The sequence below is a fragment of the Ictidomys tridecemlineatus genome, chromosome 5, assembly GCF_052094955.1.
Source record: "Ictidomys tridecemlineatus isolate mIctTri1 chromosome 5, mIctTri1.hap1, whole genome shotgun sequence".
NCBI classification, from domain to species: domain Eukaryota; kingdom Metazoa; phylum Chordata; class Mammalia; order Rodentia; family Sciuridae; genus Ictidomys; species Ictidomys tridecemlineatus.
The window spans coordinates 54,851,319-55,095,111 of record NC_135481.1 but is presented as its reverse complement, the minus strand read 5'-3'; the positions used below and the strand labels follow the sequence as shown (position 1 = coordinate 55,095,111).

Below are 243,793 nucleotides of genomic sequence, written 5' to 3'. Positions count from 1 at the left end.
GGAAAAGGGGATTAGAAACAAAAAGGGCGGTAGCTCTCAAACCTCAGATCTTCAAAAGAATCACCTGGAGAAGTGGTTAAAATGTAGTCTTCGGGCCCACTTCTAGAAATATCTACTTAAGAGATGGGGCTCAGTCTCCTTCACTTTAATAAACTTCTGGGATAATTTGGCCTCGGGTGACCTGAGGATAGTAGTACTTGAGGTAAACACAGCCTGGAAACTCCAGGGGAGACCAAGGAAAGTAAAGGAGTCTTGAAAACCAGGATGAGGGGCAAGGGATGTTGTATCAAATTTTAAAATCTTCCCTTCCTTTTTCATATACACCTTTGCTAGGAGTGTTCGCATAATATTATCTGAAAGCCTTTGGTAGGCTGAATTTGAAGACGTGACTACTATTTGAAACAGGATTTCCAATGGAAGTCATATTTCAAGTTTTAAACAGCAGTCCCATTTGAACTTTTAGAATTTGGTTTGTTCCCATGTTGGTGACTATCTGTTACGGCCACCATGCTGTAAAAATTTCAACTGGAATATGGGAACCCCACAGCACCCCTAATGTTAGTTACATTATATTTGGAAACCTATTTGGAAACCTTCAATTTTCGTGTGCCATTCGCTCATTTATTAAATATACACTTATTTTTGAGAACATGTCACAATGGCAAAAGGTGCGACTTAATGCAGTCAAGGGAGAGAAATAAAGAATGTCCACGAGATTCTGTCTTTGTCAATGCTTTATTCACTCAAATCACTGAATACAATTTCACTCTATAGGTTCTTAGTCAAGAAAATGACAGTCCTTAATGCTAGGCACTGCAATAGACATAATCAATTCACAGCAAATAATTCTAGATTAATTCTAAGCACTGCAAACACATTTCATCATGACAGGCTCATGACAGACATTCCCTCTGTGTGCTAAGTCAAGTGACTGAAGCCTTAGTCTTTAAGTCCAGCAGATGCACACTCACTCAGACCATGAGGAACAAATGAGGAACCAAGGCAGCCTTCTGGGATGGAGTTGACGACCAGTTGAGGAGAGGATCCTGGGGAGAAGTTGCTTCTCCCACCAGGGTCAAGGTGTGTCTATAGAGTTTGAGAGCGGTGAGGAAAAATGCAGAGGATCTGGCAAACCATGAGAAGAGTTAGGACACCAGTCCAGGTTCTCATTAGGCTCTTCAGTGTGAGGCCATCAGTGTTGGCTCCTCAGTAACATCATTTACCCTGGGGTTAAAGCGTCTGGTCTGGTGGTCCCCACCCTGATTTTCTTGCCTTTACCCCTTATCAGGGCCAGGACTTCACTCTGAATTTGTCAGGGTGGGGAGAAGTGACCTGTTTATGCCTGAGGGCCATACTGGAGGGCTCCATTAGGCATACCTAGTGAGACTGCAGGTTTCAAACTGAAGTTTTAAAATGGAGTTGCTTAGACTCAGGGCTAGGGTTATCCTCACAGAAGATAGGACAAGTGTCTTCTGTTAAATATTGAGTTACTTTCAAGCTCAAGCCCAAAAGCTACACATCAAATGTATCTACTTCACAAAGTGCTTTGGATTCTTGAAGGACAGTGTGAGGAATAACCAGTATATCTCAGGAGTTCTGGTTGGCTTTGTTAGATTTAGCTGGTCTGCTAAAATTTTCTAAATTCATATCGAAGAAACCTCCTTTGACAGACATGGAACAGAAAACTATAAAAATGACTAATATTGAATATGTGCAGAAAAAAATGTGCCATTGTCCATTTGAACTTGGTGTTAATAATAAGTTGTTTAAAGGAAAGTTCAGATGTGCTTTGGAACACAAAAAAAGGTTTGAAAAAAAAAATGATCGGCAGGGAGTGAATTGGGATAGCAGTTGTCTCCAAGTCTCTCTCTTGATTGGGTACAAATTGTTGTGCAACTGAAGAGAACTTTTAGATGCCACCTCCTCATTCTTGCATTTTAATTAGATTCCAAAATATTAGTATGCAAAACTAAATGAAAGGCTCTAAAAACTGGTATGGATGGTCATAACTTGAGCTAATGAGGACTTAAGAGTTCTTGCTGGACTAGAGCTATCTCATGTTTTATTTTAATGACAAGATCTTTGGTTCAAACAGAGTCCTTTGTGCTTCACCAGAAATAAAGGGCTAGAAACTAACTTGTCTGGCTCCTGAGCCTCATAAAGATCCCAGATTAAAAATTTGCATCAATTAGAATTCTTCATTTGTAAGCAACAGAATCTGACTTCCTGTTGGGAAGGAAAACTGAAGAACTAAGCTTCAGAAAGTAAAGCAGATCCAGGGAATCTGTTGAGTTCTATTTCGATGGGTCTAAAAGAGCTGTCTTTCTTGTCATCAGGACTGGATTTGGTGATACTCAGCTTTGATTGCCTTGTCTGGGCCACATGTGTGTTCTTGATCTGGGGACATTTTGATTGACCATCTGGTGAGGGGGAGGATGGATGACAAAAGAGGAAATCCGTGTCAGGAAATTAAAACAGCATATGTCCACTAACATGCCTTGAGGTCCCCTCTGACCCCAGGATTCTGTGACTATTCTGTTGTTCTACCATTGCATTATTAAAGAATTTCCAGGTGCAAATCAAAGTGATGTCTTGGTTCCAGAGAATGAGCTACAGATTCTGTGCTCATTTCCAAGTGTAAAACTTGACAATGCCACCAACATGGAAGACAAAAAATTAGGAGGATAATGACAGGATCTTTTGAGATTTATTCTTGTTGAATGTTTATTAAGAGCCTAGAGTTTTTGGTTGGATTCTGGGTGAATTCTATATGACTTTGGTTACATTTCTTATTTTCCTGAGATTTAGTTTTCTCATCTGTAAAATAAAAGCAAAAATATTTCATTGCACTTCTTTTCAGATTGTTACATGGGAAATGCTTTTTACAGTGTCTGGCCTTAGTAAATGGTAGTTATTGTTAGTGTTCTGAACGGGAATTCCCTCTCAAATGTTAATTATGGAAATTTATTTGGCCATATTTTAGTGAGTTCATTTTTATAAACTCATTAAACCTTGGAGACATGAAAAACAGATAGATATTTTTGGATTCTCAACAACCAATTTCAAGAGACTAACAAAATAAATAGTGGCAATGCACTGAAACTACGGATTTGTGTTCCCTGAATCCAAAGACAGGTCATAGGGATCCTGTCCAGGTATGTAGCTGGTGTTTATATCTGACAGCAACTAGGCAACGTTGTAGAAAGAACCTTACAAATGCTCACTCTGAAGATTTACCCTGGCTTTTCCTGAAAAAGTTTCCTCCCTGGTGATTTCCACATAATGGCATAAAATACCATATTTCTGTAGAATTTTGATCATATCCTGTCTATCTTGTGTTCTTTCGCAAAGTGAGGCAGTTGCTTTGACTCTGGTACATCATGCAGTGACTAAAAGTACAAATGAGTTTCAGGCCAACAACGTGTACTGGGAATTATGAAACCACAGGCTTCTGGAGGCAACTTGCTAAAGAAGGATTTTAAAACAAAGAGTGAAGGAAGTCCGGAGAGGGGACGCCACTCACTTAGTTCATCATGAGCACTTTATTAGGAAAGGGAAATGGGGAAAGGAACCGTTTCTAATTTCGATTTACAAATTATCCTGGTGCGACCAGAGTAATATCTGAGAGGGGGAGATTCCTGTCCCCGGGTCATCAGAACATACTTCCTTCCTGTTGAGTTGGTCAGCTGGGACGTTTATCCTTCCCTGCCAGAAACAAATGCCAGCACTCAAAACCTCAGAGTCATCCCTCCGGAGGTATCTCATCTTTAGTGTTTCTAAGATGAATGACTCAAAAGCGTTTGTTAACTGTCTACCTACGTGGGGTTTTTTTTGGGGGGGTGGGGGGTGGGGGGGTACCTGGGATTGAACTCAGGGACACTCAACCACTGAGGCACATCCCCAGACTTATTTTGTATTTTATTTGGGGACAGGGTCTCACTGAATTGCTAAACACACCTCCCCCCCCCCCCCCTCTCTCTCTCTCTCTCTCTCTCTCTCTCTCTCTCTCCCTCTCTTTTGTTGAGGATGGCTTTGAATTTGAGATGCTCCTGTCTCAGCCTCCCAAGCCGCTGGGATTACAGGCATGAGCTGCTACTCCCAGCTACCCTGAGCTCTTGGATAAAAAGGATGATTCTGTCATTTAGAGGTTGTGTATTCAGTGTAGGAAGACAAGATGCAAACACATACAATATGAAGGCCATGAAGAAATCAGCTTGAAATGAGAACTCATCCCTGTGGCTCATGGCCTTAGTAGGACTTGATTGCTATAAAAAAACAAAAACAAAAACAAAAAACCTTGCTCAGCTGGAGGAGATTTCAATCAGCAAGCTTATCCGTACCTACAGGAACCGAGTCCAAATTTGTTACCAGGTCCATTTGAAGGAACACATAATTTGTTGAAGTCATTTCAGATGCAGGAAATCCTGTGTTTATTACTCTAGGAAATGCTACATAAAGATTCAGATTTTTTTTCCCCTTGTAATGTTCTTTTGAATTGAAAATTGGCAATGCAGCCACTGTTAAGAAGAACAGAATGTAGCTCAGGAAATGACAACATGGTGATAGCATATCATACACAATGGGACTTACTTCTTTGTTTTCACTGGTTCCCAAAGTTAGTAGACAGAATGGCTTCTTCCAGGGAGTCCAGACACTCACAGGGCCATCCTAAGTCCATGTCTTGCTGCTAATGGCTTCAAAGAGGCACTGGCATCTCCCTGAGAATGTCTCAAACACATGTGAGAGAAAGGCCTTGAAATTGCTGGCCCCACCTCTAAAAACCCTGGAGCGCAATGTGTAAGAGAGACTGTGAAACCCCGTCAGTCTTAGTTTATCTAAGTCAACTAAATGATCCTTTCTAAAATCATCCTGGGGATCTAACCCAGGGCCTTGTGCATAGGCTAGGCAAATTCTCTACCATGGTTATTTGACCTATCAAAGAAATAGACTTTTATTTATTTATTCAATTGAACAAATATTTAATGAGATCCCTCAATATGTCAGACCTTGTTCCAAGTAATGGGAATGAATACACAGTGAATGATACAGGGAAATATATTTTTTTAAAAACTTCATGGATCTCATAGTCTAACGAATGGAACCGGATAAGGAAACAATTAACAAATTCCGTGCAAAATGCATGATGATTATTGTTATGAAAATATAGAGAATAGAATGGGTTCTGGGATGGGCATGAGTTGTAATTATGAACTGGGTGGTGGGGAAGTCATTACTGATAGAGTTAATTTAGAACAAAGACTTGGAGGAGATGACAGAGAAAGTTATGTGATGTCAAAGAGAAGAGTGTCTCAGGCAAAGGAAACAAGTGCAAAGCCTGATGTGGGTCAGTGTATATGGTATGTTCAAGGAAGAAAAGGAAGCCAGTATGGCTGGAGCAAAGGGAGGAGGAGAGAAATTAGTAGGGATGAGGTCAGAGGGTGACGAGGCTGGGCGAGTGTCCAGAACATTGGGGTCAAGGAAGCCATTGTAAGAACTGTGGGTAATTACTTCTAAGGGAGCTGGGAAGCCTCTGGAGAGTCCAGGCAGAGTCATAGGACTTTTTACACATTTTGAAAGCATTGTGTTGACTGTAGTGATGAGAACACTGTGGGTACCAAGGCTCTGGGGATCAGTGAAAGGGCCATTGCAATAGTCTAGGAGGCAAATGATGACACGCTGACCAGAGTGGCAGCTGTGGACATTATGAGAACAGATCAATTCTGCACAAATTTTGAAGGGGAAGCCTGAAGGAGTTGCTATAGGAGCGGGTCTGAGTTGTGTGACAAGGGAAGGAAACAAAGTTCCTACCATTTGAGAGACAGCAGACTAGAGCAGGAGCAAGTTTAAAACAAAAGATTGGTTCCATTTTGGACTGTCGGATTTAAAATATCCATAAGACTTCCAAGAGGAGAAACTAACCAGGAACCTATGGTCTGAGCTAAATACATAAATATTTAATATTTAGAACTACATATATGTATATATATATACTCATTTTAAACTCTATGAAAACTTTAAATTAGAAAAATATTAGAACCTCTATTTCTTTTAGTCAGTTTTGCATTATTGTGACCAAAATACCCGACAACAGCAACTTAGAGGAGAGAAAGTTCATTTGGGCTCACAGTTTCAGAAATTTAGCCTATGGTGGGCCAATTCCTTTACTTTGGGCCCATCATGAAGCAGAACAACATGGCAGGAGGTACAGAGGAGGAGCACTGCTCCATTCTTGCTGGTCAGGAAGCACAGAGAGGAAGGGAAAGGGGCTGTGGGGAAGAAGCACTCTTCCAGGGCTCGCTCCCAGTGACCCACTTCCTCCAGCCACACCCCACCTGCCTTATGGTTACCACCCAATTAGTCTGTTCAAACTAGGAGGGACTGATTAGGATACAACTCTCATAATCATTTCACCTCTGAAAATTCCTGCATTAACACAGGAGATTTGGGTGGACACTTCACATCCAAATCATAACACAATTTTTTCTGATTTCAAAAGAGAAACGAGAGGCTATCCCCCATCACTGCTCTATAAAAGATTGGGAAATTGCCTTGCATTTACTTCCCTCCATCCTCATGAAACCAGGAGAGGGGAAATAATTCTCCCCTGAAAAAGGCTCAAACTTTCTGAGCTCTTGAGTTTGTATAATAGAGCACAAAGTCAAAGTGGTTTGCAGCTCTGTGTTGGTCTCCAAATCTGTTCCTTCTCCCTAGGGGAAGAAAACTGGGAAGAGAGCTGGTAGGATATTTAGAATTGCTTTAGGGCATGATTCTTCATAGAACTCATTTATAAAGGGTTAGGTATCCAGGAACATAATACTTGTTCGAATCGTTACTTTACTAGGGGTTAAACACTAAGACCTAAAAGACCTTACAATATGGCTGCTTTTATCCATTGGCATTTATATTTCTGGTGTCAGATGTATTGCTCAGCTTCCCATCACTCTAATGAAATACCCGAGATAAGCTACATATGAAATAAAGTGAGATTAACACTGGTTTATTGTTTTGGAGGTTCAGGTCCAAAATCAGGCAGCTTGTTGGTTTGGTCCTCTTGTGATGGTGGCACAGCATGGCAGGAGTGTCCAGTGGAGCAATCCACTGACATCTCCAGCTAAGAAGTAAAGAGAAAGAAGACAGGCCAGAGTCCCACAGTTCCTTTCAGAGGTTTGCCTCTTAGGTCCACAGTACCTTCCAGTACTGCCACCCTGGGCAACCAGCCTTCAACACAGACCCTTGGGGAAGCACTCATCCAAACCACAGCACCAGCTAAGTCTCTTCCTCCACTCCCATTCTTCCCTTCCCTGCTCCTCCTCTCTCCTCCCTACAGCATTCTCTCTCTCTCTCTCACTTCCCCTTCCCCTCTTGGGGGTCTCTCTCCTACACACATCCTGTAGTAGTGAAAGAATCAAGAGGCAGCTTGGGGACTTTTACTATCTCACCACCATGTCATTCCCTATAAGCCACCCACCCACCCAGACTCCACCCCACACTTTAAGTAAAATTAGTATTTGCCCTTCATTTATTCATGCATTCATGAATTCCTTTCACACGTAGGTGCTGAGGACACACACTGGGTACTTTTTCCAAATATTCAATATTTCTGTAAACAAAGTAGACAAAACATCTGCCCTTGAGGATCTTATACTCTAATGTGGATGGGGAGTGGACAGATAATACACAAATAAATTGTATTAGAAATGACACATTTTCTAGCAAAATAGTGCTGGATATGAACGATTAGGATTGTGAGGCAGAAGAACTTTAAGTGGGGTGAACAGAGCAAGAAAGTCCTTACTGCCTTTATGTGAGAAAGAATCCCTTACATGAAGACCTACAGAGGGAAAAGAAGAGAACAAGATGGTACCTATGGGAAGAACAGTGTAAAGGCTTTGTGGTCAGGAGACAGCAGGAGGCCATGTGGCTGGTGTGGATTGCCTAAACAGAAAGGGCTCCGGGATGACTTGGAGAGAGATGTGGAGCAGGGTTTAGATCATGTAGAATGGTATGAGTCATGGAAAAGCCTTTAGCTTGGCTTTTACTATAAATGAAATGGGGCATGTTGACCCAAGACATTGGGACTGTTGACTACTATATTGACATGTCATAAAGACAAATCCTCCAAGTCCCCCTCCCTGCCTTCTTCTCAACTTGCAACCAGCTTGTCACCTCCAAACCTCACTCAATATAAATGGTGAAGTTACCTCTGTTCGGAGTTGAGTCTGGCCTCACGAGATGGGAGAATGGTCATGTCTCTGTGTTCTTAGGTACCAAAAATGCAATCTGATCTGGTTTATTGATTTTTTTTTCTTTTCTCACATTTAAAACTAAAACTATCTAAATCACTTTTTTTTGTTACAGGGGATTGAATTCAGAGGTGCTTAATAACTGAGCCACATTCTCATCCCTTTTATTTATTTATTTTTTTAATATTTTATTTAGGGCCTTCCAAAATTGCTGAGGATGGCTTTAAACTCATGATGCTCCTGCCTCAGCCTCCCCAGCCTCTGGGATCATAAGCATGTACCACTGCACCTGGCTAAACTATCTAAGTCTGTCTGCATCTCTCTTTATTAACTTTTCCTCTAGCTCAGGGGGACTTTTTAAAATTTAAAGACTTGGGTCTCTTTTATTCTATAATAGGAATAATAATGGCCTCTAAAAGAAATCCATGCCCTAATCCTTGGAATCTGTACATAAGTTATTTTCCATTGCAAAAGAGACTCCACAGATGTGATTGTGGGTATAACCTTGAGATAGGCAGAGTTCTCCTAGTTTATTGGGTGGATCCAATTTAATGACATGGATCTTTAAAAATGAATATTCCTAGCTTTGGTTATAGAGAGATCACAATGGGAGAAAGTTCAGAGACCTGCATCATGAGAAGAGCTCAACCTGTCATTGGTGGCTTTGCAAGTGGAAAAAGGGAGTCACAAGCCAAGAAACAGAGGTAGCCTTGGACAACTGGGAACAGTTCTCCCTTAGAGTCTTCAGAAAGGAATGCAGCCCTCATGACACCTAGGGTTTGTCCCAGTAAGACCCATTCAGACTTTGGACACACAAGCAATCTTTTTTGAGTGTGAAATTATTTTCAAATAAAAAGCCTTTCTAAAAAATCATCCATCTGAATAGCCACATAGTTCCGAACTTCAAACAATGTTCCCAATTTGACCGGATGGCCACCCAGTCTTTGGGCGTCCAGTCTATGAATCTGAATACCTTGAAGGAAGTGGTGCTCAGTACTTTATGTGGCAGCCCGTTCAATTGCTGGTTAATTTCAGGAGTTTGAAAGTTCTCTATGGGTTGAGGAAAACAAAAATCAATCTGACTTCCCCCTTTACTGGTAGCCCTGCCTCTGGTGAATACGAATGAGTTTTCTCTCTCTTTACATATCCTAGGGCAGCTGTCCTGTCTTCTTAATATCTCGTGTTTCAGGCTAAAAAGTTTCTTGTCAGTGGATGCTAATGAGCGAGTGAGTCCCTGAACCACCTCCCAAGGGTGCATTTTCACTTGACAGTGTTGTTTTTGAAGTGCTCCAGTGAAGAGAGCAGAGGCCCATCCATTTAGTTGAGTTGCTCCTTCACCCTCTTGCAAGTTCTCTCTTCCTAAGTTACCACAATGGCCCCTATAGGGAAAAGCCACGTTAATGATATACATTGATTTTACAATAAAATTAATGCATGTGATTTTGGTGCATCCCGGATGGGGCCCCAAGGCCACATGACCACAGTGACCTAGTAAAGGAAACCTGTGGGATGTGCTCTGTGACCGCTAAAATGCAGTGTGCTCTCAGCAATTGCCCTTTGACCTTTCTCCTTCCCAAACAGCCAGGGCAAAAGCCGGGTTTCTTGGCTGTCACTGATAAACAGTGCAATCAGGACAGTTTGTTTAATTCAAGTTAGTAAGTTGGCTGCTATGAATTCCCAGTGCCCAGGGGCTGGGAATCTCAGAAGCAGAATTAAAGAATTCTATCATGGAAAGTTTTAGAACTACTCTCTCCAGATTCAAAATGGGGGAAAAAAAAAGATGTTTGAGAGACTGATCTGCTCCTGACTGATAGCAGTAGGGACAACTCTGGAACTCAGAGTTCTTGGGTCTCATGTGTTGCTCAGATGTTAGTGGAAGAGAAGGGAACAGGCAGATGGGAGCAAGGTCTCTGTTGCCAGAGTCCCATGGGAGAAAACTCAATGCCAGTTACCCTAGAGGTGTCATTTCCCCAGGTTATGATAGAGGATTTGTTCAGCGTTGCATTCATCTTTCAGCCGAGAGCTGGGTGCTATAGGGTTTTGCATGACCCTGCTGCTAGCAGTGCCCCTGACAGACATTGGAAGGCCAGGCTTTTAGCGGGAACTCAACAGCCATAAAACTGTCAGGTCATAGAACAGCTGCTGCTTTTCAGGTCAACTAGCTCACATTCAAGGCAGTAGGAGAGGAAATTTTCTGCAAAAGGCATTTTAATAGGATCTCTAAGAATGAAGCCTTTTCATGTGGTGTGCTTAATGAAGTTGGTTTGGAGTAAGGAAACAAGGAGGGGGTGGGTGGAGAGGAAGGTAAGGAGGGAGGGAAGGCTCTTCCTGTGAACATTCTAATGACTGGCAACTTGAAAAAAAACAACAACATCTAAAACTGTAGATCTTAAAGGTTTATAGCCTGAACTCCCTGAGAGTGATTAACTCACTAGTGACCAGCTGTTGCTTTTATTTTTTCCTCTGGCTTCTGAAGAGTTAACGAATAGACACTAGTCTAAAAGAATCTGGAGGTTTTAGGGACTGGGCCAGAATCTTGGAAAGTTGCTGGCCATCTGAGAAGTCCAAAGAAGTATTAAGAAAAAATACCCTGTTGGGCTTCCCCCCGCCCTTAAATAGACATACCCAGATATAAATAAGTCAAAAGGGCATGAAAAGTTATCAAAGGGGGCTTAGCTGAGGGGTTAGGGCTGGTTGAATATGTTAAAGGAGTCAGGCGACTTGGCCTGATATAGTGGGGAAGTTTCTTGGCCATGTGCACAGGGACTTTTCTTTTTAAAGTATTTGTATTTTAGAGCACTTTTAGGCTCACAGTAAAATTGAGAGGAAGGTACAGAGATTTCCCATATATCCCCAACCCCCACTTATGTACAACCCCCCCTATTATTGACATCACATACCAGATGGTAAATTTGTTACAAATGATGAGCCTTCATTGACACATCACTATCATCTAAAGTCCATAGTTTACATATGGTTTACTCTTGGTGATGTATATTTTATGGGTTTGGACAAATGTATAATGACATTATACTACCACACAGAGTATTTCCACTGCCTCCCCAAATTCTCTGCACTCCACCTATTCATCTCTCTATTCTCCTCCTCCTGGCAACAATTGATTCTGCAGTTTTCCCTTTTTCATAAGTCATTTGAATGGAATCATGCAGCATGTAGCCTTTTTAGATTGGTTTCCTTCACTTAATAACATGCATTTAAGTGTCCTCTATGTCTTTTCACAGCTTGATAGCTCATTTCTTTTTGGCACTGAATAATATTCCGTTATTGGGAGGTATAATGGCTTATTTGTTTATTCAACTACTGAAGGACATCTTGATTGCTTCTGAGTTTTGGCAATTATGAATACAGCTGCTATAATAATCTGTGTGCAGGTTTTTATTTGTTGGTCTGTCTATTTAATTTTTGATACTGATTTATATCCCCCCAGGCCCTTTTATTATTTTGAGACAGGGTCTCACTAAGTTGCTTAGGGCCTAAGTTGCTGAGGCTGGCTTTGAACTTGAGATGCTCCTGACTGAGCCTCCCAAGCTGCTGGGATTACAGGAGTGTGCCACTGTGCCCAGCTTGTGTGCAGGTTTTTGTGTGGATGTGTCTTTCAACTTGTTTGGGCAAATTGCTGGGTTTCATGGTAAGAGTGTTTTTAGTTTTGTAAGAAACTTACAAAGTATTCTCCAGTGTGGCTGTACCATTTTGTACTCCCACCAGCAATGAATGATAATTCCTAGTGCTCCACCTCTTCGTCAGCATTTAGTGCTGTCAGTGTTCTGGATTTGGGCCACTCTAATAGGTGTGTAGTGGTACCTCATTGTTGTTTTAATTTGTATTTCCCTCATGACATATGGTGTGAAGCATGTTCTCATATACTATTTTTCACCTGAGGATATTCTTTCTTGAGATGTCTGTTCAAGTCTTTGGCTCATTTTTTTTTTTAAAATAAGGTTGTTTATGTTTTTACTGTTGAATTTTAAGCATTCTTTGTGTATTTTGGATAATATTCCTTTATCTGTCTTTTGAAAAATACTCTTTCCCAGTCTGTGTATTTTGTCTTTTCAATCTCTTGGCAGTGTCTTTTGCAGAGGATTTTAAAATTTTTCATATGTAGCCAGGTGCAGCGACACACACCTGTAATCCCAGCAGCTCGGGAGGCTGAGACACGAGAATCAGGAGTTCAAAGCCAGCCTCAGCAATGGCGAGGCAGTGCTAAGCAACTCAGTGAGATCCTGTCTCTAAATAAAATACAAAATAGGGCTGGGGATATGGCTCAGTGGTCGAGTGTGCCTGAATTCAATCCCTGGTACCTAAATAAATAAATAAATAAATAAAAATTTTCATTAAGTCCAGCTAGTCACTTGTTTCTTTTATTGTGTCTTTGGTGTTGGATCTATCTAAAAAAAATTATTGCCAAACCCAAGGTCATCCAGATTTTCTTCTATCTTAGCTCTAGAAGTTTTATAGTTTTCCATTTTACAATTAGGTCTGTGATTCACTTTGAGTTGGTTAGGGTCTGTGCCTCTGCTTATTTCTATTATTATTTTATCTTTGCATGTGGATGTCTAGTTGCTCCAAAAGACAATTTTTGCTACATTGTATTTTGATATCTTTTCTTCTTTGTCAAACAGCAATTGGCTACTACTACTGTGGCTCTATAGTCCATTGATCTATCTATTCTTTCAATATAGTATTTCTTAAGTTGTATGGTGTCTGTCTTCCAACTTTGTTCTTCTTCAATATTGTGCCGGCTATTCTGGGCCTTCTGCTCTCAATATAAAACTTAGAATCAGTTTGTTGATAAACACTAAACAACTAGCTGGGACTGAGTCTATAGATCATCAAGTTGGGAAGAATGGATATCTTAATAATATCGAGTCTTCCTACTAGTGAATATGAAATATCTTGCTTGCCATTTATTTGGTTTATTTCTTACATCAGAGTTTTGCAGTTTTCCTCCTGTAGATCTTGTAAATATTTTGTTAGACTTTTAAATACATACAGTATTTCACTTTTAGTGTTTGCTAATGTGAATTGTCTTGTGTTTAAATATCAAATTCTACTCCTTCATTGCTGGTACATAGGAAAGCGATTGATTTCTGTGTATTTTTGACCTTGTATTCTGAAGCCTGACTTTTCCTTTTTTTAAGCAGTGGCCAGAGTCACCTTGTCCTCCTCCCTGTTCCCAAATCATTGCTTAGTATCAATGGGAGCATTCCTTGCTGAGCCCCACTCTTATCCTAAAAGAGTCAAGTCAGCCCCCAACCTGATCAGAGAGGAAACTTTCTCTAATCTGGAAGTGGAGGTGCAGACATTAACAAAAAATGCTCATTATCTAATGAGAGACTGTGGATCCTTTTGCCACAAAAATGTTCCTACGTGACCACATAGTGGTACAAAAAAAATGGGAGGATGGTACTGAAAATAAGGATTACAGAATCATTTTCATTTTTCCTTCTCCTGGAGAAAGAAAACTGTAGACAGGGAAAAATAGAAAAGAGATGCTTTATTGAAATGACATAGGAAAAAAAAATTATACCTAGGAAACTCTTTTTCCCCTGAAAAGTCAAAACCCACAAATGTTTGATCAAAATAAAGATCTCCTTTGTCTGAAAATCCTGGTGTGCAGCCCTGGGCTCATGCTGTTTGTTTGGTACCATGGAAACACACTGTGGACAGCAGCAGATAAAAGCATGTCAGGGAAGAGACCAAAGGGCAGGTCTGATGTTTTCCTCACAAGACAGACAAAAAATAATCCTGATTGGTATTTGCTACGGAAAACACTAAACTCCTTAAAAACAAGAGACGCTTTCCTCCAGGGACCCTAAACGTTCTCTAAAAAGAATTCATAGATTTTTTTAGTCATCCTTTAATTATAGATTCCACAGGTTTTTATTTTTGAGTGGAGTTCATATTATCAGGGGGGAACAGGGATATACAGATTGAAAACAATGTACAGACCACACAGAGAAAATGAGCAATAACTCAATATACTGAAGGTTTATAAAGACCCCGAGGCAAGAACCCCAAGACCCCTGACTTTAAATCTATTCACGCATAGTCCAGCAGTTCTCAAGACTGGTGTTTATGGAACTAGGTGGAATCAAGGAGCTGTTAAGCTTTGAGAATTATTTATGTTTTCCATTTAAAAGGAAATAGCTGATGTTGTTTATATTAAAAAGGTCTCAAATGTTTTCTCTTCCAAAACATAGCTTTTGGAATGATTTTGTGCAAAGTAGTTAAGTCAAGGTTATCAATTTTCCTCACATAAATTCCCATTAAGTTATAGAAAAGGGGCAAAGTTCTGGGTGGGGATGTAACTTTGCCCTGCTTCTGAAGCACATTTTCCCTATTGTTGATACGTTTGGGGTAATTGACGGCTGTCAACTTAAGGGTAATGATCTGATTCCCCTCATTTCTATCAATACACCAAGGGTAACTGTGGGTCTAGGTGTTCAGTACATAGCTCCACACTAAGATACACAAATAGGAAATGGAACAGACTGTGGGATGGAATAAAATATCTGACATGTGGATGAGTCTCTCCTATCTGAATGTCAAATTCAGACAACAATGTGGTCTTTGGATACTATATAGCTATCCAGTGACTTGGTGGAAAATAAGATGGTCAACAGTTTTTAAGAACATTGTGGGTCTATTCCAAAGATCAAAAGGATTAATGCACGGAGCACTTGGACAGTTTCTTTTTAGCTTGGCTTGACTTCAAGCTGGGTTGAGAGTGGCTACACAGCAGAGTGATGTAAGACCAATGGAAAACCCCCAACTTCCAAAGCATAGTTATAAACACATTTCTTGATCTGTTCAGGTGACAGTTCCCAATTAACTTATAGCAAAAATTAATTTTTAAAAAGGAAATGCTTCAAAATCTAAAAAAGCTTTTCATTCTGGTGACTATAAATTATTTTCTATACTCCCACCAGTAGTCCCACCATATGCAACACAAAACCATTCAATTCACACATAAGACAAGAGGTAGTTTATGATAGCCTGGATGTACTGATTGCTGCCCCAGTTGAAAAACGACACTCTTCTGGACCCAGTATGTACAAGATTAAAGATATGTGTGTGTTTCTGATTTAGTGAAAAATTTCCAATATTTAAATTCAATGGTGGAACGCACAAAGAAGTTAGGTGATGGTATTTTAATAATTCATAGAAAGCATATATGTACACCCAATGAAGTCATCTTTATTGCATATTGCTATTTAAAAAAATGTACAGTCTCATAACACATACGACATTTTTTTTCTTGGTACTATAACAACAGTCTTGCACCTAGAGACTAAGTGGTTCCAACTACTAAGCTAATAAGATACAAGACATATAGTTAAGTTTACAAATTATAATGCTTTTTCTTTTTGGCATTAATTTAAAAAAACAAACAAAAACTTTAAAATACACACCCAAGAGAGAAAAGTGGCTACTTTACACCAGCACCAATCTAAAAAGTAGTTTTTTTTGTTTTGTTTTTGTTTTGTTTTCAACAATGGCACATGGAATTACCTGCACACAGTTTTCAGGGAAAGAAATAAAAAAATGGAAATGGCAAAGGAGGCCTACCAGGATGGCCATGACAAAATGAGGATGATTACCAAGGGCAAGAGGGACATGCTACACAAACTTGCTCCTTTTGTGACTCTCCTTTCACTAGTTCATTCCTTAAACTGTAAGACAAAGCCATTTTCAAAGTACAGTTCCAAAATTGAGCCAGACCAAATTTCTCCTACTATAAATAGAAAAAAAAATATACATAGAGGCACTTTAGTTAAGGAACAGAGAAAACCATCATCCTATCCCACTCCCCCTCCTCTCCAAGCCTGTTTGAGCCTAGTCTCCAACTGCACCTTTAACATGGTGTAGTTGCAGACCTTGGTTAACTAGGAGCTGGGGGAGTGTAACCTCTGCTTTGTATTTATAACTGTCATTTGCAAGAGTCATTTGCTTCCATCGAATGGGTGGAAAGTCGCTAAGTTTGCAATGAGGAAAAAATGTAAAACCACAGCTCTTGACAACTCTTAGAGCATTATTTCACAGCTTTTGTACAGCACAGATACTTTGCCATCTGCACTAAGCATTGTAGTTTGGACAAATCATTTTTAAATAGTATGAGTCCTGTACAGCACACACATTGGTTTTTTTTATTCATCCCTGAATATTCTGATTAGAACGTAAGCTCCTTGTGGGCAGGGACTCTGTCTTGCTCATAACTGTAGATCTACTATGCCTGGTACATAGTAGATACTTAATAAATATTTGTTAGTTGACTGAAGAACTCAATTTAGTGAGTAAATAATGTTCTAGTGCAACAGGAAAAACTACTCTCTCCACAGGAAACCCAACCACGACAGGATAGATAGAAAGAAAAGAGAAAACGTCAGCCCCACCCCACCTCCCGCCCCACTACAAATAAATAAAGCAAAAAAAAAAAAAAAAAAAAAAGTAACAGTCCTCTTTATATATCATATAATTTAAGGATATTGAAAGTTGGTAGGTTAATGGTAAGCATCTATATTTTATTTTCTAATGTTCATTGTTTTTATTCATTTCTCCCTGAGAGCTTTATTTTTTTGGACTGAAATTTTACAGGTAGCTTTACTGACACACAATTTAAAATGACAACATATAACAGCAAACCACTTTAAATATACTCAGAGATAAATAGATCTGGGCATCTCTACTGATGTTGATATTTTGTGACACTCTAAGTGTCCTTTAGTCCAGACCTATATTTACAGAAGATGCAGGTTGTCCTACAAAACAGAAATAGAAAAGACAAAAAAAAAAAGGCACCCCATTAAAATTTTTTTTTAAAAAAAATCTTTATCCTTTCAGAGAATTCTTCCTTTAAGTCTTGGGTGGAAATTTCTAAGATTTATATATCTATATTGTTAGAACAACAGGTACATTCTGGCAATCTTGTTTATTAACAAGGGCATGGGTTGCATTTAGATACTATTTGTTTTTTTTTGTTTTGTTTTGTTTTTTACCCAAAAGCAATTTAAAGAAATCATCAAGAGCACTTGGCAGAAAACTTGATGAAATTGGGGGAGAAGGGGGAGAAACTGATGTTTAAGCTTTAAATATACAAAAGAATTTTGATTGACATTCTACATAATACAAATTGTGTGCAAGACGTTCTTGATAAACATTTACAGACTGTATCCCCAAATCAACATCAGGAATTTTAAGCTGATCCCATCAATTACTGATGTGATGCTGGAACACCACATTGTCAACTATCAAAAACCATTTTAAATCTATATTCTTCCAACTCCATTTTCACCAATGAAAATAATTTTAAAGTATAGCAAGCTTGGAAACTGTAAAATATTTCACAAGCTTTTTTTTTTTTCTTTCTTTTTTTTTATGCTAGGGAATGTCTGTCATCTCTTTTAGGAGATAGTTTTGTGCTTCTGAACAGTTACAGTGTTCAGGGAAAGAAAATGAGCCACACTCAATATGAATGCATATGCAAAGGGCTTCTGAGCACGAACATTAACAGAAAATTTTTATCCATACATAGAGGTCTCCAGACGACACTCAGACTTCTATATACATTTTTAATATACATATACACATACATTTACATACACACACATTCACACACACTCACAGATGAAGGAGGAAATTGCCACTGTTTGGATTGCAAGGCAGTGTAATGGAACGGTCTAGTCACTTCAAAGGGCTGCTACTGAGCTTTTTAGAAAAGTACTTGGGGAAAATTAAAAATTAAGTTTTGTGACCGGTCTCTCTCGGCTGCTGTCTGTCACCTGGTTGGAAATGCGTTTGCGATTCCGTTTCAGTTTAGAAAGGTCTTTGTCAAACACTTCTCCTGAGCGTAAAGCTGAAACGAGGTCATCAAACTCTCCGCTTTCCTCGCTATTCTCTTTAGCTTTTCTTATTTTCCGCTCCCTTTCCCTTTGTTCTTTGAGCTGCAAATAGAAAGATACCTTTTAGAGAAGGATTAAGATGTTGTATTTAAAAAAAAAAATAATAAGATATTGTATTTTGTTTTTGGTGGGGATGAAGTCTGTGACATATGGTAGTGATTCAGTCACACCAAGCTCTGTTCACTTAAGCTGCTAAACTCTCCGGATGACACGAGAAAGGAGTTAACTGGGACATGCATAAGATCTGACCGCAGAAATATTATGAATGGTGAAAAAAAAATGACCCTCACCATCTAGATTCTAGAAAAATCTCATTATATATTCTTGTTTATAAAAGAATAATTAGGCAATTTGTGTGTCTGTAATGGAAAAACAAAGTTTACACTATTAAATAGGACCCCCCACCCCAGGTCCTGCTCAACGCTGGTTTCTTGACGGTATGGAGACTAAAGCAAAACGACCATCAGGCCACACCTCCCATCCGTCGCCTGGTCTGCGTCTGGCATTGATGTCTGGAACAGGTTGCTGTTATTAAAAGTCAAACAAAACACAGACAATATAGAAAATTTTGATAATTGAGATAAAAAGCATTCTTTATTTGGTTACCAACAGATAACCACTGCTACTGAGCTTTTTAGAAAAGTACTTTTTGGGGCTTTATACTACCACCATAATTTTCTATGCTAACATTTATTTTACAAACGAAATACAACAAAAATGATTTCATGTGGAAATCATTTTGTAAGCTTTTCTGGATGATTAAATATTCTTTGAAGGCATGTCTTTTAAAAACTGCCACAAATATTTTACTAAATAGCTACTACATCAATGATTACATGATATTCTACAATATTTCACCATGTGGCTATTAGAACCAATGCCCTATTGGTAAATGTTTAGATCATTTTCAGTTTAGAACTAGTATTTAAAAAAAAATGCTGCTTTCTTTGTGCAAATTTGTGATTATTTCATTTTTAATTACTTTTTTTTAGTTGTCAATGGACCTTTATTAATCAATTTATTTATGTATCTATATGTGGTGCTGAGGATTGAACCCAGTGCCTCACACATGCTAGGCAAGTGCTCCACCACTGAGCCACAACCCCAGGCCCAAATTTGTGATTATTTCCTTAGAGTAATTTCTAAGAAGTGGAGTTCCAGATCAAAGGATCTTGGATGTATTTTTTTTTTTTTATAAGTTTTTGGAGATGTACCCAAGAGAAACCTGATAAAGTCCCAGGAACTTTCTAGAGAGCACAGCCATGCCCACCTTCTTGCCATCCCAGTAAGGGCATCTAAAGAGCAAGGCAGCTGAGAACTTTTAGGGCTGGACCCGGCCAAGGATGCCCCTCACCTGTGCTTCCATGCGAGCTCGCCGCTCTTCCTCCTCTTTCCTCTTTCTCATGTTCTCATTCTCTTGCTTCGCTTCTGACACAGCTTGAAGGAACTGATCAAAAATGCCGAAGAACTCATCTGGCTGTATTTTGCCAGCCTCTTCCCCGAAGTGCTTCACTGCTTTGGTGAACTGGAGAAAAGAAGATTTTTAAGAAGCTCAGTGTTTTAAGAGAATACCACGATCAAATGGAAATTTCCCTAGAAGGACAAAAGCTCAAAGGGAATCAAACATAACTTAACAGATTTTCGCAGGCCCGTTTTACCTTCAGCAGCTGAACATGTCTGTTAATCCCTTCTAAAGTGAGAATTTTAACATGCCTCAAATTTGGAAAACATTTTATTCCTTTCCACCTCATTTCAGCTTAACATCTAAGACTACCTCCTATGACTTTTTATTAACTAAACAATAGTAAAAACAAGAAAGCAAAATATTGAAGGGCAGAACACCCAAGACACAAAAACTAATAGCAAGCTCAGCAGGGGTAGGAAACCTTGTACTTTTAACTTGTCTTTGAAGTAGTTTAATATCATTTATTGGTGCCATATGGTGAATATCGAAAGCAAATGGGATCCAGTACTTCTTAGCTGCTTTTCCTAATCATAAATAATGCTAGTATTGTTATAATATTTCCAGGGTCCTAATCAGAAAACAATAACTGATTATGGAGTCACTCCTGCAACCCCCATTTTTTTTTAACCTCAGTATCAAAATGGAATGGTTTTAACATTCACTTGGCAGAATCATTACATCACTGGTTGCAACCCCTTACTTTTGACTGAGAAAAATCATTTTATTTCAACCCTTTATCCCAGAAAGCCTTTCAGTATCAAATCTTTCTAAAACTGCCAAAATGTAAAATATTAAGGGAAAACTTTAAAAATTTAAATTTAAATATATAGTAACAAAAGAAGAACATCCAGTTTCTTTTTAAAAGTTTCAACTGTTTCTCTTTTCAGTTCTTTCAGTATTTATAACTCAGGACAATCCACTTTCAACTGTCTGCATTATGATAACCACATTCAAGGCCAGTTGGGCAGTTTCTTCTGTAAGGGTCTGAGGCTTCTAGGCCTCAACTACCAAGGACAGTGCTCCTAGCTTCAAAGACACATGAATTTTCTTTCTCTATGCCTAATCACTCACTTAAGATTTTTCAGACTTTATTTAGACCATGACAGATTTTTGAAGTTTTCTCAAACTCAAAAAAGTTTCTAATTGATTTTACTTGCCTTTATTATATTGCTGTTTTTCAGATATTTTGATAATACTATGGAGCTTAATGGGAACGTTTTCAATATTCTTAAAAAAGCCAATTTCCGCTAAAGTTATGCATCTATATAGATATAAATATTTACATGACATTTTATAATTAATATTTCATATTTTAAAATTTATAGTATTTTAAAACCATTTTTCTTTTTACTGTGGAGTTATTTTCAATATTTTACTTATTTGGAAATTTTCTATTATTAAAAAGGGCCCTATAGGGGAAAACATAACGTTCTTCACGCACCACATTATAGTGCTCCGGCTTGCTCCGTGGTTTTATAAGGTAATTTCTAAAAGTTCTGGTATGAACAAAATTGCAATAAACAGTCGACAACTGAGTTTCTAAAACATTTAAGTTCATGCACTTCAAAGCATCCTGAATGATCTTGTTATCTTTAGGAATTCTAGTGATGATGAAATCAAATGTATTTTAGTCTCAGAAATCTGAAGGAAACTAGGGCTAGATTAAAGTCCCCTACCCCCAACACAAAGTAGGTTTCATAAGTATGTGCGCCTATAAATGTGTTTAAATAAAAACGAACTATCCAGTTTTCTCTTATAAAAATGTTTGCGCTCCTTGAGGAGGTAGGTACTTTGCTGGGGTATCAGGGCAGGAGGTGATTCTTCCTTCAGAGTGCACCCTCCAAAGTGGTAGATCCCACAAAAAGTAGGAATGGGGGCTTTCACAGTGAAGGTTCAAACCAAGGTTGTTGCATCATTTGACTGATTTCCAGTGTGGGATATTAGAGGTTGGAACTCAGAAAGGAACAGTCACTTGAACATATATAATCTTCTCATTTATTTCATGAGGCTGAAGAGTGAGTTTACTGTTGAGATTAGTTGGCACTTGGGAACACAGTCCACTTCTGAACTTGAACTAGTGTCTGTATACCCTTACGTGACCAATCATCCACACCTACAACTCAAGAGGACCACAGAAAAATGACAGGAACTACTCAAGTTTGGAAGGAAAGATTGAAGTAAAAGAACAGCGTGGTGGCAAATGAGAGATGGGTCAAGCTGATGGGTCATACCATGGCATATGGTAGGGGCTTAACATCACTTAAAAAAAATGAGAAGCGGAGAGAAAAACAGAATGTGTACCCTTGTATGTGTATTAAAGAAGAAATAATTGGGGTGGAGGAGGGAGAGAGAACAAGGGTATGGAGGCTTATTTAAAAGTCTTGGTTAGCTGCAATGAAAACTTTTTCTCCACAGGAAAATAAAATTTGAAATAGCAAGAATCATAAAAAGAAATGTCTTGCTAAAACTAAAAAACCAAAAAACAACAACAAAAACAACCACTTGTCATGAGACTGTGAACTAATAAGAATCCAATTTAATGAGTTTTGCTGGTAGTGTCCTGTCTTCTTAAAGTTCTTCAACAAGTATATGCCTAAAGAGGTCTGAAGCATGTGGCCTTACTTATACCTGCTCCTGTTCTTCACCTATTCTAGTTTCCAGAGATAAGCACATGAATCCAAAAGCAAGCAAGAGAAAACTGTCAGTATTTACTGATTTTATACCATCAAAGCCTTCAAGATCTTGCTAACCTAAAGGTAACACAGACCATTTAGGCAACGAGGGTGTGTTTCAATGAATTACAGTCCTGGAGATGAAAATCCACCCAAGCAATGAACAACAATGGAATCTGGAAAACAATTATCTGCTATTTTATTTCCTGAACCATGATATTTGGATCCCATTCCTGCTGTTCTCCAAAAAGCATCATATCTGAAAGTAACAAGTGAAAATCCAGCCCAGTCAATCAGTGTGCTAGAGGGAAATTTACCAGGTCTTTAGCTTCTGCTAGAAGATCTTCAACATCGGAGAAGCTGAAGCTGGCTAAGGTGATGAACTGGCTGACAACGGAAACAAACTTATCTCCAGGCTGCGAGGGCTGAGACTTCTGATATTCCAGTTCCTTAAACAAAGGAAATGGAGAATGATAACGTAGGCTTCAAATATAGGCACACTTTGTCTCTTATCCTATATTTCTCAAATTTAATCACTCAGCATGGACAACACATCTAAAATATCTTGTCATACTCTAGCTTCCCCTACCTTTGCTCACACCATGCCAGATACAGGGCCCTGTACATGTGCATTTTATAAAACAGCAATTTAACCAATTATCTGAACATTTTCTCAGTGCAATCTCTTATTCTGACTTTAGAAGGTAAGCAAAAAACTAATAGAAGTTAAACAAATAACAAATAAGCAAATTGGATTCAAAGGGATTGTGAGTGAAAGTAAGAGACTTTGATGGTTGATATTCTGTACTTGGAGTTCTAGTGGCTTGTTTTTTTTCTTTTTTCCTTTTCTGCCAAATCTTTTTTACTTCTTAAACCAGGGTATCTAGGTCAGTAGAATTCCAGTTGTTGAGTCAGACACCATAATCACCTACCATTTGTTTTCCTGTCCATACCATCAGGTTTTTGTGAATAGGCAGACAGAATAACTAGTTTCTTGTTAATTTTCTATATTCTCCATTACCATGTTAATGAACATACGGGTGATTCACACCAAATTTCAATAATTAGTTTCTACCGTTGCAAGATACCCTTTCTTACTGAATGCCTACAGCACCTCCATGAGTAAGGCATCTTGATCCCCATCAAGATTTAGAGAGATTTAATTCTTTGCCCAAAGTCAAGAGGCTGACCAGAGATAGAGGCAGAATTTGAAGTTCGGTCTGTCTGCCTCCAGAGTCTCAGTAACAGTGATGCAGTGTACCTACTGACTTAACTCGATCCCCTTATTTTATTTATTTATTTTTTTGGCACCTGGTTTAGCAAAGAGATTACGAAGCAGGAGTCACAGGCTGTGAATTCTGACTCAGCTTTCCCAATGGCAAGATGCTCTGGGCCTCAGTGGCTTCATTTTTCAAAGGAGGGGAATATCCATCTCAACTAGAGGATCAGTGAAATTTTAGAAAAGAAAACTTAAAAAGTTTGGAGCTGACTCTCACTGGAAGAAACTGCCACCATTCTAGTACTCTGGCTGGAAAGTGTAAGTGCATGCTGGATATAGGGATGGGAAAGCCATCTTAGTGTTTCATTAATGTATTATTTTTAAAATTCCATCTCTGATATCTTTAAACAATATAATTAGTTGGGCAATTAATTGCACAATTAGGACACATGAATATTTGGGTAGGGCACACTCTACCTCGAAGTGTTTTCTTTCGAGGCTACACCTTGACATTTAAGCTGCCAGGGGGAGCAGAAGGCTCCTTCAGCGCCTTTTCTATGCAGAATGTGATGTAGTACTTATGACCCGGAGGATGTAGAGACTCAGCAACACTCTCCCTTAAAAAATTCAAAACCAGGACTTCCTTGAAACATGGCCCCTCCATCTCCCTGGCCTTGGTCTGAGTTAACTCAAATGCAAGGGTCTGAAAGTCCATTATCAGGCTTAGGACTGTCAACTGCCATCCTAGTCTCCAGAAAGTTCCCATGGGCAGGAAAAAGCACCTGAGTGAAGGTTATTAAACATGCCTTGCCTAAAGTGCCCTGATCCAGCCTGGTCTTTCTCTGAAGGCTGGGGAGGACTGTCTATGTGTTCTACAACTTTGGGCCAATGACACAGGGGCTAAGAGAAAGAGTTTACTTTTAGCACCTCTAACCCTTGTTCTGCAAAACCCCAAATAACTCTTATATGCTCCTAAATTTATAAAAACAAAAAATTAGATGTTATGATTTTAACCTTTTATAAGTAGCATGCCTTAAATGAATTCAGTACTCTCTATGGGATAATTTTGTGATTAAAAAAAAAAAAGGAGGGAAGGTCTCTGTTGCATTGTGATAAATGATCTGGAAGATATTTAAGAGAGGGGCACCTTTCCAAGTTGCCTGGATCAGTCTCCTTCACCGAGTGCAGGCCAGAGCTAGGCGTCTTCTCCAAAGAGAGCTTGCCAATGATCTCCTTTTGGCTGTCTGATTCCCATCCCTGGCCTTTCTTTCACTCAGAGGTAGCTCATTTGCACAGTAATTGCCTGGTGTTATGACATATTTCATTTCTCCCAATCCTCTCTGCCTGTGAGACCAGGTCCAGGTTGTCTCATGTAAACTGGCACAGCCTCCCTCTGTGCATCTGTCTGTCCCATTCTCCCTCTGATCTGTGCTAGCCACAAACTTCCAGACTACCCTCAATCCAGTCCCTTCCTTTAGGCATCTTTGTAATCATTGTGCTTATCTGGACAGGACACTCTGTGGGGAACTGGCTTCTCTTAATGATTGCAACACTGGAGGGCGAGGATTCCAAATCCTTGTCACCCCTTCCCTTCAGCATGGCCAGCACACCCTAGGATCTGCCTGGTAAATACTTGGCAAAGGACTGGCTCAAAGACAGCAGAGAAGTTCTTTTGCTCTACTGAAGGTAAACATCAGGTAGTAGTAGGACTTGGAAACTGAAAGGGTCCTTGAAGATTGTCTAGCCCAGCTCACTCATTTGGACAAGGCTTACCTACAGGTAAATTGGTGGTACTTCAGGTCTACTTCCAGCTCCTGCTATAGTGACCCACCACTACCCTCAACTGAGCCACCAAGCTGGACACAATATAAGACCCATCTTGGCTTCTTGGTGATTGCTCTTTTTTCTTTTTTCTTTTCTTGTGCTGAAAGTCACCAGCACCATGGATGGCAAAGAGACTGGGACTCAGAGAGGGAAACAAATACTCACTGTCTCCACTGCTTTCAAGCCACTTCTCAAGGTACTTATTTCCTTGTCCAGCTCAGTCATGCTGTTGTAAAAGGTAACATTTTAGTAATCAGCATGAAATTTAAATGGATTAAATATATAACAGTTTTAAATATTTCACACTTAGAAGTTCATACCAGTTTATTTTAAATGTTTTTTAAAAAAATTCCCTTCCTTGTTTGGATTCACAGAAGGACCACATCTTAAATGTATGGAATTTAGGTACAGGATTATGTTTTCTGTTTTCCACAGCCAGCAGGTATATTTTACAGGTTAAAAATAGCAAAAGAGAAATGTCTCCCATGTGTACAGAAATATTTTATGCTTCAGCCTCAAAAAATTCTCTCTCCAGCGAGTTACTATATGTAGAAATACATTTCTTGCCATACTTGGCTCTCTTTGAGAGAGAGCAAAAGAAACTGGCTTACTCACAATCACATCCATCAATATACGACTTTTCACCAAGGCGCTGGTAATGTATTACAAAGTAATGTCGCATTTCAGTCAGCAATGACTTTTTTTCAAGATTGTACTAACTCATCTTATTTTCATTGCCTTTTACTTTTTATTAGAGAAAGATTCCTGAGCTTCTCCTATAATAGTTTCTATTTCATGGCTTTTAAACAACAGAGATTAAAACTTCATTCTTACAGATATTTCACAACAAAGAAACTCACCAATACTTCATTTACTTTAATATTTTATTTTCATGGTGTATTTACATGGTATATTTCTACCCAATTCTACAGAGGGAATAAACTAGCCTGATTATCAGACTTTTCAAAGTCAGAGTTAAAAAAAAAAATAAAAAGAGAGAGATGCAGATATATGTATTTTTTTTTTTTAGAGTCAAAAGTGAGAGGGAAGAACTGTAAGGAAAATTGCCTGCTCTTCAGTCTCTGAAACATGGTGTAAAGTTTCTGGTAAAAGTTTGGCAACTTCCCATTGTATTTTTAGTTTCTTGATCTGCATATAGACTGCTTCCCATTGGAGTGTTGCCTTGGTTTCAGGGAGTGTGTTCATATGTGAAAATTACTAGCAGCACCCTTTCATGTTTGTAAGTCTCCATTTGCCTAACCACGCATCCTCCTTCAACTTAGGTGGCTCCTACCTGTGTTTAATAGAACAGCACTTTAAAGGCATCACTGAAACCATATTCTTAATAACTCAGAATATTAGATTATACGGACCTAGAAAAATCTATATTTCAAAACCTTGTAACATTTGAATGATTTGGATACAAATCAAACTTTATGTCACGTAATGTTTGGAGGAAAACAAACAGAAGGACCCAGGTCATGCAGTTTACCTCATACAATGCTAGGAAACCTTCTCAATGGCTAACCTACAGTCCAGGTGACTGACAGAACTGCAATGATTCACTAAGAGTACTTACTTTACTTTTGCCGCTTGAGGAATATCCCGCAATTCTTCATTTAGATTGAGAACCTTGGGGTATTTATTTTCCACAATAGTTATTAGATAGTGCAAAAGGGTAATGTTCCTACAAGTAAAGAAAGGAAGAGCATTCAACATAATTAATCTGCGTATGATTTATATGCTCAAGTGGCAGAACCCACAGTAATGCTAGACTCCTGCATTAGCTTTATAATTTGGAGGTTCCGGTAAGGCAGGGGCTCTCAAAAGCAGAGGAGAATGAGAGCCTAAAAAGAAATGGTTAGGATAAGAATTATATTTTTGGTCTATAATGAGCATCCTTCAAAATCTGGGCCACATCCTTGGTGACAAAAGTGAATCTGAACCATTGCCAATGGAGAGAAGATCAAGTTTACCTTTATAGAAGACCCATCCCCAAATGGGGTGTGCTATGCAAATTCATAGCAAGCAGAATTAGGTGGGTTCGTGTAAGAAGCGAGAGATGTTTCACCCACCAAAGAGAGTAGCTATTTTCAAGTCTAGAAGTACTTGAAATACTTTTCAAGTCTAAAAACCAACTCACTGATAACCATTATTACTCAAGATTTCATGCAAAGGGCAGACAGAAAGTTAGAAAGTCTCCTATTTCAGGGCTGAACCTGGAAGTGGGCCATAACTGTGCCATCAAGTATATGACATCCTCGCAGCTGTGAATACAGTTCTACTTTTAGCAACACTTCAGCTCTTAACTGCATAACCCTTAGTACTTAAAACGGTTGGCTGTGCCAATTCCCTCTCTAGTGGTGAGGGTGGTGACAGGGCTGAACCCTGACTGACCCAGATCGAAAAGGGTGGGGGGAGTGTCTGATAACACTATCAGGCAAAGCTGTGTTAGTCTGGTCCTGCTGTCACCAACTCTGCTGCACATTACAATCACCTGGGCTCCAGATGCCTGGGCCAATCCCAAAGGCTCATTTAATTGGAATAAGGTGGGGCCAGGCATGGATGTTTGTTAAAATTCCCTGGTGACTCAAATATGCTGCTAGCACCAAGAACTAATCTACTGAAGTTTCCATAACCAGGAGGATACAAATGCATTTCTCTAGAAGCATTTCTATAATATGGGTAGTTTGCTAATTTGCAACACTAAATAATAATATTCCTGCCCACATCTAGCCAGAGTGAATCAGAATTGCCATTTTCTTTCCTATATCCGTGAAAAGCATTTCTGATTATGCTTGCAGCTTCATAAAGATGATACATTCCTATTCCTCAGTCAAGGACTCATATTTTTAAAAATTCCTTTATTTTTCTTCAATAATCAGAAAACAGTTGTCCAGCAAATCAAAATAGTGGCCAATAATTCTGCCCACTTAGGATTCCAGCGTTCAGCTGTGTCCTCCACCTGCATTCGGCTGTTCATAAAACCTACCTATCTGCCCTGGTGCCTCTCACCTAAGGGGTAACGGGAGGGAACGAAATGCCAGATACCATCACAGGAAAGAGTAATGCTACTTTTCTCCATTTTCATAGAAAAATACTTTGTTATTTAGAGCAATTGAGATAACTTTAACTATACAGACCTTTCTTATTGCAGAAAGCCTTGAAATCAGGTCAGACATATCTGCATTTGTTTGCTATCCAAATAACACTCCATTTGACTAAATACAAATTCTTGAAGAATGAACAACTAAACAGCCACACATTTGACTACTCCCTGATGGTCACCAGGAGCTTGAGGCTTCCCTGCTGACTGTGTCACCATTAAGCAGTTTGGTGATATCCAGCTGAACAAGTGTTGAATGTGTGGCTGCTCAATGGCTAGGTGCTACATTAGGCACTGTGGTATAGACACACTGATGCTACATTTGGGGATGAAATATTCACAGGCAGAAAAAGGAAAAAGAAAGATCAGAAAATGTTTTGATTTGTTCTTTGAAAAGGTTTGTTCATTAGATAAATTCTATAGCAAGCTAAATGAGTCAATAATCACATAAGTACGAGGTTATTGGTGAGTGTGTGAGTGTGTGATCTGCCTCTGTGTGTGCATGCATATGCAGCCGAAGAGAACATTCTTTCTTAAAAAGGTCACTGCTCCTAATATGCAAATCAGAGACTGCCAGTCCCTGGTCCATCCTCCAAATAAGACCCATCTGTTGGCAAGGGCAGAACTATAGACAAACCAACAGAACAGGTGTTAAAGACCTGTGAGGCCAAATTCCTTGCTTGGGGTGACCTTAGGCAAGCATTTTATCTGACAAACAGTTGATAACAGATTTGGCTTGTGAATTTCACAGGCTGTTGTGACCATGAAATGTGAAAGTGCTCTGAAAAGGATCAAGTCCTCACATTAAAAGTAAGATGGCAAAGCTATAATACAACAGCTGCTCTTCATCACTCCTTCTCTCCATGATACAAAAATGACAGCTTAGCCCACTTCCTATTTCTTCTAAGATGGATTGAGAGTTGCCATATGCTATGCTTCACTAACTCTATTGAAAATATAGAGTAAAAAGCCTCATTAGCTGGGAATAATTAGGATGAACAGCCAATACCCCTAAAAAGATTTGGGTGCAGAGCAGCTTACCTTAGAAACAATTGTGTAAGTTCCTTTGAAGTCAGTGAGAATCTTGGAGAAACAAAGCTCTCAGGGAAACTAGAGTTAATATGTGTAATGACCCTACCTGCCATCGACACAAGAGCATTTTCATGTCTTGGTGTTTCTAACCAGAGTCTGTTCACCTAAACTGCAGCGCTGGACACTTTTTAGGAAGCATTTTAATGAGTCTTGGGATGAGCAGCTGAATACCAATGGCCAAAATGCATTTATGCATCACAAGTTTTTCGGATAGCTGTTAGCACCAATGTGTGAAAGGAAAACATAATCTAAAACCCCAGTGAACTTCACCTTCCCAGCATCGGCTATCAAGTTTTCCTTCTCTCTGGAATATAGCTCTCTATGGAGCAGTAGTGACTAGGGGGCCATGGGGAGACTTCCAGAAAGCTAGGGGTATTCTGCTTCTTGGTCATACAAGTGTACTCAATTTCTCAAAATTCATCAAGATGTACATTTATGCTTAGTGACCTCTCTTTAGTGTAATATACTATAATTAAAAAGTTTACAAAAAAAAGACAGGGCTAATTAAAAAGAAATCTGAAATAATGGTATCCCTATACATTGAAAATGGATGAAGGATAACTGCCGCCCCCCGCCCCCCCCCCCCCGTCCCCCCGTCCCCGAACTTGGGGGATGCCCATGGTTATGAGAGAGAAGGGAGTTCATGTGGGAGAAGAATATTGACAAAGAGAAGTTCAAGCTGGAGATTCGAGTGTCATGGAGGCCAAGGAGGATCAGAAAGAACAACTCAAGCCCTACCTAAGTACCCAGATGCTGTTAGTGTTGGAAGATTCTACACTTACTTGTCAATACTGGATTTTGTGTCAGCAATCTTGTTGAGGCTGGAAATCTTGAATCCATAGGCATTGCCTCTTTGGCCTTTATTCATGTAATTTCCAAATGCCAAAACCACCTCTAGCAACTGCTTGAGGGCGCTACTCCTGAATACTTCTTCTGAGCCAGAACGAATTGCTTCAAAACAAAACACGAAAACACAACTATAATCACCAGCACTTTCAGTGATAACTCTCCTAAATTGACTTACTGTAACAAATATTGAAGATGTAAAACTGAGTCATTAGACTACCAAGGAACACTTTCAAAACATCTAAACCTGAAGCAAAGGATAAGGGGACAACTAAAACAGCTAAAGGTTCCACAGATGGCTATTGATTTGTCTCCTTTCTCAGTCCTTTTCTGGTCGGACTCACCAACCTTGAGCTTTTAGAATACATGGAATAGCAACTCTTCAACATTCCTTTGCAAACACTTTCAAGCCTGGTGTGAGTCAGATCAGTAGGATTACTGATCAATTCCTCTGATCAAATATGTTACATGTTCTAGTTTGCAGGTGTCAAAACAGGGATTGAAGCTCAAGCAGACTCTGATTCTAGTTCACATTCTGTAACTGTGTTTTCTGGTGGCCTCGCCCACATCTAAAATATTTAAAAACTTAACAGCCTCAAATCTACCCTTAGAAAAATGTGCTAAGGCCCTGTTGCAAGAAAGCTAATTGCAGGTTTAATGTTAGTAATGGTCAAATTCATTTCTTAGCTACACCCATGTGGTCAAAAGCCCAGCCATGCAGTTGAACTCAGGAGGTATGTCAGGCCAGGCCAGCATGCCAAGTGCTGACCTTAAGTAATTGTCCATAATTGTCCATTGGAAGTTCAAGTTTACATTTTTTTTTTAAACCAGGGGCACTTTATCACTGAGCTACATCTCTAGTCCTCTTCATTTTTTATTTTGAGATAAGGTCTCGCTGAATTTCTGTGGTTAGCCTGGAATTTGTGATCCTCCCGCCCAGTCACTGGGATTTACAGGTATGCAACATGGTGCCCAGCTGTCCATCAGAATTTCAAAAGATTTCAAGCAAAAAAAAAAAAAAAAATCACCACAGGGGCCCTGATTACTATGCTCATTTGGATGGAACTTGTAAATGGGCACTTAAGACAAACATCGCTCCCAACCTAGGTGGCTCTGCTTTACCTTCTACTTTGGGTTTCACTTCTGCCACGCGCTCTGCAAACTTCTTTTTGAAGTACAGCGATTGCAATCTTTGCTGGTAATGATTGATTCTGTAAGACCAAGCATGCACTGATCAGCATTCACTAAATACAAGAGCCCATTTCTGCACTGGATATTTGGGCCATTGTCCCAGAGCCCTTAGCTCCAACCAAATAAGGCAACTGCTGAAGAAAGGGAGAGCCAGCTGCTGTTGCTAAAGCCCCCTTCATTCCCTCAGAGTGCCAGCAGCTTGAACGTACAAGAGATGAAAGGAATAAAGGTGTAAGGGCTCTTCACCTATTGCAAATAAAAGGCAGTTTCCCAAGTTGACCTTTTCACAAAATTTGGCTTTTGGCCAAACTCTAAAGATCTGTCTCCAGCATGCTGCCCCTCCATCAATTCTCTCCTCACTCTCATTCCCAAACCTTCCTTTTTTCTTCACAATTAGCTCCTATCTGTTCCCCTCAGGGATGGCAAGCTTTGCCTTCTCAGGCAGCAACTAGAGAGAATAAAGGTGTACATTGGCCTCTCATCACCACTGAGCTGAGCTGTCTTATTGCTGGGGGTTAGAGTAGGCCTTCTAACAGTGCCTAAACCACTTATGGTAGAAGTTTCAGTTCAACAGATCAGGGATCAGCCCCTCCTCCACAACTATACGATATAATTTAACAGACTTGAGTGGGCAGCCCAGGTACTCCTTGTATTAGGTGACCTTGAGCAAGTACCAAAACTCCTCTGAGTCTCATTTCCCTTGATGGTAGGTGGAATAAAATACCTCTGTCCCTGGGATCCCCCCAGGCAAGTCTAAGAAGAAGGTTAAATGAGATGATGCATGCAAAGATCTAGATGCTTAATAAGTGGTAGGTATTGCAGGTGGCTATTTACTTGTCTCTACTGAAGATTGTTGGGTGTACCTGTCAAAATTTCAAAGTCATTCTTTGTCTGACATTAGTACACAAAATGGCAAATTGTGATAGAAGAAGAACATCAAAAAATAAGTCTGGACCTGGTAGGAATGCAGAGTGAGAGATGTGTTCCCCTTGGCTGCATTTGTAGGCCTTTAGCACTGAGGGGAAGAACTGCCCTGAGGTTCGCTGAGAGTTTCAGGACCATTGCTCCTTCTCTAATGCAGAATCAATTTACTAGGCCTGGAATGACAAATAGACTCAGCTCACGTGCCAAACCCAATTATGAGGCAGAGACTGCCTCAGGGCTTTCTGGAGAACGGCTCAGAAAGCTTGCCAATGCTCCGCTCTGTGGGAAGAGTGCCACGATTGATTAGTGATGTCTGCATGTGTCACGATTTGACACTCAGACCCTGGCCATTCAGTTATGGCAGCACCAGTTTGACATTAACAGAGTCTGACCATTTTTCTTTTTCTATCTTATAACAATCTTGAGATGCCAAGGTACTAGGATGTATGAGTACTGTCCCCTAAACTCAAAATTGGTGAGTACTGACTGGAACTAGGAAAGTTAAGGCTTGCTAAGACCAAAGTACATAAGCCAAAGGGGCCCAGAAATAGAGATGGTTGTGAAAAAAAACAAAACAAAACGAAACAGCCCTGATCCTGGCTCATCCATGGGCAAGAACTCACATAAACAGAACAATCAAATTCCACATAGACATAAAAGATTTTAGAATTTAAAAAAGCTTTCAGTTGAGTCAGGTTAATTGGCCCAAGCAATTTAATGTGAATTGCCATTACTAGGGTATGAGACATCTTTCATTTTTCGGCATCTTCAAACTCACCGGCTCATCTCAAACAGAAATCGATCAGCCTTGGCCATCCGATCCAATTCATGCTTATGTTCCTCCAACAGGTCAATATCACTTTTTTCAGGAACAAATTTCAAAAGCTAAAAAGTACATGTAAATATTAAATCTAAGGTTAATAACTTAAATCTCTGCAGTACGTTTTCACCATTCTAGCTAATTTGTCCCAATATGAAATTTTGACTTTTGTTTAACATATAAACTCTGCTCACAGGTCTATGTTACAGTAGAAATAATTAAATATTTACATTTTTACTTGAAAGTAGTTAAAAGATTGACATCTGGCACTTTCTTATTCTCTACTACCTCTCAAGTAAGAGTTCTGGAAGTTCTCTACCAGGACCCATTTTGCACAGGCCATTAGAAAGAGCTGAGAGATTCAGCCCTCTCATTGAAAGTGATATAATTGAGGACCAGAGAGATTAAGCAACTCACCCAGATTACAAAGCAAGTTTATGTAACTGTCAGAAACAGAACCCAGGTTTCTTTGACTCTTACCTCTATGCTTATTCTATTATATCATGATGGAATGAATGATCCTATTTGCATTTTTCCATTCAATTTGCTTATTTTTCTTCTTATCTAATTACACCTCCTTTATTGTTCCATGTAGAACTAATGAGAGGAACAAAGTGGGATCTGATGTTTTTGACTCCATGCTTTATTTTGGAGGGAGAAATGATCATGGAATGTGGAAAAATAGCAACAATAAAGTTGAAAAAGTACTTCTGTGTGTCTGATTTCCTTTCAGTTTGTATGTATATGTGTAGAATTATGCAAGCATACTATTTTCTAGATCAAATGCTCTTTGATTTTTTTTTTTTTTTAATTACACTGATCTTCTGAACTCTGAGATCCTCTCTGTAACTTGGTGCTGGCATTGGGTGGTCCCTTTTGTAAGGTTTTCAAATTTTCAAGGGATTTAGCTGGAAGACTTCAGAAAGAGCAGTGAGCCTGAGTGCTACCAGCAGAGGAAGAGAACTGGAACTACAGGGAAGGAGGCATGGGATTCAGGCTTTCTTTTGAGGGCATTAGGATATCCCTTAAACATCTTATGTAGGAGAATGAGTTTGTACTTTAAAAAGATCAGCATGTTTATGGAATGGAGACGGAAGTAGGAGGGATCAAAATTATTAGGGAGTCATGAGCAAATAGTTGGTGTAGTCATCCAGGTGAGAGATGGTGGTGGCCTGCATTGGGTGGGGATAGAAGATAGATTTTAGGGCTCTTTAGGACATTTGAATAGCACTGGCCTGACTTGTAATGGATGAGTTGTAGTAAAATAAGGAGGAAAAGTCAAGGATGAAGCCTGGGCTTCTGGTTCAGGGAAAAATATACAAAGCATAACAAGAAGAAAAGCTGGGAAGTGGCCCAAGGATGAGAAGGTGGGTTTTGTGGTTGCAATTACTTGCAGGAGAACCAAAGAGGGATTTCTAGGAGGTCGTTGGACATATGGGTCTGAAACCCTAAAGAGATGTATTTGGAAGACAAAGTAGTGGCATTGGTTATAGCAGAAAGGCTACTAAGCTCAGGATATGTGGTGACATAAGTAGAGGAACTGTCCAGAGGAAAAAATTCAGGGCTGGAGAGAACCAACAATCAAGGGATGAGGACAAGAGGAGGAGTGTTCAAAGAAAGCAATGGAAGGTACAGCTGGAGAGGCCTGTGCGGATCCTCAGGGCCAAGGGAACCATGTGACATTGTGGAGCAACTGGCCACTGGTGTCACATGCCACCAAGAAATGAAAGAAGATAAGGATTGCAAAATGTCCCCTGGCTTTGGCCACAGGGAAGTTGTGAGTGTCCTTGGTGAGAACAGCTTTAGAGAGGTGAGGCAGACAGACTGCGGTGGGTTGATGAAGAGTGACTAGGAGGTGAGTGTGGACAAGCTGTCAACTCTGGCTGGGTCACAGAGAGAGTGAACAGTAGCTAGATGGGTGTGTGCAAATGCATGCACATGTGTGTGTATGTGTATGTGTGTTAAAGGCTGGAAATTCGACACACTAAGAGTTGACAGGGCGAGGTTGAAGATCTAGGGGAGGGGCCGTCAATCCAGCTGGACCCCTGACTAGAAGGAAGGGACTTCGCCAGAGTCTTTTTCCTAAGGAAATGGAAGGGGGGAGGACAGAGGAAACCTGATGCCAAGGTGTTCACACAGGTCTGGTGGCCAGGAGCCCTGAGGCATTGCTATTCCAGTGTTCAAATGGTGACATTGGACAGGACATGCAATCTCTTATTCTTCTTCAGAGAACAGAGGGAAGGAAGGCAGTAGGGCAAGAAGAAAAGAGGAGGAACGGGGAAGAGATTTGTTTTTCTAATGCTTAGTTTGGATTTTTACCTCCCAGGCAAGGAATCTCAGTTCTAGTCTCTGGGATCCTTTTACCAATTTGCACAGCCCAGTGCCCCAGCTAATTGTGTTGAGCCCACTGGCCAGTGCTCAGGATAACACAACCACAATGTCTCTTTTGCTATTTAACAGGAGCACAATAAGAGACATGCTCAAGAATTGGTCCTCTCAAAGGAGAGTCAAGAAATGCACTGAGTGTAGATAGTTTTAAGAGGGGAATGGAGAGTTAGGCAAACACCTGGGAACAAGGAGAAAGATATGCATTCCAAGGAAGACAGCTCATCTGACATCTGAGCGCAGCAGGACAGGAAGGAATGAGCATCCTAATGCAAATCACAAACCAGAGTAAAAAGATGCTGGTATTAACCTGTCTCTGCCAAGAGTGGTCTATGGAAGGAAAGGGAGCAGAGGTACAACAGTAAAATATGGAGGAAAGGGAAGAGCGTGGGAGTTGACCAGAGAGTGAGGCGCTCACAGAATTATCAGGAGAGACCAGGTCAAAAATATCCTTGGCCAGATTCTGCGTCAGTAGACAGATTTTCTTACTTGTGTTTATTTGAAGTACGTTCTATTTGCACTGCAAGCTCTTTTGGCAAGATTTTGGAATCCTTTCCCTCAAGGAGGAATTTTGCTGGATGCAATTTCACAGTAAACAGATCTTGTGGAATTTTAAACATATGACCTTGGCGATAGGGGCTTAAGACAGAAGGACTAAAGCAGCTTTACACATTGCTCTGTGCTCTGGGTTAGCGACTGGAAGGCAGAGTGACCTGGGAGCTGGGGAGTGAGTGCTGAGGGCCACCAGGCTCTCTCTTCTGGGGCAGAAACTGTTCTGATGGTTGTATGGTGAGGGAGGGATGAGAACGTGGAGGAGCGAAAAATGCTCTAAAAAAAATGGGGGAAAGCTTTAAAACTACTCATACCCAGAGCCTCCTGGGAGACTTGAGACATAGTCATTAATTATTTTGATAATTAAATCAAACCTCTTGAGGGCAGCATGAAAGTATTTCTCTGCCAAGTTATGAGGGTTTTTCCCTAAGACAACTGCAGCTGCAGAGGTTGTAGGGAATGCAGGTCCATTTTGGGGAGAGGGGGATGATGCTGTATATCACTCCTGCCTCCTGTGTGTCTGAGGCCTTTGAGGACATCAGTGAGGACCATGGAAAATGCACACACAGACAGAAGGACGCTCTAGCCAGAGTGGCCTTGTCACCTAGGATCACTTCAGTAATGCAAAAGACCCTTTTCTTCTGCCCTCAGAGCTGAGCATGCCTACAGACAAGACCCTTCCCACAGTCTGGAATCGTGGTCTCTTGGACCCACAGTTGACCTTACATGGTTCTGGCTCTAACAAACATGGACCCCCCACCCTGGCCTGAATCAGTCAAAATATGATCCCCCACTCCCCAACATCTCACCAAGGAATGAGACAGAAAGCTCAAATAATCTGGGAGTATCCTCAGACTGTCACTACAAGACTCAGAAAAACTGAGGCTCAGACCAAGAGGCAGGCCTAAGAGACAGGTGAAAGAGCTGGGATATATGTTGGTTCAACAATCTGGATGTTTGCAGACAACAAAACAGAGTTGCTGAATTACACATGCTGTAGTTGGAGTAGCTAAGTGGAAATGCTATAGAAATACTGCACAAAGAGAGACCAGTTTTTCACATTAGACTGACTGCTTGGCCACAGATAATAAAAATTACCTGTATCCACTATGGGTAAATCCCACTTGCTAGCCTGGGCATTTGAATTTACTGCCATTTTTTTTTTTTTTTTAACAGAAGAGGGTGCCATACAGAGACAAGATTTTTCCCCAATAAATTGATAGTTTACCTACTGACACATGAATATTTAGATACAAATGTCAGTGCTGGGGGGTTTTGTGCTTGATGGCATGATGAACCATGACCAAAACATAGGTTATATTAAGAATTTAACAGAAATCAGTATATGTAGTCTAATTTGTGCATAATGCTAATAAGATTCTCAATGTCTCATGAAACAGATTTTCTACTCAAGATAGTATATTTATATGAGATTAATTATGTCTCAGCAAAGACATAATAACTTAACTGCAGCATGAGGGACAGAATCTGGCATTGTGGGACCAGGCATTTGACAAACTTGTGACCTTTCTTCCCAGCAATCATTTCGAGAAAAATGAGAGAATGAAGTCATAAAAGAGCCATATGCAACGTTGGTTCAACCTTCTTAATTCAGAGATGCAGAAAATATCTATTAGCAACCACTGAATTGTGTCACTATGCCCCTCCCTGTGGAAAAGTCAGCTATAACTTAGGTTCTGCTACTCACCTGTTCCAACATGTCCTTGGGAAGATCTTCTTGTTCATCCATTGTTAGAATTGCCCGTTTGATTTCATCATTGGATAATTTCAACCTGGAGATGGAAGATTTTTATGTTGTTAGCAATGCTGGCATGAGCAGCACTAACATTTAATACAACTCATTTTGCCACTCCAGCTGCTGAGTTTCGAGCACGGTTTTTCTCAAAGTCTCTCGGTGAAAGCTTCTTTCCTGACAATATAGGATTTTGAAACTAAAAATAGGGTTTTGAAACTGCTTTAACATTCTTTCGGGACTTGGTAATGCTCTGCTGACACAGAGAACAAAGCTGCTATATTCTATCTTTTAATTTCCTAAAGCAAGGGATCCGAAGATTGGAAATAGGAAAATACGTGCAATCGTTTTCCTTTATATACAGCATCCACGAATTGCAGGTGAGATAACTAAATCCCTGAGTTTGCTATCAGGTTAAAAAATAGACTTTGAGAAGGTTGCAAACTACACAAACTATAGCTCATTTCTATGCAAAATACAATGTACAAGCACTTCATAGTTGAGGAGTTTTTACATATGTTATTTCATTTGATTCTCAAAATAATTGTGCTCTCTTTTTTTAATAGGCAGAGAAACTGAGGCTCACAATGGCCAAGTGATTTACCCAAAGTCAAACGCAGAGAGTGACAGTACCCATAAAGCCAAGCTCTCCTGTGACTGCTTATCTCCAACGTTTTTTTTTTTTTTTCTCTTTAAAAACAAATGCTTGTCTAGTTAACATCTCATAGGTAAGGATCTGTGCTTTTGTACAAATCCATTTTCTGTTTTTCTGTCTACCTAATTTAATTAGGAATTTGTGACTTAAATCAGGATAACAAAGTGTGGACTACAAAATATGAGTCATGATTTTAAAATACACTTGTACAAAATGTGTTTTTATAGCGATCTTAATGGGGGCAAATAATCACAATCACAATATTAGCTGTGACAGCAGTCATTCCTTTGCTTTACTTGTAAACCCACATCTACTTCTAACATGCTACTTCCTTACCACCTAATAATGTGGTACATCATTAACATCACCTCGTCTGTCCTTTAGTCTATGCTTTTCCAGGAGGATCATATTTAAGACTGGAGATAAAGACACAACACAGATATAGAGCAAGATGTACACGTGCCACATGAAACTTCAGAAGGAGGAACTTTGGTGTTAGACAGGCTGGGCCCCAGTCCTGGTTCTGACAATTTCTGGTTGGGAGTTCTTGAAAAATATTTTTATTGAGCCTCAGTTTTCTCATATGTAAAACAGAGATAATAACAACTACATTAAAAAAAAAACATGCACTCATGCATAAGGGTTAAGTGAAATCCATATGAAGTACTTAGCATAGTTCCTGGTCATAGAAATATGGACTCAATAAACTGCACATGTGCCTTACAAGGCACACTTTCTTATGCCAGAAGAGAAGTATCAGTACTTTCGTGACCTTAATATTCACATGTTCATTAAGCAGTGCTTAGTGTGGTTATTATGAACACTTCCCAAAGCACATTCACACCCATTATTTCACCTGTGTTCCCTATATGAGATAGCATTAGGCCTGGGAGTACTAACAAGGAACTAAAAGATGTATCTTAATCTTAAAGGTGATTGTAAACTTTGGGAGAACTGAATGGTAAGCAGAAATAGGCAAGACCCAAAGGTGTGCAAAACACGCACTCCCACATAAAGGCGAGGGCTGGCTGGGTGGGGAGGACTCCAAGGCGGTTGAAGAAGCCACGCCCCCTAGATGGAACTGGAAGGACATATCACTGTGGACACCTCTGGCTTATCCTTTCCTTTAGATCTTGACATGATTTTGTTCAAACTGTTCACCCAACAATTTAAACTGCATGTTGCTTCATGTGCCAGTGAACAGGAAAGAGAAGGGACACATTTGGACATCCTATTGTACTAACGCCTTTCTCTTCTAGTTCATGTTCTCAAATTCAATTTTAGCATCTAGGCAAAATGACAGACTCTCCACTGACAAATAAATAAGAACCTCGTCTGAGCTGCAGTGCCATCGTGACCTCCATGCTTGGAGGGCAACCCTAACCCTGGCAAATTCTCCAGTTGGTTTCAATCGTTCTTGGGACAATCACTGCTTCATGAACATGTTCACTAGAACATCTTGACAGAAAATCCCACAATTAAATGGAACCACTTAGCTAAGCTGGCTGAGTAGAGTATACTGAGAGGGGAAAAAACTGCATGGATATCAAGGACTCAAGTGCCCAAGTCCGGAACAGCCCTGGATTCCAGGATGTACACTACAGGCTTAAGTCAATTTCAATGCAAACACCATGGTGTGGTCTTGGAAGGCCAAGGGAAGACTGATGCAACCACTAATGAAAACCAACCAGCCAGGGGAAAACATCTATAATCATCATAAGAAGAGCTCTGCCTATAAGAAAAAAAATTAATTAGTTCTGTGTCCTTTTCACACCAAGTGGAAGAAACCGTTTTATGGTGTAGTTCTGCTCAGTCCTTCTGTTTTGCATTTAAAAGAAAAGGAGTTGAAAATCAGAGCGAGAACAATACTTGAAGTATCAGATTTGCATTTCATTAGCTCCCCATATGGAGTGCAGAACTTTTTGCTTTTGAAATTGTATATATTTATGCTCCTCAACCCCCAGAGGCTGTCTGGACTAAACACTAGCTCTAATTCATAACAATTCTGGTTTCTCTTAATGTGTTCCACAAAGGGACTGGAGACTTTAATGGATAGTACTTAAGAAAATCTACCTGTCAACATAACACCATACACGTGGCCTGTTGGATCAGAAAAAGAAACCTTACCTTGGGGGACGGAGGGAGGGGAGAAGGGTTCCCCGCCGGCTGGGATGGTTCTATAGGCTGCAGAGTTCTTAGTGTCATCTGTCATCCACAGAATGAGTCTCTAATCTCTGTAATTTAAGGACCCTAACAATTCTAGGCTTTTAATTGCTTTTAAAGCTTGGCAGTGTTCTGGCATGCTGGAGGGTGGCACCTTGAGAGACATCCATTTCAACTTTCTTTACAAGGCAGGAAACAAACCAGGCATCTTTAAACAGTATTTAACTCTACCTTGTTCTACTCAAGCATTTCAAAAATTTGCGGAGAGAGCTGGAACATCAGGCATAATTAAAACAAGTTAAGGATGGATGGCTACATCAGCCCTAGCTCTGTTTCAGTGGATTGGAGCCAAATCCCCCTATTTAAAGTAGCTTTTTGTGGTTTACGACACCCTGACTGCCATGTCAAGTGAGTATCTGGAAAAAAAAGAATGGCAGAACACTTCATAAAATTGTGTTTTAGGTGGGTTCATTTGGCAATATAAACCTGCTTCCAAGTTTCTTTTTCTCTCTTCATTTTTTGAAAGAAGAGGTCTGTTTTGGAGAATAAAACTGTGTTTCAGATGGCTACTGTCGCCCATATACATACAATAGAAAAGCTGCTTGAGGAACTATTGTAATAATATGTGCTCATTAAATTGTTTTTTGATAGACAACGGAACAAATCAAGTTCTTAATGGCTTCTCATTCTGAGGTATACCCTGCCCTCTCCATTCTTCTCCTGAGTTTGTGAAAGGCATGTTCCTGGTTCCCTGGAGCTCCCCATTCAAATTCACACCTCTCTGAGAACTAAAGTTGTAAACAATAAACACCTTCCTTACCAGGCTTGAGGAGACCTGCCTGCTTGGCTCCAGGAGGCCACTGCAGGTTCCTAACAAAGGGTTCCCTAGATTCTGTAGCATGTGAGGAGAGCTCTAAAATATAACCAAACACTGTGGGCACACGGGCCCATGAAAATACAACCCATGGAATATGCCACTGGTTCTCACTGTGGAGGACTTTGATGCTAATGATTGCTGGGAAATAAATCCTTCATCAGCCAGATAACAAATAACGAAGTTTGCTAGACTTTGGGATTGAAATACATAGGAAACAGGAAAGATGGAAAGGTAGGAAATCTTGACATCATCTTTGAAATAATCCTAGTCTTTGTCCCTAAGCACAAAATCAGACTCCCAGTCCTATCAAGGGTCCCTCATCGGGTCTCACATGGACAACAGAAAGACTCCTATCTCATGGCTCCCCCTGCACTCAGCTCTTGACCCCTTCCAACTCATCCTGCAAAGCCCTGAGACCAAATTTAAAATGTTAATAAAACACATACTAAACTCCTGAACAAACTGCAGTCTCTTGATCCCACGATGTAAAAACAGACCATTAACTAAGTGGCTACCACATATAGGCACCTGCCAGGGACTTCATACACACTAGGGCTAATTCTCACAAATCCACTTCAAAACTACTACTTTCCTGATCTTGTTGAGGAGAAGGTTATTATGACTTGATCTTGGGCTGACTCATGTCCTTATAAAAGCATAAGATGTGAATCCCAGCCTTTCTTACTGAGTATCATGCAATTCAGTCTATGATCCTCTGCTGCCATGCAGGCCTCTCTTGATTGGCTGCTCCAAGTCTCCATGTAACTCTGCCCTTTGGGACCCACTTCTTCCGGTTACTATTGCTGGAGCCCCTCTCATACCTGGTTGAGCTCCTGTGACCCCTGACTTGTTCTTTGTTCACAAGTCTTCTCGCATGTGTCATTTTTCTTCTCCCGTCAGCCTTGAGCTTTCAAAGGCAGCAACGCTACCTTACGTTTTAGTAAATCCTCTGGCACCTAGCACAGTGTCAGGCAAATACATGCTCCAAAGTGGGGACTGTCCAGAAAAAAGGTATCAGATCCACTTTCATTTATTTCTTCCCTACTTTAAGGCTTTTCCTAGCTTTCTTTTGTTTATAGGAATAAATTGCCAATGAAAAGGGGAGAATAAAAAAATTTGAACTGGTTGAAAAACTAAATATAATATACATTAAATCAGCTTGATTATTTTCATTTTTAGCACAGCACATTTAACATGTCAGCCTGCGCTTTGCTGATGGGAGAGTAAAACATCTCATCACGGAGAGAAAAGGAAGTGGTACTGAATCCTGTGGGAGAGGAGGTTTTAAACCTAATCAATAAGGCACAACTAACAACAAGGCCAACTGGGACCCAGAATTACTTTGTTAGCCACAAAATGCCTTTTAATTGTGCTCATTGTAACAAAACATACTCATCAAAGTAGATTTTAATAGATAATCTAATAGATACAACACAAGGTCTTTAAATCGTCTCCCAGAGAGTTTAGACACATACAAGTTCTAAGTCACTTTCAGCTCTGACACTTTTAGGGTAACAAGGGAATCATATACCAGGAAAAAGAAATAATTCCTTCAATAATGGAAAGGGAATCTTGCCAGAAAGAGTTGTAACCTTATCTATAACTAGTGTAATTATCCTGGCTGGCACTTAGCATTGAGGATAATCTGTCTACAAGAAACTAGGTCACAGTTTTTACTCTATAAGCAGTTTGACGCTAAAGAAGTTCAGGGTGATAGCTCTCTTTATCAAGCTGCTTTAAAGTATTCATCTGGATTGCAAAAGCAAAAAAATATATAGGAAAAGTGTCTCACATTAACCACCACACACACACACACACACACACACACACACACACACACACCCCTTTCCCTAAATCTTCATTTAGTTTTGCAATTAAGAATGTTATTTGCAAGAAGATAATAAAACAAACAGTTCATGCTATAGAAGAAAACTAAGCACACCTTGAAAGTAAGTATCTTCTTAAGGCAGATAGATACTTTATCTAACCTAAGCATGGTTCATGAAGCAAAAATTAGAATAAATACAGCGCCTGCCCATTCACATAGCTTCCAGCTAGAGCAGAAATGAAATACTAACCGGGTGGTTCATGTTACCTTACAAGTTGCATTAAAATTCAGGGATCTCACTAAGGTTCAATTTCTCTTTCACTGAAAGAAACATTTGCTCCCTAAAGTAACATATATCTGGCCAACAATCAAGCTTCCATGCTGAAAACCAAGCAGCAGCGTTTTGTGTTAAAAGAAACTCAGTCTAAGGGGAACTAATAAGGACCTCTACTTTCCCTCCCTCTTTCCCGATAGTCACCTTATACCAGCCTCATGCACATACGACATTCCTTCCAAAATGTAACTTATCTTTAAAGCCCCACATTCAGCATTCTTTACATCTCCATGCCTCTCATAAGCATTGGGTATCTTTGCCTATTGTGAAGTCTCTTTCAGAGAAAAGAAGAAACTAGATACAGAAAAGTTACTTGAAATGCTCAGAACGACCTGACAACTTTGCCTCAAGCTGCAATCAGATTCCGGGCTCCCCAATTTCCTTTCTTCTTTCCAAGTTCTAAGGCTGTGATGGTTCACTAATTATGAGAAAGATTTCTCAACAGGGTTGAATGGGACAAATTAATATTTCACTGAAGTTTGAGATTTACATAGATTTTTTAGGCACAAAAAAAAACTCAAAAAGAACATGAAATCATATGAGCTTAGAATATAAAAAGGTGAAATACAGGAAACAAAATAAAATAAAGAGCCATCAACGTGGGTCCTGATTCTGTGACAGTGTTACTCAAAGACAGCCAAGAAGTATAAAACGAGTCAAGTCTACTTTAAAGGCCTGGGAAGAAAATATTGACTTAGGATACATTTTAATTTAAATTTGGAAGTCTGTGGAAATGAAACCCTGAGAGAATTGGCATCCAGCTCTGACATACCTCACTAGGGAAAGTGACCCCAAGAGTCTTCCCTCTAAACAGAAGGGAACCCAAAGATCTGTACTCAGCAGGTACAATTAAAGTGATTCAAATGAAATAATAAATGTGTGGCTTTGAGCCACAAGATAGAAAAGTTGGTCCTACTAGAAATGTTTACTCAACCTCAACAATACCTTGACAGCAGGATGTTGCAATTCTGAGCCCTCCGACCATCAATCACTGAAAGCTCTTTGACTTTCATTTTGGAACTCAGTGTGTCATCGGTGGCATCTGTTTCTTTCTATAAAGAGCACAAAAGAAATCCATCAAAGTCAGTGACTTTCAGACACCAAACTTCACATTTTGTGTACACACGTGTGTGCACGAGTGTGCACGAGTGCGCGCGCGTACACACACACACACACTATACACTATACACATACACAGATGGACGAGACTGAGATGGTGAGGTGGGGAGTGTAGGGAGGTGGTGGCATTGAAACAAAGGCTACAATCTAGTTAGTTGGTAAAGAGAAATAAGAAAAGCTGACCACCCACATTTGAAAAAGCATTATCTGGAAGAAGAGAGCTTCCAAGTTGAAGATGCTAAGCGTGCATAAATTATCAATGAGTGATGCCCTCCTTTTGTCCCCCAAAGCCCCACAGACAGCAGACAGAAGAACTGTCATTATGAATCAAGCTCAGCTGAGGCTTGCCATTGCTGGTCCCACCAATTGCAGGGTCCATTCACCCCAGAACCATTTGCATCCTGAGCACTTCAAAAAGCTGAACAATAAACCCTCCTAAACTTCTTCATGTGCAACAGGAAGCTCCCAAGGCCAGATGGCACCTTTCATTACACTGGAAGCTTGATGGACAGTGGAGAGGGGGCAGCTCAAGACATGAGCTCAGTTACCTGAATTAACAAACACCACTTCAGATTCTGGGCTGTACTAAGCAGTGAGGGCCAGTTGCAATTATGGTGGAATAGGCAAAAATCAATTATATATAAAAAGCAATTTGATTAAACTGCACATCAGAGGTTTAGATAATAACAAAAGGTTCAAGGTGAAGAAAACATGGACCAGTTTGATAAATAGCAAATTTGGTATTATTAGCAGTCAAGACCAATTAAAAATGGATTATGGTGTTTTAAAAATGTAAGGAAACCAAAGAGCTCTGGAACTGTATAATAGTTTAGGAAATAAAGGCAATATAGAATCTATAATATGAATCAACTTGAGACCCAAAGCCAGTGTCTCTTGTGGCGAGGCTTCAGGCATACCTCCAGATATTAAAGTAAGAGTTGAAACCCAATGTGGAATTACCTAGACATTGCATTATACTCTCTAAACAACAAAACAGGATCACTGAGAAGTTTTGAGTTTATAGTGAGCCAAGAAGTTACATTAAGCAAGGTTTAGGTAGTAGCTCACTTACCTGCTTGGAGTTACTGTTCACAAAGAAATCCTACAGCCATGGCAGAGGCATGGAAAAGGCAAATCAGATACATGCAATTCAGAAATCACAGCAACAAACAGGGGAAAGTCAAAGCAGTCAAGGAAATTGGTGGTGCAGGGTAAAAGATGATCAGTGCTCCTGCGATCCCCAATGAGAGATGATGACTGTGAGAGTCTGGCTGAAGATATAGTGAGGAGCACAGCACAAAGCACTGGGGTAGAGGAAGATGACTACATGTGTTGCACGTAATTGCCAATGTTGGTAAATGAAATTTAAAATGGAAAAGGACTTAGAATACTCCAAAGGGACTCAAGCTGCGTAAGGAACAAACTCTCTTAGACTGGGCTCCATTCACTTAACACATAAATTTTTACTTGAGTCACCTTTCCATTGTTCAGTACCACCAGAAAAATGTTATTTTGGGGTTGTATGTGGGAATAATCTACCATCTTCTTATATCACAAGTGAGAATTAAGAAGAGACAAGTTGAACAACCTAAGTCGGTGATATTAACCCTCAGTATCCCTAAGAGGGTCTGAACAATGCCTGAAGGTGTAAGGGGTCTGCACAAGGAAAAGGAACATGCAATCCAGAGGCAAGCAGTGGTTCACAGGGTGTGCAACCATTGGTGGCCCATCCCGACTGCCCCAGGGGCTGTTCAAGTACCCTGGGGTAATAGCCTCATCTTGAAATAGTATTTAGAAAAGACTTGGAGTGAAGAAGGGAAAGAAGAAGAGGTAATCGACATGTTATGAGAAAGTGACAGTTTTTTTCATTGCATACTTTTGCAAGGCTGGAATGAATAAAGCTTTGGTGTGCAAAACACACCCCAGCTTTTGAGTGAACAGCTTGCACAACCAGCATTTGCTCAGCAGATTCCTAAAGGTCTCACTGGTCTTGGCAGCACTGCCAAGGCCAATTTTACACAGATGAGCCGTTCACATAATTCTTCTAGTGGGAAACAGAGTGTGTCTTCTTCCCCTTGCTTTACCCATACAAGGAGGACTGTTTTGCTAGAAAGGCATTTACAAAATAAGTTGATAACCACAAGAAATATTTTTTCTCCTCTGATAGCCCAGATTTCTTTTGTCCCTATTATAACTGCCAAGATTTCTACTCAGAAGCTCCTTACGACTCTTCTGTGAAAGTAGTTTCCTTTCAAGGGCAGAAAAGACTATGGTGAAATGAACCCCATGAGGTCATCTTAACCCTTCTTTTTTTTTTCCCACCCTCTTTCTTAAAGAGATAGTTGCTACTTGAACTTAGATCTTGCTCCATCTGGCCATCAAATATGAAACTTATGAAGTTCTCTGGCCAGGTATCCCATAGCTTCTGATCCCCTTTATCAGGAAATTGGGACTTCTGACCTCTAGCGTACCAGTCTATAGAATCAGGCAGCTGTCATTTATTGGTTGTGTGACTTGGGGCTCAGTTTATCTGTAAAATGGGGTCAACAGCTAGAATATTAAATGTGAGGATGCAGGTCAAGCATCACTCACAGTACCTCACGGTCATTTATAAGCTCAACACTAGGAAGGTATCATGTGACATTATTTTATTGTTCAAACTGACAATCAAGTTCATGTTTTGGCTCTTTGTTCTTTCAGCTAAGCTGCAGAAAGGCTGTCAAGATTTTCCTTTGTTACCACCAGCAGCACTAAGTATGACTGTTAATAGCTATGTCACACATCTTATCTTTCCAGAGGTGAGGATAAAGAATGACGTGGGAGGATTTGGTTAATTGCTAGCCTAAAGACTACACTTCTTAAAAAAAAATACATATACATATATATATATATATGTATATGTGTATATATATATATATATATATATATAAAATCAATGGACCTTTAATTAATTAATTAATATGTGGTGCTGAGAATTAAACTCAGTCCCTCACTCATGCCAGGCAACCGCTGTACCAGGGAGCCATAATCCCAGCCCAAGATTACACTTCCTTAAAGGTCTGTTAATTAATAAATTATGAATAAAAATCACAAACCTTGTGAGTTTTATTACAAGGGGCATGTTAGAAATAAAGATGCTTCCAGGCCTATTTGAAAGAGTAAGTTAATATTCTTTTTGGAACCTTAAATTATTCACTCAAAAATCAGAAGGGAATATAAAAAGATACTTCTAATTGGCTTTGGTCAAATATGATAGGATCGCCTATATTTGGCTCTAACAGGATGTCTGATTTTTCTGGATGATATGGTGAAGTGCTTAGGGCTTGGAATATAAATAGAAAGTTGGCACTTGCATTTTCAGGAACCACTGATGATAGAGTGCTCTAAATAGGAATCCACAAAGAAGAAATGACCTAATACTTCAAAGATAATGTCGATCCTTATAGGAACAATTCTCAATCTTCATGAGGTTGAAATATCTTGGTAAAATCTGATTAAAGGTAGGAATTTCTCTATAGAAAAAAAATGCATCTACTAATACTTATATAAAAATCTGATTCTGATTAATCCTTACCATGAAGCCCAGTTATAGAACCTTAACCTTACATCCAGACTGAAAAAAAAAAAAGCAAACACTATTCACAATTTTCTTTTTTGTCTTCATATGCCAAGGGTAAGGGTCAAGGTTGCTGAAATAAATGTTAAATCATATAATTTTTAATGTGCAAATTAGAGGTACAGAATAATGAAAACTATAAAAGAAAAAAAACTCTGAACATTTATAAAAAGTCAGAAGAAGATATTACTCATGTTTCACATGGGATTCAAAAATGACTTATATATTACAAATTAGAAGTAAAGGTCAGATTTAGTAAATAAGAGATAACTACTGTCCAGTAAAGACTGGACAGTAGTTATCTCTTATTCCCTAAATCAGAGCACAGAGGATTTGAAATGTTATATCACGTACTGATAACAGGATCTTAAATGAAGGGCTATCCTTGGGCAAAGAGTGGGAGGAAGAGAGCCGGAGTGTTAATATGTTGCTATAGAGCCATGATTCTCTTCCATTCATTCTCCTTCTGTTCAACTGCACAGATAAGGAGAAATGAGTTTACAGCATGTCAGGAGGAAATTTTCCCATAAAACAGACATGAATACTGCTTAATTGTATCTGAAATAATACTACTAAGCAACATGCTACACTATGTATTAAGTCTCTTGTGGCTGACTTGGAAATCAGTATTGATGTAGTTTCAGTGAGGAAAAAGAAGTCCTGAGATTCAAGAAATTGACTTTCAAATGACGTTTTGGAATGTGAGCAGGGAAATAACGGCATGTTTTTAAATTCCATTTCATGTGCACATAAGCTTACACAATCAGCTCTGCGCACCTTTGATAAATGCACTGGAAAAAAATCTGAATAGGAGTGATCTTGTTTTTAAAACTAGAGTTAAAGAAAATCCTCTACAAAGTCTGGTATTCATAATGAATAAAACCATGAATTAAGAACAAAGTGAAACTGAGAACTGTGCCACTTTGTAGTCCTGATTATGCTACCTGTTGGGGCACTGAATACATACTAAACCAAATTTTCAGTGTCTGTAATATAGGAATAATATCCTCCTCATGGAGTTAAGGGTAAGTATTAAATAAGAAAATAAGCAAAGAACTCCTAGAGAGTTAAATTTTAGGGTTGATAACATTGAGAACTATGTTTATAATACTCAGCATCAGAAATGTAATGGATACTTAATACTGATTATCATCTTTTAGTTCACATTATAGTTATTAACAGATTTTCTCGCCTCTGTTTTTATATTGTATGTTGTACTGTGGAACTCTGCAAAAGTTGAACACATTTTAATCTTACAAAATCGATAATATAAATGCTTGATTTTAATTATATTTCTCAAATCAATCAGATGTTTTATATACATGTGTTTTATATGCGATGTTTTATACATATGTACGTTTACACATACAAGCAAATGTATGTGTAAATGTGTATCTATATTTATATAGGTATACATGTGTAATATAGACACGTATGTATATACTTCCTAAGTGTCATTCCTCATTCAACTAAATAAACTAAACTGATATTGCTGAGATTTCTCAAATTCATACTCTGTGTAGGGTCCTACTGCATGCATGCAGGTAATGATATTCATGTCTTCCTCTGCCTCTCTGAAATATTTATCTAGCCAAACAACTGGATGTGGTCCAGAGAGTTTGACCAGGGTTTCATAACTCAGCAGGGAGGAAAGAGGAGACACCATGGAAAAAAATAGGTTTCCAGTGTTCATTTGGGGATAGAAAAGAGAACAGTTCAAATGTGGTGATAATTATATAATGTACTGCCAAGACTGAAATGAAAATGCATAGTTCTTTGATGTTGCCATCGTGAGATCAGGGGACATTCAATGACAGGAACTTTGTTTCTTTTACACTGTACTACATATTCCAACTAGAATGTCTGTATCTTGATTTTTCTGGCTCTCAACATCTAGTAAATCCAATAAAACGGCTTAAATTACCCTCATTTGGAAAATATACTTATGGTTTAAAAATTCTCATCTCTCGTTCTTATGTTAAAAGGTGTTGAAATTTTTCTTCAGGAAATGCTGCTGAAAATCTGGTCACAACTAATTCTACTTACCAATCTACTTAGTGTTAAGTACAACTAACATGTTCTGGTCTATCCTGATTGGAACAGCTACTGATTACTTAAACAGTGTTGGTTGCTAGGAGACAATTACCCAATTGCTGGCCTTTCTGCAATCCTGTCTCCCAGAGATCTTGAGAATTGTCCACATATTTGTCCCAGAGCATTTTGGCAGCATCTTCCTGCACCTTCTGCTGAAAGCCAGTTAATTATGAGTCTTATAACCTTGGGTCTTTCAACCACCTGCCTTCATAATAAATGCAACCCACATGCCCAGACTTGAACAGCATCATTTGGGATACTGCTGCTTTCCCTTCCTTTAAAATACTTCTCTAAGTTCCCAAATCTTCATTTTAGGCAACCAGCGTGGACCAGCATTAGCAAGTGAAACTCATGTGGAAAAGCAGTGGGATATGTAATCAGGTCAAGGGATCATTTGAATTACGAGGAAATTTGCTAAAATGTCCTATGACTTCATGACAAGGCCCAGGGGATACCCTTCCTGGGACAGGAGAGGCGGCAGTGGGAGGGAAAGAGCATGTGGCAGCCAATCAGCCAATCCGTCTGATGGGCTCAGAGCACCTGCAGGATGACTCCGGACATACTCTTTGTTCTTTCAAAGCTAAGCTCTCTTGCTTTTTTACTGGACAATGCCATACCATTGTTTTCTTAATTTTCCTTTATTTGATGTGTAATATATTGTACAAGTTGCCTTCTAACTTATGGAGGGGCCCAGCTGAAGATTCTTGTTTTAGGGTTTATGTCATTATGGCAGGTTTTATTCCAAACTTTATTAAACTAGCACAACAGTTGCTAGAGAAGTTTGTCTTCTCTTTGAGCAAAATATTCTGGCTAAATATCCTCCCCGCCTCCCTGCCCACCCCCAAAACTCCCCATTTTAGATGCATTAAAGACCACTTGAAATAATAATGAAAAAAAATCTTTAGCTTTTGTTTCTCCCCTAGTTTCAGTCCATCTTTTCCCTTGGTGCTTAGTATTTTTCTGAGACATTCTTTCTTGGGAACCAAGCCAAGTAAGCCAACTAGGAAGTCTATTGCTTGCTTGAGGGTACTCCACCCTGGGCATGATTCATGCAGGAGTGCAGGGCCTTCTGTAGCAGCCCAAGGAAAGCCCCAGTGGGGGTGTGTATTGTGGGCTCCCTTCACCATTCCTCTCCTTCGGCCAGCCTCTTTCTCCTCACACTCCTGGCTTAGTTTTCCCTTCTCAGTTCAACTGTTTGGGCCCCACCTTTCTTTTGTTCTTCTGGAACTATCCATACACTGTGGTCTCTTCTTGTCTACCCTTCAGAACTCTACTAATAGGACCTCTGGAGGAGCAAGAGGTACCATTTGGATGTGCCTAGGGCTTACCCAGAGATGATGCCTGCGGGGTCTTGCCAATGTGAATAGCTGGCAAGCACCAAGTCACGTGTTCCTGCTGCCATTACATAAGCTTTGCTCACTTTTCAGTAGCTTCTCTTGTGCTGTTTGGGTCACTGCCATCTCCACACTTGCTCAGATTCTGCAAGCCCCCTCCTAGCCTATCAAGTTCATGACATATAGTTAAAAACTTTTCCGCAGGTTCTAGTTAGCGGCCAAATTATAGTATTTACCAATGCCCGTGCTTCTAAAGCATCCACCTATTTCAAAAAGCATTTTGCTTCTGAGAGTATGCATTTGATATGTTCTTTTTAAAAACTCAGTAAACCAAAATGGCTTCAGAAACAAATACTGTGAGGTGACAATATAGGTCACATATCTCCCTATTTTTTCCTAGCAATCCATTTTGACTACACACAGTGACAATAAAATACAGACCTCTTTACACCAATGGAGACAAGGTCTTGGACACATACCGCGATACATAGAGCTCATATACCTTCAACTGTTCACACACACACACCGACAGGCACTTGAACGCATATGGGGACACACACACCGTGTTGCTTTGCAGGAACAGAGCAGCGCAGACCATGCGGCACAGAACTAAGATGCTTATCAGATCACAGTTATGGCAGATGGCCTGGGGATCATGCACAAGGATGTGATTATTTTACTTTTTTTGGCATCTGGAGGGCACATGCTGTTACCTGCTGTCTTTGGTAGGCAGAGAAAGTTCTTTCCAGGTCTTCGAGATCTAGAATCTTGAAGACTTTTGTGTCATCAATTTCGGTCCATACCGTTCCTTCCAGTTTGTTCTAGAAACATCAAGTGAATACGTTTCTCTGGTTTTTAATTGTATACACAAAGAACAGACATGGTTATTTCTAGAAAAAGTGCTGCTATGCCAAGTTTTTCATTCTACACAACACTCAAACAACTTGTCAATATTTCAGAAGCTTTACCACTTAAATATCTGAGTTAGAACCCTGAGTCCACACAGGAAAATGAAGTCCTTTAGCAGTCAGGGCTGTTTCTTTCTTCCAGTGAAGACACACCGCGATAAGCCACCGAGAGTGGCTAAGGCTAATCTACTAGCAGCAACGTAGGAACCAATGGCTCACCTCAGGCAGCTTCAACCAGTTGAAGGACTTCAGGGCATTTGTAGGCTGAGGAATGTTTTTCTTCTTGAGTGCCAGTCCCATTGGCGCACCGGGAGGGGGCAAGACTCCCCCTAAAGGAGGTGGCCCTGGGGGAGGGGGAGGGCCTCCAGGGGGGAGGGGAGGTGGTGGAGGAGGTAGCACTCCTGGCAGGGGTGGGGGTGGTGGGGGAGGAAGGAGGGACCCAGGCACTGAGGAAGGAAAGGGCCCCCCTGGTGCTCCAGGCGAGGGTCCTCCTGGGACTGAAGCACAGACGGCCCTCTGAAAAGATACGAGGAGGAAAAGAGGAAATCAATGGAAGAAAGAAGTTCACTGGATGATTTTGAGAATCTGTCACTTGGCCTTAAGTAGGTATAGAGAAATCTCGCACTCGTGAGAACAGGGGTTTAAAGGCCTGGTGAGTTTGGGGCTTTATGGACTCAGTTGAGTCACCCTTTGTATTTGACACTTGAGAGCTTATCTACGGAGCATGCACAGCTCTCTCACCTTTCGTATCATCATACAATTTGGTTTTCATGAAATTGGTTTTCACGGTAAAAGTTAATATGATTTCCTTTGCTTTTTTGTACAGAGCTAGTACTAAAAACGTGCTCCACCCCCAACCTCTGCTACCAATACGAGATTACAGAGGGAGCGGGTCTCAAAGCTACTGTGATCAACTGTGAGACATCTCAGATGGATGTAAATTGCCTATGTAAGGTTGCTGGGATCCGGGATAAGGAAGGCTTAGGCAGATGCCTGAGAATGCAAGACACCTGTGGCCCTCACCCTGCTGAGCTCATGGAGCTGTGCTGTGAGGTCCGCCACCTGCTGCTTGACTTGCTTATGCTCAGTAGTCTCCTTTTCAAGTTTCTCTTTCATTTTATTTAAGGTCTGCATCATTTCTTCCTTCTCTTGGGTCTTAGCATCACATTCTCTCTCTTTCTTTTCCAATTTCTGTTGCAGCTCATTGTGCTCTACGCATAAAAAAAAAAAAACAATTGAATATGAAAATGGGAGGTTCTTCAAGGCAAAAATAGCTTTTTTACAAAGAAAACCAACTCTTCTTCAGCTTGGTACTGTTCCTCCTCCCCACCAAAGGGAGACTCCCAGGCTAACATTGCTCATGCTTGAAAGGCTTCAGATGAACAACTCCACAAACTACATTGTTAACCCAAGTAGAGACCCTGAGGCCATAATTCTAAAAATGAAACAAAGTTTGAGTAACTACTTGTGGAGGAGAATGTTGGGTAGCTAATTCAAAATCTTGTTACAGAAATGGCCCCTTAGCCAAACTAGGAAAAAAAACCAATGTTAAAAGGGCCTCTTCTGCAAATTAGAAATGGGACAGGGAGAAGTCCAGTTCTGATGAGTGAGGATTGCTGTCTCTGTCCCACTGGCGGAAGGGCTAAAAGGGAGGCTCTGACATGGTTAGAAGCTGCTGCAGACCATGTCATCAGCGTGACATCAACTTGTTTCTCCCATTCCCTTCTCAGAACGCCATCTGAAGTATTTTATGCTTCCAGCAAGCTATTAAAACTCAGGAAAGCAAATGTTATCATCTCAGTGTCAAATATCTTAAGGGCAGGAGTGTAGGTTGAGCATGAAAATCAGTAATGTGGGGAGAAAAATATTAGCTCTCAGCTGTGGTTTCCTGCTTCCCTAGTCCTGCTCTAATGGAACAGGGCACCCGATTTAGCAGGACACTTATTCACACTGCCAGCGAATATGTGCTTGCTGACAAGAGTGATGATCTTTGGAAAGGAGAAAGAATTAAGTTTAGGCTGAAGATTTTTATTTCAAATACTTGGCCCAAATTCCTATTCTTTTTATATCAATAAATCCACTAGAGAGATAACCCACTGAGGCTAAGTTATACAAAGCTGGTCTCTATTTTTTGAGTTTGATAACACATTTAAATTCTTGTTTGTCTCTTGTCCCTGACCTTCTCCTTTCATGTCCCTCAGAATTGCGATTTGTAGGGAGAGGCATGAACCATTAAAATGCTTGGGTTTTGGCAGCCTTGGAGTTAACCACTGACCCACTTCTACCACTCTGTGGATGCATCTCTGACCTCCTTGGATCTGCATCTAAACACTACCTCACCGTATCCCCTTTTCCTTTTTCTGTCATCATGTCATTTCTCATTGAAAACAACAAGCCGAGGGATTAGCGTTCTTCTCACAGGAATGCCACTGACAAATCCTGCTGCCTCAGAATCCTAAGAGGTCTTGACATTCCAGTACCTTCCTGACCCCACACTAAGTAGGCTATTCTGTAGGTTGGAGCAGGGCTTAGGAGACTGTGGTTTCAAAATGTTCCTTAGATGATCCTAGTGTAATGCCAGGTGTGGGAAGCTCCAGTCTAAAGACATGCCCATACATAGTCCACATTGACTATATATTTGCTAAGCTTTCATTGAGTACTTCCTGGGCAGGCTCTCCACCAAAGACAATTTTCCTCCAAATATCCTTCACCTTTCAGGTCCATGGAACTTTCTGCTCTACACAGCCTCTGCCTCCTCACTAATTTGTCAACATGTGCCCTTTTGAATCTAACTTTGCTTTCCTGAAGCCCAAGAAAAGGATTGAAGATCAAATCTTCAATCTTTCCTCTTTTATACTATACCCGTGACTTCACTTTAAACTATTCAGTTCCTCCCCCTGACCTTGGGGATTTTCTCCTCTACCACTCAGCCACCTGCATCTTGTAATAACGGCTGTCATTTATTGTGCCAGATACCATGCTAACGTTCTATTTGTTTTGACACTTGATCTTCACAACATCCCTGTGAGTTAGGTTTAATCTTCACATTGCAGAAGAGGAGGCTGGAGGGGAAGAGAGGACATGACTTATCCTGTTCAGGGAATCAGGGAAGGCGGAGTTATTATGGTACAAACGCTTATGTTCCAAGTGCTCTCCTCAGCTGTGAGTCTCCATGCTCTGGGGTGGAATAGTATTCCCCAAACACCCACTCGTGGATCATTTTCTCCTTGGTTTCATCTCCCTTTACCCTCACTTTTAGTCAATGTTTCTATTCTTTCCACAGCAGTTCCTGAAATTTAGTTGTAAAAATGCATGCAGAGCCTCAATTATTAGAGATCAGCATAGATACATATGGGAACTAGTTAACAGAACAGGACTTCACATTTGGTATTTTCCTGTCAGCGGTGCTTTTGTGCTCGACGGCAAAGGATAAATGTGATGAGAGGAAAGGAAATGCTCAGCCATCTCCTGGACATTCTTTTCAGAGCATTAACTAATGGGGTGAGTGCTACTGCATTTCATTGGTTGTGACTGTGTAACTTGGACAAGGAAAAGGAAGTCAGCTGACCAGTATGGTGAAAGAGCGGCGGCTGGGATTAGGGCTGTTCTCACAAAGCGGCCAATTTTAATTTGCTAATATTCTGAAGGAGGTAGGAAAGCTATCCATTTCTGTGAGTGGCTGGCACCATGAGGAACACAAGGGGGATAATATCAAAGACTTATTCAAATACTAACAACTGGCCTGTTGTAGTTTTATAACACATATCTTTGCAATTGTCATTGATTTTCTGCATGATTTCTCTTTTTATGATGGGTGCCAAATTGAGGCCATGGAGAGAATTGGGATGCTGAGACCCAGTGGGTTACGCTGGGTTATGCTTCTCTTTTAAAGTTCTGGGCAAAATTTCAAAATTCTAGAGTCCCTTATTCTATTTCTTAAGACCTGAAGTACTTAAAGAGCAGCTATGGGGCAGAAGAAGGGTCTGGATGATTGGTAGTTAAGAACTTTTTAAGTTAACAAATACTGAGCAGCATATGTTACAAACTCTTCAAAAAATTTATGTGATTATAAGCCAAGGAATAAAATATTTGAGAATCAGCATGACAATTAAAATTGCTTGGTTCAAAAAAAAAAAGCCTGTGCAAAAATCCCTCAAGACATGGAAAAAGAAAGGTTCCTTAATGTTCCTAAGTCAACAGGAAACGTCAGTACAAAGATAGGAATGACACATCCCCTGCTCTTGTCAGGGTCACCCAACAATCAGTAACGCCACGTCTTTTGTGAGGGCCTCACCGCTTACCTTTTCTCATTTTTTCTGCTTGTTCTTTCCACTGCTTAACTTCATTTTCATTAACCAACCTGTATAAATTAAACAAGTACTCATTACAAAAGATGTGAAAAGGTTGACAGCTAAATGCATTCTCCCTGGGTACAAAAATAGTCTACTGCAGAGAAAATCCTCAGTACATGCTCGAAACCCATTTAAACCCAGATGTTGCTTACAAATATTGCATGTGTTTATAGAGTGACTTTATATTTGATCCTAGGATAAAATATATGTCTTATATTATCACCATTACGTCACAGGCAGTGGAATAAGAAAAGACTCACATTCGTACGACATTCTTAATATTAAAATTTTCCAGAGGTGTGGAGTCGGGGTCCTGTCCTTTGTCATTTTGGATTACTATCTGCTGTATGATTCTGTCCAGCAGTAGCCAGTACTGAACAGTGTTACCACTCCTCTTGTCTAAAAAGGAAAAGAATGGTGGATGAAATTGTCAAGTTGTTTGTAAACTAAGATGAGTATTTCCCAACAATGGTTACGCTTTAAAGCCACAGATCCAAAGAGATGTTTATATCATCTGCACCAACATTTCCCCAAATGCTGGAATTTTCACATCTAATGACTATTTATTCCATGAGAGGTATTTTCTACCCCTTTCTAAGTCTGTTGTAAAGCTTATATTTATTTTCAAAGTCAAAGTAAATTATAAATTCATTTCATTCTGCGAATTCCACTGTATCCCTTAAGCTGTGGGGGGAAAGACATGGTCTGTCACGAAATGGAGTTCTGTTGATCGCTGGTGTACACGCCCCAGCCCCGTGAGCACCAATCAGAAGACAGAGCCCAGTGGGCAGTGTCTCATCGCTTGACCCCCCAAGGGAATCGAACACTTACAAGGCATCTGGAGGCAGTGGTGAAGGATGGACATGAAGTGAGGGTAAGCTTCACTGTGAGTCAGCCTCTTCCTGGTCAGCTCAAACATCTGGGTTGCACTTTTTGTGTCTATGTGAACCTATTTTACAGGAAAAACAAATCAAAGTCAAACACCCAAGTTCTTCAATTCTCCCAATGCAAGATAAGTAAGTCCGAGGCAAATACAAATTAATCCTGTGTCTTAGGTTAAAAAAGAATAATAGAGCTTAGAATTTATTCACAGGTTACACTGACCCATGCCAATGCTACAACACCCTTTTCAAGGAGAAATTCTGTGAGCTGGTGAGTTAAACCAGAATAATTACAAGTATACATACCAGTTCAAATCTTTTGGCAAATTCTAGTTCATCTTCATTTCGGAGCATTTCGAAAAAGTCTAAATGCCTGAAAGATAATTAAAGTAAAGTTATTAAAAGCAGAACATGCTACGAACCCAAGTACATAGGATTCAGGACATTAACAATAAGGCCTTTCCTAAATTTTCAGAGATATCACCAAAAGATATATAGTAATAATACTTGAATGACTTCACTTAATTTTGTTATAAGGGAAAAATAGATTAAGATCAAAATAAAGTAAAAATTTAGAAACCTACAGTGCATAGCACATACTAGACAATTATTAAACTAATATATATCAAATCTAAAAATAATCAAGTTCAGATTCCACTCATGGAGCTCCTTTGTGGAAAACTAAGCCCATTTACCCATACTTGACTTGCTATTGAACTGAAGATCACAAAACAAATATTCATGTCATTCATTGTTTATGCAAATATTTATTAACCCCTACTACCACATATTCTGTGCACTGGGGTTGATACAGTCTATGTAGACAAATACATCCGGGTCAAGGGAATAGAAAATAAAGGGAAGTGAAGTAAATATATATGGTGGCTCGAAAAGGTCTTTCTGCAGGGAACAAGGGAACAGGTAACCTCTGGACAGCTATGAAAGATTTTTTGAAGCTGACAAAATAGTATGTACAAAGGTCCTGAAGCAAGAGCTTTACTGACATATTTACAGAATATCAAGAAGAGCATGTTGCAGCGAATGATTGAAGAAGGGCACTAGAAGGAAAGATCTGAGAGGTAATGGGGCCATCTTAGAAATGATAAAATGACTGACAACAAGAACAAAAGGACAAGAAGTGAAAGGTGACATTCACAGAATGCCAATCAAGGGTACTAAGTGAGACCATAAGTTTTATAGTTAATTGTAACAACAAACAAGATAGTTGTCATTATTGTCATCACTATGGTCACCAATTTTTATAAGTACAAAATCCCTAAAGTTCAGAAAAAATGAATGACTTGACCTGGATAGATAGGAAGGACAAGGCAACCCAAGGATAGGATATAGATTAAGGTCTAAAGCCAAAACCCACTTCAAATTCTCTGCCCAACAGGCTGCTTCTTTCAAAGATGAAGTCTTGGGATAAAAACATCATTAGCGGAACCGACACCCTGGTGTGAGCTCCTCGTGACACAGGCTGCCATTCAATATGGTACCACACCCACGGAAGAAGCATAAACTATCTCAGATCAGAACAGGCTCACTTACCTATCTAATGTCGAATTTTCATGTTCCCTTAATTTATCTATTACAGGTTGAATTCCTAACATCAGAAATTCATAGCGAAGATGAAGTCTAAAGTCCAAACTCTCCTGAAAGTAAAAGGGTGATAAAACATATATTTGTGCTTTTTAGACTTGATAGAATTTATTTTAAAATAGAAAAATACAAAATTATTCTTTATATTTTTAAAATCACAATATGGAAGGTTCTTACCACTCCTGCGCCTTGGCTTAGCACTGCGTTAATGAAGGACATGATGGCAGTCTTGAGACTCACTTCATCCCGATACCGCCCGGTGCTTTTATCCAAGTCATTAATTAAGGTCTATCAAGGATACAGATACAGAAACAAAGGACTGAATCATTACTAACCTTGTGCTCATTTTGCAAAATTTTGTATGCGCATAAGTTAATTTTTAAAATCTTGTGTTTAGTCAGAATTCCACTGATCCATAGAAAGCTACCTTTTTTTTTCCTTTCACACCAGTCCTAAAAATTATACTTTAAAAAAAAATTTACAGCATGCATGTTCATATATACAAGTATGAAAGACTTGGTTACCTCAGCTTGATTTGTACATTTGAGTAAAAAAGTTGACATAATCTCACTTTTCATCTCAATCCTAAATCAAGAATGGCAATCTGTAGAATTTTCAGTCACTGAGTGGATACAGAAGATGTGTTGCAGGCCTGCATTTTAAAGTTCAGTAAATCTAAAATCTCAGATTGGTTGACTATAGAAAATATATACTATTTTCTGGTCCTTAGACCCAGAAGAAGGGAAGTTACAGTGTGAGTAGTCACTTGCCGGAGGGAATCTCAAGTCGTATTCCCCCTTCAGGGCTGGAAAAGGCACCTATCTGTGCAGTTAAGGATGGGGTGAGAGAAGAAGGGGAGGGAGCGCCCACCTGAAAGCGGGTCCTCTCGCTGGCATACTTCTGGTAGTGCAGCATGGCCTGTAGAACCTTCTTGTGGCCCCCAGGAACCAGGCACACGGCGCCCAAGATTTCCAGCACGGCCACCTTTGTCTTAATGTTCTCTGTGCTCAGACTCTGAGCAATTACATTAATACTCTCAGAGTGAGCCAGGACGTGAGCCCGACCTTGAGAGTTGTTCATTAGCGCCTTTATACATCCAATGAGAGAGGTATGTATTCGAGACTCAGAGGTCTCATAGTCCATGGTCTTTAGAAAGTTGAGAATACATGACAAGCCATCCAAGTCGATGAATCTGGTTACAAACCTGTCATGAAGAGAAGCGCAACAGACTTAAGTCTCTTGGGGATTTTGCAATAGCCCTTAGCAGACAACCTTTGGAGGACAGGGGAAAGAAAGAAGACTCAGTTCCAAAAGTTCCAAAGGCCTCTTGATGAGGGCTTCTCAATCCTACCTCTTATGATCTAGCCAGAATCAGAAAAAAAAAAAAAATCTCTATTTGAGGTAAATACATCTCAACTGGTACAAAGAACCATATTTGAGTAAATGAGCAAAAGGACACTCAAAATATATATCTTGTCTTAGGTTAAAATCATCTGCTGATCTGAGTTATTGTAGCATCCAGGTCCCATGCGCTTCTGTGTGCTGACTGCTGACCCTGGAACACTGTAAGAAAAGTCAGAGGGTGTCCTTCAACTCCAGGACATTTGCTTATCAAACGAATAACTATTTGCAGCCCTAGGAGGTTTTGAAACAATACCCTTCTTTTTCCTACTCTTTTTTTTTTTTTTTTTTACTTTTTAAAGTTGTTTTAATTAGTTATATATGACAGTAGAATGCACTTTGATACATCATATATAATGGATTATAATTTCTCATTCTTCTGGTGGTACATGATGTAGAATCACACTGGTCACACAGTTACATGTATACATGGGGTAATAATGTCTGATTCATTCTGCTATCCTTCCTACTCCCATACCTCCTCCCCTCCTTTCACTCCCTTCTACCTAAAGTAATTCCCATAGCCCTGCCTCATTGTGAATTAGCATCTGCATAGCAGAGAAAACATTCAGCTTTTGGGTTTTTGGGGATTGGCTTATTTTGCTTAGCATGATATTTTTCAGCTCCATCCATTTACTGGCAAATGCCATAATTTCATTCTTCTTTAAGGTTCCATCGTGTGTGTGTGTGTGTGTGTGTGTGTGTGTGTGTGTGTATAAATTGGCATATATATGCCAATTTTTTCTGTCCATTCTTCTGCTGAAGAGCACCTCGGTTGGTTCCATAGTTTAGTTACTGTGAATTGGGCTACTATAAATATTGATGTGACTGTATCACTGTAATATGCTTATTTTAAGTCCTTTGGGTATAAATCGAGAAGTGGGATAGCTGGGTCAAATGGTGGTTCCATTTCAAGTTTTCTGAGGAATCTCCATACTGCTTTCCATAATGGTTGTACCAATTTATATTCCCACTAGCAATGTATAAGTGTGCCTTTTCCCCCACATCCTTGCCAACATTTTGTTTGTACTTCTGATATTTGCCATTCTGACTGGGGTGAGATGAAATCGTAGCGTAGTTTTGATTTGCATTTCTCTAATTGCTAAAGATATCTTAACCCAATCAGTGAATTAATCCTCTGATAGGGATTAACTGAGTGGTAACTGAAGTGGTAGGATGTGGCTGGAGGAGGTGGGAATTGTGGCATGGCTTTGGGTATATATTTGTATCTGGTGAGTGGACTCTCTCTCTCTCTCTCTCTCTCTCTCTCTGCTTTCTGATCACAGTGTGAGCTGCTTCCCTCTGCCACACTCTTCTGCCATGACATCCTTTCTCACCTTGAGCCTTGAGGGATGGAGCTAGCCTTCTAGGGACTAAGACACCTGAACTGTGAGCCTTGAAATAAACTTTTCCTCCTTTAAAATTGTTCTGGTCAGATCCTTTAATCACAGCAGCAAAAATAGCTGACTAAAACAACTGTAAATTAATTTCTATCAATATTTATAACCGTTATTGTAAAGTTAATCAATGGGAATAATTCACAATGCCTATCTGCATGTCAAAACCCTTGAAAATTCCAGAGATAATACAACTGGTTTATCTTACTATTCAAGAAACTACCAAATTATTTAGCCTTGGATACCCATTCAATCTGGGCATGTAGAACACACTGAAGCAAACACCGGTTTAATTAAGATAGTCTAGAAGACCTCTGTCCTAAAACTGCACCATATTTTTAATGAATTAGTAGGTTTTTCTTAGTTTGCATTTTATTATCAAATAAAGAAAAGCAATTATTTTTTGAGCCATTCTACCCAACCACAGGATCCAAATATCACCAAACTGGTTAAGCCAGTTGGCTTCATTCATAGCACCTGTGCTAATGAAATGTGCCTGTGGGAACACCAACACCTCACCAAATCCTAGAAGCCTGAATGGAAGTGACGGTGGAGGAAGCACACAGTGGAAACTGATTACCAGAAAGGAATGAATCACTATTGCCAAAAGTCTGCCCATCTATTATTTTTAATTTCTTAGCATAATGTTTATAAGGTGATTGCATGCTGTGACTGGTACTTCATTGCTTTTAATGGCCATAAAATACTCCACTGTGGACATACCACACTCTGTCCATTCATCAATTGATGGATATACTCTACTTTTTGGCTTTTGAATAATGTAGACATGAACATTTATGGGCAGCATTTTGGGGAACACGTCTTCATTTCCCTTAGCTATATGTCTAAAAGTAGAATTGTCAGGTCACATGGCAACACTAACATTCTGGAGAACTGCCTAACTCTTTTCCAAAGTGGCCGTACTATTTTATATTCCAAGAGCAATAAATAGGGTCCCAATTTTTTTCTACATTCTTGCCATTATTGTTGATCTCTTTTTAAATTTTAGCAATTCCAATGACTCTCTGCATGTCTTTTAATTGAAGAATATCAATTTATTAAATATTCAATGAATTTAAAAATTCTTGGAAGTCTGACTAGTGCAAAAAATAAAATAGGAAGAAAAGGAGAGAGAGAGAAAGAACATGCTGCCCAGGCAAGAATTACCTCATTGGTTTTGTCCTTAGTGCTGTCTTTAAGCTTTCTATAGTTTTACTTCTCTCTTCTTCTTCTTCCTTCTCTAAAGCCAGCAGGGATTTTCTCTATGCAAAGAAAACAAGTCACTTCTTCAAATTGTACTTTTAATTATCATATAAACAAGACAAGTCCACAGATTACATGCTACTATCCAATAATTCATAAATATGCGATTAAGGTTTACTACCAGTTAAATTATAGAATAGCATCACCAAGAATTCCATTTTTTCTTTTCTTTTGTTTTGTTTTTACTACAAGGCCTTTTAAATTTTAAATAACATTTTAGGGAAATGTTTAGAAATCATAATTGAGATGAAGTTGCCCAAATGCTTAAGTAACTATTCTGTAATTGTGCCCTGATATTGATATTAATATTCATAGTTGATGAAAGACTAGACCTGTAGCTGAGCACAACATTCTGGCAATTAAAGTTAATATTGTCACACTATCAAACAGAGGAAGTGGCAGCAATTTTCCTATACTATTGCTCTCAATTATGAGTCAAAAAGTGTAATCAAGATCAAAAGGGTTTTGTTATACCCCAAATTTTAAAGACCAACACTTAAAATGGACCTGAAACTACAATGGATACTTCTTCCAGATTGAATGTGTTAACTTCCTGAAATGCTTCAATGTTATTTAGAAATCAGGATATAGATAGAGTTGTGTGTGTGTGCGTGTTTGTGCTATCCTGGGATCTGTTACAGCAGGGCTTCTTAAACTTTAAAATGGACATGAAAATAGTATCTTGGCATCTTTTTAAAATGCAGGCTCCAATTTAGTAGGTCTGGGTGAAGCCTGAGATGTTACATTTCTGAAAATTTTTTTAGGCAATGCTGATACTGCAGGGGTAAGATATTAAGCAGGCACTTCTTAGTTGATATTAAAAATTCATAAATATAGTAAGGTTCACAGTCCTTTCCACTCTTACTGCACTCCATGATCACCTGCTTGTTCCAAAGTACCTCCAGTCTTAATGTCCCAGGACTTCCACCCATGAAGCTACAGGTCTCTTTCCTTCTTCCTACTCTAAATATGTTCTTGTCCAGTCTCAATTGTTTTATCTGTTTCCAATTCTGATAAAAGGCTTGACTGGAAAACAGATTGAGGTGGCTGCATAGTCAAAGAAAAGCTCGGCTCTTATGCGTGGATCTCAATGATCCAATCTCTGCCTTTCAGGATCACAAGTCATCAAGGGTGACTTTATTATTGTAAATCAACAGTATCAGTATTAAGTAACTAAATGTTCATTAAAACCTAAGTTTGACCACATAACAAGAAGGATAAAACCTAAAGCAAATGAATACACTAGTCTCTTTTATGGCCACTTTAATAAACAGCAGTAGAGCTGCTGCTTCTTTTACTTCTTCATTTTTTTTTTTTAGCTTGTTATTGTTTCTGCTAAAACTGTCCTCTTGCTGGTGATGCATCTGGACAGCTGTCACCAGAGGATAGTAGGAGAAGAAACTGTGTGCAGAAATAACCAATGAATTCCTGCAGAGCTCTGTGGGACCCATCCCTAAAAAATTTAGCACAAATCCAGCCAAGGATGCTTAATCTCCAGTGGCACAGCTGAATTCATTTGTACTCTTAAGCAATCACTCTGACTGCAGCTCAGAATCAGGCCTTTTGTGAATATCACTTCTTGTTCCTAAGCTTAACTTCATAAAACTGTCCCCAAATTAAAGATGACACATTTTTATTGTGGGACACTAATGCCATGTATCTGTCCTTTTAGCAATCCTAGAGAGGGTGGGACATTTGAATAAAGGTAGACTACATTAAGTCCCTCACTAGGAGAGTTGGGAGACTTATGAAATGCCACAGAAAGTTAAATGGGAACTTCTCTTCTCAATATGGAACATTATCTTTTTCTCAAAGGAGAGGAGATCATGACTTTGTGTGTGATACAGGTATATGAATATACCTGATATAGATTTGGATATAAGAGATTGCATTTGGTGTGTTAAGAAAAATGAGGATAGGTAGATATACCTGATTCTAATGTGACTTTTTAAAATAAAGTGATTTATAGAAATCCTTGAGTTTTCAAGCTTCACATTTAGGAAGAAGTTTCAATTTGCACCTCTTCTTTTTCTTTCTTTCTTTTTTTTCTTTTTGGTACCAGGGATTGAACTCAGGGGCACTTGACCACTGAGCTATATCCTCAGTCCTATTTTGTATCTTACTTAGAGACAGGGTCTTTGTGAATTGCTTAGCACCTCGCTTTTGCTGAGACTGGCTTTGAACTCACGATCCTCCTGCCTCAGCCTCTGGAGATGCTGGGATTATAGGCATGTGCTACTGTGTCCAGCAATTTGCACCTTTTCATAGAAAAGCCTACATTTCTAAAGATGTCCTCTGTGCCAAACAATGCCTCTTGGCCTGTAGAAAACAGGCCCTGTGAGGCCTGCTTTGGATGCACTCCCTAAATGCCTGCTCACAGAAGTGGGCACAGGGCAGTGCCCATGGGCAGAGGATCTCCCAGTTAAGGTTGCGAAGGTAGACACTGGAACGTGGAGATAAGCACAGATTTGGATAGAAATTCAGCTGGGAGTCTGAAAAGCTGTTGAAGCATTTCCTTGGTGTGAAATCAATAAGCTAGCTCGCTAAGCTGAGGGAGCTTCAACTCACAGCCTCCTTGAGAAAGTTTGGGAGAGCCATATACAAAACAAGCCCAGGTCCTTTGAGAACCTGTTAGGTTGTGCTCCTTTATTTTACCGTTTTTCACTCTTTAAAAGCTAACAGATCATTCAGGGGTCCTTTAAAGAACAAAGCATTCTTGTTAGGAGGCTTATGTAAAGCAACTGAACTGGCTCCACAAATGGTCAGTTTCATGGACCAGTAAGTGTGGCGCTTCTCGACCTGGACTGTTTATCAGACTCCTGAGGCATTAAAAAAAAAAAAAAAAACAGATGCCTGCCCTCCGCCCCACCCTGTGAGACAAGTCAACAGTGTGGGCCTGGGGCCAGGGGCAGGAAGGGTCACCAGGCCTCTTTCATGTGTCACAGGGTTTTAAAAACCTAGTCAGGGAAAGGCAAATTGGAAGGAGTCTTTGGGCTCATAAGACAGGTTTGATCTCCTAATTAGATGACCACTTCCTAATTAGATGATCTTGGGCAAGGAAACCCTTCTTGGAGTCTTAGACTCTATTTCTATAAATAGCACTGGCAGCATAAGGTGCTGGTAAGGATTTAAAACAACTTGTAAAATGCCCGATACACGGCCTGTCACATGAGGCACACTCAGTAGCAGTAATTGCTGTAGACACTGGATAATGACAATGTGGACAAACTCCTCTTCAACAGGTCCCTTAGCAAACAGCTAAGGAGTCTAGATGTTGGGCCATGAGAAGATTTGAATGAACTGTGCCCTACCTTCCAGTCCCCAGGGGCAATGTCTCAGGATTTTTGCTGTGTGTTGTCAGGATTTCTCCAACACAGATGTCAGAGAGATTAGCTGGAACTATGCAAGGAGGTGGTGGCAACAGATATGGTGAGAAAAACAGAAAACATAACACAGGGTTTCTGGCCTCATCAGATCTCCCTGTTCCTTTAGGTATGCAGAGATTTAGAGGCCTCCTTAATCCAGGGACAGTTAATGCCCTTTATCTTTGACCTTGGAGAGATGATGACTCAGCCCTAACAGGGACATTAGAAAGCTTTGTTATGCATTTAACACAGAAAGGATGGCAAAGTCACAACTTAATAGCCTTGTGATGCCCTGGAAGCAACTTCAGATTAGGAACGAAAAATAATTAAAATGTAGACCAGTAAAGATGGCATGAAGCAAAGAAACATCCAAGGAGCTGGAAGAAGAGAAAAGAAGCATCTTGGAGGAGGAAGGGCCACATGCCAGCATATCAGGGACCCTGTTCCTCAGGAATGAGCCAGGTCAACTCCAGACAGGTCAAGGATAAAGTTATTAATGCACAAATTAATATAACTGCCCCAATATTTGAAGAAGGAAAAATCCATAATATTCAGTACTTCTCCATGTATAGCAAGGAATTCATTAGCAAAGAAGAAACATCTCATTAGAAATCAAACAATGCTGACTTAATTACAAAGAGAGACAGTCTGCCTGACAGTTCTTTTTTCCCTAATAGTCAGGAACAAGAAATTCACAAAATAGCCTTTACATGCAAGAAATGTTCAATGGCTCCAAATTATTATTGCTTGGTTGGATGCACACAAAATCCCTGGTGGTCACCACGAATCTCACATTGCGTTAGCATATCTGTATAAACGCTGAGATTGCTCTACTCTATCTTTGGCACTGTGCATGATGCATAAGAAGGATTTGGTGGTTTGTTTGTTTATTTTTTCTGTCCTTTTTCTGCTATGCTTTTAGATTAGAAACCCTCAAGGCAAAAAATTATATAGTTTCTTCAATAATTAATATAGCCCTGTTCACATTTACCAGGCTGTTTATCATTTATTGCAGAAGAAGCATCGTCAAAGAATAAGCTAGAAAAGAGGGAGTTACTACAAGTTAAGGCCTCTCAAAGTTTAGCAAAAGACTGAATGGTTCACATATTCTAGTCAGTTTTTAACTTTGGCAAAAGCAATGAAAAACAGATGATTTAAAATGTTTGCTTTAAGTGATAAGACATTAATTCTCCACATGGACTTTGGAGAAGGCAGGAAAATCGGTGGAGGAAAAGTTTTCTGGAAGCTGTTACCTATTTAGGTGTTATAAACTCAAAAGTAGAGTATAATATATTGACTTCTAAAATCATGAGTGTGTGCACAGGTAAGACTGTAGGCAGCCTTCAATTTCTATCAGCAGTAACAGGATGTAAACTACTAGTCCTCAAAGGCCGATGATTTATTTACTACTATAAATTTCAGCCATGATCGGTAGATACCCCTCAAACTGCTTGGAACACTGATGTCACAAGACATGATGTGATCAGAATTCATATTTTGGATACTGAGAATGCATTTTAAGCAATAACTGCATCCAAACCTCATGTGCCAAGGCTTTCCCAAGAATATCTTAGCACTATTGTTATTATTATTCTTTTCATTAAACCACCGACTCCATGGATTCCTTAAGGACCTATTAAGAGAAAAGAGCATCATGATCCCCTATAAAATCAAGAAGCCAAGGAGGAACCAAAGCCCCAGTAAAAAAGAGAATGGGAGGAGTATACTGAAGGAGTTGTTTAATCATAATATTTTCAGATGATATAAACTTTTAGAATAGTATTGCAGAGCTCCAAATGATTAGTTAAAGCAATTGCAAGTTAAAGTTGAACACAAGCCAGATTTCAGATTATGTTTCCCGTTGTAACATTAAAGTCAATTATATTTTAGTGTGTGTAGACTTTATTTAAAATGTACTAGAAAAATCACTGTGAAGTAACACTTCTACCCCTTTATCAGCCCACACCTCGAACCCCACCTCCAACTCTGAGGGTTTGGAATGGAGCTTGGAAGGGTAATGACATTTGGTAGATCTTACTTAATTGAATTTATTGTGCAAGTGTGTGTACTTTGTACCGGATTTTTAAACTATGTTGTAGAAGATAAAGTATACCTACAGCAGCCATGGAATTGAGCTGATCAATGTAGAATTCAGGCCAACTTGTAGCTCCCTTGTTTTCTTCCTGGTCCTAAAAAGGAAAGAAAAAAGAGAAAAGATGACACATCAAGAGTTATCCACATATAGCAGTTCTCCTGACTTCCAGAGCATACAAAGGCCTGCACAAACCACCAGAAGACATTGAGATAGGAGACATTTATTTTTAAATTTTGGCCTTAAATCTGGGTCTCCCACTTGATTGGCGGGGAGGGGAGATCTTCCCAATCCAATTTCCACGGAAAGTGCTTAAGTCTCAGCTGGGTGTGACCGACTCAGGACAAATGATCCCTAGATCCCATGTCTCACACTGAGGAACGTGCTGCTAGACTGAGCATCTGGAAAGAGCTCATGAGAGAAGGAAACTTGCCTCAAAAATGACCCCAGGATGCAGCCATTTGTTAGCCCAACTTGTTCTGTTTATTCAGACTTCAGTAGACAGTTAAATTTTGAAGTAGGGTTTCATTCGATGTGACCGAAACTAGGTTAGTGCTTCTGAGGAGGAGGTGGAATGAAGCCTGATGTTGAATGGAAGGTAATGAAATGGACCCAGGCCTACCACTGTGAGAGCTCAGGGACTTTGGTAGAAAATATAGTGCGCCTAAGCTGAAAAGAACTGGAATTCAGAAATCTATCCCCAAATTGCGCGAGTCGGCCTCACATCTTATAAACCAGTGTGACCTGGAGCAGGAGCTCCCAGGGTTTCTGTGGATGGAGGTCTGTCCTAGCCTGAACATAAACCTCCCCCCAAAATCAATTGGCCATGGTCTCTGCTGGACCAGAGCTCAGAGATCATCAAAGGATACCATTGCAGACAGGGATTTCTACGCATTTTTGTACACCTATGTGGCTGTAAGTCATTTGTGTGATCAAATGGCCTGAAAAGGGAAATTTCAACAATTCTTAGCTTCACACTCTGAAAGTCCCTTTGTACAATGGATATTCTCTGACCCTTAAAGAAGACGCTGTGCCATGTACATACACAGCTGGTATCTGGGGATAATGCTCTCTAGTCTGTTTTAGCATCTCACTTAGCAGAACTCCATTTCTGGTGTCAGAACCCCAATTCTCAGAAGAGTGGTTTCAGGTGGATCTTTTAATTTTAGTCCCATACTTTACCTCAAAGAAACACCTTCTCTAAGCAAATCTTTCCAGGCAGGCCTACTCAGGTGGGATAAAAGAGACACAATTCCCAAACTATCTTTTAAGTACTCACAACAAGGGGGCAAAGTAACTATTGTTTACAGTGCTTAAAAGCTGGCAGTAACTGATAGCAGTTGTGAACATTTCATCTGGAGATGGTACAAGCCAGATGCTGGGGACAAAGGCCACAGCAGTGGCTTTGAAGCTGGGCTGGATTACACTTCCATCATTTAAAGAAGTTTAGGAAATCTGATGCGTTTTTAGAACGGCCCTTGATTATAATTTAAAGTGTTAATAAAATAGCTACAGAGGTAGTATAAATGCTGAACCCTGCTTCCCTCTTAAAAGGGAGCATTAAAATTAGCCAAACCCTGCTGTTGCCAGTGTATTTAACAAGCCAAAACCCACAGTGATATTCAATGGCATTTGAACCTATAAAATAAAATAGAAGGTGCCAGATCTTTTTATTCTCCCCAAACTAGGGCAAATTTCCAAAACAAACAAAACCAAGTCCCATGTCCAAGGTCCCACAAGAGCCTGTCTGTTTTAGGCCTGATAGCCCTACTTACGGAACAGAGATGGTCTGAGAAACTGAAGACCAGTGCACAGGGAGAAAACTTCACACTTTGGAAATGTTTTAATAATGCAAACAGATTGAGTAGATCTAGATACTGTAGTCAAAATAAGGCAAAGCAAGCTTCTTTTTATTTCACATACCTCAGTGCTGAGAAAATCAAACACTCATAAAGAATGTGAAAGCTGCTTGTAAATGTACCAATTGTTATCACTCTGCAATGGGGGGTGAGTAAAATCCTCTGAGTACTCGTTTGGCCATGCATCTCCAGCTTTCCCTTGGGTAGTCTTGGTCCTAGTCCTTTCACGTGAATGTGTGTGTGTGTGTGTGTGGGGGAAGCCAAGGGAACTCACACCCACCTCTCTACTTCTGCTGTCTATGGCTCTTAGAATCTATGGTTCTGCAGTGGCATGGGCCAGAAGAGAAGAATGAACCGTTCAGAAGGGGGTAAGAGGATCGTTCCATAAAGAGCACTGGACACTGAGACATGCCAAGGGGGAAGTGCTTCTAAAATGTATCATCTTCCTGAGGTAACTGGGTGCTACGTATTATGAGGTCCAGCACACATAACAGCTTATCATGGTCCAATGCTACTCTAAGCATGGTATTCTGTCTTTAAGAGCCTACCTGAGGAGGTGGTATTGCTATTACACCAATTTTACAAGAGGTAAAAGAGGTTAGATGAGTTGCTGAGGTCATACTGCTAGAAATTCAGAGGCAAAGAGGAAGAATCAGAGCAAACTCTTTCCTAAGATTAGGTCTCACATTAATCACAAGCAATATACATTTAGTGCAAAGCTGGCTTTTGTTCCTAACTGCTTTACTATAAGAGAACACAAACATGGCTAGAGGCCCAAACATGAGTTCACCTTTCCCTAAATCTCTACTTCTATTTATGCTACATTTAACATTTTTAATATAATTCCCAAACCTAATGTTTTACCCCAGGTTACCTCTTATCCCCTCTCTAGACTCTTTCTGTGAAACTCCTTTGCCCCTTTATCAATGTCGTACCTATCTTCATACACTGGCATTAGGACTACAGTTACAAGGTTCTTCCTAATCTGTTAAACACCTCAGTCTCCATCTTCATGGGGATTCCTCAAGAAGACTTGAAAATTAGCTGTTAGCATTGAGCACTGAGCTGTCAGCATTGTTGCAGACACTGTAATTGCAAACAAACACCTCCTTAAATCACACACATTTAATCCTGCCTTTGGCTACCTCCTGCACCAATTCCATTAGAACTTTCCTCTGTGAAAAAATACTGGCTTCATTCTTTTTTTTTTTTTTTTAAGTTTTCCTCTCTCTCTTTTCTTAAAAAAAAATTATTTATTTATGTTTTAGTTGTAATTGGACACAACACCTTTATTTTATTTATTTATTTATATGTGGTACTGAGGATTGAACCCAGGGCCTCGCATGTGCTAGGTGAGTACTCTACCGCTGAGCCACAACCCCAGCCCCCTAAGTTTTTTTCTCTTTAAAACAGATTATTGGTAACAGTTCATGACACTTAGAGAAGGTTGTCTTATGTGAATGTGAATTCTAGCATTCACATTGAATGTTCTATTTATAGAATGGATAATTCATATTAAAATCTAGTTTTGTTTCCTCTTGAAAGTATTACAAACATTGAAGTTCTGAGGCTTGTCTTCAGAAGTTCTTAGATAATTAGAAAAAAGCATTTTAGGTTATTAAATTCTCCATCGATTTATGGTTTTTGAGACTTATTGTTAGAAAGATAGTATGGTGGAAAAATGACCAGATAGTGTATCCTTAGATGGGACTCTAGAATCTCCCTGTTAATCTTCTCAGTTGTTGTTTTTGATAAGTTTGAATATCTCTGGGGTGACTTTTCTTCTCTTCAAAATAACAGGGTGAGACCAGACTGTTTCTGAAGTTTCTACAAGTGCTAAGATTCTCCATGGCTCCAACAGTGAGCTATCACAGAAAACACAGTGTGCACGGTACTTAGCATGATGTCTAGATTTCCAACATCAATAATTTTTAAAATTTATGTTGTTCAATAACTCAGTTACATAATTGTTAATTTTCAACAGTTCTTTCCTTTGTAAGGTAAAGGGGCAGGGGAGATCCCCGCATTCATTATTTTTTAATTTCTCTAATCCAGTTTTTCTTGTTTCCTTGTGAGGTAGCCAGACATCTTTAAGAGGCTCTTCATGGCTAAGATTTCCTGGGTGGATGCAATTCACCTTGGCACTGCTCATGTTTTAAGACTGCACTGAAACTACTATTTAACCTCTTTTCTTCCATTATCCCAGTTTTGGGGGGTGGGTGCTAGAAAACAGAACTTGTACAGGAGAGAGGACTTTCAAGAATATTGACTTTTTTTCAGTAGTCGAACTCATTTAAAAGGTAAAGACATACATAGTCTTTTTATCCTTACCATGTCCAAATGGCACTTTTTAAAAAATTCATTTTAAATGGAATGGTCAGTGGCTGGTAAAAATCTTCAAGAGATCCTCCTCCATCCTCTTTAAAAAACACACAAGGGCACATGTGTTTTTCTCAAAATCACTTTGCCAATTAGAATGAATTGTGCATTGTTTCTTAGTTTTCACTCTTTCCAAAGTAAACAACCACAGCTGAGTCTGGACTTCTGTCTCTCACTTCACTGTCATCTCTCTACTGCCTCTAGTTTGACTATGTTCCACTTCTCTCACCATCAAACGATATACATTGGAATCATTAATTACTTACTAGTTATGTGAATTTTAGTCTGGCAAGGATCTTCTTTGTGACTCAGTTTTAGTTTTTTTTTTTTTTTTTTTTTGTCTATAAGATGGTTGCGCCTCTCGCATGGTCATTAGGAGGATCTACAGAGCAAATACTAAGAAGGAAAGCACTGGGAACAGCGCACATAGAAGCCGTTCAATAAATGTTAGCTATGAGGATAATGATAGCGTCAACAGTCTCCAGTTACAGCCACCTAAGTACTTGTTACTGGGACTATAAAAAATTGGAGCAACCAGGGTAGAAGCAAATTTTGGCAGTGATTGTCCAAGTTTGAAAATGCATATAACCTTTGACTCTATAAATCTACTTTTAGAAACATGGCTGGTCCATAATCATATACCACAATTATGTATTCACAGATATATATCATCAAGATTTTCTCTCTGCAGCACTATCTGAATTAAAAAATGACTAAAAAAGAAAACAAACATATGGAGAGGGACATGGGTGACTAAATAACTATGCAGCAGTAACAATGAATGAAGTGCATTTATATAATAATATGAAAAAATGACCAAGTATTTTAAAGGAGGAAAGGCTTCTGAATATTATTTCCCATCTGCAGGGAAAAACGTGAATACTTTATACATAACTATTTTCAGAAATATATGAAAGGAAACTTAATGGCTACCTCTGGGCAATGGAAGAGAATCTTTTACTTATAAACTTCCATACAATTCAAATTTTTAACTTCTCAAGAACTTGCAGTAGTTCGTATTCTTTCTCTCTCTTGTCTATTTTCTTTCCTACGTTTCTCTGACCAACAGCCAATCTCTGTCAGCTCCTCTTCCACTCTTCTTGTGAATTTTTACTTCTAGCTTCTCTCTTCCTCTAAAGCATCGTACATTGTACATTCTGTTAGAATTAGAGCTTTGCTTTTCCTGACTGTTCCATGTAATATAAAATGTATCAAGACCCTACTGCTTGAGATATTTCTGTCTTCCATTTTCAGGCATTCCTTGTAGGGCATGGCTGCCTGTTTCCCGATCTTGGGGCCGCACATGTGGCTGGGATGGCTCCTGGGGAACAGCCACGAGGCGGTGCTGTGGGCGGTGACGGAAGAGACAGATCACCTCCAGGATAGGTCCAGGACTCTTCCACCCTCACGGACAGCTCCTGCTTTCCCTTAAGGACTATAGGATGGGTGTACACGTGAACTTGCTCCACCCCTCTGACCTTTATTCTGATTGGCTCCTGTGCAGTATATAAGCTGTGTGTACTTCCTCAATAAATGATATCCTGCTTCCACTAGTCTCCCTGGCGCATCTGATTGTCCTCCTGTGAAGGCGGGGTGTGCTTTCCCCCACTTCTCCTGCTGGTCAGGAGGAGACAGGGGGCTAAAAACCCTGGCAATTCCTCCACCTTCACAGCAAATAACTAAAAAGCATTCTCTACTAATAGTCTTCTCTTATTGGATTATCTTTCCAAAGCACACTTCAACCCCAATTTCAACTGTCAGGCAGAAAAAGAAGCTGTGATTTGGGATGAGACTTAAATACTCAAAGCGGCTAAAATTTTCTAAATTTCCACATTCACATATTTGGAAATTTGTGTGACAAATGATTTTCTTAGGAGCAGCTAAAGTCTTTCGTGGGTATATGTAGGATTCACAATTCAATTACAAAACTGTCTTTAAGTACCATTAACTTCTTCTGAAATTACCATTTGGCCCTTTCTTAATAGGTCCATCTCCCAAATGATAATATGAAAATTGTGGTGGAGTGTTTCTTCAGTTTAAGATGGTCTTACTAAGGCCCAGAACAGGCTGCGCAAAAGGTCAATCGATTGTTAAGGACATGTTCTGCGGTCCTTCACTAGACCACAAATCACAGGCTGAAGCAACATTCACAGCCCACTAAAGCCATAAATCTCCACGTGTGCTGTTACAAATCCAAGAGATTCTTAGATAATATTTGTCAGGAAAGAAAGACACTCTTTCACTGTCCAGATTGGCTGAAATTTTTCTAGCAATGTATGATAGTGCAATTATCTCCAAAATCGTGGCAAGATATTATGGTTTCATTGATCAAATTTCACCAGCAGATGAGACTTATTTCAGTATGACTCAAAATACATTTAATCCTGATGAGTTCCATTTTACAGGAAAGGCAACTAACAATTGATAAAAGCCTGTTCTATGCACAAAGAAAATGCTATCAGAAAACTCATATACACTTGTGATCATATATGATCAAGAAATTCTCTTGTTAATGAACAAAATAATTATCTTGTCGCATTAAATTGTTATTACTAGTCTGGATTTCATGGGTCTAGCTCCAAACACTAATGAATACAACAGACAGTAAATAAATCCATTCTGCACCTAGAATTTTTATAGAACACTAGATGGAAAAGGGCAGACCGGACAAAACAGTTTATTCTTCTAGGTATGTCTCTCTGATTCATAGCACCTAAGAAGACTCAAGTGAATGATAGGGAGCAGGAGCAAATATGAGACCTGGTCCAAGAAACAGGAAGGAAGAGAAGATAGGATGGATATAGAAAAGTAGTAGTCCTTGCTAAGAACTTCTGCCAACCTTCCCCTCTAGCTTAAAAATAGACTAGCCAGCATCTTCTCAAAACACAGCCTGATGAAGCATGGACCAATCTAACAGACCAGGGGTCAGCAGACTCTTTCTGTAATGGGCCAGCCAGGTGATATTTCAGGCTTTGCAGATCACACAGTCTGTCACAATGATTCAACTCTGCCCTTTTGTAGTCAAAAGCAGCCACAGACACTTAAATGAATGGGCATTTTCATGTTTTAATAAAACTTTATTTATAAGAGCAGGTGACTGGCAGTAGTTTTTCGACCCTGTTCTGGCTTAGGCTGGCTCTTAAGAGGACTGGAGTACATCAAAATCCTAACATGGTCACGGCTATTTTTCATGCTTTCCCCGGTCTTGGAAGCTTCTGTACCTCTAGCAAGCCTAGCTACAAATTATGATCAGCTCATAAAATACTATGCAATTTGCACAGTAATCTCAACCTTATCTAGAGTAGAAGTGACCTACACGCCTACAAAGTCCACCTTCTTGCCAAGCTCACTGCTCCCTGAATATTGTCTAATCCTACTTTTAAAAATAGCATCCCATCATGAGGTCATTTAAATTCTGATATTTATACCCACCTTGAAAACAAACAAACAAACAAACAAAAAACCCTTTCTTTTTCTTCTTTCATTGAGAAGGACTAAGAGGCTCACAAACCTGGGTTGCTTCTCTCCCTCCTTTCAACACCTTCCTTTAGCCTCTAGCAGTGGGCTAAACTATATCCTATCTCTGAAGCTGACCAAAGGCAGGTAGTGGGTTTCAGAAAATAATTCCTGCACTGTCACATTTCATGATATTCATGTGGTCACTGGAACTGCCAATCCTGGTTATATTTTTTTGGCCACTGCTACAATTATACATCAAATATGTCTGTTGCCAAAATCCGGTTGGATCCACACAAGAAATGATTACAGAACAGCGGCTTCTTCATCTGCCAGGAAATCTAGCATCTCCTCCTAAGCCTCAGAATGTTAGTCATTTTTTTCAGCACGACTCAAGGATGACTTGCAAAAACAATGACTTTCACATCTACCATTTGGAATCATGGAAGAAAGAATAAATCTCCTTTCCCAGTTTTTCCTAATGTTATATCCATATTTTTAAGGCAATGCAGAATTATATAGCTGATCTTTGGCACTAAAGACATCATAATCTAAGTTTCCCTACACAGGGGTCCCTTATATAGTCACCATCAGACCATTTACCACCGAGAAGCATTCCAGAAATCCACAATCATGAACCAGCACACTCATGAATTGTTAGAAAATTCACCCATACTAAATTGACAGATACCTTATAACTTTAAGCACTTGTTGGCCTTAGTTTTGCCTTTGGGAACTGCATGGAGAAGTCTAATCTCTCCTATGAGGAACCTCCCAGCAAATATTCAAACAATTTGAACAAAGTGATTATGTTGTCCCCCAATCTCCTCTTAACTGTGCCAACAATTCTCAATGGCTGTATAGCACAAGTTTATCTTCCCAATTCACAAATAAATCTCAGATTTTCTATAAATTCATCAGACTTTCATGTCCACTCTTTACAGAGGTAATGACTACAAATATATCTGAATTCCCAGGAAATGGCTCCTCTCAGATATTTATACTGATGATACACCACTCCAGGCTGTTTCTCCTGAGACTGGAAGATTGCTGATCAAAATCCCTCTCCAAGAGGAAACAGAACAAGCTCTTTCTCTCCTGAAACTCCCCAACAATAACATTTAGGACTTAGAATAAAAGACACATGTCATATAAAGTAGAGCTAAACATGTACAGTTCTTATTTTATTAAGAATTCCTATTTTAACAAAGTTGGCCATAAACGAAGTAGTAAAACTGATTTTCTTTTTATAAGATTAAGGATGCTTTATCTCTAAAACAAAAATCTTAAGTTAACAGAATTGAATACAGATGAATAGGACCTATGATTGCTATTTGCCAAGAAACTTCGTGGGAAGTTTAAGCCTCTTTAGAGTATCATTTTTCTTACCTCCAGATTAAACTTTTGCTGTCTCTGCTTCTCTATTGTATATCCACCCCTTCACAAATCTAGGAATTTCTTCCATTTAGCAAGACAAGTCTGACACCTCTTCTGACTCAAAGAACTCTGCTCCCTCCCCTTCTCTGGTCTAGGCAAGTAGAAAGCCTAATAGAGCCCATAAAAAATGTCACATATTTTACTTTGTAGTATATGCTAGCCTATCATATGCTACAAAAGAAAATATTCAGAGGGCTTAGCAACCTTAAATAACTTATAATACATTAGTTCGTCTATATCACTTATTTAACATTCTATGTTGACAAAGAATTTTTTTAAAGGTAAAAGTATGGCATGAACTCATGTCAAAGCTTTTACTGAATTCATTAATGAAAGAGGGAACTAGTAAGATGGTATAATCAGTTCAAAAAAAAATTCAAAGAGTGGACATACAGATGCAAAATAAGTCAAGAGTAATAATCAATTGCATCAGACACAATTTGCATTTCAATTGGTAATAATAATTTGAAATGCTATCAATTTTGGATTAAAAAATGTTAAGCTATTTAGATTTGCAAAATAGCTCAAGACATGAAAGGCAGAGATAACTCTAAAGAGTGCTACAGACAGGATATTAAGTACATTTTCACTCCTACCCATTTCAATATAGCTGCAGTTTAGCAAATAAAGGATGCATGACTAGTGTTTCCTGGTGAAGAAGACAGACTCTACAAAGGTATAATGAGGAAGCCATGCTGCGTGACTAATATTCTGCTCCAGGCTCCTGAAACTTAAATTTCCTAAATGCTCAGACTTGCCCAAAGCTCTTGCCCAAGAACATCTCCTCCATTCTGACCACTTCACCTCAACTTGCTCTGTTCATGTTGCCTCGTTTAGGGTGTATAACCCATTCCTATCTGCATCAGAATCTCTAACTTGAGACCACCGAACTCCTGACCATTCTATTCCACCTCCTCTAAAAGGGAGCACCTGGCCCTCTATCCTCCCCTGGGAAGTTTTTTGTCACATATTTGAGGTACTATAAAGATTCCTGTGCTAGTCATAAATACAGCCATGAGCTCAGTGAGTTTAGACCCTCTGGCTTGAAAGAAGACCACACCTGTCTACTGCTCTCTAACACTTTGGTCTGGAGTCAATGTCATGTTAGAGTGATACATAGTCTACTGAATCCCAAGGACATGGCAGTGTTTTAAAGTCTAAATACTTAGGAAGACAGTGTAATTTTGCAGCAATATTAATACAATACTGCTGAGTGCCAGACTTCTTAAATGTAGAACAGGAACAGAATCCCTTCTTATCATGCTCATAATCCACAGTGCTGAATAGAATCTATAAAAGTCATTTGTGTTCATTCTTCTCATCACTTTACTTATCCAGTAAATATTTATTGAGTTCTATAATGAGCTAAGCACTATTCTAGATGTTGTAATACAGCAATAAAATAACTAAATTCTCTTCTTTCCTTGTGAGTGATCCATGAAGACTTAGCAGGCCCTACTTCTCATGCTTTCAAACTTCAGAGCTGAGATGTTCCTAGAAGATCACTAACTTATTTTGACAAGTTCTAAGCCTTTGCAAGTATTGTTAGCAACAACTCTACCTATTGATACATTTCACTCTTTGTTATCATCATGTTATAAATGGTCAAGTTTAATTAGCCCTCTTGTACTTTTATTAAATCCCAGTGTTTATAAATGTATCTTCTAACTTCAAAATAAAGACTAAGTGCAATCATACCTGAATTCCATTGGGATAAAAAGCTTTGAAACAGTTCCTTGACAACACAAAATGTTACCCTGGTATTGTCTAGGTGTCACAATCTTTACTTACACTGATAAAAGTCATGATTTCTGAATGGCCTGATATGAGACAGCACATGAAAAACCAGGCTTGTGCTCCTTCTTAGCCAGCTATCATTTTTGTACTCCCCCAAATCATGGCACATCAGGAAAGCAAGAAGAGCAGCACTCTAAAGATATCAAGTCATCCTGAGGGGAGAAGCAGCAACAATAAAGAACAGGAGTATGACAACATTTCTGAAACAGTTCAGGAACTCTGTTCCACCACCCTTTCCTTTCCTGAACAAGTCCCAACTGACAATCACAGATTTGCAGGCTTAAAAGTCATTTGCTACAGAATTCAGAGAAGTAAATGCATCTCATGTGCTGCTGTATCTAAGAAGGCAGCCACAAACCTCGCCTAGAACTAAGAGCTAAGCCTTTACAGTCAGTTTCCCAAACCATGAGACATTGACTTTATTTATTTTAACAAGTCATTTCTTTGGCAAAGTCTGGAATATGACTGAAGCCTAAAACTTTCAATCGGTTACAATTCCAACATCTGAAACCAATTTTAGATGACAAGTACCCCTCATTTTCATGACAAAGAAAAAGAAACATTCTCCAAATATTATTTTCAGAGGTGATACCACCCCACATTCCCCTGCGGGCAGGCACTTTGCCTACGACATGAGTGTGTGCAATAACATGAAATAAATGACTCCATGGAGCCTGTTAAGAGTCAGATCTTTGACCCACATGCCACCATGGGGTGCTACAGACCCAGGCTCCATTTGGTCCAGTTGGTTTGTAAGTTAACATGTTTGGACACACATCACTAAACTCTTATGCACTGTGGAAATCCAATCAGTGGTGTCAATGGCCTTTGCTGCCTCACATCTTGCTACCAGATTTGCTGCTACCAGACCAGCCTTTCAGAATGTCGTAAAGCAGGTTTTGATGTTCCGTAACCTGCTCTTGGGAAAACAATCAAAGTGTGTTTATGATTTGCAATATAATGCTTAATGCCAGCTATAATGAGAGAGGACCCTTTGGAAAATAGTAATTAAGAAGAGAGTGGGGAAACTCTAAGCACCTAACAGCATATTGCTTTCAGGGAAGCATTCTCAGGATGATGGCAAAAAATGCTAATACAGGGTTAATTGTCCTCAAGGAGAGTGAAGACTCTAATTTTAAGCCATCATTGACTGTACAATGTCTACTGAATTAGAAACAGCCTTTTTGGCAAAATAAATTAAAAAGAAAGCCATCAGTTGGAAGGTACGGTTTTATCAAGAAGCATCTAATTATGTGGAAGTTTTGCCCCTCATGTGTCGTGACAGACATTGCTAATCAATTACCGTGCTACTTCATATTGAGATCATTCATCACCACTGAATCCTTCTTAGAAATAGAAGAGACAAACAAAATGATACCATCTGAAATCTGTTCAAGTCAAAAGTTGCTCTGCACTGCAATGAAGAATAACAGAATATAAGACACTATAATTTAAGGGTGGCATTCTTCAGTAGACTTTCTACTGTAACCCATTCCTAGTGCCACAAATTACCAGGTTCCTACAGTGTAAGGAATTTTGAGAATCCCAAATTAGAAGTATTAGTGGCAGATTCTAACTTTCACTGGAAGTGAAAAGCTTCTTCCTACTTTTCAAAGAGGAGAAGCCTGAATTGTACCAAAAATGTAATGGAATCAATAGGATCAGGCATGATATTATTGGAGCTATTAGTGAAAAGAACACAATAAATATACATAGGAAAGACTCAGGAAAAGTGTGTTTTTGTTCTCCTTTCATCGTTCTTCTAAAGGGGAGCTTTTCTTTTCATTGATGTCTTTCATAAACCTATTTCCTGGAGTTAATAAAGTCAGGAAGGCTTGGTGCAATCTGTCTATTAAAGTAGGAGCCACAGTACTTGGAGAGTCTACTGAGAACAAAGGAGAGACCTAAGGGAAAAGTATGGAATATTCTACTTAAATTTGACTATAATCTGGGGACAGGAAGAGCCAGGGGACAGGGATGGCAAATATTTGCTATATATGCCACATTCTCCTGTCATGTGTCATGGCAGGCCTTGCTAATCAATTACCATGTTACTTCATATTGAGACCATTCATCACTACTAAATCATTCTCAAAGTCTTCCAGGCTCCCATTCCATTCCCAATTATTCAGAGTTAGAAATCAAGATAAATCTTTTTTTTCCCTTTCTTTCTTTTTTTTTTTTTTTTTGCCAGCTACATACTTAAGGTTATTTGTAGCCCATTCAGCTAACAACAGCAGGAAGTCAGGATGTTAAAGGAATAATGTAACAAAGAATGTGCACTAGTCCAGTGTGTCTTATATGCTGTGTGTCTTGAGGGTTCACTGGAGTGCTAACCAGAATGAATAGCTACTTGTATATTCTCAGATACGAGATACACTGACATCCCTTTCTATCAAAGATAAGCTGTTACCAAGACCACTTTCTCAAAATTTTTAACCAAACTCACTTTGGGTCCTATAGGACACTGCAGCAGTCCGTTATCATGCCTAATAAAATTCCCCACCTGTGGAAGAATTTGGAAAATGAAAGGGAACTGTGCCTATGTGCTTCAACATACACGGGCAAGGGGCTTAAAAGGCCCATACATTTCTTATCTTGGTTTTACAATGTTCCTGTTGCTAAGTGCTCCATGACAAAGATGGAGGGCTCCGAAACAGTTACTGACTCCAACCTCTGCAACTGACATGCAATCCAGAGCTGTCAAAAGGAACCTGCTTAAGAATTAATGATTTGAGGGGCCCAAAGATAGACGCTCTGCAGCCCCTGAGAACCATTGCATTCCCAGAGCTTCCATTCAAATCCAGAGCTCCAAGACTCTTCCAATGAATGGAGGCGCAGCAAGAGCGTTCTTCTCACTGCAGTACCAATATAGGCATGAGTGACAAGCACCTGGTGAAAGCTGTGGGAGTTGCTTCTCTAGCTCCTATTCAAGAGAGCTCCATGGGACATACAAGCCCCAAGCTCCCCATGGCACCACATAACTGAGTCATCCAACTAATATGTCTTACTTTTTCTCAGCTATATATTGCTTACTTTCCTCTTTCAGCCTGGTGTTCCCTAATTACAGAGAAAGCAAAAGCCCAAAGAAAGGGTTGTTACTGAAGAAATGTATTAGGAAGCACAAGAGAAATATGGTATCCACGAAGCAGAAGCACATTCACTGTCTTTACAATGCTTCAAAAGCCAAAATAAAGTATTTGCAGCCTGAAAAATCAATAGCCTCCAAATTCAGGAACTTGTACGTAAGGAGCTCAGTGTGTAGGTAATGGCAGATGGCAAGATACACCCCTCAATTTCGGAATCAAGGAGTACAGGTGGAGGAGAGAATTTCAAAATGTTTGTGCAGACAGGCCGAGGCTGCACCTGCACTTCAGTCACCAACCAAGGAAGTGGCAAATGACTCTGAGGAACTTCCTGTGTTTGGTGACGGCATATATCAGTCAAGAACTTGCTAAAGATGGAAATACAATTTGCCTGGATCTGGAACTGAGGGTGCAAAGAGATCTAGAGGAAAGACGGAACCACACAGAGAGCAGTTTCCTTTGCAGTCAAACCAAATAAACATAATTCTAAGTGAATTGTCCATTTTTTATAAACTTGCAATATTTTGTGTTTTTGCATAGCTTTACCGGTATTTGAATGGAATGCTTTTCATTTTCTAAACCTTGGATTTGGGCTGTTGTTTTTAATGATCATTTTCTACTCTAGTAATTTTTAATTTCAATTTACTTTCTGAGACATACAGAGGAAACCTAAAGAGTTTTAATGACAGCATCTTGTACCAGGAACATTCAATGTAAAGTGACTGATGAGAGCCACAGGATACTCATTTCTTTCCTTTAGACAGTACCAACCCCACAGAGGGTTGGCAACTAGTTCACAGCAGGGATAAATTACTACAATCACTTTGGAAAGCAGTTAAAGGTGAAACTGTTCATATCAAACCACTCAGTAACCACATGGCTACATGTCTATTCTAGAGAAATTCTTGAACATACACATAAGAATTCAAATAGTGAAAAATGTAAAATAAGCACTAATGTAGATAAAAACAAACCGTGCCATGTTCATAAAATGTAACACTATATAGCACTTAAAATGAAGGAATACTACATATAGTTTATGAATATATATGTATGTATGTATGTATGTGTGTGTGTGTGTATGAGAGAGAGAGAGAGAGAGAGAGAGAGAGAGAGAGAGAGAGAGAGAAAGGTTATAAATATGTGAGCAAGGAAAAAATACTACTTCAGAATATAGAGGTCACCTTTGGGGTTCAACTATATTTTTAAAGATTTCTTTTTTCTTTCTTTTTTAAATGAAATCTTAGGTGAATACAGCAAAATTTTAGCTTTTTATTAAATATGAGTGTTATTATAGTTCATTTTTTGTATGTTTAAAACTTTCACAAGAAAAATTAAATAATCAACCAGGAAATAATAGTGTTTTCCATGGCTGGAGGGGAAAGTTATTAGAGGTTTATTAGTTTTCTTTTTTAGAAATTATAGAGACTTCCAATTTATTGAAATCCAGAACATCTGCTCTGTTGATTAGGTTTAAGACTCTAACAATAACAGTATCTATAACTGTGCTGAAACATTCTTTTACTCTCCCCCCAAAATTGAAGTTGTGTTTTATTAGCTTAACTGAAGATAGAATACAACTAGACTGTACTATTGAATTATAATGCTGAAACTCTGAACTCATTTTGTGGTGGGACAGAGTACTTGAACCTAGTAAATTACTCACTGGCTCTCTGCACGGAACCTCTTGGGGTTGTGTTCTATAAAGGGATTTTTTTCCCCTAGTGCAAATGATAGCAGTGATAATGTTTTCATTTAAAAATACTCTTATTTCAAAACCAAAGATATTCATCAACCATTTCACTTTTCTAGGCAGCAGACAGTGTTTTTCTTTTTGTTGTTGTTGTTGTTTCTTGTTTTTTTTTTTTAATTGTTAATTTGTCTTAAAAGGCAGCTCAACCCATACATGGACCCACTTTCCAAACTTGACTTTAGTGGGTGCCAAAAATGGTCTGTCAGGCAAACCTGATCAGTGTGTGTTTCCATAGACTAGACCAGGTCAATGAGCACTAAGGCACTATGGCACATGGTTGAGAAGAAGTGAGGTTTGACTTTCTCTAGGCCTCCGTATTCCCAAACATAATTAAAGGTACTCCTGAAATCAGGTCCAGGGCCCCACCCAGAAGCTAAGGGACTGCAGATTGTTCACCATTGCTGTAGATCTTTTGCTACAAACAGATCTTCATTTGACCAATTTCTGGTGCTAACTGTAAGGACTTTCTTGATCTTCTTCCTTAACTAAAATATATTCTCCTAAATTACCTTCTCTGCCTCTGAAATGACCTATAGTTAATTAAGGGAAAGATGCTTTTGAAGTTCTCATGATTTTTTCTGAGAAAATCAGACATCATCACTTCTGAATATGGATGTGATGACCCTCAGGTTGGCATATGGGTGGACAAAAGGAAGTTGGTCCACGCTACCGTGAGGAACATAGCTGCCAATACTATCTTCGACTGTGACAAGAGTTAACATCACCAGGCTCCGAGCTCTCTAACAACTACAAATCTATTACCTCACTCAATTTTAACAACAACTCTGTGAAACTGGTCTTACTTTATTGAGGAGGAAAGAGAAATCAGAGAGATTGTATAACCAGTAAATAGTGTCCTGTGGCTCAAGTTGACTTTGGGATGGTCTTTAAATATGAAAAGTATTTCCCATAACTAACACTTGGCTTTTGTTTGTAATATATAACTGCAGCATAAAGTCTGTGCAAAATAGTGTTGCACAGACATTATACCACAGCTTAGAACAACTATGAGGGGTGAACAAAATTTAGGAAACTTGTGTTCAGTTCTCTGGACTGAAAGACTTTGGGAGATAATCCATTCTAACAGAAGATTCTACAGAACCAGAATGTAGTACTCCAACAGAACTCTCCAAAAGTTAGAAACAACATTTTAGACTTATTCACTTCTCTAAGAAGGAAAAATGAACTATATTTTGGTTCCACCTAAGGGCGTATTCACTGACCACATCTTCATTCTCCCATTAAGAAGCAACACTTCACGAAATTGCAAACTGGGATCTTTTACAAGCAAGGGATGGGAGTAGGGCCAGCCGGAGTCACAGAATTAGTAAGAATGGAAGGAAAAGAAAAAACAGAGGGAATACAGGAAGAGGAGGCAAGAACTCAAGAATTAATCTTTATTGAAACCATAATTTTGGTTAAGGACCATCAGGGACAGAGAATCCTTGAATGAACAGTATTCCATACTTCAAATTTAAAATGTGATTTTCATTTTGACAACATTGTCTTCCATTAAAAACAATAAAATGGGTCACTATCTCTGAGAGTATACCACTTAGGAGTTCAAGGGCAATAAGAACCAGACCTTCAGAGGGTACATAAGCAGAAAACGGGAGGAATCTTACTAGGACAAGATCATCGTGTTTTCACAGTCACATAATTGGTAATGTAAAACTCTGCATAGCTTATGGCTTCATCTATGGGTTTTTGTTCTCTTTTTTTGTTTTTATTTTATGTGTGAACATAAACTTATTGAAAAGAGTTTTTGAAAAATATAGAAACGTATCTCACGGTTGTTTTATAAATAAAATCAATATGCTAATAAAATTATAATGATTACAATTATAGTGATTATATTTTTCCTTTTTTATTAATTCTTAATGACTCTGATACACAAAGGACCGAGTTGGTTGGTAGATTTATAACTCTGTGTTATATTTCTATCAGTAGCATTATGAGCTTCAAATGCTACATGTCTCTCTCTCTCTCTCTTATCTATCTATGTACTATTCCATCAATACAATTTTAACTGCACTGTAGTTTGCTCCTCTAATCATTTTTAAAGGCTCACATGTACTTTTCAATTTTAATTCAGGTTTGTCTGAGATAAATACTGTGATTGCTGAGTTTTAAGGTTTGCATTTGTCTGAATTACGTTGATGATTTTCTCAAGTTTTAGAGTCCCTTAGTCCTTTATTGGGGCTCTGTAGTCAAACTTAATTTTGCTTTCCTATTTTTTTTTCTTTTAATAAATAAATTTTTCACACACGTTCTAAGTTGTGTGTGTTTGATCATCTTTGTTTTGAACTTTGCAGGGAAAAGTAAAGAAATGAGGTGAAGGGAAGGAAGCATCCCTGAGCTAGACAAAGGAAACGATGCAGGGGTTTGGACAACACACAGGGTTCCATTTTAAATAACATTTGCTTTCCTCCTAATGTTCCTAGAAATATGCGATGGTGTAATAGTGTTCAAGTTGTCTGAACTGCATCCTTTCTGTAGGTTTCTGGTAGGGTGAACCCTAGGAGAGATTCCCGTGTGAGAGCTGGGGGTGGCAGTAGTGCGACCCACTTTGAAGTTCTTGGTTTATCTGCTCCCCTGGGTCTCTTCCCCTCCTGCCCAATAGTCTACTTCAGGGTTTCCCCCTTAAGTAGATGAATGGGCAGATGTGCAACTGTTCACCTTTCCCTGAGTCCTCCCTCAGTTTCTTCTGGGTCAGAGTGTGTGTTGAACTCTGTGACTAAGGGCCCTAGATGCTGCAGGACACCCCCATCAAAGTCAAAGGCAACAGGACAGACAGACCTTTCACATCCAACCTTCCCTTCCCAACTGTCTGCTCTGTGAACTTGAGCTCCAGAACTAGATGCAAAGGCAGCCTTGCAGAGACCATTTAGCTAGTCTCTATCATTACCTAAGGGTAAATCTCTTGTGACCATACTAATTACATACATACATACTAATCTTTTTTTTAAAACCTTGACATTAGGGCTGGGGATGTGGCTCAAGCAGTAGCGCGCTTGCCTGGCATGCATGTGGCCCGGGTTCGATTCTCAGCACCACATACAAACAAAGATGTTGTGTCTACCGAAAACTAAAAAAATAAATAGATATTAAAAAATTCTCTCTCTCTCAACAACAACAACAAAAAAAAAACCTTGACATTACAAGCTGAGCAGTTTCCCATATTATTAAAGTTCCTTTGGAAACATGACTTTTCACTGGCTATAAGACACTGTTGTTGGTGTGTATCATCATATAACCATCTTCCTTTAAGTTATTTACAATCATTTTCTTTTAGAGAAAACATTACAAAGAAAATCCACACACATAATTTTGTCTGTATCTCTGATCACTTCCTAGAATGGGAATGTTTGAAGATCTTGCATAGACATTACCGAATGGTTTTGGTCACCATCTGTAGGTATCAATCAGTATCTCATACTTAGATCAATGTTTGAAATACTAACCCAGCAGCGAGGCATGGGCCTCAGTGAGTCAGAACCAACAGTGCAGTGTGGGGACAGGCACTAGCCCTCCAGTCCCTGAATCATGGAGGAAGACCAGTGGACCAGTGGGCCCTTGTGGGAAGGGACAGGTTGGCAGAATAGTTTTCATAGGAGGGGCTTGGGGGCAGTTCCTCTTTACCAAGTGGAATTGGTACCATTTTGGCAGATAAAGCCTCTCTGGGGTATACCAGGAGAACATCGCCCTGGGTTCAAGTTTCTTCCTGACTTTTTCCTGTGCAGGCTGAACAAATCTCAGTTATTTTAGTCTTTCTTCACAGTGCTTTCACGTTTCAAGAGGCCAGCCTCTTACAGATTTCCTAACGAGCCCTGCAAATTGTGTTTAGCAACAATCAGAAAAGGTCAACAGTCTAAATGTGACTGGTGAAGCAATGGCAAAAGGGACAGAGAACAAAGTGCAAACCAGGAGGGGAAGGGTACAGTCCATGTGAACTTAGCTCAAATGTTGAGAAGAAGCCAGTTTCTAGATGATGGAATGAAAGCATGACAATATCAACTCTCCCCCGGGTGAACCAACAGGTGGTCAAAATGGTGACCCCAGCCACATCCCCCAGAGGTCGGTGCTCCATCCTCTGTGCCCTGACGCCTGTCTGCTTCCCTCATTGTGGAGCTTATGACAAGTCAGTCATCTGGTTTTATCTGTTTCTCCTACCAGAACCATGAGGTTTGACTTCTTTAATCATCCTCAGAAATCCAGCCAAGAACTTTGCTAGAGAAGAGACTCAGGACAGGACTAATAAATCACACATCGACCTGCCCTTCACCAACTGTGCAACCTCACTGAGTGAAGCGCCAAACGTCCAAAGCTTGTAATTTCTTACTGTTCCAATCAAGGACTATATAGCAAAGCCTCATCTTCTGATGCCAGTGAATATATAGATGAGATAGGAAGTTTCAGAGCCTACAGAGTCTAGAGATGGTCATGGTCGGAGGCCACTATGTGTCCCCCATGCATCTTTTAGAGAGGCCAAGGAGGATGAACAGGCAAATTTCATTTCATTTCTTTCTTCTTCTTTCTCTTTTTTTTGGGGGGGGGCGGGTACCAAGGATTGAATCCAAGGGACTTTCCAATTGTGCTACATGCCCAACCCTTTTCAAAATTGTTTTAGTTTGAGACAGGGTCTCACTAAGTTGCTTTGGGCCTTGCCAATTTGCTGCGACTGGCTTTGAACTTGTGATTCTCCCATATCAGCCTGAGTCACTGGGTTTATAGGCATGAACCATTGAGCCCAAGGGCAAATTTCATTTCTAATCATGACTGCTTCTGTAGCTTTCTTTAAGCCTTTATCTCTCAAATGCCAATTGGAATTCATTAATAGGTTGAAACTTCAATGGCAGAACACAAGGAAAAGAAGTCTAGAAATAGGGCTTCTAGAGAAGTCTAGAAATAGGGCTGGGGGTATAGCTCAGTGGCACAGTGCTTGCTTAGCTGCACAGGGCCCTGAGTCTGATCCTCAGCTCTACCTACCAGCCCCCCGCCCCAAAAAAAGGGCAAAGCCATTGCTTCTGTTCCTAGTCCACCCATGGCAGCTTCTCAGTAAGGACTAGGAACAACCAGAGGACTAATGTCTCATTTCATCTCCTTGTTTTTCAGCCGATTTGATTGTCATGTAGAAAAATGATGATTCCTTTTGTCTTTAATTCCACTACTTTTGCATATATTCCTTTAAGTCATGTTTTGATCGAAACAACTTGCTCCCTGTACTCTAAGTAGGTGCCCCCAACTCCTGAGGACCTGAAAGAACTGCGTCCTGCTTGCCTGCACTCATGACAACTTTCATGTTTGTGTGCCTGTTGTGAAAGGAGAACTTGTTTCTATGGGGAGGAGTGTTTTCCCTTTAGGATACACGACCAAAGCCATTTTCCCTAAATGTTTTCAGAATGTACCTAGCACTATTTCAGCAGTTTGCAGAAAACCCACGGCTGAATGGCAGCCAGGATAGGCCAGAATCTTGTATGGTTTAATTAAGCTAGAATCAAACATACACTCTGCAAGAGAGTGGAAATTCACCTTCACCAAAGTGGTCCTCCAAACACAGAAATGTAGTATAAAGAAGCTAATACTGTTTACTTAAGCCTTGGCTTTAGAGCCAGAAATAGTGGAGGAAAATCAGGCAACGTTTCCCAGTCGTGATCTTGGCCTCAAGAACCTGATGTGGTTAAACTAGGTGTCTGAATCCCGATTTATTTCCTTGCAAACTCTGAGGCCTGAGAAGGGGTAAAAAGCATTTTCTGGATACTTTTAGGGACTGTTTAAATGACACAACTAGTACACTTGATCCTGAGAAGAACAGCAATGAAAGAAGATTCCTTCTTGTGCCGATAAGACTGCTGTCAGCACAATACAGTGTGTACACCAGTTTATTTTCACCTCTCTGAAGACCTACTCCTTACTTTTCCCAGGATTTAAAAATCATGTTAACAATAAGCAAATAAAGCATAGCCAGATGCCTTTCGTGGTCAGATGGCTCATTGTTTAAAAAGCTTCAGTTTAAAATCCAAAAGATTGTTAACAGATGCAGTTTCTGGCTTCAGACTGGGAAAAACCTCATTTAAACAAAAGAGTATGTTGTGATTGGAACTAAAAAGGGAATTACCTTTAAAGATAAGAACCACAAACATTTCCTATTTGAAAACACGCCCCATCCCACTAACGGGACCTTTTGGGACCTTTCATGAGAGTTTAAAAATTTGACAATGGATTGCTGTCTATGACAAACCAGGACCGACCGACCAGTCCAGTAACTGTTGGAGATTTGTTTGGACTTTCAAGAAGGCCACAACATCCATCTCTGACTCTCCCCCAGATTACTCAATTAGGCAAAATTCCAATTAATTTCTTTCCAATCATTTTAGCTCCAGAAATATTTTTGCTGCTTTCATTTTGGCTCTGGAAATTAGTTTCCAACCAGAGAAGTTTAGAGAAGTTTCATAAACGAACACAGAGTTGATAAGCAGAGAGCCACTCCTGGGACTCCAGTCACCGTTTGATGGAAAAGAGGCCGTCGGCTGACAGAGGGCTGGCCCTGTGCTCAGGTCCCAGTCTTGTCTGCTTCCAGGACTTCTGTTCACTCACACAGAGAGCCTGCTTTCCACCAGCTCCTGTGGCCCGTCTGTGGGCTTCAGTGATCCCTGCTCTATGGCTTCACTCTGTGGGAGAATGTCTGGAATGCCCTGGGTTCTAATCACAAAAGACAGAAAATTCAAAGAAGCCATGGGTGTAGCTTCCCTCAGCCTGAAAAAAAAAAAAAAATGGATGCAGTATGGCCTGCTGGTAATAGGCCTGACCTGAAAAAGCTACACAAGAGATGTTCCAAGGAAAAGAATCTCTTCTTACTATCGAAGACGGACACAATGGTGCTTCCTTCTGAGAATGGACAATCTGTCTCTCTGGACACCTATTATCTGAAGAGGCAAACATCATATACTGTATCTAGTGAAATATTTGTGTCCTTGTATTCATGATGTATTTATTTATCACAGTGTCTAAGAAGTTCAGTTTGGGACCACAGGCATAGTATTGTTTAAATAGCATGAGGAGTTCTAACCATGAGTATCTTTAGTCAAGCCATGCTATCATTCATTTTAAAGTGAGTCAGAAATCTATAAGACCATGGGATTTCTTAAGGAGTTACAATGGTTTCCCACTCAACCATGCCCTTACCAAGCCACACCAGGAACCTAGGGTGCTGGAATGAAGCTAGCACAAGGGCATCCCCCAAGATCTGTGCGAGCCAGACAGGTACAGGTGCAGGCATCAGAAACAGGATTCTGAGGCCAGAGTCCACATCCATCTCCATCCTCCTGCAAACAGCCAGCCCCATCATGCACACTTGAGATGAAGCTTGCAAGGGGCTCTGATAGACCTGAAAATTGAAAAACGAGCAGCAGCTGTGAGCCCGAGGTCATTACTATCCTCCAGGGCTTGCCTTCACTAATGTAAGGGGCAGCAGTTTCCATGATTAACTTTCAATTGCTGTCAAGGGTGTCATAAAATCTGGGAAAGAAGAAAACTTTCACCTCAGTAAGCTGCTCCCATTTTCTTACCCTTTCCTTTTGGCCAGTGCATATTCTCAGTCGCTACTTTGTATTGTTTGCTCATCCTGCGGAAAAAAAATCTGCACTAGAGGAACCAAACAGATAATGCCATCTGTGTACAGAGGCACAGGAGGATTTTTCTTTCTCAGTCCTAGTGACAGGCCTTTAAGGTGGCAGAGTGAAAAGGACCCTTGCTCCCAAAGACCACACAATACTCTCAGTGTGAGAGCTGAACACATTTTATTTTCATTTTACAATTCCTTATCAAGAGGGACATAGTGATGCATGTCTGAAATCCAGCTACTCAGGAAGCTGAGGCAGGGCAATTCAAAAGTTCAAGGCCAGCTTAGATAACTTAGGGGACCCCTGGCTTGAAAACAAAAACAAACCTCCTTCCTTCCCTGTATAATATATATATGCAATATATATACACACCCACATAAATATATATATATACTTATCATACATATATAATATATATCACATATATATTATATATGTATGATGCATATATAATATATGCACAACATAATATATATTATACATATATAATATCTGTGGTATATATCATATATGTGTATTTTGCATATATGCATATAAAATGTACATCATATATATATAATCTTTATCTATGTTACGCATGACAATCCATTCAAACAAAAGAGAAGTTTTCCAGTTGGCTATAAGTCTAAAGAGAGAAGAAAAGGAGAGGACAATGATACACTGATTGACAAAGATGTCTTACTGGTTACTACTGGATCAGGACCCTGAAGACTTTGATTTGGGCTGATGTGACAGCAGCTCAGCAATTATACTGAGAAGCTACAGCTGGACACATTTCCTGGCAAAGGTCATCAGAACCAAATGGGATGCATAGTTTGACCAATTACACTGCTCAGAGAGGAAATGAAACATGCTTTCATTTTTTTATTAACAGTATTCAGTATTTTTATTTACACAACACAATTCAGTGGGCCAGTTTTCCTGAATTCATTTCAAAGGCCCAGATGCTGAAGTTACAGATGAGAAAGACAAGGTGCCTTACAACCTGTGGCCTGGAGTCAGGTGGGAGGGACAAGTGCGCAAGCTCAGTGCTAGAGAAAGCCCTTACTGAGTCCTGGGAGCTGCCCCTGGGAGGGTGGCACACACGTGACACAAGGCAGCCAAGGGGGCAAAGGTGCTGGGAGACAGCCATGTGGGCAAGTGGAGGTCCCTAACTGCATGCTAGTTACCTAAGAGACAGTTTCCCTGGCTCACTCTGTTCTCAAAAAGATATTGGACTGTTATTATTTGATGCTCTTTTCTAGGTCAAGACTGAATGATCTGAGTGCTCCCTGCCTGTTGGAGACAGCATTTCTTTTAGGTGCTAGTTCTGCCCTTCCCACTTACCCATCTTGGTTCAAGACTCTGTTGGAACAAAGAAAAAAGTGGCAAAACGAGGCCATGAACCTTCAAATCAGTCCAAAGAAATGGACATGGGGACAGTCTAAGAATCTGCCACAGGGTTAGGGAGATGGCAGAGGAACTTTATTTCAGGAGATGCAGTGTGTGGAGTGATGCCTAGTTCTCTAAGTCCTAGGGAATAAGAGTATTTTCACTGCTCCCAGGTCCATTCTCCCATCGCCTGAGGTAACAGAAGCCCCAGCTTTTAAGTGGGAAGTGACTGCCCAGAATAAAGACTTTGTTTGTTTGCAGCGAGATACAGATATGTAAGAGGATAGAAGGTATATAACTCCTAAAACATGTTTCTAAAAGACGGCATGGGGGAATTTGTGCCCTCTCTCTTTTCTATATTCTTGGTTTGGACTATGAAATGACTGGGGAGCCACGTCAAGCTGCACCTTAGAGACAGTGAAATGTAAAGTTGCTAGAAGGTGGTCACAGAGGGCTGTGGATCCACGAAGCTCACCCTGACCTACCTGTACAAACTATTGTGGAAAGAGCGGGGGACGCTTATTTCTCCTATAAGCCAGTGTTATTTGGGGTAACAGTCAAACACAATTATGGTGTCAGGGAGCACAGTGGTTACAGGTGTCAGGGAGCACAATGCAGTGTTGACAAAAACAACATCCAAGGAGTTGGCACATGGCCACATATGGCACCAAGGCCACAACATGACACGTTAACCACACATTCACATTACAAAGGGCTGAGTTCAGGTGGGGCCAATGGGAGAGCGAAGGGAATCAAAAATGAGAATCACAATGAATACCTTACCTTTTTCTTGCTACAGTATATTTGCCACTTTTTCTCAGCTGGAAGTGCAAACATGGCTTCCCTGTGTTTGTCTGTGAGGTCAAGTTCATCCTAAGAAGAAAGAAAATAATTTAGTATGTCATAGATTAAATGTTACTCCTATAGGGAACACTATCAATATCATTGGAGAAAGGAAGAAAACACGGACACATATTTAAACGAGTCTGGAAAAGATCAAAGCTGTTAGGTGTGTGTCACTACTGTTAAGAGAGCACGTCCTGGCCCGGGGCCAGGCTTTGTGCACAACAGGATGGATGAAGCACAGCCTCAGAAGTACTGAAGAGAAGAGGGCCCCACTTTGGCAGAATCATCCTGAGCTAATGCCAATAGCTCTGTAGGGTCCACTGAGCAGTGAAGGCCATCAAGTGAAGGAGTTTGGGATTAATCATAATACATCAGGGGTTTCTGGGGTCAACTACAAACACTGACTGGCTGAGCCCTGGAGGGCCCAGACATGATGTGGGGGAGCAACTGCTCTACTATGAATGTGAAATGTCCCCCAAAGGTCCGCGTCTAAAGCTTTGGTCCCCAGGGTGGTGTTATTGGGATGGGATGGAACCTTGGGAGAGGACCTAATGGGAGGCCCTTAGGTCACTGGGAGTATGTCCCCACAAGGGATGATGGGATCCAGTCTCTGCCTCTTTTTCTCTTTTGCTTCCTGGCCCTGAGGTGAGTGATTCTGCTCAGCCACACATTCCTGCAATGAAGTGCTGTCTTATCACAGGCCCAAAACAATGGAGCCAGTAGATCATGAACTGTAGCCTCAAAACCTGTGAGCCAAAATGAACCTTTTCTTTTTATAAGTTTATAATCTCAGGTATTCTTGTTACAGTGACAAAATACTAACAAAGCCACAGGAAAAAGGCCATGCTGTTGTAACAAACTTGGTACATTAGAGGCACCATGGCCAGATTAGTTGAAGCACTGGGTTACGCAAAGGACCATCAGATAAGCTAGGCATGTTGGTGCATGCTGTAATCCCAGCGACTCTATAGGCTGAAGCAGGAGGATTGCGAGTTCAAAGGCAGCCTCAGCAATTTAGTGAGGCCCTAAGCAACTCAGTAAGACCCTGTCTCTAAATAAAATATAAAAAGGGATTGGGGAATGTGGCTCAGTGGTTAAGCGCTCCTGGGTTCAATCCCCAGTACCAAAACCAAACAAATAAATAAACAAGAAAACCTATCAGATAATAGGTCTGAGAGATGGAGTGTGACCAGTTTGTAGAGAGCCTTAATGTGCTGGAATACAGAGTTCATTCTCTTGAGCAAGATGAGCCAATGACGTTTGGGGGAAGAGTGTGACATTGTCATCACCATAAACCACAATGAACATTCCCTAAGCATTTCATGTGGGACATTTTCTCATTTAGTTCTCACAATGGCCCTAAGAGGTCCATTCTCTATTATACATCCACACGGTGATAATAATCCCATTGTAAAAGAGCTGGGTAAAATTAAGGCTGAAGAATAAGTCACTGGCTCAAGACTACATACCTGCTAAATGATGGTGCTGGGTTTCAAGCTGTCTAACTGCAGAGTCTAGACTCTTAGCTCCTCAGTTCAGAGTTTCGAAACATTAACTATAGTAGTGTGTCGCTTAGACTGGATAGTAAAGGAGGGCAATTTACTGATATTAATAACTAATGAAATACAATAGGATAACGAATATAAACCATGCAGAGAAAAGTTCTTAGTCATTCCTAAGAGCTCAGTCTACAGTCAATGTTGAGCAGCTGGTACTTTTTCATTCTGATAGGGAAAGTTATCTAGTCAAGCGTAGTAAATTGGTGGGTGTAGGTAAAACTTAAAAGCTATGAATTAAGGCACAGTAAGGTCTCAGTTCCTGAGGAGTATGAACAAGTTCCCACCCCAAGAGGCTTCTGTGTTTATCTGCAGCTCTCCCACAATGTGGACATGCAGACACAGAATATTGGCTTCATATCTTATACTCCTACCACCATTTAGTCATCAAGTCCTATTACATCTTCCTTGAAAAATCTTATTATTTCCCTCTGTTTCATTCCCAGTGAAGTCACCCGAACTTACTTATGCCCTAATAACCTCTCCCTTGGCTTCTGGCATGGCCTCCCACTGCTCCTCCTTGCCTTTCCAATCTTTACTCAGCACTGCTAGAATTCTCTTAACGTAGTGGTTCTCAAACTTGAATGCACGTCCAAATCACCAGGAGTGCTTCTTAAACCACCAACAAGCGGAGTGTCTAGGATTGAACAGGTGGGAGAAGCCACGTACATACACGTTACTATTCAGTTTCCAGGTGTTTCTGATGCTGCTGGGTCTGGAGACCACACTTTAGAATCACTGCCCTGTCAACAGAGCACCGGTGCTGTTTCAAGCTCCCAGTTCAAAAAACTTCATTACTTCCACAGGACCTGAAAAACTAATTACCCATTCCTCAGCCTGACTCTTGAGGTCTTCCATTTATAACCCAACTTACTTTGCCAGGCTTGTTTCTAGTTATCCCCACACACCAGATCTCATTAACACCTCCACCTCCAGAGCTAAGGCATGCCAACTTCCCCAGGGAAGTTTTCAGTCTTGTAAAGTCTCTATTTCCTCCTCTCCGGGATGGGCATATTATTTCTCTTGCAAAGATTAGCAACATCAACTAAACGTGTAGTAATGCCTGGCACAGGGCGGAAACTGTACTGTAGATATTTCTCTTGTCATGTAAACACAAATGAGTTGCTATTTTCTTTTAAGAGCAAGGTAAACAGTTAAATCACTCACACACACACACACACACACACACACACACACACACACACGATTACATCCTAACCACAAGAAACTAGCTATTAAGAATTTCAACAATGAATAACCAGGAAAGGAATGAAGGGTTTTTACAGAAAATTCCATGATGAGGGAACATGTTTAAAATGTTAGAATTTTGGCATGCAACTTTTATAGATCTGAAGTAATTATTTTCTTGCCTTTCTTCCTTCCTTTTCACACCTGCTCTCATCTATTGAAGAATGGGGGAAATAAGAGTAACAAATCACTTCCCAACAATCGGGTCAGTTAATCAAATGGCTCAATTATATATTGCTTAGTTTGGGGGAAAAAGGTGTTCGATTTGTGAGAAGAGAACAGCACAATTAATAGTGCATCTTTTACTCCACGATAACAGTTTTTGCTAACTGAGCAGACGTGTGAAGAAAAGTGTGAACCCTAAAGCCTAGAAATTCACAGCAAAGGGTATTAATAGTACTTGACATTGCTGTTAGAGGTAGTCAACTTCTGCTGAGACACAGAAATCACCAATTTTAAATTGAACACAGATAAAATACAACTTAAGGGCAGATGGCTTCAGGCAAAAAGAAAATTTCCAAAAAGTAAAACAAAATGTTAAAAATTGGTATAGGGTCTCTGGATGTAATTTTGGGTTATAGTAAGGAAACTGTAAGAAACACAGGGCTGGAGGTATGGCTCAGTGGTAGAGTGCTTGCCTAGCATGTGCAAGGCCCTTGTTTTGATACCCAGCACCGCCAGAAAAAAAAAAAAAGGAATAAATACAGACTAATAATATATAATAGCTAACAATTTTCGAGCAGTTTCTATTTGCTTAATAGTAATGTTTTATGTAGATTGATATATTTTGGTCCTCATATCAGTTCTAAAGCGGATAATATTATCCCGTTTTTCATAAATTGAGCAGTGTGTGCAAGGCACCAAAGCCAGCGGATAGTGGAAAAGGTAGAGGAGTCCAGGCTGTCCGGTTACAGAGCCTGTGTTCTTAATCACCACACTGTTCATTCTGTCAACCAACCAGCAGATATGCAGGATCACGTCACTGATGCAGACATGAAAAGTCCCCATGTGCTCTGTGTCTGTGAGTGAAAGAAGGAGGTTTTGTTGGCAGACATCCCTGGGTTCTAGGCCTTGCCCTTATTGTTTATGCAACCTTGGACAAGTGATTTAACCTCTGAACTTTAATTTCTTCATCTGAAGACAAAACAGTAATATATTCCTGTTAGTTTTCTCAATGATTTATTCCTGCAAACAAAATTTTGTTGTTGTTGTTGTTGTTGTTGCTGGTTGTTTGTTGAATATCCAACTAAATGCCAGGCATTATTATGTAGGCACAGGACAGACAAAAATCTATCATCTTCTCAGAAGGGCAGAAGGGAAATCACATAATCACAGGATGATCACATGCTAAGATTTTGAAAGCCTGCTTGTTGTGGGAAAGATGGGACCACGAAGGCTTTCCCAGCAAGGTAAAGTGACAGTTTATAGATGAACAGGAATTAAGGAGGTAAAAAAACAACGGAGACAGTGAATGGAGGCTGTGAAAGCCACTCTGAACTTTGGTTTTTATCCTCAGAGCAATAATCAAAAGTCACTGGTGAATTCTGAGCAAGTATGACAGATCAAATTAGGCAATAATTTAATCTAGGGAGTGCCTAGGCACAACGTCCTGGATGTAATAAGACTCTCGCCCCTTCATTCCAAAACATCTCAGCTGTGACTCATTCAAGAATGTAAGACTATAAGAGACTATCACACAGCCTTAAGAGATCCATTAACACTTCCTGGCTGTCCTGCCCATTCTAGGATCAACACCAGGCATTATAAAGAATACAAAAATGAACGACACACCCTGCCTTCAAGGAATTTATCCTCTAGTTAGGAAGTCAAGATGACACAAAGCTTTCACAGCTCCTTTCTTTTCAGGATAAATTCCAAATTCCATAGAGGGTAGCAACTTCCAGCATTTGGGATCACAAGTGGACAATAACCTGTGAAACTTTTCCCAGAGGTCCCTTCCCATTGTTTCTAAGGAACAATCCTACTCAGCCAAGCTTTTCCAGGGAATCACTATTCCCTACAGGTAGCCCATGCTTCCTTTCCTGGGACAGGTAGCAACTTTGTGCCTTATGGTATATATGGTATATAGCAGGGCTACCATTATGTTACTGGCAAGTCTGACTCCCACTATGAACTTGTTCCCGTGGAACAGGAACTCAATTTGCTCTATTCATCTTTGTACTAATTGTCAGTCCCTAAAACAACTTCTGACACAGCAGGAACAACAAACAAACAAACAAAAAACAAACAAAAAGACATCACCAACAACACCAGTAAGGAAGGAGGAAAGTAGGGAAGGTAGGGAAGCCGGCAAGGAGGGAGCATAGGAAGGGACGCTGTAAGATATAGTGATTGTAATCAGTGTATTTTAAAGATTAAAACCTATGCTTTTTTTTCCTTTTTTTAAACAAAATATACTTATAGTGAAATGTACAGATCTTAAGCACACCATTTTTGAGTTTGGCAAAAGCATACACTGAAGTGGTTGTAGCACTTAACACTTTAGAAACTGATGGTACCGTTTTGCATTCCCATCAGCAAAATATGGCATTTCCAGTTACTCCTCGTTCTCACCAACATTTGTTGCTATGTCTTTTTAATTTTAGCAATATCAGTTTATGGGAAGTGTAACCTCTATGAAGCTTTATTTTGCATTTTCCTGAGGACAACTGATACTGACTATAACTTTCCACATGTTTATTGGCTATTTATGTGTTCTTTTTATGAAGTACCTATTCAAATCTCTTGTCCATTTTTTATTAAATTGCTTATCTTATTTTTATGGACTTAAAGAAACTCTTTATAAGATTATGGAAACACATCTTTGTCAGAGACATGTATTGAGAATTCTTCTAGCCTGGCTTGTCTTTTCATTTTGTTAGGAGTATATTTTGATCACCAGGTGTTTATATTTTTAATGAAATCTAATTTATCAAGATTTTTCTTTCAGACTTAGTGCTTTTAAGTCTTAAATCTTTGTAACTTATGGGCCAAAAAATACATTCCATGGTTTCTTCTGGAAGCTGCATATAGTTTTACTTTTGGCTTCCAAAAGCTTGAAATCTATTGTCCATCCCACAGATTCTACTCCTGGATAACATAAAGTGCTGCTCTAGTTATAAAACAGGTGGGCTGCTTTTCCTTCTCTCCTTTCCAGTTACTTGCTCTCCTTGCTGGATACAGAGAAAAATAAAACACAGGCGATAGAGGAAGGAGAAAAAACAATGGGATACTAACTAATTTCAGAATCACTTTGACAGATTGTTTCTTTAACCTCTAAAATTACTTTAAAGTAATGTTACAGGAGATTTTTCATTCTGATCATTAAAATACTGAAAGAGGCAAACAGGGGAAACAAAGCAATTAGGATCATGGTATCTCAAACAGTACCTCTACATGTGAATTTTTTTAGATAAAGTAAACAACAGTACAGAGGCAGAAAGATCAGTGTTGGTCGGAGGCAGAAGGCTGAAGAAGATCAAACGGACGACACAGGGGAGGTGAGTCTGGAAATGCTCTAGTGGTGACAGTAGCACCACTGTGAAAACTTATTAAGCCCAAACTTCCATTTATAATAGGTGGATTCTATGATCCATAAAGTACACTTTATATGCCAATAAAGCTGTTAAGAACCAAGTCAAGGTTGGGGTGTGGCTCAGTGCTGGAGTGCTTGCCTGGCATGCACCAGGCCCTAGGTTCCATTCCCAGCGATTCTCATTCATATTCATATTCTCTCTCTCTCTCTCTCTCTCTCTCTCTCTCTCTCTCTCTCTCTCTCTCTCTCTCTCTCTCTCTCTCTCCTTAATGGTGCTCCAGGAAAACAAACAATTCCTACGTAGATCTGGCAGAGAAAATAGACTTGTTCATAGTAAGAAAATCAAATTCTGGTTGAAAATGTAGGTGAATCAGGGAGTTGGCTTAGAGGAGAACTGAAGTGTATGAAGAAGGAGGCACCGCAGAGGAGCACTGGCTTCCTTGTGTGTCAACAGCCAAGCTTTCCACCAAAATCAACAACCAAAGGTCATCAGCTGAGACCCAGGAAGCACACAGAGGAGCACTGGTTATAGAATCTTTCTTCTTTGCTATATTATTCTTTCTGGCTCGAGTTTTGAGGATCATTTAAAGGACATGATTTAGCAAGTGATGAGAGGAGAAACCGTGCACTAAGCCTCATTCCTGCCACAGAAAGCTCAAGTTTCATGAAAATTGGAACCAACAGACAGAACCCTACAGGCTCCTTTTGGAGAAGATATTAATTATACTTTTATATATTTACAAAATGTGTACTTTATGTGGCTAAGATATTTTGGAGAAAAGACATTTTTACTATTATAAGAAGACAGGACCTCTGAGGGAAACCCAGCAGTGGGAACGACAGTCTAGGCCTCACCCCTAACAAAGCACATTATTAAGCCCCACTGTGAAAAGCTTCTGCACAAACAAATCCCACCCGTCCACCACTCTGGAGCAAGCAGGCAGTTCTATAGAGAAACCTACATAAATCAGAAAACAATTGGCACAGCACAAATCAATCTAAGGAAATGGATTGATTTGGTAGATAAAACAAGGGAAGGAATTTTGAAAGAATATACAATAAGGGTCTTGAAGGAGTAGAAAGATTAACACTTTGTAAAAAAAAACAAAAAAAAAAACAACCTCTTTTTAGAGATTTTAGCTCATTAAAATGTGACATTATTTGTAAACCCTCCAAAGCAATATTTAAAGCATTTATTCTTTGAAAATCGACCAAACTGATAAATTTCAGTGAGCTGGAAGGTAAGTTTCTGGGTAGCAAGAAATCTCTAAGCAATTCAGGATTTCTATTTCTGATGAGTGAAGCTAACCCTTTACATAATACAAATACACATACAGACAGAGGTTACGAGGACACTGAATGTTATGGGGCCCAATGGACAATTAAGAAACAGAAGCCCACAGTCCCTCAGGATTCTCCTGCTCATCTACTCACTGTTTTGTGTATGCTTGTGTCTTGGGTTTCATCTTTTTGTTTTGTTTTGTTTTGCTTTTTAATGGTCCTTGACAAGCTAACCGTCCATCTGACTCAATGTCAAGAGCTTGCAGAATTTCCAACCCTATTATTACTCAGACAAGTCTGACTTTTCTCCTTCAAATTAGATACTTCTGGTATTTGCCGCAGCCACCAGGCCCAAGTCACCTAGCCTAACCCCAGTCAGGAGTTTCCCGCAGGCCCAGCAGGCTGTACCCCTATGGTTTATCTCAGGGATACACCACCATTAAGAATGCCCTCTCCGAATTGAATCCTCCCTTGCCACTTCACAGCACCAGAAATAGGTCAGACCTCAAAGAGGCCAGTGACTAGACCTCAAGTCAGCAGTCATGGGGACAAGTACAGTGAGGAGAGGAAAAGGCCAGACAAGGCAGATGGAGAACTGGGGGCGGGGGGGGGGATGACACTTTGGTAGCAAAATTCAAATTGAAATATTACACTTTGATAATGTGAGACTGTGATAACTGACTAAACTTACGCACATCCAGCCCCATCAAAGCAAACCACCACCACACCTGGGAATCAGGAATTGCCAACGCAACTCTTAAATTTTAACTGCAATGACCCTGAGATCGGTACCTTGTTTCCATGGTGGTAGTTAGAAATCTGAAAAGTTAGATAAGACTTTTTCTCAGTTTAAATAAAGGTGTATTCAGTGAATTATTACTTGCTCCTCACCAGCCAGGAAAGCCAGAAATGGAAAACAACAGAGAGCTTTAAACCCCAAAAGGGATGTGTACACACAGAGAACAAACCTGGAAGGTTTCCAGCCTCTAAGATCTCTGCCAACATTCTTAGTCATTACACAGAATGCCACAACCTGACTCACCACTACCTACACGCCAATCGTCTCTGTCTGACAGGCATGTTTTCATTCGATACAAAAATAAGAAGTAAGAAATCCCACAAGCTGAGACTGACTAGGAGAAATAGTTATTACCTTCTTACTACTGAGGGTTTAGTGTCTTATACTATTCCCTTTCTTTCCCTTATTGTAGGCAATGCAAACTATATTCCATTTTCTAGACAAACTCTGCTGCTAAACCTGCAGACTTCTTTTTTTTTAAATTTTTTTAAATTTTATTTTTTAGTTTTCAGCGGACACAACATCTTTGTTTGTTTGTGGTGCTGAGGATCAAACCCGGGCCACACGCATGCCAGGCGAGTGCGCTACCGTTTGAGTCACATCCCCAGCCCAAACCTGCAGACTTCTTGTTCAGCTTTTGTTATTGGACTAGAAATTCATTAGAGTGACTTTCTTTTAATTAATCTGAAATACCAGCAGAGTTTCCCAGTCATCTAAAATAAACAACTCTGTTGTCCGTATCAAAATCATCTCCTAATATCCATCCATCCACCCAAATTTCCAGTTTTTAGTCTTTCACCCAGGGCAATTTCAGTTGACAAAGCTTAACAGAATTTCTAAGCAGTGTTTTCCTAACTAAATGGAGGGACTTTGTCTACTGGGTCACAGAACCAGCTGAGTAAGGCACCCTGAGGCTCAATGGGAAACTCTGAGGCCCAGCTCACACAGCCCCCTTCTCCACCACACACCACAGCTCAGCTTTCGCTAGTCCAGGCCCCTTCTACACCCTCAGGAGATTTGCTGGCAGCTCATCTGACACATTTAAGCTTTAATTGGGTCAAAGACAATCTAGCACAAGGAGTCTTTTCCCACAGCACAGCTATGTATTTACTTTACCACGCAATAAATGGTAGAGAGACTTTTAAGAGTAGAAAATTTTTCTTAAGCGCTATCAATTATCCTTATCCTTTAATCTGCTACCCTTCACGGGGAACACTTTGGTGTTTCCATAGTAACTAACAGCCCAATGAAGAAGATGACTAAAAAGGATGACAGGTGAGTGGGGTGTAGGGAGGGTGCAAGGATCAGCCTAAACCTATTACCACTACTTCAAGAAGTATTCAAAACACAAACCCAGATGCTGATGGACTCAGCAGTCATTAATCCATTCACACGTATGCATTCATTAAAATGCTTACTGAGCACCTGCTGTGTTATGCTTCACTAACTAGTTATCCATCCATCCATCTATCCATTCAGACCACAAGCATTTATTGAGCACCTACGCTGGGCCAGGTATTGTTCTAGGCTCTGGAGTCCCCAATGCCAGGCATAACACTTGAGCCATTCTGTTCTGAGATGCAAAGGTGCATATTCATAGTGGATTTCACATGTTGAGTTATTTATATGGAAATAAACTCAAGCTGACAGCTGAAAAGATGGCAAGGGATTTTCTGACTCCTTCTATATCTACTATATGCCCATCTTTCCCGAAAACAATCCATAGTGGTGAGTTTTCAGTCATTTGATTAAATTTGGTTCCTAAGTATTATAATGTATAAAGAAATAAATACCTAGCAAGTTTAGGATGTTTCCAATAAATTCATTTATAACTGGGCAAAAGAAAAAAACTTTTTGCCTTTTTTAGGGATCTAGTCCTCCCCACACACACAAAAAAAATTCCAGCTCTTCATCCATGAGCCAGAAAATTCTAACTAAAAGATGTCATTAGTCACGGACCTCTCATAATAGGCATTAAGAAACAGTTTGAAATTTCAAAGGAATTCTGGAAATTGAGGGGGGTATTGGGGAGGTTCCAAACACAGCAGGTAAAAATTTTCAGAGACAATTTAGAACTCAAATATAACATCCATGTATTAGACATTTACCTCCCAAAGGCTGTGTCGCATATGTTTTGTAAGAGCAAATGATGGTGTTAGATGATGCCAAGATATATTCTTATGTACAGTCATTTGTAAAAACACAACTACCAGAACTTTCTAGCCATTACTAAAACACACTTTCAAAATTACACTTGAAACCCTACCTAAACACCACTTTTAGCAATCAATCTCCCTACCTTTGAACATCATATTATATGGCTTATATATAGGATTTAAAGGGAGTGGGCAGGTTAATACAATATATTTGACTTTGTGTAATTTACACCTGGGACTAAGTTAAATAATCAGATTTTAAATTTTAGCTAAAACTAAGTAGGTCCATACAATTTGGGTCTCTTTAGGATTCACATAAATGGAAAATATCAGGTCCAAGGGGATTCATAACCATTTTTAGTATCATAAATTCAGACGTGGCTTTGCACTACTTCTATGTAAAAAGAACATTTTCCTGTTTCTTTCCTCTGTCTCTTCATGCTCCGCCATTTCAAATTTCTTTATTTGATACCAAGAAAAATCCAGAAATAAGTAATAACTAGATTGCTAACAATGTATCTAACATGAAGTCAAAATCCAAATTTAATAGCTTTAATGATCTTCATGAGATAAAAAACAAATTTGAGACTACAAGGAAGAGTTTTACCATAGGCTTTAGTGGCTACTCTTAGTGAATCAGAAGACTAGAAGGAAACTTTCAAGCCCGTCTCAACCATCTTACAGTCTTATAAGCAGAGAGTAGGGGCTTCAGCCAGTACAAAGAAATGTGTAATGTCTACCGGCATGAAAATCTGCTACCAATCCTACTTTGATTCTCAGAAGAAATGCAATGTTCTATTCAAAAGCACAACAGATAGAGGTGACCAAAACCACTTACATCAACATCAGTATCACAAACTGTCTGCTAATCTCAGGGCCAGAAATAATTTATCTATCAAGTTCTGGACTTAAGATCATTTTTTGACACCTTTAAATCGATTGTATTTTGGCAGCAGTTCACATTTACTACACAGGAATTTTAACACATTTAAGCCCATATCTATATTCCCACTTCCCTTTGTGATATACTGCATATTTTCACACTGTCCTAAGCATTTTTCTATAAATTCATCAAGTTGGCTCATCCATATATGCTGTAGTGTCGAGGGAAGATCCACTCAATACCTTTTTCTTCTCTGTCAACTAGTTATTTCTATTAGCCACACAGAATTTTCTCTTTTGACATTTATAGGTTTGTCAAATGAAAACAAACCTCATGGAAACAGAGCCATTTTAATATCAATTCCTTCATTAGAGTCTGATTTTTGGCTTCCAGACAACAGGGTACTCTGAAACTATTCTAGATATGTCTTTGAAGTCTTTACAGTCTGGTTTCCTCTGCTTAATTATCAAGCAAGATTTTACACTCTAATTAAGAAACAATAAATTAAAACTATGTCTCCTTACCAGTATTTTTTTTTCCTTCTATCAGTTTAAAATTAAATGTTCCTACTACCCAATTTTTTTGTCTTTCTTGGAGACAGGGAACAGAACAGTGCCTCTGAGGAACTCTATTCCTAGTCATGGTCTTAGTGTAAAAGGCAAGTTTTAAAAATAAAGAGATAAAATATGATGAAACTTTTCATTGATTCTGGTGACAATGAAAGAATTTTATTATGAAAGCAAGCTTAAAATATGTCTAGTAATGGAAAAGAAATTATGTCATCCGTCTGAGAAAAGAGGTAATGATTCCCACGGCTGATAGGGCAAAATTTGTACATCGGTTATTTCTTAAGTCTGAGTTGGATTCCTGTTGCTCCTTTCATACCAATGTGACTTCAGAGTATATTGAAAAATGAAGAGATTACTGATGTGGGTTCCCAAGTGAATGTATTTGGCACAGTGACTGTGAACTCATCTAAATCTGATCTATCAACTAAATTCTCGCCCATTCTTACTATCTTGGTTTCCCAGATTCTGTGCTTGTTACTTAATGTTGAGAATGTTCTCAGAACTTAATGAAATTGGCCAATGCCGATTATATTTATATATAATTATAGTGAAGACATATTTTCTCACCCTACTGTATCCAACATAACTATCTTTTCATTTGGATTTTAACTCTGACAATCCTCGGGAGTACAAAAGGATGGTTTTGTGACCAGTGATGGATTTCTCAACATATTTCTTTAAAATATTTTACATTTCCTAGAAGGCACAATACTAGGTATGATCTTAAATCATTTGAGCCGTTGGCCAAATAAATGGAAGAATAAAAATAGGACTTGAAAGAAGACAGATGAACCAGAAAACAGTAAAAAATGGAATTGGTAACATTTCAGGATTAGAGAGGCATGGGCTCTTGCTGCATACATTTTCAAACTAGCTATAAATTCACAGTGCTGTATTATAAATGAAAGCTTTCCTTTAAAAAGTCCATGAAACAGATTCTAAATGTACAACATGTGAGCTATAAGAGGTGAGATTTACTATAATACACTTCAAAAATAATAACCAGACTTTGTTTTAAATCTGAATTTCTCCTCTAGAATCTCACACAGGAAATGCAGTTGGACATTGTGGCCATTTCACAGGGCAAAAGGGCTGAGGGTGACAGAAGCAGAATCCTTGAGGAGGATACCAACTCCAACAACTCTGCTGCTGTTGGAGATTCTGCAGGAAACCCTCACCCCTGGGGATATCCTCCAGAAAAGAGCAGTAGGGGGCTCCTAGTATTTCTCTCTCCTTTCTATTTCAAAATTAAAATAGCCAGAGGAGGTGTGTTGTTGTCAGAATAAGGCTCAACAACTGGACTTAAAAAGGGAAACATATTCAGAATCTACTCAGTGAGACCTGATACCATGGTTAACCTTACCAACACCTCACAGAGGTTATGGAGAGCAATGGATGTTTTTATAAATGTAGCCAAGTCGCAAAATGTTTTGATGTACTATGCTTTAGTACTATGCTTTTCCCAGGTTCACTGGGAAAACCTGTAAGAAAGCAGAGGTGCTCTCCTCTGGTTCAAGGAAGAATTCGAGATATATATTTCAATAAACCATCCAACCAGGACCAATCTGCCTTTTCCAGGCTTGGATTCCCAATCCTCCCTGCCTCCTATTTTTAGGCTCCATCTAAACTGAACCTCATTCAGTTCCTTGAGCCTTCCATGCTTTCTCTCTCACCTCCTAGCATTTATACATCCTGTTCTCACTGTCTGTAACTCTCTTCTCTCCTCCTTGCTGAGATAATAAGTTTTTACTTTTCATGTTTCATATTCATGTCACTTCCCCAGGAGGCCTTCTAAGAACCTTCACACTAGATAGAAAGCGACAGGAGTGAGTGTCAGGAAACAGCACCTTCCTTCCTCAGCACGTCTGGAATTACCAGAGAGCTAAGCTAAGGAATCAAGCAAATGGAAATCAAAATACCTTTCTCTCACTCATGAAAGCTGCATTGGAGAACCCAACTTTCATCTACAGACAAATGAAGATTTCAACGCTGAATCAGACACTCACCCACTAGTTGCAGGGATGGCCAGACAACTGCAGAACTTTTTGAGGAGGATCGTTAGTGTGGAATGTATAACATTAAGGGTCAAAGACTGTGTGTTTTCTGAAATCAGGTAGACTTGTAGCAAAACAGAAAGGTGGAGGAACTGAGTTCCACAAAGAAAAGTAGGAGCTGGAAGAGAGGCCTGGAGTGTTATTCCAGTAAAACTCTCTCCTCTTGAAAAAAAAGGGGAATAAAGACTCTTTCCTAACAAAATGTCCTGCTTGAGTGGACCCGCTCATACCACTGGATCACAGTTGATGAGACTGCATATATAGGTGCCTGTCTTCTCTACTAGACCTTCAACTCCACAGTGTCATCAAGAACTGTGTCTGGTTTGCTCAGGATCTAGCATAGGCAGGCCCTTACCATGCATCCACATCAAAACAGTCAGTCAACAAATGACATATTCCTCTGTTCATCCAAAAGGAAATCTGCTACTGCTAATACTGAGATGCAAAAAGTTGCTTAATGAGGACAATTTAGACTGTTTGTCAAGCCTAGGACTCTTCAAATATGTTGGCTGGGATAACCTAAGACCTTTCAGTGCTTCTGGTAAAGGAAAGAATATAGCTGAATCTTATTTTAAAGAATCAGCCTCAGATTGTTCTTTATTTTGACTAAGGCGCAAAGCAAAGAGGAAGAAGTAGAGAGGGGAGGAGGAGGCAGGATAGAGAATACAGAAAGAAAAGAATTAATGATCAAAAGGCATAAAATGTATGGCCAACAGAGATTATTCAGATACTCAATTTAATGTTTTATTTGTAAATATTCCAAATATTTTAGTATTTCTTAGCAGGACACTTTATTTCTATCTGAAAACTCACACACAAAAAAAGTAATCCCTACATTATATGTCCTTAGTCCTTTAGGAACTGTTAAGCAGCTTGAAATACAGCTGGTTAATCAATTTAAAAGGAATAAATAAGAACAAGTGCTGCTGGGCACAGTGTTGCCTACCTGTAATCCCAGCAGCTCAGGAGGCTGAGACAGGAGGATGGCAAATTCAAGACCAGCCTCAGCAACTTAGTGAGGGCTTAAGCAACTTAGTGAGACTCTGCCTCAAAATAAAAAAGAAAAAGGGTTGGAGATATGGCTTAGTGGGTTAAATGTCCATGTTGCTGGGGTAAATGTAAGATGCTACAGCTACTTTGGGACAGTCTGACAGTTCTCAACAGTTAAACATAGAATTCCTAAGGACCAGCAATTCCACTCCTAGGAATATGATCACAAGAACTAAAAACATATTTCCATGCAAAGACGTTTACGTGAATGTTTGCAGCAGAATTCTTCATAATAATCAAAGACTGACAAAACCCCAAATGTCCATCGATGCCCAAAGGATTAAAAATGTAATATGTCCATACAATGAATGCTATTTGGCAATAAAAAGAAATGAGGTATTGCTACATGCTTCCATGAACGAACCATGAAAACATGATGCTAAGAAGACAGTCACAAAGGACCATCTACTGCATGATTCCATTCATATGAATTGTCTCCAAATTACTAGAGACAGAAAAGAGATTGGTAGTTGCCAGGGGATGATCGGGTTGGGGATCAATGGGGAGTGAAGGTTTATGGACATGATGGTTATTTTTTAGGATGATGAAAATGTCTTAAAATTGATTTTGAGGATGACTACACAATTATGTGAATACACCGAACGCCCCAGAATTGCACAATTTAAATAAGTAGATTCCATGTACATCAATCATGTCTCCATAAAGCTGTTAATTTAAAAGACAGGCAGGATGTGGAACTAGGACCCCCCAGAAACCACTGCATCCTGTGACTATGAATTCTGGTTCCCCTGCTGTGGCAGGGAGCCTGCTAGAGAACTGGCTCCCTTTCTAAGAAGATTCTCACATGGCCGACTTCCTAACCAGGCTTACTCTTTTCATGAAATGATAAGGTGGCAGTAAGCACTTCTGAAAGAAATCCATTTGCTATCATTTTTTACAAATATCATGAGTGACTCATCAGAGGAGGCAAAGGAAACCAGCTTACAATAGCTGGCTCTGATGAGAGGTTTTCCAACAAAAGCCGAGATGAAGCAGCCTGCAAGCCAGGACCCACAGTGGCCCACTCACAGAAAGAAGATTTGCTTTAAAGAAAAGGAAAAACATGGGGCATTTGCCTAGAGTGTTGTGCCCAGAAAGACAAACAACAACAACAACATCTCTCTCATCCCTCCTGCTGGACTGGGATGTAGGGAATAATGAATCTGTTAGGTGCCAGCCTTTTTAAAGAAGTTATCTTCTTTAATCTTCACGCCAATCCTATCAGAGGTAGTATTGCCCCCATATTATAGGCAAAGAAACAAGCTTAGATTCAAACAGAACCCACCTTGAAGGAAATCTCCCTAGGCTGAAGAGCAGCAAGAAGAGCCGTCAGACTCCAGAGCCCTGGCACTCTTTGCCACCACTCCCTCTCCTGTATGTGGGAAGAGGCAGCCTTGCTCCTACAACTGCTCAGTGGAACCCAGAGCAGGAGTGTCCAGTGGTTTTGAGCTCACCTCTCTTGCCCCAAGCCTCCCCCTGGCAGTTGGAAGGATTTGTGGTCTAAGTCCCTAAAGTCAGGTCTAGACAAAAATCCATCGTCACTCACCAGGACAGATACAAACCTCAAGATAATTTGTTTTCCAATGGTTTGGCTCAAAGTTCTGGTTTGGCACTGGGTTTTTAACAACTAACAGCTGTAGGCAATTTTCACACAGAATAGAGACATCAGTAAGGAACAGAGAATGGACTCTTCTCCTTTATGAGTGCAAAACAGCGAGATGTCTTTAAGATCTGCCACCGCATGGGCTCCTGCTTTGGTCTCGTTTGGGGAGCCAACAGAATGTGACTGAAATAGATATGGGATACCCACTGGCTCCAGTGCCTCTGAGGATGTGTTCAGCTATGAGCCATACCATCTCCTTAGGTTGACTTTCAATTTTAAAGTACTTTGAGTCAGAAATTTTAAAAACCCTGTAAATGCATTCTGATGTCCTCCTTGACTGCCATCATGATAGTGGTTCACTGCCCCTCCCTGGGAGAGGACTATGTGTTCTCCACCCACCCCAATGACCTCAGGCTTGGCCATGTGACCTGTGGTGTCAGTCCCTGCAGGAAGACACCTGTGTAGTCAAGTGTGGCTATGTGAGCTGCATTGGCAATGACATGAGGGCTCAGAGACATGTTACTTTCAAGCATATGCTTGGAGCTCACAAGTAGGTCTAGGTTGCCATATCTGTCATTCCTCTTGGATAGAAGATGGCAAGGAACAAAACCACAGCTGGCACAAGGAGAATTTGCAGCATTAGCAAGAGACTTTGCTGCTGTAACCACAGAGGTTTTGCTACTAACACAGAACTCCTTTAAGATGATGGAGACAGCTAGTAACATGGATCCCCTGCACTTGACTCATTTTTGACTCCTGCTGACAGCTCACCTCCTCCACGTAGTCTCCTCCACTTCATCGCCTTGTCCTACACAACACGCATGCACACAATCTGTGTAGAGGTATAGTGCTTACTCCTTTGGTGGCACGCACTACACCTTCTTCATCATTGGTCCCCTTGCTACTGAAACTGTCAGGTCTCTGGGGGCAAATTCTAACTTTCTATTTTGACCTCCTCATTGATACCTAGAATAAAGTTCTGCAATGGATAGAGAAAGGAGAGGGGACAGATTCCTTAAACAATGAAACTATTCAACATCATAAAATACAAACATACTGTCACGAGTCATCTCTTCTTTATTTCAACCAATTCTGGTTGGAAATAGACCCATTACTCTGGTCACCAGAACTCAAACATGAGCTTCACAGACTCTCTCAAATTGACTTCTCCTTTTGTTTTATAAGTGAATCCTGGTCTGTAAGAGCTGGAGCGACATATGATCAGTTCCCATATCACCTATGGAAGGCAGGGACAGAGCTCACTTACTTAACCTAAGAGTCATGCAAAATGCTAGCACTGTCTGGGACTGTTGAACAATCTAAGTCTGATTAGGTCTGACTCCATTACAAAACATCAGTAGTAATTAGAGAGGATATGGTACCCTTATAACATTTTACTGAGCACTTGCCAGAGCCAGACACTGGGCTACTCTCCACTGTGCATAGTTCTCATTTAAACATTACATTAAACCTAGGAGGGAGTACTATTTTCTCCATTTTCCATAAAATGGGCTTAGAAAAAAAAAACATGATTTTTCTGTACCTATGCAGATAAAGTGAGAGCCAGGGTCTCCCTAATCCCCATATCAGTCCCCCTTAAACTATGCCACAGTGTCCTCTGCAATGCCTGAAAGTGAAGCTGAAGAGTCCACTCTCATCTCTACATAAACGGGTCCCACACTTGACACATCACCTCATTTGAGGAGAGTGTGTTCCAACTATGATAGCACCTATAAAAAGTTTCCCACAACAGTTATTATTCCAATCCTATCATTAGGCTGAATAATGATACAGTGCTTAAGTAATAATGTCTCTCACAAAGGATCAAGGACAAGTTGGGAAGAACAACTAGTTTTTAACAAGACATTAACACTATGCATTGGAAGTGGGGGTATGGGAGCAGCGGGGAATCCCAGAAGGTGTGAAGTACATGAAGGAATTATTTATACACGCAAGTACAGACTCCGTGGGATGAGGAGGAATTAGGAAGAGCAAGTATTTGGATGTAGAAATGCCACCCTCTATCTCCTTCTCCACAGCTCATTGCCAACTATGAAGGTACAGGCATACAGAGAGGACGAGGGCCATTTCAGTAGAAAAGGAAGTACATGGCAAACCAAAAGAACCCATTCACACCCCCTCCTCTTCTCCCTCCCTGGCTCCCTCCAATGCCATAGAAATCTAGGACTCACCACAAGTTCGCTGAACATGACGTCCAGCTCCTCCACAGGGGGCATGGGCAATGCTGGCTCCATGGTCTGAAGCGCAAAATTGCTATCATTTCGAAGTCGATATGTGATTTCTGGGTGGTCGTTATTTCGGAAACAGCAAAAGATGAATGAAATCCCCCGTCCACTTCTCTTCCTGGGAGCCATGGCTAAACTCTGTGCTCTTTCTGGATATGACTAAACTCTGTGGAGAGAGGACATGACATGGTTACGATTGCAAGAGACAAAGAACATTTTGAAAAGTTAGACCAATTCAAGAGCCCCCCTGAGCTGGCAGCAATATGTGGACTCTTCAGGAAACAGAGGGTGGTCCCAAGAGGGCTGGGAGTCTAGCCGGGCAGAGAGCCCATATCCTTCTATTCACTTGCCAAGTGCTTGCTGTGTTCAACTGCTGAGCAAACAAGCAACGTCACACACTCCACCCACAACACGCTCTAACCACACTGAGCCACCGGCCATTTTTTTGTATATCACGTTCCTTTTCCCGCAATCTATTTTGTTCATATTATTCTCCCTATAAAAAATGACTTTTTTTCCTTCCTCCCAGGAGATCTCATTCATCCTTTAAAATCCATTTCCAATTTCTCCCTTCCCTTCCCTTCCCTAGGTGGAATTGATAATACCATCTATATGCTAAGGAATAATGGAGGAAGTCAGTCTGACATGTGTCACAATCTCGTTCTTCAAGCATGTGAAGATCCTATTAAACCCTGGTAACCCAGAGCGGGCAGGAGGCATCGTGCATTAAAGTACTTTGTGGCCCTAAAGCCCTGCCCAGTGCTAGGAAAAAAAGAAGCCATTCAATAAATGCTGATCATGTTGAATAATTTCAATTAATGTCAAAACCAAAGGGACTTAACATGAGCCAAAAGTGTCAAAATTTTTCAAACAGAAAAGATGGAATGAGTTCACCAATAAGAAAATGGCTAAATAATACATTCGCCCAAAAGAATACTACTCATTCACCAAAAGAACGAGGCATCCATATATGTAGATAAGGAAAAATGTTCTAGATCCCATATAGTACACATACTATATACTATAGGATCACCTGTTTTAAAGAAAGTGTTTGTATTAATAAATATATACAACAAAGTATTAACAACAGTAACCCCCCAAATTGAAAAAAAAAATGGAAGGAAGTTGGAAAAGTATTTCTTTCACTTTACAGCCTTTTGAGTTTTTACCTCAAATATGTTTTTAATGACTACAAAGGGTTTTTGTTGTTTGTTTGTTTTAAGCTACTACTATAAATATTGCCTTTTTGAGTGATACCATCAAATGAAAAAGCAAGTCAAAGAAGAATAATGTCCTCAGCATGATGCCAGAGAATATTTTTGAAAACAATCTCATAAAAACAAATTTAAAAAAACCCACACTAACATTTACATATAAATGCATAACAAAGAGTTTGGAAAGGTACACAGCAAATTCCAACTCTGAGAGGGACAGAACTGGGAAAAGGCAAAAAAGGGGACATTCTTTTCAAGCTATAGTTTTAATAATGAGCACTATTTGTGTTTTATTTTTTTGTAGATTTTTATTTTTAAAAAAGAAACAGAGTTAATAAAAAAAAAATGTTGAAGGAGAATTGTCTCTTTAAGGGCTAGAAAGAGCAGAGGAGGAGAAAAACACCTCTGGCAGGGAAGCTGGCACAGCAAAGGCAGAAGTTCCCTGGAGAAACAGCAGAGAGACAGACTAAACAGTGGGGCTGATGAGTCTGGAATCATCCCACAAGCAACAGGAGTCACAGTCAGCAGTAGCCTCTCCTGAGTAGAAAGCAGCTGTGGCTGGGTCTTGATTGCACTCATTTCTCAGAGTTGTGGACAAGTTACCTCGCTGGGGAAGCCACCAGGAAGGCTGAGCACCCCTCAGAGCACAGAGCACTGCCTGCCAGAGATGCAGTTAATGTCACCCACCATGCTGACAATTACTGACCCACCACAGCGTGTCCTCACAGACAGGGCTAACACTACTGTGGGCACTTCCTGGAAGGCAAGGAAAGACCCAAGGGGGAAGTAGAGGTCCACATCTATCCTGGAACTGATTTCAGATCCTGCTACACAGGATCAGAGGTGTGGCACCTCCAAGGTGGAAGCCAACAGGGAGAAGCTTAGGGTAGATTAAGGAAGACACCCAGTGTCTGGGATAGGGAGAAATGGGGATAGAGTCCCTGGCTGTGTTGTCTTCAGACCAAGTTACCTGTTAGAAATGTCCCAGGCATAAGGTATCCAAACTATCAGGCTAAGGTACTCCAAGCACCTCCTATCTGGAAGACGTCAATCCGGGCTTTTCACTTCAGCTTAATCCCAGCAGCTCTGCTTTCATCTACTTTGGGTATTAAAATATTATGTATCAACTATTTTACAAAAACCTCCTCTGACTATCAATTACCATTAGAAGAGTATGCAAAACCCATGCAAAAGCCCCCAGGGCCACCACAATCTGTCCCCTGCCTGCCTTTCTACCTACCATGCAGCACTCTTCCTGAGTCATTGCACCTCAACCACACACATGGGCCATGATGGCCTCACAGTCTTTGCACCAACAGTGTCCATGACTGGCAGGTCACATCTGATCATGGCTGATGCTTCTCATCACTAAGCCTCAGCATTTTCTCTAAGAGGTCATCGCCCAACACCCCAAAGTAGTAGTAATCTTTCCATACCCTATTCATTATTCTTTTATCCTATGTTATGATAAAGAGTGGCAGTGGCCACTATTTCAAGTTATCTTATTTGATTATTTCATGCAAGTAAGGGCCTTTAATATATTGCTCACTGCTTGTCCCCAGCACATAGGATATAGATACTTATATATTTAATGAATGAATATTGGACTTAAATTTATAATATCATTTTTAAAAGGTTCTACTTCAAAAAATTTTAAAGACTATGGGGTATGAGATGAAAGTCAAAGAATTCTTAAGTTTTACTTATAAGATTTTGAGCTTTTAAAGAATAATGTATTCATACATTATTTACATACTTAAAAATAAAAGTCTATATACACAGAAGAGAGACTAGAAGCGTGTCAACATTTAATAATGGGTAGTCGAGAAGAGTTTTTGTTCTTAAGTTTTAAAAGTAAAACTCTACCCATCGACATATGGCATCTTCCAAACCCCAAGTCTAAAATCTGTCACCAATTTCTTGATTTCATAATTAATATTATGAGTAAAAGTTCTCATAAACAACTATGACTTGTAAACACTACTAGAGTCAGGCCTTCTGCTCACTCTGAAAGTTGGCACCTGGAGTTCTCTGGGATGAGAAGGCTAAGAGCAGGGCTTCCATCATGGAGTCCTGCATGATGCTCTAACTGGCTTTGAAATAAAGACTGAGCAGAGACATCTACCGTCTCACTCTGTTGGAACATACATCTCTTGGCCTGGAGTGCACGTATGTATATAAGGTTAAACAAGACATAGGAAGTACTTGGGATTCCTTCGGCAAGTGTGTATGAATATCTACTATTACTTAGGCACTGAAGAGTAATGAGTCACTTATTGGTGGTGACAGTAGTACACCAAGTCATTATAACAAAGGTAACAGGACATGTCCTACCTGTGAATGCTTGGTAAACAAGCAAGAAGCACCTAGGCAAGAACTGGGAAATAGTCCCTGATGGATGAGTAGAGTTTCGGTAGAAAGAAGGGCGCTTAGACAGAGGGAATGCCATACAAAAGGCAAGAGGTGGGCGGAGCATGGTGAGAATGAGGATTGAGAGGTATGATGCAGACTGCACTGTGCGCTCTGTCTTCCCACAGCTGAGCCCTGGACTCTCTTCTCCTACTCAAGAGCCAATGGTATGCCCAGTACCATTCTAAACTAGCTTTCTGTGCCCCAGTGAATTGGATTTTAGCTTAACTTTTTCATCTTTTCTCTTTCCTTAAAAATATCCTATACTTTTCTCATTTTCCATGTCCCATAACATCTGTGCTCTTCTCGTCTTCTACCCAAGTGCTCCCATCATTCTTTCCTGTCCTTGTCTTTGTCTTTCAATATCTTCCCGCTTGAAAGAACCAATCCCAAGAGTACTTGGTGCAGTGAGATACATCCACTAACTGCAGTAGCTGAAATTTGGTTCAACATTTCTGAAGGACAATTTATCAAAGCCTTAAAATAGTCCACATTTTGACCTAGTATTTCTACATGTGAAAATATATTCTCTTTTTGTGTAGACTATCAAAAATGTCTACACAAAAACTTTTAAGGCATGATCTGAAATAGCAAATGAGATCACAAAGTAAGTTCTAGTAATAGAGAACTCTACGAAAAGGTGCATAAATAAATAAATTATCATACAACTAGGTGATGGACCACTAACCAGCCTTTATAAAAGAATATTTAATTAGTACAAAAAATCACAACATGGGCAGGGGATGTGGCTCAAGCAGTAGCGCGCTCGCCTGGCATGCGTGCGGCCCGGGTTCGATCCTCAGCACCACATACCAACAAAGATGTTGTGTCCGCCGAAAACTAAAAAAATAAATATTAAAATTCTCTCTCTCTCTCTCTCTCTCTCTCTTTAAAAAAAATCACAACATAAAAAATTAAAAATAGGTTATGTAGTCGCTCATTTTTATAAGAAAAAAATTCACATATATAACCTGGAAAGAAGAATGAGAAAAACGTGAGCAGCAAGTAGTTCTGTGACAGATTGTGTGCATTAACTTTTTTTTTTTTTGCTTATTATAAAAAAAAGAAGAAAAAACCTCTCTGTTCTTTCCAAGTTATCACAATGAAGGCATACTACTTTCACAATTAATAAATTGGATGAGATATTCTAAAAAATTTTTTTCATTGGCCAGGAACGTGGCTTAATGGTAGAGTGCTTGCCTAGCATGCATGAAGCCCTGGGGAATCTTCAGTACCACCAAAAAAAAAAAAAAAAAATTCAAGTTACGATGATCTATACAACCAGTTTCTCAAACTATAAACTATCTGTGGCGAAGGACTAGTTGTTTCCCATTTAATCTGTTATAAATGGATATTTTTATAAAATATAGTATAAATACCTCAACAATGTTAAATTGTTATGAAGATTTCTCTAAGTGCTTGCTCTCAATTCTTTAACCCAATACAGGTTGGCAGCAATAGCACTGAAGTACACTGGGTCCTGGGAGTTGAGACTTATCTCATTAAAATATAACTGCTAATGTTTGTCTCCTGTATAAGTCCTCAGGGCAAATACCACATACCACTCAGAAGCCAGGCCAATGCCCTGCATGTCTTATTGTCAATTAACTGAAGAGAGATTGCTCAGGACCAGGTCTGCATCACTGCGTGTGTGTGTGTGTGTGTGTGTGTGTGTGTGTGTGTGTGTGTGTGTGTGTGTGACAGGGTAGGGGGGGAAGAGTTCACACTGCAGGGAGATGAAGGCAAGAAAATCAAGTAGGCTTCCATGTGCAAGTAGGCTATAGTCCAAGCTCAGCTTTCAACTTCATTCTAAGTCATTCTTCCAGACAGACTTGCTAACCTACCCAACTAGACATGGGCTGGGCTCTCTTAGTATTTTATGACCCCCATGATGCAGAACCAACAGTTACAGCAATTTGAGACCTGGGTCTTTCTTCCCTTCTTGAAGAGTCAGCTCCATAAGGAAAAGTGCCCACAGTCTATGTTTCTTAGTGCCTCACATACAAGAGTACAACCAAAGTATCTGGAAAATAAATAAAGAAGAGCAATAGTTTTTCTTTTGCATTTTGCAAGTTGTTTCACATAAACTCAAAGTACATTACATCCTGGTTGTACTGAGGAGGGACAGGGAAATTATCTAAAAAATCAATCCAAAACATTCTGAGTCTTAAAAAGAAAATGCCAACAGTTCTATAAAGAAAAGAACATTAAGGTGTTGGCTAGTTTCTAAAGTGGGTAATAAGATATAGAGCCTATTACAGTCAAGAATCTAACTGAAATCATTTTAATAAGGACCCAAATTTTGACTGACAGGCAATTTGTATTTAAAAGACTTGGTAAAGCCCAAAGGCCAAGTTTTTATGCTGACTTCTCCATGGAACCACAAATACAAGATCCCTGATTAAACCCATCCTAGATTACAGATGATGGCATGTCTTTGAGATTCCCAACTCGCAATCATTTTATGTACATATTTGGAAATCCACTGTTCAGATCCTCATCTCTCAAATACACACCAAAACAGGAAGCAAAGTGATCATCCCACTTGACCCTCAGAGGTAGCAGCCACATGCAGCCAGCCCTCCTACCTGCTCCAGTACTTCACAATCAGGAGTGATCCCAACAACTGCCCAGTGCATGTGAGTCACATGGCCATTCACACTCATCACTTCATTCCAACACAGGGGAGACTTGGTTTGCTGGGGAAGGTCGAGATGCTCATGTGGAGAAAGCCTGACTGGTTGGGAGAGGGCTGGGAGCTTGGCAGAGGTAGGGAACCTGCCTGATCAGTAAGGCTGGAATCCAGACTCCACCTCTCCAACCTCAAGGCCAGGAGCACAGCCTCCCCTCACCTTCCACCACAATGACTACAGGTTGCTCTCCCATTCCCTCGATTCCCCAGTCTAGGGATTGGCAGACCTTTTCTGCAAAGGGCCTGACAGTAAATACTCTGGGCTTTGTAGGCCATTAGGACTGCAATTGCAAGTACTCAACCCCGCCATTTTGCCATGAAAGCAGTCGCAGACATCTGTAAACTTAAGTTCCAATAAAACTTGACTGTGGACACTGAATTTCATATAACTTTCTCACGTCACTAAATGATATGTTTTAAAATTTACTTTCAACCATTGAACATGTACAAACCATTCTTAAGCCATTGATCACAAAAGCAGTTGACAGGCTCATGTGCCTTTGATTTGCAGATCACCAATGAGTGTCTATTCCTTCATATTTGTCCACTTAATTGTTTAAGCAACGGTAGTCAGGGTGATCAGGTACGGCCTACCAGATAGGTGAGGCTTAGTTGAGACTGGATGGATAAAGTGGGATCAGCCCTGTAAAGTACTGAAAAGGATTTCAGACAGGAGGAGTGTAGGGATTGGATTGAGCAGGTAAGGAACTGGCAAATTTGAGTCACGGAGGGAAGACAAAAGTTGTGAGTAATGGGAGGCTGGAGAAGACAGAGGCTCAGACTGGAAGAGCCACACACTGGAGTGCCAGGCCTAGCATACTTGATTTTCCAGCCCTCATCCTCAAACACCCTAAACATTGCCCAAACCCAGGCCCCATGCACACACGATTTGCCAGCATCAGACCTTTACACCAGCTGCACCTCTGAGCTCACCCAGCAGCCCAGGGTGTTTTCCTTCTTTCACTCATCATTGAAGACTCCATTCCAATAATGCTACTTTTATGGGCCATAAGTTTCTGAGGGATGGGCACATATTTCTTGCCACACCTCTTGCACCATATACATAGTTGAGCAAATATATTCTAGCCTATGGAGATCCTGAAAGTAGGGACTAAGTTTTGTTCAGTTTCTGACACACAGTATATTCTCAATAAACGTTTGCTGTATGCAAAAGCATGAATGCCTAAGTGAGCAGATGGTCCCACCTCTGAATTTCGGGCATGTGTGACTGGGTGTTCTTTCCACAGTTGTCTTTGGATCTATTTTTCACAACAACCAAAAAAATTGAAGCCAGTTGGATCATCAAATACTCCTTTGCCACTTGTCAAGTTTTTTGATGCTGTCAGTAGCTTCACAGATGGATTTCATCCTCAGGGTATCCGCAGCCTCCCTAGAGCAAGGAGTTTCTGGACTGAAAGAGTGGGGCTTGCTTTCTCAATTCATTCCTAAGTAAGCTCCATTGGAAATAGACCCACTGATATAATCTTTTAGATATTTTCCCAATTCCTTACATTAAGTGGATGCTTAGCTCAAGAAAGAATTCACTTACTCAGCTATTGTTGCCTGAGCCTCCTCAGTATGCCAGACAGTGTTAGGAGATGGAGACACAGAAGAACCAACACTTGGAGATCACAGCCTAGTGGGGACTCATCCATGAGGGAACAGGGGAGCTGGCCCTTCTCTAGTTTGAAGAAGAGGGAATGTGCAGTTCCTGAAACCAGGGGACTAGGTTTCTACATCTTGGCCCCTTTTTAATCAGATCAGCCTGAAGGAAAGGACTAATTCCACCATGACGGCTGGGCCCTCAACCAGAACACTCCTCTAATCTCAGCTTCTGGCACTATTGCAGAGGAAGAAGTCACCTCTGGGACATCCAAAATGCAATCCATCTATAACATTACAGATGACTATTGCTATGTTGTGCACAAGGAAGCAATTAAAAAGCTACTTAAGATTCTGGAGCAGGTGCATTTTGCTTAGCAAAGAATAAGAAATTCAATCCATCTGTGGCCTAGCTCAAAGTCAGAGTCATTTGTACTGCTCTTTAACAAAACAAACAAGACTCTCAATGTAGCAACAGTCAAAAAATGAGGGCAAATTTTAGGGAAAGTAGTTGATGATTCAGATGATAAAAACATGGTAAAACAGTCTACAGTCCACAAGAAAACCCTTCCTAACACTTTTCCTTTGGTGATGCCGAGTCACAATACATGTGATAGAGTAAAGTTTGTTTTCCACAGAGCAAGATACAATCACCATCTAACAGATGGGGAAAATTTGAAGGTTGGAGATGACAAAATAGATTTGCACTGATAGATACACCATCTTAATTGTTTCTTCAGGGACTTCTGTCACACATTTATGAGATGGCTGTCCACATTGAGGGATCTGATTGCTGGCCAAGTTACCAAGGTTTCTCCTGACCAGCGTTGCTACAGGGGAAAGGGAAGCCTAGATATGCTAGGGAGAGGGAGGGAGGGAGCCAGGGACAGTGAGTCCCTGCTGGCTACCAGCTGGGTTAAAATTGAGAGCACTTGCATGTACTTGCACAGAACAAGGGGGAGCATACTTCTACCCCACCTCTATTATTTTAATCAAGATAGACAGCACTTCACATTGAATTCTCTAGTTAAACTCTCAATCCTAAAACATAGGCATTGGCTTTGTACTATACACCATCTCTGGAATTTCTAAAACAATGGAATCCATGTCACAGACATAAAAAAAAAAAAAGAGGGACTGGGGAAACAATGTCTCCTGTAAGAGCAACTTCAAAGAGAAAGGTTGGGGATCCTCCATTTTAGTTGCCATACTTATTGCTTTCAGAGCTACAGTGAACCTCACATTTTGCAATTTTCCAGAGGGTCCCAACATATAATTTGGGTTGCAACAACACAACCATATTAACCCAAACTCTCTTATCAAGAAAAATGTGAAAGAAAAAAATTGCTTTGCTTCTTTCCTTGGCCATCTCTCTCCCCTCTCGCATTCCACATGTCTGGTTTCATTTCCCAAGTCCACCAGATGCCAAATACTATTTAGAGCTTTAAAAAAAAAAAAAAGAATCATGGGATAGAGTCTAAAGGTTGCAGGAGAAATGTCTGAAAGGGAATTGTATTTTCTCCACAAGTTTCAACATCCTCTCCATCAGGAAACGGAAAGGGCGTTTCCCAACAAGTGTGTCCAGTGGAGGGACAGCCCTTCCCATATGCTTGGTCCCCAAAGGATGTTCTCATAGGGCACCTCTTGGAGTGGCTCCTGGAAACTCACTCAGCAGTCAGTTTTCTCAACCCAGTAACTTTTATGATGCAAAAAACCAAACTGCAAACACCCCAGAAGGCCACCAGCACCCTGAAAACACTGACTACTCCTCTGTCTGCTGGGCATTAGGGCAGTCACATGCACCAATTCAAAGCCTGAACAGGTCCCTGCCTCCCCTACTTCCTCCCTAGATCAGGGAGAAAGGAGTCCAAAAGCATTCCACAAACACTCTCAGCCAGACCAGGCCTCAATCAGCACATAATTAAGGTCTTTCTCCAAGCCCAAGCCACAGACTCCTGCCAGAAACACTGTCCCCAACCCTCATGTAAAGAGCAAACAAGGGCATCTCCAGATATTCACCCTAAAAAACTGGCAGCAACTGTTGTGTCCCATGACTCAATACTTTAACCATAGGTTTAGGGTATAAATCCCTAAAACCAATATAACACGGTTCTCCATTTAGGAAGTTTGTGCTGCTCACATGACAGAAACCAGAGTCTGGAAGCCAGGACATCTCATCTCAATCATCAGAGAAAGAGACAAACCCAAAGTGTCACTGGAGCGCCCCACCAAAGAAACTACAACCAAGCCAGAGAGCACTGCCCCCCTCAGCTGCTGAACTGTGGCAATTTTGGAGTTACATCAATAAACACATTTAAGCTAAAGACAAACAAAATGCAAACCATTCTCCCCTCTGGGCTCTAGTCTTCACTGCCTCTAAGGGATCCACTCAAAGATCTCACAAGGACAAAGACAAATGTGGGGTTACAATAACATAAGAAGCTACCATTCCCGTGGCTGGCTTTGTCACATCAAAGCTCTCATTTGTCCAAGAGGCTGAGTTCTGTTCTTTAATATGTGAAAGAACCCATCTTTCCTGAATCACCTAGCAATTCTTTCAGAAAGGATCTGGGAGAGCCAAGCCATGGTGCATGCAGGCGGATCACAATTCAAAGCCAACAACTTAGCAAGGCTCTGAGCAATTTAGGGAGACCCTATCAAAAGTAAAAAATTAATTAAAAAAGAATGGAGATGGGACTCAGTAGTTAAGAACCCCTGGTTCAATCCCCTGTATGTATGTATGTGTATATATGTGTGTGTGTGTGTGTGTGTGTGTGTACACACACACACATATACATATCTGTTGCAAGACAACGGCAATTACCTATACTCTACATGGTCTGGTCCTCAGCATTTCCAAATGGAGTGCCCTCCTGAAGTTGGTCTTTACAAATATCTGTGAATACAGCTGCCTCTTAAAACGTTACCTACCACAAAGACCACAGTTCAGGTACTTAAGTTTTAAGACCTTCTCACACCAGGATAGCAGTCTTTGGTGCATCCACATGGGAAATGCAAATGATATGCAAAGACATTGGCTAAAAAAGAAAGACTTTTTCAGGCATTCTTTTAACTTCCTCACAACTAAATTTATTCAGGCATATTGAGAGAAAAGAATCTGCATAGATATATATTTAGTTTCAACAACTGTTTTCTAGATCTTCAAAGTATAATACGAATGGGGGGGGGGAGGGGACTGCAGATTGTCTGAGCTGAGGACCCCTGCCACCATCTTCACAGTAATATGGAGTCCCTCTCCCCAGTGAGAACAGAAGACACGGGGCCCCTGGGAGAGGTGATAACTGCCTGTCCTCACAGCCGCCAAATCGGATGCAGCTCAATCTGACTCCTTCTCAATTTATAACTAGAGCTTACAAAGACATTTCATTGTTAGGTGGGTGTAATCTGTATTTCTACACAGGCTTCTGTGAAGAACACCAGGTCACAGGAACACTTGGCCAACCATGGTTTAGCTCAGTTCCCTGGACTAAAAATAAAGAAAGATTTGCCCAAAGGGTTTTTTATCTTCATGCTTACTGAAAGCAAAATTTAAAACTCACTAATTACCTTCCTCTTTTATGTTCTTCCTACTATTTTTATGCCAAAGGACTTTAATGCAATTGAAAGAGGAGAAAATGAAACACCACTAGAACAAAGAATCTTAGTTAAAATTAGCCCTCTTTCTGGTAACAATAAAGAACCCCCCTCTCCCTTGGGGCAAATGTCTCTGCTTTCCAGTCCTGGAGGCTGAAAATCAGACACAGTGCAATACTGGCATCTGTGGAATTGCGACCAGGGTTCAAATACGGGCTCAGCCACTTCTTTCATCAAAAGACTCTAGGAAACACACTTGGATTTTTTTTGAAGCTTAGTCTTATCACCTGTAGAAATGAAGAAGAGTTGTGTATAATTTGGCCTCTATTTTGTAAGAAAGTGAATTGAGACAGCTTAATATTAAAAAGCCCGTGAGACCAAACCTTCAACATAGAATGAGAGACAAACGTGGAAACAGGAGGAGCCCAGAGGACAGTAGATAAAGAAAAGTCAAAATCTAGGAAAGCTAGACCGCAGACTTTGGTGTGACCTTCCAAACAGCCCAGGCAAAAGGGAAAATGGATGGATCTTGCAACTCTCCCTCACCAATTAAAAGAAGCATACCAACTTGTCCCCAACAGAAGATTCCTTCTCAGCTCTGGGAGAAACTACTCACAGGCATGATCTGAGGGCTAAGTGAGCTGGTCTGTGCTGTTTTCTCACTCTGTCTAGCACCCCAAGTACTCAGCAAGTACCCGATGGCTTTTAAGTAGACATTGTGACGTAAAGTCAGAACCACATTAAAAAGTTGGAGGAAGGATTTATACTTGTTAACTACTGTTTGGTGGAAATATGCTAACCAGATTCCTTTCTCTGACATTCCTGAGTGTATCAGCAGAGCAAATTCCTGGAATGAGGCTGGCTTAATCTCTATAGGCAGTTGTCATCACTAAATCAAGAGCTCTGTAGGTTGGTCAGCTTATCTGCAAATTGTGGGAAATTCTCTGAGGGTTTGTGGGGCACTGTGGAAAAGGGCACTTATAATAAAGATTTCCTGCATATTTTAAAGAATGTAAAAGGTTTAATATTCCAAAAACTTGCACAAAAAATACCATGAGGCATACCCCATTCAGTCACTGAGTATACTGACCTTGGCAATGCTGATCTGATTCCCCTTCATAGTTTCCTCAGTCACTGATGTCATCTACTTATTATTTTATTTTCTAATTCTGAAAGCATCTTCTTTGGCCAGAAAAGTAACTGTGAATTGGTCATCAAGAGTGAAAACCTACCACAAACCCTTAACATATAAGGATTCAGGGTCACTGGCTTTCACACTTCTGCCTCAGAAAGATCATTCTGAACACATGTGGACACAGCCACCATCTGCCATAACAAATGTAAAAAATGTTTATAGAAAGCTAAGTAGATGGTGTTTCCTGGGTTTCAAATTACAGTGTGGTGAATTGTTTACTGCAGCCCCAGTCTCTCCCCAAGGCCTGCTACTCAGAGGGGCTCATTTTGGAGAATGTGCAGAGCATTGCATTGGGGCCAGCCCCACACCTATGCTCAGGCTTTCCCTAATGAGTCCTGTTCATGATGAGGCAGGGAGAAGCCACCCAGAAACCATAAGCCCAGGAGATGGAGTCACACTATGAAAACTGGAACTCCCTTCGAAAGAAGCACCTTGCCTTTCATAAAAATCCTACTTACAAACTTTACATAATAAATCTTCAAAAGAGGCTTATGGAAAGATCATAATAAAAGCTTTCATTATATGAAAGTTTTAAGTGTAGAAAAAAAAAAGGCAGTAAAGCAGCTACTCAGTCTCTGGTTCTGTCTTGTGTAAGGTGTGTGTGGATTCAGCAGGTGCTGACTCACTCTCCAACCAGAACTCTCCGAGCCTCTAGGGAGACACCCATGTCCCCTGATGTTCACAACTGAAGGCAGTATTTTGCTTTGTCGTGAAGGCCTCTATAGATATAGCTTTATAAAGACTTAGAGAAATAAAGCTCTCGCATGGGACTTCCCCAACCTCTCTTCATGTTGGGAACTTCCATAATCACTTAAATAAACAGCCCTTTGAAAATAAACAAATTAAAATAAAAACACTAGGATGCAGGGAGATGACTTCAGCCCCACAATGCACAGTCTAATAACCTGTGGATGGGAAAGTGAACTGTACCACCGCAGGGGAAGAGGATCTGGCAATACCTGTTGTGATGTACTGCCTTTGAACCACATCTGAGAAGAAGCCTCAGAGTCTATATCTAGGAACTTCACCTACAAAATATACATGGGCACAGAAATTTATTGATAAGTTCACTGTGGCCTTATAATAGGAAGCAAACAGGATTCATGATTTGTAATAGAGAATCACCCATTTTCTTCCATAGGAAAATGTTTTAATAAATGTTGGAGCCTCATATGCTAGTGCCAGTGCCTGTACCCCACACCTAGAAAATCAGAATCTCTGGCATTGGGGCCCCAGCATGGTTATTTTCCCATGTTCCATGGTGATTCCAGTGGGCAGACAAGTTTGAGAAAAAGTGCTTAAGAACCCTAAGCCTGGGGTTACAAACAACATGTTAGGTCCATGGGAACTGAGAGAAAGATCTAACATTTTTCAGACAAAAAGACAGACTGATACAAGTCAAGTAACACAACTATGAATATATATATATATAGCTATTTATGCTGAAAACTGAAAAAAAAATTACACTTGTACCAACATGCATTTTTTTTTATATATAACCCTCCCAAAACCCTACATATGTGAATGTATACAGATCTTTCCTAAATTGCTTTAAGTCTGAGCTGTAATATAACTATTTAGCCAAGTGCTTGGAACATAGAAGATGCTCAATAAATGGTGACTAATATTTCCATGTTGTCTAAGTTTGTCTCTGGGGAACCTACAGGAAGAGTTTCAAATGGAAAATGAATTCTCATAAGTACATATACAGGTGTCAGCATACTATTAAAACTAGAATGTTTGTGAGCCTTCTCATAACCTCATTAAAACTAAATATATATCTGAAAAAAAAATCATTAGCTGTTATATTGGCCCTTTCACAGCTTGCTTTTTGTGCATACTTGAAACTGTACCCATAATGCAGACAGCTTCACCGTCAATATTATATTGGTTAGCATATTTATCATAATGGCCCACTTAAAAGTTTTTCCATGTCAGCCAACAATCTAAAAACTTCAGTGTAATGCAAGATCCAACCTTGAAGAAACACAGAATGAAAATGTCCCCAAGATTGGAGGCAGCTGCTATAGGGATAACAATGTAACAAATGTTTAAATAATGCTTTGTTTTGTTTTAAAATCTGCAGGTCCCAAGTGGCAATTTATGGAGAATCTCTGGCTCACAAAAGCCATTATATCAGAAGCTTTTCAAATGGTGCCAGAGCCAGTTAGAAGAGATCACAATGGGTTCTGTTACTGTTTTCTTTTATTGGGCTCTATTTCCATTATGGTTCTATTGGAAATCTTAAGGTTTCACATATATACTTCAGGATAGCAGGCTGCAGGATGTTGCTAAATGAAATGCATTACTTGGAATACATATTACTTGGCAAGGTGCAATCAAATATAATAAAAATTTAGAAGTGAATTCAGTTCAATTTTTAAAACTTTCTTGTATTTTCGCATGCTTTTTAAAAAGTGTTCATAATATTTAGTTAACCCTACTAACTTGTATGCTCAATGTTTTGGCTGTAGAAATTTTAAAACTGGTTTCCAGCAATGTTCTTAAATACACATTCCTGAGGTTATATCTTTAAAAGGTGGAATGTTTGGAGTCCCCTTTATCAATTGATAAAAGTCACCACACTGCTTACAGAATGAAATGAAAAAAAAAATGTGATCATGTGAATTTACAAGGGGAAAAGGATAGTCATGCAGAATGAAGTTCAGATTTTATCAAGGAATTTTATGAAACTGAGATCTGAATGCTGATAACAGACCAATGAGATAAGACTCTAATTGCTTCTGGCTACTCCTCCCAAGTTTATATGCCTGATTCAAATATTCATTGAAGATAGCTGGGAAGGAAATCAATGGTTTTGAGAACTGCAACATGATTATCAGTATACTAGTAGCAGTTCCAGTGACATAGTTACCATTATTTTGAAAGCAAATGTCAGTTGAAAAAAGAAACACAATGGCTTTTTCTGAAATTGTGATAAACTGCAGACTCCCAGACACACAGCTCAGAGGACAGAGATCATGTCCAAATGTCACAGCCTCCCTCAGTGGGGCAGGCCTGTTAAGCTTTGGGGAAATACCTAAAGCACTAGGAATTTATTCTGCTACCTGTTGCATGGATAGGCTCCTTTGTCAACTGCATTCCAACTGAATTCCAGAAATCCCAGATGACCTAGGGAGAATCAGGGAATGATAGCATCTCCGGATATAAAGAAGCCACCCAAAGGCAGAGTCTTGAGGAAGTACAAAGTGAAGGATGGGCGCTTTCCTATTAATGTGTGCTTCAAAACAGCCTACCCTGCCTATGCAAAACAGAAATAAGGCACAGACGCTGGGGGGGAGCGGGGAAGGGTGGCAGGAAGCTGCATGAGCTCCTGGGCATCCCCCACAGCATAAGCCCCCCCCCTTGCCCCCCCCCCCGCCCTGTTGAGCAGCTGAATTGGTGAACATACATCAACTCCTTTCATCCAACCAACCTAAGGATGAAAAGAGAAATAACCGGCAGTCACAAGAAAGCTTGATTTCTCATTGGTGACTCCTTTTCGAGTGCTAAACGTCCCTAGGAAGTTACTCACATAGCTCAACAAACTCTCTGAAACTGCAGGAGCCAAACAGTAAGTGAAGAAGGATGAGTCATGGATTTTAATTTCTCTAAGTGGGTTACTACACTCTTGATCCAACCCTGCCTCAAAAACAAAACAGAATCAGAAGTCCTCCCACTGTCATCCGAAGGAAGCTGCCACTCACTAGCCATTGTGTCCTCTCCAACCCAACTCTGTAATCTTCTACATAATTGGGTGTGAACACTAACTGCTTTATTGGGTAATTGAAGAAGACTACAAACTAAAGAGACTGTCTCTCTTGCAAAATTTGTTCTAAATGAAATAACATGAAAAGCTGTTTTAAAATTGTTATTCCTCTTCCCTTACCAAGCCCGGAGTACTTGGACTGTGGTCAATGTTTGGACTTGAGATTTCTGAGGAATGTTGTTAAACAGCCAAAAGTTATCAGGGGCTAAATGTGGGAACCTCCACACAGGGCTGGCTAAGTGATCTAGGGAACCCTCACAACATGAAACAATGAGAGATACTCACTGTAAATATATAAATTTTTATTTGTCAACGATACTTTAATTTAAAAAATGGGACTGGGGTTGTGGCTCCTTGGGCTGGGGTTGAGGCTTCAGTGGTAGAACACTTACCTCGCATGTGTGAGCTATTCAATTTGATTCTGAGCACCACATAAAAATAAATAAATATTGTGCCCATCTACAACTAAGAACATTTAAAAAAAAAATGAAACACTTTCCAATTTAAGAAGTCTAACTCAAAAGTCTAAGTTACATAATAAACATGGCATATTATAAATACAAAATAGACACACTTGTTCAAGCAAACAGAGAAGTTACCTAGTGTATGATAAAACTGGATACCAAATTAGATACCAAAGTCCATTTAAAAGTGGCTCCTTTTAGAGAGTGAAATGAAACTTAGAAAAAGAAGGAAACTTTATTTCATCTTAGTCCCCTGTTTTAGCTTTTTGTTTGTTTTGTTTTGCTCAACATGGGTTTGGATTACATTTTTCTCCTCAATTATCAATCAGTATCTGAAAGTTCACAATGATTTAACAATATAATATTTATTTAGTTCTTTAAAAAATTAAATAACATCCAACCACAGAGGTGAAAGACTTGTATATGAACAACTACAAAACATTTCTGAAAATAAATTTTAAGCTCACATGGATTAAATAATGAATTGGAAGACTTTATATTGTTCATATGTCAATATTTCTCAAAGCAATGTATAGATTCAGTGCAATCCTTTTTAAAATCCCAATGATTTTTTTTTTGCAAAAGTAGAGAAATCCAAAAGTCACATGGACTCTGAAAGATCTCTCTCTCTCTCTCTCTCTCTCTCTCCTTTAATTTTTTTAGTTGTAGATGGACAGATACTCTATTTTATTTATTGCTTTATCTTTATGTGGTGCTGAGGTTGGAACCCAGGGCCTCACAAGAGCAAGGCAAGCACTCTACCACTGAGCCACAACCCCAGCCCCTGAAAGGACTCTTAATAGCCAAAACAATCAGGAATAAAGAAGAACAAAGTTGGAGGTCCTACGCTTCCTGATTTGAAAACATAGTATTAAAGATAAAATAATTTTAAAAATATGGTCTAGGTGTAAAGATAGACATAGAAATCAATGGAATAAAATAAACATCCCTGAAATAAACTCTTAAGTCAAATGATCACTGACAAGGAAGTCAAGGCCACTTAACGGGGGCTGGGGATGTGGCTCAAGCGGTAGCATGAGTGCGGCCCGGGTTCGATCCTCAGCAGCACCACATACCAACAAAGATGTTGTGTCCGCCGAGAACTAAGAAAAAATAAATAAATGTTAAAATTCTCTCTCTCTCTCTCTCTCTCTGTTCCCCCCTCTCTCTCATTCTCTCTTTAAAAAAAAAAAAAAAAAAAAGGCCACTTAACGGGAAAGAAGAGTCCCTCCAACAAAAGGTACTGGCAACACAAAATATCTACGTGCAAAAGAAGGAAGTCAGAGCATTATCTTATTTCAGATACAAAATAAATTCAATATGGACTAAAGACCTACAACTATAGAAATCATTGAAGAAAACAGGGGGAAGCTTCATGAGAGTGGATCTGACAATGATTTTGTTTTGTTTTGTTTTTTAATTTGGCTATAACACTAAAAGTATAGGCAACAAAAGCAAAAGTAGACCCCTGGGATACATCAAACTTCAAACCTTCTGTGCATTGATCAACAGTGAAAAGGTAACCTGTGGAACATGAGAAAACACCTGCAAAATATGTCTGGTAAGAGGCTGACATCCAGAACTCCTACAGATCAACGAACAACCCAATTAGAGAACAGGCAAAGGACCTGAATAGATACTTCACAGAGATGGCATACAAATATCCAACATGCATATAAAAAGATGCTCAACAGCAATGAAAATCAAAACCACAGTAAGATATCATCCCCTATGCATTGAGATGGCTACTAACAAAACAAAACAGAAAATAACAAGTACTGGCAAGGCTGTGGAGAAATTGGAACCTTGTGTAATTGGTGGGATTGTAAAATGATACAACCACTCTGGAAGTAGGTAAAGTGGTTCTTCAAAAAACTAAAGATAGAACTATGATAGGATCTAGCAACCTACCTCTAGGAATACATCCAAAGGAATTAAAAGCAGGTCTCAAAGGTATTTACATACCAATGTTCACAGCACATTATTCTCACAATAGCCAAGAGGTAGAAGAAAGCCATCAACAAATGAATAAACAAAATATACGATATACATACAAGGGAATATTACTGTCCTTAAAAAAAAGGAAAAAAAAATCCTGTCACATGCTACAATCTTGAGAACACTATGCTGAGTGAAATAAGCCAATCACAAAATAGATAAATATTGTATGATTCTATTTATAAAAGATACCTGAAGAAGTCAGATTCACAGAAACGGAAAGCACAGTGGTGATTACCAGGGGCTGGGGGCAGGAAGGAAATGGGGATTTTTGTTGTTGTTGTTGTGCTTAATGGGTATAAAGTTTCAGTTTTGCAAAGTCAAAGTTTCAGAGATCTGTTTCACAACAACGTGAAAATAGTTAATACTAAACCAAACACATAAAAATGATAATATGGTAAATTTTAAAAAGTAAATAACTTTCAGTCATCAACCCTCTTCAACATGCTGGATACTTTTAATATGCTTTACATCCATTCACCATCTTAACTAATCAAAGAGATACACAATGAGTCTTTAAGTGTCTCATTCCATCTTTCCACTGTCATAAATAACTATGCTCTGACCTTGGTTCACAGAATGTCTTAAAATAAAAACAATCCGCTCAACTGCAAAACACTAATACAAGCAATGAATTTCTTCCTTTAAACTTATAATCAACTTAGAGAGGGGAAAGGTGAGAGAAGCCACCAAATAATTCACAAAGACAATTCTATGTATCAGAATCACCCTAACTTATCACTATAACCACACAACACACAGCTAGTCATGTTCACTACATTTTATAATTTAGAAGCCCCTTAAGTCAGTCAATTTTTTTTTTTTTGCTACAGAAGTATATGTCACTATCTTCATCTTTATAGCACCCACTTTCGAGGTAGCAGACCTAGAAACATTATATGACAGAGTAGAATATCTAATTGAAGAATTCTTTTGTTAGGCATTTATTAGAAGGTTTGACCGGACAGGAACAAATTCACTTCATAATCTCAAAATCCTGCTTCCTAAAGCCCAATTCTAAAGCTACTGAAATAGCAATACGCTGTATCCTGTTACATTCAGGGCTTTGGACGCAACCTTAAAAAAGTAAGCAAAAACAGTTATGGAAAGTATAAATTACAAAAGGGCACCAAATGGAAATATAACAGCTGATCACAAAAGACAAAAGTAAACACTGGTAAGTATTTCTTAAAGGATAAGAAAACTGATGCCAAAATAAAAGGATATATAACATAAAGAGACCTCAAAATAACAAAGTAAAGAAAATTGGGCTTCCTTTGCAATTCAAGGCAATATTCAATTCACTTGAAGACATGATAAGAAAAATATTGCTTAAGCCTTAATCATTCATCATTTCAAGAGTTCTACAGAATACACCATCACCTTTCCACTGAGCCCCACATCTTATCCCCACCCCCCCACCATGAAATCATCAGTTACCTTACAGGCACCAGCTTTCATTCCAGAAAAATAATCACCCAGGACAGTCTGTTTTCATTAGATCTCTCTCCTACTGTCAGCAGTCAAGAGAGCTATGACAAATGCTCTTGCTTACCTGGATGCCAGGTATATATATAAACACTGCCCCGCCTCATTGGGTAGTGTCACATAAAACCCAGTCACTTTGTGGAAAATATGCTTAACAATTGTACTTGCTCATGCTGGAAAAGCAACCAGAACAGGGATGCCCAGAGACACTTAAATACACACACACACAACACACACACACACTACACAGGTCAAACTGGTTCTCCCTCAGGTACAATTCATGGACAGTCAAGAATTACCCCCTGCCCACACACACATACAAATCTCAACTTTGCAATTCAGTGTATGTATAATAATTTGTACATTTTTTTATTCATTCATTAACCTAAGGCCCTGGTGGACACTCATTCCCCTGTCCAGTCTTGGTAGATAAGGAAGAACAACACATTTGTGGACTTTCAACATACAGAGCCAATAGTTCTCAGCCACATGAGCCCCTGGCTTCTCAAGCCATCTCAACATCCCACATGCTATCTGACTTTGTGAAAAGAGAGATGGTGTATGTGGGGGGGGGGGCAGGGGGGCAGTGTCAGGCTTTCTCCTCAACTTAAGCAGGCCAGAGCAGATATTCTACTTGCCTCAAATCTCAGTTCAGCTGGCCAGTAACATCCAGGCAACCTTGAACATGGAGCACTGAGGAGAGTAAGTAGAAGATGTCTACATTCTTGAGAAACAGGGCACAGTGGTATCCCTGGGATGCTCATGTTTGGAATTTCACTAAACTTCCACTTCCACCCATGATGGACTAACTGCTGTTGGAATGGCCCTCCCACTATAAATAACTGGAGAAATGGACAGAATCTACGAAACAACTTTAGTCGAAACAACTTTAGTCGGTCACTGGAAAAAAGCAGTGCCTGACAGTGAAGATCAAAAAAGATATGATCCATTGAGTTCAGCCCCTACTTGCTCCCAGTGGTTCTACTGGAAGAGGAAGTCCCAACCAAGTTCAGAGTTCTTGCTGAGTTGAAGGGTCAGAGATAAAAGTTCAGTGGGAATAAGGGAGTGATAGCTCTGGATATCTGCAAAGGAGGACCTCAAATCACAGGCTAAGTATTAACCTGCACACAGACCTGGGGCTCACAGAGGCCCTCAGCAGCCAGGGTAGAAAGGTCTGATAATCCATAGACATCAGGAAGCACCCCCATAAGGATCTGAGACTCAAGCTGCTCCAGAAAAAGCAGTTTCAAAAAGACCTCAATGATCCCAAGTAACTTATCTGTGCAGCTTAACTGCCAGAACAAAGTCCATCACTCTTTAAAGTAAATTCTTCAGGTAGAAAGAAACTGATAGCAGATAGCAATCTGGATCTACACAAAGCAGCAGTGAAGAACTCTGGAATGGCCATATGCAGGTAAATATGCAACCAGGCACTGCCTCAGAGCTTCCCAAGCATTGACCTGTAGGACCCAATGATACTGACAGGGTCTGAAGGTCAGGATCAAAGTAGTCCCCGATTCTCCCAACTAACCTCAGTCCGTCTCTTTAAGCTCTCTAAGCCATGGTGTCCTCAGAATAATATCATCCCTCGACTTGTCATCACATCATAAATGAATATCAAAATGCTTTGGAAACTTCGGGGATTAACCCGATCATCCAGCAATTTTCACTGAGCACCTTCTATGTATATTTCTAGGCCCTATAGGTCTGGTCCTCAATTTCCTCATCTGTAAAACAAAAATATTAATAATACTCAGCCCACAGAATTACCATTCAGATTAAATAATACATGTAAAATACATATAATAACTATGTATTTGTCATAAATTATTATATAAGCATTTATAATAATAATAATTACTATTATTATTACTATTACTACTACTACTAGCACTGCTGATTACTAATGCTACTACCAGGCACACAATGATGAAAAAGGCCATTTTGATTGTTGCCCTCAGAGAATTTACATTTGAGATGTGACAAGAAAAACAAAGCTTTGGGGATAAAAATGATAAAACTTTGCCAAGAATATGGATTATCTAGAAAAAAAAGAAGGAGAAGGAGGAGGAAGAGGAGGAGGAGTGGTGAAGAGAAGGAGGGGAAGAGGAAGAGGAGGAGAAGGAGGAGGAGGAGGAAGTGGAGAATAAGGAGGAGAAGAAAGAAGAGGAGGAGAAGGAGGAGGAAAAGAAAGAGGAGGAAAAGAAAGAGGAGGAGGAGGAGAAGGAGGAGGAGGAAGAGGAGGAGGAGGAGGAGAAGGAGGAGGAGGAAGAGGAGGAGGAGGAGAAGAAGGAGGAGGAGGAGGAGGAAGAGGAGGAGGAAGAGGAGGAGGAGGAGAAGGAGAAGGAGGAGGAGCAGCAACAGCAGCAGCAGGAGGAGGAGAAGGAGGAGGAGGAAAATAAGGAGAAGAAGAAAGGAGGAGGAGGAAGAGGAAGAGGAGGAGGAAGAAGAAGAAGAAGAGGAGGAGGAGGAGGAGGAAGAAAACATCACTAAAGAGAAATCTAGGCTTTAAACCCTACTGGGCTCCTTAAGCAGCTCTGTGACATTGGTTAAGTTGTTTAGCCTATTTGAGCCTCGATTTATCCTCAGAAAGGCAGGATGACAATCTTCAACGTCCCTCTGAGTTCTAAACTGATGAAGTCAGACAGAGGATCCATTTTACAAGTACCTGTGTCTACCTTTATTCAGGCAATTTAATCCTTATAGTATCAAATCACTATGTGGGAATGACTAATTTTGAGAAAGGAGGAAGGGGAAAAGATAGTCTGTAATCTAAGAAATCCAGAAGAAATAAGCTCTAGGTCTAGGATTAGTAAAGATAAATCTTCACATTACATCCAAATCTAGAACCAAGGCTGCCCAAGTTATCCCTCGAAAGTGAGGAGTATATAGCCTAGTTGTTTCTACTCAATGCTGGGTAAACCATCATTTTGATTTTTGAGGGCTAAATAATATAATTAGAGGAAGCCGGGAAGTTTCTCCTTCTGGTTCCAATGTCTGAATTGGCTCCAATGAAACAGAATGGTCTTTCTTGTCTACAATTACATAATGGAAAAGAAAAAATGGTAGTATACTGCAGAAGTTCCTTATGCAAGAGAAACATGAAGAAATATGTAAACAGCTAGTTTCTTTTACCCATTGTTTATATTAGCATGCACCACAACTGGTAAGCTATCAACTACAAACACAAAAACTCCCACAAAATTAATTGGTTACAAAACACAGATAAGTTTAGCCAAGTCTCAAAAACCAATGTTTTTCTTTCTGCTGAACTTCATTCAAGAAAGAGATCCCGCTGTAAGACAGAGGAAATATTTGAACCTTAAGACAATCTATGATTGATGTTCCAGAAATAGTTTAGAAAGAACCTTTTCCAAAGTTTTCCCAAAATTTTGCAGAGGACATGCCAAAGGCTTGGGTTTGCAGAATCTTATAAAGAAAAAGCCCCTTCTAATTTTGTTGAAGAGAACATGCCATGCAATATTAACCCAGAAAAAATACTTGTGTGTGTGTGTGCATGCATGCGCATACGTGTGTGTGTGTGTGTGTGTGTGTGTGTGTGTGTGTTTAAACATAATGCAATGTGATTTCAGGAATTTCTCAGTCCCCCTCTGTACATGATGGGTCTCTGCACAAGCACCTCTAATTTAAAGTATATACAACCAAGACATACTGAAGGCGTTCTTAAAGTGAATGTATGCATACACATGTACATATATGCATGCACACATACAGAGTAAAATTTGAGAGTAAGCTGTATCTGCCTTTGGCACTCTGATCACTAGCTCTGATGGGTCCCATATTTATTGACTTCACATGCCTAAGGGAATTATCCCATCTCCTCATTCACATGATCTAATAGGGAGGTCAACCAGATGGCCCTGCCTCTTCATCCATAGAGGTAGACACATGGCATTGGCTTTGCCAATCAAGGCATTCTACCTCTGGGCCAAGTAGCTGATTTGGGGATGGCACACAACACCAGGAAGACTAGAGGTATCTCAATTTGGTACCAGGAATTGAAGCTGGGAGTAGGGGACTTAACTACTGAGCCACACCCCCAGCACCTACCCCCTTTTTGAGACAGGGACTCACTAAATTGCTGAAGCTGGCTTCAACTTACAATCCTCCTGCCTCAGCATCCCTAGTCACTGGAATTACAGATGTGTACCACCACGCCCTGGCGAAGACTAGAGGTCTTAATGTGGAGTGATGCTGTAGTTGAGAGGGTTGTGCTATTTTTCTTGGAATCATGATGAATGAGGACCACATATACCTGAAATTTACAATAGCTGCCTTTTCCCCCACATGCTAGAAACTGCCCTAAAATGAAGCCAGTAAAGATAAAAGTAGAACTGAGAGATGAGACAAGGAGCAGGAAGATGTGAAGAGGTTCTCATGACATCATTAAACTAAAAGACCTAACTAAATAAACCTCAAGTCAAATAATCCTTGAATTTCTCATTATGTGATTCCATGAATCTTTTTCTCCCTCAGACCAATTTATGGGTCTAGGGGTTTCTGTCAACCAGAAAGATGCAAAATACAAAAAAAATTTTTAAAAAACCACCAAATTTGTGATCAACTGGTATGAATGAAATGGAAACTAATATTTAATGAGTATCCCCAAATACCAGAGCCCATATGGGACATTCAACATGTATTGTCATCTCAGTTCATTTTTGTAGTCATGCTGGGAAACAGATATCAGAGTTTTATAATAAAGAAAGGTCCCAAGAAATGAAGTAATAATCAAAACCCATAGAACTATAAGGTATCAGCAAGGATTTAAACTCGGCCTGTCTCATTTCAAAGCCCATTCTTTCTCTACCTACCATCCCTCAGACCACAAACACATCTTTCATGCTGCAGCATTATTATTTTCTAAGAAACAAGCTAAGAGTCAGCTTAGTGATCAAACTACAAATTTAAATACAAATGTCTCATTTTAGAAAAGGGTTTAAAATGAACCTTTGCTGTTCACATATTGATATGAATAATGTAACACCTCTTTACTCAAAGGGTTACTATTTTGGAAACAAGTTTTGCCAGATTGACTTAACAGAAGTCTTAAGCTTATTGGGGATGCATTCCTTAAAGCTTGGAAGTGACACAAGGTTTTATATATACGTGCTAGAAAGATAAAGTTACTAGAATGTAAAACTCATCAATAGGATACAAAAATCATCATCATCATTGCTAATTAATGAGCTTTTAGAAATATTACCATCCAGCTACTCTATCTAAAGACAGGCCACAATCTGAAATTTTAGTCATTCATCTCTAACTCTGTCCTAGCAAGGGAGTTTGAGGAAGACAGACTGTGTGACAGGGAAGTAAAAGTGTGTGGGGTGTAGGGGAGATACAACAAGGAAAAAACTCGGAAGTGGGAAAAATATCAAGAATCTGGAAATTCTACCATCAAACCTGCAAAAGAAAATGAAACTGGTAAGATATCAAAAGAGATATAGAGGGAGGTGAGAAACCTAGAGAAAGGTTAAAGATTCAGTGATTAAAACTTCGTGTCCTGTTCTGGGCATAAAATTCATCAGTCACAACTCTCTCTTCCCATCCAAAAAAGAATTAAGCAATAAGAAAACTATGTTTAACTTGGCACTACTGTCCTTTTTGGAAGGATCTGGGTTTGTCAGGTGGCACTAGAAGTCCCCATGTAGGTAATAGCCAATTGTCCTAATTATAGGTTAGATTGCTTATTTTATATAAAAACACAAAAAATGTGAAGTGTTAAAACCTTAGGGCATCACCCTCTTTCACAACCCTGCAGTAGCACAGTCTCTTCCTAGATACTTTACAGGTTGCTAAGCACTCTTGTGTGCACAGTGTCATGTGATTTACCTAATGCCTGTAAGAGAGGAAGAGACACGGGCAACTGGAAAGTGGTTTTATTTATATTTTACAGATGAGCAACTATCTTTCAGTAGTTAAGTGGCCTGCACAGGGCCACCCACTTCTAACTAGCAGAGTAGGGACTTGAATTCAGGTGTCCCCTCCCTAATATTCTGCATTGCTAGGCAGCCCATCCTAGAATTGTCCAACAACGGGCAGCCCAAGGTCCTTTCTCTTAAAAGCTCTGATGGAAGAAACATCATTTAAATTGTGTCTGAAAAAGATGATTCATAAGTGTCATTCGCACATCCAGTGTTTTAGAGAACAATGTGCCATACTTCCAAGAGGTGTCCACAGCATCAAAAAAAAAAAAAAAAATCATTCAAAAGAATTCAAGTGTGTTATTAGGGAAACACGGCTTTGCTCAGTCTTGAGTTCATCCAAACACTCAGTAAGCAGAGGTTACAGGGGAAGGGTTAGGGAAACAAACTGAATGAGCTACACTCCATGCCTTCCCAAGTCACATAGAGAAAAATGAGGGGGGCTGGCCTGCAGGATCACAGTCAGCACAGTGCCAGGGAACACAGAGTAAGGGAAAGCTGCTGGAACCCAAGGCAGCCCAGACTATTTTGGTGAGGTGGACAACAGTGAAAGAAATCACACTGAGCTGAGATCATTACAGACCTGATGGCCCAGCAGAGGGGAGACGGGTGAACACCGTGACAGTGCAGAGCAGCAGATACAAATGCCACAAAAGGGGTATTAAGAAGTAGGAGGGCTCAGAGGACAGAAAGGGCGCTTCCAGTTAGGATGATCTCAAAAGTGTTTTGAAAAACATGAAATATGAATAGGACTTCAGAGAACAGTTAGGACTGGGTGAGGCAGAAAAGAAGGGAACTGAAAAGCTACAAAAGCCAACTGTCTGTTCCCTGTGGGGACTCATCTGAGCACTTGGACTTCCATGTGGGTCTGGGATGGCATCTCTACTTCAGGAGTCCCCTTGAGATTTCTTCATTCGTGAGGTTGAAAACATATCATTTAAGAAAAGAAAGAGAAAAACAGAAACAAACAAAAAACTGATGATACTCATCTGAGACATTCACCTTGCCAGGGCCTGAAACATGGACCATCTGTGCCTCCCCCTTGTCCTCTAAATGGCCTTTATATCCTCTGATGAAAAGATCCCAGAAAACAAATATCCTACTCTTCAAAACTGTCATTTGTATCTTCATGAGCCATTCTAAGATACCATTTAATTTTGAAGGAGAAGCAAGTTGTAAATATAGCACCGAAAAGCAGGCTTATGGTAGCTTCAAAAGAATATATGGGTTCACTAATTTTCCCATTTTCAACCAAACTGAACCTAGCTAGCTTCGCTAGACGTCATCATGCTTTATAAAAGGAACCCCACAGGTCGTCTTCATTTTATCAATGCAGACCCTAGGAGAGATTAAATGACTTCCACAAGGTCACACTAATAAGACTCAAGGAGTGATTATAAATAGATTCTTGATAACTGAGAAGCATCATTTTAGCTAACTGAAATCTCAAAATCCTAAATAAATGTGGATTTTACCACAATTTTTAAAAATGATTGGTAGGTGAGAGGAAAAAAAGAAACCCTATATGTTTTTGACTTGAGATACGGTGTTTTAAACACATTGTTTGGAATTTCACAAAGATTTCCACTGATCGACTTTGTATTTTCTTTAACCCTTTCATAGCTAAAGAAGAAACAGAGAAACCCAACTACAGAGATAAACTACTTGGAAAATCTGAAAAAGCTAGGGACTCCTCGCACTGATCGGCTGGTTCCTGCTTTGAGGAATGGTGTGGGAAGAAGGGAGAAGGAAAGTTCAGATACATGCTAGTGTCTTACTGCATGCAGACAGTAAGGCCTGTATTAACCCTGGTACAACACCTTTCACAAATTCAAGTTTTCCAAAATGGCTTATAGGTAACCTCTTTTTCCTATAGAGGAAAAAGAATATAAAGAGCTCCATATCTCTGATCATTCCATTTTCTAAACATACTGCCTATGCAAATTATTTCACATTAGCCTAAAACTAAATCCTCTTTTGGCTTAGTTTGGCCAGGGATGATCAAAATAAAGTTTTCAACTTACAATTCTTACAATATTTCTACTGGTATTTTCATATCCTGCAATGCTCACTGGACACTGAATTTTCTTTCTTCAGTAGTCTCTGTGTTCCACCACCTGTGGGGTGTCTCTCTTCTGGAATGTTTCTATCATGCTACGAATAGTTTTCACTACACATTTCCTTCTCACAGAACAGGAATAGATAACTCACATACCCTAGCTCCAAACCAAGTGAACTGAGCCTCAAATTCCAACTGCAACTCTTCAAACCCCATGCCCTTTTCGCATTCCAGAATGCAGAGGATATAATGATTGGGTCTACACTGGGGGCTGGCAAACTAGAGCCCATGAGCTAAATTTGGCAGCCTTCCCCCAACAACAGTGTTTTTTCAATAAAGATTTATTTCTTTTGGCCCCTACGCCTAAAATATTTACTGTTTAGCAACTTGCAAAAAAAAAAAAAAAAGTTTGCTGACCCCTGCTCTATGTTAAGTACACAAAACAAGAGAATTTGGGGTAGTTTTCAAGAACCACGTATATTACAAATAAACTCATTCATTTAACAAGCATATAATAAACTTCTTCAGGCCCTATTCTATGTGCTGGAAACTCAGCAATGAACCAGGCAAGATGAGGGTGCGTTTTCGGAGGTTATATTTAGTGAAAGAAGACACACAAACAAAAATACTCTAATTTCAGATACATAAAGCAAAATATTTATAAAGGGAGGGACCTGGAGGGGTACTGATTCCTTAAAAGATACAAAGGAAAAATAAAGATGGCGTCAGGGAAGATGCCATTGGAAGTGCTGCTTGAATGATAAGGGGCCAGTCCCGCAGAAATCTAAGAAAAGACTACTCCATACTCCAGCCAGAGAGCCACAGCTGGAGGGAAGGAAAAGCTAGGCACACTTAAAACCTAAGGGCAGCAGATGTACCTGAAACATGGTAGACCAGAGAAGGAGATGAGGTCAAAGGGGTTGTTAGCAACAGCCAGATCATGGGTGATTGGAGACTGCAATCATAATTAAAATAATTTCCATCTTCAGACTCTGAGTTGTTTTTTTTTTAAGAGAGAAATTTTTTTTTAATATTTATTTTTTAGTTTTTGGTGGACACAACATCTTTATCTTATTTGTATGTGGTGCTGAGGATCGAACCCAGCGCCCCGTGCATGCCAGGCAAGCGTGTTACCGCTTGAATCACATCCCCCAGCATAGACCCTTAGTTGTTAAAAAAAAAAAAAGCACTATATATTATTAGATAGAAAATTAATCATTATGCAACAACTTCTTCTTTTTGATCTGCTAAAAATTGCCTGAAGATTCAATTACCCTGTAGATTAAGAAAAAATACTCTATTAGAGGCAGTAACTCCCCTCCAAAACAAAATGAAACAAAACTCAGTACCCTTTTCATTGCGAAGACATAAAGTGACCCTTTAAAATGCTTTTTTTTTTTTTTGAGAAAGGGAATTTCCCATTATTAAGCATAATTAAGCCTGTTTGCCCAAGTCTGCTAGGCTATTCATTTGATGAAGAGAGGTTTGTCTCCGCTCCACCTCTGTGCATCAGCTGCATTAGTGTTCCACCCCAACTCTTTCAAAGCAGTCATCTGGTCTCGATAAAAGGCCGTATTCGTCTAAATAGATGAACCGTATGGCTCAGTTGGCCATCTACAAACTGAAAGGAGAATTGTTTCCGGACGGAGAATTCCGATGTGTTGGTGACTATCCACCATATCAATCTCCTTTGTTAATTCCCTTTCCGACTTCTGTAGGGAATTTATGATTCTGAAGAGACAACTTTCCATTCTTAGATATAAGAATAAAGAAAATCAAGGGCATTCTGAAGAAAGGCCAAGACAGAGGTGTTCTGGTAAAACCAAGACTCTCACTCAACAGTGTAAATTTAGGAAGAATCAGTGATCACCAGATATTCTGGAGGTAAGACGTCCTGCTGGCCTTCACTACGACACAACAGACAATTCTGGATCTGCAGGAGAAGCTCGTGATGGGGAACACCATGTGGTAACAGGTATGGGGGCTTATAACCAGACTCGAACAGGCTATAGACAAACACTGTGGGAAAAAATTCTGAAATGCCAGTGTTAAGCAATGGCACTGCTGGAGAGCTCCAATGCACAACTTCTCAAGAGAATTAACTTGCTATCAGTTTTCTTATATGTAAAGTGGTATAAAATAGAACTAACTCCCAGGCTGGAGGATACTTTACTGAGTGCTCAACAAACAGTGTCTTTATCCAATGTGCCCACCAATTCCCATGCTTTCCCTCACTGAATCCTCATTAAATTATCTCCCAAAGGACTCACCTTCAAATACTGGCACACTGGGATTAGGGTTCTAATAGATAAATTAGTGTGGGACATAAACATGCATTCTGTTGTGGTGGCCCACTGATGTGCCACCGCATTTCTGAGAACTACTCAGTGTTGACAAATAATACAGTAGCAGCTAAAGTTTGTTAAGCATGGATTATATGCCAGATACTGAGTTCTGCTAATGGACTACCTAACTGCAAGCCTAGGGTGTGGTTTTCATTATTAGCATTGGTTTATAGCAAGAATCCGAGGCCCAAAGATTAAGTATTCCACCCAAGCCTACATAATGGTACAGATGAGTTTGAACCCTGGCTGGCTGACTCCAGAGCCAAACACTTAACCACTAGACCAATCTCCTTAGAAAATAATAATAAATTTGTTTTCAAAGACAATTTTATTAATCATCAAATAGCTGGTCATCTACTAACACGGGGCTTTCGTTACCTACAGCAATAATTTGATGCTTGGTTTTCCAGGGTCCCCACCATTCCCTGTTCTATGTCAACATCAGTGGCAAAGGGCCTTTGTCATCATTATTACTTGTACTTTTCTTTCCATACAGAAGAGTTAAGAGGAAAGTAAAATATTTCTTGGGCTTGAATTTATATCAAAAGTGAAAGGCTGGGAGTGCAGCTCAATGGTAGAGTGAATGCTGAGCATATGCAAGACCCTGGGTTCAATGCCCAGCACTGTCAATAGAAAAGGAAAAAAAAAAAGTGGTAAAATATAAAATGGTGTGCTGCATGTTAATTAGCTTGATTTAATCATCCCACATTATATACATATATCAAAACATCACGTTGTACCCTATGCGTGTACATGATTATGACTAGCAATTTAATATGTTAATTTTTAAGTGGAAAATATAAGAGAGTGCCACATATTTAAAGAAAAATGAGAGCGTGAGAGACATGTGGAAGTGAGTATCTTTGTGTGTTTTCACACGCAAAGCAAATGGGTGTTTTCATTCCCATGCTCAGGTGCACCTCCCGCCAGCTAGAAACATTAGAACTTGATCCATCTTAACCTCTGTTATCATTTCAGACCTCAAAAGATGCACGACTGCAAAAGTATGATTGTTCAACCAAGAAAACTTCATTTTGACAAGGAAGATGGAAGGAATCCCACATACCATTTAATAATGCTTCTCATATTCATATAATTAAGAAGCCTTTAGTGAATTCAATTGATATCTGTTTGATTTTTTTAAAAAAAATACTTAGTTTGCTTGGATAGAAAGAAACTCAGGGTCGAGAAGAAGCTCTGGTTAGAAGTAGAGCATCAATAACTCCTGGCTTAGGGGACCCCAGCTTACAAAAGGGCCTTTAAACTGCATTGAGTGTTTGCTCCCAATTATATTAGTCCTGGTGCTACCCCAGTCACTTCCAGTTGAAGGCAACCAGGAGTCTAGATTTTCTATGGTCGCCAGGGGGGTACTCATGTGTAAGGATGTGGCAAGAGGCCCACCCTTGCTCTTTCGCAAAGGGATTGTGAAATGATGGATTTATCCTGTGGTTTGCTTCACATGCATCACAGCTGAAATTCCATTCGTAAGGGTAAAAGGTTGAAGGGTGGGCCTCAATTTTTTAAAAAAGGAAAGTTTATACAGGATGGTAGACAGGGTGCTAAATTTATTTACCCTTATCACTGTTCCATTATCTCAGACATTCTACTATTAAAAGGGGTGGTGGTGGTGGAGAGAAACTTGTTTTGCACTCATTTCAACCCACTGCTAATTATAGGCAGAAAAATAGCCATGGCTGCCTGTCCGGATGGAGGCCCCACCTCACTCAAGGGTCTCTGAGGGCTTACTAAGAACAGAAGCTGACCCACAGGGGAAGGCAAGCCTTTCCCTGTTTAATTTCAACCAATAAGTATAACTGAGAAGGTTTTACACAACCTCGTTTGCTCTTACCAAGTTTTCAAAAGTTAGAACTACACTGTTAGTGGATAAATGAATGGAGAAATCTTTCTACTGGACTGACTCCAAAGATGAGAAGAGAATGAGTATACCAAGGGCCAGGGCAGATTACAAGTAAATGCAGGCCTTCCTTTTAATCTTGTTTTCATTCTTGGTTTTTGGTTTTACCCCTTGTCCCCCTTTAAAAGCCTTATGAAGTGAGTTTCCAAATCACAGGTATCATAGGGTGAAAGGTGGGCCTCAATTTTTTTAAAAAAGGAAAGTTTATACAGGATGATATATATATATATATATATATATATATATATATAGAGAGAGAGAGAGAGAGAGAGAGAGAGAGAGAGAGAGAGAGAGAGAGAGCGCAATACACATGAAGACAAACAACTAAGTAGCTGACATGCAAGGTGACATCATGTAGGGTGATGCTCAGGGTTAAAGCTTACAGGCTGAAGGTATGGTTTAGGACCACAGAGATACAGCTCACCAAAATCAAAAGCTAAACAACACACTGGCCTCAGGAAGAGCTCCTCCAGATGTAATGGAAAACAAATTGCAAAAAGCCTATCTGCTCAGTAGATTAAGAGTGTGTTTAGCAAACACATAAAATCAATAAGTTGCATTTGCTGATGTGTCAGGTTGGGCAAAACAGGAAACACTGAAGAAGCACCCTGAGAAGAATCTTCAGAATTGGCCCAGTAAGTATTTCTGTTAAAAGTACTGGAGGCCACTGTTCAAAGTGAGCTCCTGCACTGGGTTCCAACAAACCAGATCAAACCAGAATGGAGTCACTCCTAATGACCATGCCATCAAAATGAAGCTTTCAGGAAGCAGACAGATCCCCAAACAGACCAGTTTTTCCTGAAAATAGGAGTTTACCTGAGTCATCAGAATAAAGAAGTCTCTGCTTTAATCCTTACCAAAAGGTAACCTGAAATAATCTGATATCTGTCTGTTTTCCATTATATTTCCTCATTCCTGACTTCCAAAACCCTTGTGTTGCTATTGCTCAATGGGAACCTCACTGTATTGCACAGAATTTGGGCTGCCCCACTCACAAATTATAAAGAAAAAGCCAATTAGGTCTATAACTAGCCATGTGTAACTACATTTGTTATGATTTCATATTGACACTTCATTGTTTCAATACTTGATGGCTAATCTGAAGCAAAAATATTCATAATTAAATCCTCATAAAAAAGAATTTTGTTAGATAAATTCTCTAACATTTTCTAAACATAACTTTAAAAAAATCATTGGAAAATTGAGTGTTGTAGAACTCGGGGCCGGGGGTGGATGGAGACAAAGTATTCATTTACCAAGGCGCTGCCACTAATAACCAGGAGAAATAAATGACTGAAACCAGAGGTTAAGTCCAAAATAAAGTAACCTCTTGATCTCCAATACTTGGGGGGAAAGGCAGAGAGAAGAGGTAGACAAGGAAGAGAGGATTTATTCAGATTATGAACTGGCCTGTGTACGGAGTGTGCTGGCCTCCAGGTGGTTCTGGTAACGAGTAAGGAAAAGTCATCAAGCACTGAACACAAATATGACCCTGGCCCTGGGGGAAAAAAATTCTGAGAAATGAAACCCAAAATAGGAGTGAATCTAAAAATAGCCCTTCTACTTCTACAGAGGTACTTTCTTTTTCGCATTCACTGGATATGTGTGGGAAGACAAAGCTGAGTTAAGTGAGTTTCCAGATTTCATTAAAAGCCAAAGGATGCTCTGAAACATGTTCAACCAATAGTAAAAACACAATTTCCACTTCCTTTAGTTTCTTTTTTTTTTTTTCTCATACATTTGGAGGGAGGGGCATAAAAAACGGGCAAGAGTATCCTTTCTAAATTTTATGAGAAGCTGATATTATCTGTCAGGAAAACACATTGATATCTAACTTATGTTATGGGAAAGCATGAGATCCTTGGAATTTTGTCAGTGAAAACCACTGTAATTATGTTTCCCCCCAGAAAGGAAGATGAATAGAGAATGACAGAATGTTGAAATTGTGATTACATTTTCCTATCATGCTACAAATTTAGAAATTTCATTATTACTGCATAGGGTTTCTTTTTTCTGTTCCATTAAAGTTTAAAAAAAAAAGTCATAAGGAAAAAAAAATAGCTTGAGGGTTTGAAACACATTATAAATTCAGTATTTCTTCCAAAAAGATTTAAATGGTATCTGTTAGTAACTAAGTTTTATGCTCTGACAGCCTCCATCCGCAGCTGAACATTTTCTCAATGGCAGGTAGGACAAGATAGATTTCTTTCTGTTTCCACACAATGCAAAATTGTACAGCTACAATGCTAATGTAATGCTAAAAAAAAAAATGGCGCAAAGGATCCCACTTTGCTCAATATGTAAGAGCAGAGAGGAAGCATGTCCTTAGATCATGAAAGAACAAGAGTCATATGAGATAGAAAGAGAGGACAGTGGGAATGACTGGGGGGGGGGGGAGTCACAGTCCCACAGTGATAGCCCACCTCTGTCACTGAGAGGACCACCAGTTATCAGACCTGAGTGTACATGTGAGTGCTCTACCCAACCCAACACACACTGACTACTTGTCCCATGTATGTCCAGCACTGATGTAAATACAACCTCTACGAACTTTCTCTACCCTCAAGAAGAGTCAAGAGGAGAAGTAAGGAAGAGCTTACAGTTTCTCCTAATCGTACTCACAAGCACTAGAGCTGGCCCGGGACACTGGGAAAAGCAGATTATACATGAGGTTACAGATAATCCAAATGAGACAAGGAGAAAATCCAGGCCTAGATGAGAGGTCTCCCATTTTTCTGCATACTTTACACAGCATTGGATAAATTCTATAGGAATGTTTGGTATTAGAGCAAATAACACTTGCAAATCCCACTTCTAATACCTGGCCGCCCCAAACAGGTCTTTCAGGAACTTCACACAAACAAGTCTTGTAGTCTCGTGGCCAGCTGAGTCGGTTAAACTGTGTAAGAGGACAAGAAGGTGACCCACTTAGATGATCTGAAAGCACACCATCAGGGGTAAAGGACAGAGGGAAAGAAATGAACAGGTAGGTACATCACACCCTCCTTGCTCATATGTGAACCTCTTCTGTACAGCCAGTCACTTTATGAAAGCACCAACAGTATTTATAAGGCAATCTACACACATAATCAGAAGCTAAAATTAGAACACCAGACAATACTTCAAAAGCACATCATAATTAGTTTGATTCTGAGGAAATCAACATTTTAATTCTAAACAGTGAATTAGCTGTTTTACCAGAAATTCTACAAACCTATGCTAGACACATTAATTAAAGTAGAGAAGTAGGGAAAGAATATGATACAAACACAGCAATACGGAGAAGTAGAAGCTGTGACTTTGTACAACCCCAGGGAAACCATTTGTGCTGTACCTATGCAACCCGAGTTCAGCAGCCCAGCCTACAGAGCCTCCCACTTTCCTTTAAAATGATACAGAGATGCTACCGAATGCACAGTCTACTTCCAGATTGTAAGGAAAGAGTCTCCTAGTGTATTTTCGAGATAAATGCCTCCTGATCCAATGAAGATCCTTCCCTCTTCGATCTTTCTCAACTTGGGTCGCTCTTCTATTAGAGAAAGGAGAAAGGAGGCTTAACCCATGCTGTGGGTAAGCAAATTAAATTGCTTCTCTAGTTTCAGAGAGGTGAGAATCCTGCCTGCCTGGCATTCTAATTTCACAGGGAATAATCCATCCCCTTTTCTTGCAGTCTTGGTGCCATGCCCAACTCTCCCCCAATCCTACCAGAAATGTGCTCATGCTGAGCACAGATCTGAGACAAGCCAAGTAGATTTTCCCCTGGAACCCAAATCCCCAGAATCTGTGCTTTCCTTACAGATATAAAGGCTACCCCATATAGTCCTGGGGTTTTTGTTTGATGGTTTTGTTTGTTTTGCTTAAATTAAATTTGGTATCTCTTACTTGCAACCAAAATAATTCTGATATATCAGCTAAAAATAAAAGCAGCTCAAAAGGGTTCTTTTTTTTTTTTTCTTCTTCTCTGTGCTTTTACAGAGGCACAAATCAAGAGAACGTATATCGAAGACTCAGGTATCAGCTCAACAGCCCTCTATCCCAGTGGAAGTTCCAGAGAGACTCCAAAAGTAGTCCAATGAAAAATGTTCTGATCTCCAGTTTCAAACTACTTGAAATAATAGTAAGTACCAAGGAGACCATTCAAATGCAAATATATAGATAGAAGAATAGATAGATTTCTATATATATAAATACACAGATATCATCAGACAACTAAAATACATTTTGATCCTGTTCCATTAGTTGTTCTTAGTTGACCCCAATGCCATGAGGATTGGGTTTTATAAAACATGAGTAAAAAGATTCAATGAATATAAATGTCATTCATAGATATGCATGGGTAGCATTACTATTTCTAACAGCAAGGATCTTACATTTTATAACACTGTGCAAAATGATTCCATGTACTATTCTTCTTTGATCTTCAAAGTCCTATCCAGTTAGTCAGGGAAGAGAGGCATCAAAATACTCATTTTTACAAGGGAAGAAACTAGATCAAACCTTGCCCAGAATGAGAACTAGCAGAAGTGAAACTGGCCCAAGGACAGGCTCACATCAGTGTCTCTACTGCCAAACTGAACACCCCCTGCACCCCATGCACCCCATGCACCCCTCAGGCAAATTCAGAATCTTTGAACCTTCAAGAGTCCTCCTCAACCAATGGAAGAAGAGGCTAAACAAATCTGTAGAGCTGGGCTGGGAGGCCAAAACCAAGGCAGAGAGAAAGGAGGAAGCCCATCTTTATTAGAGGGGAAAAAACTACTTCATCAGTTTGTCTCATGGACTACATTCAGTTTTGGCTTTGGTGTAAGGGCTACTAATTACCATCAATAAATTAAGAGTAAGTGTCTTGGTCTGTTTTGACTGCTACAACAAATTCCCTCACATTGTAAGACTTGTAAACAGAAATTTAGGGCAGGATATAGCTCAATGACAGAGTGCTTCCTAGCATGCTCAAGGCCTTGGGTTTGATTCCCAGCACCACGACCTTAAAAAAAAAAAAAAAAAAAAAGAGTGTATGTGTGTGTGTGTATTTTAAATATAAATATATATATTATTCAACAGAAATTTCTTACAATTCTAGAAGTTGAGAAGTCCAAGATCAAGGTGCTGGTAGATTTCATGTCCGGTAAGAAGCAATTTTCCAGTTCATAGAATGGTGCCTTCTCCCTGTGTCCTCGTGACACAGTGGAAGGGACAAGGCACTGTACTGGGGCCAAAGGTAAGAACACTAATCCCACTCATGAGGGCTCCCAAGGACCCAATCTTCTAACATTATCACCTAGGATTCAACATACGATTTTTGGTGCCACATCCAGACTACAACATTCTATTTCCAGACTCCCAAAATTCATCTCCTTCTCATATGCAAAATACATAGTTATTCTCAAAAGCCTCAAAAGTCTTAACTTGGCTCCACATCAACTCAAAAGTCTAAAGTCCAGTCTCATCTAAATATCATCTAAATCAGATGTGGGTAAGAAACTCAAGGTATGATTCATTCTGAGCTAATTTGCCTCCAGCTGTGGAGCTATGAAAGCAAACAAGTTACCTGTTTCCAAAATATTACAGTGGGAAAGGCCAAATGGAAGCCAACAGAACCACCTCTACTTGGGAAAATAGTAAATCAAAGCAATAGTGCATTCCTGGAGGGAATGCCAAGATTGGTATCACATCAAGGACCTGACAGATTGTTTTAGTCAGCTTTTTCACTGCTGTGACCAAAAGACCTAACAAGAACAATTTTGAGGAAGAACAGTTTATCTGGGGGCTCAAGATTTCATAGGTCTTAATTCACAGATGGCCAACTCCATTGCTCTAGGCCTGAGGGAAGGCAGAACATCATTGCAGAAGAGTGTGGTGAAGGTAAAAGGCTCAGGACATCACACCAGGAAGCAGAGAGAGCATCTAAGCTCAGTTCAAAATATATACCACAGGGCTGGGTTTGTGGCTTAGTGGTAGAGTGCTTACCTAGCATGTGTGAGGCATCGGGTTCGATTCTCAGCACCACATATAAATAAATGAAGAAAAACAACTAAAAAGGTTAATATATATATTATATATATTTGGGATATATATATATATCCCAAAAGCTCACCCCCAATGACCTACCTCCTCTAGGCATACCCTACCTGCCTACAGTCACAATTCAGTTAATTCCTATCAGGGGGTTAATGCACTGATTAGGTTAAGGCTCTCACAACCCAATCGTTTCACCTCTAAATCTCCTTGCATTGTCTCACACATGCGCATTTAGGGGACACTTCATATCTAAACCATAATACAGATGCATGGATGATAATTTGTACCACATCCCCATTAAACTCTTATTTCGCCTGTGTAGAAGACAGATGGATCTTGGAAAATTATAGCACATTTCCATATCCTTAACCAAGTGGTGACTCTTCAACAGTGGCCACTTATACCAGATGCAATTTTATTGCTTAGGAACATTATCACGTCCTCTAATACTTGGTATTCAACTCTTGATCTGGCAAATGCCTTTTTCTCCATACTTGGTCATAAGGCACAGCAGAAGCAGTATGCATTCAACTGACAAGGCCAGAAGTATGCCTTTAACACCTTAGGGGTACATTGACTCTAGTACCATATTATAATTTATTTCACAGATCTTCATCATCTTTTTCTTAAGATATCTTATAGGAGGGGAGGAGGCATGGGGGCAGGAAAAATGGTGGAATGAGATGGATATCACTACCCTAGATACATGTATGACTGCACATATAGTGTGACGCTACATCGTGTACAATCAGAGAAATGAAAAGTTATGCTACAATTGTGTACAATGAATCAAAATGCATTCTACTGTCATATATACCTAATTAGAATAAATAAATAAAATAAAATTTTAAAAAAGATATCTTATTAGTCCATTAAATTGATGACCTAATGAGTAAGAAAGAAGTAGTAACTGTTCTATGTTTATTGGTAAAATATTAGCATGTCAGAGGGTAGGAAAAGAATCTAACATTTCAGGGTCTCAGTAAAATTTCTTGGGTCCAGTAATATGGAGCATATCAGGATACTCTTCCTAAGGTGAAAGACAAGTTGTTGCATCTATCCCTTCCTATAACCAAGAATGTGACACAATGCTTAGGGGGCCTATTAGGGTTTTGGAGGCAACACATATCCCATTTGGGTGTTTTCCTATACCCCATTAAGCAAGTGACCTCAAAAACCGCTACATGAATGGGACCCAGAACAAAAGAAGGTTCTGCAACAAGTCCAGGCTGCTGTGCAAAGCTGCTCTTCCTTGGCCATATGAACCAATAGATATGAAGGTACCAGGAGTGTCAGTGGTAAACAGGGATGCTATTTGGAGCCTCTGGCAAAATCCATAGGTGAATCACCTGGAGCAAGGCCCTACATCATCCACAGATAACAACTCTCCTTTTGAGGAAGAGTGGCCTGCTGGCAGGCCAAGGTAGAAACCAAATATCTGACCATGGACCTACAAGTTACCATGCAACCCAAGCTGCCCATCATAAACTGGTGTTATCTGGCCCACCAAGCCACCAAGTTGAATGCTCACAGAAAGATCCCATCATCAAATGGAACTGATGTACACACGACCAGCCTGAGCAGGCCCTGCAAGCCCAAGGAAGTTACAAGACTTCTTACCACCCCTGGTAAGAAGTTGTAAGACTTCTTATGTCACCCCTGTTGACCTGCCATTACTACAAACACTGCTCCCCCAGTTCTCAGGCCTTCCTTCAGACTCAGTTTGAATTACACTACCATCTTTCCTGGTTCTTCAGCTTGCAGATGGCATAATTCCCCCCCTTAATATCTACCTATTTCCTACTGTTCTGTTTCTCTGGAAAACCTGACTAATAAAGTATTGTTGGAGGCAACAATGGCAGTGGTCAATGAGGAAGGTATGTTATACGCCAGCTCATGGTTCAAAACCAGCAAAGGTTATTTTAATACAGAATATTCGACTTCTAGCACCTTTTAATATTTAACAAAAATAAGAACGAACAAAAAAAAAGTACACTTAGCATGTTTGCTCTAGGGTTAATCAGCACAAAAACAGCAAGGAACAAGAACTCGCCCATGGTCTCACCAGAGGGTTGGGCCAAGCACTGGCTAATTGCAATGAAGTAAGTTTTTCCAGCCCTTGGGAAAAGACTGTAAAGGAAGGAATAAAGCAAAAAACAACAACAAAAGAAAAAACAAGCAAGCTCACCTACAAGGTTTTTAAAGATAGGCTTGTGATAGAGTAGAACTAGGGGTATTAAACTCCTCTTTAGAATCCCGTACTCGGCTATAGAATAGGCCCGCACTTAGAATTTAGTATAGTTTCAGTATAGAAACTATCATCACTAAACACCAACATTAGAAAGAACACAGGTGTATGTTCCAAACCACTGAAGTTCATAGAAATGAACAAAAGAATATTCACATAGACAAGAAAGGATCTGTCTAGTAACTGTCACTCCTCTGTCCCTTTACTAGAATTGTCCTTGAGCACAAACAGGTTATGTGTCTATTACATGGCCTGCACACAGTCTCAATTCTTGGATATTAGACACATAAAAGCATGAACAATTGGAAGCCATGTGTGAAAGGATAGGGGAAGGGACGATTTTTATCCAATTCTGTTGATAAGTTTATAGTTTATAAATTCAAATTTCAAGGTAGATACATATCCAGACTTAAAAAAATATCTTCAAAGCACTAGTAGTTAACCGTCATACCAAAACCAAAATGATACCTAAGTCCCTAAACAAAATCTACATAAGCTGAAATTCATACATGTGCACCATTGGAAAACAGGCCAATAGTGATATCCAAGGTTAGTACAGTTTCAGTTTATTCTCATATCATTGGGACTTAGAATTAAAAGTTCTAATGGAAAAGTATCTAATGGTACATAATAACTTATGTATACAGATGCTCTTCAACTCACAATGGGTTGCATTCCAATAAACCAGCCTTAAGTTAAAAATATCTAAGTCAAAAATGCATTTAATTATACACCCAATAATAAAGTGAAAGAATCATAAGTTGACTCATCATAAATTGAGGACCATCTGCATACTATTTCAGAATATTTAACTTGCGTTTGAATATATGAACAAGACTCATTACTGGATATTCACAGCCCTTAAGAAACAAATGAAAGTATAGCAAGAAAACATTACCAAAGAAAACTGGAGCAAAGTGGCACATCCGTTGACTATTCTCGGACTAGGCTAGGAACAGGCAGCAGCAATTTCTCTGAACTCACCTAAGCAAAGTGCTTGATTTCCTGTGATTAATGTCCCTTTCTTTTTCCTTTTGAGGCAGATAAAAGTCTACTCTCAGAATTTATGTTTTTCTAATGGTCAAATTCTAATTTGACCATTAGAATTTTCTGTGATGATGGAAATGTTCTATCTCCACATAAACCCTCTACAATAAGTAGCCACTACCCTACCTATGGCCAAAGCACATCTGAAAGCGAGCTAATGTGACTGAGGAACTTTATTTTTTTAAATGCAATTTAAATTAATCATAATTTAAATAATCACAAATGGCTAGTGGCTACCAAACTAGATATTACAGGTCATGTTTTATTTAATAAAAGAATGAAATCTCAGAATTCTACTAACTCTTATGTTATGGTTTGGGCTATGAGGTATCCCCAAAAGCCCATGGGTAAGACAATGTAAAACAGTCTTGAGGTGAAATGATTGGGTTATGAGTCTTAACCTAACAGTGCATTAATTGGCTGATATGGATTAACTGGGTGGTAAATGTAGGCAGGTTAGGTGTAGCTGGAGAAGGTGGGACACTGCGGGGGGGGGGGGGGCCTCTTTGAGATTTATATCCTTCTGGTGGCAAAGCCCTCTCTCTGTTTCCTACCTGCCAAGTCTTGAGTTACCTTTCTCCTCTTTGCCAATCCTCCATAATATTCTGTCTTACCTCGGGCCCAGAGCAATGGAGTCAGCCATGTATGAACTGAGACCTCTGAAACAGTGAACACTAAATAAACTTTTTCCCCCTTTAAATTGTTCTTGTCGGGTCTTTTGATCACAGTGGTGAAAAAGCTGACTAAAACATCCTGTTACAAACCACACTGATAACACCCAAAGTCCATCAAAGATGAAAACATCAAAAAAGACATAAAAGGAGGATTTTCTGTGGTGCAACTAAAATGCGCATAATCCACTCACAGTGTGCGAGCTGAGGGTAACTGAAATGAAGTGTCACGGTGGCTGGCACTTGGCATGCTCTAAATCTGCACTGCCTGAGAGGTCAGTCCCAGTCACTCAGAGGGAGAGAGACCTGAGCTTGGCAGGAAATCAGGCTGCCTCTCTGAACCCACTGTGGTCAGTAATTTAAAAAAAAAAAAAAAAAAAAAAGGCCCAGATACAGATTGGGAAGAGCTACTACCCTGCTCATAAGAACCATAATAACCAACCTTCTTCAGACTGTTATTTCTCCCAAGACCAGGTGAAACACGATGCAAGATGAACAAATGTGTTTTAATGTCAGTTCCAAAAAGTTAAAAGCTGCTTGTCTCCTATTTTGGGGAGATTGAGAAGGTACGATCAATACCTTGATTATACTTAATTGATTAACTTTCAATTAAGTCCATGCATGTCTGGGCCACAAACAAGTCAAAAGAAATATATATGTGCACTAAATAAATCTTTAAAATTCAATTACTTATAGTTACAATTGAAGTCAGCAAAATACATTAAGTATCAGAAATCACACAATGGGTTAGCCAACAGAAAACATATCCACCGCTACTATAATAGTGTGCTAATACTTCATTGTGATATTAAATTAACCCTTGAAATTGATGTATTAAAATTCTTCTTTTGTCTACACTATGAAATAATAGGTTTAATAAAAGGAGCAGACAAATTGTATGGGTATAATCAACACACACACAAATTATCATACACACACAGACATACACCAAACCTCATTTTAATGAAACAAGATATTCATTTGACAGAATGTACTTGGAGCAGGCCGCTTTTAATGGAGAGGAGATTGGAACAAGGGGTCCTTTCCTGATTTGAGTCAGGATTATGAAGGACCCCTGAGAAGTCAGTGGAGATATGACAAGACAGGGCTCAAGGGCTCAGCTAAAACAGGTTGAAGGCCTTAGGGACAGCACCCACCTTCCAGACCTGCCTATATGCAGTGAACCCCCACCCACAAGAGGGGAATCTATCCTTGCAAACAAACCCATCATTCATAAAGCTCTGCTCTGTAGGAAAAAAAGGAGGGGAGGAATAGGAGAGAGGCTGTCCCAAGAGACCAGCCTTCCCCATTACAGTGTTACTTCATTAGGCAAAATAATCACATTGCTTACTGTCCCTGTATGACCAAAAGTCATCAGCTGTGCCCAGAAGAGCATAGGAGTTGTCACATTTCTGCATCAGAAACCATATTTACTAGTGTTTCCCACCCTGACCGACCCCAACCCCCCCAACCCCCCACTCCCCCACTCCCCCACTCCTGTCTGCTCTACAAGGTAAAGGAGCAGGGATTTTTGCCTTGGGCGGGTTTACTGGGCACTTCCAGGACATGGACTTGCCCGCTCCCCACCAAGGTGGAGCATGAAAGGCCTTGTTATCCTGAGCTGAGGCAGGGCAAATGCAAATCCCTGGGCCTAGTGGGGAACTTTATGAGCCTGCAGTGGCTTCTGCCTGTGAAAAGCGGCTCTGCGGCCATCCTGCCAACAGTACAAGACAGCTGACCGGCATCCAGCCACCGTTTCTTTTCCAAACACCGACCGAACAGACCTTGATTCAGTTCCTAAGTTACGCTCGGATGGAGAACAACACAGGGGAAGTATCAAGAGAGTGATTTTAGAGAAACGATCCTGGGCAGAGACCAAGTCCATGTTCCAACGGAACTGTTAATAACTCAGGGTTCCTTCATGTTGTTTGAACCCTCCGTGTCTAGCTGAGGAAAAGTCATATTTCTTTTTCTCTCCAGGGAGGAAAAAAAGCAGGAAAGTGAAATTTCTGGTAATGTCATATCCAGTCAAACAGGAAGGTGTGCCTGTAGGTTCAGGGCTGAAGGGTTTCCAGAGCTGCAAATGGGCCAATCGGAAAATAATTTATTTGATTTTCATTTGTTTCATTTTCCTCCAAAATCATCATGGTCTTGCTCCCTTTCCCATCAAAACAAGAGGAAACATTTCATAAACAAAAATAGGGCTTAAGAAACACTTGAGATATAGAGAAGCGGGACTCTTCATTCATTGCTTGCGGAAATAAAAAAATAGTGCGGCAAACTGTGGAAAACAGTTTCGCAGTTCCTCAAAATGTTAACTATGGCCTCTATATGATCCGGCCATTCCATACTTGGATATTTATCCCAGAGAACCAAAAACATATGTTCACACAAAAAAAACTTACACACAAATGTTGTATTCATGAGAGCCAAAGAGTAGAAAGAACCCAAATGTCCATGAATAAACAAAATGTGGTATGTACATAAAATGGAATATTAGTTGATAATAAAAAAGGATAAAGTACTGATATGTGCCACAACATGGATGAACCTGTGGAAACATTACACTAAATGAAAAAGGCAGTCACAAAGGACCACATATTTTATGCCTTCCTTTATATTAAATATCCAAAATTAGCCAATCCATACAGACAGAGAGCAGATGAGCGGTTGCCTAAGACCGGACCAGGGCAAAGTTGTTAAATCACATGGCGAGAAAGGAGGCTGAAAGTATTGCCTCAAGTAAAGACGTCACTTTGACACAGTTAACAGAAAAGCATCTCTACCAGGGAGATGACTTTCCAGAGTACTAAGGAAGAAGGAATCCTGTGAAGGGTCTGAAATAGCAGCTCTGCCTGGCCCCTCCAACTTGAAAGAATCGGAATGGGAATCATTGAACACCCCACACTAATGCACATGAACTTGAACCAATGCACATGGGAGAAAGGATGAGCCTTCCCACACCAGGTACAGAGCTGAGGTATAGCACAGTGTTCTCTACAAACCGTCCCCAGTCCCTGGCTCCTGTTACCCTGGAGTACCTACAGCCTCACTCTTCCCAGGTAAACTGAGGTAGGCAATCCTAGGAGTCACAGTGGACTTGGCAGGGACATTTGGCTTTGGGCTAGCATCCCAGGCAGAAAAGGTAGCTCAAAGAACCAAAGGTGGCTGATATTTTAATGACATAATAGCATTGATCATGTTAATTTCATAATGGCAAAAGGTAACCTCGGATAAGAAATAAGCCTTGACTGTCCTCTTTTTTTTTTTTTTTTTTTTTTTTGCAATCACACAAGAGTCGTTATTGCAAGCTCGAGCCTGGACTCACAATGGTTTCCGATGCAGCGGTCCCCAGGAGTGAGTCAGTCCTCTTTTATAGATGGCAAAATCCAGGAAATAGAGGAGAGATGCTGAAAATCAGTCAAGAACAAGTATGCCACACACACACAGCAGGGCAGGCATAGCACTGGGAGAAACAGGAAGAAAAAGAAACTGTCTTCTGACCATGATGTGAGCTCTTCACCATGGTGAAGGACATATAATGAAAATTAATGATAATAGCTTCACCATTCCTCCACCTACCCTGAACAGTGAGGGAGACCACTCCAAAGTAAGACAAGCATTTACACCTATGTCCATCCTTCATTCAAGGGTGGAAATAGATTCAAGTCCCCCGGCATTACAATGCAAGCAATTTTTCTTTGTGGCAGTTTATATCCTCCTTTTATCTTATGGATATCAGCAGGTAGAGGGGACAAATAGTGGCCTGTAATCAGATGATCTGAGTCCTCACCCTGGCTTCAGCATCAACTAATGGGGTAATCCCCAAACACTCTGGGCACTGCATTAAATCATGTATAAGATGACAACAAGGTGAGATCATCCTTAGTTTTGTTGTTCGGGGCTTTGGTTTTATTTGGGTTTTGTTTCAGTTTTTGGTTTGTGGTTTTTTGTTGTGAAATCCTTCATACAAATGAAATCTCATAGAGAACCTTAGTACTGAAAGCTGAAATAAGTAGGAGGAAAGGTGGGGTCTCCTGAAAACATCTCCCCCAGAATCTTGGGACTCCACAGCAGAGCATGAAAACACCCAGGAGTTCCCTGAAATCAAAAACTTGATTCTGGGTTGTGGTTGTGGCTCCGTGGTAGAGCATTTGTCTTGCATGTGTGAGGCACTGGGTTTGATCCTCAGCACCACAGAAAAATAAATCAATAAAATAAAGGTATTGTGTCCATCTACAACTAAAAAAAATTAAGAACTTTAAAAAATAACATAAAAAACTTGATTCTACCTTTAGTAGAATATTTTTTAGAAGTTTAACTGAAACCAAGGGAAAATGAGGTTTCTAATGCCTACTCAGAGGCAGGGGGTGGGAGGTCATGGTAGAAATTTATTACGAAGGGTCCCTCATTCACATGTATGTCAGTCTCTCGCACACATATGTATGCTTATTTTTCCAAATAAATTTAATATGCTGTGATTAATAAAACTAAAGTTCATTTAAAAGTGTTACTGATTTCATGGTCATGTAGGACTCTGATTTGTTTTTTTTTAAAATTAAAAGGAATTACCACACTCTAAAAGACTGGAAGCCACAAAAGAAAGGAAAAAAAAAAAACAATGTTCCACTTGAATTAAACAATGTAACTTGATCTCTTAAATATCAAGGATTCTCCCACCTCCAATAAACAAGTTAGATCCTTGGACTCCCAGCTGTGGCTCACAATGCTGTTTTGAGAAGGATTCTGAGGCCCTATCCAGGCCAGGCAGGAAGAAGGGGAGGGTCTCCTGTCTTGAGCTAGATATGCCAGGCTGTGTCAGCCAAATCATCCAAGACGCCATGGCAATCAGTGAAGAACTGAATTCCAGCTCTCCTTCTGTCATTATACTAAAACACAGAGAATGTGTAGGACAACATGAACCATAATATGTGGCTTGAAACTCTGACTTAGTTACTTGCACCGTTTCTCCTGTGGCAACTGATAACATAAGGGCTTTCTGTTTAATGCTATATTTAAAAAAAAAAAAAAAGACTTTCACTTCAAAAGAGTTTATGCCTACCAACCAGATGATTATACCAAAGGCACTTTTTTTTTGGGGGGGGGTTGTTTTTGATTTTTATTCTATCATACTTGTCACTTGCTATTTTTGAGCCTTGATATTAAAAACATTTCTTCAATAGAACAAAACAAGTTGTACATTTGAGAACCTCAGTAAATACAAAACCAATAACAGCTACCAACTTCAGAAAATTTATGATGTTAAATCTTAGAAACTGTGTCAAAGCTTGACCTACTTAGGACTGGTCCTTTTAAAAATGGAAACCTACATCAAGAAAGTTATAAAATGTGAGCCCATTCATCATAGATTCTACCTAAAACTGTCATAATAAGAATTAACAGGAAGCTGGGCGGGGTGGCACATGCCTATAATCCCAGCACCTGTGGGGTGGGGGTGGGGGGGCTGAGACAGGAGGACCTAGAGTTCAAAGCCAGCCTCAGCAATGGTGAGGTGCTAAGCAACTCAGTGAGACTCTGTCTCTAAATAAAATACAAAATTAGGCTGGGGATGTGGCTTAGTGGTCAAGTACACCTGAGTTCAATCCCTGGTACAAAAAAAAAAAAAATTAACAGGAAATGACTGAATTAGAAAATCACAGTGGAATGTTTTCTATTTCTTAAATTGGTAAATTCATAAAATAGTAAGTTTATATTACTACAGTAATACAAACTTCTCCCTCTCTCATAATATTTGGATTATTTCATTGTTCTGCCTCCTCATTCTTCAAACAAGTTTAGTACAATGGAAAACTACTACTATGCTTACTATAACATAAAACAACAACAAAAACTGCTTGAATACTTTTAGTATAGGATTTTACCAGCCACAGAGAAAGGAATGTTCACAATCACTGTTCTATCTCCTATTAAAGATTTTGCGACTGCAGGTCAAAAAATGTAGACCCCTAAGGTAAACTATTTCAAGGTCCATTTTACAATGGTGGTGTCGCTTATTCCCACGGTGTGAGGAAAGCATCTCATTTTTTACTCAGAAAGGTATGTGGCATTCTTGGAAATTCTGCTATTGGGTCAATGTTATAGAACTTGGGATTGGAATGATACCCAGGAACTAACAAATCGGCTAGGGAAAAATTTTCATTTTCTCAACCTGGGAAGAACATGAATTAACATCGCATAAGTAGTATGCAAACATGACCTCCTTGGCATCTTAGTCCTTCCTCCAGAGAATCCTCTTGTAACAACCACTGTGCCATTGGGCCAAACCACATCTCCCAAACAAGTACTCAGGGACCTACCTGCCAACATCTGCCTTTCCAGAGAGTGCCACTGGAGATGTGTCTGTTCAGGGCATGTTGTTTGTTATTTTTTAAACAGAAACAGGTGCAGAAGTTCAAAATAGTGTCCCAGAAAATAAAATCTGAACAGAGCCATAATACTAAGTAAATCGTCTTGTCTAAGCTTGCTGGAGAATGCTTTTACATCCTATTACTTGCATTACCACAACCATCTAAAATTAGTTTCTGAATGCTTTGAGGAGTGTTTACTTCTCTGTTTAAAATTAAAACAAACCTAAAGCACTTACGGTAAAAGAAAACCCTTTTCCCCCCACAATACTGATTTATGACATACTGACATGAAGGTGATCATATTGTGATGACTACAGCATTTATAAAAGGTGCTGTAGAGGTAATGCTGCAGATATTTTCACCAAGCACTTGAGTATCTGGTTTACAGTCCCATTTATAAACAAAATGAACTAAAGATAACATTTCTTTTATCACATAAACCATTGTAATATAAACTTCTCCCTCTCTCTTCAAAATATTTGGATTATTTCATTGTTCTACCTCATTCTTTCAAACAAGTTTAATCCAATGGAAAAACTACATATCATCTCCTGGGTCCTGTGTCTGCACAAGAGTCTTCTCTGTGTCTCCCCATCAGCAGACAACCACAAAGACTAAGAAACCACTAAAGCAAACTCCAGGAAATGCAAATTGGTGATAAAAGGAAACAGGAGCTGGCCTGAGGTTTCCCTCCAGATAATGAGGAAAGAGCCTGTTAAGAGAATTAATTATGCAAAACTGCAGCCAGAGACCCTTAATCACAGGGAAATACTTTAGGTCATTTTATATTGCCTAGAGATCTCATCAAAGTTTCCTTTCAACGGGTTTCATAATTGTTTACTCTATTTATGAAAAGTTCTGGAAACTTCATTTTTGCATTGCTAAATCATGTTTTTTGACCAGTTTAAAAATATTGAGATTTAAATTAGATAAAAGGGCAAAAAGGCCATTTAAGCAAGAAAAAAATATAAGTCACCTAGGGAGGAAAGTTCTATACAACAAATTTTGTAAGTGCAAACGAAAATACAATGTGCTAGCTTCAGCCAGTTGTTCAACCTCAGATAACTTTAAGAAATGAAGTGAAAGATGCTTTCACATGATGTTGCTATCAATGATGTTAACTGGCAAGGCCTTCCAGGAGGACAATTGGGCAGTACTTAAATTAAAAAAAAAAAAAGAAAAAGAAAAACCCACGCACAACTTCAAAATTTTATACCCATTGTCTTTTTTATTTCGTTTTAAAGAATATATCCTGAAAGAATTAACCTAAAACTTGCAATGCTGTTGATAATAATTTTAAAAGAAAAACAGGAGAATGATTACCCTGTGCCATGCATTAAAAAGGAAATGAATATAGTCATCTAAGAAGTTTATTAAGAGTTAATAACATAAAACATGCTTAAGACAACATTTAGTTGGGGGAAGGATACAAAAGAATACTAGATAATATACAATCGAAAATAGAAGCTTAGAGATTTGTCTCTATTTCTATATACATTCATATGTTCTCACTTTTTCCCATAGTGAGTTCATATTACTTTTGTAACCAAAATTAAAAATAAAATTTTAAGTTTCTGACATAGTTTCAGAATGGCCTTGAAAATTCCCCATGCTGGGCAAAGCAACACTTCTCAGAGAAGGGACTTCTGGCAGGAAAAAACCCAAGAGTTGCAAGTAGGCAAAGGGGACTGACCAGAAGGCATCCTCTCAGGAGTGCGGGGTGTGGTGTGACAGGCTCTGCAGAGGCTGACTTTGACTAGTCAAATTAAAATTGGTAAAATTTTAATTAGGCCAGTGTTCTCAAAGTGTGTTCCACAGGTATCTTGGGGAATCACAGATATTTTCAGTGTGTATGTGAGTACAAAATTTCACAGCATGATGTTAATTGACATTTTCATTTTCACTCTCTCAACAAATATACAGAATTTTCCAGAAGCTTGGATGAAGTCATCTCTCAGATGACAACTTAAGTTTCACTATTGGTATTTTAAAATGAGTAAGTGAATAGTTTTAAAGTTGCTCAATTTTAGTTTCTAGCATGATAAATACATTACACAAACAAATCTCTTTGAGGTCTTCAATTTCGGATAGGGCCAAAGATTCTTGAAACTGCCGGACCAGATTACTTCATTGCCGGGTAAGTGAAGGAATCAATTGACAAAAATTACCCAGGAATGTACGGACTCCTGTCCACAGCACAGTAAATTAATTTTGTCTGGAAGTAATGTAACCATTTTATGTGTCTAATATATATCATCGGTCCTTTAGTATATTCAAACGTTTTGTATATACCAGCCAATATATTTCAGTATTTCTGATTATGGAGATGGTAGACAGATAGATATATAGACAAACAGTCAAATAAGCAGACACATCTGTCTGTTCTTCAAATTCTCCGATGAGCTGGTCTGAACACCTTACTGGTTCCCTTGTTAATTTATAAGTTAAATTATTGGCATTTATTTATTTTATGATTTTGAGAATCTTATTTTTCAACTCTTTCATTAGTTATTACTAGCAAACTACAAATAGATCAGATTCTGTAAATAGGCCTTAACACTAATAGAAATGAAGGTGAGGGACTAATTAAACAATTAATCAAACCAGATTTTAAAACAAATGAAAGCTGCCAGGTTTTTGTTCTCGTGATTAAAAGGCTCAGGGGTCACTCCACTTGAACTGGGCTGACTGGGCTGCGCAAAATAACCACACAAGAGACACAAATACCTTTTTCTTTAGGGTCACTGTGATGGCTCCTCTGACCTTAAGGGTCCTCGGGAAGAGAGAGAGAGAGAGAGAGAGAGAGAGAGAGAGAGAGAGAGAGAGAGAGAGAGAGATTGAGAGAGATTGAGAAGCTATTCAAATGAGGCAAGGGGTCAGGTTTCAGGGGGCTGAGTCTATCTTCATGATGTCCACTGTCAGCAGGTTGACTGGCATCTAGAAAGGCCAAACCCAAGGGCACAGTAAGAGAATGGGACACACAAAAGGAACTTCCATGGAAGATTCTACCCTAAACAGGGCAAGGGGTTATACTACAAAGGAGCAGGTGAGCATAGCTTCACCCATGGGGCTGTAGCAAGACAAACCCATGCATGAGACACTGATGCTCAAACCCAAGAAGGGTGGGGAAAGCTCTGCCACATTTCTGTGACTGAGCGCCTCAGCACCCAGCTGGGAGTGTGACTCAGTCACGAGCAAGGTTGATCTCCCACAGAAAGTGGTAGCAAATGAATTTTACTAATTCAACAAAACAGATCCTGTCAAGAGTTTATTTTCACTCCTATTTCACTTACTATTTTGTGCTAAATATAGCGAAAATAATACAAACTGATTTTCAAAAAATGTAGGAGATGAGGCTTGGTTTCTAATACAGACACAGGATAAGGCTCTGTCCCCATCAGCCCTTCATTGGTTGAAGATACTGTAAGCTAAAATTCATTTAATACACCTAACCTTCCAAACACCATACTCCAGCAACAAGGCACAGCAGAGAATGTGGGTTCCAGATGGCTGACAGGAACTGCAGTTCAAGGCTGCCACCCAGCACTGTCAGAAGGAATCATCAGATCCCATATCGCTAGCCTGGGAAAGGTCAAGATTCAGAATTCAAAGTACAGTTTCTACTGGACGTGTGTTGCTTTTGCACCAACGCAGAGGGGAAAAATTAAGTCAAATCATGTTAAGTCAGGACTATGGTGTTTCTTAACCAGTTTCCTCAAAGTAGTTTGATTCTAATGAGTTTCTGCAGTTAACCTGTGGCATTTGACAAGCTTTAACCTTTTCTTCCATTTATATAAAAACAGTATAGTAAGAGTGCAACAGGTGTCAATATCTCATCTTATAGATGAAATGCCCAACCCACCGAAAGATGAAGTGACTGATCCAATCTTACTTGCATCAAGAGAGGCCGGGAAGAAGCTCCTCAGCTTCTCCATTTTACATAGCATAAAACACTTCTTGGTTAAAATCAAGTCTCCCTCTCTTCCAAGCCAGACCTTGCAGACATACACATAAGTGTACATATTCTGTGGAGCACTCTTCAAACTGAGACACTGCCAAATTAGATTAATCTAAAAGGTGTTTTACTTTTGAATTATGGGTCATATTTTTACAAAGTAATAAACGTTTTCTAATGTCTACAATGTTTTCATTAAAACCCATGGTTTTAAATATTCCTACTTATAGATGAACCACTATTTATACATGAAACATAATTTCAACTAAGTCACAAAGCAATTAATGTAACTTTTCCAAAGTGAAACAAAGTTTTCTAAGGCAAGGTTCTGCAAACTGTCCTTCATAAGCCCGCCCCAGTCCCCTGTTTACACACCCTCATAACTGTTTATTTGTGCATTGTCTAGGAGATTCTGCACTGCCACAGCAGAGTTGCACATCTGGCAGGGACAGCCAGCTAAGCCTGAACCATTTACTAACTGGTCCTTTTCAGTAAAAGTCTGCTGTCCTCTCTCTTAAGTGATCATGTTCTTACTTATCTCGATCCAAGGTTATCTTTTTTTTTTCCAAAGTGAAATTTAAATTAGGTAACCTATTTTCTTTCAATGATGATCCCATAAAAATACCTCCTAAAACTAAATGTTGCTTTTTAAAAGCAGAATATTCCTATGGTGAGGCTTTGGAATATATATATATTGTGTTCTTTGAGAATAAAGGACATGTCTTTGGACAGTCTACAGACATAAAATAACTAGCAAAGTCTCACTGTAAAAAAAAAAAAAAAAAGATTATGTCATGACCTCAATATTTAAAACCTGGTTATTTTCCAAAACTAAAATACTTTTCATGTTTGATATTTTGTTGTTATTGCTATTGCTTTCATCTTAAAAAGCTAAAACCTGACTCAACAAAACCACTTAGGGCAAAGATTTGCACTAATACAAATATCACCTAAGATATCAACACATTATATGTTTTCTGTAAGAATTTTAATTGAACTAATTCATACGCTGTAAGCATATAACCCTTAGACTGCTCCCCAAAATAGGAATCTAAAAAACCTGATGCATTTTTTTTAATTCCCAAATGTAAACAAACTTAATATCTATTTGCACATGATCTAGCAAGGAGTGTCTACCATACTGTTTACCAAATAACTTATTTAGCTCTAGTGACCAGATAGTACAAAGCACCAATTATTTTCATTTTAACTAATTTATAGAAAATAGAAAAAAATAAATAAAAACAGGAACAGGCTGTACCATGAGTTCCAGACTGTGGGAAATTCTGCAGAACAAATAACCTGGTTCTTTTCAAAATAATTTGCAAGGAAAAAAATAACTGCATGAGATTTAGAGAGGTTTAAGGGACATTAAAACACACACACACACACACACACACCATGTACAAACCTTATGTAAATTCTGAGTTGAACAAACTTAAAAAAGAAAGAAAATTTTAAAACTGATCAGATGTTTGATGATTTTAAAGAATTAATATGCATGATTTTAGATATGATAATAAATCTTTAGTTGTGTTTATAGAGGCTTGTGTTTTTGAAGATATATACTAAAATGCAAAAATGCTTATAGATAATACTATATGATGTCTAGAACTTGTATTTTAAAAATCCCAGAGTTAGGGGAAAACTATTGAAGGCAGAGATGAAAGATTGGTCATGAATTGGTAATTGGACAAGCTGTGGATACATGCTTGTCGGGGATTCTTCGACTGGTTATATTAATCTCTCTACATATGTGTGTATAGAAATTTTTCAATAACATATATTTTTAAATCTTCATGTTCACACTACTTGAAACAAGATAAGTAGCAATAGGAAGCAATTAAGTCTGGGGGAGGCATTTTAGGGAGACAGAGCAGATCTAGAAGTATATTGGTGAGGGCTGGGGATGTGGCTCAAGCGGTAGCGCGCTCGCCTGGCATGCGTGCGGCCCGGGTTCAATCCTCAGCACCACATACAAACAAAGATATTGTGTCTACCGAAAACTAAAAAATAAATATTAAAATTTCTAAAAAAAAAAAAGAAAAGAAAAAGAAGTATATTGGTGAAGTACCATCCATTCTGATGATTTTTTTTAATTTTGTGTTTTAATTTTAATAAGCATCAAGACTATATTGGCAGATGGATGCGGTGGTGCAAGCCCACAATCCCAGCTACCTATAAAGCTGACACAGGAGGATCTAAAGTTTGAGGTCATCCTAGGCAATTTAGAGACACTGTCTCAAAAAAAAAAAAAAAAAGTAAAATGAAAAAGGACCTCCATGTAATAGGCTCTGAGTTCATTTCTCAGTACTGCCAAAATAGAAGGGGGAGGAGGAAGAAGAGGAAGAGGGGAAAATAAGAGTCTATTGCCATATTTGTGTAACTTGGTACAACAGAACTTTAAATGAAGTCCATCACCCCTGACTGCATGTAATTTCCCACAAGTATTACCTGTGAGTATAATGAGTTATCACCCTTATGATTATGTTGTGTTATAGGCCAAAGGAAGATTGTTTGGGGCGGGCCTGAACTAATCAAGCTGAACTAATCAGACTCACTCTTTACTCCTGCTGGCCTGCAAGGAAGAGAACTAAAGGTAATCTTTGGCTCACAGCTACCAACAATCTTCAGTCCTGTCTTCACAAGGAAATATAGTCTGTCAACTAGCAGTAAGCTTATAAGAAGCCCCTGAGCCCCAGATGAGAACAGCAGCCTAGGCTGACACCTGGATTTTAGCTTGCTGCTGAGACCCTAGCAGAGAATCTAGCCACAGCATGCCCAGACTTCTGACTGGTATTATTTTAAGCCACTAAGTTATTATGCAGGAAAACACACGCACGTGCACACATGCGCACACACACACACACAAAATATGCCTGGATAGCATCTTACATCTAAATAGCACTATAGCATCTCAAGGCCTACCTTTGCATATGGGCTTCTTCTAGAACCAAGCAAGTACCTAAACTTGCAGCAATTTAACTTCTAATCAGTGTTTCTCAGAAGATCATTTATCCAAATTTGAGAAACCCTGATAAATGAACTAGTTTTTATCCAACACACATAGCTTTGAGGCAAGAGTTCATACTTGAATGCTTTTTATAGTGTGAAGTTTTCTAAAGCAGAAAAATCCTGCAAAATAATCAAATGGAACAGATTGAAAGCAAATTGTGACTAAACCAAATGCATCACCAAAACTATAGCTTATCATCATAGTAGGTATAAAATAAAATATAGCTCTTTATTTCCTACTCCCTATCTCATGATTAGAAGACATGATAAAAATATAGGCCAAATTCCTCTATACAAAAATTTCTTTACAATAAAATTTTCCATATTTCAGGTGATCTATAAATATTAAATAATTACCCCGACTATTCTTTTACCATGTTACACTTCTGTTTAGAAAAAAATGACATGTACATTAACATAACAAATAGAAAAATAATCTCTGAGATCTAAGATAAAATTTACATGTCATAAGATTATCCATATAAAGCACCCAATATAGTGATTTTTAGTACATTCATAAATTGTATAATCATTACTACTTCTTCCAGAACATTTTACTCACCCCCAAAAGAAACTTTATATTATCTTTCACTGTTGTTGTTATTCAACAACATGGAATTGTACTTTTCACTCACATATAGTACAAATGATAACCAGCAGGGTGGCTCTAATATCCTTATTCATTTTGTCCTTTAAAACTGTCATTCTTTTCTCAGTACCATATCACACTGATATATTTCTCTAGTACTAGAAAACCTTGGCCATCTGAGACTCAAAATCAGCATTCAGGAAATAAAAGAATGGAGGTAGATGATTTAACCATAGGGATAAAAAGTGTTGCAAAAACGGGTTTGGATTGCAGACTATTATTTCCTATAAGTGATGCTGTAAACATACCTTTGAAAAGATGGAAATGCTCTAAATAAGCTAAGCATGAGACCACTTGCAGTGAGAACAAAGAATCTTTCATTGGGGAAGCTCTTGACCTATTACACTGGTAATCTGTTTATTTCAGACACTGAAGGTAGATGAAGGTCTGAGTTTTAAATAAATAGAACAATACTTCTGTATTCCAAAGGGGGGAAAAAATGTGGACTTCTCTAAAAATATTCAACAGCATAGTGGAATGGCCATGGCCAATATCAGATATTTTTTACACTACAAATGAACAATTCAATGATGTTTTAAGGTATGGTTTCCAAGGCTTATGGGATTGGCCAAAAATTACTCAGCATATTTTTACTAAAAGTTATTTCTTAGATTTTGCTAGAAATCTGGGCTTTTTAAAAATATTTTTAAAATTCTACCTTTTAAAAAGTCCATCTTATTGTATTCCCCCCATTTGGTCATTCTAACTCTGGACCAAAGGCAAGATCCTCTGTGGGGATGTGGTGCTGGCACATGGCATCAGCTCAGAAGGAAGCACAACACACAGGCCATGCCACAGGTGCCAAGCCAGAGAAGACCAAGAGACTGAAAGGAAGCTCACAGAGTTTGCTGCAAATAATCTAGATCCATTCTAGATTATTTTAGTTTAGATCCTTTTCAATAATAGAGGCCAGAAAGAACATTTATGTCTATTCTCCACCCTCTTTGATCTCAAGGAAGCTCACAGTGATGACTCTTTGTGATTGGGTAGTTTCTGTTTCCTTTTCTTTCAGACAGTAGGTTGAAATGTTCATTGACTCCACCCAGGAAGGGATCTTGAGGAAAGGATAACTTCCAGAGAAAGAGTTTTTCAGTTAAAACTGCGAAAAGATAATAAAGCTTCAAGCTTATTAGAAGCATTGGGCCCAGTAGATTATATAAAGCACACTATACCACATGTACAAGACTTTTCCTTTTCACAAGTTCAAAATGCTAATTTTTTATTAAAAAAAAAATATTCACACAAAATGAATGCAAATTTTTAAAAGGTAAGCTGCATCTTTAATCAGCCAGGCAGACAACCCCAATTGGACTCATGTTTCCCAAACCCAAAATCAGTCCCTCACCTCCAATTTTCAGTCCTGACTAAATGTTAGAATTACCTGGGGGACTTCGAGAATCCTGGAGATGAGGCCCCAAACCCAGATCTACTGAATCAGCATCCTTCGGCTTCTCTTAAATCCAACTTGGAAACGCCTGACTCCCATATAGACTAGAGAAACAGACCAGGCCCAACAGCCCCCTCAAACAGGGTGGAGATCTCCCAGAAGTCTCACCTATCCTTCTGAGTAGGAACTCGATTTACATCTTAACTGAAACTGTGTGCTGCCTGAAGCAGCATCTTTGCATTAGTTGTGCAAAACAAGGAGTTTGGGTTGGTGAATTAAAACCTGACAATATTTTTGCTTTGTTCACTAAAAAAGCAAGTGCAAGAGCTGCCACAGCCCAAATTTTAGAGTCAAGTTTAAAAGACATTCTTGCTTGGAGGAGGAAAAAAAAAAAAAATGGACTATCACTCTGTTAATCCTTTTCAGAGTTCTTCCCACACTGCTGATTTGAGATAAGCTGTCATATTTTAGGACTAAATCCTTTTTTTGTTTGTTTGGTTTTTTTTAAAGCATTTTGACCACTGGCAACAATGACAGAGCTGGCCTTTCCTTTCCTCAAAGCCTCATCATCCTTATCCAGAGATAACATTACTGACCTACCAACCCAGGTGATGAACTTCAAAGTTGTTTATTCACTAGCGCTGGTGGGCTTACCCTGACACAGCCTCAGTGTCTCACGCAGTCCCCTGTTGTGACCAAGGACATGTCCTTAAAATGTGGCTGACCTCCCAGGCTGTGGTCATGGAAGAATGAAGAAGTGACCCCATAGGGTCTAATCCACTGACCTTTACTCTGCTCTAACCAACTGCCCAAATAAATAAAAACAGCAGGGAAGCTCGGTTTCCCAAATGAAATCCAATTTATCCCTAAATATGCAAGGCTGGTTAGAGGCTAAAAGTTCTCAGGCCATCTAAAATCTGTCAGCTGGCTCTCAACCAGGGTGATTTTCCCCCAAGGATACAGCCATGTCTGGAGACACTTGTGGATGTTCCAACTGGAAGAGGAGGTGCTAGGCACCTAATGGATAGAGACCAGAGATGCTGCTAAATATCCTACAGTGCACAGAATAGCCCCCCACAACACAGAATCATCCAGCCCCACATTTCAATAGTGTTGAAGTTGAAAAACCATGAATCAGAGTAGGAGAATGGGTTGTTTGCCAGCCCACTGACAGATAATCCTTTGAAGAGACTCTAATTTGGTTTAAAATAGGGATCACAAACTCAATGGCTTTAAGGGCCAAGGAGGCAAGAAGTATCACATAAACTAAGTGGCTCTGAATGAGGCATAAGGGTGTGGTGAGATCTGTGACAAATCAGAGTATAAATGTTCACTAAAATCATTTCATTTTTAAAAATACTGTGCTGGCCAAGCACAACAGCTGGCTACCTTCACCCCATAGACCACTGGGGGTTGAACAGATGGGATGATGATCACAGACATTTGTCTAGCCTCCTCCCTTCTATCCTAGGGAATATCCCTGGGCTGTCAGGTTAAGAAGAGATCAGACCTGAGGGGTTAGCTCCAGCTAAGAACAGGATCTCAGGTACATTGCACCAGGTAGGGGCCAAGTGGGGAAACTCTGATGAGGAAAAATAGGGTTCCCTCATACCCATCCTTTTGGGGAAACCCAGTAGACATTATATCAATATTACACAATGCCACATTAGTGAGGTCACTATTTTAAGATGTTAAAATAGTGTTCTCTTACCCACTGAGGATTTTTACCCAGGAGATAGTTTATTCTACGTGAATACTCTGTTTCACAGCTAAAGAAAGAAACAGAGACCCAGGAAATTTAAAGGGATCATGAAGAAAACCCAAATCTGAACCTAAAATCAACTAGCATTTTTTTTTCTTCTAACTGCAAAAAAAAAAAAAAAAAAAAAAAAAAATTGAAAAAAAATGAAGAAATTCCACTCAAGGTATCATGCATGACTGAGCTAATTTACCAAACATGTTAGACATAGATTTTACATTTAAACCTACTTGGCATTGTTCTTTTTCTCCATCAGAAAAAAAACTATTAACGTGTTTGCCCCAAGTCACTGTTTGAGGATGTCTTTTCCACACAACAGAAGGATTGAAAACAGACTAAATACTTCTAGCTCCTTCCCGATCAGCCTGTGGACAGAAAAGCCAAATCAGCAAATGGAAATCCAAGAAGAAGGAAGCCCTGATAGGAGTCCCCCTGCGTGGACACATGGCTGGCGTTCTGCTGGAGGAATTCCTGGCCTGAAGAGGCAGGATAAACAAAGGCAATCCAGAGGGAAACAAGTGATAAGATAAATGAAACCCAATAATTCCCTCTGTCCTCCCCTCCACCTACTTCCTACAACATGTTCCATCAGAAAAACAACCTGAGCTTGGGGGAATTAAAAGGTAAGTTGGAGGGTTAAAGGGGAAGATGTGCTTTCTTGTCAGGTCAGTGAGTGGTCCCCTGATAAGGGAACCTGGCCAACTGGGGACAGTCATCCTGCCCCACCCCCAGGGAGTCCCTGAGAGCTGAACTAGCACATGACAACCCACAGAGTACATAGTAGGGCAAGGTGGGGTACGGAAGAAAGGTAACTTCAGTCACAGCCTGATAAGAAATTGGGTCGAATTAAATATAACACATATGTGGTTTCCTTTTTTAAATTTTTAATCAATCCTTCATCAGAAAATGCATTAGGTAAGGTAGTTTCTTGCCACAGCTCCTAAAACTTCTACAGTTAGAAGTATCATCTACAACCCACAAAATATCAAGTCCTAAATGGGTCAGAGTTTTTCTAATCTAATCTCTGTTTCTGATTTTAAAAATATAAAAATATATAGGGCTGAGGCTGTGGCTCAGTGGTAGAGAACTTGCCTAGCATGTGTGAGGCACTGGGTTCGATTCTCAGCACCCCATATAAATAAATGAATAAAATAAAGGTCCATACATTTAAAAAAATAAAAATATATATATTTAAAAAGTATAAAGATAAAAGTATTGTTATATTGTATGCATGTACAAATATGTAAGTATTAATATGTAATAATAAATCTCACCATTATGCACAACCATAATGTACCAATAAAAAAAAATGTGGAAGAATAAATAAACAAATAGAAAAGCAGGCCTGTTCATTTAACTTTCTGAGAACACACTGCAGCCGTTGGCTTCAATCCCAAGCATTTATTTATTCTTCACCCTCTCTGACTTTTAGTTCAAATTACCATTGAGTGCTGAGGGGAGAGAGGGGGTTGTAAAACAAACATGACTGTCATACAAACGGGATGAGGGAAAAAACAGAAATGTTACTGTTGTTTCTTTTGCTACCATCATCCTAAGTCAAACAACAGTCATTAATATCTGGTTAAAAATAAAATAAAATAATTGCCCTGAACAGAACTGGATGACATATTCTGTATCCACAATTTCACCAACTCCCAAGGGAAGAGAATAGCCAAGGTCTTCCAAATGATTTAAGTTGTCCATTTCATTTCCTTCAATTTCTTATAATAAGTTTTGCAATAAATTCTCAGGGCTTAGGAGGACCCCTAAGCTAGCCCTCATTATAGAACTGCAGGTTCTAACTTAATTTGAGTCTGGACATTTCACTGCTTGGTCTTACCTGATCTCTATGAAACAGATAGAGATGCAGATTTAAGCCTCAGCACCAAGGAACAATCTATCTCATCTGACAAATGATGACCTCCATTCTTCACTCTTCCCAAGGGCAAATCTGCAGGAGCTTTGTGGAAGACTAAAGTCCAGATCAGTACTGGCACCAAAACGCTGGGCACACTGGTGCATACCTGTAATCCCAGTGGCTCGGGAGGCTGAGGCAGGAGGATCCAGAGTTCAAAACTAGCCTCAGCAAAAGTAAGGCACTAAGCAATTCAGTGAACCCCCGTCTCTAAATAAAATACAGAATAGGGCTGGGGATGTAGCTCAGTGGTCAAGTGCCCAGTTCAATCCCGAGCACTGCCCCCCACACACACAAAAAAAGTAGTACCAAAGATACACTAATGATATCTCTCATTTCTCCAAGAAAGGAAAGAGAAAGAAGCAGTTCATTTTATAATATGATACTTTCTTTTGCCCCCAGGAATGATGGCTGTGCTCTGATAGATCCACAAAGTACTCTCTAATCTCTTGTGGTCAAGAGTATGAGTTTAAAAAAATAAGATTAAAAAATAAAGCTGAGTAGGATTACAGGTACAGTGGCTCCAAACCAAGGTAAAGCTATCCCATGCCCTTGACCTGATTTATATGTCACTAACAAACCAAGCTTAGCCAACAAAAGCCCATCTCAAAAAAAAAAAAATTAAAGGCGGGGCATCTGTATTATCCTAGAGCTAGAATCTAGGCTATCTTCTCTTATAAGACTAAATTCAAAAAGTTCATCAGATGGGCAATGTTTGCCAATTGTACTGCAGGTATTTTCTTTAGAAATGAAAAGGAAAAATAGCATTTTAATAGGTGACCCTAATTGTGTGTTTGGCAGAAATGCAGGTGACCTTCAGCTCCAGTTCTGGTGCAATTTATAGAACAGAATGAACTCAGGTTATTACTAAAGGTGAATGACATACTTAGGAAGTGTAACAAGATGAATGGGGGGCGGGCGGCTCCTGAAATCAATGCCTGCTAAATGATATTATTTTTGAGTAGTCTAATGATTAAATTAAAGTTTCTGTTTACATATTTCCCTTCCTGACAATAGCTAGTAGGGCATAGCTTTCCTATTTATTCCCTAAATTAACCAGTTTGTGTTTTAGTCAATTGTCTTCATTAAATATCGTCAAAGTGGCACAATATCCAGTTTTAAGCCAAAAGGAAAAGATCTATTGAAAGTCAGGAAATCACACCAACTACATTAGAAATTGAACTTACTTCCCTAGTTTTCCACATTTAATTTACAATGGTCACTAGGATTTAAAAGAGTTACAATGGTTTATTTGGCACTGAATTTGCTACATTGTAATAACAAATAAAAGTCTGAGGTGGAGAAAAGAAAGTTTATTTCAATATTCAAGGATATCCAGTATCACATTACACATTTGACTACTCTTCAAGTTTTCATTATTTTCTTTTCAAAAGAACCTTCACAATTGATCATAGAGGGAGGGAAGGTAAGAAGTCAGGGACCCTCTTCACTCCCAATACAAGATTCTGCAGCCCTTTTCTGAGTGGAAATCATATTATCAGAAGAGGTACTCCACCTAGTAAAAAGTAATTTCAATTATCAAATAGCGTTTTAAAACTGGTTGAGCTCCTAGTAGATTTAGTGATGGAATATAAGAACATTTCTTCTTTCAAATAATTTGCCATCTTTCATATAGCAAAGAGACCTTAAAGGTTTCATTCATTCCAATACCCAAATACAACATAGATACTCCCATGGAACATTTTTATTCCAGAAATACACACTGCAAGCCACCCACGAAGAGGCAATTTTATAGCCTGGCCGATACCACACACACACACGCAATCCCAGCATCTCAGGAGGCTGAGGCAGGAGGATGGTGAGTTCAAAGCCACTGCCTTGGTGATGGTGACCAACCACTGCCTCAATATTAAGAAATGCAAAGGAAGCAGGGACATCCCCCAACTCAAGCTGGACAGAAAAGAATAGCACACAGGAATATCAGAACCCAGGCAGTTCTGTGGTGTAGAGAGAATGAGACTGCCTGGATCCCCAACCTGGTCTGGCACTTACAGACCACAGCTAGGCAAACTCCTCAAATTCCTTATCTGTAAAATGGCAATAATAGTATCTAGCTTGTGCAATAGTGAGAAGTCCATGATGTAGTCCACATAAAGTATCAGAAAGGGCTTGAGCTGTCACACAGATGCTATTAAGTGTGCTGCGGTCAGGCGAAAGGTTCTAAGGAGGAAGGGGGTTGAAAACCGAGGGGTAAGGTAGGAAGCCATCCTGGAAGCTATGGCATCTGAGCTGGATCTGAAAGCACCTGAAGTACTTGAGAAGCTAGAGGGGTGCACACCCCAGGTAAGAAGAACCTCTGATGCAGAAAGTCACAGGAATGCTTAAGTACCCATGAAGAAAATAGGCTCACCAAAGCTGAGGGAGTGTTTGCTAACTCTGCATTAATGAGGGTTGGGGGCAAGGCTCTGTACACTTGTTGCTGGGCTTCAATACTTAACTGAATTTTACACATTATGGATTTAAATCCTCTCTGAAATGTTCTCTGCTCCTGAAATAGTAGAAAGGATCCCAGAAGATAAAAAGGTATGAACACCTTTTTTCTTTTCCTGCATAAAGAGTCTACTAGAGTGGAATGTAGGTCACTAAAATCAACTTGCATCTCATCTTCATCTGTCCCTCTTTCGGTGGGGTTACTAATTTGGTGGTGTTTGGAATTCCCTACCCTCCCCCCATGCTTCAGATCTTTCAATTCCAGTCCCTGTCAGCAACCTAAGCCACTGTAAATAATACAATCTACATTAAAGACAGTACGTCTATTAAGTTAATGTAACTTCAAAAGCAGTATCCTCCACCTCAGCCTGCCCCAGCCTGCTCTGCCAACCAGACATACTCCTCAGCCACATGCAAAAAAACACCCTCAGTAGTACCAGTTTCTTAAACAGTACCTGTGTATTCAGCCGCCTGTAAACTTGAAGCTCTTAGGGAAACCACTTAGAACAGATGCTGTATTTAATATTCATTTATAAGATTTCCTCATTACCAAGTTCGACATAGTATCACCAAAATAAGCAACAGTCGTCCAAAGTCCTCTTCCGAAGAGGAAAAAATCACTTTTGTTTTGACTGAGGCCCCATCAGAGAGAAAACAAATTTGCTAACCTAAGTTGGCAAAGTTGCTTTGTTTCCTGCAGTATGAAGATAGATTTAATATTTGAAAATACAAGAGCATGACTGGAAGCCAGGGAGGGCCCCATAGCAGGGACAAGCTCTGTTGATAATTTCCTGAACCCAACACCTAAGGCTGTCAATGGTACCAGCTTTGTTGGAAAAGTTTGTTTCCTCTCATCAACAGTCGTAACTTTTAAAGTGTTTTTACAGAAGGATTCTAGATTCTCAAGCCAAAGCCACTCTTTATACCATCCCCGAAATATTTACAAAATGAAACACTTTCAATCTTCACTGTGTTTTATTTGTAAACATCTTATTTGTTCTCAGAACCACAGCATCAACACTAAAAGCAGCCTTTTACACAAAGTAGCTCAAATAAAACCACACAGAGACTTACCTTGTTAACACCTAGAACTGTCTGCAAAGCAAAAAAGCCAGAATTCAAATTCCTTAACACCTATTCACTGAGCTCCTGTGAGCCCCACCCAAGGATGTGACCCACCACGCCCCCTTTACTATCACACCAGACTCATATAACTTATACTTCTGAAAATCTAAGAATCTGACTACTGGATAACAATGTTACAAATATTGGACAAATGTTCTGTTTTCATATCACCCAGTCTGGGACAAGTGATCCTGTTTGTAAAGCAATTCTAACCCAGATGAGATGACTGCACTGCTGTGCCCCAGCTTTTCTGAGAGACATTAGTAGCCTGGCAGGGTCTCTAGGAATCTTTGCCTTGGTCTCTTTCCCCATTCTCCTGTCATACACCTCCTGGGAGAGTTAGCCAGACTAAGAAGAGTGATTGATAGAAATCTAGAAATGCCTGGTTGGGTTAAGAAGAAATTCTAACCTTAAAAAAAAATGTCTAAGTAGGTGAACATATTTTCAAAAGCAAATAACTATAGAATATATCTCTCTATTTCAAATACAAGGAAGGCCTTTTATGTCACACAGTGTATTGGTTAAGACAACTTCAGGAAACTAAGAGGAATACTACTATGGGGAATGTAATCAGTAGGGATGTAATCACCTACTTCAGACAAGATGATGAGTGTCAATCACTTGGAACTCAGCATCCTTAAACATTAACCTGAACATGAATGCATGTGCCTGACATATATGTACACACTTTCCACCTCCTACTGTGACTTTTCTGATAATGCACTTGGTATAAAATCCAAGCAGAGAGTAAACAGAATCTTTGTATAATTTAATTATACTAAATGTACTTAGATTACAAGTAATTGTATTCACCAAAAGTCTGTAGAATGGCAATGCTTAAACAATTAATTCTAAGACTAAAGTATAATTAGAAGTCCAGATACTAAAGTAATAGTGTAGTAGTAGAAGCACATTATAATTATAAACATTATTATTAATATAAACAATAATGCAGCTGCCTTGCCCACTTTGAAGCATTACCATGAAGAGCCAAGCTATTTGGGGAGGCGGGGGTGCTGGGGATTGAACTCAGGGACACTCAACCACTCAGCTCACATCCCCAGACCTATTCTGTATTTTAGAGACAGGGTCCCCCTGAGTTGCTTAGCACCTCACTTTTGCTGGGGCTGGCTTTGAACTCTGAATCCTCCTGCCTCAGCCTCCTCAGCCACTGGGATTACAGGCACAGTGCATGAGCTGAACCAAGGTATTTTATCATAATAGTAAGGTTCATCGACAATAACCCAATGCCACAGTGTCAGAAACTGGGTTTAAACCCTCATCTTCAGAATACTTTGGAGGGTGGGGGAGAATAACCAAGTATTTTTTTTTAGAGTCACAAGAGTTTTTACCTAGAATCAATTTTGGAAATCCTCTATAGTACTCTTCTCACATTATCAAGGAGAAGACAGAGGTTCCCAGCAGTAAAGGATAAACCTCAGAGTGAGCTAGCCAATAATGAAAGAGCCAGATCATGATCCAGGGCTCTTGGCTCCCAGCCACATGTGCTTTACTCAAGGACCTGCATCCTTTGGGATGGCATTTAGATTTTCCCAGAACCCTAAAGCATGGCAGGGATTTCCAAAATTCAACTTCACTGATCAAATGTCCCCAAATCACTTCCAGTCAACTGCACCTAGGACAAACTGGGTACCTTTACTGGTGACCAGGAAACTCTCTTTATAAAGAACAGAGTAGAGCACTTTCTTGAAAAAAACTGCCTCCAACACAATTGGGGAAAGATGCAGGTAGCCTGAAAGGGGAAAAAGATCTTTCAAACTGTGACTTTCAGAGTTTGCCTCAAGGAAAAGGCTTCCCACAGTTGTGGGGAAGGAGGTGGACAGATGAAGTATATGCATGAGAGTGGGAAAATGGGTCCGAGAACTGTGTCCAAACTATTTACAAGAGTCCAGGGCTGGGAAAGGGGTGAAGAGGAGAGAGCAGCTGGGCCCAGGACAGGCATTTGACCACACCCACAGGCCACGCCCTCCCAGCTGGCCGCAGAGCCACATGAATCGAAACAGCAGTGGGAGCAGTTAAGATTCCGAAGGCAGGAGTCGCCATAGCAACGGGATTCGTCCTGCAGGCAAACTCTGCTTCAATTCACTAGGTCTTGCTCGGATCTCACAAAACTACCACTTCAATGAGAGTAAAAATGGTCACTGGAGGCATTTGCTCTCGATGCTCTCCTGAGAGATATAAGGCGGGAGGTCCGGAATGGGGTGCAGGAATCTATGCCAGAGCGCACGAAAATATTTTATCGGCGTAAGAGACAGAACGCCCAAACCCAAGCTGTAAGCAACTCGAGAAAAAGACCTTACTAGGGTTAGATGAACGAGTGAGTGAACGAACAAATAAAGGTACTAGGGGAAAAGAGAATCCTGGGGACTTAAGTCCGGACGTCTCCAGTCAGAGGACAAGCCGATCACAAGCAGTTGGCTTTCGGTACCAGCTGGGTAAACCCGATTATCCAGCCCTCCTGCCCCACAGCTAGCCTTATCTTTAGATTATCCGACACCCCCAACCACCCACCCTTAACCCCAGGGCTCCGGGGCAGGCGCTACACAGCCCAAGTGCTCTTTGCAGAGCAAGCGATTCAGTACTGGGAGACGGAGGTGCGCCCTCCGGAGAAGGACGCGACGGGGTAGAGCTCTGCAGCGCCTGGAACCCGGTCCGCAGGCGGCGCAGCCTCCCCTCGCCGCTGTCCGCCAACACCCCTAGCTCGCTCTGCAACGCCGTATTTCCCTCTATTCTTTTTTGAAACATTTAGTTCCTACTTTTCCTGATTACAGTCATCCCGTCCCTTTCAAATGGGGCTTTAAGTGAGGGTACCAGGGACGGTGGGGTTTCTACTCAGACGCTGAAGGGTCTCTCCTTCTCTGTGGCCACCTCCGTGTCCAGCAAGCCTGCCTCAGGATTCTCCCTCTGGGAATCGCTGGGCCAGGAGCTCCAGAACGCCAGTGCAGTGCCCTCAGCCCCTAGCCAAGGCTATGATCTCCCGGCGCCCAGCCCGGGAGCTTGTAACATAGCGACAACCGGTACCCAGCTGGCTCCCCTGCCATCCAGGAGCCTCAGAAAGAAAGGAGGGAGGGACCCCTGTCCTCGGGAGCGCCCCCCGGTCCTCGGAAGCGCCTTCCTCTGGGCTCAACTCGTTTTGTGCCGCGCTGCAGCCATTTTCCAAACCCCAGATTGGCAGCTGGGAGCTGTCTCGGTCCTGTTCCCACCCAGACCCAACCTGAAGGACGGGTTTAATATTTACCTACTGGCCCGGGAGCTCCAGGCAGGCAGCGGGAGGGCGCGCCTCCTGAATCCGGCGCCTGGCCCAAGGAAGCACACCCACCCCCGCGCCACCGCGCGGTGCCACTTAATGAATGAGTGTGGCGGGAGAGACGGTACGTCCCCCTTACCTGAGCAGCCCCTGCATGCTGGAAAGACGGCTCTGTGCTCCGGATACAATGGGATCCGGTTAAACAGTTTCCCTTCGCAGCCGCTCGTAGGTTACCAACTCGCAGGTGACATCACCCTCTCTTCGCCTGATAGGCTACAATGTGGCGCCCACTGCGCATGGACTCCCCGGTCGGACCCGTAGGCTCTTGGGAGTTGTATTATCTACCCGACAGACCAAACCGGGACAGTCTCGCTGCCGGGGCTCACTAGGACTACAATTCCCGAAGCAACCCTGAGTTTCCACCCCCCCGTACCCGCCCCCTGGTCCCGCCCCCTTCGAGACCCGCCCCCTCCCCGCCCTCCCGCCTAGCTGTGCCCACGGTGGTCGTTCGGAAGCTGAGCTGCGGACAGCACAAGCGAGAGGGAGGGGCACCCTGTGGTCGTACCCTTTGACTTGACCTCTATTCTGCCTAGCTCGCGGGCTCCAAGGGCCGAGAGAGGTCCGGGACTTGTGCGCACCCGCCAGGCAGTTCTAACCTGCTGAGCTTTCTAAGCCCCAGCTAGGAAGGGACGTTTAAGCCTTTTCTTTGCCTTCCCTAAGCATAGCAACTAATTTGGAGGACACACTGGTTTCTGGGCTAAATATGGTCCTGGTGTTTCCCCAAGTCCCCTAGAATGAGGCAACGCCAGCAGCGAAAGGGAGGAATCCTCGAGCACCCAGAGTGGTTCAGTTCACCTTTATCTTCTCTTTTCCCTCTCCCCACTTACCGGAGACCGGATGATCAGGAAGAACGTGGGGAACAGCTTAGTCGGCTTAGCTGACAGAATAACCAGAGTCTGTCACTAATAAAAATGCAGTGTAATAGACTAGAGAGAGAGAGTCGCCGCAACCCTCCGTCAGAGAGCCTGCTGCTGCTGCAGAGATAATACTATCGCGCAGCCATGCTTTTGTTCATCCCCGCAGAGACTTCCCGCTCTGGTGGCTCTCAACTCCTAGGAAGATAACAAGCTAGTCACAAGTTTCAGTACATTTATTTATTTATTTATTTGTGTGTGTGTGTGTGTGTGTGTGTGTGTGTGTGTGTGTACATATAGTTTTAAATCCAAAACACTCTCCCTCTCATTTTCTATACTATTCATTAGGAACGTTTTCTAAAAGACTTTAAAGAACTACATTGTAACTTCAAGAATTGTCCTGATCCTAATACATCTAAATGTTTACTCAAATGTATGCAAAAGATGCGCAGCAAAATACTGACCCATTGGGCAGATTTTATTTTTAGCATGTAAAAAAGGCTCTGTTGAATTGTCCGATTATTTAATGAATACCAAACATGAAAAATTAACACTAAGAACAAATTTTCAGGTGTCTTCTAACATGAGAAAGAAAAAAGAAGGAAGAGGAGGAGGAGACAAAAAAAAAAACACCTCAGTGTGTTTTTTCATGTTATATAGTAAATTATAATGATATTGGATGTGTCTTGACAATATACGGGGGTAAGCTCACACCCATATTTCCACTAGCAAAATCTCTAGACAACTCTGCTTCTTGGGAAATGAACGTTCACAATTAAGATACTTTCCTACCTAATCATTAGTGGAAATTCTATCACCCCTTTCATTTCATTCTACAATAGTAACTTAGGTTCAAATGCAAAATATTTGTGGAACTAGTTAAGGATCTTGGGGGAGAAGAAAATGCTTTGTTTTGCTAACAGAGATGTTTTAGTGCTGAATTCTAATTTCAACAAGCCTGTTCTTTACAGAACAGACCCTTTGTCTGCCACCAAAGAAAGATAACTTTGAATATTGCTTTTTTATTCTGAGCTAGTCTGTCCATGTCAAATATTACCTTAAATGGAACCCAGACAATACAAATGTTCCTTTGGCCATCAGATTAAGTGTGCAATCAGTGATACTCTAGCTAATGGGTAGGTCTAATATGTTGCACAGTTCACTGTGGAAAAATATTTAAAAAGAAAGTTGAATGATTCTAAAGGCACTTCCAGTTTTATAGCTGTGTAAAGCTTTTAGATGGAAACATAATCAGTGAGCCTGAAATTTATTGAGTCAATAAATTGAATGTGGAGACTTTCTATAAGGTAGGACTTATCCTTTTAGATTTAAAGTGTATTGTTGGGACACACTCTGAGGAGTAATTTTATAGGAGAAATCACCTTACAGCAAATTCTCCTGGTTTTTCAGCAATGAAGGAAAGGAAAGGATAGGGTCTGCCTGAGGAATAAAATTCCATTCTCTGTAACAACTAAGATCACAGGGGTATACCATGTGACATAGCTCATTCCCACATATAAAGGGCACAGCACATACAACATACTGTGAGCACAGAAGTGTATGGATATGTGCATATGAGATTTCTTTCTAAAAATATATATGAGTATAGATAATAGATATAAATAGAAGGTATTGTGTTTGAAAACGTTTTCCTCTAAGTGGTGATGGATTTGAACTGATCCCTGCTCACTGTTGCATGGTAACCAAGGGAAACAAAGATGGCTCTTTAGCATCATAAATGCAGTCTGCAGAACTGAATCCAGAGCAAGTTGATAGACCTTCTACGGAGACACACAGGATCTCGATCTCTCTCTCTCTCTCTCTCCCTCTCTCTCTCTCTCTCTCTCTCTCTCTCTCTCTCTCACACACACACACACACACACACACACACACACTTTTTCACACACTTTTTCACACACTTATTGTGTATGTATTTAATTCTAGGTGATTGAGTAGTCTTATAAACCATCAAGAACACCCACTCTATCTTAATTTATATTCTAAGTCCACAGGGTTTCTTTACTTTTCAAATGACTACTGGTGTTCTAGAATTATCTTATAAAAAGCCCTGCCACATTTGATAATCATGGCCTGTTAATTAGGAACTGACGGTTGAGAATAGAACCTCTATACAGGAATGGGGAGGGGCAAAGGCACCCTGGCCAATCTTTCAAAATAAGGCTCATCTTTCAAAATAACCTCTCTCAGTTATAAGATTTTTCTCTAGATATTAGGTCTTAGTTAAAGGAGGAATTGGAACATCAATAGAGAGAAAAGTCAATTTGTAGCCTTAAATGTATTTTCACACAATAACTTTGTGTTTTGCAACAATTAAGTTGGATACTGAACATGTCTGGAATTGTGCCATTTTACCATCTTGATCCATTTCACTTTGCTTATATGTGTTGCTTATTCTCTCTGAGCTTCACTGTCCTTATTTATAAAATTGGGTTAAGAATAATGCCTACTTTAAAAGACTTTTGAGGATTAAATTAGAGGAGATTTGTGAAAATACTTTTCAAACTAACTACAAATCCTAGTTCTTGTTGTCATTTGCCATTTTTCCATGAAAATGACCTCTGAAATTTAAGGCCTAATTCTGGAAAAAGTTAATGAAAACCTATTCAAATACTTTTTTCTCTGGTGCTGGGGATCAACCTAGGTCCGTGCATATGAAAGGCAAATGCTCTACCACTGAGTTATATCCCTAGTCCCGCAAATTCTTATTCTTAACAAGACACTATTAGAAGTTATATAGCATGCATATATTATCTTACTCTTCCTCTAGTTTGTAAATAGGCAAAATGAACTTTGATGAAAAAAAAATCAGAAATTCAGAGTTGAACAGTGTTGGTCTACAGTTTGTTTTTATAACTTATCTTTTCATATCTTTATCTCATAAATTATCTTAACCATAATTTATCTTTCCGTAATGCCCAGCTGTCTTCAGTATCATGGCAAGCCCATTCCCAAGCTTCCTGGCATGGAGAGGCACTGCCAAAGATTAAAAGCAGAAGGAAGGGTAAAGCTAGGGCATTTCTTTCACTCTTCGGAGATGCCCTGGGTACTGCTTCTGGCAGTAGCAGAAGCATTTTCCTGATTGGACTAGTCTATTATGGTTCCAGCTTATTCTAGGTCACAGAAGCCTCTGCTAACACCACCTTCTGCCTTTATCCCTCCAATCTAGGGATAGAGATAACTTCCTGCTTTGCTAATCTTCAAATTGTGTATTTGGCTTCTCAGATGTTCTGTTGCCATTGTGATCAATTTCCTGCACTATGTTGTCTGTTTTAAATACTTTGAATGGTTTCCGTTTCCTTTTTTTAAAAACATTTTTTGGATGTTGATGGATCTTTATTTTATTCATTTATTTATATGTGGTACTGAAAAATCAAACCCAGTGCCTTCCCATGCTAGGCAAGCGCTCTACCACTGAGCCACAACCCCAGCCCTGCTTTCTGTTTTCTTGTTGATACAAGATATATTCAGGTCTTAGTTAAAGTTCTTTTAGTGGTACACAACAGAAACTTTCTATGGGCAGTGAAGGAATTTATTCAAAGGATTATTCCAACCAAAGCTCATGAAGAATAAGAACCCACCAGCTCTGGGACCTTGAGCAGTGGTGTTTTTCAGACCTTCTGTAGTAGCCCTCAGTCTCTTTGACTCTTTGCTCCAAATTTCAAATTCCTGAGAGAAGCTGATTGCCCTATCTTAGGGTGATGAGCCCTTACATAATTATCTACAGCTGTGGTTCTTGAAATATGGTTCACCAGAACAGCAACATTTACATCCTGAGAACTTATTATAAATGCAAATGCCTGGGCTTCATCCACAGAGCAACTAGAAGAGAAACTTCAAGGATGACTCCTATAATTTGTGTTTTAAGAAGTTACCCAGCTGATTCTGACACCTATGGAGGTTTTTGAGTGCCTGATCTATAACAAAGATAATGAAATGGGTGGCTCAGATGAGGAGGAAGCTTTGTGAACCTGGCACTGACCTCATGGAATATTGGATAAAGCTGTTAGATCTGTCAGGGTCTCTATGATAAAACTGGCTTCTTCCTGAGGGGGAGAACTTTATAGCATGTGTGCCGACTATTCAATGGAGTCTCTGGGAGGGTACCTGGAAAAGATTTATTTCATTGGATTTAATTGAGAACTCAGAAATCCTAAAAAACTAGACAAGGGAGACAGATTCATATGGAAACCAAAAATGTAAGAACAGTTATAATAGTAAGGCACAGTAAAAAGGAGGTGAAAATTGTAAGGGTCTGGCGAACGTTGGAGGAAGAGACCACCAAGAGACCAACTCATGCAATCGCAGAAGGGGGTTTATTGAGAATCCAGCGCACTGGGGATCTGTTGAATCTTGCTGGATTCAACAAGGGAGAGTGGCCCAGAGCCCCGAGCAGGGGTTGAGCAGTGCTTAAGTACACTTTTTTAGGGAGGGCAGGGACTTTGCATACATCAGAGCAAATCATCATGAGGCGCGGGAAAATTGAACAACAACACTCAAACATGATTAGTCCATTCATTGGCGGGAACAGGTCGGTTGGGGGTGATAGGTCACTCCTAAGGGGGGGGGGTACACTCAAACTGATTGGTTTGGGCCCTGAATGCCTACGTGCCAAGCTGCACAGGGTCCTAGGTTATTAAACAACTAAATGGTCAGGGGGAATATCTACTGGGCAGTCCTGGGAATTGTCCTAACAGCTATAGGAATTTCAGGTTTTGAGTGTAGCATAGGAACTTAACAATACCTGGTCCTTTACATTTTAACTCAGGCTTTGCAGCTTAGAAGCAGTTTTACAATGCCTGGTCCTTTACATTTTAACTCAGGCTTTGCAGCTTAGAAACTTTACCCTTTCAAAATAACTCCAGCCACTCAAAACTTTTTCCCAACTAGCCTCAGAACCTCCCCTTTCCCATTAGCGCATCTTCATAAACTTGCTTACCCTTAGCCTATCCAGGAGACCTGCTCTGTTTAACTCTGTAACCACTGGCAACAGGCTGCCCAAATTTAAATTAATTATAAATTTAAATTAATTATAAATTTAAATAAAATATTAAAACTCAGTTCCACAGTCACAGTAACCACATGAGGCCAGCGGCTACCATATTGGATATCACAGGTATAAAGCACTCATGTCATTTGAGTTAAGTTCTACTGTCAATACTGCTTTGTACTCTTTCACTTGTGAATTTGTAGATACCATTCATATTGAAACCCACTTTCCCCACCATCTTTCCCAAGTCAAATTCCAAAGAGAGAGAGAGAGAAAAAAAAATATGAAGAGAAAAATAAAGGAAAACCTACTATTTTAAGCCAGATCATCCTATAAATTGCTGGCCACCGTTACAACAACAGATAAACCTAGCAGAAAAATAAATGGTCAGAAATCTTGAGAAGACACCACATTCCCTCTCCGCCCCCCCCCCACTCAGAAGTTCAATAAATATAAAAAGGTGCTCAAATTCATTAGTCATCAGAGAAATATAAAAACCCAAATGAATACTATTAAACACCCATCAAAGAGAAATATATCTGATACAATGATATTATAATAAAGAAATAAGTATGGCTGTGTTCCAATAAAGTTTTATTTACAAAAACAATGGGCTGGCCTGTTAGCCATAGTTTACCAACAGCCCCTGCTATCCATCCTTGAGAATTAATCACTCCATTCTCTGGTCAACACTATAGGGTTGTTTCTGTTCTCAAGTTCTGTGCATATTGCCTAAGTTTCTACAGGGGATGATCATCTTTTCCCTTGTCATGAGGAATAACAATGGTATTTAAACAAATATTTGAAATAAAGACTGCATACACACACACACACACACACACACACACACACACACACAATTTTATGTACTCTGATACCTGGAACCTGAGATTTTTAGTTTCCCTAATTGTAGCAGTTATTTTTGTTTGTTCTACAGAAGTTAGAAAATACTATGACTTAAAGCTTTAAAAATCATCCATAATTCTACAAATCAGTGAGAAACATTTCACCCCACTCTCTTTCTTTGAAGTTTTTGACATCATCAGTATTTTAATGCCTATACAGTATTTTATTATGTGAAGGTGACCATTTTTTAAAAAAATCACTTATGCATCATAGAACAAGTCAGATCTAATTTTTTTGGCATTATCAATAATTCTCATGTACATCCTAGTTCAATTTTTGTGACCATCCATGATTATGTCTTTAGAAGTAGAATTACAGAGTAGAAGGATAAAAAATACTTTTAATTTTAAATTAATTGCCAAATTGCTTAGATATTCATCATATTATTTACAGATGTGCCACAGTCTGACTGCGCACGAATCACTGAGCCGCCACAAAGCACTTGTATGTTCAAACAGGAAACTTTATTGCCTGAACTACAACAGCACTCCACGCACACTCCCCAGAACTCTCTGGAACGCCACCCACTCGGCCCCCAGGAACACCACACCCTCCACCTGGCTGCGTCACACACTCACTCTCGGAACCACGAAAACTCAATAGGAACTCCAAAGTAGCTGGTGCCCAAGACGGCAAGAGCCACCCTATTACTGGACAGTAAAGGTCTAATATACAATTGAATACACAGCCTGTTTCAATCCAGCATCATCCAGTCACAGCAATTATAGACAGCTTAATTTAATATCATCATCTTAATGGCTCGCCTCTCAACCCCCATTACTTCTGGCAAAAATTCCAGGGGCCATTCTGACTTGGCTGTGGCTCTCAACACAGATGTTTTGGTTGATGTGTCCTATTAACCCACATAGTTCTGGCATTCTCTGAGAGAATTGAATCATGCCCCGAAAGTGATTTAAATTGTTTGGGACTAATTTTAATAATGTTAAAGGGGTGGTTGAAGGAACTATCCAGTAGGAATAATGTTCAATAGTGTCCAAAGGAAAAGGGAAGCACCATGTGTCATCTATAATCATATGGCCTTCTAGGACATGCGAGGTGTATTAGTTTGCTATGGCTGCTGTAACAGTGCACCCCTGAATGCTATTGTCTCACAGTTCTGGGGGCCAGAAGTTGCATTTGAACTTCAGAAGAGTGTTTTCTTTTGAGGGCTATGAAGAAAGGATTTCCTCTGGGCCACTCTCCTTGGCTTATTCGTGGTCATCAGCTTCCAGTATCTCATCAGATCATTTTCTCTCTATGGTATCTGTGTCTGTGGCTAAATCTACCATTTTTATAAAGACTCTAGTTGTATTGAAGTAGGATCCACCTTAATGGCCTCACTTGGACTCGACTACCTTTGTGAAGACTGTATTTCAAAATAAGCTCATACTCTGGGATCCTGGAAGTTAGGACTGCAACATATGGATCTGGGGGAAAGGGGACAATTAAACCTATAGCACTCTTTAAACCCAAATAAGAGAAAGCTGGATTTCCTGATGACAGCACCAATGTTTTACATAGATGTTGGAGCAGTTGAACATTTGATAAGGAAATAAAGATAGGGTCTCAAAATTGAAAATAGCCAGCTAAAACTTTTCAATAATAAAACAAGCAGATAATACTGTTTCCTGAATTATGTGGAAGTCTCAAAATAGATGATTTTGGGATATGAAGACTGAGATTCCTGCCTCCAGGTACCCAGTCCTGCCAATCTTGATCAGGAATTCTCAGATGGAGTCTTTACCCACCTTCCATTGGTAAAAAAAAAAAATCCCTGGCTGTACATTTTAGTAAACCATCCCAAGTTAGCTTTCAAAATATCCCCCACTGGGGGTGTCATACAATTTTCATATTTTTTTTTAAAACATTAATCTCAGCATGGGCTCTTTAACCATAAAATGGGCAGTCCCTATGTGGTAAAACTTTGTACACAAGTTAAAGATGAGCTGGGCATTCAGTGAAGTAAAAAAAATCTTGTTTACTTTTTTAGTTTTCGTAACAATTTTTTTTCTGGGAATTATCCTGGCAGATACATTCATCTTTGTGGCAGAAATATTACAATGTGTAGGATTTGTATAAGAGCCTTGTTTCACAGTGGGTTGTGCTAGCACTTGGGCACTGGATTTGAAGATTAGGGAAGACTTTGGCCCTGTATTACATGAGAACCTTCTGATGTGGGATTTCTCATGGAAAGCCACACTTCAGTACAATATGTCATGGCATATTATCTTTGTGAGAGTATTTTCTCTTCACCAAACTGTGATTGTAACCTTTTTCTCTCGGGCTGTCTGTACTTTCTCCCTGTGTCTCAAACTCCTAAAATAATATTTTGTATTGTCAGAAGACTAGCCACCCAGTTACAGGGGAAGGGGAGATATTGGAATGCTTTATACTGGCTCTACTTTCCTGCAAGTGACAGGTTTTCTTCTCTGGGATTTATGTTATTGTTTTAGAAAATTATACTCATTTAAATCTAAACATAGTTAAAGCAAGCCAAATATAACCCCATTATTTTTTACACATGTGAAACAGTGAGATATCAAGGTCATCTCCCTCTTGACTTTTGCATTTAAGTTACTACACTTGAAGCTGCACCACCTCTGGCTATAAGCCCACTAATATTTGTGAATCAGGTAGCTTTGAGCAAGGTCAACACTGGGATGGGAAGGTCCAAAGAAAACACAGATGGCTCAGTGATGAATATAGAATTTTAAGAAAGTTTGATTGTGCTTGCAGTTCCCTAGTGGCAGATCCCTAGGGTCATCAGGAAGCCTTTTCTCAATGAACATTCCTACTTCATGTGCAGGTAGAGTCTCCCTCCTGCTCAAGGCAGATGATTTACTGGGCTCCTATGATACTGCCTCGAAAAGATTGATTGGCAGATTTCAGGAGTTTTGTGGACCAGTAGTTAAACACAGTCAGCATGAAAAATTACAACAAATGAATATATTATATAAATCACATATATTGAAAACAAAGATGATAAATATTCAAAGCTCATCACCTGCTCCTTGTTACTACATTTTGCAATTATCTGTGGTCTCCTTCTGAATCTGAAATGGTGGAAGTGGAATGTTATGTTGTTACATCTCTTCCCAACTCCACATTCAGTGACACCACATTGGTTGTTCAATATTGGTCATGGTGAGGGTATTTACAACACCGAAATCTGCATATGCTACAAATTAGGGCTTCCCTCACAGATCTAGATGTTAAAACATTTCCTGGCATGTCTATTCCTTGCATTTGCAACGACAAGAATAGGCCTCCTCTAACTGCTGTGTAATGCTGTGTGTGTGTGTGTCTGTGTGTGTGTGTGTGTGTGTTTCCCTCCTGACTTCATTTTGCTGTTAGAGTTTAGAAATGGAGTTCTCAAGCATGTGTCATCCTACTCATTGTGGTCAGGAGTAAGGATGGCAATAGATTATGAGCTAAGAAGAGCCCATTTCCTTCCTGGGTTAAGAAACTGAGCATTTTGTCTCCAATAAGAAAGAAACACTTGGTGATATGTTAGCAGGGGATAGTGGTTTCCAACCAGAAAGAATAAGGATGTCAGCCTGGGGCTGTTGTAGGTATCTGAAGGAATGCAGAGAGAATTCCAGAATAACTGCACTAGAACTCAGTTGCGTGACCACACAGCAGCTTAGAATGGGACCTCACATGCTGTCCTTAAAAACTTTTTCATGAGTCTGCAAAAGAATGAGGCAGACAAAGTGAAGGTTTTGTTTTTTGTATGTGTATGTGACACAAAATGTTTTCATATAAAGGACTATTGTTTATTCTGGGACCATAGGTTAATCGTCTCAAGAGTTAAAAAAAAAAAAACAACTTTATTAGAGCATGAGCCTATTAGGAGGACTAAACTCTATCAATCAATCTGTCTATTGTTTCTATTTTAGGATTAATTTGGTCTCAAAAGTTCACGTTGACCCATTTCCTGTGGCATTATTGAATATTTCTTTTCTCTTAAGAAAAGATCAGTGTTATAAATGATGATCAAATTCCCACGCTCAACTTAAAAAACAAATGCATCACAGAATAGAATTGAGTCATAGCATTGCTCTGGCTATCCTAGGGTCTGAATGGTGTAGACAGGAGCAGTCCCTGTAGGAACCAGAAGCCCCAAAGCAATCTGGACACAGCTTTGCCCTCTCCTTAGCCAATGGAAATGCCCCCAGGAAATCGGAAGCAGTGAGATTTGTGCTCATTTTTGCCACCTCACCTTTGCCTGCTGTCCCCAGCAACTCTCACCAGGACCTAATCCCTCCTGGAACTCTGCATTCTCCACGTGGCAACTCTACAGCTCCATCTGAACTCCTGAAGTGCTCCAACTTCCAAAAATTCCTTATTCACTCCTCCACTAGATCGTGGCCTACCCATCCATCTCCCCACCACCGCTCATCTCAGATGTTAATGAATGAATTTTACACAAATGTGTGAATGGCAAACTCTAATATTCCAGAAACACTTGAATTTTTAGAAAATTTACAAATAAAAATTATCTCCAATTGGCAATATGTTTTGAAATTTAAAACCCCACGATCATATAAAAAGGTTGAGCTAGATCATCTTCATAAAACCTTATTAGTAATTTGTGCTATTTCATTTTCTGGTTCTTTTTTTTAATTTTTTTTTACTTCCCTTATAATGTTAACATCTTCATTACTGATTTCTAAGAGCTCTTTTATGATTAAGTGTATTAACTTTTTTTTAGGCACTGCAAAGCAAATATCGTGCTTTTCTCTGTATGCTTTACTGTGGCATTTTTTTTTTTTTACTATATGGAGTGTGTTCAATTGTTGAAATATAATCGTGTTTGTGTAATTGTATGTGATTGAAATATAATCATGTTCTAACTTATGAAACAACTATAACACAAAATAGAATAAGAGTTTGGGAGAAAAAGAGTATTGGGAGAAATGAGAGAAGTCCCTTAGGAGCACACATTTAGTGAATTGCTTAATCCTTCAAAATGTATTCTCAATTTTCAAAAATTCCTCCCTTCAACCCACAGATTTTCCCAAACTTGTCAAAGCTGGATTTTAGTTAATCCTTGTTTTGATAATTGCCCACTGGTACAAGCAGCCTCAGAAACACAGATGTCTCAAGCTTAGACATTGCAATCCTTTAATGATCCTTCTTTAGATTTATACTTGAAAATCTCTATATTTCCCAAGAGGGATTCTTATGGGAAATATGGAGCTTCCAGCCCTAAAAGGAGAATGGTGTGAGGTGAAGTGTGTGTGCATGTGTGCGTGTGTGTGCGTGTGTTTGCATGTTGTGTATAGGTGCACTATGTGCCGGGGTATATTAAAAATTAATGTATACATGCACAAACTATAATTTTGTAAGAAGGGCTCAATTTGTTATTAAACAACACAGTGTCACAACAGATTCTTCTTTGCCAAGTTTAGGAGACATGACTTACTCAACTCTAAAAATCCACACTAACATGTGAAATTATTGGTGCCCAGGTATTCTCTTCCTAGACCCAGGTCTTGCTGCTGTGATTGCTGCATGTATATTCTAATTACAACTCAGGTCTCAATGCCCCTTTATTTCCTTGTTAAATATATACTTACCCCACCCCCCGCAAGTTTTCAACAACACAGGTGTTGTTAGATTCTTGGATTGCATTTAGCACTAATGTTCAGAGCTATTATCATTTCCAGGTCAGTCTTTACTCATTAATAATAGATGCTCATCAGTAGTGATAGTTGCTCGTGTCATCTCCAAACATGATCACTAATGAAAAGCCAAAAACACTGATGAATAACCATTAGGTATAACCAATATGGTGATCATTGGGGGTCATGAAAGTTCAATAACTGATCCTTGGAAGATGCACAGACAATCAGTATCTTTCATTCATGGCAAGTGAGTAGCTTTGCAAATCAGAATGCAACCTTGAGGAATGAAGAGACTAAAAAGATAAAAAACAATATTGCAACTCTCATTTCATCACAGTGAACTTCACCACAGTAAGGGAGAAAAATCTCCTTTTGTTTGAACTGGGATGAAGGACAGTGGAGTGACTACTTGTCACTTAAGTCTTTGCTAGGCAGCACCAGTTTACTTTTTATTCTTAGAGCACCACTGTCAGGTAGAAATACCATATGAGCCACCAACTTTGTACTTTAAGCTTTTCTAATAGTCATATTTTGAAAGTATAGAGAAAGACAGGTGGGGGATGGGAAAAGTTGATCAATTCGTACTAAGTTACAGTTAGGAGGAAGAGTGCTATTGCACAGCAGGGTGACTATAGATAATGATTACAAACTATGTATTTCAAAAAAGTCAGAAAAAGATATTGATGTTTTCCCCATAAGGAAATACAAGATGTTTGAGAAGATAGATATGGTTAACCTGATTTAAACATTACTCAATGCATCTGTATATCAAAACATCACATGGTAACCCATTAATATGTCTAATTTTATGAATCAGTTTAATATTTTTAAAATAACTAGGATTAGAACACATATTTGTCTAAACTCAGCAAATCTTTGTAGTCTACCCATTCTTAAATTGATTTTGTTTTAAAGTGAATACAACTAAAGTAAATCAATTTAATTTGAAAAGAAATTACAAAGAAACAAAATAAATCAATTTGAATAATATATTTTATTTAACCAGATACATAAAAATCATTTTAACATAATCAACTTAAAAATTATTAACTAGATAATTTACAATCATTTTCATGTCTTCAAATTCTGTGTCTTTTTAGGATTAATGGAACTTTTTTTTTCTTAAAAAAGTTTTTTGTTGTTGATGGGCCTTTATTTTATTCATTTATTTATATGCAGTGGTGAGAATTGAACCCAGTGCCTCACCCATGATAGGCAAGTGCTCTACAACTGAGCTACAACCCTAGCCCCTCTGTGTGTCCTTTACCCTTGCAGCACATCTCAATTCAGACTAGCTTCATTTCAAAGGCTCAATAACCATCAGTAGCCAGTGGCTACCACAAGGGGCAGTGCAAGTCTAGAACTTTCCACTTCAGAGGATGCTGTGTGTGTATCACTCACTGTAGCTCATATCTATTGAGGATGAGGTTCTTCTTTTTTTTTCTCTGTTTCACTTCCTATAGTCAGAAATTGATTTGGGACAGGAAAGCAATAGTTTCTTTAAATTTTAAAGTTTTCCAAGGAGCAGTTAAGCAATGCTTGTTATCATCTGAGGTACCAAGGGACTGAAGAGTTTCCTTTGTCAAAAGCAGACATTCCTTGTCATGGATCAGAGGCATTCCCCGCATTCTAGGGAGTTTGATTTATCTTCTTGCATCACCCATCTGGGGGCCTGGGTCTGGCTTCTTGCACAGTCTCTTCTGTGGTTTGAAACGAGAGGAATTCCTTGGCTCATACTCTCTTTCCTATCTAGGACTACCTAGAGATAATTCACTCTGGAAGCATTTCCTTCTTTCTCTGGTCCTTTTTAAGATGCAAATGTACTGCCTCAGAAGGAGTATAACTGATAACAATAGTTTTTGTGTCTCTGGTTTTGCACTTTTCAAAGCAATCTTAAGGGCTCCATAGTCCACCATGATCAGAGATTTGTTAAGACTAGCACTTTGGGGCTGGGGGTTGTGGCTCAGCAGTACCCGCGCTCGCTTAGCATGTGCAAGGCACTGAGTTGGATTCTCAGCACCACATAAAAATAAATAAATAAAATAAAGATATTGTGTCCAACTACAACTGGAAAATAGATGTTAAAAAAAAAAAAAGACTAGCACTTTGATGAGGGATCCAAGTTTCCGAAAAATCACAGTAGTTGAATGATTAGTCTCTGGCAAAGATTTTTCAGATTTTAGTGTGCATAGAGGTTCATATTATTGTCAGGGTTAGGCATGGTATGGAGCTCCATTTTTAACAAGCACTCCAGCAGGTTCTGAGGCAGGAAGCTGCCCTCTCTACAGTTCAGAAATACTGGTGGGGACTGGAACCCAGGTCCCTAGGCATGGAGCTCATAGCTCTGTCTTCACCTGTATTTCAGTGTGCAATTGGTTGTGTTTCGGATCCTTTTTGCCCATTCAGAGGGTTTCCCTTTGCCGTATGAAATTCTGAATGTCTTGGGGGAGGGGGGCAAGCTGATGCGTAGATTTTAAAAAGAAGGTGAGGGATGTTCAGAAACTAAATGAAATAATTGTCACCTGTGGTGGTACTAGGTTTGCCATTGACTTTTGTATTCTGTCTAGAATTGTCCAACTTTATTTTTTAATTAGTAAGGATTTTTAATGATTAGTTAGAAAAATACAGATAAACAAAAAGAAAGATACCCACAGACCTATCACTCAAAAGCTTCCTTCTTTTTCACAAAAATGAATTCCTAACTTAAAGTTTGTTTGCATCTGCCTTTTTATTTTAATAAATTTCTAAAACCTCATTGTAAGTTTTAAAAAATAACTGCCTCTATATTTTTAAAAAATATTTATTTATTTTTTAGTTGTAGATGAGCACAATATCTTTACTTCATTTTTACGTGGTGCTGAGGATTGAACCCAAGGCCTCACGTGGGCTAGGTAAGCACTCTACCACTGAGCCACAAACCCCAGCCTTCTATATTGTTTTTAATGATAGTTTTTCCTGTGGCATATCATAATTTAATTAACCCTCTCCTTTTGGAAGTTTTAAGAATTGTTTTTCTTTGGTATAGTATTGGCACCAAAACAGACATGAAGACCAATGGTTCAGAATAGAAGACATAGAGACAAACCCACAAAAATACAGTTATCTCATATTAGACAAAGGCACCATAAACATACTTTGGAGAAAAGACACCCTCTTCAACAATGGTATTGGGAAAACTGGAAATATATATGTGATAAAATGAAATTAGATACCTATCCCTCACCCTAGACAAAACTCAACTCAAAGTGAATCAAGGATCTGGGCATTAGATCAGAGACCTTGTGCCTACTAGAAGAAAAAGTAGACCCAAATCTTCATCATGTCAGCCTGGGAACTGACTTCCTCAACAAGAATCCTAAAGCACAAGAGTAAAATCAAGAATAGGATGATATCAAACTAAAAAGCATCTTCATAGAAAAGAAAATAATCAAAAGCATGAAGAGAGAGATCATAGAATGGGAGAAAAGCTTTGCCACCTGCACCTCAGATAGTGCATTAATACCCAAGATATATAAGTAACTCAAAAAACTTAACACCAACAACTTAACAACCCCCTCAAAAAAATATCAATAAATGGGCAAAGGAACAAACGCTTCACAAAAGAAGAAACACAAATGGTCACAAATATATGAAAAAAATGTTCAACATCTTTAGCAATTAGAGAAATGCAAATTAAAACTACACTGAGATTTCATCTTACTCTAGTTAGAATGGCAATTATCAAGAATACAAGTAACAATAAGTGTTGGCGAGGATGTGGGGGAAAAAGATACACTCATACATTGCTGATGGGACTACAGATTGGTATGGAGATTCCTCAGAAAACTTGAAATGGAACCACCATTTGACCCAGATATCTCACTTCTTGGCATATACCCAAAGGACTTAAAATCAGCATTCTATAGTGATGCAGCTACATCAATATTCATAGTAGTTCAATTCACAATAACTAAGCTATGGAACCAACTGAGGTGCCCCTCAATAGAAGAATGAAAAAAATGTGATAGATATACAAAATGAAATATTACTCAGCCAAAAAGAAGAATGAAATTGTGGCATTTGCCGGTAAATGGATGGAACTAGAGATTCATGCTAAGTGAAATAAGCCAATCCCCAAACACCAAAGGCCAAGTGTTCTCTCTGATATGCAGATGCTGACTCACAATAGGCAATAGGGAGGAGGAAGAGGAGGTTCAAGGAACTGGACAGAGGGAATCAGGGGAAGGGAGAGGGGATGGTAATAGGAAAGACAATAGAATGAGGCCAAGTGTTCTCTCTGATATGCAGATGCTGACTCACAATAGGCAATAGGGAGGAGGAAGAGGAGGTTCAAGGAACTGGACAGAGGGAATCAGGGGAAGGGAGAGGGGATGGTAATAGGAAAGACAATAGAATGATTTGGACATAACTTTCCTATGTTCATATATGAAAAACAGTGTAACACCACATCATGTAAACCACAAGAAGAGAAAGTTATACTTCATGTATGTGTGTTATGCCATCATCAGCTCTTAAGTTGTTTAAAATTTTCTTCTTCTCTTTTTCCTTTCCTCCTCCTCCTTTAAATAAAGCTATGGTAAAAGTTCTTTACATTTATCTTCTTGGGAGGTGAATTGTATTTTAAACAAAAAAAAATGCCTATATCATTCTGCAGTTTGCTTTTCTCACTCAGCAATGTTTTTGAGATTCATTCCCATTCAGTTATCCATAAGCAATTCATGCCTTTATGTTATGACTTTGCCATCTCTTATTTAAATGCTCCCTACCTATGGAAATATAGAGCTGTCATTCTTTTCCCTGACCCTGTGTTCTTTGTCTATTACAAAGATGTAAATATGCATGCTTATAGATTTCTCTTTGTGGATGAGATATTCAAAGATAGAACTATTGGGTGGTAGAGTAACATGGTAAGTTTTTAAATAGATGTGTCAAATTTACTTTCCAAAGCATGTATACCAATTTAGTTTTCCACCAGCAATATATATCTTTATTTTCAGAATCTTGCCAATGCTTGGCATTTGAAAACTTAAAAAATTTGTCAGCTTCCTAGGTGAAAGATAGCACATTATTTTATTTTGAGTTTCTCAGATTTGTAGTGAGGTTAGGTATCTTCTCAGTTTTTATTGGCTAAACATATGTACAATTATCTGATTATATTCTTAGAAATAATTCCTCCCTGGTCAAAGGCTATATTTTAAGGCTTTCAAAATATATTTTGAAATTTCCATCCCCAAATATTGTAACTATATTTACTCATGTCAAAACCATGATAAAATAATTCACTTTCCACATTCTCATAAAATTCAATTCTCTTTCATATATTATTACAAACTAATCAGAGAGGTAAAAGAATACACATTGTTCTTACTTTTTATTTCTTTGATTACTGGAAAGGTTAAGTATTTTTTCTTTCTTTTCTTGGGAGAGGAGGTACTGGGGAGTGAATCCATGGTACTCTATCCCTATCCCTTTTTAAAATTTTATTTTGAGATGGGGGTCTCACTAAGTTGACCAGGCTGACCTTGAATTTGCAATTCTCCTGCCTCAGCTGCCCAAGTTGCTGGGATTATAGGCATATATCACTGCACCCAACACTAAATATTTTTTCTTTATTTAAAGTGCATTCATATTTCCTCTTTTACAAATCATAGTTAATGACTTTATCCACTTTATATTGGGATATTCTTTGTCTTATTTATCCACTGTCATATAACTTACAAATATCTTCCCAGCTTTATATTTCTTTTAACTTGGTTTATGGCAACTTTGTTATATTTATACATTCTTTTTTTTAGTTTTAGGTATTCAAATATTAATATATTCCCATCACATTTTCTGCCTTCTCTTTTACTTTAAATAATGTATGTTTCTTAGCTCAAAACCATATTCATTATAAAAATTTGTTAAAATGCAAATAAATTAAAAGCATAAAGTTAAACCCTTATAATTTTACCACATAGGGATAAGAATTACTAATATTTTAAAGTGTATCCCTTCAGGTTATATCTATGAAAATAAAATGTCCATGCAACTTTTCACAATTATAAAATCGTATAGAGCATACCAGTAAAATTTTTAAAATTTAAATGACATTAATTATTCTTATGAATCATCTATCCTAATGCTACATAATATTACATTTGAGGCTGTAATGTCATTTATTTAGCCAATTTCTTAATTTTGAACACTTAGCTTGTTTTCAAATATGATTACATTTGCAAGAATCTGTCTACTTTCTTTTCAGAACAAACAATATTTCACACATACTTGCTTCCGTCCAAAGGGAAGAAAGTGGGCTCGTTCTACGAATATCAATTTATTCAAGGACTAAAATTTACCATCCTGATATATTGGATTATTATACTTCCTTCTCTTTGGACTCCTGGAAATGCTAACCAGTAAGGTAAAGGTCTGGGCCTGTGGTATTCCCCCACCTTCAAGTCCCCAGTCAGTAAGACTGTCTAGCTGAACAGTGGCTTCCAGAAATTCCTCACTGCTATCCTGTACAGTGTTAAGTGGTGGCTCTGTTTAGGTCAAGCTATATTCCAATAAGTGTGATTTGTCTTTTCAGTAATCCTACTGAGCATGTCCTTCAGGGGATAATATTCTCCAACTTTAGGGCACATCAGAATCACCTGAAGGGATCTGTTACAACAGAGATTGTCAGGTCCCAGCCCCATAATTTCTGATTCAGTAGGTCCATAATGACATATAAGAATTTGCATTTCTGACAAGTTCCCAGGTACTACAGATGCTGCTGTTCTGGGGACATACTTTGAGAACCCATAGTTTAGGCTTTCTCCCTCCAAGCCATCACATTGCAGTCACTTCCCAGCTTAAACCCCTTTTATGGTTTCCTCCTGTCTACAGGACAAAGTCCAGACTTCTTGGCAAGACACACAAGTCTTTTATGCTCAGGCCCTGAGCTATTTCTCTTCAGACTCACTCTTCACACAGCTGCCCAGTTCTTGGCTGCAGGAGGCACTCTTTGCACTACATCAACAGGTTCTGGGCGCTATGCCTTCTGGGCAGACCGGTGAGAGACTGAGGGTAAAAGAGAATGTCATAGTATATTTTCCCTGGCTTCTTTCCTCTAGATTTTCCCTGAAGTCCAGATAGTCCTAGGGTTACAATATTCACTAAGTTCTGGTCATTTCCCCCTCCATTTGACCATCAGACCAAAGGCTCACAACGCCTTCTCCTTGTAGCTGGACCCATGCAAGCCTCATCATCCTGCCTGGGTTTCTCTAAAATCTGCTCACACCTCTATAGATAATCTCTGCATTACATCCTTTTAAATTACCCCCTTTTGAATGCTCTTTCTCTTTCCTGCTGAGACTGGTAGATTCAGATCCTCGTTTCATTTTCCAGTCTCATTTCCCACTAACCTCCTTCCAGGTATGCACTGGCCATTTATTTCCCAGACACCACATTGTTTGCAGGGCCTTGCTTTTGCCTATACTTTTTCCTATTGTTGAAAAACCTTTTTACCTTTCCTTATGTAAAACTCGACTCTTTAATACGTTGATCAAATTTGATCAAATGTCATTTTGTAGGTGTGCGTGTATTTATTGAGATATATTTCACATGCATTAAAATTCACACATGTAAAGTGGCATTTAGTATATTCCTAGAGTTATGCAACTATCACCACAACCTAATTCTAGGACATTCACCCTAGAAGAAATACTGTACCAATTAGTAGCCACTTCCCACTTTCTGTTCCCCTTAGTCCATAAGCAACCACTAATACACTTTCCCTATTCTGAACCTTTCACATAAATAGAATCATATAATATGTTTTGTGACTGGCTTTTTTTCCACTAAGTATAATTTTTTATTATTTATTTTTTAGTTGTAGTTGGACATAATACCTTTTTTATTTTATTTATTTATTTTTATGTGGTGCTGAGGATAGAACCCAGGGCCTCGCACATGCTAGGCAAGTGCTCTACCGCTGAGCCACAACCCCAGCCCCAGTATAATGTTTTCAAAGTTCGTTTATTTTGTAGCATGTATCAGCACTTCATGTGTCCATTAACTGATGAACGCTTATCCATTCATCAGTTAATGGACATTTGGGTCATTTCCATTTTTTTACTATTATGAACAATACTGGCATAAACCCTTTTATACAAGTTTTTGTGTAGACATATGTTTGCAATTATTCTGGGTACATACCTAGCGGTGGAATTTCAGGATCATATAGTACCTCTGTGTTTAAGTTTTTGAGAACTGCCAAACTATTTTTCAAAGTGTCTATGCCCATTGGTATTCTCACCAGCAGTGCATAAAGGTTCTGATACTTCCATGTCCTGCCCAACAGTTGGTATTATCTATTTTTAAAATTATAGCTATTCTAGTTTGCATGATGAGGCATCTCATTATGGTTTTGATTTGTATTTTCTTTTTTTCCTTTTATATCATTTTTAAAATTTTTATTATTAGTTGATCAAAACATTACATAACTCTTGACATATCATATTTCATACATTTGATTCAAGTGGGTTTGATTCGTATTTTCCTAATGACCTAAGAAGGTTAAGCATCTTCCCATGTGCTTATTGGTTATTCATATGTCTTATTTGGAAAAAAAATGTCTATTTAAGAGTTCTTTATGTATCTTGAATAATAAACTCCCTCTCAGCTTTAGATGACTTGCAAATATTTACTCCCATTGTGTGGGCTGGTACTTTTACTTTCTTGATTATGTCCTTCGAAGCACAAAGATGTTCAATTTTGATGAAGTCAAAATTGGTTGCACAGTCTTCTCTGTGGTCTGACCCATACTATTCTTCCTATCTAGGACTGCCTAGAGATAGTTCACTCTAGTTACTTGTGCTTTTGGTGTTTTATCTGAGAAACCATTGCTTACCGAAGGATATTAGTCTGCTTGGGCTGCCATAATGAAAATCTATAGACTGAGTGGCTTCAACACAGAAGTTTATTTTCCCTTCTAGCTCTGAGGGCTAGAAGTCCAAGATCAAGTTGCCAAAACAAGTGGCATCTGAAAAGGCCTCTCTTTCAGCTTTTAGGTGTCTGCCTTCTCACTGTGTCCTCAAAGACCTTTCCTCCGGGTGTGTACATGCATGAAGAGATATCTCTTCCTCTTATAAAACCACTAATCTAGGGCTGGGGCTGTAGCTCAGTGGCAGAGTGCTTACCTAGCAAGAGTGAGCACTGGGTTCAATCCTTAGCACGCATAAAACTAAGCAAATAATAAAGGTGTGCTGTCCATCTACAGGACCAAAAATAAATAAATAAATAATAAACCCCACTAATCTTATCAGATGTGGCCCCACCCTATGATATCATGTAACCTCAGTTACTTTTTAAAGGCCTTATCTCCAAATGTGGGCACAGTGTAGAGCTTCAACCTATTAAATTTTAAGGGGAACATAATTTAATCTATAACATAAAGTAATGAAGATTTGTTCCTATGCCTTCTTCTAAAAGTCTTATAGTTTTAGTACTTACTTTTAGGTCTTTATTACTTTCAGTTAATTTTTTATGTATGGTGTGAAATAGGGGTTATTATGTTGCACATGAATATCCTGTCATCCCAGTACCATTTATTGAAAAGACTATACTTGAATTGGCACCCTTGTTGAAGGTCAACTGCACACAACGTTGAGAAGTTCTGAGACTTTTTATATATAATGTTACTATGGAGCATAAAATCCAATAGGAAGCAAGGTTCTTGAGTGTAGGAATTGGCCATGTGCGATGATGGAGTAGAGCATTATTCTTTACACTAAACAGCACTCATTATATATTCAACATTTAAATGTATCTTAATGTCGTCTTCTCTTAAAATGTAAACATCTGGGAAAAGGCTATAATTAATTCATTCATATGAAATAGGTTGTAAAAAGGTAACATTACTTCTAGGGAAGGAGACACAGACAATCTTTTTGGAGGGAGGGATTGTTGTTGTTTGTGCTACTGGGAATAGAACCCAGAGCTCTCTATCACTGAGCTTCATCTGCAGGCACCAATAAATGGGTTTTGATGGGTGAGTTAATGGATGGAAGTATCTTCAGCATTTTTTTTTTCCTGGCTCAAGAGTTGCTTTGGGGAATTGGATATGCACTTTCTGGATTTTGGATCCTTGAAAGGAAATTCCTTAAATTAGAATTCAGCAAGAAGTTGCTGAATAAGAATTTACCCAATAGACAGTTTTATTAAGGGACAAACTCCCTCACTTTGGGGAAGGCAAAAACCAGAAAGTTGTCAGAGGAGATTTGATTATTCAGTTACAATGGGATTGTAGGTGCTTGCGAAAATAATATGCAGTGATTTATCTAGTTAAAAGGGATATGTTAATTAATATTATATGTTAACTGAAACTTGGGGTACCCAAATGTTTGGTTAAACATATTATGGGTGAGTCTGTGAGGGTATTTCTGGATGACATTTAACACTTGAATTGTTTAACTTTGTAAAGCAGAATGCACTCCCCAATTTGGGTAGGCCTTTTCTAATCCATTGGATGCCTGAATAGAACAAAAGATATGTTATGGGAGAGTTCTCTCTCTCTCTGCCTCACAGTTTTTGAACTGCGACATTGGTCTCCTGGACTCAGACTAGAACTTACACTTAGGTTTGTCTAGTTCTCAGACCTTTGGATTTGAACTTGAACTACATCACTGGCTCTCCTGGGCCTCCAGTGTACAACCACAGATTGTGGAATTTCTCATCTTTCATAATTATGTGAACTACTACCTTTTAATAAATTTTCTCTGAGTTTGTGTCTGTGTGTATCTTATTGATTCTCTTTCTCTGGAGAGATCTGACTAACACAGAGGTAATAACAAATTTAAAAATAAATATAGAAGACAGCATGATTAAAAAGAACTAGAGTGCAAACAATAATAAAATTTGAACACTCCATTCAGATTCCGGTGTACAGAGCAAAGCAAATTACTCCACTTTCTCAGTTTTGTTCTTCAAAGCCAATTCAACATTCCTTACCTCACTATAACAGTGTGGTTCTTTGAATTGTCTACTGAACCAATTATAATATCTTATTGGTTCCCTCATTAATGAGTTAAATGCAGTTTTCAAGTGTGTTTGTGTTTGTATGTGTCATGATTTTCTTCTCTTTCAAAACTTATTCTTAAGTACGTGCATCACTATGAGTGCAGTGTCACCACTTTATGTTAATAAGATAATGTGCACCATAAGCCCTCACAGGCCAGGGAAACAACAGTTTTCCTCTCTAGATTGAGGAATCAAATTTTCCATTTTTTTCAGCTCCACTTTTCCATAGGGTATCATCAAATATCTCACTGTTAGTTGTTGTGGGTATTTGAAATAATTTCCATCTCAGACCTTCAAGGAGAAATAAAAATCTGTATCATAGTAATAGGCTTCAGTTTTGTCCATCTTAAAGGTTATTTTAGTTTATTATTTTATCACCTTTGCCTTTTCTCTACATCACAACTCTCTCTTTTTTTCTTAATATTTTAATTTCTAAAAGCTTTTTTGGTCGTTCTCTAATTTTTTGCAGTGTTATGTTTTTGTTTCATTAGTATGATATCTTCCCTAGGCTCATGATATTATAATAATTTTAAAAATATTTTCATTACCTTGTTTCATTTCCTCAATATTGTATTATTTGCTTGTCTATTTGTTTTTCAGTGTGGGGCTCACTCTTTCATGTTAGGAGCTTTTCTCAGAGGTGACAATCATGTTTGAACTGCTAGGAACTGGAAAGTGCATTGGAAACTCTAGGTATGTTGAATTTTCTGTCACTTCTTCCCTTCCCACTTCTCATTAGCATACTCTCTCCACTCTCCTTGATCCTAACTGGTTGGCTCCTCTTTCTTTTCTAGAGTGAACTCAAGTGTTCCTCCTCCTCCTCCTCCTCCTCCTTCTCCTCTTCCTCTTCCTCCTTCACTTCTTTCTTCTTCTTCTTCCTCTTATTATTGTTTTGGTACTAGGGATTGAACCTAGGGGTGCTCAACCACTAAGCTACATTCCCTCGCCCTTTTTATTTGTTATTTTGAGACAGGATCCTGCTAAGTTGCTGAGCTGGCCTTGAACATGTGATTCTCCTGCCTCAACCTCCTGGGATTACAGGTGTGCACCACTGCAACATTATCTATTTTTTGAAAATAGTTTTGTTAGTCAACCCTGCGCCAATACTTTTGCATATCCCCAAAGCATCCTAAATAGATTGTGAACTGCTTGAAGATAGGCTCCCAAGTATGGCTCTTTCTGTGCACCCAGTTCTACATATGCCACAGTCACATATATTTTTGTCCAGAGAGTATTTGTAAAAAGAACAAATGCATGAATGTCCACTTCCAATATGCATTTTATAAACATTACTTATTTTTTATCTTCAAAATAACTCTATTCATTCTAGGTTTTTTGTTTTGTTTTGTTTTGGTGGTTCTTTTTCAATTATGTGAAGATTGAAAGAAACTCTTGGCAACTGATAAAATATTCAGCAAGAGAATTTATTGATAAGCAAAAGAATGGCCTTCGTGTTGTCATCATGCAGATTTACAGTAGAGAAGTAAATGACAGGGGACTGGGGTTGAGAGAGGAAAAAGGAAGTCCAATAGATCCCTGATCCAATAGATCCCTGTGATGAGTAGGTAGTTTATATACTTTGAATCATGTCTCGGAAGAATGGTTTATAGGTGAAAAGTTGACACTCATAGAGACTAAGCCATTTGCCCAAGATCACACAGTTATGTTTTAAAATTAGGTCTCTCTAGACCCTGAGTCTCATTTTGGGGCATCTTGGGAGGATCAAGGTAGGTAGGGTGTTCACTTTGGGAGGATTTTGGGTACCCGAACAGATACCAAGCCACTCCATTTGTGTATGGGTCATACTTTTTAAAAATACATTTTAATCCCCAGATTTAGGTCCCACTTAATCTGGGCAGGTACAAGGCTAGGTTACAATTAAGATCTTAGTGAGCAAAGCAATGGTATGCATTTTTCTCCACATTTGATTAATGAATTATTACCTTATGTATACTTTGGTGGGATTTTGGGTACTCTAACAGGTACCAAGCAAATCCCTCCTGCCTACACAAAACGAACCTGTATATTCTTTATGTAGAATGCTGCCCTACTTTTGGACTAAGGTCCTCAAAAGAGCCAAGCAAGCAACCTTACAAAGTCTCTTTTAGCTAAAAACCCTGATTTGATTCTGTTTCCACCCCAGCGAATATCCCAATTGCTTGGGGTATAATGCCTTATAAATGTCAACTTTGTATTTACCAGCATGACTCTGAGCTGTAGCAATCAATGAGACGTACCCCTCTTTTCCTAAAAGCTGCATTAAATGGCATCTGTCCCTTTGCATTAAGAAATCACATTACACTCATCTACCAATTGACTGAAATAAAAAAGCATTTCCAACAGCTGTACCTCTTTCATTGCTGCTGTTATTCTTCGAGTGTAATATCAAACTGATAGATAAGGTGAACAAGGTGAGACTCTGTATTCCCTCACCTTCCCTGTGCCTCACTTTCTCTGTGCCTTACATGGGTACCAACTATGGAACTTAACTAGTAAATGAGCTTTGCAGAAGTAAAAGTGATATGCAGCACTTGAGACATGCAGGAAAGTTCTAGAACTTTTTCATCCAAGTCATTTCTACACTTGGCAGTGTCAGGAAACACGTCCAAAGATATTTATTGATCCCAGGAGCCTTTGTGCATAGGTCATTCTTTTTAAAATATATTTTATCCCCAGATTTAGGTCCCACTTAATTTGGGCAGGTTCAAGGCTAGGTTACAATTAAGATCTTTGTTAGCAAAGCAATAGTACGAATTTTCTCCACATCTGATTAATGAATTATTACCTTATGTATACTAAATTTCTCAAGTCATTAATCATTTAACCTTTCCCCCAGGCATGAGACGGGTTTTACTTTTGTGCTTCTTAAAAGAGTATTCTTTTGACAGAGTAATTCATGAATGCTCAGGTGTATTCATTCTCTTTTCAATTTGTGGATTTAATCCACCATAAAGCATTCTGACTATATAAAAGAAAGGAACTGTGTTAAAAGCAAGTATTATAATACTTCCTCTGGGCACATTTGCCAACCAAAATATTACACTTTCTTTAAATAAATTCTTGGAAATTATTAGTCATTCAGTTAAGGCTATATGTGTGTAAAAATATTCCAGCCAAGGTAATATGCCCCTCAGTGTAATGTCATATATTGTCTTCCAAAGGAATATTTTGGCGTCTGTAATTTCCCTTGCTTGCAAAGTGACCCACTTATTCTCAATTACTGGAATGCTAGAAGAGCATCCTTTCAGCATTTTAAGCTGGTCTTGGATACAATTGTGAGCATCCCTTTTTTGTGGAAAATATAAGTGCCTAAATGGAATTGTTTCCATTTATCACTTATCTATTTGAACACATTGCATATATCTTCTATAAAAATCAATCAAATGAGCTAAAATGTTTTTTAAAAATCACTACTCCCATTTTGTTTTCCATGTTTAGAGTATTGATTCTAGCTTATTCTCCCTCTCCTACCTTTCTCCCCTCTTCTTTCTTTGCTTCGAAATCAACACTTGAAAAATCATCTGTCCTTTTTCAGTCTCGAAGTGGAAGCCATACTCCCACCCCACCCCCGGCCCAAGCAAGGTTATGGTGAGTTTGTGACCAGGCAACGCAGGGCCTGACCCCATCTCTGCTCCTAGAGGGGGCTGGCAAGCTCACACAATGCAACAGCTGTTGCAGGCCAGCCTCTTTCTTTCCCAGCAGGACATAGAAGGAGCTGAGTCTCCTTAGCCACATTGGACATCAGCATTTTATTTTCTCTGAACAGGCAGGTGGCCCTAATGCGTTCTGTCTCCAACCCACTCTGGTCCTCTTTGTCCCTGTGGACATTGGTTTGCCCACCCCCAAACTGTGAGTTAGTCCCTTGAGGCTTTGGGGTGAAATATGATGCGAGAGGAGGAAGAGAAAATCTTAGACAAGGAACAAAGCCATTTGAGAGCTGTCTCATCAGTCTAGGACTTTGATTTCGTGTGTTTGTGTCTTAAATGATGGTTACTATAGCTACCGTGAGCAAAGTATATAAAGGAACCAGGCGGTGGCTTTTCAGGAGGATTGTGTATCACGTTTTCTTTTTGAGCGTTTCTTGCATTGAATGTCAAGTCAAGGATACCTTCTTTAATGAATAGTAAAATTGAAATTGAAAATGAATTATAATTAGGCACCTGACAATGATCATCTGTAACCTCAGAATAAGATTTCCAGTTTCCTGCCAGATGTAGAAGTATGCATGCACAGAAGCAATCAGAAAGAGAATCCCAAAAAAACCATTTTAAGATTATTACCATTGCAACTTATTCAGTTTTAAATGCTCAGTGTCAGATTTATTAATCTGAATAAATAATGGATAGCAATCACCCTTTTATATTAGATGATTAGGTGAACAGTTTTCCATATCATTAGAAATTGCAAAGATTCAAGAGTATGAACCATAGAATATTGTGTAGAAGTTAGACTCTATAAAAGCCCAGGGTCAACCTGCACAACTTTATGATATTTCTCTATTTTCTATTCAATAGCCTGCACATTGTTTAAATAACCATTATTAACTCTTAATTTCCCTTTCACTGATTTACCCAGCTCTATGATCAGAAACCATATTATTTGTAAAATTTTGCTTTAGTAAAACCTGCACTGCAACACTGAGCAATATACTTATAAAAATATATTCAATCTTTATAGGGAAGCAAAAGCAAAACATCTTTTCTGCCCCTGATGGAAATGATTACCAATTTAGTATTTCTTACAGAGAAGCCTCTCTCCATGATGCATGGAAAAATTTCCAGAACATAATCTAATAATAGCAAAAATAAATAGAAATACTGAATAAATACTCCAAAAAAACCCATAGCTCATATCTCTAGTGGAAATCCAGAGTGCTGACAGTGTGTTTTTCCTATGATCCAGAACATGTAAGAGGTAGGCACCCAATGTGGGTGATATCACATTGAGGTGTGGGACATCATTGTGCTGTTCCACGTGGAAAAACTGATATACAAAAACCATAATTGTGGCTTGTCCACAGTTATGTTGCACAGAGGCTAGATGTGCAACAGGATGCCAACATCCTGGTGTTTAGTGGAGGTTTGCTCCTAAATACTCTGCCTCTTCTAATATTCTGCCTATTCTGGAACTTTCTTTTCACAGTGAAATGAGTTTATCAGAAAATAATTATTTAACCAAAATTTTTTAAAATGTGCGCAAGCTGCACTTTTTGATAGAATAACTGAAGCTATATTACAGAAAAAAATAAAATGAAACCACACAGTGGTTCTGTCCCTTGCCTTCCAGTGCCTATTCTTTTGGCATCTTAATAGTATACACACAATACAGAAACATGCAATTTTACTTTTTACAAAAATGAGATTGCACAATATGTAATTTTAGACTTTTTTGCACATGCAGATTGCTAATATGTTAATAAATATAATTCTAAAAGTTCATTTTTTATTGGTTAAATAGTGATTTGTTATTTATAGTTCCATAATTAATTTAACTAATTCTTTAGTTTATCTGTAACTTTTTTATGAAGGGGAAGCACTAAAAAAAATATTTTTGTTGTTAATATTTGCAAACATCCTTGGTTATAAATACATACTTATTGGTTGGTCAGTATTAGTCTAGTGATGTTTTTATGCTCAGCAACTTGTAGATCACATAAGACATAAAAGCACATTCCTCTGAAGGGTCCATAATTCTACCTCCATTTGACACCTTACAAATAGCTATTTGTTAAAAATAACCTTGAACATTGCAGTCACTTCTACCTTAGCAATCTTGGCATGCAGGACTTTAACACCAGGAAGACAGGAGAGAAGAGGAAGAATTAAAAACACTTGACTACATTTTTCAAAAAAAGAAAAAGATTTTTCATAGTGAAATAGTCCAGCCTTGTGGCAAATGCTGACTAGAAATATTGTCTTAATATCAAAGTGGTAAAACATACTATTTGTGCAAAGGGACACATTTTGAGGAATAAACTGTGAAGGTCAGGTTATCTTCTAAGAAGCCACATGGAGAAAGTAAACCCTTGATGACAGAATTCCATCATCCAGTAGATCAGCCCTGAAATATGAACTTTTGTGGGATGTCATGAATCCTTCTAGGAACTACAAATGTCCTTGATCTTTCTGCCTGCAGTATTTGGAGATGTTTACAGTTAAACTGTAACCTAAGACTTGCCTTTCAGGAAAAGAATAACTGGTAATCTGATACTAGAAAGCTTTCTTCACTGGGCTTTTTAAATAGTTAGCAAGTAGAAGGAGTTCCCTTTCACCATGGCCCCCTGAAGAAGGGAAGAAGGACAGGAATCCACATGCATTCAGTCATCTTCCATGGTCCAGGTGCTACAGTTAGTTACTCTACAAGTCTCATCTCATTATTCCCTACCAACAACTTCGCAGGTGATTCATTAGTATTCCATTTTATGTAAGAAGAAAACTGAAATTCAGAGAAATGAAAAACTGTCTTAAATCATAGTTGACTATGGCTGACGAGATTAGAACACAGTTCTGCAAATTGCAAATCCCACTTTTTATAGCACACTTGCATGTTTTAAACCTTCCCTATAATTGTCTTACCTTAATCTTGGTTATCTTCCTTTGCTATAATGCACATATCTCGACCATCGAGGCAAGATGACTATGAGTTAGGATCTCACCTTCCAACATATGAGCACGAGGTCCTCTCTAGTTAAACTCCACCTCCTCTGGTGACTCCAGACTCTGAGGGACTCGTCAGCTCCAGTGCTTTGTAAGGAGCACTTATGTGGAGAGACATCAGGGGCTTATTGAAGGTCATCTTGGTTGCTCAGCTGAGGGAAGGCCTGCTTGTGGTACTTGCTTTTCTTCACTAAATTGTTAGGAACACTTGTCAATTGGGTTTCCTATTCCTAGCCTTGGGAGAGCCACAAGTTGAGGGAAACACTTATAAAACTCATTGATGAGAATGACTGTAGGATAATAGTTAAATATTATTTCAAATGTAGAGCTCTGTGCCTTCTCCCTGTGGAATCAGAATATGTCACTTTCTTGGCACATTGGTGTGCCCACCAACCAAGATCCACTGAGCTTTCATATCCATAGTTTTAACTGGGGTTTCATTGCATACCAAATCATGGACACAGAACTGAACTCAATCTCCAGTGCCCTTGCTTTCTGACCTCCCAGTGCTTTAATCACATGGTTGGCCTTTCTGGAAACCATCTCCCATCTGAGCTCTTCTTTATTTCATTCCCATAAACTCAGGTGTAATCAGAGGGACGCAGGTCTATAAAGACTCTACTCCTATTCCTTTGGAAATTGCAAGGATTTTAGAAACTTTCTGCCCAGAATTGGGAACAAAACTCAGAAATTCTTTATTATACTAAAATATACATAATTTAATTTCCCCTTTTAATAGTTTATAATGTAAGAGCTATTTACATTTTACAGTGAGAAATAAATGCTATGAAGACCTACACATCTTCTTAGGGATAGAGCCAGGATCAAACTTACTTATCTTTGACCAAGTCTATTCTTGGTCTATCTTTTTCTTTTTTTAAATTTTTTTTAGTTGTGGATGGACCTTTATTTTATTTGCTTATTTATATGTGGTGCTGGGAATCAAACACAGTGCCTCACATGTACGAGGCAAGTGCTGTACTGCTGAATTACAACTCCAGCCCCTGCTTGGTCTATCTTAACAGTAATATTAGCAAGTAATATTGCTTTACTTGTAAGTTCCTATACTTCTTAAGCATATCCATGCATGACATGAACTTGTACACACATACATATATACACTTGAATACACATTCTGAAGCTTATCATCCTTCAGTATACAGAAGAGAATGCTAGTTGAAGCTTATTGTCCATTCTTTCTCTGAGCAGGAAAACCCTTGAGTCTAGATGGTCCACATTGGAATGATATTTCCCAGTTCCTTTGTGTCTAGCCAGTGTGATGCATGAAGTTTCTGGAGAATGTCCTTAAAAAAGAGGTTGATTGCCCTCTACTTTTTCTTTCCGAGCTTCTGAGGCCTGGACCAGAGTCTAGTGGGAAGGAACCACCATCAGTCACAAGGAGGAGAGCAACACCTGAACAGAAGGTGGAACAACAAAATAAAAGCCACCCACTTCTGTCTGCCCTTCCAACAAAACCACTTACTCCAAGATGCTCTGATCCCTCTGGGCAGCATTGAGGGGAAAAAAATAAATTCCCAACTTCTCTTAGGGCACTGTATTTTGAACTGTCTTTATTGTACCTTGACCTACATTCTAACAATCACCACTATCCATACCAAGGTTTTTCTGCAGGCTTGTTGTGTAGCTTAATCTGGGGAATACTGTCACTTGTCAGTTCACCTGCAAATGCAACTCCTTATTCAGCCCTGGCATCTGTTGTATCCCTACCTGCATTCTCTGGAGTGCCTCCTAGTCCTTCTGTATAAATGTAGTCTGTCAAATCATTGTTGATATTTCCCCCCTTGTAAAACTGATGAAAATCTTTTTTAAAATGCCGTACATTTTCCTTTACACAGTAATTCAGACGGGTTGCTTTGCTAAATGTGAATTGTGCAGTTATTTCTGTTTCATGGCTTTTCTCAAACTCAGTAGTTCGATGGCTCATGTTCTTAGAGGTTAAAGTTTGGAACTGGTATCCTAATCTTTGTTTATATTTCTTTTCTATAGGCCTAGACATATTTAAAAATACTTAATGGATCTCATTTAAAAGAAAAAATCTAAAGGTCACTGGATCAAAATCTTAAACTTATAAAATTGTCAACAACCAAAAAAAGAAAAAAAAAGCACCTCTAATTACCTTGGCTTTAAACTTAATTTTATGTTTGTCCCAATAAAAGTTTTTTTTACAGCTGCACATTAAAAACAAATATTAGCAAGGTGCTGTGTGACTTGTTTATAATTGCATTCAGTAAAAAAAACCAAGCCATGTGTTCAAGTCCGGCCTCTGCTTTCCAACAAGTCTTTTGAGGAAGTACCTTAATATACAGGTAAAGTGTGGTTATTCACATCATTCTGGATTCCAAAATTATCTACAGCATCCAGGAAAACAAAAATTCTTAGTGTGTAAGAGAAGATGAAGTGAAGTAAAAATCAAAGCTTTCTTACTTTTTGTTTGGGTTTCCGAAGGAATTCTACCTGATGGTAGATGGAAGAGTAATTCTGAGGCATCATATTTACATGTGAGAGACTGAAATTAACTGGTCAGAGAAAGGTGTGGTGAAAAGTATGCATTAAATGGAAAAAGGGAGGCATCCTTTCAAAGATGAGGTACCTAATTGTTTCCCCTTGTTATGGTTTGGATATATCCCCAAAATTCATTGTTGGGAAGCTTGATACCCTGGTACAGCAGTGTTGAGAAATAGGGCCTGATGGGAGGTGATTAGGTCATGAGGGTTCTGCCCTCATAAATAATTAGTATTGTTGTCTTGGGAGAGGGTTAGTTATTATAAGAGTGGGTTGTTATAAAAGTGGTCTGCTCTCACTCCCACTCTTTATTGCGGTTCACTCTTGCCCTATCACCTCTGCCATGTTATAAAGTAGGTCATTCAATGGCAATCACATGTTGTCAGCCTCCAGAACTATGAGTCAAATATACTTCTATTCTTTATAAATTGTCCAGTTTCTGTTGTTTTGTTACAGCAGCAGAACCAGACTAAGACACTCCTTTTTATCTGTTAGGGGGATGTGAACCACCACAGAGAGGCACACTGAGAATCCTATTTCATTCTCTTTCCTTCCACATTTAATCAAACCCCTTCCTTTTTAAAATGTCACATAAGCATTGAATATTTTAATAAGCTAGAATTTTCTTAATTCCTAGCTAAGGAAAATATTTTGAAGTAGAGTGAGAAAAATGAGAATGGCAGCATTTTTTTACATCTTATCTTACAGGATACTTGAGGGTGATTGGGTGTGTACCTAAATTAATTTTTATAAGAGGCTTTGCACAACAGAGGACAACTTGGAGAAGCTCAGTAATGATAGTGTTGCACAGATGTTAGGCCCAGGGTCAAAAAGGAGGTGAGAAGGTAACAAAGACAAGTTTCCTCCCACTCATGTACATTTTACAAGGTCTCTAGTGGTGTCAGAATTTCAGCAACCTCTGGTTTTATCTGTTACTATAAATCCCCCTCATCTTAGCATCAACTATTTAAAGAAGACAGGGATTAGGAGAGTAGTAGTGGAAGAGCATGTGGTTAGGTCTTGGGTTTAATCCTCCATTCAAAAAACAAAACAAAACAAAACAACCAAACACCTGTAAGAAGGCAGAAAAACAATGAATAGAGGAGTTGTGTATTTATATTTTAAATTATGAAAGTAGGATTAAAACAGGTTAATAAGACATAGCAAATGTTGTTTCATATAGGCTGGTGATTGGGTTTTTGTTTGTTTTGGGGTGCTGGGTTTGGTGCTTGGGATCAAACCAGGGTTTTGCACATGTTAAACACATGTTCTACTACTGAGCTACACTCTCATTCCAGGCTAGTTGTCGGAATTAGAAATGTAAGCTTGCTGAATTTTTAACAATTGAACAGAATCATCTTTCCCTTGAAACTTAGAGTAATTATGGAGAGTTTATCTTTAAAAATGGGCAAATGAAATGAAAACATCCAATTTGACTGAAATTTTCAGGAACTATCTCTAAAGATCAAATAGGCCTATTTAGGTTTAATCTACTTATATACTTCAATTCTTTCATTACTCTAAATGTGACATCAGTCTATCAACCATGCATTTTGGAGTTTCCCATTTCTAATTTTCTACGTTGTCATTTTATTTATAAATAGCTGGGAGGCACCAGTGCTTAGAAGACTCTGTCATCACCTCACACAACAAGTTATTAATAAGTAAAACTCTGAAATGGGCTTTATGTACAAAGAAGAACAACAGATCATTTGAGGAAACATCATCTACAGCCCTGTTGATGATATTTTACCTTGGGCAAGAATGGGATCAACATCATCAAATATTCATTGGGCACCCGCAGGACTGCTGCTTCTGCATTGGCCCCATGCCTGGTGGTTACATAGAGCTGAAACTTCAGTCTTTCCAAGAAAAGTGAACTGAGGTCTAAAAACAAGTAGATATCTTTACCTACTTACATGTATTGTGTAACCCACTTATCCTGAAGCCAACTCTCAAAATTCCAAATCCTTAAAACCCTAAGGACATAGCCATGCTCTTTTAAACTAAATTTCAGGTGATTGAGAACTTTCTGATCATGAACTTTCTGATCATGATGTTTTGAGACTAGCGTGGGGATGGCTGTACAGCATTGAGGGAAACAGGCAGGGCTCTAGTTAGCTTGTCTTCACTATCAGCTGTATACATAAAAATGTTATATAGTATGCATTTCATAATATTATAGATACGTAATCTTTAGGTGGTTCTTCCATTTTATCTATCATATTTTAAAGTTTTCTACATGTTCTTAAAGTCTTTCAACAAATAACTGTATTCCTATCACATTTTCATTGGTTGTATGTAGCAGGCCAAATGAAGTTCCAGTACTCGGGTCTTTTATCTATTTTTTAAAATTAATTAATTAATTAATTTGTTCTAATTTGTTATGCATGACAGCAGAATGCATTTCAGCTCATAGTACAAATGGAGCACAATTTTTCATTTCTCTGGTTGTACACAAAGTAGACTCACACCGTTCATGTCTTCATACATGTACCTAGGGTAATAATGTCCATCTCATTCCACCATCCTTCCTTCCCCTATGCCCCTCTCTTCTCCTCCCCCCTTTTTCCCTATCCAATGTTCCACAATTCCTCCCATGCCACTTCCTCACAACCCCATTATGGATCAGCATTCACTTATCAGAGAAAACATTTGGCCTTTGTTTTTTTGGGATTGGCTTACTTCACTTTGCATGATATTCTCCAACTCCATTAATTTACCTGCAAATGCCATGATTTTATTCTCTTCTAATGCTGAGTAATATTCCATTGTGTATATATACCACAATTTCTTTATCCATTCATCTATTGAAGGGCATCTAGGTTGGTTCCACAATTTGGCTATTGTGAATTGTGCTGCTATAAACATTGATATGGCTGCATCACTTGTAGTATGCTCCCATTCTGTAGGCTCTCTATTCACCTCACTGATTGTTTCTTTTGCTGAGAAAAAAGCTTTTCAGTTTGAAACCATCTCATTTATTGATTCTTGATTTTATTTCTTGTTCTTGTTAAGGAAGTAGGGGCCTAATTGGATATGATGGAGATTTGGGCCTACTTTTTTCTTCTATTAGGCATAGGGTCTCTGGTCTAATTCCTAGGTCCTTGATCCACTTTGAGTTTTGTGCCTGGTGAAAGATAGAGTTTTACTTTCATTTTGTTGCATATGGATTTCCAGTTTTCCCAGCACCATTTGTTGAAGAGGCTATGTTTTCTCCAATATATGTTTTGACACCTTTGTCTAGTATGAGATAACTGTATTTATGTGGATTTGTCTCTGTGTCCTCTATTCTGTACCATTGGACTACAAGTCTATTTTGGTGCCAATATCATGCTGTTTTTGTTTCTATTGCTCTGTAGTATAGTTTAAGGTCTGGTATAGTAATGCCACCTGCTTCACTCATCTTGCTAAGGGTTGCTTTGGCTATTCTGGGTCTCTTATTTTTTCAGATGAATTTCATGACTGCTTGTTTTATTTTTGTGAGGAATGTCATTGGAATTTTGATTGGAATTGGATTAAATCTATATAGTGCTTTTGGTAGTATGGTCATTTTAACAATATTAATTTTGCCTATCCAAGACCAAGGTAGATCTTTCCATCTTCTAAGGTCTTCTTTAATTTCTATCTTTAGTGCTCTGTAGTTCTCATTGTAGAGGTCTTTCATCTCTTTTGTTAAGTTGATTCTCAAGTATTTTATTTATTTATTTATTTGAGGCTATTGTAAATGAGGTAGTTTTTTCCTAGTTTCTCTTTCAGAGGATTTGTTACTGATGTACAGAAATGCATTTGATTTATGGGTATTGATTTTATATTCTGTTACTTTGCTGAATTTATTTATTAGTTCTAGAAGTTTTCAGGTGGAATTTTTGGGTCCTCTAAGTACAGAATCATGTCATCAGCAAATATTGGTAGTTTGATTTCTTCTTTTCCTATCCATATTCCTTTAATTTTTTCATCTGTCTAATTGCTGTGGCTAGAATTTTAATGACTATGTTAAACAGAAGTGGTAAAAGAGGGCATCCCTGTCTTGTTCCAGTGTTTAGAGGGAATGATTTCAATTTTTCTCCATTTAGAATGATGCTGATCTTGGGCTTAGCATAGATAGCCTTTACAATGTTGAGATGAGTACATATTATTCCTAATTTTTCTAGTGTTTTGAACATGCAAGGGTGCTGTATTTTGTTGAGTGCTTTTTCTGCATGTATTGAAATGATCATATGATTCTTATCTTTAAGTCTATTGATGTGATGAATTACATTTATCTATTTCCATATGTTGAACCATCCTTGCATCCCTGGGATGAAGCCCACTTGATCATGGTGTACTAATGTGTTTCTAATATGTTTTTGTATTTGAGTTGCAGGTTTTTATTGAGAATTTTTGCATATATGTTTATTAGAGATATTGGTCTGAAGTTTTCTTTCTTTTATGTCTTTGTCTGGTTTTGGAATCAGGGTGATATTGGCATTATAGAATGAGTTTGGAAGGGTTCTCTCTTTTTCTATTTCATGGAATAATTTGAGGACTATTGGTATATTAGTTCTTCTTTGAAAGTCTTGTAGAACTCAGCTGTGAATCCATCTGGTCCTTTGTTTTTCTTGGTTAGTAGGCTTTTGATGGCGTCTTCTATTTCATTGCTTGAAATTGATCTGTTTAACTTGTGTGTATTGTCCTGATTTAGTTTGGGTAAATCATATGACTCTAGAAATTTGTCAATGCCTTCAATATTTTCTATTTTATTGGATACAAATTTTCAAAATAATTTCCAATTATCTTCTGTACTTCTATAGTGTGCATTGTGATATTTCCTTTCTCATCACAGAGTTTAGTAATTTGAGTTTCTCCCTCCTTCTCTTTGTTAGCATCGCTAAGGGTTTATCAATTTTATTTATTTTTTCAAAGAGCCAACTTTCCATTTTGTCCATTTTTCCAATTGGGCCTTTTCTTTGTAAGAATAATTTATTTCATCCCTGTTCTTCTTATGCTCATGAGATCTGCCTTTATAAATCTGAATGGTTGGTTTAGGCATGACAGCATGAGGCAAATTGGAGAGAGGACTAGAAGAGATCTATATTCAAGGACAGTGCCAACACTTGGAGGCAGACTTTGTCTTGGGGACATGTGGTGGGGGAATCCAGGTAAGCAGAATGCATAGTCTAGAGCAGTGATTCTCACAATTGAGTGTTCACAAAACGCACTACGACAGTGTGTGGATTTTTTTTGGATCCCTTAGCTAGAGATTCTGATTCAGTGGGGTTGGGTGGATCGAAATAAAGCATATATTAAAATGATACTTGGGTAATTCTGCAGCAGGTGGTCTGATCTCACACTTTGAGAAACACTGATCTAGTAGGTTGCAAAATAGGTAAGGGGTGATAATCAGAAATGGCAAATGGTAACAGAAATGTCACAGTCTGGGAACATGGTGTTCTGGAGGCTGGGTAGAGACTTGGCTGAAGAATGCAGCCAGAGACAATGTTCTGAGAGCTAAACTGGCAAGCAGTAGTAGTAGGAAAGTCCCAAGGATCCTGTTTCCTGGGCTGAGACAAGTCTATAGTCTTCCACAGAAAGGGCTGGGAAGAACCAGGCATGCCACGGAGGACAGGGGGTGAGGCCCTGCGAACAAGGCAGCCATCAAGTTTAAGCATCATGAGGAGACTGGCGCTTGGGTTAAGAAGGAAACCCTGTTGTGGTTTTGGGGGGAATTGTGATTCCCCCCAAAAGATGTATTGATGTCCTAACCCTCAGCTCCTCAGAATGCAAGTTTATTTGGAAATATGGTTTTTGCAGATGTAATCAAGTTAGAATGAAATCCTTGGTGAGTCTTAATCTAATACAGTGTCATAATAAAAAGGGGAAATTTGGTCATAGAAGCATCCTTACAGAGAGAAGATGATGTGAGTAGACACAGGCAGAAGATGGCTTTGGGATGGAGGGAGTGCCTGAGAGCTGTGGAACACCAGGACTGCTGGCAAATGCCAGAAGCCAGAAGTGGCAGGGAAGGATCCGGGGATCATGGTCCTGTCAACATCTCAGTTTCAAACTTCTAGCCTGGAGAACTGTGAGACTACGATGTCGGATGGTACCCAGTTTTTGGTAGTTTATTACTGCAGTCTTTCAAACTGACACAACCCGACTTCTTCCCAGGCCCACGGCCTTGAGCCTGGCTGCAGTCACATGACCCTCTGCAGCAGCTTCTGGATGAAGTCCTCTTCTCCAGCTTTGCTTTCCTCCTCTTCACTCCCAACCCTGTGACTAGAGCTGTCTTTCTAAACACAAACTGATGAGTCATTTGCTTCCCTCCAACTTGTTGGTTTCACTTCCCATTTTTCTTAGGATAGGGTCCAAACCGTGTCATGCTTGTCACCATCCTTTATCTGGCCCCGCCCACTTCCTTGTTTTCATATCCTGAAATTTACCCCTCCTCTCTTATCCTTCCCATTCTACACTCCAAAGTAACACTTAAGTTTGAATTATGAATACACTTTATTATTGCTGTATGTATATACGTGACTGCATGACCAATGGGATTCTGCAACCTGTACACTCAGAAAAATGAGAAATTATACCCCATCTGATTCAAATGTATGATATGTCAAGATCATTGTACTGTCCTGTGAAACTAATTAAAACAAATAAAAAAGAGAGAGAAAGAAAAGTTTTGAATTATGTCGTGCTTTTTTTTTCCTGCCAACATCTAAGGACTCTCTCTACCTCTTCTGCTGCCTCTGTCATATCAAGTTTTAGATATTGTATAAGTGAAGGATCTTCAGAGAAATAGAACCTTTAGGATACATAGTAAAGGGAGAGAGGGATAGAGGGAGGGAAGGAGATAGATAGATAGATAGAGAGAGAGAGAGAGAGAGAGAGAGGATATGAGGAGATTTATTATAGGAATTAACTCATGGGGTGGTTATGGGGGCAAGAAGTACCACCATCTGTGGTCTGTGAGTCAGGGAACCAGTAAAGACAATGGAACAATTTGACTCAAGGTCAAAAACCTGGGAACCAGGAGAGCTAGTCCTGTATAACTTCCAGTCCCAGACCACGGGCCTGAGAACTGATGACTGCTGGTTATAGTCTCAGAGTCCAAAGGCCAAGAACCAGCGGCTGTAAATTTCAAGGGTAGGAGGTGATGGGTTCCCCAGCTTAAGAAGATAGAGGATTCCCCCTCCTCCTGCTGTTTGTTCTATCAGGAAGACCCTCAATGGATTGTCCACCTCCGTTGGTGGGTGAATCTTCACTCAGTCAGCTGAGTCAAGTGCTAAAGTCTTTGACACCCTCACATATGTACCCAGAAATGATATTTTACCTGTTATCTAGATATCCTTTAACCCAATCAAGTCAATGTAAAATTAACTATCACCCATTTCATCTTGGATGTCATTTCTTTGATGCTTGGGTTCATTGTCCTTCTTGAATCCACGACACCACTGTGCACCATTAACAGAATACTTGCAGTGTTGGGTTGTCGTAGACTACTTGATTTTTTGTGCTTGACTCCTTATATGTAAGTTCCATGAGGGTAGGGATCAGATCAGCAGTGGCTCCAGAATTCCTATGGAAGGGGATTTGAGTGGCAATCAGGTTATCAGAAGGGATAGGAGTTTATTTGGAGTGAGAAAAAAATGCTAACAGAAATTACAGGAGTGTCTAAAACCTCCTAAGACTATTCTTTGTGTCTTCAGCAGGCATTATGTCTGTCTTCTTCACTACTGTGTCTGACACATAAAAGTGCTCAGAAATGTTGAATAAATGAATGAGTATGAGAGACATTCATTAATCAGTTCTTAAGCCCAAGGTCAGAGGTAAGTAGCTGCTCTGAATCTCAGATGGAGATGGAACATCTTAACATCCTTCCTGTCTAAGGTCAGGATTGTAGGTAGCCCAAGCTATTGGGGAAGGAGAGAATCGGACCAGGAAGCAGGCTAAGCTCCATCATCAGTTCCTTTGGCCTTGGTCCTTTCTATTTCTCATTGAAAGCATAGCTCTTATTATCTACTCTTTGCCAGCTGCTCCCTTCTTTTGCAGAATAATGAAAGAGCACCATTTCTCCAAGATGAATGGGCTACACAGGAATGATTTTATCTATCTCTAAAGATATTGTGCAGCAGGCACCCTCTTATGTGCTTATTGAGTAGACTTGACTTCAGCATGACCATTCAGCATACCATGAAATGGTGCTTCTTTAGGGAATGGTATCAGCTGTATTAAAAAGGGATGTTAAAATAGAAATATCCCTTCCTGGAAGGGAGAAGAAACATTACCGAATGATGGTCAGTGGAGGTGAACTTTGGAGGAAGAATTCATATTGATTTTCAAAGAGACCTAGCATGACTATGCAATGCAGATTTCTGATAATCATATTGTTAGATAACCAACAGGTGTTTATTGAATACATTCAAGCAATACTGTTTTAGAAATTAATAAGATATGGAAAAGGGGTGAGAACTCCCACAGGCTTCATTAATTAGTGATCCATACCAAATAATGGAGAGAGGACAGAGAGGTTGGCATTACATATTTGCATAAATTTGACATCCCTGTTCTAAACCATTGGCAGACATCTGGAGCATCCTCTGGGACTTTCAGAAAGAGCTAAAAGTTTGGGCTGGTGTTATGGCTCAGTGGTAGAGCCTTCTTATGATGAGATGAAAGGCTTTGTCTTCCATGAAAACTAAGAGCTTCAATGATAAATGCAATTATAGGTATCCTAATCCAAAATGATTGCTCATTAATTATCAAATATATTAAAGCAAGCAAAATATGGCTTTAAAAATTCTATTAAATATTAAAGATGAAAGAAAAAAGAAAGCAGCGTTATTTGAGAAAGTTCAGAGAATGTACACTCTCACACTGACTGAAATGAAGTTTGGTATAAGCTTTCTGAAAAGCCATCAGAAAATATGCATTATGAACCCAGAATGGGGCTGGGATTGTGGCTCAGTGGTAGAGCACTTGCCTAGATTGTATGAGGCACTGGGTTTGGTTTTCAATACCAGATAATAAATAAATAAATAAACAAAATAAAGGTATTGTGTCCATTTACAACTAAAAATATATATATATAAAAACCCAGAATGTTCACATCTTGTCATTCGAATGATTTTTAACATCCCAGATTTATTTTAATTATACCACCAACTAAAAACAGACAATCATGTTTAAAGATATTTAATACAATTTGTCTTTAATGGCAAAAAATTGAAAATAACCTAAATATCTAAAACATGGGATTAATTAAATAAATAATGCTCTATAGACTTGATGGAATAATATGTGAGCCACCAAAAGTTTTCAGATTATTTTTTAAAATGTTGATGTTTTCTAAGTGAAAAATGCAGACTACACAGTATTACATATAGTATAATTATAATTTACAAAAATATTTTGTCTTCAATATGTGTGTTAATAGTGTGTCAGAATATGTGTGTCTTCAATATGTGTGTTAATAGTGTGCACACACACACACACTCACACACATTTCTTCTGAAAGGAAATAGACTGAATGTCAACTGTAATGGTTTCTGGGCTTATGGGTAGAATTTCCTTTATTTCTGTACTTTCTAATTTTTTTCATGCTGCCATGTAAAACAGGGAAAGAAGGTAATTGCTTTTTTAAAAAACCCATGTTCTAAATTACCAGTGGGTGGTCTAATCTATCCATTTGTCTCTAGCTAAGACTGAACAGAATTCTTTATCATAATTTGTTATCCACACATACATCATACAATGCATGCTACAAACAATTTCCCTTCCTGATTTCTATAGACAAAAGGATTGAAACACTGGAGGGAAAGAAGGGGCATAAATAATTAGGGTAAAGCCAAGCTGCAAGCCATTGGCAAGACCTTAAAGAAAATTCAACTCCACTTTCCTAGCCTCAAACTCGAATCCCTCCAACCACACTCTGGCTCTATTGTTCAAACCCACTTGGCTGTCACATGCCCTCTCATCAGTTAGAATTCAGTCTTTGCACAGTTGGAACATGAATAAAAAGGTTTTTTCTCTCTTACGTCTCAACTGCTGTTGTTGAAGTCTCCTCTGAGACCTCCAAATGAAATGCCTTTCCAACTTTAAAGAGTCCTTCCTACTTTCTGTGACTGTGGATTGTCCCAGCTGGATATGGCTTATGCATCCATTCTATTTGTAGTGATCATCCGGGTGAATTAACTTTGTTAACATGTTAACATTGGCCTATTACACGTTATTCATGATTCTTTGCTGGCATATGTCATCTCAAGATAATGGATGCTCTGAATTCTAGATGTTGTAATATTGTTATCTCACTAGTTGCTACAAATAAAAATGATAAAACAAGGACTTCTCTTTTTCATCTAAACAACACAATTCCATCACCTCGGTAGAGCTAGCTAAGGATACAGAGACCGTCTATTTGCGGTTTTCTAACAAAGAAGGAAATAATAGGGCTGTGAGCACAGAAATCTGTCCATTCTTTGTCTGATTTAATCTGAACTTGCCCATAACTCAAGTTGTTCTTTTCACTTTCTCAGAGACCCAGTGTCTCAACTGTAAAACAGAATAACTTATGCCCTTCACATAAAACACAGAATTGGGGTGGGAAACCCAGTCAGAGTGCAGATTAGTTCAAAGTAACAAACACTTTACAAGTTCTATCAGTTTCTTAAAGGAATATATCAAATGGCAAGATGTCATTAAGTGACTTTAATACCATGATTAAAGATGATACTAATATATTTGTATTTGTATAACACTTGCTTATGAAATAGTATAGAAAATGTATTCTCAAATTGGTCAAATATGAACTTCTAAAAAAACTTTTTCCAGCATTTAACATGGAAAGTAACATTAATATAAACAATGTAGGTGAATTTTATAGGGATTTAAATTATATATATTAAAATGCTATATAAAGTAATTATGAAGATGTTATTTTTAGAGTATAAAAATAAAGTTTCTTCAATGTCAAAATTTGAGATAATGAGACTGCTCAAATTAAAAATTGATCACGAATCACATGATTCAAAAACTGATGAGTCCAGTAGATCATTAATGCCCTTGCCTGGCAAGATGATGATGGTTTCATTTTAGCTGGTAAGCAAAAATATATGCTCTTTCTCATCAGGACTATTTCTCAATGACATAGGTCTTGAAATATTATAACTGAATTGATCAAAGTCTCTAGGCTCACAGCCATTGTGTAAGATGCTCCTATTACCTATATAAAAACAATATGGTATGTTAAGCACTTGTTATCTGAAGATTTCTCACTTTAGGACTTTGAATTTAAATTAAAAAATCAGGTCAAGCAATACCAGTGCTTTGAATTCAGTTAGACACAGAGTTCTGAATTTGTAGCAACACCAAATGCCTGTCCTATGTTTTCTTGGTTTGTTTGTTTTTGTACTGGGGATTGAACCCAGGTACGCTCAACCACTGAGCCACATCCCTAGCCCTTTCTAGTTTTTATTTTAAGTAGAGCCTCCCTAAGTTGCTGAGGGTCTTGTTAAATTTCTGAAATTGCCTTTGAACTTTCTATCCTCCTGCCTCAGCCTCCTGAGCCTCGGGGATTACAGGCATGTGCCACCGCACCTGGCCTTGGCCTACACTTTTAAATAGTCATGCAAAGACTCTAACAACCTTCTTCCATCATGAAAGCAGTTGATTCTCAATCCCAAACAAAGGACTGAATAATATAGGAGCCATCATATTCAACCTAAAATGACATTGACTTTAAATGACATTGACTTTAAATAACATTGACTTCTATTGCTTGATTTATACTGTGCTAACTGTGTTTTAATTGGCAAATCCAAAGATGCTCTTCTGCTTGGCTTCCTTATACCATTTCCTTCTTGAGATCCTTCCCTTTGCTTCTTGAACACATCTCTCTCTAGTTATTCTACCTCTCAGTGCTCTGGTTCTATACCCCTTCTGCTTACTCCTCTTTTTTTTTTTTTAGCCCGTGCCTTAATTTCTGGGTTTTCCACAGGCTTCCAGCTATTGGTTGTTTTCTCTTCTACTTCTGCAAACCTCCCTTCATGTGGTAATAACTGCTCTCATTGGCTTTTAGCTCTGTACACCTTAACCAAAGGACTCCAGGCACCAAACTCAACTCTCCACTGTCCTCATCAACTTTTCCTGACGTTCTTGACTTCCTATTTTCCTTTATTCGTCAATGAATGCCGTCACTCAGACATCAAGCCAGAAGACACAAGGTCAACCCCAATAACTTCTTTCCCCTCACCCCTTCCTCTCTAGTTTCTCATCTACTTTTATTAATTACATCATGAAAATATATTTTATATATCTGATTCCTCTTTTCCATCTCCATGGTCACTATGTAAGTAGGGATCACCCTCCCATCCTAAACTAGTATGACAACCTTAAATAGTTCTCCTGACATCTCTCTTCTGCTACATCAGTCATCTCCTCTTCATTGCCAGAACTTCTTAAAAAACAAATTTGATTACTCTTCAAGACTTCCATTGCTCTTAAATCACTAGAAGTGACTCAATGAATGAACAATGGATTTCTTTGATAGAAAATTGAGATTGCATGATGACGAAAGGTTTGTATTCTGGAGTCAGACATAATATGACCCAGGAGATTTTTGTTTGTCATTTGAATTACCATGAGGAATCTCTAAGCTTTAGGTTGGTCATCTATAAAAAATAGGATAAAATAACTCCTACTTTATACATTATTGTAAGGATTAAATCTGATAAAGCAGGTAAGTAACTTAGCGTAATACCTGCTTTATACTAAGTACTTTGCAAATGGCAGCTATTATAGTTATTATTCAACTCTCAGACCAAGGAGAGCTACTTAGTAATTTTTCTAAGTAATATTCTACTTAGTAATTTTCATGAATCCCAATGTGACAATTTCAAACTATAAAACATTTGAATTTACCATTATTTCTCCTCTACTTTGTGTCTAATAACTGTGTATAACATTTTTCCCAATGCTTATCTGTTGGGAGAGTTTGGGGGTGATATGTTTTGTTTCATTATGTCGTACTTTTCCACTAATTTTTTGAGTGGACGTGCATCTAACGCTTTAAAACTTACATTTAGTAAATAAATAAGATTTTGGGTTTTTCTTTAGCTACATTTTGAAACAAAATGGAATTTTCACTCAAAGGGCCTATTTACTCTATTGCCTTGTGTGTATGTATATTTGTTTTTGTGTTAAGGCTATAGAAATTTCTAACAATATCTAGTAGAAATAATTTAAATACAAATATGTTTTGCATATGATCAAATTACCAAATAATTTCTCCCATAACCAAATTGATTCAAATCCTTTATGTATTTTATTTGTGAGGGAACATCCTTAAAATCAGCAAAGATATTTTCAAAAGTTCTTCTTTCACAATAATATACAACTTATCAGAAGTACAAGGTAGGACATTTTTACAGTTGCTGAAATTGATAGTACACCTTCTTTAAAAAAAATTTTTAGTTGTATTTTATGTATTTATGTGGTGCTGAGGATCAAACCCAGTTCCCCAGGCATAGGAGGAAAGTGGTCTACCACTGAGCCACAACCCCAGCCCAGCACACTTTTCTTACTAGGGTAAAAACAAGTGCAAGGTGTGGCTCAATCTGCCATTCTAGTTTATACCTTGATTTCCCAAGGAGCTGCTTGTACAGGGAAGGATGGGTGAAATAAGCAAACAAATAAAAAGGCATTCTAAGAAGTTTCCCTAGCATCCTATGTGGTTGATTTGCATTGGGGTTTTCATGCAAATATGTAACGATGGCTTTTCATAGAAGAAAAATAAATTCTTCTAAGCATTTATCAATTTTGTGGAATTTTCCACTGTTATTATTTAAAAATGTGGGTCTGTTTTAATTGTGTTTGGTTGCAAGTACATCTAGTTGATTAATTTATCAGCTCTGCTATTCTTTGGGGGCCGGGGAAGGGGAATGTGGCAAGCTTTGTTGGCAAAGGTATCTAGCAGTAACCAGTAGGCCATCTCTGGAAGCCATGCTGACTGAGTAGCATTCTCTAGTGAAGCAGAGTGGATTGTGGGAATGGGTACTAGGTTTTTTTGTTAAAGTCCTAGCTAGGTATTTATCTGTGTGACATTGGCAAATGAGTTCCTCTCTCTCTCATCTGCCCTTTTACCCTGCCCTATCTGTAGGACTTTCACGCCTGCCTTCCTAAGGCCACATACTTTGGCACAACACTTCAGAAAAAAATTCTCTCTCTATTCCTGTATTACTCTCCTTCTTTCTCCCTTCCTTTTTCTCTTTCCCTCTTTCTTCCTTTTCCCTCTTTTCACCTTCTCTTTCTCATATAAGTCTCTCTTGCCATGTACTTGTGAGGCAAGCCTGCTTGCTGTGCCGATAAATGGTTGATAGAACAAAGCTCTGTGATCACACTATGCGGGTGACTTGTGGTGCTTTTGGCTGACATGCCACCCAACCAAATGTTTCAGGAATAAAAGATGATTCCCAAATAAATGAAATGAATTGAAAGTTGCCCTAATTCTGGTTCCATAATTCTCCACCCTGTCTTTTCATTTACAGTATGTACTGACTTCTCCAAGGTGGCTCAAGCTTAGAAATGTTCACACGGTTGGTTTTAACTTTCAAAGGAGCGTCACTATTTCTCAGAGAATTACAAGCACTTATTAAGATGCTAGTTCATCTTTCTTTACTCCATTTCCAGATAGATTCCTTGTACATAGCTCTGCTATTATAAATCATTTCAAGTACCCTAGGTCTGGAGCCTCCAGAGCTATAGATCATCACCTGAACATAATTCTCAAGTCTCTGGGAACCACTCTGCATATTCCAGCCCTATGTTACTTTGACCTCTTCTTTGATGTCCAGAAATTGGTGTCTCCACATGCATATATTCAATGATTCGTTGTTATACCTTTGGCAAAGGGAAATTTCTTAAGGTATTTTAGATCAATTATACTTCTTTTTCAATAATTTTTTTTCATGAGATATTATGAGGTATCTACCATTTTAGCTGTGGATTTAATGAATTAAATGTAGAATTATAAAATAACAGAGCTATCAGGGGTCTTAAGAGACCATCTGATCCAGCCTTCTGCACTTTTCTGGTTGCCAGAGCCATTTCTCTTTGGGAAAATTGGATGATTTATTTGTTTCTACCACACCTGAGTAGCATGAAGTTTAGTGCAAGAAAAGGTTCAAACTAATTTAAGATGAAATGGATTTTGGTCAAAGAGAAGGCCATATCCTTTATGTCAAAGGAAAGTGTTGCTGGGGTCGGGGAGTATAATTCACAGGGTCTGAACAACAAGTTTCCCCAGGGTGGACTGGAATTCCAGAGGTTCATGATCCTGTCAAAATCAAGTGGCTGAGAGAAATGGGCTCCAGATTTCCTCCCCTGCAGCTGAGACCTTCAGATACTGGTCAGTGTTCCAATAAGAAGTGCGAGGATCTCATTTTCTCGCATGTAAATCATTATTCAGGAAGGAAAATAAAGATCATTGATCATGGGATCACAGCTTCAAAAGGAACAGGTGTTCTGCCAAAAAACTAGTTTAGTTTCATGTGGAAAAACAGACCATTCTGGGAGAAGTGATGTTAGTAGCTGCTAAGTCACAAGGTAAAAGGAAGTAAATTCATTAGCCATATGGCATCAGTCAAGGGAATCTGATTGTTTAATAAAGGTCTTGGTGTCAGTCCAGGAATATTTGATAGGGTCTCTGGTACCCGAGGCTGAGGTCTTTCATACCTCTCATGTATACTTACCATCTGTCTGAGCCTGTGTGTTTGGAGTTAATTTATTTCACATGTCATTAAACCTGGACGAAACCTCAGAGATCATATGGTCCCTGGGTGGCAATACTGTGCCTTCAGGGTCCAGGCACTAATGCCAATGTGCAATGCTACTGTGTAGAGGTGAGAGACTGGTGAGGATGCAGTGGGTCTGGAAAGTGCGACATGCCCATGCATGTGTACCTGTGAGCATGCACGCACACAGTATGCATGTCTAGGTGCCTGTGGGGCCAGATTCAACCCATCAGCCACAACTTTGCCACTGTTAAGTCTCTAACCTCCTTATTTTATAGAGGCAGAAATTGAATTCATCCAGATAATTAATGGCCAAAGCTGGGAATTGAATCCTGGTCTCTGTCTCCCAACCGGAAGGAGTGTGTTCCCACGTGTACAAAACACAGTTGTGCTGGGCTGGGGACAGAGCGCTGTAGTAGAGCACTTGCCTAGCACACGTGAGGCCCTGAGTTCCATCCCGAGCTCTACACGGAAAGAAAGAAAGGAAAAAGAAAAAAGACAGAGTCATGAGATCATATTGTCACCAAGAAATGTCTTCACTTAGTGTGGAGTCAGAGAGAGAGGGAGGTGAGTAATAGGAGAGGAGCTAGAGATAAAGCCAGTTGCTAGGCTAGGAAGGGACTTCTCTGCCACTCTGCTGGAACCCAATCCTAGGATAAAAGCAAAAGACAGTATAACAAGCAAAAGACAGTACACTAAACTACAGCATAGAAACTGGTCTCAGGGAAAGAAGGCGTAGGAGGGGCTGCTCCTTCAGTGAGTGCCGTGGAGTGTGCCAGGCATTCACGTTCAGACCAGGTTAGGAGGCTTTGCTCAGCCCCAGGCTCATCCCCTTCTATGGGAGTTGAGTTAGACACTGAACCTATTCCCTGGCTAAGCACCCTGTTGATAGAGCTGGGTGCAAGGATTGCTGGGGTTGGGTGATGGTGAGAATAATAGTAATCATAGTAACACTCTTTTTTATTTTCTTATATTTTTTTGGTATTTTTTAGTTGTAGATGGACACAATACCTATATTTATTTATTTTTATGTGGTGTTGAGGATCCAACTCAGTGCCTCACATGTGCCAGGCAAGCGCTGTCCCACTGAGCTATACCCCCAGCCCACAGTCAATACTCTTGAAATTAGAAGCAGAGATCTAAAGATTTATTGGCCTTTAAAGAGATAATCTTTCTGAGTAACTTATTAACCAGAGGTAAATATTCTCCTAAATTCATTTGGCAAGGCCCGCATTATTCATAGTTTGCCGTTATCTTAAGAGAATGTTGTCTTTTAGGAGCAACATTTTTTTTTTAAATTCTAAGGAGAATTACAGAAGTAATTTACAGAAAAATGATAAAGTATGAATTGTTGGAGTCCTAATTTCTGCCTCTTATTTAGTGTTACTCTCTCTTTGGATGACAAGAGACCTTGGCTCACAATAAATTGGTGGGAGGTCTTCAGCAGCTCCAGCTGTCTGTGTGGGGACAGCCCTCCTCATCAGGGCCTTCGTGGGTCAGTACTCCATGTGTGTTCCTCTCTTTGTTCTTCACTCACTGTGGGAAGACATTTGCAAGAAGATAGGGGGTATTTTTAACCCCCGTAGGCCGTATTTTATGATATAATTGACTTTTGGTAACTTCAGTGTTTAATTAATATCACAGAAGTGACAAGTATTTCTGTCATTTCTTTAAAAAAAAAAAAAGCTTAGCTGTTTGAGAGATACAGATTTGGGGGTTATTTATTTATTTATTTATGGTGCTGGGGCTCAAATCCCTGACCTTACACATGCTAGGCCCTACAGGCCTATTTTTTTTTCCTCCTCCATAAAAATAATGATGAGAATGGAAATATACTCTAAATTTACTCTAAGACCTGACATCATCATCCTTTCCATATAGAGCACGTTCTTTGAATTTATGATCTTCTAGCGTTAATCTCTGGTCTCTCTCTGTGTGTCTCTTTCAACCCTCTCTGTGAAATTGTTTCCTATCTCCCTAATTTGGCAATTTTTTTTTTTGTACCTGGGATTGAACCTAAGGGCACTTAACTACTGAACAGCATTCCCAGCCTTTTGAAAATTTTATTTAATTTTAAGACAGTGTCTCATTAAGTTGCTTAGGATCTTGCTAAGTTACTGAGGCTGGCTTTGAACTTGCAATCCTCCTGCCTCTGCCTCCCAAGTTGCTAGGATTACAAGTGTGCACAACCATGTCCACTTGGCTTAGATTTTTACTGCCCACCATTATATTTCCTCCTTTGCCAGTTTTCTTTGATTGTATCCATACCGGTGAGTTGTTCCTAACTAGGGTGCTGCACGTTACTGGAGAACTTCCTGTGAAATTGGAGACAGAATCTCTGGGATATGGTCCATGCATATGTGTGTTTCCAAAATTTCTCAGCATGATTTTTTAAAAAATATTTTTTAGATGTTGATGGACATTTATTTTATTCATTTATTTGTATGTGGTGCTGAGAATCAAACTCAGGGCCTCACACATACTAGGCAAGTTCTCTACCACTGAACTACAACCCCAACTGTGGCTAACTAGTTTGTGTCAACTAGGCAAGTTCTCTACCACTGAGACACAAACTAGTTAAAGAACCACTCTTTTACTAAAACCCCATGTTGGCTCATCTAACTATTTCTCTGTGGCAACATTGAGCAACTGAGATGTGCTGGAGAACTGTCACACAATGAAACTGTAGCAAATGAGCAGTGTGTTGTGTGACAGTTCCAATGTAAACTGGGTGACTGACAATGTCCAAGCACCCTTTTCTTAATAGACTTGACTCGCCTGCTGTCCGTAATTATCATTTTGAATCCTTCACACTCTTTGACTTCTTCTCTTCACCTCTCAATTTCCACAGATGATTCGGCCCTCTATTTTGGAAATTCACAATTTCTATTGTTATGATAAAGTAAAAGTTCACAACTTTTATTTGCAATAAAAATTTATGAGTCCACTTTGTATCCACACCCATTCTTTTCTTCCCTCCTGTTCCAATACAGGAGGAGTCTCTTCTGCTTACACGAATACTTTCACATGCTCTCTGGAAGCTGCATTTCTGAATTTGGAATTGATACATCTTATTATTATTATTATTACTATCATTATTTATCACCTTGTTTTGTGACACATTTTATACAATTGGTTGTTCTGTCCCTCTTGAGCCACTCTGTTCTTTTCCGTTAGTTTTTGTGCTACTATATATATTTTTTTCTTACCCTACTGTTCCTTCCCCAACTCTACTTCAGGGGTTTTCCTTACTTGACCTTCAAATTTTGAAGTTTATTAGGGCTGTTCCCTACCAGTTTATGTTCCACTCACCATTTTCTTGAGACCTTCATCTTTTGTATTGCATTTTATGTGGGTGTATTCATGCATATTTATTGTAGAAACTCAGGTGTGCAAATCTTTATTTTATAAACATTTCTCACATTCTGAGAAATGTTTTAAAAATAAAGCCACTCAGTCACTTTGACTCAGCGATTCTTATCCTCAATACTAGTCACTACTCACAACTTGGGCAAGATCATTCTTTGTTGTGAGGACCGTCCTATGCATTGTGGGGTATTTAGAAGAATTCTAACCTCTATCCACAAAATGCCAGCAGTCTCCATCCTCCACAGTTAGGCCAACCATAAAGCCTCTGCAGGAGCAAAGTTGCCCCCAGTTGAGAACCACTGCATTTATCTTAAACTCAGTCGCTTTGGGAGCACCCAGTCATTTTCTGTCTCACCTAGCCTTCCTTCTTTCCTCCAGTCTCCCCGCCTTCACCTCTCCAGGAGTGGCCAGAGACTGAGGGGGATTTATGTAAAATCTCAGGATTGGTAGAGACACCATTGATGTGTAGCCACTTCTCTGCTGGTCCACCATGTTGGAGCCTATTCTCTCTACATGCTCACGACAGAACAATTGTTCATCCAGGGTTAACCAACTCCACTGATGACAGAGTTCCTGCCTCAACTCTGTCTGCTGGCTGCTGAGCTTCTGAAACTCAGCAGCATTTGCACCTATTGTCTCTGATGCTGGGTGCCAACCACACACAGCCTCCACCATGGGGGTCTCTCTCCATCTTCTGCAAGTAGGTGCTTTAGCATCTCTGTGCCAGTGCAGGCCCTGATACTTGCTGGGACTTCCTTCAGGAGGGGGTGAGGTGGTGGTCTCATATCCTTTTCCTGTGATCTTCCCTGTCCTACCCATTTTATTGTTGCTACTCTGGGCTGGTGTGGAGGAGCTCACTTTGTTTCAGCATCCAGATAGGAAGTTCCCTTCTGTCTTGACTTTGTATACCTTTTCTGGGGGTTTCTGTCACCTCTTCTTTCCTAGGATTTTAGACCAAGGAGGAGTGTGTGTGGGGAGGGGTCGGGGTGTACTTTTGCAACCAGACATTGGCTTTATTGTATAAATATTATGTTCTGAGCACTTCATGTTCTTTTTCTGGTGCTGAAGAAACCTTCCCTCCCGCCATGCTCTCTCTTTCAGAAGTGCCTCTGCCATAAGTGTAAGAACCTACTGTGGATCTCAATATAGGTTAGAGCCTACTATTAGATCCTCTAGTTCTTCCTGTGGTTTTGATGCTCTCCCTTCACTGGGGAAATGAGAAAATGACTGGAGAATAAAAGTTACCAAGAGAGAAATATATAAAATATCATTTCCATATGTACGTCTGATTTTTTCACCTTTGGACTTCTTTTTGCAAAAGTCTTTTGTAGGGATCACCAAACACTTCACTTCTAGCAGAACTGTGGAGGCAAGGGGCAGTGCTACCCATCGCTGATCTTGAATGGGAGTTGAGAATATGAGGATCACAGAGAGCTGACAATTGTCCCCTTCCTCCAAACTTTAATGTTGATCCTGCCATAAAATGGCTCAAACCATCAGGAATCATCTTTAATAAGTACCACTGTTGTAGAACTTTCCGTCTAAGTGGACATAACCACGAAAAATTCGAAGGGAGTATAAAGTACATGTATATGTGTTTTAAAATATTGGCAATGCCTGAGTGTTTTACTGCCAGTAATGGACATTCATTTTTTTTCCCCTATAATTCTACTCGGCTTCACCCTGGACTGATTCAAATAGGAAGCCGACACAATGTCTACCAAAAAATCATTTCAATCTCCAAGTTCCATAAAACAATATAAGACGCTCCTATAACTCACTTTCCTGGAATGAAGTTTGTAGCAACTAAAGTGCTTCCAATTTTATTTTTAGAAACTGGTTCCAGCATTTTACATTGAATTAAGTCTAGTTCCTTTCTGTGACAGTTGGGGAGTTGTTTTAAATCTCTGCCAGAGGGTAAAGAATAATTTGTTTCTCATCTACATTTTTGCTTGGAAGAGACCATCCACTCTCTTCATAAAGCAAATGCCATTTCATTTCCTTGAGAAGCCACAACATGCACAATCTCTGCTTGGCAATCTGAGACTAAATGAGTGTGATAAAATAGATTTTATATTAGAGAAGCCAACCTGATATGGGAGCCAAGGGACTGCTCTGAAGGGTGAGAATTACATTTACTGCATTCCAGAGTGGCCGAGGCTTGGTGGCCACTGCCTGCAAGAGCTTCTAGATGGAATTTCAAAGCTTGTGATAACCCATAAGCAGACTTTCCTGACAGACTGCACCTCAGCTGGTCCCTCGCCTCAAAATTACTGCCCACAGACAAAAGCATAATTTTAAAAAAGACAATTTTCTTAAAAATACTCAGGTAAAATAGGGGTTGTAAATGGTGGGTAATTACTGGTACATGATTGATCATTACTGGCAGGTTAAGAGTTTTCTCTGATTAAAGAGATAATAAATCTTCAAGGAATAGATTCTTAAAAAGGCAAAGTGACAGTTAATGATGGATCTCTGTGCCCCACTAGGAAAAACCAAGAAATACGTTTATGTGGGAGGTATTTTTAAAAAATGTTTCTTGAAAGACAGGATAAACACTGACTATCATATTTGCTTCAAATGTGGAGATCAGATAACAAGTAAATCTTTGGTAAACCCCTTGCAGTCTGGAATCAGCTCAGAAAAAACAGAAGGGAGAGTTTAAAAAAGCCACAAAGATGAGAGCTGAGGACTGAGAGATGACAATCCCGAACAACCCCTGAAGCAAAACTGTTGAAGAGGTTTTCTATGCAAACCTCAAACCACTTGTATTGACTGATGACTCTGGCATGCAACACTGATCAATATTTATACCCTGCTGGAGAGTTCTTTAACATTATTCCTTTTAGGGTTGTGTTTATTTCCCCGGATTTTTTTTTTATTTAGAAGATTTTCAAGCATGTAGAAATGCCAAAATCATAGTTGCATAAACACCCTCAGATGCTTCACCTACATTCAATGATGGTTAACATTCAGTCATTTAGTGATAAATTTGTGTGCTCTTTGTACATATTTCACTCAAGTATTTGCAAATAAGTTTCAGATATTTGATCCTCCTGCTCAGAATACCTTGGTATCTCCTCAGTGCAAGGACACTGTCCCACATATCAAAAACAACACTATTCCACCAGGAAATTTAACATTGTTATTAGTAAATATGTAATTACACAGAACATATTAACATTTCTCAAATTGTTTCCAAAACATCCTTTATAACAGTTTTTCTTTTTTTTCCTGATTTGGGTCCACCAAGAATTATGCACTGTGTGCTGGGTACAGTGGCATATGCTTGTCATCCAGAGATTTGGGAGGCTGAGGTAGGAGGATTGAAAGTTTGAGGCCAGCCTCAGTAATTTAACAAGGCTGTATGCAACTTAATGAGACCTTGTCTCAAAACTTCAAAAGGGTGGGGGACTGGGTGTATCTCAATGGTTCAACCCCCAGGGCCAAATTAAAAAAAAAAAAATGCACTCTGAGTCAAGCACAGTGGCACATGCCTATATTCCCAGCAATTTGAGGTCAGCCTTGGCAACTCAGTGACACTGTCTCAAAATAAAAAATAAAAAGAACTGGAGATGTAGCTCATTGGTAAAGTGTCCCTGGGTTCAATCCTCAGTACTGGAAAAAAAAAAAAAAGAAAGAAAGTAAAAAGCTATGCACTATTATTATATTTGGCTAATCTCTTTCCTTTCTCCTCTAATTTAGGGTTTGCAAACATTTTCTTTAAAGGCCAGATAAAATACAAATATTTATATAGATAATATGAATAATGTTATAATGTGTCAGTAATATAAATATTTAAGGCTTTGCACACAAAACTATCTCTGTTGCAACTATTTTACTGTATTGAGCATAAAAGCAGCCACAACCATAGTCAGTATACAAAGGTTATAAATGTAACTGCTTCAAAAATTCATGTAATTTTCTTATGCCACAAAATACTTTTCTTTAGATGTTTTTCAACCACTTAAAAACATACAAACTATTTGTAGCTTATCAGTTGTTAAGCTAGTGGCAGGCTTTGTTCCAGGGAACATTACTGCTACCTCATAGGACACTTTCTGTCAAAGTATATAAAGATTTGCACCATCTTCAGGGGACAGCTCAGTAAGTTTTTGCAAAGTAAAATGCTCAAGTATTTTATGACTTTATTTTAGGTTCAAAAACTCACTTACTTACATAATGTTATATTGAGCCAAAGAAGGCACCAAGTTCAAAAGTGTGAGTGTAGGATGCTTCTAGAAATGGCTCTCCTTTGTATTTTTTCTTGTCGTTTGTTTTGTAGTGCCAAGGATTGAACCCAGGGCCACATGTGTACTAGACAAGCACTCTACTCCTGAGCCACATGCCCAGCCCTTACAAATGGTTTCAACTGTTATCAAGGTCCTCACCCTGTCTGTACAGCAAGGAGATATGCAGTGATATGAATATCTCAGACTTGATAATTATCCTGCTTGTTGGGACAGCCTAGCTAATCCCGTGACATAGTCACACTTGGCATTGTTTCAGAGGATATGACAGCTCCTGTAGATTCCATCAACTACTTCACCCCTTCTTATCGAGCTCTTTTCCAAGTCTCTGCATTGCCTCCAAGGTGCTATTTTACAAATGCTCTCAAGACACAATCAGTGTTACTCTACAACATGTACAACCACTAAAATGGGAAGTTGTACTCCATGTATGCATGGTATGTCAAAATACATTTTACTTTCATTTATAACTAAAAAGAACAAATACAAAAATTGTTTAACTGCTCTCAAGAAAAGGTAGACCTCAATAGGGACCAGAATCTGTCCAATCTGGACTATGTGAAGTTGGCCTTCTTCAGCAAATCTGCTGTGAGTGTTCAGAATTATGACACAGACAGGAATACACTAGCTGACCAGAGGGGAGCCAGGTGCTGTGATTCCTGGTGAGACCACCAAAGGCAGTCCTTTGGGTCTTGTTTACTGCATTTTATTTGCCATGGGGTGCATCATCTCTTGCTTTGTAAAAAGAGAACTTGGAAAGTCTCCTGTACATGCAGGAAAGGTCCTGGGTGACTCACAGCATCTCCTGAAGAACTAAGGTGCCTTACAAATTCCTGTGAGGTGGTTCCAGCTGTCCTGTGACTCCATGCACCTTTAATCCTAGAGATTATCCCTAGTGTGAAGTGAGGACCCAGAGCCAAGCTTCTCTGAAAACAGCAGAGCTGTCGATCATTCAAATGATTGTTTAGGGGCCACATCTTAACTCTGAGAGACCACTTACCACAAAATGAACAACAGTTCGGCCTCGAGGCTCAGCATGTGAGCTCAGTCACTCACTTTTATATCTGGAAATTTGTTTGTAGCAACTTAATCCTAGGACAATGACCACTGCAGATCTGTAATGTTTCCCCAGGGAATCTCACACTAACATTCTAAAATAGAAACGCATCTGTAGGTCTAAGTTTGAGAAACCAATATCAGCTTGGAAGAATTTAATTGACTTGGGGCCAACTGCATTTCTGGGGTTCTCAAGTGCTTTTTTTTTTGTTTTGTTTTCTTTTCTCAGACCTGGCTTTATGTTACTACTCATTTTTGTTAATTCAATCAATTAACTAACAACTTTATTTGATCAAAAATGTTAATGATAATTAAATAGATACTATCCATTTGTTGATTTAGTCATCATAGTAAATTCATGTTCCTATCCATTTTTAAGTTAGTATCCCCCCTCCGTTAAGCTATTTTTACTTATCTGAAGGCATTGAACAATTAGTTTGTATTAAATATTTTTCTAGGTGCACATTTCAAATCATAAAATGGCAATATTAAACTGAACAACCAGGCAGAGGATCTCTAGTCGATATTACATATTGAGGAACTCCAGTTTGGGAAATAAAAAAAAAAAAGGTGTCATGAATCCTGTTAATTTTTTTCTTTTTAAGTTTATTTATTACAGTGCAGCGTGCAGAGATGATGGGCTTTCTTCTTATTTACAGTAGGACAAGGTTATGGGTTGTTAAGTACATCCCTTTCTCTGGCTTTCCTGATTAGCCTGTATTACCAGGTTCAAAGCATTATAAATAACCAATGAAGGAAGAGGCTGTCTAAACATTAAGAGACAATTTCCAAAAATATTCATATTAAAAATGCATGATTGGCATGAAGATTTAATTTTAGCCATAATGTGGTTTCTGTATTTTGCTGTGCTCATGTTTTTTTTTTTTTGCATTGTCTGTCGTAGCTGTTTAACTTTGAAGTCCTCTAAAGATGAAAAATGGGATCGGTGGAGCAGGCCCATGTGGCTTTCTCTGTTTGGTTGCTGACCTGTCGTTTCCTTCTCTGTAGCCTCAGCCACTGTGTTCTCGGAAATGAACTTTACCTAAAACAACTTCAAACCTGAGAGAGAGTGGAGAGAAGAGGCAGCAGTAGGTGCCATTTCTTTTGCCTGAAAATACAATAAAATAAACTAACACCCAGTGAACTATTCCTTTAACCCCTGTTATGTGGATTGCAGACTTATGTAATACAATGTTATGGTTTGGATGTGAGGTGTCCCTCAAGAGTTCATGTGTGAGACAATGGGAGAGGGTTCAAAGGGGGAAAGATTAGGTTGTGAGAACCTTAAACTAATCACTGAATTAACCCCTGATGAGATTAACTGAGTGCTAACTAAAGGCAGGTGGGGGGGTGGCTGGAGAGGGTGGGTCTTTGGGGGTTTGGCTTTGGGGTATATGTTTGTATCTGGCGAGTGGAGTCTCTCTTTGCTTCTGATCATCACGTGAGCTGCTTCTGTCACACTCTTCTGCCATGTTCAGTCTCACCTCTAGCCCCAAGAAATGGAGCCATGCTGTCCATGGACCGAGACCACTAAAACCGTGAGCCCCTTAATAAACTTTTCTTCCTCTACAGTTGTTCTGGTTGGGTTCTTTAGTCACAGCAGTGAAAAGCTGACTAAAACATACAATGAAGAGATTCTAAGCATTATGAGCTTTCTGTGCCAAATCTTAGTGACATAGATGTGAGGTTTACATAGTAACTTTCATTTAATCACAACCAACCAAGAACCTTTGCATATGGAGAAAATGACCTAAAATAGGCCATGGATTGGTATTACTGCTGCTGCTGTTTAGGAAAGCTGCGGACACTAAAGAATAATTACTGTTCCTTTTCATAACACTTTAGTAAGTATATTGAAATGTCATTTGTGAGAGGGGTAAAGGTGGGGCTGGGGTTGTGGCTCAGTGGTAGAGTGCTTGCCTGGCATGCGTGAGGCACTGGGTTTATTCCCAGCACCGCATAAAAATAAAAACAAATAAAATAAAGGTATTGTGTCCACCTAAAACTAAAACAAAACAACAACAAAAGTAAAAATAAAATAAAAATAAAAAAGAGAAATAGGTAAAGATAAGGGAAATATAAACAATAAAGCCTCTCCCTGTTTTCAGCTCTTGTTCACTAAACATTTGTTAAGTGTGAGTAGGCTTCTGGGGTTTCTATTGGAATCATCACGTTGGCAAACAAACCTCAGAAGAATTGTAGTGTGCATCAGGGTTGTGCCAGGAACTCAGGCGAGAGCTCTTTGAGAAGAGTTGAGAAATGTCTCCTCTATTTCCTTGGGAATCTCAAGATTCCTTTCCTTTGCTTTTCAACACCCAAAATATAAAGTGCTGAGAGATTTCAAGTCAACAACTGAAAAGGGTGAGTAAAATGTAGCCATAGTAGGTTGTGGATAATGAGGGCCCTATGGGTTAGGTGGAAATTGACTAGCTTCTTGTCTTAGAGGAGAAAAAAGCCCAGATGCATCTAGCTAGAATGGAGCCAGAATTGTAAATGAGAGGCACTCTGTCGATTTTATGGCTACAGCTCTTATTCCGTGTACATTCCAAATTTCTTAAGGGCCCAGGCCTTTAACTTCTCTGTCTTTCATGTCTTCCAGCAGGAAACCTTGTATACAGTGATGGCTTTATATATTGTCTGTTGATTCCTGTTGTATTTTTAAAAATATGTATTCATATTCTACCTCTGTGTATATTTTGAGGGTTATTATGATGGCAAATTTTTCAAAAGAGCCATGCCACATTCTTTTCTGCAAAGGGTCTTAATTAAGACCCTTTAATTGTATTAATTGTATTAATTAAGTGTAGCATGATTGCAGAACCCACCCCACCCCCACCCCCTGCAGTTTTTACACTGAGTCAAAATTCCTGCAGGCCTGTGAGATGTTCAGAGGAGCAACACTGCCACCTTCTGGAAGGTACATGTCATCTTTCTCTCAGCTCGCTGATGGCATTCCTGCTCATACATAATTTGTATTTCTGTCTGTACAGATTGAATTTGATTTGAAGCTTAGAAAACCTTAAATAAAGTCCAGATAATATCTTAGATAATATGATTTCAGGCCAAAGGCCTAGTATAAAGGCCCTTTCTTTTTGGAGAGGGATATGATTTTTCTATCGATGAAAATCTTACCCCATTGTCTTTAAGACCTGCTCCTTTCCTTAACATGACCAAGAATATTCTGGCATTAGGTTTGGAGATGATGGGGGTGGGATGGGATAGAGTAGGGTGAAAAACTCAGACAAGTTGCATTAATCACGAAAAAAAAAAAAAACCCAGCAAGCTTGCCTCATCGATGAATAGGTGAACAGGATTTTCCTGGTCATGTTTTCAGAGGTGTAGCTGCATTAAATTTGCCATCATAATAACCCTCAACTTCATTTGAGGTTAACTGTTTCATTATGCTACTTGATTAATCTACTGGAAACTCATGTGGACCATGTTTCCTAGATCTGGGCATAAACAAGGTGTCATAAGAACTAGTTGTATGAATGAATGAATATCTTTGCTAGTATAATTCATCTCTGAAATACTTCACTGGGTCTGAAGAGTAAAGTTTAATTTTCTTGATTACTTAATCCAAACCCGATGGCAACTGCTCAGAAGGGGAGGAAAGAGCCCACGAATCAATCATATATATTTTTCTTCTACTTGAGTAAGAAAATATTGAAGACTTGGGTATAAGAAACAAGATTAATATCATTTCAATGTAGTGCCATAACTATGGGGGGTCATCTTTCTATAGGAATATGTACTTTTGACTTTAACAAATTTATTATTTTATAATTCTGTACAGATCAAAGTTAACTTGTAGAAAACTGATAGGCAATGCAAATAAACTATAGATACATAAATAACTTCAGTACAGTGGAGGGTTAATTGGCTCTTCTCCCATCTGCTGGAAGAAAAGCATCAGTTTTGTTTGCATTTTCAAATTGATTTCAGTATTCATAGTTTATAAATGTCCCTACCTTTACCTTCTCTGAATCTGTTGGAGCCTTATTCTCTTACTCACCAAGCAATTATCCTACATCTATTTAATGGAATTTGATATAGGGTCATTAAAATCTACTATTATTTGAGGCCCCATTTTCTGTTCCCTTGTTTTTTTTTTCATATTTTAACTTAACATTTGATGAAAACAGCATTTTAACAGGTTCAATGCAAACATGGTTCTATTATTGATTTGTCGTTACCTTATTTTTACAATAGGGTGGTTGT

The 243,793-nt window shown here is 39.3% G+C and overlaps 1 protein-coding gene and 1 non-coding gene across 7 annotated transcripts; both read right to left on the bottom strand.

The window, feature by feature from the left end:
* Window positions 1-15,441: 15,441 nt before the first annotated feature.
* Window positions 15,442-183,357, bottom strand: Daam1 (dishevelled associated activator of morphogenesis 1). Of its 6 annotated transcripts, none has more exons than XM_021724763.3 (26): window positions 183,335-183,357; window positions 113,826-114,045; window positions 94,837-94,926; window positions 69,319-69,390; window positions 63,741-63,835; window positions 60,646-60,979; window positions 59,953-60,063; window positions 59,725-59,828; window positions 58,480-58,546; window positions 58,124-58,241; window positions 57,553-57,691; window positions 57,242-57,300; window positions 53,964-54,151; window positions 53,160-53,456; window positions 52,746-52,853; window positions 46,061-46,090; window positions 44,815-44,921; window positions 37,968-38,052; window positions 33,281-33,387; window positions 31,510-31,598; window positions 30,324-30,492; window positions 26,923-27,030; window positions 25,509-25,569; window positions 22,618-22,749; window positions 19,518-19,688; window positions 15,442-18,205 (listed from the first exon to the last, which is right to left on the bottom strand). In XM_021724763.3, the coding sequence occupies exons 2-26, from the start codon at window positions 114,006-114,008 to the stop codon at window positions 17,996-17,998; spliced, it is 3,234 nt and encodes a 1,077-aa protein (XP_021580438.2). In that variant the 5' UTR covers window positions 114,009-114,045; window positions 183,335-183,357; the 3' UTR covers window positions 15,442-17,995. The 6 variants fall into 6 exon arrangements, with proteins under 6 accessions (XP_021580438.2, XP_021580436.2, XP_021580437.2 ...); XM_021724761.3 differs by lacking the exon at window positions 183,335-183,357 and adding an exon at window positions 182,587-182,737; XM_021724762.3 differs by lacking the exon at window positions 183,335-183,357 and adding an exon at window positions 182,439-182,580.
* LOC120887047 (small nucleolar RNA SNORD47) lies at window positions 20,254-20,316 on the bottom strand. The gene has a single exon (XR_005730216.1). It is a non-coding gene; the product is annotated as a small nucleolar RNA SNORD47 (small nucleolar RNA).
* Window positions 183,358-243,793: the final 60,436 nt, after the last annotated feature.

Bases quoted from the DNA above. Each gene is read 5' to 3' on its own strand.
- Daam1 (XM_021724763.3), bottom strand. From the start codon at position 114,008: ATGGCTCCCAGGAAGAGAAGTGGACGGGGGATTTCATTCATCTTTTGC. The intron at 94,927-113,825 runs GTGAGTCCTAGA...CTTTCTTCTTAG, and splicing joins TCATGTTCAGCGAACTTGTG to GATGAACTTGACCTCACAGA. The intron at 53,457-53,963 runs GTGAGGGCCACA...GTATCTTTTCAG, and splicing joins AGCTCCATGAGCTCAGCAGG to AGGGCCGTCTGTGCTTCAGT.